The sequence below is a fragment of the Prinia subflava genome, chromosome 8 (assembly GCF_021018805.1).
Source record: "Prinia subflava isolate CZ2003 ecotype Zambia chromosome 8, Cam_Psub_1.2, whole genome shotgun sequence".
Classification (NCBI taxonomy): Eukaryota; Metazoa; Chordata; class Aves; order Passeriformes; family Cisticolidae; genus Prinia; species Prinia subflava.
The window spans coordinates 22185590-22472791 of NC_086254.1; the positions used below are offsets into that span (position 1 = coordinate 22185590).

The window sequence follows — 287202 nt, forward strand, 5'->3', positions numbered from 1 at the left end:
ACATCACTTGAGATGAACATCCAGATGTGCCAAGGCAGGAAAAAGCCATCCCATTGTGCCCAAGGAACAGCAATTAGGCCAGGGTTTAAGTTTTACCGGGTTTAATGGAATTAAAAACACAGTAATTTGAACTTTACAATCAGATTCATTATGGCAATTAAACACTTACCAAGCTTTCCTGGGAATTTAAAGAATTCTGTGGATAGGGTGCTGAACAATGCCTGATATACCAACATCAATTTGGTAAATTTCCTTGGAAATGTGCCTTAAGATGTACAAAAATTCCGATTGGCATGGAAAATATGGAAAATGCAGCTGGTGGCCAGCCTGGTGTCCATGCTGCTGCTGGTGTGGAGCGTGAGAGGCACGGCACTGCCTGGGTAAGACAGACTGCAGAGCACCAGGGTGAGTACAACATGCCCTGGCTTAGGAGCAGGATAGAGCCAAGAAAAGGGGGATAAGGACAAGTAGGCTGTACCCGATGCTACTCTTCCATCCCTCTATTTTCCAAGGCATTATAGCTTCATGTGCTGCGAAGCCCCTGGGCTGTTACTATGGCTTGCTGGCCAGCTGATTTAGGAAAGCTGCTAGGACAGATGCCAGAAAGCTGGAAAAAGTGAAGTCTGAGCTAAGTGAAAAGTGGCAAAAAACAGATAGGAGGGAAAAAGAAGAAAACATTCTTGAAACGGTACAGCATGAGAAAATAAAGCAAAGTACTAGGGAGGGAGAGAAAAGATATATATTTGGTAAAATGATGGAGGGAAATTATATTTTAAATAGGACTCTTGGGAAGGACAAATGTTTAAAAGGTGGGTTCAGTAGGAAAGTAACAGAAGAATCATAAATGAAGTAATTACATCAAGATGAAATTGCTTTTTCTGGAATAGTATTCACATGAGGAGTTAGACTGACATAGTTCTGCTAGGATAACTATGCTCTGAATCAGCATAGCTGCCTGCAGTGGCAGAACTTAAGGCAATATTATTGTACCAACTGGCAAAACCCTAATATTATAATGGCTAGAGTGCTATAATAACTTTGTTTTGCTGTGCTATTTCCCCAAGAGGCCAAAGGGGCAGGAAATCAGAGCATAACCTAATCACAAGCCATGGTTTGCTTGCCCTTGCCCTGCAGTCACCTGCATATTCCCCACCATCCCTGATGTTGCTGAGCTCTGGTCGGTCGCTGCACGTGGCTGTATCCGTAAGGCTGCTGCTATTCCAGAGCAGCGAGGGATCCCAGTGGTGGTTTCACAGGCGCTACCTTCTCCTTTGTGCATATCCACGTTGTTCTTCCTGTCTTAGTGTTGGCTCCAGCTCATCCATCAGTGTGTTCAGACTTCAGGAGCAGGCTCACATCCCATTAACAACAAAACTGGCCACATGACAGAACTGTACACAGTGTGAGGTGCTGACATTCTGTTAACAGTGAGGGCTCCTGCAGCTGCCTGGGATTAACCCAGTTATACCCATAACTGGAAGCTTTCAGCTCTACATCCTTACAATAACAAGTCCGGTACCTAAAAAGTAAAGTAATTTTTTGAAAAAAAAAATTCCTGGCGCAAATCCTAGCTGCTGGGGAAGAAAGAAACAAGTTATAGGGAATAAATTGATAAATAAGTCTTTGGCAAAAATTAATTCAGGTGTAATGACTCAGTCTTTTACACACTGTTGCTTACAAAATATTGATATAAGTAAAACGAATCATTATATCTGTTACAGAGCATTCTGCAAACTGAAAAACTCGTGGATGCTGATGAACCAATCCCAACAGTCACCACGGGTGTAACAGAAAAATGTTTTAAGTATGAAAAATGTCAGGATTTTACTAAACAAACCACCATGAAATAAATTGCAATGCAAAAGGAAGAAGTGGTTCACTCTGAGCCACTGAGGGATGTAGCACAGGGAACGAAGCAGCTGCCCAAAGGTTTGCCCCAACCCACTGTGCTGAGATCCCACTGCTGCCAGAGCCTTGATCTCTTTCGGAGCAGCTCTAAGCAGAAAGGACATGAGCAGTGGATTAGTGCTGGGGGAGAGCTGCCGGGTTTCACTGGCAGAGACAGTTGATCGTGTGTAAGGATTATCCCCTCACTTGGGCTGTGCTGTGCCTTCCCCACCCCTGAGTCCGAAGGTACTGGTTCTGCTCAGAACAGTTAATTTCCAGAAAGCAGTGAAACTAGGAAAGATGCTTCCAAGAAAAACGTGACCTAGGAGACACATGCAGCTGGGTTCCACAGTCCCAGTCCCCCTCCCAAAGGCTCAAGACATTTCTGTACTTGCAGCACAGGACTAGAAATCGGGGTGAATGCAAACTGGTTTGCTGGCTTTTCTTCTGCCAGAGATACAGAGCGGAGTTTCTCTGTTCCTCGGTTTCTTTTGTGTGGTAACAGGGGTAATTGCAAGTGCTAAGAAAGTGATTAAAAATATCCATAAGCCTTCTTATAGTGATTAAAAATATCCATAAGCCTTACCATAAGGTAAACTCAAGACAATTGCTGCTGCCTCTATTTATCTGTCTTTTGAGTTGCTCACAAGGTGATCCTTCACAAATGCTGGTGCTGACTGTGATAAACGCCAATCACTCGCTTTTTTGAAATTTATGAATATTTAATAAAGAATAAAAATTGGTTACAAAAAATTTAATACAATAATAAAAGTTCAAAAAGTTTTCAGAGACAGGACAAATAATGAGACAATAAAAGCAAAGGGGGTAGCCCGGGCCACCCAAGACCCCCCCCTTCCAGACAAAGGCTAGAGGGAGAAGGGCCCAGAACAAAGAGAAGTCTTCTTTTTTAAGCCTTCAGTTTATGACTATTCATATCTTACGTAAAACGAGTAATTTTCAGCTGTTTCTTGTCACAAAAGCTTTCTGTTAATTAAAAGAACACATGAGAGCATACGTCCTTGAGAAAGTTAGGTTCTGTGGATAAGAGGCCATAAATTCTTCTTCACTAGAAGGTTTAGGGGCCTCTGTGAATGTTATCTCTGTGCTGAGGAATTTTTCTTCTTGAGCAAAAAATATAACACACATACACAGCTTCTATTGTACTATGACATTGTTAATTACAAAACTACATTCACTACATTATTCTAATGTTAATATAGTATAACTTTTCTATCTATCAGATTACATATAGTAAATATCTGCGTAGAGCCACACATACAATATGCCTTTTTCACACTGACAAATCCAGCAGATAGATACAGCAGCCCCAGAAGTATGTGTGGGCATTTGTGAGGAGTGATGTGGGCACTTGCCTCCCAGATTCTCATCTGCATGGGAAAGAGATGGTTTGACAGGAACAGATCCTGTCTCAGCTTGGCCAGTCCCAGCTGTCTCTTACTAAACAGTCACAGAGACCAGGAATGCTCAGGCAAGAGGTAATTCCTCAGATTTGCTGGATGTAAATTTGGGAGAAACACGGTAACTCATAGCTTGTACTGCTGGAACTCCCTCAAGATCCAGACCACAGGCTCTGTTCTGCTGTGTGCTGCTACAGCAAAGGGATGGCGCTCAGAAGCTCTTTTATCACCCCACCCTCCCCCAGGGTCAGGCTATGGAATTCCAGGTTGTTGCTCTTGAAGTACAGCTGCCTGTCACCATTGATGCAACATTTTTATTTCAGGTAAGGGATTTGGGGTATCCCTCTCCCTATCAACCCAGCCCTCTCCTTGCTGCACTTCAGCATTTTACTGTGGGGTACAGCCCCCCATGAGCTTAATTTACTATTGCCCAGGACACTGTGCCTCTTCCCTGACCTTCCCAAGGCGGAGACCGGGCAGCCAGAGCAGCAAAGAGGCAGTTTGGCATACACTGAAATTTAATTCGTGCCAGAGGGAGGGCCTTCACAGCAACTCCAGCTTGTTTGTTAGCAGCTCTTTTCCAGCTCTAACATGGCACATGAAGGTCCAACTGGCTGAGCTGGATGGGGATGGGGGACAGCAGTGGCTTCTGCAGCCACAGATCCCTGAGCTCCAGCAAGGCTCTCCCATCTCTAGGCTCTGAGAAGCATCAGGGCAATGAGAAGGGAACCCGTGGGGGATGTTTGCATGCTCTGAATCTCGACAGCCACGGCGGATAAGACTGCCATCCCTCACTTTACCTGCTCTCTGCCCACGGGAACAGAGTTCACTCCACAAGGACGTCCAGGCTGCCTCCCTCAGCCTTGGAGGGTGTGCAGTGAGCTGCTGGGGCTGTGCCTCATGGGGAGGGTCCTCAGTGTCAGCCCCTGGTCAGGATAAGGTACCACGTGGGGAGAAGATGATTCGATTCTGGACATGGGGGAGAGCAGATCCCTGTGGCTCCTTTCCATGCTGGCTTAGTGAAGCACCCAGACAGTGCCGTGCAGATGTGGGGTGCATTTCGTAGTTGAATGTGTACTTTCATCACACTGCCCTACTGCAGAGACCGCGGCGATGCAGAGGTGACACCGGAGCGCGGCGGCGCCGGGCTGAGCCCGACGGCTCCGGCAGCGAACCCGGCGTGGACTACAAGTACCATGAGCCTCCGCGCCGAGGAGTCCCGGGTCCCGTGAACGCCCGGGGAGAGCCGCACTACAGGTCCCACAATGCCTCGCGCCGCCCGGCGTCTGCGCTCCGGTCGCGATTTCAAGCGAGGCAGAGAGGAAAATGGCGGTGCGGGGTTGAGTGCGGGGGAGACGGCGATGTAGCTGAGCTTTGGCTCATTTCTCAGGTGAGTGGGGTTTGGAGGGAGGGAGGGAGGGAGTAACGACTGGGAGAGAGGGGAGTTCGCATTCCCCTGCTTGTAGGGCTGGGGTGGGACTGTGATGGCGGAAAGAGCGCTACCCCTTGCCGGGGAAGGGAGAAGCTTGGGGATGGCCCTGAGGGGCGGCTCTTTTCTGTCTTTCGCCCCCCTCCTCAGTATGAACGTGGCTCCCTGAGGGGAGGAGGAAGGGGAGCGTAGATGGGTTGTGTGTGTGAGGAGTATTCCCAGGGCTGGAGATGAGGGGATTCCTCGGGCAGCGTGTGGCCTTGACGTCTTTCGAGCTGTTGTAACTTTACTGGTGCCTGAGTTTTGAAGGGGCGTTCTTGAGGCAGTGGCGGGGAATTGATACGTGGACTGAAGGCTTCCCTTATGATCCCGGTGTGATGCATATCTAAGTGTGGTGATTTTGGGTGGAGGTAATACAAAGAGACCTGAGGTCGCTGTGGACTTGGCTTTAGAATCGTCTGAGCCACGGTTTCTTACGCTGAGGAGAGGCGAGGTGTGGGTTAGAATGGCCCTCTGTGCCATCCATCTGCGTTTATCTGGTACCGAGGCGGTTCCGAAGACCTTGATATCCGCATTCTCCTGGTCATCCTGTAGCCTCGGTAAGTTTTACGGCTGTCTTCTCTTGTCTCCTTATCTCTGGTAATAAGAAAAGGGATGAAAAATGCTGCAACTGAAAGGCTCATTTCCATATCTCCTATCTATTTTTGCTTTGTAGCTGTAATGAAACTCTGTTGTTGAGGGGTGGGGATGAGATTCCCCCCAGCCCCCGAGGTCGCGTGCCACTCTAGGCGTTGGTGTTTCTGGGATATAAACGGGGTGATGATGAGTTAGAATGGAGCGTGAGGTTGAGCTAATTCCCACGATTCTCTCTCTGGTTCTAAAGTTGGTTCTGTTTGTGGTTTCTGCCCCTATTTCTAAGCATGGTCAAGTTTTCCTTTAAAAGCGAAGCTTCTCACTTTGTCAGCTCATTTTAAAACTCATTTGAATCCTCAGTAACTTCTTCCTCTTTTAGATAGAAGTGAACAGAAAGTAGTATGTTGGATTCTAACTGGAATAACAAGACAAAACAAAAGGAAATCTGAAAGTGTGAGGGATGGCAATATCTAGTATATGGTAACTGTAATACAGTTAAAATGGATTCTTACAATAAGCTTAAAATTCTTTCATCGCTATTGTAAAAGTAAATATTTTCTCATGGAATATTTTGATCTTAAAATGTTCTGTTTCATGTGAAACAAAGTTGTACGTTCTGAATATAAAATACAGCTTCATAAAAACAAATAGTAATGAACGAAAACCAGAGAATAAAAACTTTGGTTTAGAGGAAACAGACAAAATGGGATGGTTTGGGCTTTTTGTTTTATTTCAGTCTTGTTACTTTTGTTTTCTAAACAAGATCGTGCATTATAGCATGCAATAGTTATATTTACTGCTGTTTCTGTGTTAACTGCTGTTACAGTTGGCTGTTTAACTGACTGTTGTAAAGAATTTCCTTCAACACTGTTACAAGTACTGTTTTGTTGTTTTTTTTTTTCTTAACTAATACCAGTGGATTTGGTGGATTCACTGCTGACATGTGAAGATAGAGGCTGTGGGATACGGGAAGTGATAGACAAAATAAAACCAGCATTCAGCCTCACTTTGAGTACCTCTCCTGATTACAGTGTGTTGTTGCCAGTCTGATTTTATTTGGAATATGACTTGTGTGCATTTGGGGCTCGCCTGTGGCTTTGTGTTTGTTTTAACTGTTCATTTGAGGCCCTTGTTCATTCTGGCTTTGCATTTATGAACTTGGAAGTTTTGCATTGCCTAGTTATCAATTTTTTGGGTTTGTTTGGGGTTTTTTTGTTGCTGTTGTTGGTTTTTTTTGCATTGTATCAGTGATATATACCCTAGGGTGTAGCCGAGACAAAATGCAGATTAGAAAGAAGCAAATCTCTTTTACAATGGAACCTTATCTTTTGATCACGCTGGGGTTTTTTGATTAATAATGGACAAGAAATCACATTTACAAAACCTTCAAGATTAACCTCTATTGTGCAGTTTCATAAAAATGGGGGGATGTTTTTATTTTTTAAGAACTCTGAGAAAGAAAAGGTGTCTTGATTCTATTTGCCTGCAAAATTACACTGTTTGTAGCATGTGAAAAGGTATTGGACACTACAGTCTGACACTACAGGCTGCTTCAGCTCCTGCATTTAAATGAGTCTCTCTTGAAAAGGTGATCTTAAACGACTGTACAATACAGCAGCTTCTGCATTTCGTGTTCAAGGTTTTTGAGTCTTTAGAAATATCTTAAATGTTCTTCTGACTTTTTTTAATTACAAAAAAAAAATGGAGGAGAATGGGAGCGGAGGAATAGTATCCTTTATGTCAAGGACATAAGAAGGTGGTGAAGAATTATCTAACCTCAATGCTGGGGCAACCTGCCTATGTAGGTTTTTTTTATTTGTTCTTTCCCCCCCGACTAGATCTATAGATGTTTCTAGATGTAGCATATTAGGGAAAAAAGCAATTGTAAAAGAATTTAACTGCTACTGATTTAAATCTGCTGTGGAATGTATTCCCACTTACTCTGATTTTTGTATGCTGCATTTAGTTGAGTAAAGGCAAATCAAATTATTTTGTGCATCATATAAATGGGAGATATCTTTCAGATGTATCCTATTACTTTAATAAGACTTAATTGGTGACTTATTAAATTTACAGTTATCAAGAAACTGATTTTTGAAAAGTGAAACAAAATTACCTTGCCTTCAGCCTCATGAAGGATTTTTAGTCTTTTATGTGCAGTGTGTCTAATAACAGAATGCCCTGCCTCACTGAAACATCCCAAAGTGATTGAACAGGTAATGGAACAGGGATTGGGTTGGGTGACTTTTGTTGCCATATCTTTTAATTGAAGAGTTAAGTAAAAGACAGAACTAAACAATTTACTTGCAAAAAACCCAGTGAAATACATGTTCTCTCCAGTGTTTTGGGGAAACGATTGTTCAGAACAGTCAGTCAGGAGAAGAGTTCTCTGGTTTGTTCTGTGTTTGTCCAAAGAACTAAATAAACCTCAGTCCAAGGTAGCGTTCCGCTGGTTTTGTTTTGTGCACTCAATTTGTAATTCTGACATTTTGCCGATTGCCCTGGAGTGTATATTAACATCTTAACATTGCTGCGTTTTTTCATCTCCGGAGGCTAGTAAGTCCCAGGAAAAGGTAAAATGTGCTACTTACTTTTTGCTACTCTGTGTGTCTGAGGGGGTAGCAGCTAATATACTCTGTGTGGATAAACTTTTTCTAAAACCCTTTAGACAGATATTAGGAGTGCACACGTGTGCGTGTGCGCGCATAAACCATCAGTATATGGAAATGCTGCATTGGGCTTTTTGAATCTTATGGAAGAACTAGTAAAGGTTCCAAAATTCATTTCTTGTATTCATAATGACAACTCCAAAAGGTTTTCTGTTTTGACAGCTTACATCTTAAGGAGATGATTTCAAACAAAAACTTGGAATTTCTTTGCCAGTGGTTTGGATAGGATTTTCAGACATCTTCCCCTATAACAATTTTTCTTTCTCCATAAAGGCTAGGCTAGAGAGGTTAGGTGGAAATAGGGAATTATGACTTGATTTACAGTTCTTTTTGTGCTCAGTCCATCTTTGCTGCTGCAATGAACTAAAGCAGACATAGCAGCATTTTTTGTTATAGTACTCTCCTGGTTTTATATTCTATGGCAACCTTTTTAATGTTCAGAGTAGAGATTTCTGGCTCAATGGGGAGGATGTCAGTCAGCGTATTGCTTAACATTCTTAAGTAGTAATTGAAAGAATCCCCTCCTAATCAGTATTTCAAGTATTTATCTGGACATAGATTCAAAGATAGCTAATAGCAACAACAGCAAGAGTACTGCTCACTTGATTAAAATAGAACAAAGCCAACATCTCCTGTTAACCTACAATGTACATTTGACTCCCCCCCCTTAAAAGGAAAACAGTTTCCCTAATCAGTGCACAGAAAACTGAAAAAAAACTTCTCCGGTTGAAGTAACTTTCAAAGACTTTTTGTATTACAACTGTAGGTTTTCTGTTGAACCCCCTCATCTTTGGTGATGTATGTTCGAGGCTGATGAGTAAGGTTTCTAGAGGTAGGGTATAGAATTAGTGCTAGCAAACTTGCCAGACTTGTATTGGCTGTGTGAGAGACAATAAACAAGTAACAGGGATGATGAGTGGTATTCAGGAACAATGGAAAATGAGTGCAAATTTGAGAAAGTTGAAGGAGAGCCATCACTTGATAGGAACAGAATACCTTGCGTTGTCATCCATTGTAATTTCTGTTCAAATGTATGGCTACAAGGTAGCTTTATCAACTGCTCTGTGTTCTCTTATCCATCTATCTCTGTAGCTGACCCTCAAGTGACCTCTATCAAGATTAATACACAGTATGATAATATTTCAGATTGGCCAAGCAATGCTTTTGGTATATGAGCATTTTTTTTCCTTCCCCCTGATCTTAGCTCTGCTTTATAGCAGTGAAATTTTTGCTTTGAACTAAAGGGTCTGTCTAGGCAGAAGTGGAAGGTTGTTTGAGCAGGGAATATGTAAAGTTTCTTTCCACTTAAAAAGCACTGGAAATTTCCAGGCTTCACCAAAAAAAATGGAAAAAAGAAACCACCAACCAACAACAACAAAAAACAAACCCACAAAAAAACCCAACCCCCCCCCCCCGCCCCGCCCAAAAAAACCAACCCACAACCCAACAAAAAAACCACCCCACAAACCTCCCCCCCAGCTTTTACGGTCAGGTTTAATAAATGCGTTTCAAGAAGAGAAATATGAAAAGGAACCGCAGACATTCTGGATTTCAGCCTGAGAAATTTTCCACTGTTTCCTTTAATAACGTGCAGCCATGCTTTTATTGCTGGAATTTCAGTTAGGAATCCTTTTCGGACTGAAACTTCAAGCTATTTGGTGAACAAGTGCTTGCTGAAAATCAATTAGGTGCATAAACCACTCTTATGCTGGATATCAGCTACTGATTATATTATTTCAGTTTCTTGTTTCAAAGAGTGTTAACTGTTCCTATTTCTATGTGATCACTGCTAGGTGACATCTTACCTTGCTTCTGATGGTATTTGTAGACTAGCACGTCCAGTAAGGACTGTGTACTGCTAAGCTAGAAAACTTAATTATTCTTTCTTTAATATACAAAGGAAAGAATACATTAGGAAACGCATCTTTTGTAAAAGAGTTAAAGACTATTTAAGCGTTATTTTTAAAATTATTGTAGTTTCAGACACAATGGTGAAAATCAAACTGAAGAGATCTACAGGTTCAATCTCATTTGTCTGCCTTAAAGCTCTTTGATGTCTAAGTTACCCTTGTTTACTAAAGGCTACCTGATCTTTCTCCGAGGTGTAGAGGACTTTGTACTTGGAATGTGTCTAGTCTTTCTGTCACTACAGATATTTATTGTTGATTTGCTGTTTTGGGCTAGGGCCTACAGAATCCTTCATTAGACCCTAAGGGTGAGGGCTTTGTTTTCTTAAATGCCAGGATGGGAGCTAAGCTACTGTATGTTGTAAAAAGTAAGAAATATCACAACAAACTCTTATCTTTCTAGTATTAATTGACAATATAAAACCTGAACCCTTCAAAGGCATGTTAATGGAATTTTGTCTTTTGAAGACAACATAGTACATTTCCACAGCTCTCAAGGCAAGTCAAGGCCATTGTGCTTCCTTTTCTGTCACCTCTCTTTGTTGGGCTACTTTTTTTTTTTTTTTTTTTAATAATTATTTTAAAATTTCAGCATCTGACTTCCTGACTGTTTGTAATCCTTTCTCATGTAGTAAGTTATTGCTAATGAGAATGCTAATGAGTACAGTTCAAAGTAGAACATGTTGAACTTGACGTGAACCTATTATGTAAGGATTGTATTGTGAGTTGTGTATTAATTGGTTGCTTGCCAATTAAAAGTACTGAAATTACTGCTATTGCTTCATATACCTCTTGTATATCTTAAATAAGTTTGTTACTTTACAAATTTGATGCAAAGTTAAAGCTTGAGATGGGATTGCTAAGTCTTAGTGACACTTTTTCTTCCTAAGGGCAAAAATGTATTGTTGAAGACACAAGATAACTGAAATGTATTTATTGTCAAAGCCCAAAACCATCTTACTTTGTTTATTTGGGCTTTGGATAAAGCTAGGGTGGCAGATGAGATATTTCAGTATAGTGCTAGTTGCTACAGCCTTACAGCAGTTCCAGCGTTCTTTGAGCATGGTTTTACATTTCTCTTTAGTATGCTTATTGCAATTCTGCAATTAAGACAATTCAGCACTGAGCAAAAGCTTAATGCATGAAGATTTGGTCAACTTAAAGAAAAAAACTCAAATACTTCTTGTTCTGGTCATAGGTTCTAGTGTGGTTTGGTTACCTCTAATATTTTGTTCTTGTCCTCTATGAATGTAGATTTGGTAACTACAGGTAGTAATTCCAGTCAGAATAGTCAATGAAGAAGCAGCCACGGTGACTTAGGAGAACTTTGTTTTCAGGGTGACTGACTGGATCTATCCCTGCCACATGGTGTAGGAGACTTGTTCTTACTATAGTGACACTTTCGTCTTTATTCCTAGTGTTTTACTTAGGGAAGAAGAGGGTGTGCTATAGCCAAGAAATCTTTGTTCAGTTTTCCTCCGCTCAGTAAAATAAAAAAGAAATCTGAATTAATTCTTCTGTCTGAATTAATTCATTCTGTCAAAATGACAGACCAGTGCTAAGTAGTGTTCCAAAAGCTGAGTGTTGTCAGTGAAGAAAAAGGTTAGAAAATTGAAAATACTACATTACAGAGTCATGCTATGCCCTCCTCTCGAATGTAAGTATTTCTGGTATATGCAGTATCAAAGAGTATAATTGACTATGTTTCTCTGTATTTTTAATGAGACACAGAATTTCAGCATTTCTCTCCTCCCCCCCCTTTTTTTTAATGTTGGCCTTACAGTACGAGACAGATCTATAGAAAACCACAAGTGTAATGGAAAATCAACAGGAAGAAAGTGTTTTCTTCTTCACGCATTTCACTTACTCTCCTTGTTATCAGATGACAGGGTTAAAAATAAAAAAGGATACTTTCAGATAGAGTAGAGCTTAACAACAGAACTGACTGCCACAGAATCTCCAGCAGCTAGGAGACTCATTCCTTTTGAATAAGGAAATTCCTGAAGAGTAGATTGTAAAGTTTTGAGAGTATGCTAAAACACATTCATATGCTTTTTCTTTTTAGGCATTCCTACTGGCTTCTGCTGTAGCGAATACTGTGCTAGGTAAGTTTTCTGTCACAACTACTTTGTTTTCTCTGCATCAATTCTCATAAACTATTGATATCTAGGGAGTTAAAAACGGGAGAAAAGAATTTCAGTTCCCTTCGAAAAATAAAGGAGTTTTGTAGTGTTCTGTGTTAATATGGTATATACTTTGCTGTCTTCCACCTCACTTAAACTTGAGGAAATGCATGGTATGACCTGGTGTAGGTATGTATCATGGAGTCTAACACTATTAGGCTTTTGGGGAGTTCTTGGAACGTTAAAGGATGCTCCTTCTAAGATCTGGGATAGAGTGCTAGTGTCCTTGTGCCTATATATCTGCCTTTGGTTTTTAATTCTCTCGAACACTGGTACTAGAGTATTCTTCTTCCTGAAGTAACCGGTAATTTTTCTGAACAAAGTATTCATGCTGTTTTGAAAGACTGATGATGAAATAGGATTTCTTAGCTATATCTGTTCTGGGGTCAGTGCAGATATAAGGTGAATCACTGTTGGGTATTGTTTGTTTGAGGTTTGGTCATAGCTTCTGGGGTAAGCAATTTAGCCTTCAATACTCGATTAGATTGATTTGTCAGCTTCTATACCTGTTGTTGGAGAGTAGTGAAACCAGAAACTTGTCTGGATGTTCTATTCAGTGGCATTTTGGTCTCAAGAAAGGAAGCACCTCTTTCAGAATAATCTCTTAAGTAAGTTCAACCTCTGTGCTCTGCAGTTTAGCAGGTGCCCTGAAATGGAGTTCCGGTGAGCTGGCTTGGTTAGAATATTTTAGGGTTAAAATAAAATGAAGAAAATGAGACAGTCGAAGGCAAACTTTTGGAGAATGATCTCTTCAAAGGACAGAAGAATTTGTGGGTTTTTCCAGATAGCTGTGCTTATCAAAACATTAAGCTGTGTTTTGCAGACAGATGACACACTGAGGTAAATAGTGTGAGGTGGAGACAAGTGATAAGTAACTTCTGGTCCTGACTGGATGCAGGCACTTGTCTGAGCATATTGTCTGCCATAAATCTACTTTCAATAAAAAAAAGCTCACATCAGTTTTATTCTTCAAGAGGATTGATGATATCAACCTTAAGTTTTGTATGCTCTTTTCTTGTGTTCCCTCCATGGTGTGCTGTGATTATCCTGTTATTGTTTGTACACTTTTACTTATAGGCTTCATCTCTGTGAGAATCTTAACAAGTTTTTGTACTGATGAAAGCTCAGGAGTGGGTAAGGCTTTGTAGCTTTTTGAACTTTCAGTGGACTGTTAGGTACCCTAAAAAATACTTACTGGATTTTGAAAAGAGAAACTAGTCTATGCCCAGAGACAACTACTAGTAACTTTTCTCCTAATAATTTTGACAGCACTCAAGAATATAAACTTCTGACTGTGGCGTACCTAAACATAACTTCCCACACTGTGTGGGATGTACTGGAGCAGAGGGTCGTTCACTGGATGAGTGAGGCGTGGCATTTACTGATAACAAAACACATTGTATCAATCACGCTTCTCCAATTGCATGACATAAATGCATGACCATGTGCTCCTCAGTTAATTACTATGTTTTATTTATTTATCAGATGCCAATATGACAACTTTTCAGTGCAGAGATGTGGCTGAACACTAACTTTAAAGATCAAACAATGTCTCTTCAGCTCAGGGTTTTGTTGAATGTTAGATAAAATTCAGTGAGTCTACTTGTATGGGAAGTAAAGAAAAAATGCACATAAGGAAAAAGTAATAATAAAAAAATCTACAGCTCTGTCCTGGCATTTCCACCAGTGCACTATATAAGAATACATAAAATTTCCTTCCTGATGATGTGAAACTCTACAACTGATTAGCCATTTATCTGTAAACAAAGAAGGAACTGGATCCTGGATCAGCAACTGCATCTGAAGACTTTGCTGGGCAAAGGCCAAGTTAAGATACAGGTCCTCGAAAGACTTCAGATCTCCATTTCTGAGATGATTATCTGTTACTGTGTAGTAAATTGGAAGTGATTGCTGTGTTACTGCTTATGAGACTGTGTGGGACTGGCCCCCATCAGTTCACAGAAAAGACTACTCTAGCCTTATTTGCCTCTTGTATCATCTGTGCAGTGCACTGTCTCAGAAATCTGCTTAAATTAAGAATGTGCAACAAGGATTAAAGAAATGTTGAGAGGTGGAGCTGACAATAAATACTATTTGAAGTTTTTTGAATGACCTCACATCCTTAGTATTTTCAGTGTAAGTTTTTGTATGTCTTTAAAGCCTTTGGAAAAAACAGTATCATTTGCCATAAGGAAATTTCTACTCTGTTTGCCAGCAAGGTAGTCATCGAGCAGGGTGACACCTCGGTCACTAAACTGAGTGCGCCTTCTAACATGGGTTACTTGCTGGAGGGGCAGGAAAGTGGCGTTTTAGCACTATTGGCTGAGACCTCCAGCTGCCATTTCAAATGAGATCTTTAACTAGGAGGGAGGTAAGGGTGGCCTTTGCTAAGCCCTTTGTGGATGCTGTGTATGGGTGTGGCAGTATAACCTAGGAAAATGTCCCTGTTCACTAGCTGCTGTGCTGTCAGGTACTTTAACTGCTTTGTTGCTGGCAGGTTAATACAGAAGTTGCTCTTGGTCTTGGTAATAGAGTGATAAAGCATGTTCTGTCAGCGTGGAGGAGCTGTGCAGCAACGAAGCTTGGTTAGATAAAATACTTTATATTTGATAAACTACTTGGTAAACAAAACTTGGTTAGATAAAATACTTGAGGATCTTGGCCACTGGTTTAAAACAAAACTGAGCACGATCAAGTACTTTAAATAAGGCACTTACCAGCTGTACAGATATCTTCATTGAAGCAGCAAGATAAAGTTCAGTTTGTTTAGACATTTGACCAGTTTCTCTTCCAAAGCTTTAACTTCTTGGACCGAATAAAAGGTTACACTTTGTTCAACAGAATTCTCTGCTCATTTTTTAAGTGTCTGAACCAAAAAGTAGTTCTGAGGCATATGTCAGAGACAGGCATTAAAAGAATTAGAACAGGCTGCTGTGATGGAAAATGTGAGGCATCCTTAACCACAGATGTAGTTGTACCTGCATAGGTGCTGATATGCTGTAGTTTATTTTTCTATTTTAGGCAAAGATGCCCTGCCAAAACTAGCAAGGTTCCTTTCTTTTTACTGCACCAATTTGTCAAATTCATTCAGTAGGTCACTGTAATTTTAGCCTGATATGAAACATCTGTTGCAATGCTGGGTGTATCAACGCTTTTTTGTTAAAGATGAAGTATATTAAGTTAATGGTGAGTATGTGCATGTCTGAGTGTCCCCAGATGTCCTTGTGGAAACATCTGTTGATGTATGGTTTTAAATGTATTTCAGCAATAGATTCCTTCTATCCTAGTGCCAATGTGGAGCTCCAAATTGTGGAAAAAGCAAAATTATTACTATTTCTCTTTGGTAGGGTCTTATTTTCATGACCTGATAGTTTTAACAGGGAAGGGAAAACTACATCTGATTTGCCTCATGCATAATGCAAATGTGGCACTTTTGATAAATAGCTTATTTTAAAATATCTTTACAGGGCTTAAAATATCTTTACACGTTGCAGGTGAATATGGCTTACTTCTAATTGTTTTTGTAAGCTAGGTACAGTCTTCAGAAACTGGAAAAATGCATGCTGTAGATTTCTGTAAAGAGCTTATATGCTCTCCCAAGATGCGTTTTTCCTAAATGACTTCAGAATAGGACACTGGGGATTGGGTGGAGCCTGAGGACTAAGACATGCTGTTAATTTAAGGGCAGTCTCTTACTAGCTTCATGAACTGCATGATAAAACACACATAGTTAAAAAAAAAATTTAGGAAATTGCATACAGTTTAGTAAAGAGTCCTCAGAATTAGTCATTCTTTGCAGGCTTGCCGGTGCATCATTGTGAATCTTGTTTGCTTGGAACATTTATTATACAGACTCAGACTTCAATTATTAGATTACTTACGTAGCGATATAGAAAAAAATTCCAAAATTTACTCAACTTTTGTAATTGGTATATTTTTGGAGACAGTGCTAGCAATTGCCAGTATTGTCTTCCCATCCCCCAGCTTTTGAGTCTAGTTTGCTTGCAGCTGCAGTAGTAGGCATCTTTCTTTCAGGAAGTGACCTTGTCTTGTATTAATCAAATTCAAAAAACACAGAAAAGGGTCTTGGTAACATGCTGACTTGATATAAAATTTTGTAGTATCAATGTTCTTGTTAAATGAGACCATCTTACAAAAAGGGAATTAATTTATATCTTACTGTAAAAGAATTTCTCTAAAATGACATGGTACTCAGAGAAGGCAAAACAACAAAACTAAACTGCACTTTTTACTGAGAGGAATGTATTGAGAGCTTTTTATAAAAGTAATTAATTCTTAAATTGGTATTGGCAAAACTGTATCCTAATTTAGCTAAACTGTGAAAATACAGCATTATTTGATAGCATTTTCTGTGATGTCTTTCCATTTTTGAACTACAGTAGGAAAGCTTGGTAGTAGGGCATAAACTCAATCAGCTAAGATCTTACGATGTCTTCAACTTTCTGACTTTGTGTTTTAATCACTTCCTGTGTCTTTTGTTAGCAGTTCTCAAGGCATCAAACTTTACCTCATAGTAGCTGCATTAAGCTGCTGCAGTGCCTATTTGTGTAGATTAAGAAAGGAATCTACCTGTGTCCATTCAAGAAGTCACTATTTGTCCTTGCCCATCAGCTGGAAATTGGTTTTCTTTGGCTACTCTGAAGCGGAGAAGCTGACTGTTCCTGAAGAAAGTTTTAAGAGGTTTTGCATGATTATCTGATTGCCTAAAACTATTTTGTGAATTGGTTTGCAAAAGTATGATCTACATAAGTTTGATTCGCAATGTTTTCAGCTATTTTGTAAGAGTCTTTATCCTTTTTCTGGACCTGTATAGAGGTCTGAGACCAGAGTATCTTCTCCCATTACAAAAATGCACTGAAAGCCTTTACCATTCTGGGTAAGATAATTTACTGATTTTTGAAACTGCATGTTGATGGAAAATTAGTAATAGCTGCCAGCTGACTAATGCTTTTTTTCCCTCCTATGTTGTCACGTGCATTATCTTGAACGATCTACCTTGGCTTCAGGGTTTGGAAAAGTGAGTTGTATTTTCACTGGCATCCTCACCATAAACCTTTTCTGTATGTCATTGGCATATTTACTCATTTTACCTCTTAACAGTATACTCAGATTCTTGTCATCCTTTCTGCACTGTGTTGGAGGTCAGACTATGCCAACATACATGCCTGCAAATATTTCCTAATTTGACTGCCTCCTGCTTTGGAATGGTTACTTCAATGTGCTTTACTCTGCAAATGTATGCAATGACTTGCCATTCTACTTGGTACCAATCAGAGCTCCTAAAATCTCCAAGTAAGCCTACTCCTTTCTGCTGTGTTGAATCATACTCTTAGGTTATGATGCTAAAGAATTTGCCTGAACTACATGCTTTACATACTTCCCTTCATGCCATCTTGTATTATAGTGTCCATTGCTGCACTGAACTGAGAACTCTGTCCAATCTTCCCAAGAGCTTTAGTCTTCTTTCCTTGCAAGACCAATAAAGGGGTGATAAATGTTATTCTCTTTGCTTAAGTGTAGTTCAGCATTGACTTTTTTCATGTTCAAATGGATGCCAAAACACAATCATATAGTGTCATTCTGATTTGCTGTCATCAAGATTTACATCAATCTCCCTGAGAAAAACCTGGTGGCAGCCCAGGTTTTGAGGTACCCACCATGGACTGATTCACCTGAGTCTGTAGTTCCTGAGGTGAAAACTGCATTGTTAGCAATGATAGAGTGCAACAAGAAGCTTGTTCTATGTTTGTGCTCTAGTTCTGTAATAACATGAGTGATGATACATCTTTTCTTTTTCAGTGCTAAACCAAGACAATCCATTACATATCTCATCACTAGAGCTTTTTTTACTTTTTTGTAAAGTTTTTTGTTTTCCTTTGCCTTTGCTTGCTTTCCTTTGCAAGACTCTGAAGACCTGAGGATTTTTGTAGCCAGAAGCCATGAATTCAATGTCCATTCTTCATGGTGCAGATGATGGCCTGTTTTGTAGTCAACATCTAGAAGGAGGCTAATATTACCGGTACTGTGAAGACTGGGTAGCAGTACTTCTTGGGCTTCCCAGCCTTATGCCACAGTACCGTGGATTCCTTGTTTGACATGAAGAAAAATAAATTCCTGAAGCTCTAGACGTCGCATTCAGAATCTTTTCTGATAGTTTTGTGTCGGTGCCTCTCCCTCCCCTTTCTCAAGGTCGTTCCTGTTTGCTAGCACAAACAGGCAGCTCATAGCTGTAACACCTCCAGAGTTAAGTGATGCTTTGATAATGCCTAGTATCAGTTCTAGCCCTTCGCGCACTGCCGTGGTTTTCCGCTGAAACGCGGGGAAGGGGCCCTACTTCTGCAGGTCTCAACTTGTGACTCGCTGCCATATTGCTTCCGACGATTCCTCTTTCCTTTTATTTCCATGCGGAAAGCAGTGCTGAGTCCAGAGGAGGGTGCTGGGTGTTCTGCTGCTCGAGGTTGTTGTTCCGCTGCTTGCTCGAGGGGAGGGGAAAGGGAGGAGAGGCCCTTCTCCCTTAGTGTCCGCTCCCTGGCGGGGCCGGGCCGCAAGGAGTTAAGGGCCGCAAGGAGTTAAGGGCCGCAAGGAGTTAAGGGCCGCAAGGAGTTAAGGGCCGCAAGGAGTTAAGGGCCGCAAGGAGTTAAGGGCCGCAAGGAGTTAAGGGCCGCAAGGAGTTAAGGGCCGCAAGGAGTTAAGGGCCGCAAGGAGTTAAGGGCCGCGGCCGCCCGGGGTTCTGTCTGGAGTCGCCGCACGCTCATTGGTTGCAAAAAGGTGAAATTGAAACCACGGTAAACTTTTGACCCTGTAGCAGTTCTTGTGGAACGCCTTCCCCTTGCCAAGAGCAGAGGGCTTCTTTCCCCCCACCCCCTCCCCCTTTTCCTGTATTTTTTCCCTGTGAGCGTGCTGTGCTGCATGCAGCCTCCCCGAGGGAGGGGGAGGACGAGAACAAGCGAGTGGTTTGCTTGTGTGCTAACGTCAAAGCTGGAATTTGCCGTAACGGCTAGTACCAGCTTTCTTCTAAAAGTCCTATCACTAAACAAGTAGGAGTCCGTTTTTTCAGCTTCCAACATGATGGTTGAAGAAAAAAAAAAAAAGGCAACGAAAAGCAACCTGCAAATTGATGCTGACGATCAGGGCTAATTAGAAAGTGGGGAAGAGCGGATGAGTCACCCGGTGCACTGGTTTCAGCGAGTTCAGTTGCTTAATGAACGTGTTGTTTTCTAAAAGATTGAAATGGTGTCTCCCTAGTGAGGTCTGATGGAAAAATGTCTCAGTATTACTATTTAGTTAATACTAAGTTCATTCAGTCCGTGAATTAAATGCGTATTTACCTAACTAACTACTTTTCTATTCTGCCTCTTCCTTAAACAAGAAGACCCCCCAGCACCGCAGTCTGAGAGACAAGTAGTGTCAGCTGAACTTCACTGCCAAATTGTGAAGTGTCACGGGCCCAGAGTAGCCAATGTTAGGAATTTTTATTTCGGGTATGTGGCTCCAGCAAATTCTGGACTTAATTAGCGTGTGTGTCATTTTCATACTATGCAGATTTTATCACAAACCCGAAATATCTGTGGCCAAGAAAATTCACCTTCCCTGTGTAGCTTTGCCAAACCAGACAAATTATAGCAGAATTATATTTTTGATGAAATATAAATATAACATTTTGTTATTTCACGTTTCTTTCCCCTTAATTGTGTGTCTTTTCACTGACAAGAGAATCGCTGACTTGATTACTGCATCAGCCTCCGTTTCCCCCCTCAGTAGCTCGAAGGCACAGGTTCGGGCCTGTTCTTGCTGGAACATTGAAACATTAAATTTACTGAATGTTAAGTACCACTTAATCAAGGAGTCACTCAGCAGCTTACCTAGACATAACATCCAAAACTCTTCCTCAGTAAAGAAACCTGATGCCTAAGTACTTCAGTCTGTTGTTTTCACATCTCTCCTGTTTTGCAAATAGTTTTGTCGGATTTATATAGCATGTTCATTTTCTTAATTAGAGATTAGTCTGGGGAGAGACCCACAACTGCTGTGATTTGGACTCTAAAAATTCAGTTCTGTAAGCGGTTTAGTGGTTAAGAAGTGTTTACAGTACTGTTGTTAATACAGTAGGACCGGATCACGGCGGTTCACTGTGAGCTGTTCTTGTAGTGCTGCTGTTCTTGATGCAGCTTTTTCTGGGAATTGAGGGAGTCTCCAGAAGCACTGCCAGCAACATCGAGGGAACAATGAATATTAAATGATTAATCCTCTGCACTGTCATGTGTGCAATTCTCCTTGCAACTGCAAAAGAAACATGCACTTCCAGTTATCGTTTGTGGCTTATCTGTTTATTCCAGCTATTGTTCCTAAGCAGCAGCTATTATATAGTTTATTTTTCCACACTCCCTCTGATTCTTTGTTCTGTCCTCCCTGCGCCTGTGTACGTCCTGTCTGCTTCTCATTGTCTGTTTCATGGCAGTTCACCTGCCTTCACAGTGGAGCTGCAGTGAAGCTGCACATCATGTTGTCTATCACAGTGAAATGGAATAAAGGCTCTTCTAAAGGAGAGTGAATAACAACTGTCAGAACTTATGAATCACTTCTGAACTCTTATTTCTGAAGCATAATTTAATGTGTCTTAGACTTTGCTTGAATAACTGCATGGTTGCATTGTGATAGCATTGTGTGTACATGCCTTCTAGTGATAAAAATCCATGAACTCTAAAATGGTTGCTGCATATGCCAGCAGTAGGGTGGCAAAAAACTGGCAAAAAAAAGTAACACTGATACTAAAGCTACAGAAGCACAAATTTCGTTAGTCTTCTAACTCCTATAACTTCAAAGCATCCCACTGGCGGGGGGAGTGTTTTGGAAGACCCTTATTGAGAGGTAACTGCTGATAATGAAAAATCACTAGTGTAACCATTTCCTTTAATGAATGTGGCTGGAAAGAAGGGTATCACGGATACTGTGAAGACATTTTATAACCAAAAAGCATTAAAAAAGCAGCTGTCACAAACTGAAAATACGTGTTGATGTTCTATACTGCTTTATTCTGCATGTTTATTCAGAGTACATGGAGGTGTTGGATTCATCTCCCCATATTCCACAATGGAGTCTTGCCAGCTGCTTTGCAGCTGCCCTATTAGAATTTTCTTGCCCACCAAGGTTTCCACACAGTGAATGAGAAATTTAAAGAGAAGTTCATGCCACGGTGTTTTCATCTATTTTTTATCTATCTAGAGTAAGTAGTTTTCTATCTGCTTTCTTCTAAGCAAAAGGATGAAAAGGTGATTTAGAGGAAATTCCAGAGCACAGCCTCTCAATTTGGAAAACTGCTTTTCTAGTTCATCAGGACTACTATTGCATGTTTCAAACTTTTGCTGGTTTATTAAGGCTTGAGAGTTCCCCCTAGATCAGCACCTCACTGTCATGCTGGCATAAATGATGCTGAAAAACAGGAGATATGTACTAGTTGGACTACAGATTTTTTGTTTGGTTTTAAAGTATTACCTTTATATCTGTCCTTCTTGCTTTTATATACGTTTCAATTGGTGGTGAAACTTACTACCTGCAGTGCAGTGGTTTCATCCTGGGATGCAATAAGTGGCTTTTTCCTGGCTTCAGTATGTTTGTCTCAAAACTTTCTTGTCCACATCCTTGTTGCAGCTTTTCAGTAATGAGTGGACTCATGGTCTTCTGCAGCAATAATGGCTTGGGTTTCTGGATTTTAAATGCTTTGTTGAAGAGCACATTTATAGCAACAACTTACTGAAAGACATTTAAACAAAATTGATCTATTTATATTTGTATCTCCTGTGCTAGTATAATAATTTTTGTAAGTTCTCTTGCGATACCATCAGGATGCAACATGAATAGACACAAAAAAATGGATGCTGTAGACATGTGAATTCCTTTGAGGACACATGTACATGCACAAAGTCTTGTTTTTCAGGAATCAGTATCTGAGATTTTTTTTCTCCTTTAATGTACAAACCAGTATGTAGAAAGAAAAGTGTTCTTCTGATAGAAAAGTGGTGTGATCTTGGTGAAGCAGACTTCCTGCTGTGAGTTGTGTTTCACCTCCTGTACTTCTTTAAAAGTGTGATGAAGACAAGGATTGGGTGTTATAGCTGAAAGGACTTCATGCATTTATAACTATGTAGGTTGCATTATCTATGTAAATGTGAGCTAGGGTGGGTTGATGTGCCCTGATAATCAGGTTATTCTTAGCTTCTGTTACGGGCTCAGGTTTTTTTATCTCCCAGGCCACAGGGACAGTAAACAGTAGCTTTCCTTACTGATTTCTACTGAAGTAGCAGACCAGAATATTTACTGTGCTGTCTTTTTAGAAGAGTATGCTTTGTTTCCAGTACAGTTTTAAACTGATTCCTCTAAGCTTTCCTTTTAATGTTTCTTGAATGTGTGTATATATATATATATATATATATATATATATATATATATATATATATATATATATATATATATATATATGTATATTGCTTGTGATAATCAGTATAACCCATCAGGTAATTTATCAAAGCAATAAATGAACTATAAATAGTACAGAGGTGATATTCCTGAAAAGATACAAGAAAAACAAAAGAGTTGGCAGAAGTGGTCCACAAGTGTTGCGTTCTTTTGTTTGTGATATGTAGTTGTCCTTACATTAATCTGCTGAAGACTTAGACAAGAGAAGGGGTCAACTTTACAGTTTGTGGTATCAAAAATTTCTCGTGATATATCATGGCACAGTGCCTATTTTTCGTTCTCTCCAATCAGATGGCAGTTGGAAAGGTATGGTTTTCTTCAAGATAAGTAAATGAAAAGCACAGTCCAGTGGTGATTGCAGTACTAATGCTCTGATCCTTAAAACAGGCAGTTTTTGATCTGAAAGTACAAATAGGAAATGTCCAGATAAATCAAGGATCAGACAAAAATAAATAAATCCAGAGCAAAAATTATATGCTAGCAAAACCAGTATGTCTTCTGTCTTCTTGGTTCCACTATGCTATAGTAGTCTTTTGGTGATGATGTTGTAAAAATACAAGACAAGTATTTTTCATTTTGGATAGTACTACTTAAATATCTAGCACTAGACCAGACAACTGCACACATTTTTTAATAAACCTCAGAGCTGTGACATGATAGAGAATTGGAAAATTAGTGATGCTTATCTAATTTTTTTTCTAGTGCTAAGCTTTCTCTGTCCTAGAGGGGCAAAAGGCTCTGTGCATGGACAATTGTAAAAACTTTATTTTATCTGAGGGAAGAATTTCTAATGCCTTATGGGGGAAAAAATGATACGGCTTTTTATTCAGTGCTTATTTAGTCATAAATAAAGGGAACAAAACAGTTATCCTGGCTATGTGAATAGAAGAGGAAGGGGAGTTGCAAACTCAATGGTCACAGCCTGCTTTTTAGTTGTTCTCAGTGTTGTTCTTAAGAAACTTTAGATACTGACATTTCTGATTACAGGAATTTTGAATTAATACATTTGAATAATATATATTCAATATGTTGATATTCCATTATGCTTCTTTTTCAATTTTCCAGCTTCTTGTATAGAATATTCATTAGGTAATTTGTTATTTCAAAAACTGTCATTCCCCCTTTTTGCCACAGCCTTCTTTTAAAATAAAAAAAATAGTTCTGTCTCTTTGTTTTAGATTTCCTTTGTTTTTCACCTTGATTATTTATCACATATATAATGTTGTCCTCCAGGGTCCTGTGTCAACATTGCTTGCACAGGACATTGGTTTGAACTGAGGATTTAAACCAGAGGAATCTTATTTTGAAACAGCATAAAGTTGAAGATGAAAGAAAATTAGATCAGTATGAAGCTTGGTGTAAGAGGCGAAGAGAATGTTTGCAGAGAGAATAAATGCTTGAGATTTTCAGAAGCTGAATAACAGAGCATGACACACAGGAACAGACTGGAGTGTTGTGGTTTTAAGAGGGGGTTGCAGTGGGGGCTTTCTGTTAAGGAAAAGCAAAAACCATTTAAAACTGATGAAAAAAATTCTGCTTACGTGTTTGGCATACACGTGATATCAGACAAGTTCATAGAGTACTAAAATGCATTTTGTATTTAAGTAGAGAATAGTTACAGTTAGTAGAATTTATGAGAGCATTCTGTGGTATTTATTGCTTTACTACTGATTTCTGGAAAATGGGGCTGTGATACGACATGGAATGGTGATTTCTATTGCTTTGTGGCAAATCTGTAATTATAATGAACGCATTTGTGCCATTTGTTTAAATAAAGTTTTTTGAAGGAAATACCCTTTCTCTTTTTCTTTCTTGTTGTTTTATGGGTATGTAATATAAATGTCAATTTTGTCTCGTCAGGTATATGTGTCTCCATATTTCTGATCTTTCTAGAAGCAAAGCATTCTAAGGTTTATTTTCCTTTGTTGCTTGCTATTACAGCATGTCAGAGCAAGATGAATACTGTTTAACGGCTCTGTTTTAGGTAGTGTACAACTTATGCTGTCTTCACAGTGTTCTTCAGTTAGTGGTTTCATAATGTTTTAGGGTAGTTTTTGAGAAACTTTGAAGGCTGCTAGTCATTCATTGGCTCAGAAAGTTAGGAAAATGTTGATTGCTTGGCTGTAAAAGCAAAATCAGTCTTTGTTTTGTGGAAATATAATTCAGTGTGTTGTGTAAGTGCAGTCGTTTAAAAACCCAGTCTTTCTTAAAGGTGTTTTCATTTTTTATTTTGTCCTATGCACTTAGCAGACCTTAGACACCTTTTTAGTTATGTCTTAGAATCGCTGTTGAGAAATGGAATAGCTTCTGCCCTGCTTGTACTGTGTAACCGTTACTGATCAGACCTTAACCACTGCAGTTTGCGGGATGATACTTTAACATACTGGTCTCATTTTGCTTAAAACACTTTGTTGTAATGTGTCATATCTTTGTAGCTAATAGTGAGTGTCAATGAGTCATGCAGTGACAGCATGTCGTGCAGTGGCAGCAAGACTTACTTGGGTAACCCTTTCAATTGCGCAAAGATAGAAAAATCTATCCCCGCTCATCTCTAGTTCTGCAAACATCCTTGAATTTTAAAGAACATGTAGAACTAGGAAAAAGATGTAAAACAATAAAAATAACTGGTGTTTAGTGCAGAAGTGTTGGATTTGTGACTCTTTTGCATTCCAAGGCACTGTTACCATTCCTAGGTAGTGGCATTTAACTCTTCCGTGACTGATGGATGAAGTTTACCTCTCATCCAGACTAAACTTCACTTTGGTTTAAAGTGCAACAGATTTTGCTTTAGAATGAATGAAGGCATCTAGCAATCTTCCTAAAATTTGTGAGAATAGAAGGAAACTTAAATTTTTAAGGGAAAATCTAGGAATTTCTCTATGAAGGATGTCTCCTGTAATGCTTTAAAACATAGGACTAACTTGAATGACCCCTTTTCCGTTTCACTGGATATCTTCCCTGGTCAGTAGTGGGTATACTGGGGTCCTTGATCTAACCTTTTTTCTCATTCTTAGTACCCCTCCTTCTAACATTTTATATGATTGTAACACTAATACGGGAAATATTGATTAACCTGTCTCTTGGAAGATACTTGTTTTGAAATGTAGGTCCAAGGATTACAGCATTAAGAAGTATGTAATGTTAGATAGATACTTTGAAACAGAACATAAAAATACTACTCTTCAGAAGTATACCTCTTCTTGGTGGCATTAATAGGCAACTTATTATACATCACAGCTTTTCCATTAGATTTTCTGCCTTGGTTGTTCAGCTCTAATTTCACATCACCAGTGTTGGCTTAAGAGCAGATGTAACAAACACTGGAAATTAAATGTGCAAGAGGGCTTTGTCGTGCTTTCTTGTGCCATAAAAGGTCAGAGGAGTTGTAATCGCTTTTGCAGTTAGAGGAAGTTATTTTGAAGTTTACATTGTGCAAAGAAAGCAGTCTTTGTAGTAAGTCTAGCGGTGAAGTTACCACTACTTTCAGCAATTACTGTTTTATTTATTGCAACTCTGGTGTTCAATGTGATTGATAAAAAAATCATATAGATTAATTATCATAACTGCATATAGGAGTAGTGTGGGAAAAATTGTGTCTTTCTTAAAATTAAAAAATGTGAACATTGTAGGTTATTATTGGCAGTTTTAGAAAACATCAAGTAGACTGGAATAATCTTTTTAATTCGGAATTGCTTCAATTCAGACACCACATTAAACATGGGTCATGGAAGCAGAACATTCTTGAAAGATGTCTGTGAGCAAACAGATATTTTACCTGGTGTTTTTTGGCTCTGTGCACAGTACACACCTATGTTTCTAAGCAACTTGGGAAATAGTTCTAAATAAAATTTAGATCTTCAGATAGGAAAACGCACATTTACTGTCTCTTTCAACTTGAGATTAATTCAAATATTTGGGTAAAAGGTTTTCTTTGTAATGCTCTGGGGGTAAGGTAGTGAAAGAAATACTGCTTTCAGGCTTAGTATTTCTACTGGAACTGGTGAAAGAATTCTCACTGAATTAACAGAAACAGTTTTGGACCAATACTAAGTCTTTTGAAAATTCCAGTAGAACTGTATTAATTTCGAGTATATCAATGTACTTATTTCTTAAACACAGAGAGGGAGAGGCTTTGACATCACACGTGTATTTCATAATTTTTCAACATACTGAGTTTTTACTGTGTTCAGATAAAACTAACTAATACTTCTAATGAAAATTCACAAAATTCTATCACAGTACTTCATGGAAGAAAAAAACTGCTTGTTGAAATGGTAATCACAATGACATTTTTAAAGTACACTTCCCTGTTTGGCGTGGTAACAGTAGCATAGTCGTAATTTTTCACTTACACAATTGTAAATCATATGTGGTATCAAATGACAGAGCTGGGGAATGAACAGTTTTGAAGTAGGCTATGCTGTAGATAGAGCCGATCGTTGCATTTATATCATGTTATTAAAAAATAAGATTTCTTAATGGAAGTTCTGCCATTCTGATCCTACCCTGCTCTTTTATTGTACAGCTAGTATTCTGAGACTTTGCTCAGCTTCTTGGTCTAATTTTGCGAGATAAAACTAGAATTTTGTAAGAAGTGATTACAACAGCAGAAGATGTTCAAGTAAAATTGGACTGAAAAAATACAGAATTGAAAGTGGATATAAGAATAACAATTTTTTCTTTCGGGTTTCAAGTTGAATATGTTCATTCTGGTAGAAAGTGTATATTAGAGCATTATGTGTAACTTGACAAGAGATTTTTAGAAATGCTTCCATTAATTTCAGTATTGCGATGCTTTGGAAGTTAAAAATTGAAAACAGTAAACTTTTGACTTTGGGTAGATGTTGCCTTGTATAATGCATTGTATTCAGCCGTTAAAGAAAAAATTGCATGTTACTGGGCTCTGGTTTGTGGAAAACAGTGTGTGTTGGTTGGCAATGCCTGACAGCTGCTATTTGTCGAAGCTAAGGTGAACCTTACTCATTCTTACATTTTTAGGCAGCTTTCAAAGCTCTGCATGTATGCAAATATTCACATGAACTTTACTTAATCTTGCATTTTTAAGCAGCTTTCAGAGCTTAACATGTATACGCACGTCAGTATGTCTTGTAGCTTTGAACATTTTGTTCTAGAGATGTTAACTCTTACTAAGATGAGAATAAACCCATAATGATTTTCTTTTATCAGATTTAGTCACATTATAAGGATTTTATACAAGCTGGAATTAGAATGTAAAAAAGTAAGAGTAATGTTTAAAGATAAAAAAAAAACTTTTTACCTATTAAATGTTTTAGTGGACTTCAGACTGGACTTTCAGTACGTGGGATTATACTAAATGTATGGTACATTCTTGGAAGCATACATTTTCTAGAAATCATAACATTAGATATAGTAAAAATGCAGTTCCTTAGTAGAACAAATGCTAAAGCTTCTCTTTAGGTAAATGGAAATGCATATCAAAGAGAAGATACATTTTTTTTTCCAGAGATGACCAATTTTTCTGGGAGCCATTTTGGTTTCATGGTTAAACAGTTCATGTTCATTGGCTGAATAATAAACAAACTTGTCTTCCTTGCTTTAGATGTCATAAAGAATGATGTGATTGTTCTGGAATGTTAAAAACTCTGCATGTAATTATTCTTGTGTAATAATCCTCTTGAAGAGAAAAATGTCTGGAAAAAATTATTATTTTCATGTTATTCAGATTTTTTGTCAGTCTACATAGCTTACTGGTCTATTTTTAGACTTAGAGTTTCCTGTTACTTCAGTAACTCGGTGTTGTGCTGAACCAATCACAAATGTTGGCTGCCAAGTAACTCAAGACTGAAGGTGACTTAAAACTAGAATGGATGAATATGATTGTGATCATCATAATTTTAATCGCTGATCAGTGGTGAAAGATACATTTTTTTCTCTCCTTACTAATATGCTTAGTAGAAACATCACTCTAACATTTACTAGCATTCATACTAAACTTTTCAACATGGAAGACACTTCAGATGACGTAAGAAGTAATTTTCTTTTTATTTATATTAGGAAATGCTTTTCTTTCGTCTTTAACTAATATCCAAATTACCAAAGATGAAAGATGAATTAGAGTCTGAAGCCAGTCTGGAATTCAGAGTTTGCTGGACCAGTTTGTTAAAAATTCAAGGTTTGAGATGGGATTTCTTTGCTCCTGTTCGGAACCAGCAGGATCTTAAACTTTAGTTCATCTCAAACACTCCTAAGAGGCAGAATCAATTCAACTCATTTTCTGTGTTGTTTTGAATTGACAAAGGTGAAGGTCAGCGTAAAGAAATTTTCAGTGCTACGGCTTTATTCTCTCTTGAGTGCCCAGTTTATGCCTTTGTCCACTCTGTCCCTAGCTGGCTTCCTGCTTCTGATGTGCTACCTAAACATCTTTTTACAAAAATCACCTGTAGTTCAATGCAAGGTACATTCTTTTCTTTTTTTAGTCCTGTACTTCCTGTTGCAACGCATTTTCGTTCTTCCCATGTCAACAAGATTTCCACTTTTTAAATGTTAACCTTTTCCCTGTGGCATCCCCTTTACATTTCTCATAGAGCCATGTAGGTATTTTTTTGATGTTTTTGTTCTCTGCTCCAAAAGCTATGTAGGTGTTACAGAATTTTCAAGAATTCACTTAAGAGGCAGCATCATTTCTCTCTGTCTCTCTGTCTCTCTGTCTCTCTGTCTCTCTGTCTCTCTGTCTCTCTGTCTCTCTGTCTCTCTGTCTCTCTGTCTCTCTGTCTCTCTGTCTCTCTGTCTCTCTGTCTCTCTGTCTCTCTGTCTCTCTGTCTCTCTGTCTCTCTGTCTCTCTGTCTCTCTGTCTCTCTGTCTCTCTGTCTCTCTGTCTCTCTGTCTCTCTGTCTCTCTGTCTCTCTGTCTCTCTGTCTCTCTGTCTCTCTGTCTCTCTGTCTCTCTGTCTCTCTGTCTCTCTGTCTCTCTGTCTCTCTGTCTCTCTGTCTCTCTGTCTCTCTGTCTCTCTGTCTCTCTGTCTCTCTGTCTCTCTGTCTCTCTGTCTCTCTGTCTCTCTGTCTCTCTGTCTCTCTGTCTCTCTGTCTCTCTGTCTCTCTGTCTCTCTGTCTCTCTGTCTCTCTGTCTCTCTGTCTCTCTGTCTCTCTGTCTCTCTGTCTCTCTGTCTCTCTGTCTCTCTGTCTCTCTGTCTCTCTCTCTGTTGTTACTATGATAGTCATAAGAGGGCCACTGTAATCACTTTTCTGTCTTGAGGGCTGGGGATGTGTGGTGATGTCTTCACATATGTCTAGAGATGTGTAGATTAATATTCCACGCTGCTTCTAAGATGCATATTGTTTTGTTAAACACAACCTCATAGGACATTCATACCATCTTTCAAAATTTCTTTGATTTGTATGCACAAGTAGTAACTGATTATTTTGCTTCCTTTTCATTTTCTTTTCTTTTCCTGTGAAAACTGTTTGATGAGATACATGGTTTTAACAGTTTGAACTGGAACTACAAATGACGTGACGTAATGAAGAAATAAATACAACGTTGTAATGTGCTAGAAATTTTAGAATATATGTCTCATGCAGTGTATATGTCTGTTTAATGAGGGGAAGTCTTGACCCATGTTTTCCTGTTTCTGTGTTTGAATTTGTTTCATGACTGCTGTCTGATTAATCTAAAAATTGAATTCAACAGAGAGATCTAGCAAGAAACAGACTAATTTAGTTATGCCTCATGAGGCTCCCTAACTGCATTTTAGAAAATTATTCACATCTTTGTGTTACAAACAAAAAAGGGCTTGAGAGCCTTCCTCCCCTACACCCTCCTGTATAGCTGTATAAGGCTCCTATTGTTTCTATTCATATTGAGATGTCACAGATGTGTAGATTCTTCTGGGTTCTTTTATTGCATGAAACTCTAATGACTGTTCCTCCTTTGAATCCTTTTGCAGGCAAATTGGCATAGGCTATACAAAATGAAATTTAGGTCACAAATAATTTTTAAATTATTCTACTTGAGTGGATGGAAGATTTAGCTGCCAGTATTTGTATATACTGGAACTCTACAGCAAAGTATGGCAGAAGATGGTTGACTTAAAAATATCACCAAAGGAGTGTGCAGTTTTAGTGTGGAACGTAAGTGTGCAATTGAGTTTTAAAGCTATATTTATGCTGTCCTGAAGATTAAAGGCAGGTGTGTTCACCTGAGCTGTTAAAATAACTAGAAGTATTAGGAATAACTAATCTTAAATAAATACTTCTAATTTTGTGTATTTTAATTTCAATATGAACATAGACATTTTTGCTCTATTTTGAGATTAGCTACCCTCAATACCATATTTCCTGTCTGTCAGAAGAGTGAATTTAGATTTTAGGTCTTACCATAGATGTAGATTTCCTTGAAGTATGGGGAACACCACATGTGTTTCATCTCTTGATTCCGTACATTGAGGGGTCACGGTAGACAATTTGTATTTGCTCAAGGACCATATTAATTGCACAGATATGCAAACGGTTTAGTTGAGCAAGCAGTAGTAGTGGTCTTCCATTCATTAAAAATGATTTTGCACTAAGCAGACGTTTTTGTTTTTTTTCATGGCCTTGAGATAGGTTATTTATGCATAGAAAAAGCTAGCATTTACAGAAACAGGAAACCTTTCTTTATTTCACACTACATGTCTTGCACCATCCTTTTATGTTTGGCTACTTTATTTCCCAGCACTCAAAAGGTACAAAAATCTGTCAATGCAGCATAATTTCTAGTTGTTTTATAGGATGCTGAGATTAAATTAAACATTTAGCTAAATTATTTAAGGTGCTTTTCATTATTGTTGTGTTGAATTGTGTTCCTTCAAATAGATGTGCCCTTGAAAATATTGTGTATTTCAGCTGGCTGCAAATTCATGACTGCATGCTGCCCAATTTCTGGCACTTTTTTTTTCAGAGGATGATCAGTGCTTCTGTCCAGTGCTAGAGGTTTGACAGTGTGGGGTGCTATGTTTTTTGGAACTGCCTTTCAGTATTTTGGAAGAGGGACTGCAGTTATTGTGAGCATGTTTTTACAGACTATAATAGTGGCATTCTGTTGTTTCCTACTAGTTCCATAGTTAGGAGTCCCGCTCTGGTAACCCAGACATGCCATCCTGTTTCTTTCTTTTTGGTATTTGAGCTAGAGATTTTTCTGTTTCTATATATGTATGTATTTGGTAAATTTTAAGTTGTGGTGTGTTTTTTTTTTTTGGTTTTTTTTTAATTTTTTTTTTTTTTTTTTAAATAACGGTTTACCACCTCTTTTTGGATACCAGTCTTTAAGGACTTACATACTCTAAATATATTTCACAACCACTCAGCTGAAGCCATCAGTTATAATGAAAGCCCAAATAACCTTTTCCAGCAGAGTGGCTTGGAAATTAATCAAGATTGAAGACCCCCTTAGTATTTTCTGGGCCTGCTGTGTTTGACATACCAATTCTCACTGCCAGCATCATGTAAGTGAGTGGCATGGCTGCACCATGCCCAGTTGCCATTTCCTTACAAAAGCTATATCCCGTACAAACTCATCTAGCCAGATAAGCTACTAGCTGTTCACAGCTGTGTTCTGAGTATTGAAGTTGTTCTGAGGCTAGAATGTGGCTCACATGTCTTTGGAACTGTGATGAGACGCAGTGACTGGCTTCACCACGGTGCTTTGTTTGGAAGCCGGCAAGTCACAAATTCTTACAAGTGCCTGGCAATGTGTGGTGAAGGCATAAGGATAAAAAAATAGTCCTTTTCATAACAGTGTGTTCACTGGGGCCCTGCTTTTCTATGTCATACATTTTGTTTGCCGTTAGCATAGTCCATTATCTGTTGCTCTGACTGCCAAACTGGGATGCGTAGGAAACAAATTAACATGTAATGACATTCCAAATATAGATCACATGCATTATTTATCAGAGGAACAGGAGACGAACTCCAAGTATCTTCCACTTCTGACCATCTCTTAACTGAAAGCATCCTGTCATATTAATACAAGCAAAGTGAAAAAGGCTCAAGTTAATTGTCATGTCTGAAAAATAGCCCAGGAGTGCATGGTGTTTACTAAACATAAACACTGCAGGGGAACTGGTAAATGAAACCTGACAAGGTCTGAAAAATCAGTCTTTGTAAGATGGACTATATAATATAAATTGAATGTGCGCAAAATTAAGAATATTTAACATGCTGCAACAAGATGTGCTTCATTGGCATTATAGATGGCACTTTTTTTTTTTTTTTTCTTTTTAAACGGAAGGTCCTGATTCAGTGAAGTCTCCGAGCCATTTATTACCTAGTAAATCACCTTTTTGTCTATGGGAAGAATGTGGGAGGGAGAAAGAGTAGAGAATGATCAAATGCCCGCGTTGTGGAATAGTATTTTATTAGTTACTGTACTGATGGGGGAAGTGCTGGATTAGCACAGTGATTCTGTTTGCTTCATAATAATAATTGTACTTTCATCTTTAAAGGTAATGAAAGACTTCTTAGTATAAACTAGTTACAGTACACAAAACCCTCTTTATTTACTCAGTGTACATGAGTGTCTGTTTCAGTAGTTTGTTACATTTCACTTTCAGATTCACAAAGCTGTAGTAACAGTTCAGTGGCATTTTTTATCTGCTGCATTTGCCCCTCCCTCAGAGATTTAAAAATATGTTGGTCTTATGCACTGTAATTTAAAGTGTATTGTATTTGGGTTCTTCTTTAAAAAGGCACATTAATTGTCTCTGAAAGATTTAAGGAAGACTGATAATGCTTCCCTTTTTATATCTTCTTTTAAAAAGTAACCATTGTGTTTATCATATCTGGCACATTATATATAGGTATATTTTTAACCTGAACACAGTGTAGTGTGTTCTGTCTTTAGGTGCCTGTCATATTGTTGTTGTCTGTGCCACAGGTAACAATATGTCTTGTCACTTAGCCATTTCATCCAGACTGTAATGTTATTATCTTTCTTTATGGGTTTTGAAAATTGGATCAAAAAGCCTACTATATGTAGACTTCTGCTAGTCAGGCTTTGTTGGATGCTAAGTTTCTACGTGATGTGAATTGATTATCTTTGTAGCTCATCCCGAGAGTGGGTAAGTCAGTCAAAGGTCAGTATGTTGAGCTCATTGAGATCGAAACATGCTGAATGATGCTTTTGTTTGAGCACTCTTGGGTTTTGGTTGAGCAGGCTTTCGACAGGAAATTGTATGCTCACGTGTTGAAAGTTGTACTGATGTGGTGAGATCTGATGGGTAAACTGACTGCAGAACACGAAATATCAAGTGGTTACTGCATGGCTGTGTTTTATTAGAAACACCCTAATAACCTAATACCCTTGATAAGCACCCTATAACCTAAACTACTTCATGTGAATCAGAACAGACCACAGTGTTAAAATAAATTTTGGTTTTAATTCAAGTTGTTAAGCAGTTGGCTAATACCTCTGTATTTAGAAGAGGAGCATGTGGGTTTAGAGTAAGGAACAAGAGAGTTGAATGGTCTGTTGAACTGTTCAACATATAGCAGAGATGACAGTTACATGAAGTTACATATTATATATTATTTTTGTTTTTCAGGATGTGACTTAAAATGACTTCTGATTCTGAAGGTCCTCTGAAAAATGTGCAGTGCTTGAATGTTCGCTAAGGACTAGTAAGTGACTGATCTCATATTTGGACTATATATACCTGAACATATTTTTAAGCTGCAGTTTAGTATATGAGAAGGATGTACTTAAAAAAAAAAAAAAAAAAAAAAGGAGGGGAGGGAAAAAAGAAGAAACAAACACAACTCAAACCTGCACCACTGCCAGAAAGTGAAAATGCTGCTTATATTCTTGTGGATTCATGCCTATGTAAGTGGAAACATCAGTTGTTTCTGTGGCCAGTCTTTGAGCAAAAGAATCTCTGCATAATGTCAAGAATGCTTTGAATCAGAAGTTTCACTGGAAACCTTTGATACTTTTTTATGTGTATTTGAGGGAGATGCAAGGTTGAAATAACAATTTTCCAGTAAGTATATGAAGTTGCAGAATGGAATATCCACTACTTTTATTTATTATCAAAATTTAAATACTGCAGTCTGCATCTTGCAAAAATGTGTGACTTATGTCTTGATTTTTAGGGTGGAGGATTATACTTAATATTTTAACATTATATACAATTTTTAAAATTCCAAGGCATCCTCATGATTCATTGAAATGGACTTGTTTGATTTAATTCTGTGTAACTGGCTTATCCTCAGTAATTCTAAGTTCTGCTTAGTTAATTTTTCAAACAAGAAATCAGCTCAGACAGAAGAGCTTCCAAGGATGCAAGATACCCCAGGTACACATACTTAATATAGGAAAAACTTGGCAGTTTCATGGGACCAACCAAGTTTTAAAAACATTTTCATGCTAAAAGCAGGATTTAAGAAAATATTTTGGATATGTTTTAAATCAGTATTGTATAGTTGTGCATTTTGGAGCAGTCAACTGCTTCAGCAAAACAGATATAAAACTAAATCTGAAGCATGTAATTGTATTTTTGGGCTCCTGCTAGGACAAAACCTTCTCACTTGCCATATCCTGTTTGGTGAATAGGTCTTTCATCTACCATGTTTCTGAGAACATGGGTACAAGGGAATCACAATTAAGATGGCCAAGGAAATGAGTGCATTGAAAGACAAGCTAGCAGAAAGCAGTCTAAGGATATTAAGTTGGTTGCTTTCCAAATTCTGTGGGGGTGAATTGAGGAAGACCAGGGAAAATGTAGTTGTATCAAACTGAAAACTTTCTGCTTACTGTGCTTAGTAATTTCAACGTCATTTTGCCTTAAGTGCTCTGTAGGAAATGGCATAAGGAACTTTCCCCATTGCAAACATACTGTATTGTTGGCATGTGCATTGTTTTCCTGTTACTCCAGGGCAGAATTTTAGAAGACAATGGATTTTGTCCTGTCAGAATACTGAAACCCTGACAGGTTGGACGCTGCTACTCATAAATGCTCATTATTTCATTAAATTCTGTGGTTTTGTTTGGAACATATGTTTGTACATACGCTGTAGCAATGGATGGATTTGTAATTACTGGAACTTATTTTATCTGCCATGTAAAACCCAGCACCTTTTTAACAATTCATTTATGCTTTTCACTGAGAAGTGAGTAGACCTGACATATGAAAAGTGTATGGTACATTGCAAAAGATGTAGGCATGAGCACCTTAATAATAAGGACTAGTGTTTTTTCAGCACAGTTACTGCTGAGCAAGAAGATCTTTGTTATTTTTTGTTTTCTTGAATTGAGAAGGATGTTGGGAAATTTAAGATTATACCTGAAAAGATCTTGCAAATAGTCATGAAAGTCTGGTAATTTTGCTCCAAATATTGCTGCTTTCGTTTCCTCTCCACTGGTGGGGTTAGGAGCATCATGATATAGTGGATTATTATTGCTACAATCAAGGGAATTAAACAGTGCCTTGCTTTGAAGACTTTGTTTTGGATCATTTATACTGATCTAAAATTTAATAGAATTTCTTGTATTTGTCTAGTTTTATGTAGTAACTGAGCTATTCAGTCACATTGTCACATTTGCATTAATCATGTAAATAACAGAAAGAATTTCACTCTAATTATTTTCTTTTAAAATGCTTCATTTAGGTAGGTAATGGTGTGTAGTATAACCAGCAGAGAAGCCTTTCTAGCTAGCGTCAATGGTTCATAAGCCAGAAATAATATTGTTGCCTCTTAGCTCAGAAAGTAAGTTTCCAAAGATGCCTGTGTAAATTTTTTTTTGCTTTTAGTAGTAAATATGCATAAAAGTTTCAACTTCTGAAACCTATGTTTAAGAGCTGTCTTTTGAAATACTTAACTTCGGGAAAAGTCCCTTAAACCCCCAAAATAGCCTTCCTTTTGGAAAAACTTCTTAGCCTATTAGAAATTACAGGTTCATCTTCAGTGAACAAATGCAACACCTGGTACATCTAAAACTGACGATTTCCTTTGTTATTAACTCACTGAGTAGTAGCTTCTTTTGCAAATGCTTCCTGTAGCTGGAAAAATAGCTTGACCGTTAGCACTTTGTACCATAAATCCATCTGTATTGGGAAGCAGCTTCTGTAATTTCCTTAACTAAACAGTTACAGAGTTGTTCTAGGCATGACCTACCTGTGCAGCGTGTAGTTATATTCTTAGGGAATAGAAAATAGATGTGCAGCAGCTCTGTAGCTTCAGGCCTGAATAAGCTACCACTAGCTACTTGGGTGTAAGAATAGGGAAACAACTGTGGAAATGACTGATTTTTCCTTCCTTGCCCAAGCTCCTATATTTATCATGTTTCTGAGACAAAATATAGTAATTTTGGTTTTCTATTTAATTGCATTGTGAGTTACCTCTCAGTGCAAGTAGATGTTAAACCAAAAATGACGTTCCTGTTTTATATCATTTCATACAACAATGTAACCTTCAAAATTATGTTCTAGTGAAATGTCTGTCCTGGCTCAAATTTTCAACTGTTTAATGTGTTTCAAGTGCTTCCTTCTCTTAAACAGAATTTACTCTTAGCTTCATACCTATTTGCTTTGTCCACATCCTTCCTGAGCTGGCCTTAAGACTTACATTTTAAGCTCTTCCTTTCTCTTTCCACATTAGCTTTTTAACCTTCAGCTCTGTCTATACTCAGCCTATAAATGTAGTTCCAGGGAGGGAAGCAGCAGTCCTGGAACTGTGCGCATGTGTCACCTGCAGCATGACTGAAGATGCAACCTCAGCTGTGAGGTCTGTAGACATAAGACCTTGAGTCATATGTAATGCTGAGTATCAGCTGCAGATAATCAACTGCTTCTTGCATGATCATGAGCTGCTTTATAATTTCTTTTTTCCAGTGGCTGGTTTGTTCAGATGAGTAGTTTTTCATTCAGCTGAATGAAGCTAATTGAAGGAAATACGATCTTTTCAGTTGTCCAGTTCTGTACTGTCATCTAGTGGCCTAGCAGTACATTTTTCTTGAACTTTACATAAAGTAGGCCACTGTGTATGTATTTGGGAGTTTTTTGCCCTAGAGGAATATATAAATAGATTTAGGTCTTCAGACTTGATCTTTCATCTCTCTGTTGGCTTTGTCTTATTCATCCTGTTTCTTTATCAAATATTGATATGTAAGACCAAGTTCTTATCTGTACAGTTCATGCCCATAGTACAGAGTTAGGCATCTTTTGTAATTGTTTATTTCAAATGGAAGATTATGTTTGATTGTTGGGTTTAATTCTGTTGTCATTTTAAAAATATGTTATCCTTCCTTTTGTAATGTATATCAATTGGCATGAGAACTGGTTATGATACAGTTTTATGTTAAGCATTGTAACATTTTCTTAGCTGCAGAGAGAATTTGTACTTTAAAAAGATGCCATTTAATTTCTGGGCTTTTTACACAGGCTAGAGTAGTCCAGTTCTCTGTCCTGTCTAGCTTTCAAAATTCTGTACTGCTGTAAGAATGTTCTTTTAAATTCTCCACGTGTAGAATAAAAACCTCCATGCTCCTTTGTGCAAATATGTTCTTATGTGTCTTTGTCCTTTCAGTTTAGGCTTTAGAAAAAAAGTAAAGCAGATTCCACCACCCGCCCCAAGAAGCCAATACACAAAAATTTAGTCAGTCAAGGTTAGTGACCTCAAAAGTAACACACACTTTATTCCTTTTCCTTTTCCTCTTTTCTCTTTTCCCTTTTCCTTTTCCTCTTTTCTCTTTTCTCTTTTCTCTTTTTTTCTTTTTTTCTTTTTTTCTTTTTTCTTTTTTTCTTTTTTCTTTTTTCTTTTTTCTTTTTTCTTTTTTCTTTTTTCTTTTTTCTTTTTTCTTTTTTCTTTTTTCTTTTTTCTTTTTTCTTTTTTCTTTTTTCTTTTTTCTTTTTTCTTTTTTCTTTTTTCTTTTTTCTCTTTTTTCTTTTTTCTTTTTTCTTTTTTCTTTTTTCTTTTTTCTTTTTTCTTTTTTCTTTTTTCTTTTTTCTTTTTTCTTTTTTCTTTTTTCTTTTTTCTTTTTTCTTTTTTCTTTTTTCTCTTTTTTCTTTTTTCTTTTTTCTTTTTTCTTTTTTCTTTTTTCTTTTTTTCTTTTCTTTTTTTCTTCTCTTTTTTTCTTCTCTTTTTTTTTTCTTCTCTTTTTTTCTTCTTTTTTTCTTTTCTTCTTCTTCTCTTTTTTTCTTTTTTTCTTCTTCTCTTTCTTTTTCTTTTTTCTTTTCTTTTTCTTTTTTCCTTTTTCTTTTTTATTTTTCCCTTAGATATCTTGTTCTGGAAGCAGTTACTTGGTTGTGTGCCCTTTTTGAGGGGTTGGTTATCTTTGCTGCAAGGATACACTGCTGACTTGCATTTAACTAACTTCTTGTTCAACAGGGTGCTCATATTCTGTTCTGCAGAGCTGCTTGAGCCAGTTGACCACCAGCCTCTGATACCTTAACATAAATTTAATTTAGTTCTATCAATTCCTTGTCCTTGGGATATGTGATCACTGACTCCTAGGAATTTGGTCATCCCAGGCGAGTTTCTTTTAACAAGCGTTGTAATGGTTGTTTTTGCCTGTGGAGACAAAGAACTTTTTCTGTGAAAGATTTTTTAGTGCCTGGGTTATGTTATGCAAAAAGGTTCTCTCTAACTGACAAATCCAGCTCTATTAACTAAATAATTAGCACCATTTATTGCTGTATAGGGTAAAGAACTGCAGTCTGTATGAGAATACAGTAAATGAAATTTACACATAATTTGGAAATTTCTGTAAAAAGGATACAATAATGCTAAATTCATAACTGCCCAGATCTGGTTTGTCTCATTGTAGTACAAAAGACCAAACCCAAGTTTTTAGTTCGTTTTATAGTTCTAGTTATGTTCTAAAATACTCCAACGAGATACATTGCATAGATCCATTAAGTTTTTTTCCTCCCTCATTGTTGAGCCTAGTATAGCAGGACCTGACATGTCTTTCTTCTCTCATCTGTGTCTGTGCTCCTTTTTGGCCTTGGGAGTGAGGGGACATGAGTGTCATATATATAGAATTGGCCAGGTTTGTGTAATGTACAACAAAAGCACCTGATATTTTCTTGGCTTATGGCCTAATCTTTACTGCAGAAGCAACAGAAGTGAAAGACGATTGAGGTCTTTGCTTGCCTTGGCTTCAAAGTTTTAGAAAACTGTATTGATTTTAGAAGGTTTAGCAAGAGATGTGAAAATTATAGTAACCTGTAAATATGGTAATAGTAATCTGTTGGCTTTATGCAGAGATGGGTATGAAACTCCTGTAAGCCCCCTTTTATATTCCTAAGGGTGAAAATTATTTGTTTCTGCAACTGTGTTTTGGTATAACATAAATTTATTGTTTTCAGGTTATCGAAATATATGTTTAAATACTGAGAATCTTTTTTTAGACAAATTGGAGCTATACAGTGATCCCAGTTCAATGGTGCAAATTTTAAATATCTCTGAAAAAAATTAAATGCATTTTTAACCTTTACGTTTGCTTACAGTGATAGAAAGCTTTAATAACCTGTGTTTTGGTCAAATACAGGGTAGATTTTATAGAAAGGTAAGCAAACATTATTTTTTAGTAGCAAAAACATTTATGGATTTGCATTAAGAAAATTTGCTTGTAAATCTGATAAAAATAAATTATTTATCTGGATAAGTTCTCTGTATTTTGAATTAGTATTTTGAGCATTTTATTCACATTAATTATTTCATTGCTTTTAAGAGTTGCTGATGCATGGTCAAGATGAGTGGATTAGGAGAAAACTCCTTAGATAGTTTGACTAATGAGTCAAGGAAGCGCAAGCCATTGCCCTGTGATACACCGGGTGCAAGGTAGGTTTACCTAAAACTTCCCTGGTTTTTAATGACTTTTTAAAAATACTTCTCAAATTTGCATTGCAGTTTAGAATAAGTTCTAACTAAGGAATTTGTTTACTTGAAAAACTCTCTAGGTCAGCATCTGCTGTGAAGATAGGTAATTACTATTAGGTGTAGATACACCAAAGCTGATTAATTGTGCTTTATAATTATGGGAAGGGATACCTTCCATTAGATGAGGAAACCCTTTCAAAGTTGTGATGGCAAGGCAAAGGAAGAAAAACCTCCTGCTTCACAGGAATTTTAAAGGCATCATCTCATATCTGGTAATTGATTTGACAGGCCTTATTTCAGACGGTTACATTTAGCAAAGAATATTGTAAGAGGCTGAGCTTTTTGCTGGTTTGCTTGTACTTCCGTTTCTTTCAAGTTCATCTGAAGTTTTGGCAATCTATGCTGTCTTTCTGCCTCTCACCCAACTCTGTCAGATACTGTTGTTTGAGGGACTGAGTTTTCTGTTCCCCACAAGCCTCTTTGCTCTCTACCACATGAAGTGTTCTCTTTTATCCTTTCCTGTTCTTCTTCCCACAGAGTATTAATTTTTATTAAATCTGTTGTCAGGCTGTTGCGTGTACTAATATATATCCTTTTTATATATACATTCTCAGTGCCCCATGCCACTTGCCTTCATCATTCAGCAGATTGTGTATGAAACCCTTAAATGCTTGCACTGTATCCCAGTGTCTTTTTATAAGAGTGTCCTCCATTCCACTTTCTCTTTCCCTGTCTACAGTGTCTCTCTGTCCATTCAGGAATTCTTTTTCAGATTGTCACCCTTCATTAGCTTTCTTTATCTTTCAGGCTACTTCTTGGTTATGTATTTGTTTTCTCCATTGTCGATCCATGTGTACTTCCCTAACTCCTTCACTTGATTTCTTCTCAAAGAGTGATTATTCTCTCTTAATTACCTTGATGTGTCCATTCTTGCCCCTGGCCTGAGTCTTTCTTTTCCTATTCTTGCCATACTGTGTATGACATTTCTCCCTATTGATTTAGGCTATAGACAATCTCTTTACTCAGCACATTAACCTGGGTAGGAAAAGAAATTTCAAAGAGACACTTTATCCAGCAACATTAGGTTGTCTGGGATTCTGCTTTTCTTGTGTGTTGAGATAGCGCTTAGGTCCTGATGCTTACAAATTTATGAGATATCACCTTCTATAGTCATCTCTCTGCAATCAAACTGAAGGGAGTTAACAGAATTCAGTTTCATTTGTCTAGTAAATTTTAAGCAACTGTAAAGCAACTTCTAAGATTAAAATATACTTTTTGTATGAGTGCTACTATTTTATAACAGAAGCATCTGCTCTTTTAATTAAATCTGACAGTAGAGTAATAGACTAAACACAGGAGGATTTTTTTATTGATCGCTTTCTTCTGTCCTCTTGATATAAATTTGTACTTAAAATTCTTAAAAAAGACACAAACCAAACAGCAGTGTGACAAAACACACACATTTGTCCTTCAGATTCATGTTTGCTGTAAGAATAGCTACTGCCTAGGTTTAATGGCTGAGTGTTAAGTGAATTGCATTATTGTTCACAGAGTGAGCACAGGTTTTGTATAGGATGGTATGTAAGTATACAAAACAATGTTTTTGATTCCTAGTCTGGTCTGCGGTGGTGAGAAGCGTCGACGTGAGCAGGAAAGCAAGTATATTGAAGAACTGGCTGAGCTGATATCTGCTAATCTGAGTGACATTGACAATTTCAATGTCAAACCAGACAAATGTGCTATTTTAAAAGAAACTGTGAGACAGATTCGACAAATAAAAGAGCAAGGTATAGTTCCCTGCTAAATCAAAATTAATAGTTTAATTTTGTTGTGATTCTTTTTTTGAAATAATAGTTACTTGGGAAGTTGTGTAGTGGTTTTCACAATAGCGTGTAACTAAGCAGGTCTTCGGACTTTGACTTGATTCAAACCTGAAATGCACCTTAAGTAATTTTCTGTTTAAAAGTAAACGAGTATTTATCATCACTTTCTATTGGGAATCAGGATTCTAAAACTTTGTATGGACTTTCTTACCAGTTTTGTAGCACAGACAAGGTGAAAAAAAAGGAGATGGTACTCTACAATCTGCTTGTACACTATACCAAATAGTGTCACTACTATGGAGAATATATACTGTTGCCTTTCACTTCAAGGAAACATATCCTTTTTCTTATAGGCAAGCCTTCAATCAGAGATAGTGATTTTTATGGATTTTTAAAAATTGCTTTCTTAGATTGATTGTACTCAGAATATAGCCAGCTCAAGAAAGGAGAAAGAAACAGTGCATCATATCTTGGTAATTTCTCTCAGCTAGGGTAAACCTAGGTGATATTATACTTTTTTTAAACTGACAGGTGTATGCAAAACCTCTATTTGAAATACAGACTGAGAGGTATATATAATTTCTTTTTTTAAACACCACTCCATGCCCATCTCCACAGCCCAGTGACTAGCCTCCTAAGCTTACATGTGTCATTTGGGCAGTAAAGCATTAGAAAAACGGAATATGTGGTGGTGTATACCTGTCTGTTGTGGTAGATTGCCACATCTGCTTAAGACTTGCTAAAATGATCTTTAAAAATAATCTTCTGTTTTTAAGGTTTTTTGTAGTATATTCTAATGTTTCATTATAGAGTTGAGATGTTGTATTTCCCTTGTGGTCTGCTTAACCAGCCAGCAAGTACCACAAAATAAAGTTCACAATGATTTTTCTGCAATTCTACTGCGTGGCATGGGTTCCCATTCCATCTTCTCCTGCAATCGATAAAGTTAGGATATTTTGATTCTTAAAACATGGTTTTATTATACGCATGCCCACACATACACACACATATATATGCATACAGACACACAACTGTTAACATGAATCAAAGCCTTTTTGTAGAACAGCGGTGATGGTATCTGAAGACTGTGACCGATGATAATGAGATGATCAAAATAAAAACACAAGAGAGATATGTAATGACTGTGTTTAATTGCTGTTGAAAGACTCAGCAGGTATTCATTGGACAGTCTCAGAACAAACAAGAAAAACAACAAGAAATGTTCACAAAGCAAATTTATTTATTATAAATTAGCAAATTTATAATTGGCAGCTTCAACTGCCAATTCAATTTATGTGGACAAAGAGTTTGGCATTATGTGGCCATGAAATATTTTCTAGTCTTAGTGACCAACAGTATATGAAGCTTTCTCTCTCATTTGTGCTTCTTTTTGCCTTTATTTCACATGCTTCCTAGGATCTAGCTTGTAATATTAAAATGGGGCCTTCACGTGAAAAGTCACTTTACAGAAATTTATCTTTTGGCTTTCAGGAAAAGCAGTTTCCAGTGATGATGATGTTCAGAAAGCAGATGTATCATCCACGGGTCAAGGAGTTATTGACAAAGATTCATTGGGACCTCTTTTATTACAGGCAAGTACAAATTAGGCCCTGGTAAACCCCTATGGAACCAAATACTTAAGGCAGGTGAAAATATTATTATAAAGTATGCAATCTTGTAGTAATAAAATAGTATGCAAGAACCATGCAGAAGTATGTTTGAAAGGGTCAGGAATAAAATCTATTATGTTTTCTTAGTTTTGATGAAATTCTCTGTAGAAGGAAATAGAATAGCCTTCGACTTTTCCTAATATTCCTATGCTTTATTTACTCCAGCAGTCATTAGCAAATTATTACTGAAGCAGTGCTTATTTGTACAAGCAATACTTTATTTCTCGTAAGGGATAGACATGAAATGGAGGAGTTTTTGCAGGGAGGGGTTTGTTAGGTGTGTTTGCATTTGTTACTAAATTATGAACTATTTTAAATGAATGTTGCCATCAAGTAAAATAACCCAAGAATAATAGTAAATAAAGGTACATAGGAGATAGCCTTTCTTTATGCCTAGGAAACCAACCTGATATTTACAAGTTCATCAAAGCAGTTTGAAGCTTAATTTTTTTAACATTTCTCTTTCAATTAAAAATATACAGTATTTGGCTAGATCCTCCTATCTCATCACTTGACAGTAGAAATGTCTTCATATTCATGACTTACTACTTGTTTCTACTGAACTTCTTGTTTCAATTTACTAACTATTGAATTAATGTTACAAATTCACAATCTAGTGTTCATATGAATCAATAATGAAGCAAGAAGGCTGGTTATCAATATGAAAGCTGAAGGGAATATCACGTGGACATATTAATTATTAATATTTATATAATTCCCTACTAGACACACGTTTCATCAAAGAAGAATTTAAAATTTCATCTCTATCCTTGAAATTAAGTGAATGTATTGTAAATTGACATTTATCACCTGCACACTTTTTAAACTAAATTATGTTCAGAATTAGTTGGTATGTCTTATATGATATGTTGTCACGTTAATATTTAGGCATTGGACGGTTTCCTCTTCGTTGTAAATCGAGATGGGAACATAGTATTTGTATCGGAAAATGTCACACAGTATCTGCAGTATAAACAAGAAGATCTGGTTAATACTAGTGTCTATGGTATCTTGCATGAAGAGGACCAGAAGGACTTTCTTAAAAACTTACCTAAATCTTCAGGTAGTAAAAGTTGATTTACTCCACTTATTAAACTGTTTGAAAGCAATCAGAGAAGAAAAAAATACCTTCTAAAGGGTAACCTTTCAAAACAGATCACTTATATAAGGAATATTTTACTACAGAAATATCTTAATCTTGCTAAATACTACTGTGTTTTTACAATAGCATGCTATCAGAAATAAATGTGCTGGAAATTCACACTTTACTTTAGCCTTTGCAGTTGGTTTACCTATACCTTTAAAACAGCAACACTAAAGGAACTCCTCCTCTAATACCACAAGGCTGGCTGAATGAACTGCTTGTTTTTGAAATATGTGAATGATTTCTCAGCACTCCTTCAAGTGACTGAAAGTGTTATGCAAAAGGAAGAGTGTTTTTTACTTGGCTCTCAATACTCCTGTTTTATACCAAGCTACATTGATGATATATTGAGAAGGCATCCTAAAATAGTCTTTAATACCTGTAATTTAGGAACAGGGTATCTAAATTAAGAAGAATCAGTTATGAGTTGATGGTATCTGAAAATCTATTTGCACTCTTACTTTGTTCTTTTAAGTTAATGGAGTTGCTTGGACTAACGAAACACCTAGGCAGAAGAGCCATACATTCAATTGCCGGATGATGGTGAAAAGCTCTTGTGATCTCTTGGAAGATGTAGGTGGCTACCAGGATATACATCAAAGATATGAAACGATGCAGTGCTTTGCTTTATCGCAGCCAAGAGCTATGATGGAAGAGGGGGAAGGTAGGAATTTTTGTAGAATTGTCGTGCATAGAAATTTCTGTGAAAAGCTCTTTGGTGTTTTGCAAACCATTTTCAAGAACGCAGCAACTTTATCCTTACTATCTGTACTTCCACTGTAACAACAAAAGATACTTCAGCTATGTTATTAGATTCTTCAATACAGTAAAAAAGGAGACGATGAAAGAAGAAACATTCTTTTTTAAATACAGATTTGCAGTCCTGCATGATTTGTGTGGCGCGTCGTATCACAACTGCAGAAAGGATGTTTCCAGCAAATCCAGAGAGCTTTATTACAAGACACGATCTTTCAGGTAGGAAGTATACCTGGGAAGAAGGTATGAAGGAGTCTTTTTTGTCCATATGCTCTTGTTGTGACTAAATGGAGTTTGTATTGTGTATCTGTAGTGACTAACAGAATTCATACTGAGAATCCCAACTGCTTTTTACGATATACCAAATATATACCATTCATACTGAGAATCCCAACTGCTTTTTACGATTGTTGCCAGTGAGGTGTAATAAAACCTGTGGGAGGCATTTTCTTCTCAATGTTACTGTTTGATAGGTTGATAAAAAGCATTACTTGTGTTTTAGCTACCATTTCAAATAGTTGTCATTCTGCCTTCCTTTACACAGAAGAAGTATTTTAGGTCATAACTGAAGCAAATGGAAGTCCTTTAGAATGTTTGTGTTTGTATACATGAGCTAATGTTTAAAGTGGTTTATGCTGTTTAAATCAAAAGAGTTGCATAATCTAATTGAGACTTTTTCAGATGCCAGTTTGTGTTTATGATGTTCATTCAGTATAGTTGGTCAGTATTTTTTAAAATTTTACTCTGTGTGCATTTTTAAGGTGCCTGTAACCAAAGACTAAAGTTACTGTTTTCTAAAGCTCTGACTGTGACCTGTGGGTGATTAACTTCCTCTTACTCAGTTACAGAAATCCCTTTGAATAGTGATGCTTTAACAAGCAGCATCATATTCTCATAAGGCAGATAATTCATAAATGTAACTTCTGCATGCTCAGAATTTGATGATTAAAAGGGTTATATTACAGCCTTATGAAATGTACCATATTTGTACAAAAAGAATTGTCACAGTCATAAAGAGTTTAACTTGGGTATTTTCTTTCCTGTTAAGGCAAACTTATCAACATCGATACAAACTCATTACGATCTTCCATGAGACCTGGCTTTGAAGATATAATTCGTCGGTGTATTCAGAGATTCTTATGCCACAATGATGGGCAGTCATGGTCAAATAAACGCCACTATCATGAAGGTAAAAATCAGTTTACAATGTTTGGGTCGCATTGCTTCTCCTAGGGGCTGCATTTTTTTCTGAAAAACAAAAATACTAAATTCTGCCTGTGTTCCTTTTTTTTTCATGGTTTTTGTTAATTACTGTGATGCATTTACAAGCTGAAGGAGGATGACCTCTTGAGAATGAGGAGTTCTGCTGGAATTTGTTTCGGTTTTTCAATGTGTTTGCTTTGGAAATTATCATGGAAAATACCAGATACATGATCTGGGGTCCTCAAGGAAGCTGTTTTTCCACAGATGGATACAGAAATGACAGAGACAGTTATGTTTCTGTGATGATATGTCATATTTAATTATCATTAGCTTGTTATTTTTGGCTAATGTTAGTTTGACATTATTTTGATTCATTCTTTCATTTTGTTAAAGAACCACTCTGAAAGTGGTAACAGTTGTGTTATCCTCATGACACGGGCTCGAAATACTTTCAACATTCCAGTGCCACGTATTTTGTAATGCTGATTTGATAACCTTGATAGATACGTGAAGTACAGCCACAGTCTTCAGTAAGAAAGATGATGTTTTCTAATTATTCCAAAGTCTAATATTTTTGAAGGATTTTAAAAGTAATTCAAGCACAGGTGATATTAAATAAAGAGAAACTCATACTGTCAGAAAATGGATTTTCCATTCCATTGAAAATTCTTCAACATAACTGATCAAATGAATCCTAAATTAACAAGAGATTTAAAGCTCAAATTAAAACCTATAGTTTCCACAATTTTTTGGTTGAAGCAAACTTAAAAATGCTTCGCCAAGTAGGAGTCTATCATCTGGCTTTGGAAGTCTGTTAACAAATGTAGAACTTTGGCAGCTGTGTCTGGTGAGCACAAAATATTGCAGCATCAAAATAATCTTGATTGCTTTTATCTTCCCTCTATTGATAGAGGAGAAATTGTGGAATACTTCCTTTTTCACTCTATCTGTCTTGGGTGTATCTTGTTTGTTTATTTATTTATTTACTTACTTATTCTTAAAGTTTCTTATTTTTTTAATCTTCAGTAAATGAAGGCTATTGTGTAAAAAAAATCTTGTAATTCATATTAGTAATTCTTGAGATTTTAAATATTAACTATATTTGTATATTCCCTTTACAGCGTATACACAAGGTCATGCTGAAACCCCATTGTATCGGTTTTCTTTAGCGGATGGTACAATAGTGACAGCACAAACGAAGAGTAAACTGTTTCGAAATCCTGTAACTAATGATCGCCATGGATTTGTCTCTACCCACTTCCTTCACAGGTGAAATGCGTAGTATCTGTTTATAATTTAAGTGTCACAATTTTTAAAAATACATCTGACCTTGAAGATAGACCGAGAAAAATAGCATACTAAAATATTTTATCTGATTAAAACCTAGATGGGGAATAATTTGGGAAACAGCATATAAACAAATGCGTAAACATAACAGAATCCCATTTTAACTATGTGGCAGAAAGACAGTCACAGTCAAAAGAGAATTTTTTCTCAATACCTGCACAAAGCCTGTCCTACGTTTTTATTAGTTTTTTGTGGTAGCACTGATGAAACACTGAAAATAGAAATGCTCAGTCATATGCTTTTGCAGGCCAATTAAAAAGATAATAAAACCCTCTCAAGATGCATAATCTATAACTGAAATGTACCTTAAGTAGTATTTTTTCTGACCTGTTCTTGTTCTTTGCAAGCATAATTGAAATGTCACTTTGGAGACAATCTGTCTCGTTCTGGCATTAGAGTGCCTCCAAATCCTGAAAAATTAGTAACTGAGCTTGTTCAGGGTCACACATTGTTGATGTCCACAGCAAAGTGGTGTAAGGCGTTGACTCAGGAAGGGGGTAAAAGAAGGAGGATCTTTAAATTGATAAATCTGATTAATAATCTGACCATTGATTAAAACTTTTTGAGGCAGTGATATTGTATGTGCTTGTAACTCAAAGCCCCCAGAGGATCAAGCATTTCTGTAATGAATAAATTAATGTCATGGCTTAGTTCTGCTTTTGTAGAAGTTTTAGAATTCTCACTGATTTGTTTTGGAAAAAAATATTTGGCAATTATTTAAGAATGTATTTGTAGCACATGGTTCCAAATAAGGTTTTAATTTGTTTTCTTTGGGTTTCTGGGGATGATGTTGAATTTACAGAGAACAAAATGGATATCGGCCAAATCCTAATTCTGGTGGGCAAAACATCAGAACACCTGTGACTGGAAACACAAATTCTGGTAATGGTCTTATGAACATGTCACCTGGTCAAGCCATGTCAATGCAGAACAGGAACTATGGGATGGGAGATCCCAATGCAATGGGTCAGCTCACCAGCACTCGATATGGAGGCCCTGGGAATATGGGACCAGTGAACTCTGGACCCGGAATGCAGTCCACTGCTTACCAGTGTAACAGTTTTGGGTTAAATATAAGTAGCCCACCACACGGTAGTCCCGGCTTAACTTCCAACCAACAGAATCTAATGGTATCTCCTAGGAATCAAGGGAGTCCAAAAATGAGTTCACACCAGTATTCTCCAGTTACAGGTATTTTATTTTTGCTATAAGCTCTTACTTTTTTACAAGCTGTCTTTCCTCATTTTTATCTGAATTCCATCTTTCATCCATTTTAGCTATTCTGTATGACCCTATATGTGTTACTTGAATGTAGTATACCTGACTTTATGGTAAAAATTTATTTTAAAATTAATAACTCAATGTGGCAGTCATACATAACCCAAGGAAGACTAGATACAGGCAGTTCTTTAATAAGTTCAATCTCTGTCACATGATACAGGTGTGCACTCGCCAATGGGATCAGCCAGCAACACGTTCTCCAGCAGTTCACTTAGTGCTCTGCAAGCCATTAGTGAGGGTGTTGGAAATACCCTTTTATCGACACTTTCTTCACCGGGTCCAAAATTGGATAATTCCCCAAACATTAGCATAACTCAGCAAAGTAAAACAAGTACCCAGGACTCCACAAGCCCTTCTGGTTTGTATTGTGAACAAAACCAAGTGGAAAGTTCCATCTGCCAGTCAAACAGCAGGGATCTCTTTAGTGAAAAGGACAGTAAAGAGGGAAATCTGGAGGCCTCTGAAAGTCAGAGAGGACCATCTGAGGGCAAAGGGCATAAAAAACTACTTCAGCTACTCACGTGCTCCTCAGATGAAAGAGGACATTCTACGGCATCAAACTCACCTTTAGACTCAAATTGTAAAGAATCTTCTACCAGGGTTACAAGTCCTTCAGGAGTTTCCTCATCGACATCTGGAGGGGTATCTTCCTCCTCAAACATGCATGGGTCGCTCCTGCAAGAGAAGCACAGGATTTTACATAAACTGTTGCAGAATGGTCATTCTCCAGCAGAGGTGGCCAAGATCACAGCTGAAGCTACTGGTAAAGACACATACCATGATGCTAGTAACACAGCCTCCTGTGGAGAAGGCACTGTCAAACACGAACAACTGAGCCCAAAGAAGAAAGAAAACAATGCTTTACTAAGATACCTACTAGATAAAGATGATACTAAGGACCCTCTTTCCAAAGAGTTGAAGCCGAAAATAGAAGGTGTGGATAACAAGATGGGACAATGCACAAGTTCTTCAATTCCTACTTCAAGTCAAGAAAAAGAGATGAAAATAAAAATGGAGCCGGCAGAGGAGGTATAGCACAGTAGATGCAGTATAGAGTAAAATGATGGCAGTGAGCTAACCAGTATTTCATGATTACAGTGAACAACTAAATATAGAACACTCTACAGTATGCATGTGTAAACATTTCTAAAAAAGTTCAGTACAAATGAAACAATAAACTCAGGCTTAATTGTGAATGAGAAAGCACAAACAAAAAGAACTACAAGGTATGTGTATAACCAAATCTGATGTCCTGAAGTCCTAATGTTTTTAAGTTATGGTACGATTAAGGTAATTTTTACAAACTATTTCTTAAAATTAGATCTTAGCACATGTTTGGGTATATGGTTTAGTAAGAAATGGGGCCGTAACTGCCTCTGTAATTAGTTGGCAATACAAAAGCAAAAGGTAACACATGATTTCATTTTGAAAATTTAAAGACTACACAAAAATGTGTAATACTTGAAATAGCCATGATTCGCTTTAGTTCATTCATTGGTTTAGGTGCTCTTTTTCTCTCCTTAAATGAGGGAGTATGTTCTTCCAAATATATATATATTTTTTTTTCAGCATTCAAATAAATGCATACTGAAATGTTTAAATGTATATATAATTCATATAAATAAATGCAAATAAATTCTAGAGCTGGAATTCCAAGAAATGTCATGATACAGAAAACTAGCACCATGGAACAACTATTCTGAAACTAGCAGTGCACTTTTAAGAACAGATGTTCTTAAAATTATAATCTGTATATAATATTTTTGTATTTAAGTCCTAAAATTTGGAACTTCAGAGTAAACCAGTACTGGTCAGTATGGCAGAGCTTACTCAAGATATGTTGATTTCTTAGACCTTGAATTTCCCAAGTCAGTAAATTTGGGTAAAAAAACCCCCAAAAAACCAACACAATTTTTTATATTAGCTACTGGCTGACTATCAATGAAACATCTTATAACATTGCTTGAATACCATTTAACTCATTAACAGCTCTGTAATGGTACACAACATGTAGTTTCAGTACTTGCTCCTGAGATGTAATTAAGGTATTCAGAGAAGCTTCTCTTGTGAAGATATGGATCCACTATCTATGAATTATTTTTCTGTTGATAAAGACAAATTTTTAAAGGAAGTTAGGCCTCCAACTGAAATTATGAAAAGATGCATAATTTTCGTGTCTTGTAGTGTCACTAGTAGCTTTTTGTGTATGATAGATACATTATTTGTCACTGAATGGTACACATTCTGGATGTTGTTCACTATCATTAGTGTTTTTATCTTTGTAACTTGTGATGATTGCAATGTTAATATTCAGAAGTGCTTTTCATTTTAGTTATGTGTGCTTTCTGCTAATTCTCAAAATTACCCAAGCAAAATACTGTTAAAATAAGTATCTAAATGATGTCTGAAGTTCTTTGGAAGTTAAAAGATAGTTCAAGATAGTGTCAGTGAATTAAAACATTTGTCTCCCAGTAATATATTTTTAGATTAGTGAGTAGCTATGTAAAAATGGAAGTGTAGTCATATGACAGTAAATAACCCTGGTATTTTACTGCATCGTTTTCAGATGAATGGAGACTTGGATAATTTGGATGCAATTCTAGGTGATCTTACTAGTTCAGAGTTTTACAATAATGCTATGTCTGCAAATGGAAATAACCCTGGAACAAAGCAAGCATTATTTCAAGGAAATGCCCTGTTGGGTAAGGAATTTAATCTACCACCTCAGTTTTAAAGTTAGGGTTTTCTTCTTACCTGATGTAAATATAATGCATCTTCAAACCCTTAGAGAATACTTTCTTCATCTCCTGTGTCTTCAAGGACAAATATAATGCAAAATGGCTAATTATGATTTCATAGACTATTATATACACTATTAGCTGTTTTGACAGCACTCACCTGTTATATGCACAATGAATAACATTCAGTTCCTTGTTTTATGGTTTATTCTGGCTTCGTCTAACGTAGATTTCTCAGAGACAAGTCATCAGGAAAGAGGTTTTGTGAGTTGTAAATTAAAATTGAGAATTTTTATCCCTTACTGGTGACCAGGGATATAATATGGGATTGGTGACAAGCTTTTAATTTATTTCTTATTCTATGTGAAAACAGTTACTGTGGCCAGTAAATTCTAATCATTTCTCCTCCTTGACATCAAAAGGAATGCCCTTCCTTAGTAGGAGGGGAGGATAACCTAGCTAATAGACCAGCATCATGGTAGTTGTTACTTTCTTTCATGACACTGGTCCTCTCTTGATTATATAGGGCAGTGGATTGCTGAGATAACTGAAGGAGGTGAAACATGGATAATGAAAAATATAAAACCAGGTACAAGAACATGTAAGGCCACCTGTTGCAGCCGGGAAGCCTGGTAGGCTCCCGTGGCGGTCAGTCGCTTAAGGGCAGAAATGCCTAGTCATGGTGACTAGGCCAAAATAACCCTTCTCCCGCGCTTGGACCCTCGCTTATCTCCCTGTAAGACAATAGGTCACTTTGTACCCCGAACCATACCATTGGACACCTTTTCAAAACCTCTGTACCCTATAAAAACCCCACTTTCCCCCAGCTCAGCAGAAGCCGCTGTCCCTGGAACCCTTCACCGAAGAAGCTAATAAAGATTCATCTGTGGAACTCCATACGGCGCTTCTCCTCTCTCTCCCTGCGTCTGCCAAGGCACCTTAGCAAGCTTATGAGCTGAGAATCACTGCTAAAGAGCTGATCACTGCTAAGAGCTGAATATCACTATAACTAAGCTTGCTAAGTGTTGCCTGTGCCCGGGAGTCTTGCCGGAGTTGCTTGGACAGGGGGGTACGTAAGTGCTCCCCTAACCAGGACCAACCAAGGCAGCCGAGACACCGACTGAAGCTACCGGGGAAAAACAAAAGCCACCGATGCTGTTGGCTGTGAAGCACAGTGATTTGTGTGTTAGGGTTAGGGTTGGAGGACACTGTGCTGAGGAACACACCATGTTTGGATTCCAGCTGTGCCAAACAGAACTATTTGTTTCTACCTCCATATGGGAATTAGCCAAAGTCTGGGCAGTCCGCTTACAGATATCAAGAAGTCTGTAATACTAAGTTCATTACAGTACATAAATTAAAATGAACCTCTTTTTTTGTGTAGGGCCAAAGGGAACTGCCTTTGAGATTTTCTGCAAAAGGTCCTAACCATGTGTTCAAAATGAGAATTTTCGTTGAGAACATAAGCAACATAACTGTTCCTGGCATGCTTAAGACCAAAGTATATAAGCTCATAAAGAGATGAGACTAATTTAAGCCATTAGTAGAATGTTTTATTTAAAATGTACAGTTGCATGCATCTTTTAATTCTTTAACAGGTATGAAGAGTCCCCAGTCTGTCACCAGTCTGCAGACCACTCGCCCACCTTTTAACAGAGCCTTGTCTTTAGACAGCCCTATTGGCTCAGGTGCTTCAGTGAGGAATGTCAATGTGTTCTCCATGTTACAAAAGCAAAACTTGATGGGTGGAAGTTCAAGAATGCTTGAAAACCAAGAAAATTTTGGAACAAATCTGGGTTTGTTGGTTGTATACAAACAGCTCTCTCATTGTAAAGGAAATAGCTTTTGTGCAAAAAAATTTGCAATATTAAAATACAAATTTCAGTTAGAAGAAACTTTAACATTAAAGAATTTTTATTTTACCATTATTATTACTTCTGAATTATTATCTTAGCTAAAATTATAAGAACATAACTGTTAACTATCTGTGTCACTACCAGTACTTTAAGTTGTTAAATTATTTTTTACTATTTTGAGTTTTTAGTTTAACATGTGCTTTTGATATATAGAAGCAAGAACACTTGATAGTGGCAGCCAGTCATTATGAATTTCATGTATATTTAGATTCATATAGTTTTTGTATGGTTTAGAACTTGGCATGTTGAGCTCTAGATGCTTTTGTAGGACTTCAGTCAATTGCTCTGACTTTAGCAGATGCACTTGGTGAAATAACAAAATAATTCTAAAACCAAATACATCATGTACTCCAGATAATAAATTTTCATGTTTTCTGCTCTTCATTATAGCAAGCACTCCCAACAGAAATGTGGCAATAAATCAGCACCAGTCAGGAGACTGGGGTTTGCCAAACTCCAAAGTGAACAGATTGGAATCTGCAAGTTCTGTTTCAATGGTGAGACCAGAACCTGAATTTAGTACAACCCTTCCAAGGCCCACAGAGGGTGGCTCTGTGTCTGGGCTGCCTGTTCGCTCTAACAGCATACCTGGTACTAGGCAAATGCCGCAACAGCAAATGATTCACATGAGTAAGTTCTTAACTTCTTATTGTCCTACATAGCACTATCTCACTGGTTTCTTGGTAAGCATTCTTCATAAGAATCTTTGCACTTTTGATAAAATGCTGGATTTTCATTGAAAGGCTTTTTGAGGTAGAGACTCTTATTGTTCATGACATTTTATGACTTTTTGGTGATGTTCTTGTTTTCTTCTGATGCTGTGTGTCTCATACACAGAAAATTTGTTCTGGGTCCCGAGACTGAGTGGAGGGTAATAATTTCTGTGTATTTCTTTAGTACAGTACTTCTCTGCTAAATTCCAGGAACTAAATGGCATCTATGATTCCATATGTGAAGATCCTAGCATCATGGTTATTAATTCATGCAGTTTGATATAGATGCTTTTTTTTCCCCTGTTAACTTCTTTGTAATCGATGTCTTTTGAAGTCTTTCTCTCAATTTTTTTCAAAATTCTTTTCACATGGACTAGCCAAATTTCCTATAAATCCACATTGCAAATACTGTTTTTCTTCAAAGTATTTATGTGTACATGAGAGAAAATAAGCTGTATGTCTAAAGTATGAACAGTCTTAAAGCCTGTGAGTTTTTTCTGTTCTATATGTCTAACAAAGGTTTAGTCTAGAGCTGAAATTCTCCAGTGTACTATGGCAATACCAGTATGCCCCAAATCAGCTTAAATAGACCGCATTCCTTTCTTGTCATGGAAAGCTACCACGGCTGTCACAAGTTCTCTTAAACAGACTCACTATTTCAATGCAACAAATGGATATAAGATTAAATACGGAAGAAATTTTTGCAGTCCTGACTAAGTGAGAATTTTCTAGCTTCCTAAAAATCATTGATGCTAGGTGATTGATACAGACACTGAAATATAATGGGATGACATAAGCTCTCCTATGTAGTGCTGTATGTCCCTGGATAGGTAGAGGGAAGAAAGTACTTCCAAAGAGCAAAATGTTATGTACTTTGTGTTTCTTCTGATTTCCCCTCTGTATTGGAATTTAAAATGCCAGATTTTGATGTCACTGTTACAGTGTATATTTGCTGGTACCCAGATGTCATTGTCCAGAATTTTTGGTGGGTTTTTTTTTGTGTAAAGTGCTGTGTCTATCATGCTCCTATTTAGAGGCTAAAGGATAGAAATAGCAATTCTGCTCTAACAGAGTAGCAGGTTTAAGTCACTGTCTGCCATATTTAAATCTGTCTGTTGTATACGTGAAATTATCTTGACTGCGAGCTTATGTGTGTATACACTGTAAAACATGATAATGGTAAGCTCACAAAGCTGCTTGACAATTTGTATGATCATTCTAATGTGAACACTTAGGAAAGCAAGATGAAACCTTCGGTTTTTAAAAAATACACAAATGTTTTACCTTGCAGGACCAAATGAGATAACCATTGACATGGGAGGGAATCTGTATGGACAGCCTGGACCATCTAACCAGCCTGGATTGTGGCCTGACAATATGATGTCCATGGAGCAAGTGTCACGGTGTTCACAAAACAGGTAGAATTGGGGAAGGTTTTAAGATACTTCTAAATAAAACTATTCGCTGTCTGTTTTAAGAAAAAATTATTCGCTGTCTGTTTAAGAAGAATTTAAGACCTGGAAATAAAATTGTGTAGCATACAAAGTAGGGATAACAGATTGGAGCCTGAATTCCATTTCTGGAATGTTTCAGAAATCTTTCCATTTCTGCTGGTGATCTGACACTGGATATTTTTTAACTCAGCTCCACAAAAGGCAGGGTTAACAAAATCTGTCAATCTTTGAGTTGGGAGGCACAGAAAAAAGAGATGAGAGACTCTGTGGCACATGGCAGAAGCCAGGAGAAAACAGAATTTATGTGTGTTCAAGGATGAAAGGTGACTGGACATTTTAGGACATAAATTTGGGACTTAACTTGTTAAGTCTTAGTTCAGTCGTCTGGATGACTATAATACTTAATCATACCCAGGGTCAATATACTAAATAAAAATGGTAGTTTTCTTTGTAATGGTTGTAATTAATTTCTTCACTGAAAGAGGGGTCAAGCATTGGAATGGGCTGCCCAGGGAGGTGGTGGAGACACCATTCCTAATGTGTTCAAGAAACAACTGGATATTGCACTTAGTGCTTTCTGTAAGTGTGGCTGACAAAGTGGCATTCACTCAAAGGTTGGTTTCCATGATCTTGGAGGCCTTTTCCAACCTTATTGATTCTATTATTTTAGTGGTTTTTTTTTATTTATAGACAATTAGTTAGAAGCTCTTTGGATGATCTCTTATGTTCGGCACCACCAAATGTGGAAGGCCAGAATGATGAAAGGTCGCTTCTGGATCAGCTGCACACACTACTGAGTAATACAGATGTCACAGGTCTGGAAGAAATTGACAGGGCATTAGGAATTCCTGATCTTGTAAACCAAGTAAGTAAACAGATATTTTGGCCATTTATTTTCCAAAGACTAATATTGTTTTGTTACTTGAAAAGAAAGTGAAGAGGGTCTCCTCGTTTACTTCGTCTCCTCACATCCTCATCTTCATCTTCATACATTTCCCTTTGGAAACCTTTGGAATCATCGATTAATGATTTTCAATGGAGAAAATCATCATGGATTAAATTTCTTGTGCATGACAAGAAATATATAAAGTAGCATATTCTTACAGAAGTTTATTGTATAATGCCTTGGTATATATAGGTGGAGTTTGGGGTGTAATCCATTATAATTCTGTAAACTGAGAATTGTGTTTGGTTTCTTTAGTCAGCCTGCTGTCAGCTGAGGTTAGGTTGGGAATTATTTGACTGGGAGTGATGTGGATGCTTCCCTGTCCTTCAGTTCCAGGTTGAATTTGTATCGCTAGCAAATAGGAAAAAGAAATGATGTGAGTAATTTGGAATTTGCTAAGAGCCACATGACACTATCATTTGTACAAATAGCATCAAAAAACACAGAAGGGCTTGAATGGTGACACTGGTCTGCCTTGTGTATGCAGTGTGCAGCTAAATTGATTTTTAAAATAATTATTATTAATCACTTTTGCTATTTCATTAGTTTGGAGACAGAACAGTCGCTATCCGTGCTATGTTTTACCCAAGAAATTGCTGGCTGCTGTATTATGCTGTGTTAGTTTTATTGATTCTTTAGGAATTCTATATATACCGCTAGTGAAAGTTCTTCTGTATCTGTTGAAGGGACAAGCTTTGGAACCCAAGCAAGATTCATTTCAAGGTCAGGAATCTTCAGTTATGATTGAACAGAAGCCTTTGTTATATGGTCAACCCTATCAAGGGCAAGGGGCAGCAATGCCAGGAGGTTTTAATACCATCCAGGGACAACAGCCATCTTTTAATTCAGTGATGAATCAGATGAGCCAACTGAGCAATTTTCCTCTGCAAAGTATGCATCCCCGAGCAAACGTGATGAGACCTCGGACCAGCACACCAAAGCAGCTACGCATGCAGCTCCAGCAGAGGCTCCAGGGACAGCAGGTAATTTTTTGCTCCTACATTTACACTTTCTTCATGTTTCAGAATGGAATCACTTGCACACGGAATTGTGTTGATTCACTTATGGACCAATGGACATTACAACAGATGATTGAGAGGGTGGATCTTCTATTTTGACAGTGCTTCTCACTGAATTGCTGGATGGCTGTAGGAGTGGAAGAACATTTATTAGGACATGTGTTTCTCCTCCATCAGCCTCCCTAGCTACAGATTGGGATTAGTTCCTGCAAGACACAAAATGATCGCTTGTAAAAACAGTGTTTTTGTGGAATGTAACTTTGCATGATCTCTTTATCTGTGTTTAGTATTTTTTCAGAACCCCACAGATAGCATTAAATCACAGCTGTATTTTTTCTGTAAATCAGGTGTTACTTCTTCCTCACTATGTTTTCTGACTAATCCTTTGGGCTTATTGATATATGGGTTTGCTTTCGATTTAGTGATTTGATGTTATTTTAGGTATTTTCTTTGGATGACAGGTGAGACAATAGATACAGCTGCATAGATCTTAACACTAGGCTGAAAACACTGCTTAAAAACTGCTGCATGATTGCAGTGTTGAATTCTCCATGTGAAAATGTAGGCTTGGTATTAAACACAGTGTAGAAATAAAACTAGGAAAACTGAATTACTGCTGTGTGACATGGTGTGTGAACAGAATACATACAGGTGAAACCAAGGCAACAACAACAACACACAGCTGAAGTGCAAAGAGTAGGTTTATTCCATCATCTTGGATACCAAAAAACAGAGATGCATACACTACTAAGCCTATTTTAGCAGGGGCACAAAGCGCCCAGGCTTGAGCCCTGCATTCCATATGAAAAGGGCCTGGAGCATGCAGAGTCCTTCACCAGGCTGTAGTTTCACATCTCCAAACCCTCTTAATCTCCTTTCCCCCACCTTTACAAAGAGGCCCAAGTTTATGGGAAAGGCTTTTAAAAGTCTTTAACAACATCCTGCCATGTTGTGTGAGAAAATTCCATTTCTTCTCCGTAGACAGACAACATCCCAGAGCAAACACAAATATGTGAAATTTCTCAGCCAGAGTATTTTCTAACATTTCCCAGATGCATGGTTGGTCCTTGAGAGAAAACAATTCTAAAAACAACTTGTTTTTCTCTTTCCTTGCCAATCTTCCATTTTTCAACCCTTTCCTCTCCACAGGTGGAATGGCAATGTTAGGAAATACTGTGTTCTCTCTTGGTTTTCTGTGACATTAATTATTTTAAACAAATAGATAGCCTGTTGTTTATTCCAAAAGAGTCCTAATTTCAAGGGAAATAAAAACCAAAGCCAGTTAATGCTGCACTGTTCAAAGGGTTTTTCTTTTTGTGTGTTTGAGCTGTTTAAACAAATAGTTTGATTCTTCAGGTACATTAGACAAGGCAAAAATCAGCCATTGCACTTTATGGATTCAAGATGTCTGTAAAGAAAATGTTTTTGAAGGAGTTGCCATTACTTTGTTCAGGTACTGTTATTTTCAAGCTAATAGTGCTAAAATGTCTCTTTCCAAGTTTATGAATCAGACCCGTCAAACGCTTGAAATAAAAATGGAAAATCCAGTCAGTGGTACTAACTCAGTGATGAGACCAGTTATGCAGCCACAGATGGGCTCCCAGGTAAGTACTTATTACAGTACCCATCTGTTTAGAATTCCAACCTTCTTTCATGGCTTTACAGCATTCCTCTTTGGTGTTGTTCCTCTGCATAATTTTTTAAAAAGGGTTTTTTTTTTTACCTCCCTTATTCCTGGATTGCAGGGAGATTTTTTTATTAGGTCATGCTGTCAATTCATGCCAAGTTTTTCTGTGTAAAATATCATCACCCGTTTAGTACTAATGACAATTTAATGAAAGCTTTTGTCTTAATATTGAGATGATGATTATTTTTTGTATTGACTGTGGGCTTTTCTTGACTTGCTCGGTCTTAGAAATTAGTTTGATTAATTCTGACATGATTTTATTTGTAGAAACATCTTCTAATGTGATTTTTCTTCTCTTTGGGGGATATCAGCAAGGTTTTCTTAATGCTCAAATGGTGGCTCAGCGTAACAGGGAACTAATAAGTCACCATTTTAGACAACAGAGGATGGCAATGATGATGCAGCAGCAACAGCAATCTCAGGCCTTCAGTCCACCACCAAATGTGACAGCCTCAGGAAGCATGGATAGTGCTTTGACAGGCCCTCCAATGGCTCAAGTTCCTTCACAGCAATTCCCCTATCCACCTAATTATGGTACTAGTACTAATATGTTTGGCTTTTTTTCATTTGTCTGGTTTTCTTTTCCCTTTTTATATTAATCCAAACTACCTAAATACCAATCATTCTGAGAAATGGAATATACATTTATATATATAAATGCTACAAAAAAGGATGAGTTTTCCCCTTCCAATCACTGCAAGCAGATAAACTAGAAGTACTAGGTAATGATAACTGAAGTATATTGTATCTGTCTTCTTTATTTTAAGGGATAAGCCAACAACCTGATCCTGCATTTAGTAGAGTATCAAGCCCTCCCAATCCAATGATATCATCAAGAATTGCACCCTCCCAGAACCCTATGCTGCAGCATCCTCAGTCAACAACAATGTACCAGTCCTCAGAGATGAAGGGCTGGCCCACAGGAAGCATGCCCAGAAACAGGTGAACTTTGGGATTACAACCCGTTTCTCAAAAAATCTTTCATTTCGCTGGAAGTAGAAACTATGCTAAATACCATGTAGCAGGAAAAGGATTTACAAGAGGAAAAAGTAACTGTCTTTCTAGTGTCTGTATTGTCCTTCATCCTGCTCTGGTTTAGGAGATAAAATGATTAAGTGTATTTTATGCTAAGCTCCACTGGTTTATATTGGACCTCTACAATCTTTGTAACGAGAAGCAACATTCAGTCTTTAAATCTTGACTTCATATTTGAGGGAAAAATAACTTCGGGGAGGGGGTGAGGAAACACAAAATATCAAATAGTATTATAATGGATGATACAGCTGTAATAGTAGCCTCCAAAAAGGTTACATTAGACAGACACATACAACTGTGGATTTCTAAAAATTAAAATTCCTTTTGGGAGGGGAGTTTCCATGTTAAACAGATACTAGGTAAAAACAGGTAAATGTGAAAATAGTTTTATCTTCCACAGCTGGTGCAGGGAAGGCAATACATCTTCTTGGAAGGTAATTTTATTTGTCCTTTTGTGCTACAGTTCTTTTCCCCAGCAGCAGTTCAGCCATCAAGGTAACCCAGCAGCGTTCAGTATGATGCACATGAATGGCAGCAGTGGCCATATTGGACAGATGAGTATTAATACCATGCCTATGTCAGGACTGCCTATGGGTCCAGACCAGGTAAGCCGTACCTCAAGACTGATGAAAAGGTTTGCTGACTCTTTTTCCATTGAGTAGAGTCTGCTTATATCCATTCCTCTGGCATAATCCTGCCCTCAGTTACTCTGTTTGTATTTGTCCTTGTGGCCATATTAATTTAATGTCCTAAGAAATACTTTCTTTTTGATGATACATAAGAAAATTCACAATGAACCCAAGATGTATGCTGGGATTAGCTGTTGCCTTTAAAGTATCATGGGTAGGATCAAGCCTTAAACTGCACAAAGGATGATGAAATACTTCTGAGGCTTAGAGGAAGCCCAGGAAAAAAACCCATGGACACTATGAAATGCATCTTCAGCAGATCTTGAAAATTGTATGTAACAGCTCTTACGAGTCAGGCTAAGAATCCTCATAGTGCAGTATCCTGGCAGACGCTGATAATGATACTTTCCCTCACAGTACCTTAGAATAACTTGTGTATGCATAGCCAGAAACTATGGAAAATTTAGACCCCTTATGTAAGGTGAAAATGTGCTAATAACAGGCACTGAAAAGAAAGCTGAAATACAAAATACACTTTTACACTTTCACTACAGTCTTTCCACAAAGTACCTTAGATGAGCAACATAATACTGACAATAAGCTGTATCTAGTCAAGTAAAAAGTTCCTCGTCAAATTTTGTCCAGCATACCTGAGCAAGCAGTCAGAATAACGAGGACTTCTGGCGGGTAAGTAAAGTTTTGGAGGACTTTGATACAACAAATGCCTTTTATAAAGAGGAGAATATAAAGGCAAAATGTCAGATTTTCCAAATCTACATGGCATAAAGATACCCGAAGTGCTTGTTGAGGAAATTCTAGGACAGCATTTATTTTCTAGTTTTCAAAGTGGAGCACTAAAAGGCTGTTCTTCTGCTTCTACATATTGATTGTCAGTAGTTCTTTCTTCCAAATGCAGTACACGAACCATTTCTTTCAGCAAAGATGTCTTCTCTGATGAAAGTATCTTTTCTTTAACAGAAATACTGCTGACATCTAGAACCACATCTTCAAACAAGAATGGCTGAATGCACTAGTATTAGAAAGGAAAGTGACACATCTTCATGGCAAGTCATACTGGGCTTACAGAAACCAGTGATAAATTTCCTCATCCAGAGGAAAACAAACCAAAAAAACTCTTATCCAACAAAAAAACATTTTAGTAGAAGCAGCCTATGTATTACTGTATGATGTGGGGTACAAAAAAAAGGTCGTTAATATTTTTGGCACTCCTCCTCTAGAAGTGCAAATTTGGTAATGCCATTTTAATAGATTGATGGGTAGACTCCCGGTATACATTACCTGTTTACTGCAGCTATCCAAAGCTCTTTAGCCCAGGCAGACAAAAGTGCTTGGAAAAGTCACAGTGGTAAGAATTTTCTGATTTCTTTCATAACAATATCTGACAGAGAATGTAGTTCTTAGCCTTGACTCTTTTATATGAATTCCTGAATCTAAATGCTGCTTGTAGTCTCTTACCCCAAGAGTCAGGGATTTCCCTATCAAAGAAGCAGTGCAAAATTAATTGGCACATGCTAGTCCAAAATCCTGTCCGTTGAAGCCAAGGGATAGAAAGAGAGGATAAACAATTTAAATTATTTAAACACAATTGTGACTAATATTTACATATTGCTGTGCAGCTGAGTGCACTTTATAGAAGACTATATAATGGATTAATGCAATATCTTTGATAAGGACTTAATATGAAGGTAGAGTGTGCTCAAGTTCCTTCTCAAACACAGTCTCTTAAGAATTATTTGAAAAGACTGCATAATGTAGTGTTTTCTGTGTATGGAAATTAGAGCAATAATCTTTCATCTTTTTTTGAAAATAACTTCAGAAAACTCAAGACACTGCAGTCAGATTCAGAATTTTGCAGTCTTTTTGTGAATAAATTTTGTAAATATGATCTTTAAAATAATGTACTATATATATAACTTTTGTAGGTCACTAACTCATTTTTGCAGAGTTTGTGAAGCTAAATATTTAACGAAATTGATTTCTGAAAACTGAGTGTAGTTGAGGTCCAAATAGAATTTTTATTATTATTATTATTAAATTTAAGGACTTCAAAGCTGGGTGACTTGGGCCCACATATTTCTCTTCTTTGGTCTGCAACACTTCATTTATTTTTACATCTTTAACATAGAGCTTTTTATAAAAAAAAAGACCAGTTCAATATTTTCTCCACCTGTGAGCACTTTTGTTACATTTGTTTTTACTTAAGGCAATTTGACATGAAGGCTCTGCATTGTGAGATCTTACAGGTTGTCAGGACAGACATGTCTGTCTGTAATAGATTGCCTTTCCAATTGATGAATCCGGATTGTGTCTTTTTGGTCAAATTTAATGAACTCTAAATGTTCGTTGAAAATGTTTGTCTGTTGCAAAATATTTGTTGTTATGTAACATCCAGAAATCTTTAAGGATATTAAGCCACACTTTAACCAAACGTCTGCACCTCATTGGATTGTTCTAATAGTAACGAATGTATTTTCTAAGCAGATTGCTGTCATAGCAGTATTTAAGTCTGGTTACGTATTCTTTGCTGATAGCATGGGAGTTTTTTTCCCCCCTCCATTTTGGATGCTTGACATGAAGATCCCTTTGCACTTTTTGCAATTGCAAGGAATTAAACTGCTAAACCTTCATAAGGGAGGACCCAGAAATGTCTAAGATGTGTGGTGCTTCTGTTCTGTTGTTCACTGTGTAATGGAAAACTGATTTCTCCCATGAGAGTAAAAAAACCCAAAAAACCCTGATCTGTGTTCTTTTTTGCTTATTCGTGGTACTGTTAGCAAGAGGGGTTTTATTGTTCAGAATATTCAAGTGATCTTCCATTTTAATAGAAATTTTAATAGAAACATTCTCAAAAATTCATCCTTAGTGCCTAGCCAGCTGTGTTTCAAAAGGAATGTAGTGTCAATTGATCTACTTCATGCAACCCTGTCTCTTCCATTAGTACTGAGTATATAGATTATCACAGCATTTATTTGAAATTCTCAGTCTAATTCATGTGTGCTTATGATGCAAAAAACTTTAAAAGCCTAAGGAGCTTTTATCTTTTCATTTCTTGGAACATATCTGTTTGTTGAGTAAGTGCTACTTACTGAGGGTGAAAGGCAACAATCCCTTGCTTTTTGTATCATGTCAAGAGTAGAACAATGTTTATATTTTGTAGTTGTTCATTATACTGATGGAAACTACAAACACCAGTTGCTTTCATTAGGTGAGCTCTTACACTGCTATATACATCTTGAACTACAATTTTTTTTAAATTAGTAATTCTATTTATACATCTGTGTAGAACTGGTACCTACCTGACTGACATTATAAAGGCTCAACCTTTCCGCATCTGTTTAGAATGTTGTAGCTTTCAGTACCTACTTTTTTTTTCTGAATTAAAAGATTTTTAGTTTAAACTGGATAAAGGGCCAGGGGACATTTTTGAAATGCATTGACAGCCTCTTTTGTGGCAGCACTAAATAGTACCTCTAGTTTGAAATCTGTTGAGATTTAGTTCCAACCATCAATTTTGCTTTGGTCCTATAGCAGTAGGTTTTTCTGAGTGTTTTTTAAATAAAACCCATGTAACATTCAGCAGTAAGAGATGAATTAGCTAGTACAGCGACCTCTGATCACTGCTGCATTGTTTTGCTATGTCTCTGTTACTTTTTTGATCACAGAAACCATATATTTATTAAACGTGTATGTAGTGTACTTTTTTTCTTGGCCTAAAATACTGGTTACAAAGTGAGAAATTCAGACCATGCTTCTGTCACAAGACAAAACTTACTTGAATGTTGCACCAGTTAGCACAACTTTTATTATAGAATTTATGTGCAGACTACCAGATGACAGAATGATACAGCAAGTGTGAAACCATGTAATTCTGAGAGCAATATTTTAAAAAATTCTCAGGAGAAGGCATACGGTATTGAGAATTGCACCTACGTTTAGTTTACATTATAAGTATTGCTTGAAATATCTGTATCTTTATTTTGCAAAACAGAAAAATCATGGGTTCTGATTTATAAAAGGGTTAGTTGTAAGGTGTAACTGCCCTTCTGGTTTTTGTGTTTGGATGTTAATGTAAATAAAGGTTTCTATTTAAAATCGGAACTTGGTGACACTGTATGAACTCATACTTTAAGGCTGATTATTCCGTAAAGGTAAGAGAAAATTCCCTACTATCACTGATGAAAACTGTACAAAGAATGATTTTCATTTTATGGCTGTAAAAGCTGAGGGAGTAACAACTGAGACCTTTCACTTATGAGAAACACATTTAGCACTGATGGCCACTAGAACTTACGTTTTTTTCAACTTAATTAGCAAGCTGTAGAAGAGTTGAAAGGAGAAGAAATGGTATCTTTCCCCAAACCTGGCAACAACGCACCTTTCATTAAATACCAGCTGTTTCTTATGTCACGTACAAGTCTCACAGCTCTGTATTTTCTATAAAGGACCAAGATAACTTTTCAGCCTTCTGATGGACAAGTAACAGGTGCAGTAACACTGGCCCTGCAGGGTTTTAACAGTCACAGCCTCACCTTGCCAGAGACTTTGGGCTAAACACCGAAGGCCGTGCAAATTCTTTAAAAAATCTGACCTTGTATTCTTTCTGCATGCATACTGGGAATGGCAGATAGCTAAAACTCTTCTCTGGAAAGCAGCAAAAATGTGGGGTGTTTGGGGAACTTAGATTAATCTAAGTATTTTTTTTAACTTACTTGTATGGATCCAAGATCTCATTATCTAGTAGATTTTTCTGATAATCCATGACATTTTTAACAAGTTATCATGAAAATACATGGCTAGATTAAGACAGACACTCAAATTTGGCTTCCATAATTAAGAAAAACTTGCAAGAAAGGACTGGGTGGTGTATTTGACTTACCACATATGATACAAATACTCAAGCCCAATCTCACTTAGACTATACGATGACTCCACTTCTGCTTTTTGAGTGGTTTTTTTTTCTCATTCCTAAATTCCAGTGCATTTTTTGAGTATGGGCTTATGGTACCAGGGATATACATGCCTGGATATAATTCCACATGATCTTCCTAAATGCAAAACGAGGAAGGGTTTCAAAATAATTTCCGTGCTATATTTTTACACTGCATTTCTACAAGGGCAAGTAAAGTTTGCATTTTGAAAAAAATACCTCTTTTTTGAGAGTGAAGGCCACAGTTGGTTGAGTCTGTCCCGTGAGCACCCTCAGGCATTTGACTTTAAACACAGGTAGCAAAGTAACATGAAATAAATGATAAATACAAATCTCACTCCTAGTGCCTGTACTACAATGTATGTAATAATGTTCTTATGAAATTACTGAAATAATTCTGTACACTGTGCTTCCTTAGTAAAATTAGAGGTGGGTTTTTTTCCCTTTCAGCAGTAAATGTTATTCAGAACATTTACTTTTTTGCAGACTAACGTATAACTAGATTATTGACTACAAGTATTGAACTCTCAGAGCTGCCTTTTTAAAAAATAAATGTAAAAGTTACACTGCTAAGCAAACACTGCTTTCTCAAATGAACTCTTTTGGTTTTGAACATACAGTATAATATTACCACGTAAAAAAATCTTCATACAAATCTGATTTTGTTAAAATTTAAGATCTACATTTACTGAAATTTTTCAGTACCTTTAAAAATGAATAAATTCTGACTTAGATTTTGAGAAATGGTGTGTGGGCATTACACTCTTTTATTACCAAATTTCTTCACAACCTGAAGAATTTATTTTCAAACAGTACACTGATCAATATTTACACAACCCCTCCAAAAATCTGGCATCCTGTTAGTCAAGATTTTCTCTAATCTTCATAGAGGTGACAGTATGATGAACAAGTAGACATGGAACTAAAATGTATTCTCAGAAGAAATTCCATGGTGTTGAGAACACTTGGTGTTGCTGACTTCAGTTCCCTAATCTTTTCAAAGTTCTTTTCAACCATTACCTTTACCCTGGTGATAAGCAAAAGCATCCTTGTTTTTTGAATCTTGCTTTAAAGTAGTACTTGGCTTTGAAGTTTTTCTCATGACAACTAAAGATACAGGTGAACTGGAAATTGTTTTAAGGTCCCTTCAAGTGTCTGTGTAAACACTGCTGCTGCAGAGGCAGTCCTCTTTGGGATGTGGCTGGGTTTCCTCCTCTGTCAATTCCTGAATCAGGTGTGTCTTCTTGAACTAAAATACCTTGTGAAGCAGGTGAGGTACAATCCAAAGCAAAAAAGCAGATACAACAGTGGATTTCAGAGACCTGTATTTCTGACAGCATTTCCCATGATTTCATTGCTGCTTTTCAGCTCACTCTATGCAATGCAATGCACCAGTGCAAACATTCTATTTCAGCCTCACAGTTTATCCAGTCCTTCAGGTGAATGTTACAATTCATTTAGTCTGTACGTGGATTCAAGTCCTGGCCCGTTTCTGTCCTCATGGAGGTGCAGCAGCTGGGGGAGATTAGCCCTCCCAGCCTTCCCACAGTTGTCCTCTTTAAAATAAAACAAATGCAGTTTAGTGTATAACATTCTAGTAGAAAGTAGTAAGAAAGGTACTTTTAATGATTCCATGGAGTAAAAAACAATAGAAACACTGTGAACCACCAATAAAAGCATAGCAGGTATGTGACAGAAACAATCCAATGGTGTTTGAAACTTTAACCTGTACAAAGCTTGTTAATTGAACCTTCACTTTGGTTCTAAAGCCAGTCTTAGATCTCTTCAATTAGAAATAAAACCACTGCATTATATAAGCAACTTCTCTTGGGCAAGAAGACCAGACTCTGCCTAGGAAGGGACTGGTACTTGTGTTTTCCACTGCACAGTTTGAGAGCACTTTATGATTTTTAATGAATTGAAGTTTAAGGGGAGTTTCAGAGACAGTAACAGGCAATGGTAACTTTTTAATATACTTAAATTTGTACCTCACCTTTGAGCTCTGGCAATTTGAGAACTGCCAGATTGTGATCAAGTTTTAAAGGGCAGCTCGGTAAGAAGCAGTTTAGATGCAAATCTGTCTTGTAGTCTACTTTCTGTTTAAAAATTCCTCTTTCTGCTCACAGCAAAAGGCTGTAGTTGGATAAAGAGCAAGAAAATACATGATGCTGCTTTACTACTCATTAGAAGTAACAGTCCGTTTTGTTCTTTTGTGCATTGTGTGAAAAACCTCTAGGTAGCTGCTACTAGTCTAATTTTGGACAAAACCAATGTACTGGTCTTTAATTTTTACTGGCAATTGACCATAATTGGTTTCTTCAACTGAGCACCTACCTTTACTTGTTTGAAATTGCCTTAATTGCTTTTGGGAATCTTGACCTTAATGGTCTAAGATTCCCAAAAACCATGTACCAAGAGGTTCTGTGCAGCAGTAGTTGTCAGTAATGATGGCAGTAACATATTTCTTGCATAATTTAGAGGACTTTGCTCCTAAGCATTCCATGAGAATAGATGATGATGTTCAAAAAGATGGTGCATGCAAAAAGACAAGGGAAAAGCTAAGTAAAAGCTAATGTTTTTGATGAATTGCCCCCAACTCACAGTGACTTGGCAGATGATGGTCTCTTCACATCTGGCCATTTTCGACGCTGAAACTGCCTAATTTACAAGCAGCAAAAGGAGAAACAAAGTTAACCATCACCAAGAAAACAACCAGCACCACAATCTGAAAGATGAGGAAGACAAAGAATTCAGCCAGAATTATGACTACTAAGATCAGAACATAGTGTAACATTGAAACAAATCGCTCCAATGTTTCAAAGCAAGTGTGGTGGAAAGGTCTTTCAAATGCCCTTTCAGGCCAGGCCTTTCCATGTGGTTCTCAATCTCAAGGTCTATGATCAGATACCTGATATGGATTGGTATTGAGATCAAAATACTCCAAAAATTCATGCTCTTTCAACATGAAGGTAGTACTTAACAATAGTAACTTAACAAATGTAACTTTTTTTAATAAATGTACCTGTACTGCTCGTAGCTTCCATCTTTAAGTCCTAGGTGAAGAAAAGTTAGCAGTGTTACTAACAATTGCCTGTATGAGGAAAATCACAATTTAAAAAATAAACACGCAAGAATTTAACAAATTTCATGATGCTTTGAGTAACTTAGTATGCCCTCACATCTGATCCTGGACTGAGCAGAACTCTGGAAGTTCCTTCCAAATTGAACTGACCTGTGAGCTTCATAATAGGTATTAGGGTATTCTCTCCCTCTTTCATCAGTATTGTTCCTTCCTTGTCTTCTCCTGCATCTCAGCAATATTTATCACTACGCTAAGGGTCACTCATCATCTTAAAAACATGACATAACACAAACTGAACATGTACAAAAATCTGAGAATACAGCTATCACTCTCAGCAGGACACTACTAGCATAAGTAAATCCTAAAATTCTTTTGACTGCTTGAAGTGTCCTAATGGTAAGAGTTCTTTGGTTCTTTGGGGAGTTTGTGAGTGCAATAGGAGACACTTACCAAGATCCATGTTCCTTGTTCTTGGATTGCATTGTTTATACCCTCTGCAACTTCTCAGTTCCATGAGCTGGACATGGAGTTGATTAAGAACATCTCTGTCAAGCGTATTCACCGCATTAATTAGCTGCAATAAGAAGTGGGTTCTTCTTAGTAACTATTGCTCTGTCATTTGGTAACTTTTGGAATACAGATGGTTTATTTGTAACAGGAGCAAGCCATATTATACTAGTTTAAATTATAGAGGCCTCAACTACATCCTGCAGCAATAATTTGTGATTTCAATTTATTGATGGTAAGTAACAATGATGTATTTCTTGAGCTGTGGTCTCAAGGTCTGTGATCAGATACCTGATATGGATCGGTATTGAGATCAAAATACTCCAAAAATCCAGTAGCAAATTCACAGAACAGGAAATTGTGGGTCTCGTTGATTGTCCTCAAACACCAGTATGTGTTGTTGTTGGCACTGGTACAGGCACAGAAAGGGCCCACTGCAAATTGAAGAGTTACAAAGACATAAGCTACCATGCTTCTGTCTTTAGCACTGCTAATTACTTTCTACTGGGCACTTTATGTTAGTCATAGACATAGTCATTACATATTATGTTAGTCATAGACAGTTATTCTCACTCCTGAGCTCTAAAGCAGAGAATGCCTCCCAGTGTCAGCTTCTTGTTCTGTGCATACCTAACCCACATAACGTGACTAATTACAGTAACATCTTGTCTGGTCCCTTTCTCTGGTGTGAAACATTCCAGATGGTGAGATACCTTGCAGATCAGTATACAGTATTCAATATCTGTAGCTTATTTGCAGTTGGTTTTACCTCCTTGCCTTTTGTGCAGGAATAACAATGCTGAAACAGAGATTATTTGCTATGGAGAAGATTGTATGGCTTTGGTTACAGAGCTAATAAAACCAGTAACTACTAGCAACCCAACATCCCAGCCCAGTTCAGCCAAAATTTGCCCACCTATTCCTTAGTTTACAGTAGTCTTACGTGTCCACAGGGGAGCAGTTTGCCAGTGCTGGTTGTCGTGGGTGAAGCAGGTCAGACCAGGCATGCTGCACGTGTCATTATTTTTAATTCTCTTAAGCAATTTGCGCAGTTTCTTCTTCCGTCTCTGCTCTCGCAGCAGCCACAGCCTGTCTTTCTCCTGTAGGGCTTTCCTGCATGCATGAAATAATATGATCATGCAAACTCTGCTAGACTTCAACATTCCTAAAATATCCCAAAGTAGCTAATAAAATAAGCTGCTCAGAGAGAAAGAATCCACATTTTTTAATTAAATGGCGTTTCATACAAACGCTAATGACTCTGCAATTCAATAGCACTGGTAAAGAAAAGCAGCCAAAGGGACTTGTAAGCCTGAGGTTTGCAATGTCCTTTTTTCAGAAGCAGAGACCTTATCTTATAATTTACAAGCATTTTGATATGGGCTTAGTTCCTTCTCCAGGTGTCTCTGTGTTTATGCTTTTTAATAGAGGATAAATTGAACACTACTACTATTGCCTAGTGTGTAATTGGTGTGTACAGACCAAATATTAATATTACATTTTGCACATCCTCTCTCAAATGAACAGGCCTTCACTTACCTGAAAGGATGAAGACTGGATCCTTTGTGTCTCAGTTTGGTCTTGTGTTTTGAACGGTAACTGGAAAATAAAAACAGCAAGACAACTGCCCTTGTTCTTACCACATTATCAGACTGGATGTAAAGCAGATTTAATCCAGTGTCACTTCTCCCTTCAGTTTATTACTGTATGTGATAAATAAAGGCAACCTCGCTCAGCTAGATCGGGCACTCCCCAGCCTCACTGCACCTTTATTTCCTCAGATCCTTTGTCCACAGTGACACCAGGTGTGCTAACATTGCATTGCAATGTACATCCACATCCAGCTACAATTCACTATTATTTTAGTTTTAACTGGTTGTTTCCCAACATGAGGCACATAAAAGAAATAGATTTGTAATTAAATTTCATCTCTGAAATGGAATATTCCCTAATTTGTTCAGGTAATTACAAGTTTATACTACCCTCCTGTTATTTTACTTCTGAATGCAAAAATTTCAATACCAGCTGTAATTTGTTGAGCTGGGAGGGGGTGTGGGGGTGTCCTCCATTATTACTAGCTGGAAGTTCCAGGAAAACTTTAACAAGATGGACTGAAGTGTCCCAGCAAGAACAGTGTTTAATATATTCAGAGATATGCAGAGTGTAAGCAGGCATACATAATTCTTGCTGGGTTACTACTGCTTTGCCTCTCCAGAAACTCTTACAGAATTTTGCAGAAATTTCCTTTCTGTGGAATTACCGAAGTCAAAAAAAAGAACAACCTCAATAGCAATATTTTCTTAGTGATAAAGTTATGACATACACAAATCAGCAAACACAAACTTAGTTTAATAAATGTTGCTTTCTAAACAGTACATCTGAATTCAATTAGTTGCCAGATAAAAATCCCCTTCAAAACAAACATTTTAAATTCTTAATAATTTTGGCAGCTTTCATAAGTTTAATCAGTATAACAAATTAACAACGTAAGATTATTAAAGAACTTTCTTCTCTGGTCAATTTTTTAATCTAGCACAGATGCTGGGGATTTCATCAACTAATTCTAAATGCTAAATCAAAGCAATTGCAATGCAAACACTTGACCATATGTAACTCAGATGATTAATTTCTTTGACTTCAGTGGGATTAGTCATCTTAATAATGCTATGCACAAATATAAGTGGACCCTATATCAGTCTGAAAAGTAACCTTTTTTTTACATTTTCTATAAAACATTTACGAAAAATAACATCTCTACAGTACATATTAAGTAAACTCAGTTTATGTAAACTCAGTTAATCAGTTTAGAAAGCAATGGATTATAAACCAATATAAACTTTCTGTTTCCGATCTAGAATGATACATCTTAAGCAGTTTTTGACATGGAAATGGATGATTTCCATATTTTATTTGATCTGGTGCCGAAACTATGTTGCAGGATCCACATGGGCCACATCCACAATGCACAGTTACAAACATCCTATCTGTAGAGCATGTTGCACCTCTGAGGTTTTAAGCATTATGCTCAAAAGGTCATTCTGTGATACCCGTGAGACAGAGAAGTTTTATCCACACCCTCTCACAGAGTCTACTTTAACCACAGCTAAAGCACAGCTGCCTTGCAGTTTTGACTCCATTCAGATACATCTTGCTCTTTTTTGGTGATACTCATACCATTCTGCCACTGTGGCTGCAGTACTCTCAGTGACACCTGGCTCTCCACAGCCTCAAAGCTGGCTCTGCCATCATAAGCAGAAGAAGGTGCTCCTGGGTCTCCTTCTGAACAGCTTTTCTCAGGGGCAAATTCTGTTTGTATTACCTTTTGATTTTGGAAGATTTTCTGTTGTGCTTATTTGCAGAACAAGAGCTCGATTGCCCAATTAAACTCCTGGCCTGGTAGACGGGGGGCCTTGTACTGCAGCAGCCCAACTTCCCCTGAATGTGTACACAGGAGTACAGTAAGCAGGCAACCACGGAACAAATGAGATTCTGATCTCTCCCGTGAGGACATAAATCAGTTACAGCTGCACACTACAAATAATTATTCGGAAGTACACAAAAAATACCTTAGCTTGTTACAATCACACTCTTCAGGTCGCTTCTTCTTTAGATGACCTCTCACCTCCCTCAGATTTTTTATTTTATTTTGCAAAGTTTCAATCTAAAAAAAGAAAAAAGGCACAGAGGTTGAAAAAACCCAGCACTATTTAGCCCTATTCTAACCTTCTTGAACTCATTCTACTGTCACGAAAAGCTTTCTTTTTGCTACCTCCCACAGCTCTCGCCAATAACAAGCATTTTGAAATTACCTAGCTTTCCAGAAGGAAGCTGCAGTAGGAGGAAGCTGGCTCGGTTTGCCTGCTCTGATTCTTGAGTGTGAGAGCGGAGTGTGGTGCTGCAGGAATGGGGGAAAACACAGCTGCAGGTAGACAGACACTCCTGCATCCACTGTGATTTCGCCTCTTGTGCTCTACAGCACATTTGCAAGGGAAAAATGGCTGCTCAAAGGCATTAAATTTCAGCATGTTCTGGCACTGGGAAGGGGACGGGGCAGGATTGATCTGAAATCCCCTCCCCCGAGGTTCTGAAAAAGCAAAGCTGCAAGGTTCAGTCACTTTGCATAGCAGGCTTGGACAATGTCTGGACACATGGGATAGCAATCAGCAGTTAATTGTGCCAGTCATGGGGTTTAATTTTAACTACCTTTTTTTCACTAAATGAAACTCTTGCTTTGGCTCAGTCTGGCTTACACACAGCATGGCCCATTTCCACTCGAATAGTGCAGGCCTCTACCTTGACATAGCAGAAAAATCAAAATAATCTATTGAACAACAGTCTCTACAGAACTACCATTAGCCAACGGTGACCATAGGTGTAGTAGAAGCTCATGACTGTTGAAGCAGAGACATGACAGAGTGTTCAAGGAAAATGGACAAAGAATCCAACCCTGTGACCCTAAATCAGGAACACAACTGGACAGAAGTGGGTTCTCATTTCCTTTGACACTCCATATTGGCTACATTTTCTGAAGAAAAAAAAATTACAGGACCATGGTGATACCAAATTGCCCTTTCTTAATCTTAGCAGAGTGGGAAGTTTTTAAGTATCTGCCTTCTGTATCAATCTCTACAATAAAAGGGGGCCAAGAAGTTCTTACATAGAACTTTACTGTGAATTTATGTACTTTGGTAAGAGATACAGAACATCCATCCTTTATGCTTCTCTTTGGCATTTGTTCCATCCTTACCTGGTCCTTAGACCCTCTTTCATACACAATACACACAAAGAGTTTAAGCTTATATTATTGAATATTTGCGACAAAAATGTCAGATAAAGTTTTACTGGCAAATTTCATAGGGCAAATTACCTCCAGGTTCTCCATATACACGATCCTATGAAAGAATTCAATTCCAAAGTGCAAGGTTAAGAAAAGCAGTAGCAAGTGAAAGAAATTAATTCTAGAAGCACCAAAACTAATGAAGCTCACTTTTCCTTGGGCATATATATTTGATACTGACGGACTGGGTTTTGAGAGGTTACCCACTAAGGAACCGGGCTATGAAGATGTTAAAGACCCAGATTATTTTTTCCCAGGATGGGGACAGCTTTAAGCCTTATTTGTCTTGTAAGGCATATGACATTTCTCAGCTGTGCCTTCAGTTGCAGTTCTTTCCTCCACTCAGCATCTTGTCTTCACAAACTTGTAAGAATTTAATTATCTCTGAAACATCTATTCTGAAATCAGCCAGCAAGTTCAAAAGGTTCCATGGAGGGACAAAGACACCCAGAGGCAGACACACACGAACAGTCAGCATGGTCCTATCAGCCCACAAAAAACAATGCTAAAAACACACACTGAAAACATCACTGACCTCATGGTCAATATGAAGTTTATGGTCCTTCCAAGCCTGCAGTGACCTGTACAGATCTGTGTCACACTGAACAGTATCATTCTCCAGGATAGAGCACCTTGGCATGAAAAAGCCAACAGTGTTTATTACAGTGGATACACACACACACACACACACACAGAGCAATGCAAACAGCTGCTCTCAATAACACAGCTCCAGGACAAATGAGATCATGGATTGGAAATGACATGCAGAATTCAAAAAACAATGTTCATTCAAGAAAATACAAGTGTGCTCTGAGCCAGGAAAGAAGTCTGAGTTTGGGTTGCCATGGAAATTTTTAAGTAGAAAAACTAAATGAGAGAATTTCTATTAAGCAGAACCTGTTGATTGTTTCATTTCTATATGTAAATGGTGCTACACAGAATTCTTGCTTACCCGTTAGGCTTTCGGCATAATCATTACTAACTAGCAAGCATTGAAAGCATTACTCAGAAGCAATTTCCCAAAGCATAATTAAGTGATGCAGGGGTAGGAGCAAGGATAAAGTACTTCCTTGTAAAGTGTATTACTATACCATAAAGAAAAGAGAAGATATTCAAAACAACAAATGAGAAGCAAAGATTTGCTATTTCCTGCAAAAGCGATAAAATCTTTCAAGGGTATCTCCTTCACTCTGAAAGCAGAACACCCTCTGACAATATAAAACCTTTATGTTTCACTAACTTCTAGTGAAATCCAGTTTTTAAAATTATTTAATAAAGAGGAAAGCAAAAATCACCACTTGACAGATTTACCTGGAAGGTTTATTAGGGGCTGAATACCATGCGGTCATTACTGAATGCTGGTTTAAATTAAAGCTGAATATTTGCAGTACTCCTTTATTTTCTTTAAACCACCTCATATAAGTTGTCCCATGGCCTTCATTTCTGCTAGGGATGGCTCAAGAATAATAGACAACCTTTCTGACAGTTCCTTGTACAAATCTGAGATTCACCCACTAAGGCAGCAAAAGTCAATTCAATTTGTTCCAGAAGAAAAAACAAACAGTGATTTATGGGTCCTGAACATTCATGAGAGCTAGGGTAGGAGGGCACAATTCTCTGATGCCTACATTTCCCTATATTGGTGAGTTTCCAATTCACTTCTGTGAACAGAAGGCAAATGGAAAACACAGACATCAACAACAGCTATCTGGCTCCTGCATGTTTACATGAGCTAGTCATTAAACAATTTAATGCATGTAATCAATAATGATTGGTGGATTTTCTGATCATTCACAAGAGGAAATGGTGACTAAATGAATTAAAGTACAGCTGAAGAGACACCATCAGTCTCTTCAGATTCACCACTGAGGAAATTATTTTTAGCTGTTACGAGTGGTCAGACAATTGTCTTCCTTCTCTCTCAATATGTTCCATTTCCCAATGCTCCTGGTACATCCAACTTCATTCATAATATAGACTTTCCTCTCCTAGCACTGGCTACAGAAAATTCTGTACAAAGCAACCAGTGACAAAAAAACAGTTCATGCTCCGGTCTCGGCCTTTGGTCTCCAGCTTGGCCAGGTTACCCACTGCACAATGATTTCCAGGGGTAAGGCCTCTCCTGGTTTTCATGCAGGTTTAACGCCCCTGTTGCCAACAGTTCTGCTTGTCCTCACTGGAAACATTCTCACTGATGAGTGGTTACTGTCTCCACCCAACACGGAAGGCTCAAAAGCACTGCTGCAGCTCTTCAGGAGCTTCAGGCCCCTCTGCACTGACAAAACTAAAACAAAACTGAAGACTACTGTACATATGGGAAAAAGAATTTTAGTGAAGCTAGAGTGGGTATCCAAAAGGGACATGACATGCTTAGCACACTTCAACCCACCCGTTTATGTAAAGGAGTTACTTAAGGAGCAAAAGCTTTTCAAAATCTACCACGTCCACTTACCTGTTGGTCACTTTGATCAGATTAGGGGCTGTGTACTCTGCAATGCTACCAGTGCCACTATATTCCCCCATGTCTCTATCTTCCTCCTCGTGGAAAACAGCCCTCTGTACCTTGTGCTGCTTGGTGATGTTCCTTAGTAGGATGGGCTGGTATCCATCCTTCAAAGCCAGGTTATCGGCAGCTCCAACCAGCTCAAAAGATGCAGAACGGATAGAGCGATTCCGGACATAGCTTGGTTTGAATTCTGCATGGAAAAAGTGAAAGAGGGGCAGAAACAGCATATTAAAATTTTCTCCTCTTTGTGGTTTTTGGAAGGAAAAACCCCAGCTCATACTGTGCTGTTTGGAATTAACTGGATGACAGTGTTTGTTGCAGTTGTCCCGTGGCTGCTGCTTCCCTAACTTTGGCATGGGTGGGTGGGTGGATGGATACCTCGGGGCATGAGAGGGCAGGTACAAGGCAAACACAAAAGAATGGCAAAGGGGAAAGAAAACGCTCCAGTCCAGCACCAGTGAGAACAGATAGCTTGTTCAAATGGATGCTTGCTCTTCCCCCACGATCACCAGATGGCAGTCACACCTTAAGCACCAACTGTGACAGTCATGACAGTCAGGTCTTCAGTCATACTCAGGGACCAGTTCTCTGTGCTTTTCTGCTGTTCACCATACAATCCTTCCCTGCAAGAATTCCTGCAGCACTTTCTTGAAGTTATCCCAGTATTCTCAGTGCTCAGACTGAGTCTTTTCCTAGTTCTATATTCATTCTTCAAGGCTAGATCCCTGATTTTTTTGGAAGGGATTAATACCTGAATCATTACTTTTATCCACATGCAATTCTTTTCTTTGCAATTCTTTTCCTGATGTGCAGCCCAGACAGTCAGTTTCTCTGTGAAGCACCACCCTCCAGTGCTATGTACTTCCTCAAACTTTGCTTCTGCATTTGCAGCTCAAAAACAAAATGAAACACTTGTTATGAATTGCCACTGTGCAGTACAAGATTCTCATCGATCTTTTCCCTACTACTATTTTCCAAAGTTCTCTCTTTCAGCCCAAATCCCCAGAACTCCTCTTCTGTTTGCTCTGGAATGGCACAAAGAGAACCTAGTTACGGAACCTAAATCTATATTTAAACTTCCCCATTGTATGATGGGGTCCATCTCTGACCGTATTTCCTGCTCACCACCAACTGCTGAGAGTCACTCATTAGGCACAATGATCTCACTCCTTGAGAAAAAAGTACAACCTAGGTACCACAGACTCTCTTGTGCTCCCTGCCCTAGAAGAGCCTGAGGCTTTACTCCATATATGAGGCTTGGAGTTACCACAGACGTTACTAGAAACAACTGAGTCCCTTTGATCCTTTGGTCACTTCTCATTTAAAGAAACTGAAACACACAGCACACCTCATGAGATGGGACTTCCCTCTGCAATCTGATAAAGGGAAAATTCAACCAATGTGCCAAATGAGAAGAGCGATCCTTCTTGCAATCACAAGCTCTACAGAAAGGCCAGCTTCCTCAGTGAGATACTCTCCCCAGTGAAATAAGCAGGGGGAAAAGAAAATATGAAACCAGAGCTAGAACAACCAAAATTGACAAAGAAGTACCTTAACTATCATGCCTTGGCATTAATGCAGAATTACTTTTTTCAATAAGCCTTACATTCATTTCAAGTAGATTGCACAGTCTCAAAAGCCATTTTGCAGACTGTGGGAAGCAGAATAAACATCTCCTCTGACCTGAAACTGGGCCAAGCATGATATGTTTGTCAGTGCTACACACAGAAAGCAGAATACCAGCTGGATTGTCTGGCTTTGCACATTTTCCCTGTGTTATTCAAAGTTTACTGCTGATATTAAGCCAGGTGAGTCACTGCTGAAGGGATTAAAAAAAGTCACAAAAGACCAGCCCTACTTCAGGCACCCATTCAGGAAATGTTTGAATAAATGAGAAGGAAATTCCCATCTTTTCCAAGGCAAGAGGAAGTTCTGAAAAGCTACACCCTGCCAATGAGATTTGAAGTATAAACTCGCATTTCTCTAATCATTCCTTCATTTTATCTTGTTCAGCTCAGCCAGCTAACAATTAATCTTCCTCCCAAGTCTAAAAGGCCAAACCAGCTGGACCTCAGCAGATAGCCCCAGGGAACCATCAACTACATGTCCCTGAACACCTAGGAACCAGGTTACTCCTCTCTTTGCAGCCAAACTAACACAGCCTTAGCACTAACTAATTGGTGTGGAGTGAGGCAGCTCATAAAGCTTGTACTGCTTTATCCCAACATGCTACTCACAATGCTGACTCAGTGCTGTGATTAGTATCGAACTCTGAAGTGGTTAAAATATTTAATAAGATCAGTATTCTTTTGTACCCTGTGCTCCCACCTGCTAAGTGCACTGCAGGCATAAATACTGGTGTTTCATTACTTATTAGTCAATCCTCCCCCAGGTTTCACTCTCCAATCTATTTACTTCTGTACACAGCCTACAAACAATCAATCCAGAGCTGTTAAATATTTGGCCAAAAACATCTATGCTCCCTTCTTCAGGTTACTAAAGTCTGTCTTCGGTAAGCTCTCTGACTCTGATGCCTCTCTTCCTCAGCTACTACAGAAACCAGCTGTCTTACTGTATTGCTAACAAGATGCAACCTCAAAATTATGTCGCAAAATGGAGTCCAGAGGAATTTAAGCCAAGAAAGCCAACTGCTTCCAGAGCCCCCCTCATGCAGCTGGTGTTGCACCATTTGACCAGCATGTTTGTCTTCACTGGAACCTGAAAGGAACAATGTTTTCCACTAATGTCTATGTAATTTTGGTAGACAAAAGGGCTTTTTTTTTTTTTTGATAACTCAAAGTAAAACTGGGCACTTTAAAGAAATTTTAAAAATGTATCTCTAGTGTCTAGACATATGGCTAAAGTTTAGAGGTACTTTCTTGTATCCCATTCTCACAACTGCCATTAAAAATCATACTTCCAATGCATTATCTGTAAAGTAACAGACTTTTTTTTTTTTAGCAACAAAAAATGTTATTAAAAATGTCATTTTGATCCAGCATTGAGACCACCTCAAAAGCAAAATGAATGTCAGGGAAATTTGAATAAAAATGCACTATCCTCTTTGTACACACTTCTGTTTCTTTAGTCTTCAGTGTGACCTATCATCAGTTTCCTACGTGTAGTTTAAGAATTCCTTTAATCACTTACACTTGTTCATCACAGGAAGAAGAGATCAAATCCACAGCAAGAAAAACACAATAGGCCAGAACACAGCCAAAGATTTGGAGAGCTCATTATTTACTTCAAACTTTCTACCTACTGCAAAGCTCTGTTTGATCTTTCTTAAGAAAATAAGAACATACTGAAGAAATAGACAGGACAAAAATGCAAACATTCCAGACAGCTAGACCCAGACATACCAAATCTAATGTTTACGGATTTCTGGCACTTTAGTGCTTTGCAGTCAAGTTATGTATTTTTACATTGTCCGAATGGCACTTATATGACATGGTCCTATTGTGAAACAGACCTTTCTCAATTTAGAAAAGACCACTGCCTGCTACATGCACTGGTGCACCTGAAAATGCATTCTAGACCATGCCTACACTAGAAAGCAATTATTTTATCAAAACATCTGGTGCTCCAACCCCTGTACCAGCAATTTAATCTGGTTTTTTAGCCCATCTGTTCTCACTATATGTAACTGGTTTCAACCTTTCTGAAAGACCAATCCATATACTGTATTAGGGTTTACAACATGCTTGATGCACCCTAGATGCAGGGCATCCATTCTGCTTTCCTGAAAATGCCTGCAGATTGGAATCCAACAAAATTACCTTTTGCAAATTTATCTCTGTTGTGCACAACAGAAAGGAGTGACCAGGGCATTTCCTTCAAAACTCCGCTACTCCTTGGAACTACTGCATTAATGTGGACATGACCCCCAGTCCAGTTAGAAACTTCTGTTTTCTGTTTGGTAGTGGTTCAAACTAATGAATAGCGTTTACTGGCATTCAAGCAGAGCTACAATGTAATCTCATGCACTCATCAAATTCTGAGTGGCATACCCCAAAGGTGCCCTAACAATTATGCAACCCAGCAGAGACTACAATTTATCCCAAGTCTCATGGAACAGGTCATAAAAACCCAAATACACATCCAGGTCACTCTCTTAACTAACCACAGTCCAGTGAGACAGCTTTCCACATAAGCTATTTGGAAAAATCTTGATATGTTACCTTGACTTGTACTGCTTTGGGCTCACTTGCATTTGGTGTTTGATTTATTAGATAATTGCATGTAGAAAAATAGCCAACACCAAATGAAAAGGTCTCTGTCAATAGGTCCAAGCTAACCTCTTCCCTGTATAGAACACCCTGGATGTGGGAAGACAGAAAAACAAAGCATCTGTGGAGGAAAATACCTTACTTTAGACACAGGCAATGGCAATATGATTGTCAAGATCCTATTTTATGTTGCTGAAGTTTATGCCTTAAGGTTCAACGAGGCTAATAAGCTGAAGGGTACAGTGTAAACTCTGCCTCTTCTGAGCAGAACATGGAAAAAGCACCATTCTGATACCTCTGTGAGAGGGAGCAAGTTCCGCTTTTTTTACCTCAATTTCCTACATACATAAACTAAAGGTAAGCACACACTTAACCACCTCCTTTGGATGTTGTGAAAATTAGTTAATGTCTAGAAAATAACAATGAGAAGTACTTCAGTGTTAAGTATTACCAGATAGCATTATGTTGCCCTCACTTAAAATTTTTTTCCTGTCCTCATTAAGTGCCTTCCATGCACTGCAGTTGACTCCCCATGACTTAACTTCCTTCTGTGACTTAAAAAAAAGTAGTCAAATAATTAGAAATTCTAGTGTTCTTTACAGATTATCAGCTGTACGACATATTTAAACATCAAGTATAGCTGATGGAACCAGTAATTTTTTTTCAACTAAGAATTTGTTTAGTAACTACTAATCAGCTTGCAAGACAAATATAATGAGAGAAAATAAATTTAAACTCTGTGTTTCAAGTTTGTGCCATTATACAGAAAGACTAGTCTGCTAAATAATTAAGGCTCTGGATTTGTGGAGTGAGATGAAAGAAACATTACAAGTAACTAATAATTCTGTGTTACCATTTACATCTAATCTATAATTATACTATATACTTCAAATATAGATATTAGTCTGACTAAGGTTTAACAGAATCATTTTTTTTAAAATGGGCTTTCTGAAAAAGCACTAATCTGTGCCAAGGAAACCAGAAACAGTCATCCCCTTTGGCTATTATCTCTGATTAAAAGTCAGCCTTGTCTCTGCTGACTGAGCAGAAGAAAAGGATGTTACACAATCAAGCAGCTTCTGTAATGAAGTATACACATCCTTATTAAAAATAAATTACTGAAGTAAACTCTCCAAGCATTGCAGGAACTACTGAAAACTGAAGGATTTGCTGTAGAACACAGTTCATGTTCCATGGCCCATGTAACTGTGTGCAATTTGCCTTTTCAGCATGGGTGCTCCATTTCCCTGAACTAAACATTCTTCCTACAGACAGATATTCTCAAATCTGATTGTCCAATATGAGACATGCTGTTTCATAGTTGAGATACACAGGAAATATGCTAACACAATTCAATGCCTATGACAGTCAAGATAATTATGTGAGTTAACAAACAATAGCTTCCTAAGGCAGAGAGAGAAGATGCAGTGGGTTTGCTTACTTTTCTTGGAGAAGAGTTTCTTTCTCTGTCTGAGGTGGCTCAGCTTGTATTCATTCTCTTCACAATTGCAGTCTTCGCTATTCCTATTGTAATATTTGGGCAAAATATTGGAGGTGCCTTTCCCATTGCTTGCAGCTGCCAAGTTTGCCATTCCCTTGCACTTGTGCAGCTTGAGTTTTCCACTGGCATCTTCCACACACTGCCATTTCTGGAAGAAAAATTTGGTCATTAAAAATCTGTCCCGACTGTGGTCTGTCTAATGGCCAGCTCCATCAATTTAACAGATATTCCTTGTAGTAAAATGGGGCTCATCTATCACCTGCTATCAAACCAGATTTTTGTAATCCTCCATTTTTAGACAAAACAGCAACTCTTTGGAACACTGTTGCATTTGTTTCTGATTTTGCCTCTTGGAGGCAGAACAACTGAAATTTCTTTTAAAAAATCAATACTACAGCTAAAAACACAAAAGTGGCAAGTGACAACTTTCAGAAGCATAACTGTGGCATAAACCAAGGACATTCATGCTGTATCCTAATCCTGAGAGACTTACTATAACTCTCAGTGCAGTGGGACCAAAACCTTTCAGCTTTATGGAAGCTCTCCAGATAGAATCCTATACTGGTTTGGGTTGGAAGGGACTTTAAAGCCTATCTCGTTCCACCCCCCTGCCATGTGCAGGGACACCTTTCACCAGGCTTTCATCAGGTTGTTCAGGGCTCCATCTATCCTGTCCTTGAACACCTCCAGGGATTAAGTGTTTTCCAGGATTGCTCTACAGAAGTGCCTGTTTATCTTCAATGACCTTTCAAAGGGTCAGATCAGCTGTGGAAGTCCTTAGCTGGGCAAGTTTATCTCCATCTTGAGTAGTTCTCATAATAGCTTTTTCCATCCAACACCCTTGGCCTTGAGTTGTAATAGTGAGTTGCACTGGATGTCTCTGAAGTGAGAAACTCCTCCCTCTTGCACTCAAACTAGAGAAAATACTGTCCCTGATCTCCAATTCAAACCTATACTAAAGGTTTGTACTATATAAAGATACTCAAAATCTGAAGTAACTTGCTCACAGTTCCTTTGTGCTGTTGTCAGAGGTATACCAAGGGCAAGGGAGTTTAGCTGCCTTCAACTTGGCACAGAAGTTCTACCCACTTCCCAGATACATCACAAAATTATTTCACCTACTCCTTAATTTATCAGCACTTTATTAGCTACAGAGGCTCACAGACATAAAAACCCCTTACAGCAGCAGTTGCTACTGCTTTAAAAAAAGTTTCTCAGAAACCATCAGCTTCTTGTTGAATCTTGAGAAGAGTTCCTCTTCTTCCCTATTACAAAATCCTGTAAGCCTCCAGGACTCACTGGAATATTGAAAATTTTCCAAATAAAAGAAGTAAAAATAGCAGCGTCTTTCAGGGAAGATGATATTTTACAGCAGCCTGCAGCTCTGCGAGGGAGACTCAGCCACTCCAGTTTGCACAGCAAGGTGTACAAAGGCTGGGACAACAAAGCCTGTATCTTCCATTGACATTACTCCAACGTTTGCAGGACAGCGAAGTATGAAAACGTGATCACTGTGCTTTTATTATCTGACTTTAATAGGAGTCAAAAATGAAGTGACCAGTTACAGCACCAATTTACCTATCCCCATGGCAGAACCTCTTATTTAAAAAGATTGGGTTTATGGTGTGCCCATTGATTTCCTCAGACACCTGGATGCCAAGTCTCCTGATCTGTGTTCAGCCTCCTGTACAGCCCAAGCCTTGCTCTCATGCAGATAAAACCCAGCTTAACTTACAGCACAATGAATCAGGAAATCAAGGAGAGATACTGACAATAAGACCTTTGCATGACTATCTTCATCTGTAAAGCAGTATGTATTTACCTAGATGCAGTAAGGAATTAACATCTGAAGAATTAATTGCTCTCTTACTTTTATAAATGCCTAACACTGACTGATACACATAGAGACTGAGGTGTGAACTAGAAGTTATTTTACTAGAATAAGCAATGCTTTCTTTTACAACTAAAAGAGATGTAAAAATGCCTGTTACTGATTCCCATTTCATCTGAACATCATTTTTGAAAATATATAAACAAACTGCATTTTCTGCTCAGTAGAGCTCTATACTCTAGGTACATTTTAATATATGAAAATGAAGTCTCAACAGAGGGCAAGTTCAATGCCATGATGAGAATTACTGCAAGTACTCTGATGTGTGGCCAAAAAATATTTTTTCTCTATTTCTTTCATCTCTTGTCAAGAGACTGATGCTCATTTTTCCCCTCCAGGTGAACTCGAAAAAATCCTTTCGTTTTTGGTGCAGCTGTATGCTACCGTGAAAACATCTCAAAGGCTTCGCTGAAGGGCACACTGTGTGCATTAACAGGCCCCACTGCGAAATGACTGCAGTGCAGAGCTACATAAATTACATTAGAAGAAAACATTGAACCCGTGGGGGGGTGGGGGAAGGGGGAGGGGAGCAGAGAGCAGAGGAACAGAAGTCTCAAGCCTTTACTTTTTTCCCCAAAACCTATACGGGCACGTGTGTGAATATGTCTGGGATTCAACAGCTTATCCTTGGTCTGCTTGTAGGTCCAAATGGAAATTCTCCAGGTTGATATCATGGCTCTATCAATTGCAGTAATTTCCACAGGATGCTTTCAAACTGAGGGGAAAAGGGCAGGAATTGCAAGAAAAATGTGAAAACCTCTGCTTAATAGTTAGAAAGCTTTAAACACTGTTAATTCTGGCCTTTTAAATTGCTTTCTAGTGCACTGCATACCATCTGCTCTGTGGAGGAGGACCTGGGGGGTCCTGGTGGACAATAAGTTGTCCATGAGCCAGCAGTGTGTCTTGGGGGCCAAGAATGCCAGTGGTGTCCTGGAGTGTGCTGTCAGTTCCCTGAGCTGATCCTGCCCCTCTACTCAGCCCTCGGGAGCCACATCTGGAGTGCTGTGTCCAGTTCTGGGCTCCTCAGAGCAAGAGAAACATGAAGCTACCGGAGCAGCTCCAGCAGAGGCTGCAGAAATGAAGAGCCTGGAGCACCTCCCTGCCGAGGAAACGCTGAGGGGGAGCTGGGGCTGTTCAGCTGAGAGGGGACCTAACCCACTTCTGTCAGTGTACACAGGGAGGGCTCAGAGGATGGGGCAGGCTCTGCTCGGTGCTGCCAGCAGGACAAGAGGCCATGGGCAGAAACTGATGCACAGGAAGTTCCACTTGAATATGAGGAAGAACTTCTTTACAGTGCAGGTGACTGAACACTGGAACATTCTGGCCAGAGAGGGTGTAGAAAATAACCCTGGAGAGATTCCAGAAATATCTGGACACAGTCCTGTGCCATGTGCTCCAGAATGACCCTGTTGGATCTTCCTGGTTGGAAGAGATCACCCATGTGTTCCTTTCCAATCATTATGCAATTCTGTGATCATGCATATACCTGTGGAAAACCCTGGAGGCAACTAAAATATTTTTAAGAGACAATTACTTAAATAATTACATCTCTATATGAATAACTTCAGAGTGCCCCAGAGACACTTTGGCTCCCAGATAGACATGATAACCATTGAGCAGCGAAACATAATTATTTATAAATAGTGGATTAACTCAACTGTCAAGAAAACTGAAAGCCCTTAGTTCACCACCTGCCCCAAACTTTTCAGATATTTTCTTCATTAGGGCAAAAGATATGTTCCTAAATCAAGACCTCTAGCTTTTAACACCTCAAAAGCAGAAAGTTCTGAAAGAGAGGGGTGTTTAACACCAACCAAAACTCAGTGGAAAACCCAGACTGCTCCACAATCTTCATCCCAGCTCATATCAAAATTCAAAAGGATGAATCTGTCTTTCCTCCTGCAAAGCCTGGCTGAACAGCTACTCAAACCATCACATAAATGGCTTTTGCAATATATCCTGAAGTCTATCAAGCTCACATTGTACAAAACTTTCTAGACACCTCCTTTTAACATTAAAGCTGTTCCAGCTGGAGATTTCCCACCATCCTCAGGCCAAGTTAGTTGCTGTGCTCATGCTGTCACCAGCTATGCTTAGCTTGTTCTGATGCTTCTGTTTTATCCCCTACCCCACTTCCCATTGCACAACTCATGCTACCCAGCTGTTTTCTTGCAAAGCAGAAAAGTCTGGGGTTTATTAGTTTAACAATTAAGCTGGTGGCAGAAATCTTGTTCAAATGTACACTGCAAAGGAAGAAAAAAATCAAACCACACCTGAAAGAAGCAAAGTCCAAACATTTGGATTTTGAATGTTCTCCTGTGAAAACTGCCATATAAAATGATACTTTTAATGCTATTTAAAAACAATTTCTACTTGTATAAGATTTGCTTGTAAATAAAGCTTTGAAAATAAAATGTATTTGAAAAGGAAATAATGTGGAATCAGGCAACTATTTTTCTTCATGAGTTAGGAGTATTATTGTACTATGCCAGGTCCTGCTAAAGAAAAAATCTCTATCTTTTAATTTTGGGAGTTTTTACACGTACAGCATAGATTCCCTATAGCAATCAGCACTGCTGCAGGTATTGCACGTTTATCAAATGTGCACAAAATTGGCAACTTACTTAAAGGGAGATTTTGTGCAGCTTTGTTATGATACTGTGGAGTTGCTGGAAATACTCTACAGAGCAATGCTGATGTCATAATTGGCTTCCACAAAAGCACATTAATGCAGGCTACCAGATAAAAGTGGGTCAGCTTCCACTCACAAGCCAGCTTAGAATGAAAGGCCAAACTACACTGAAAAGAAAAAATTTGTGTGGAAGCCATTAGTACTAGGAGAAACATTTTTTTATTGTTTCATGTGGGAAGAGCTCATTTCTTTTAAATCCTTGAATATAAATGCTGACTTGCTCTTTCATCTGATTCTACAGTTACCCTTTGCTGGATGCAAACAACTAACACACACCAAATCCTAATAACCGAAAAAGAAAACATGGCAACACACAGATTTCCATTGCTCTCAGAAGAATTTACATACATTAGTGATGCCAAAAGAATCCACATAGTGGATTGTGAAACAAGGTTTTAGACACCATGAATAGTCTCATCTCCATGATCTCGGCACTCTCTTATCAAAATTAAGGAGGGTGACAGAGATTTGCAAAAATCATTTTGTTGCAATAGATCTGTATTCACAAGCTTGCATGCTCACAAAGCAAAATTTCAAATTCTCCATCTCATATTCAAAGCTTTATTTACCTCTCCCTTAAGGTCTGTCCTTGTCTCTTATGCTTCACTCCCCTTCTGAGTCTTTGTTCTCCATTTGTGCTTCTTGTCTCCTGCTCACACTTCAGATTTCCTGGGACTGCTCAGAATTCTCTGTGCATGGAATAGCAGGTCCCCAAACTTGTTTAAGTCAAAAGAAAGAGTCCCAATCACTTCAGCAAGCTTTCACTTAATTCTGACTCAGATGGGTATTTATCTTTGCATCAGGATATGAAAATTCACTTTTTGTATTGAGCACTCCAAGTACTGTTAAATGGAGTGTCCTGCAGGATCAGAAGACATCCACTAAATAACCATTGCATCTGCATAACATCAACTCCCTGAGGCACTGCTATGTCATTAGCTTGGGCTCATTCTACTTACTGTGCAGAGCTGTGAACAGCACCAGCAAACAGACAACACCCATTTGTCATTTGAGAAGTTAGTCTTCCTTCACTCTCAGGAGATTTTTGGGCGCACCCAAATTTAGACACAATTTATCCTCAAATAAGCACATTCATCTCTCAGTATTCCCATTGTTGAGACAGACTACTATGATATATTCTCTAGGGTAGAGGTTAGATGGATTGAGACTCCTTTGAGAGCCCTTCGCAGATTTTAATTGACTTGATTATTGGGCAATTTTTCCTGATGTCCAATGTAAATTTCTTTTTTTGCTCAATTTCATCCTCTCATTTCCTATTATGCCTGACCGAACTGCTCAAAACAATTCTTCTCCTCTCTGTCTCCTGACAATGAGGATACAGCACAAGTATCCCCGATTAGCACATCTATGCTGTGGAATTTATTGGTAACTTTGACTATGGAGCTGACATTTTATATTTCTGTCGAAGTGAAAATAGTGATGGGAAAAAAAAAAAAAAAAAGCCATATTTCCCCATACTACTTACTGGACAGTGTTGTAGTAGGAACAATAGTTTTTTCTCCAGTTCCTCAAATAACATTGCAAATTCATAAAACAATGGCTTGCTCCCATTCAGCTAAAATTTCAGCTTAAGACTTCTTATGACAATAAATTCCTGCATACAGTATTCCTTTAAGTTTGGTATTTTTACAAAGAACAGGACATTGTAATTGCTCTGTATACTAAATCTGACATAGAAGCCACAGGAGGAAAAGAACATCTGGAAAACTCTTAGACATATAAATCCTAAGGAACAATGGACTCATTTCACAGGTGCACTGAACTACATGATCAGTAGAGCTAGAAGCATAGACTCTGGCCTTTGACAGTAAAGAAATTAACTACTGCAGCCTAAGTAACACATTACTGACTATAGTTTGTCATTCATATCCTGTCTGCAAGAACAGTCACATTCCACAGACGAACCTATCCTGACAGCCCTCTGTGTGCTGGGATACGAGGCAGTGCCAGTGCGATACAGACACATTCGCATGCGGGCCCATTTACCTTCACCCCTTCGTCCACAGAATGTGTTACAGTCCTTGAAAGGGGTTCTCTGACCCATGAGAGAGCAATGAAACAGAGTCAATTTTGCCAAGAGTGGTGAATTCTCTGGAGATAGCCATGCTTTACCTTTGCACTGCTCTGGTAAATTTATAAAATCCTCTCCTGTGCATGCCAAGACCATGTATTGATACTACTCTAATTTTTTTCCCATTAATTTCTCCTATGTAACTTGTATCTAAAGTGAACATATTGTCATATCTGTCCATAACAGTTATGCAACAAGGGAAATGACACACAATCAATGAGCTTTATGCCCATATACACACAGGCTGCCTCCAGTCATAACTGTACAGGTGTTTCCCCAGTGTGTTTTTGTTAAGAGGAGTTATACATTGAGTTAACAGAAGTTTAGTTTCCCATTACTCTATGTAATGGGAATGTACTATATGTAATTCCAAGTAACAACAAAATGAATTAAAGAGAGAATTCGAAGCAAAGCAAGCTGTATGTATTTGCAAAAAGCCAATCTGTTAATTTACATTGTAGCTTCTCATCACCCAAACCACATTCTCTTTGGGAAATAAAACATTAGAACAGCCTAGGCGGTTTTCTTAATGGCAGTCAAGAATCAATAAAAAACACTTGAATCATCAATTTCCTGACTGGCAATCTCATAAATGCTGTAATAAAGCTTTGAGCAAAGGCCACAGAACGAGCCACTTGATTTATACACTGACATCAATGATGAGGTGAAGGACACTGACACAGTGAAGGTGTTGAGCTTAGCTTACAACTGCTTACCTGCAGTCAGGGGTAACAATGCCCTACCTGGCCAAGCTGTTCACAAGCTGTTTGATACTCAGCTCGCTGACAGAGGTCTTTCACACGCTGGTACTTGGGTAGGAAGTTTTCTTCTTGGGCATCTACCTTCTCATTCTCCCTTTTATGCAGCAGTTTACTGAAAAGAAAAAAAATATTCTTACATTAACTCCAACATACAATACAGTTAGCTGAAAAGACTCAGAGAAGTAGTTATTTTCCAAGTCCATAGCATCCCTGGTAGCCAAAACTTAGCAGTCCAGTAGAAACTAGCATTTAGCCTGTCCAATAACACACAAGTTATTCATGTCCTGCTCTCAGGGTGCATACAAAAACATATAAAATCAAGACACTGTGTTACATGCCTAAGTGACAGGCAGTGACAACTGTCAATACAGAGAGACCACGTTACAGAGCTGCACTTGGCAAACCCCTCATGCCCCCATTTATGTATTAAGGCAAAGGTGCAGAGGGAATGGCTAGGAGATGAAGATGCAGAGAGGAAGGGCTGTTCATAATCCCTTGATACAAGCAGGAGGGTGGGGGACAGCAGCTGGAAGCAAAACGGGATGCCTTCCCCTCTCTCATTCTAAGTGAACTCCCCTTCCCCCACCACAAGAGCACATTTATGCAGGTTGTAGGCAGAGGCCATCCATTCCCTCCAACCACACAATCACTGCCATTAGGCATACTGCAGCCGTGTCCCTGCTGGCACAGCTAAATGGCTTTAGATTTCGGCAGAGTGCTGCTTTGGCTTTAGCTATTCAATATCCTTCCATTCAGAAAGACTGAGCTTTGTGATTAACACTTTCCTTACCCTCTCTCCACTAGGAACGAGTCTCTCCACACTTTCATCTTTTTCTTTAAATGAAACCTAGGAGGAAACGAGGAGAGGAAGACACAGTTCCCACAAAACCAGTAACCATGTTATGCCCCAGTTTTCTCTCCCACCCCGAAGTCCAACAAGAAACATGCCACGTAACTGCACAAGAGGACATCCAGCTCTATGAAGCAGAGACATACATCTCTCCACTGAAAACCATAGGATGTATTTTTCTCAGAGGAACAAAATCTACAACAAATTTACACAGTACAATTTCTTCAACATTTAGCATGTTTAAGGCACAAGGGATTAACTGAATTTTCCTTGTTGACAAAGGATCACAAATTAAATAAGGATTTCCTGACTCAAATTGGCTCTTGCCCTGCATCTACACAAAAAGTATCCTATTCTAAAGCAGCTGTTCCATTCCCCCTTTCCCTCCAACCAGCTACTTGTAAAGGAAACAGTTCTCCTTCCCTTCTTCTTCTGATTTTCTCTTGCAAGCATTCTCTAGCAAGTCTAATTCTCTTCCTCAGTCTTCTTCCAATGAAAGCACTGATGGAAAGTCTTAAATAAAAACTGCAGTTTTTAGAGCTAGCCTGTCTCTATATTATAGTTCAATACACAATCAACACCTTCAATTATTTGACTATTTATTCTATATGAAATACTTTGCTACAAATTATTCCACAAAGACATTTAAATCTATAACTCATATAGCTAAAGACCTTCATGTGTAGCCCTCTCACTTCTACATTTAGTATATACAGATTGCCATATATGCCATACATCTAGAATATGAACATGCCAAAATGAAAATAAATAACTGAAGTGAGTTGTATATGCCAAATAGTCTTCAGACTTTCCAGTGAATGATGTACTCAGATAGATCGTGAATTTTTTCTATTTTCCTTTAAATTTTTTCCATGCTGCTGAATACTAGTTCAGTCTCTTGTATAAACATGTACATGTTTCCATGCAACATTTCCATTTCTTACCTATTTACTGGTCTCTCAGAATCCAGCAGCTTTAGAATGGATTTACCATCCATATCAGATGGAATATCCAATCCAGCAATATCTAGAATTGTGGGTGCGAGATCAATATTTAACACAATGTGAGGAATTCTAGAAAAAAAAAAAATTGGACAGAAGAGTTCAAAGTCTATACAATAACACTAAGCAACTCCAGCTTCCACTGAGTCCAAAGAACCTGAAAAGGCTTATTTTTTGACACATGCAAATAAAAGAGGACACGATCTGATTCTCTTCCATGAAGGGAATTAACATATAATATATTGATAAGTTGCATAACCTCAAGGGGACTAATACAAATATTTAAAACTTTAGTACGGAGCATTTTTGAGAAATCAAAGTAGTTCATAAGGCAAAGTTAGTAAATTTTTGCAAGACGGTTTAAAAACCATTGGAAAAACTGTGTGTCTTACAGAATCAAAATGTCTGCCAACTATGCTGATGACTTTCTTAAAAAGCAGATTTGGCAGGTAGCACATGCTTTATCTGTTTCAAAATCTGATATAGAAATGAGTACCTAAGATCCTATCAAATCAGGCATGTTCTGAAGAGAACATGAGAAATATATTTCTAGGTACTAGTAACAACTAAAAGTGACTACTAATTTACAGCGTGAGACAGAAAAAGGAAAGGGATGAAGAAAAAAGCAGCACAGGGGGAAGAGTTCTGAAGAAAAAAAGAGAAAATAACAGCTTGAACTAAAACGTTCTTTCGAAGAGCACAAGTTTGCACATTCTGCAAAAACTTACAAATAGCCATCCTCTGGTACTTTGCAGAGTATGGCACGTGCTCCTCAGCCACCACAGTTAACGGTACACCTGAACTCAAACTGACTTCAAATTTGGATAAAATACCAGCATCAACTCCCAAGCAGTCAGACAGCTTCTATCTATCACAGCATCTAGCTCTGATATATGAACTCATATCCATCCAGCCCAGAATTCAGTAGCTAAATGAATGGCCAAAATTTTCAATCATGTGACTTGGTTTTACTATAGGTCTGCTTTTGCGCAAGTGTTTTCCATTTATATTCACAGAATCATAGAGTATCCTGAGTTGGAAAGGACCTACAAGGATCTCTGAGTCCAACTCGCGACCCTGCACAAGCCTGGACAGCCACAAGAACCCAAACATGTACCTGAAAGCCTTGTCCAAAATGCTTCTTGAGCTCTGGCAGGTTCAGTGCCATGACTGCTTCCCCTGGCAGCCTGATCATCCTCTGTGAGATGAGCACTTTCCTAATATCCAACCCATAGCTGCTCTCCAGCCTCTCTCCTTGCAGCCTGTCTGTATCTCCACGGTTGTTCTCTTGCAGGTGCAGATTCCAAAACTTGTCCTTGTTAAACTTCAGACAGTTGATGCTTGCCCATCTCTCTGATTTGTCAATGTCTCTCGGCAGGGCCTCTCTGCCTTTGCAAGGGTTGACAGCTCCTCCCAATTTAGTATCATCAGCAAATTTACTTAGTATTCCTTCATGTCCTGCACCCCAGTTATTTATTACATAGAACCTTAAACACTTAACTTCAGCCATGTGTGTTGAAGTTGAGTGTGTAATTACTCACAATATTAGATATATGAATACTGTTTATCAGCTGTGTGCTATTGCTTTTCTTTACTTCTTTGAAAAACAAGGATTAGACACCAAGAAAGACCCTCATCTTCTTAAAAATGGGAGGTAAAAAAAAAAAGCATACTGCTACAGAGTGTTCTATAGCACTCAGCATATAGAATCACTGTGTTGTAATGTGCAGGCACAAAGGAAGGATAGGACTGGATGGGCTGCAATAAATGTTAGAGCAGATTTCTAGCTCAAAATACAGGACAGAAGAAAGCTGCTAAAGTCACACTATTTAATGAGATACTATTTAAAAATTACCACATCTTTGAGAGAGTAAGCAAATGGGCACTGATAAAAGCATAGGTGATGAATTAAATTGATGTACCTGATTTGATTTTAATTACTAACATATTTGCTAACAGAAATAAGAGGTTAGTAATGACTTGCTACGGTGATTGCTATTAAAATATCCCTGGTACCAAAAGGGAGTCATGACAATTATTCTGCAGGAAAAACATAAAGGCTCACAGAAAACATGGATGACTGAAGTTCTGCCACTTAAAGAAAATCAGGCTGAGAGGAAAGATCTATTTATTATCTGATGTATTCCCTCTCCAAGATGTTTCATCCTGTTCTTCCTATTTGCTCTACTGTGACAGGCTCTGTTCTGTTAAGATTCTGTCAGGCTGACTATTTCAATTCTAGTAGTAACATGTTTTCATCTTCAGAAGTCTTTGAAAAATAAAATTCAATGGGAAGGTTTCAGAGCTTTTATGGCTATCTGGGTGTAAAGATCCTTGAACTACAGTAGATACAATGTGCCTGGCCTCTAGCCTTACATGTTGCAGAAGCACTAGCTCAGACACTTGAGCCATGTTAGCATTGACTCTCCAGGAAGGCAAAAAACTGCAGTCAAAGGAAAAGAGAACAGGTTTTTAGAAGGCTATTCCAGCTCATTTGAAATTCTGGGCGGCTGCAGACAAAACTCTTTCAGTGCTGAGGTAATATGTTTAACTCCAAGTGAGGAATCCCTCCCTGCTCTTTAGAGAATATTGTTTTTTTCACAAGCAGAACTGCTGAAAATAAATCAAAAACACAGTGCAAAATCTACAGCATTTAACATTTTTCTGCCTTTAGATAATGTGAATCGGTGAATTTAACCAGCATATGGAATGAGATGCTTTTAATAACTATTTGCTGTCACGTTACACACTAGATCCATTCCTCTGGGGTAAAGAAAAAATCGTGTATGGAAGACTGCGTGTGTTAATTATGCTAAAACTTGCACACTGATATAAATATTAGGCAGCAATTTATGGCATTCTGTCCAAAATCATTACCTAAGTGCAAATATTTGCTATCTGAAATAACTGCTTAGAAAGTGTTATCAAAGCTACCATTTTAATTAACAGTTATACTCCGCATGCTTGTGTGCGTCCAGCAAACAGTCCTAACCACGCAGTCTCAAAGAATGAGCCAAAAAGAGTATTTTGTGGATGATGATATATGAACTGGTCTTTACAAACTGAAACCAGTGACTCCAAAGTTCAGCAATAATTATCTACATTATACAATATATTTTTTAAAATTTAAAGTGACAGTTATGTGTATAATTTGCACTCCTCAACAGAATGCAAGTGTTTCCTAGATTGGACAAAATTCAAAGTGGTTTTTCAACTGTATCCACAAAAGTGCAGTGGCTTGTGCTGCACATCCATGCAAGCAAAAAGGCAATGGCCTTGAGTTTGTTATACCATCCTGTGCTACCAGTTCTTCTTTCTGAGGAAACATATTTTTCTGCCAAAGATAAGCAGGATGGGCAGAACTTTGTGCCTCCTTTGTGCCAGGTCAATACAACTAGAGATGCGAACATGAAATTTTCAGGTCACAACACACACAAAAGCAAAGAACTTACAAGGACCCAGCCTCCACATTTGGTCCTCGGACGTAGAAAGGAACTCTGATATCAAACTCATATGGCATGGACTTCCCTTTCACCAGCCCGAACTGCCCAATATGATAACCATGGTCTGCTGTGTATATTAGATACGTATTTTCCAGTTCTCCCATTTCAGCCAACATATTGTAAATCTGAAAAAAATACCAAAACAAAATATGAAATTTATTCTACATGTGGAATGCTGGATATCACTTTCTGCCTATGTGTAACATACAAATAAAAAAAGCTAAGGATGGCACTGAGTTATTACAACGAAACACTCTAAATAATACATAATCACATCTTAATTTTACTGACTGAATATTGTGGCTATTACAATACAAAATTCTGTTTTAAGGTAAAACACATTAGCATGCTATTTCAAAAATGTTTGGGTTCAGTATCTTGCGTGAGAGATGCCAAGATAGTACTAAATACATACAGTAACAGACATAAAAGTTTCAAGGTGTCATTTTGAAATTTTCTCTCCATTTTTATCTTTTTCTTGCAGAAACCGGTTTTAATAAAATGACAGCCCTTTGAATCTCACACTCAGCAGTACTCAACAACATTGCCTTCATGGGGAGACAAATGACTCCCCGTTATACAGAATATTTGCAAAGTATCTTCCAGATAAAAACTGCTCAGTCATACTCTCTCACTCTCTCACTATGGAGAATTACAAGGAGATTTAAATGTGAATGCTTCTACAGGTTTACATAAGAAACCATGTGACATGTACCAACTTGAGCATCAAAGATCAATTTTTATGTGTCATTTTCACTTGAGAAAGGTGAGAAGGTGGTGGGATACCACCAAAGTGTTGACTCATTCAAGTGCAAAACATCAGCACAGGAGAAAAACTCATACTGTGTTGTTTTAGGAGTTTATTCAGGTTGTTTTGTTTGCTGGTTTGGCTTTTTTCAGTTTTTGCTTTGGTTTTGGGGTTTTTTTTTGGGGGGAGGGGTTGTTTGATTTTTTGGGGGGTTGTTCTTTTTTTGTTTTGCATTTTTGAGTGTGAGAGGTTTTTTGTTGTTTTTTTCTTTTTAATTTTGAAAGACTATTAACACATATAACTCAGTAGAAAAAGGTTGGGCCAACTTAGTAATCCGAACTAAAAACCAACCTAACTGATTTTGCCTGCAGTGAATCACCCAGAGTGAAACCCTTTTACTAAACAGAAAATCCAAATTGTACAGTAAAATCACCAATTTCCCCTAGTGCTGGTATCTGATCCATCTAAACACTTCATTAACATGAAGCAGAGATCATATTTGCCTGAATCAGTAATTGTAAGACCTTAGTAACAAGCTTATGCAATGCCATCTAAATAATCTCATTTTTGCCTTGGAGGGCTCCTCTAAGTTCCACCTCTTTTGAATAAGAATGCCAAGAGATAAGCAGAAAAACTGCAACACCTTTAAATCTGCAAAACCATTCTTTTTCAGTACAGCTTTTAGTGAATCCAGACATTTTGTTGAAGACACATAGTTTGCATTAAGGAATCTCATTGTTACATGATGTAGACAATTTTAAAAGTACCAATCTATGTATTTATTTACTTCCAGTGTTTAACGTCCCAGAATGGGTGGACCCCAGGGTCATTCCAGTTAGGACTCCTGTATCATGACTTTTTGCTGCTGTTGTTTTCTTCTCTCAGAAGCTCAGCGTTACAGGACCAAAATAAACACACATTTAGGTAGTTATTTCCAACAGGTTGTAGGATGACTTTTTCTTTATCAGAGGATATCAGAGTTTTAGGGGTTTTTTTGTACTTTCTCAGGCAATCCCTTTCTCTTCCCCTTAATCAGTAGTGGTTCTGTAGCAATAAGTCAGCTTATTCACACCACCCAACTCAGGGTACCCGTCTTTAGGAGATAAGGAACCTTACACATTGAATAAACAGACAAAATGATCTGAGGTGAGAGGATTACACACTATTAAAAAACTGATGCAGTCCTCCTCCTCCTTTCTTCCTGTCTTGGGTTGAAAAATGTAACCAAAAATGTGTATTCTATTTTCATCTGTTGCAGTCAGTTGGGAGATATTGTTCTTTATCTCTTGTAACTCCAGGGGGAGAAAGAGGGCGGATGCCTTCTGTTAATGGGACACCTGATAACACCAGATAAGGCAGGGCCTCCTTATCTCTTCCTCCACCCATCCTCCTCCAAGGGACATCCCCTGTGAATGGGCCATTGAAGGCTCTCACAGGACTGATAACATCACCTCATCCCATTGGGAGATGCTCCACCCAGCAGGAGGAGCCAAAGCCTTTCCACGGGATAAAACAGCAATCCCAAACACCAAGGGAGCCTGTTCCCACTGGATTCCCAGAGGATGACTGACTGGACCCTTTCCTGAGGATCATCTTTACTTCAATAGAGCCACAACTGGCACTCTGGGAGGACTTACTTCAGGCTGCTTCCAACACCTTGACCAACAGGGTGTCAGGTTTGCATTCTGACTCTGTCAGTGGTCCTTCGTACTATTGCATTTATCTTATTTTATTTTATCTTTCTTGTTGTTTGTTCTCTCTCTATTAAATTGTATTTCTGACTTGGAGTCTCACTGGTTTTGCTTTCAAACCAGCACACTTCCTTATCTTCATATGAAGGATAATGTGGAGTTTAACTCAAGAAACAAGCACCTGTTTAGCCAACAAAACAAAACAGAAGTGACTATTCATCTTACCATCTCCACAGAGTCATCCACAGACATGAGTGTTTGGAGGCGCTTTCTCTGTAGCATGTTAGTGAACTCCATGTGTATAGGTTTCATGGGACCAGTATACCTCATTATCCAGTGCTTGTCTGGGTTTGGAGCGTAATTATAACTGGGAGTACTAAGGGACAGAGAGAAAACCACATTTTAGCCAAGTAGAAAAAAGTCATAGTAATGAATATTAATTTCTATTTGATCAACGCTCTAGGAAGTACTATCTGAGGTGCACGTGAAAATACTAAGATCACTTTTGAAATGTCTTCTACTTTCATGTTATGAAACATGGGAAAATAAAAACCACTTGGGGGGGATAAAATCTATGAAAACATTAAACAGACCTTATGCTTCCAGTGACTTCAACTAAAAAGTATACATTTCAAGGACAAGAGACTTAGCCTCAGAAGTCTTAGCTCCACAAGTATGATCAGGATGAAGCATGTATTACAGGGCTCCTACTCACACAATTGCTTTGTTTCACTCTACCCACGTTAGCACCAAATACCACGTCTTGTGCAAGCTGTTTAAAAGTAACAATTGAACTTGCTGTAAAGGTTCTACTATGTTCTTTAACAGCTTTTTCGAGTTCAGCACGACAGGTTACTTGAATATTTTCACACTTATGCACCAGAGCAGCACAGGCATTCTGCCTACTGGAACCCAACTGCACGTGAGCGGCAGAACTAGTCACACAGCCAGGTTTTAAAGACCTGTGAAGAAAAGTGGGATGAGGAAATAGGGCTGTATTTTGAAGACTCATTCCAGCCACCAACTCCTTTGCTGGTAGTCCCTGCAAAATCCCGACAACCTGGTTCAATGCCCCCCTGGAATCTCACTGTTCCTCCAAGTTCTCATAGTCCTGGGACATCATTAAAGTGATGAAGAAAAATATTGTCCATAGTTTCACATGGCTGGAAGTCCCAGCAATCACTTTTCTACGCCTAATTATATTACTTTAGTTTAGCTGAAACAAAATAAAAGATTTATTTTACCACCATGATGCCAACTCTCTGTATCATCAACTCACTAAAAGCTATTATTAAAGCTTACATTTGCAAGAATTACTATTCTTACATACTATATTTATTCCTTATTACTTCAGGTTGAAGACTATGTTCTACAATTTCATTACATTATGGCTCAAATACATCACACGCAGAGTCTAAAACACCAAAAATTACTTTTCCTAGGTAATTTAGTTAGGCTTCCTTTTTTCATTCAAAGCAATAAACTCGGTATATGCAAATGCTCAAGCCAAGAGAATGACACAATAATACAGGAAAAAAATATCAAATACTCATTTATTTACCTCTTAGCAACACAGAATTTCCTGATAAATTCCTATTTGGGAAACTTCTACTTTTGGTTTTGCATAGGCAACACAGCAGCAAGGTAAGTTACTAAGCTAAAAAATAATGTAAGTTGAAACTTCTTATTGAAATACTGCATATCTAATGTATCTTTGAATATGACAGTCTTATTAGATTTAATATAAATATTAAACTAATAATCTGACAGTGAACTGTTTTGTGCTGAACGCCTCTGTCAGATGCTATCTGAAAAATGTGCATAGGTGGCAAGGCGAGGCTTCTTCAAACAGGGAGGAAAAGAGCTGGTGCCTATTTTCTCCGTATTGTTAATAGTCTCTTGAATTTCAGAATGTTATTGTGGTTGAAATAATGACATTGCTTCTTTGAAAATGCTGACATTTATGGAAACTGTTGCTATGTGATGCCCAGAATGAATCAAAAATGCTTTGCAAACTCCTTTTCCGCTTACTTTGTGATTTCCTGGCTGATTTGAAACCTCCCACTATTTAATCCAACCAAAGCCCACAGTTTTCTTTGATTACTACAAATGTAACCCTTTAATCCTTAACGGATTTGTCTCTCTTATGGCAAAAATACAGAACTTAATGTTCCTAGAAGCTAGCTGAGACAACTTCGAATGAACCTGAAGGGAAGCCCCAGACAGATTGCATTTGACCATTTGCTCCATGAACAATTTTCAAACAAGACAGGACTGCAGATGCACATGGAGAAGTGCTCTACAGAATGAGATGGAAAGAGTCTGCAGTACAGGGCAGAATGGTCTTACCAGCCAGAACACGGTACAGAATCAAGAGAACAGCAGCATAAATTAGCCTAAGTACATACCAGAACTCAGAAACAAAGCAGCACCCTGACTAAAGTCCATACCACTGGCTTTTAGCTATTACTAGCCATGCCACAAGATGCAGTATGTCAACTGACACCAAAGTACTGACACCAGTCAATGCCAAGCACTACCACCCCGCTTTCCCTTTTCCACAGAATTCACTTACAGACTTCACCAGTGCTGCCACAGGAAAAGGTGGAGGGACCGCTTTCTGCTCTAGGAGCTAGGCCAAGACTTTGTTCAGGGTATTGCTTACTTCTTTAGGGCAATTTGTAACTGTTCCGCCTGCATTCTGATCCTTCCTTACAATATCCACATGACAATGAAACAATAAGTACTGCCTGCAACCCTTTATCATTGACAGATTTATCTCTCACTGAGATTCCTTGGAATTGGGGAACAAGGGGAAAAATGGAAAGTAGAGAATTAATGTGCATGATTCCCCCACTATGTACACATTCTGCATTTTTACATTTACTCCTAAACCCAGGCCAATAAAAGCTGTGGCAGACTACTATTATTATTATCATTGTTATTGTCATTATGCAGTGCTGGAAAAATTGTTTAGAAGATAACTGTCAATTTCTTTGTGTGAGATGTACATGATAGCCTATTTTATGTTCATATCCAAAAGAAAAACATGGTTCCCTAATCTATCAGGATAATTTCTTTTTTTACAAACAAAACTTCTTTTCACAAAGTGATACTTCCTGTGTAATTGTTATCACCTAAAGTTAAAAAAAAATGTAACTACTTTATAATTAGAAAGATAAAACTAATTAATGGGAACAATAAAATTTAAAGTACTAGCAAAAGAAAAATAGATGTATATTGTTTGTATTTTCTATTGCTTCAATCCTTCTACTCTTTTTCATTCAGCTAGGAAGTAAATTGCTGCAGAATGCTGCATGATAATCATCTCCGAGATCCAAATGCCTTCCAAAGGAGCCAAATAAAACTAAGGTCAATACTGCATATAAGCCATGAGAAGTTGTGCACTGGGCATTTCTGTATTTTTCATTTCAAAGAAAATGAACGAGCGTAAGCTGGCAAACAAACAAGAAACACTTCACTGCTGTAGATCTGTGTCACAGGTTCTCTTGGACACAGCAGAAAATAATGAAATATATAATTCTAAGTTACACAGTAACCAGACAATAGAACAAAAGAAGCTTTTTCTCTCAGACTCTATTTTAAATAAAACAAAAAACTCAAATGACTTGCACTGGACTTTGGGCTAGGCCTGAGGAGCTTTGGCCAACAACTGACAATTTTTTTCCACCAGTTCCCAGCTCTTCCACTAACCCAAAGTAAAATAGAATTCCCCTTAAAAAGGGAGGGGGCAACACATAGGAAGAAAGTTACAGATGTTGAACATCAAGGAAGGCATGAAGCCAGTAATTAGAAAACTGTAGGAATGTTCTCAGTTGCATGAAGAAGTGATTTGGGAGAAGCATTCATTTTACCTCTGTGTGAGGAGATACCTGTAATGCAGCATTAAGAGCTGTACGTACAAAATGTCTCTGTGTAATAAACAAGAAACATCTCAACACGAAGCTTATGAACATGTTCCTTCAGGAACCAGGTGATACTGCTCCTGGGATCTGTTCAAGGCATTGCATCATGTACAGACATACCAGCTCATTCAGAAATAGCCTATGTTATTTTTGTTTGAAATTTGGTGCCGCAGGCCTGCAGTTCTGTTCTCTCCATACACGACACAGGAGTAGTACGTACTGCGTACTACAGTTTGTAAGTAAGGACAGGATGATAGAGTTTCTTCCCCTGAAGAGATTATAATCCAAGAATCAGATTTTGATCATCCTGCTCACAACAAAAAGTGCTTTACTTCCCAAATAGTCTGTAACAACGTCCAGTGAATTCAACATGAATCTTCTGATTTATCTCAATGAGCTACAATTCTGAGTTCTAGATGCAGCAGCTATTCTCAAGACAGTTGTACTAGTCTGAAGAGGTACCAAAAAAAAAAAAATCTGGAAACTCTTTTTATATATTCGAGGGTACTATAAAGACAACATTGTTCCCTCTGTGGTACACAGAACTTCCATATTCGAGAACCTGAAAATCAATCAAAGGTTTTGTTTTTTTCTTACATGTGTTCTGAGGCATTAGGAAAGAGTTGTGAGTATTGAGGGGCTGAATCTTCAGGACCATGAGGAGCAGCATGGCTTATAACCATCAGTACAGGCCTGTGAGGATACATCTTCTTTGATATTCTAAAGAAGGTAACACTGTCATTGGTAATCAGATCAGTCAGATAATCCTGCAAGTAGAAGCAAAAGTATAATGAGACACTTGAAAAGGAATTTCAAACCGGGGGGCAACAGGAAAGAGATCTGAGGTATCATAAGAAGTAGGAAAAAAGAAGCTACTTCACCTAGAATGGTACATGGAAGAAGTAAGTTACAGATGTTAACAACTCAAAAAACTAGAACCAAATAATTCTGTTTTCGCTGCCTAGAAATAAAAAAGCCAACAGCTTCTAGCTTTTTCTCAGAACTGAATAGCACTAAAGGAGATCAAACAACACCCTTTCTTCCTAATAATGTGGTGGGTAACTACATTATGAAAAACACATACAGAAACATTTAACTGAACTGATTTCTTAAGGGTTTTTTTTATATATCCACATTGTAGAGGTTCTAGCTGTACAAAGTTAAAATTAATCTTAAAAATGTTAACAGAAACTGAAAAAGAAAAATCAAAGTAGAATATATCCTGTAGGAAAATCTGAAAGAATTTTATTTTCAGAGGAGTTTAGCAGTTATTTTAGAGACAGAATAATCAGTGATTTTTTTTCCCCTAGTTTTCCACTGGTACATAATTAACATTAATGGTGTTAACAGATAGGATTGAAAAAAAAATTATCTGATTATATTGGTCATTCCTGGAAAATCACATTTCCAGCAACAAAAATGGCAGGAAAGAAAAAGTCTTCCATTTCAGCTTCTGTTTGTTCATTTCAACTCCAGTGTTAACATCAACCAGTGCCATATTCTGCACAGTGTTTTCTACTGTAGTTGTTTATTATGCAAGAATATGAAGATTATAACAAGTTTTTATTTTCATCATCCTTATTTTTTATTACCAAACTCCATAAGCAAAACTAAAACAAGTGAAAACAAACATTTTCAAGTCTTGCATACACAAAACAGAGCTGAAGGTATTGGAACATATAAACTCCCTGTTGGCTCCTTGGTACAACGGAGATGGAGAACAGTGCCTATGAAACCACCACACTGACACTGTTCCACACAAGATATATTTCCACCACAACATTTCAGTAGACAGCTGTAAAGATTAGCTCTGTCATTCTTTACAGACCAGAAGAAAAATAGAAGACAATTCTGTATGGTAGTCTGTCCCTTCCCCTTAGCAGCTGGTAATGGAAAAGGTAACCCTAGAAGACTGTGAAGTTTTATATCTCAGCACAAAGTACATCCAATTATAAAAGGCAAATAGGGCAAAGGAAAGTGGAAATCACAGACAGGAAATCCCAGACATCAGCCTTTTAATGGAGAAACTGGCTGGGAACACTATGCTAATGAAACACAAATAGGAAGGCAGGATTTGTGATCAATAAGAGAAAGAGAACAAAACGTGTGTTAAACAAATATACATTACAAATCACTCCAGAGTAAAACAACTTCCTTAGTTATACACTAAAACTAGAGCAGTTTATGGACAGATTTAGTTACCCTCATATACTTCAGAGTCACTTCTGCCTACTTTAGGACTTCACTAAAGCTGGTTCCTTTGGAAAGGAACATTTTAGCTGAAATAAACATATTCCTGATTGTGAACAGGTATTGAACTGTAACATGTTAGATGAAGAAGAAATAAAACTACATTTGACAATGACTATAAAGCGTTTTTGTAAGTTTGGTCAGGATATAGCATCCTTGAAAGGTTATTAAAAAACACACGCATCTCTATGCGCAGAAATACAAATGTAATAGTTACTCTCCACTCATTCAGAATTATCATAAATTGTACCAAGATTTTATGACTACTACATAATATCGCTGTGAAAGTTCCTTAAACTAAGCGGGTAGGTCTAGCTGGAGGGAAATGGATTCTTACTCATTAGTGTTTATGTAACTCCCTGCCACAATAATTATCATACAGAGCACAGAACTAGTTAACATGAAGCATTTAAGTCTACTTTCACAACTTCAGCTTGTGAAATTTAATACAGTCTAAGAGCATTTTACTTGTTTCCACCGTTAGTAACAATGTTTTCAGTAACATAACCCTCCCAGAATGGAAAGTAACAATGTCTTAACACTACTATTAGTGGTTGTAGATCATATTACACATAGCAGTTTTCAAGTACAAAAGGAGACTGAAACCATAAAGTGCAGCTTTCTTGTGGTCATGTCCAAATGTTAATAGAAATAAATCAAGAGGACCTACCCTGGAGTAGTCATATCCATGCTTCTCCTTCACTCCATTTCTACAGAGTGTGTAGTTGTAAAATCGAGAATTTTTAAGTAATCCAACCCATTCTTTCCAACCAGGGGGCACATAGGAGCCATTGTATTCGTTAAGGTACTTTCCAAAGAAAGCTAGGGGTAGAGAAAGCAGAAACGTAGTAAGAAGGCATAACAGAAACACCACAGTTAAACAGATTCTTTCTTTTCTGTTTTTTCTTAAAATAACTTTGTTCTCTCCATTACAACAGATCTAAGATAAGAGATAAGTTCTGAGTCTTAAACTTGCCTCTGTTTTTTTTTTTTCATTTATATCTCCATAATGCAGATATTTTGATTTACAACCTATGTACGGGAGAAACTGGACCATGATTACCATTATACTTTCAGTGCCTGATATATTGGGAGTCAAACCACACATTCCTCCTCCCAGACTCTTCTCTTCATATCATTCATGCTGCTGAGCTGCATCTATCCACCTATTAGTGCCCAGTGAAACTGCACTTACCACCAAGAGTGTGAAATTAAAACTCACATTTGAAGATATTAACACTCTACATTTAAATATGAATGCTGTGCATTAGGTATTTCAAAAATGTATTTACAGCACTGCTCTTCTGACCTATTTCAACAGACAATTTTCCAGTTATTAACTTGAGTTTTGAGCATGAGTGTTAATTACACATAAACATATGTGCATACTGAGCCACATTCAGCCCTAACATAAATTAAGGGAATTCTCTCAGAAGAAGCACTGAAGCAAAAGTGTCCTTCTGCCAGGCTGCAATTGACCCACCACCCCTAGTTCTTTTGAATTTCTTAAGATAAACATGTCTTTTCATTTCCTGCCTGCAGAGAAGGCTGACAATACTCTAGAATCAGTCATCGATTTAAGACCTCATCATTCAGCCAGCCGGACGAGCAGAAAAGAGAAGCTTTCCTCATTAATTAAGGTCAAAAGAAACTTTAAATATGTATTCCAATATAACACCTTGGTATTTGTTGCTTCAGGACCAAAGCATGCAACAATGCATTGTGCATTTTAAAACCCATCTCATAGAAAGATGCATACGTTAATAGAAAACAGATTCTTACAAATGCTTACACGGGAACGCTTGGCAGACAACTGCCATTCAGAAATGTTTGTCACAGGATCTCGTCATTTCTCTTCCATTTTAACCATGTCCTGCTCTCAGCTGACGTACCAGCATCTACTACTTTAAGTTAGTCATGATTCAGATGTACCTTACAGTGACTTTTCCAAAGACTGATTCATCAACTGGGTTAGTTTACTTACATAAACTGCCTTCCCTCGTATTCTTACCTTGTTTAATGTATCAGTTTTATGAAATAAGGCAAAACACGAGTTCCTTTTCATAACATTTTTCTTGGTTTTTCTGCACACTTCAGGTAATTGTAGGCCATATTCTAGGTTTGCTCAGCCTTCAGTTCAAACAAGCACAGTATTTTATTCCCACCTTCTGAAAAACAGAAGTCTTGGGATTTTTGTTGGCTGTTTGTTTGTAAATAAAAATTTCCTCAAGTAAAAATGCAAGGAAGCCAAACCAACACTTAAACTCTGGCGTTATGCACTGCTGCAGCCAAGAAGAAATTAGAATTAAAATTATATACATGAGCCTCTGTACTAGTAAGTCTAAGGAAGCTTTCAGATGGACCCAGTCTTGCTTTTACCTGTCCTGTAGCCTGTATTGTTGAGGTACACTGCAAAGGTGCGAGTTTCGTGCTGAGCCTGCCACGATGGAGAAGAACAGTTCTCATTGTTCGTGTAGGTGTTGTGGTTGTGGACGTACTTCCCCGTCAGGATCGAGGAGCGAGACGGGCAGCACATGGGCGTTGTCACAAAGGCATTGATGAAATGAGCACCTCCATGTTCCATGATACGTCTTGTTTTATTCATCACTTGCATAGAACCTGAAACAGGGAAAACATTTCAGAATTATCTTCTTGTTCCAGTCGCAAGAGTTCAGATGTTACGTAAGAGACCATTAGGAAGCACAAGTAGTAGGGGCATTGTTATCTCTGAGTGAACCCAAATCCAGAGAGATTACTCATTCTGCCTCAGTGAAGGTCTCCCATCATTTCAGTATGGTCTAAATACTGAAGTCCTAAGTAAAGATTTGACTCAAGCATGTTGACATAGATCATAATGCTTCTTTCATTTCCCTCTCTCTAAATCCAAGATTTACAACCATAACTATCTGCAGCATCTCTACATCCTTTCTGGAGCTGCTAGTACCGTTCCAGCAGCTGAGGATGAAAAGCACTTCATGCAGCAACCCTGACCAAAGCTTGCAAACTCCTTAATTGTTATTTAATCTTTAGATTCACAACAAACCCGATAAACTGCCTTTTGTGCCAGCCTTATGCAAAAGGCTGAGGGTTGTAACCACAGAATCATTTCGTTTGGAAGACTATTTAGTTCAAACTACTGCTCAAGTAGGGTCTGCTAGAGTTGTTCTCTAGTTAAATCACTCTAATCCCTAATGTGAGGTGTCAAGAGGTATTGATTTCTGTAACTGTCACTGAACCAAAGACACTGAAAAGCTTCCATATTAATTTCCATAACAGGTTCACTGAGTTCTAGCTGTCTGCTTCATCCATTCTGGTAACAGTCTTACTATCTACATTTTCTTAGGCTTGATTCTGCAGAATCAGATTTTTAGATTATTACTTGGGGCAGGTAACTGTTAAAAACTTTTGTTTTGTTCAAAGACTGAATCTTTACCACAGACATCCCCCTAGCTAAATCTGGATCCATATCAGCACTCTTCCTAAACCCAGAAACACCAAGGATCATAGAAACAAGAAATTTCGTTTCCCTCCTCTATCAGTGACTAATAGTTAAAACAGCATCAGAGCAAGTTAGAAAACATTTTCTTGATGTAAGAAGAATTTCAATTGTTAAAGAATTTGTCCTGGTACCTGTCAACAGCAGGACCTTGCAGAGATTAGACTTACTCATCACCAACCCTTTCTTGTTGTTATGAGCAGAGAAAGCCAATTGACAACATGGAGAGGAAGGCATGGGCTAATGCTAGAATAGGGTTGGAGTTAACTTGCCCAAGGCTGAGTTAGATTAACAGTTCAGCTTTAATCAATGCATCCTGCAACCATCTGGCACAAACCATGTTGTTTCTGTCAATAATGGATTTAGGTTTCTTCTAAGCTCTTTATACAGGGATTTCATGATGAAAATGCAAGAGTAAGTTGATTGATACAGAGCACATTGATATAACCAAGAATCAAAACCTAGAGGGAAAATGGTCTTATGCCACATACAAAATCTGACTCTCTGGCACCATGAAGGAAGGGTAACTGCTATGGTAGGTCATTTTACCTAAAAACTGCCATGACATTAGTTTGAAATCACTTTGCTGGAATGAGTATTAAAAAAAAAAATCTGTGCATTTCTCTGGTCAGAGCACATGTCACATCACTTTGTGACAAGAACCAAGGCAAGTTATTGCACTGCCCCCTTAGAACTTGCTAAACTTCACATATCAAAAAGGAGTTTCAGAAAAAAAGCAGGATTTTACTTTTTTGTTTCTATAATAGCTGTGGGTTAAGTGTTAGTGCTTAAAGATACTAATGACACAGTTAATTATAACAGCTAATTATACATTATGTGAGCCTGAAAACTGTGGATGTTTCCTCCATGTTGTCTTATGAGCTAGCCCAGGCATAAACAGGCAGTCTGAAAGAATGTTTTATCATCCCAATATTGACATACAAACCCTTTAAATGACAGAGGCATCTGTGCATAAATAACAGTACATGTTAAGACTCCCCTTGGGGACAGTAACCTTTTTAATGAAAGAAGCTGTACTGCTGTAATGACAAAGCCCTATATATCAACAGTCTTTAACATAAAAACATATGATTTAATCTGCTTCTCCAGCTTGAGAACTAACACAGAGTGACAGGACAGTGCAAGGTAAAAATCCAGCATACTCTTCTGTATAATCTTAAATAGGCCAGCTTTAAATATTTTAAAAAACATTTAACCAGCCAACCAAAACTTATTTTCTTCAGTTTGCCTCCAATTCACAAACGTTCATTCTCTGGCAGATTACTTATGTGTTAATCAGCAAGTGGATACTCACCACATTACCTTCTGAGCTAGAAAACCTTCTAAGGTTTCACTAGTGGACGTACGACAGGAAATCATCCTTTGAAAGTGTCAATATTTAATTCAGAAAATGTTCTGTTACCTGTCTAAAACCACTGATAATAAACAAAAATCTAGCACTTAAAATTAAAATTTCTAAGCCATTTTAAGAAATATTCATTGGACTACTGTGAAAATATGGAAGTTTAATCAATGTGATATGTAAAGTTACTCAGCGAACAAAGCTAAAGCAAACTGTTGAAACTTCACTTGAAATGTGTGCTTTCCATAACTTCGCTTTGCATATCTTCACAGTTCACCTCAGGGATAAAGCTGATATTTTGACTAATATTTATGGAGAAAATATACCAATTATTTATGAAATAATACTGACTTCCTATTAGTTGTGTTTTGTTGAAGGAGAGAATAATTCACGTTTTATGGAGCTCCAACTGTTGAAGAACTTGTATTAAGTACCAAGTGATTTGCTTACTCTGAAACACAACTTCAGAATTTTTTTCCATTAAACAGAACCCCAGAATTTTAATTAACTGTCCTCTAAAGACTTCTGCTTTTATTGTGTTTGAAACTCATTAGACACTCTTTTCACATCTTCATTTTCCTTTTCTTCACTCCAAGACACCCTCACATTTAACAAAGCTCTAAAGTCTCATCTCCACATATGATGACTAAGAAAAATTATCATCCATGCTACTTTTGTAGCTTTTCAGAGGAAGGTCTCAATACATACAAATCACCTTTCACTCAGACTTCTCTAGTGTGATTGAAATAGTTCCTAAATAATCAGATCTTTCTCCAACTATTATAGACTATTAAATGTGCTGGTTTGTTAAAGCCATAGTAGTATGGTAGGCAAACCTAACTCAAGTGGAGATGCTGAGTCCACCACACAGGGGACATCAGCATAATAGTAACTTGGATTTAAATGCTCTAATGTGGAAAAAAAGTCTTTGTTACTCATTAATTCTTCCTTTTCAGTATATTCTTCTTTTTTATATTATGCTTGTCAATACAACTATTTTTATTAGACAGTCTATCAAATATGTATGTGTCAGTAGTTCTCAGTGCTCTCATTTGTCATCTCCCATTTGTAATCATTACAATCTATACTTATTCTCCTTTGATGTCCTCCAGAGATTATGCATTCAATCTACCAGCCCTTCATCAGTGTTTGCCTTCTTTCAAGAAAAGGCTGAGGTTTGGTTTCCCAAGTAAAACTCCTGATTAACAGTAATGCAAATTTAAAAAAAAAAAAAAAAAGAAAAAAAAAGGAAAAGAAGAAATTGCAAAAAGAAGCTGTACTTCTTTTAGGAAAGGACAATACCATCTTTCTTTTTTTTTTGAACAACACGTTCAATCAATTTTCTAGTAAGCTCCACCTGCTACTGGCACATTGCTAAATCTATAAATGAATAAATAAAGGAAAGGCTGTTAAAGGCACTTGAGATTGTGTTGTATGCCCTTTCACCTCCAAAGCAGCTACAAAAGAACAATGAAAGCTAAACCATCCATCAGTTACAGAATATTCTTAGAAACAGATGAAATCTTACCCACAGCATTCTCTGCTTCCATAGCTTCCAACTTTTCCTTAGCTTTTATTTGTAACTCACATCTTGTTTTCATCTTTCTTAAATGCACAATCACCACAAATGGCAATTTTGATTAACTTGGACAGTTCACCAGACAACAGACAAGAATAAAAATTATTTCAGACAAATACTGCGTCTCCCAAAGCCATTAGTGGCAAATGACAAATTTCCAATCTCAGCTTCATCAAATGGATTTTCCTTAGTTAGATCCTAATTTGCATGGACACATGCCCATTTTCCTTGAAATTGGAAAGCATCAAGTTATCAGGGAAGTAAAATATACTGCCCAAAGGACTTACACAATTGCATCATAAACACAAAGGCTAGCATAAAATAGAAGACAATACATTTTTCAGGATCACCTTCCAAGCCTGCAAGAAAATGTACTTAGGTTCTTTGAGATATACGTTCTTGAAATTGCTTTATTTGTGATCTAAATAACCATTTTAAAAAAGGTGGTAACAACAACACCTGATCTTGGCAATTTGAATGGCATTTACTTTGATGAGATTACTTCCATAGCAGCTTTCTTACCACCTAGGAGAAGAATGTGACATCTATGATACTGCAGACATACAGTAACATTGATATGAAGGAAGCATCTGTAAAAAGACTGCCATGTTGCTGTGATTAACTCCTCAACAAGACGAGTAAGTGCATGAAAAGTACAAGTTGATTAATTTTATGTTCTATTTGTCCTTTTGTGAGGTCTGTTTTCCAAATTTTCCTATCCATGCTAGAAATCGGATGCAGAAAAATTTCATGGCAGAATTCCACCCACCAGACTACACATAACATGAGTTCTCATTTATCCAATGACTCGGGCTTCATACACACGAGAGTATAATTCCAATCCAAAATTAATAATGTTAACTAGTTTGTGTTAATCAATTCTCATAACTAAAGACAGCATTTGGTAAATACAAGTTTGTTCAGGTAACACAACAAAAGCCAAACTCTGTCAGTTAACTCATGATTCCAAATCATTAGGCAAAGCATGTGTTTAATCTTCACCTCCTCTCTTCAACAGTTAACATAGCATTGATAACAGAGTAGATCTTTTCATTCTGTGTCATTTTGGTCAGTAATCACCTACACATCTAAATGGACAATTACAAGAATACTATGACTGTGTTAAGTAACATTTAAGTAAATAAAATGAAAATTGTATATGTAATGAATGCCTGCAATTACACAAAAGAATTTGGATAATTACATGGTGCAATTATCAGTTATGAATTTTAACCTACTGCTTTGGCCTGCAGCTTACCAGGTTATACTTGCAAAGTATAGGTGTTTAGATGAAGACAGACAGGCATGAACTGTGTATTTCCACAGAAACAGGAACTTCAGCATTTTGGGACTAACTTCTGCTGTCCCTGAATTGCAGGCAGATGGAAAGGATGTTCTACATAAAGGCAGGTTTAAACTTGTTTTTCCTATCATTTTTTCACACTGAAAAAAGAGTTCTTATTTTGAACATAAGAATCTAGCTTCAAGAAAAAGCAGTCTCATACTCACTGGCTAAAATTCTCTTTATACTGGGCTCTTACCAAGCTCTACATCCTGATCATCAGTAAGAACAAGGATGATGTTTGGGCGGATGTTTCTACGGTCTCTTTGAAATCTTCCCTTCAGACGTTGATTTAACAGGAAAGCTGAACTTCCATCCAACAGTGATAAAACAGTCATCATGAATAATCCAAGGACAATGCTATGCTGCGCCATGTTGTGCTGATTTAATGTTCTTTCTGAACAAGGTAGCTTAATGGCTTCTATTTCTTTTTCTTTGCAGGTCTCCTATAAGGGAGAGGGAAACAAGTATTTTATCTATATTTTCACCCCTCTGCACCCATCAAGGAACAGCCAGGTTCCCCCCAAAAAAGTAAAAAGCAATGTACTTTAAATAATCTTAACTCCAAAGAAAAAAACCTAACCAAACTCCCAAACAAAAACAAAGAAAACACTTATTTTTCTAGTGCCAGCTAGAAGCAGAAACTTGAAAAATTAAATTCATAAGCTGTTATCAACGTAGGCAATGAAATTTCAATTAAAGCTCAGATCTGGCAGCAAGTTCAAGGGTTTAGAAGAGTTTCAAATTCTTTTGCTTTCATACATATAAACAGCAATCATGTTTTTCCTTCCAGTGATCTGTTTACATACGACATTTTTGTTTATATCAAAAATGCAGATGTTGAAGAGAAAAAACCCCATATCTATCATTATTTTTAAACAGGACTGTAGGAAAATTAACTGAGCTAACAACATATTGGCAAAGTAAAAGAGCACTCAGACAGAAGATTCGTTACACACTGGTTTATCTTGCAAATTCCATTAACGAGCAAAGCTGCCCTGATCTTGGAACTACGGTATGATACTGTTTGAAGTCTAATACAGCTTTGATGTTAGGCCGAGATCCCTTTAGCTTTTCTGTTGGCTTCCAAGATTATACACTTTTTAAAAATACCATTATTAATAATGAACACATTTGAAGGCCCATTACTATAAATGTTTGGGAATGGATGTACCAAAGTGGCTTGCACTGCCTATGACTGGATTGCAAATCAGAGCATAGACCCCAAAAATGACCTGATTGCAAAACAGAGCACATCTAACTGGTACTACTCCTGTTAATGAGGCAATAAAAAAATTGTTAGCAACTCCAACAAGGAGATCGCAAAAAATGAATTAGCATGCTGAAAAATCTTTGAAATTGCAATTTTGCTCAGTTATCTTCTGATATAAAGGGATCTTCTCTTGCTTTCAGAAGTCAAAATAACAACATGAAAATGTACTGAAAATATCAAGTACTAATTATTTCATTAGATCCAGCAATCAATGAGTCAGTTTTTTTATGAATTCTCTACTTGCCTTATCTTTTTCTGGACTGCTGCCAACGATCTCTCACAGGAGAGGAAAAAACAATTAAAAATGAAGCAAGGGAGATTCTCTGCATTTTGTAAAGCGCAGAAATGCCAGAGCAGAAAGAACACAGCTCAATGTGTTTTACCCTAAGAAACATGTTGGCGATTCTGTCCCTGCAGAATATAGTTTTTACTCCAGCCAATTATTTCATAGCCACATTATTACTTCCTCTCTGTCAGCAGTTGCTCTTCGAGAGATACTTTCTTAATCAAAGTTTTCATGCAATAGCAAAACCACTGGTCTGAAAAATTATAGTCAGTTTCTGTGATCATATAGAAATGAATTTTCACATAAGTCAACAGATACACTGCTATACTATGATGGAATGTTTATTAAGGTTACTTTTCAAATTTGCACACTAGTAGGGTTTTGAGGAAATGAAAAATCCTCCTTCCTTACTAGTCTGTCCAGTTGAGTTTCACAGGCAGGTGAAGTTACCTTTCTTCCTAGAAACTAAAAATTTATTTAAATATCCTTGCACTTGTTCCAATGGGCAGGGAAAGAGCTTTCAAATTGTAGATGAAACTTTAGTATCTGCTGATGCTGCTCAGAAATATGCCAGGATATTGCAAAAGAAACACTGAGAAATCCAATCAATTTTCACTCCTTGTACTAAGAATTCCATCTGCGGCAGTACAGCTGGGAAGAGTCATGTCAGAGCCAATGTGTTGCTACTGTCCAGAGTAGTCAAAAGCAGCTTGAGAAAGAAACCTGGATCTGCTTCCACAGGGGAGGATAGAAAGAAAGTTTGCTTTGCAGGCACATGTTCTTGGACACAAGCTTTTTGAGAGAGGAGGTAAAGATATGCCTTCTGCTCTTCAGAAATTACTACATATGTACTTTTGTTAAAAAAAAAAAAAAAAGAAACAATAGACAGTATAGATGTTTTCATTACACACAAACATTTTTCTGAAGGTCTGGAGGTTCATGTGGGTTTTCTTCAGTCTATACGAGCCAAAAGCTTCTCAAAATAAGAGCATTTGCTGACTTTTCTGAAAGCATTTGGAAGGCTGCCCATTCTTGCTATATCTGGTCATAACTACCTTCACTCCAGTGTTGTACATTCAACAGTCTTTCTTACATTTTGCTCATCTTTAAAACAAATGCATGGAAGTAACCTCATGACCTCATTGCCTCTCTCCCCTCAGCCGGTCTTCTCCTCCGTTTATTGCCCCTCACACACTCCATTTGTAACTAAAATTAGAAGTTGTCCCCAGCTCAGAGAGCGGCTTAGGTGTCTATGAAATACTTAAGACATTTGGGCATGCACATAAACTGCTCTCTAGCAGCTATTTTATCCACACTTGTATATTTGTGGTTAAAAGAATTAGTGATCTCTGAAAGGATACTGCAAGTGGAAGAGAGAATGTTGTATCAGGTACAGCATGCATCTTCCACCAAAGCTCTTATCTCTTTCTCACTACTCCACAATGAATATTTTTCAGCTACTGTGATGTGTTATGTTCCCATTGTTATCAGGGTAAGTAGTCCTGGAATCAACTCAAAGTATGCAATTACGTACAAAAGTCATACCAATAACCAGGTAAGAAAATTAAAGCCATTTTTGAAAATAACTATTTCTCAAAGTATGTGTTCACAAGACATACATGCCACAACTAACAGCATATATGCAGTACAGTCCAAAAGCTAGCTTTAAGTAGTTATCAGAATAGCAACACAAGAGTGTCTCATGGATTGCCAGTGGCCAAATCCAGATTGGGTTTTTTAACCCCTAGTCTTTGATGAACTTCCACGAAGGAATGAGACAAAGTCTCCATTAACAGTTCTTTTCCCATTTCTATCAACAAGGTTAACCAGCAACTCACAGATAAAGCCAGAACAGCTCCACAGCAGTGCCCCAATCTGCCGTCACTTTTAATATAGCACCCTCTCCAACAATGCATTTTGATCTGAGTGGTACAGATGGTCCACTGCCCTCTGCGGGCCATCCTCCAGTATTAAAGATGCTTAATCTGCAGTGGTTCTCATGAGAGTTAGGTATGCCTCTTATTTTCTTCCAGATTGCACATATGAACTTGACAAATCTAGTCAGTCATGTTTCATATTTAGGAAACAGCTATCAGAAATTTATGAAATCTTCTTCAGATGGGGCATCTAGCTGAGCTTTTTTAAGCCTATCAAACCTCTTCGAAGGCTGCTTTTGAGAAACTGGTCCTCTTACTTTCTCATACGTGGCAACACAAAATGTTACACTAACTCACATTATAAATGTTGAAGAGCTAAAGCCACACATGCATACTCCATTTATAAAAGAACCCCGCAAAGGGCTATTTCCAAGCAGCATTTACACCAAGAAAAGACTTTTTTATAACACTCCCCTCAGTAATTAATGTCAGTTCTATAGCAGCATAGGCAGAATGCACAGGGATGACTGTTGTCAGTTCTATCCCAGATGGCATTTTTAACACACTATTGATTAGTACTGCTTGGCACAGATGTAAAAGGCCCCATGTAAGCAAAATCAGTAACTGTCAGTAGCTTGCATAGACTGGTGCTCCCAACCTCACTAATGCAAGTCCCAGCTCAACTGTCCCATGTATAAGCTCTGTGGAACTTCACTGAAGCCAGGTAATCAGGTAATGCAATTACCACAACATAACCAAGACTAACATCTGACTCTTCCTATAACTATGTATCAAATATATAAGTTCACTTCAAGTCTACTGCTAGAAATTACTGCTTTTAGTAATGTTTGCATTAACCCGTTTTGGGTTTTATTTGTTTTGGTTTGTTTTTCTTTTAAAGAAGTATATTAACTTATTTAAAAATACTAAATACAGAATTTATATATTATGAACAGTATGACAAGTTCAATTTGCCCAGCAGCCACCACAGAACAGGGTAACTGCATGTGAGCCACACAGTGGAACTGCACAGTAAGGGAAAACTGGCTAGAGGGAAGCAACACATACCTGCTCTCAGTATGGCTGGAGCCAATAGCAGGTGGATTATTTAAGTGTGTCATTCGTCCAACATTTAAATTCATTGAAATACATGGTGCTGGAGTCATTCCCTAGCAACCAACCCAATTAAATCCACTCTGCCAGTTAAATGGATTCAGCTGTGCTGCTGTTCTTTTAACTGGAGTCATTCCTTTGCATCGAGCCTTGGTTATGTTAGGTCTTTTCTAACTGAAGCTGTCAACCATCACTTCAAACCATTATACTGTGTTTGTAAGACATAAACACATTTTCATATGTGGATTGGGAAGAATCTTGTTTGCAATCTAACAAGGTTCCCAGTGGAAGACTGGTATCACCATTACTGCTGTAATCTAACAACATGCTGTATTTGCTTATAGTTTTCTACTTTCTGACTTTCCCCTTCCCAGGCAGTCAAAAATCTATGAGAAAGTACAAAATTCAAATCCCCAATGCTAAATGACTCTTGAAGATTACAGTTGTACCGATTTAAGTCAGGAATGGAGCTTGCAGACTACTAGAGAACTGAATTACTATTCAGACACATTCTTCTAACTTGTTTGCCTTATGCTAGTGAACTTTATACAAAAACTAAATATTGCAGAAAAGCTTGGTAACATTACAAAATCTTGTTAATATTTTGTAACTTCATTTTAAATAAAGCAGAATTGTAAATTAGTTATAAATTTCCCAAGGAATTGATATTTTAAGAAATGTTAAAAGCAGCTCAATCTACTTTCTTTCTGTCCACTGCTTGCATATTACTGTTAGATTTTCCCAGTGACACACAGAGTGTTAATTAGTCCTCTGATAGGTTAAATTCCTATTTGGATCCCCCAAACACACAAAAATAGACACGTATTTCTGTTCCATATGCAACAACCAACAACAACTTGAAAAAAACAATTATTTTGCTATTTTACCTATAATCATGTAATTATACATAATAGATGCAGTCTTTATGATAATTATATTAGCTTGTATTAAGTACAGTAAAAACCACAGATTTTCACTTTTGAAAATACCGTACGGAAATGTACGCAAGCGCTTTAAGATAGAAAAAGTGGGCAAAACCACACACCATTTCACAAATACGTTTTACCAAGTAAACATGATTTTTTTGTAGCTGTATACAGGGAAATAAAAAAGCCTCCCTGTGTTTATAGAGCTGCAAACACACACAGGCATTCAGACACACACACTGCCCGGATCCGTCCGGTGATGTGCCGAACGTGAAGCTGAGAGCGCTGTGGCACCAATTGTCTTTCGGGAGCTGTTTTCCGCACAGCCCCGGCGCGGCGCGGCTCCCCCAGGCCGCACCCCCGGAGCCCCCGCGGCCGGGCCGGGCCCTCTCCCCCTCGCAAGGGAGCGGCACGACCCTCCCGGCCGGTCCGCAGCCTCCGGCGGAGGGAGGAGCGCCCGCCCGCCGGGCCGGCAGGGCCGCAGCAGGGCTGGGGGGCTCCGCGGAGCTTCCAGCAGGGCTGGCGGCACCACATCGCCTCCAGTCCCCGCCCGGCCCCCGGGCCCCCTCACTCAACTTCCAGCCCCACCCGGTCCCTATACAGCTACTTAAACCCACCGCCCAGCTTCCCCACGATGGCAGCCCGGCTCTGTGGCCAGCAACCCCACAAGGGGCACGGCCGCCCCGTCGTCCCCAGCTCCCAAGGCCGAGCGGGGGCTCCAGACCTCCCCTCTAGCGCTCCCCACTTACCGCGGAGCCGGCGCTCAGCCGTGCCAGGCCAGGGCCGGCGCACCCACCGCCCGCCCGCGGAGCACGGGGCCCGGCGGCGCGGGCGAGAGCATCCTCCGGCCGCGGTGCCGCGCAGAAGCCAAATCCCGTCTCCCGAAGAAGTGTTTAGAGGAAGCGCTCGGGCGAGCGCTGCCCCCGCCTCTTCTTCCTCCTCTCCCTTCTTCTCCTTTTCCCGTTTAAAAAGTTCATTTACCTCGAGGATCCTCCTCCCAGGATTGACGCAAGCGGCGCAAGGGCGGAAACCTGTTCCACCAGCCCCGGGCTCGTTCAAAGTCCAGCGGCAGCACCGCGGTGAAGACAATGGCGCAGTCCCGCACCCCGGCGCGTACGGGGGAGCCGGGGAGGTTCCAGAGCCAGCCCCACTCCAAAGGGGCCGACGCTGAGCTCCCGCCCGGTGCACAAAGCCTTTATAAGCAAAGGGGATAGTTCATGGGGGGCGGAGGAAGGGGGATTTATTTGCCCCTCATAGTTTGTGCTCTTCGTGTCCCCCACCACTAGCGTTTGCCGAGGGCTGCCAGCCCCGCGCAGCAGCTGCCCCCCACCCCCAGCGCTGTGGGCTGGAGGATGGAAGTGGCAGACCCGAAAGGGGTCTGCCCCGGACCTGTCCCAAGGCACCTGTGAGCGAGAGCCCAAAGACTTCTAAAGGTCATGCTAACACACATCCCGTTCCACTGGAGCAGTTGAAATTCAAGGGCCTAATATTCATTAGCAATTAAGAACAGCTTAACAAAGCTCTTCGAGATAGAGATTGTGTCCACAAAAGGTGCTGTCTACACTACTGGCAACCGGTTACATTTTACTTGTGGAACTTGTTTGGTAACTATCTAAATCGGTAAGTTCTTCAATGGCTTCTTTAAAGACGTCTTAAATAAGTATGTTTCAAAGGAAGAGGAAGAGGAAGAGGAAGGGGAAGGGGAAGGGGAAGGGGAAGGGGAAGGGGAAGAGGAAGAGGAAGAGGAAGGGGAAGAGGAAGAGGGTCTTCCTCTAGCATTCCCATGCTGATAGTGTCTGACATGCAGCACAGGTTACCTCAGAATTTCCTGATGCTTTTTATTACATCTAATATTATGTTCAATCTACGATTTATTAGGACTTTTGCTTTGAAACAAGCATTGCCCGCAGTGACCTCATCTGGACTTTGCTGGAGAAGGCTAACAGTCTTGAACAATTTTTCATTGCTGGCTCTATTCTTGGCTGTGCATAGACAGATCCTAAATTACCGTCTTGGGGAGACTGTACGATACTGTACAGTGAAATGGCACACACTTGCCTCCAAACACAAGGATGTCACTGCTAAGGTACCAGGTGTGCTCCTGTAAGGACAGGAATGAGCAATAGAGGTGAAACACTGTGTCAGTACTACAGCGTTCGCACTAGGGGCTGCAACAGCACAACTGTAAACCACTCCCTAACAGGGAGTTCCACTAATCCTAGACCCACATGATGTGCATAAAACACGACCTACATCTTGCTAACACTGTGATAAAATTATTTTACTGCTTTCTGAGATAACATTCGACCTTTTGCTAGCAACTTTCAAGTCACAATGAAACAATTTACAGACAATTTTACAACAGACCCGTGAGCCAAGATGTTCTGATTCTGCACACTTTAGACGTGAAGTAGTGTCCAAAGGCAGCTGAGTCACCCAGAGTCAGCCTTTCAGGCCAAGCACAGAACGAGGGACCCAGCATTCCTCTGTCCTAAGCACTCGCCAACAGTTTCCTACCTGCAAATGCAACCTCTAATGCCAGCTCTAAAGGGTCTGCAAGCAGTAACTACAAAGCCAAAGAAAATACTGAGTTTGCTATGCAGTGGTCTACATTTCATATTGAAGAAGAAAATTGACTATCTCCCTGTATTTCTAGGGGACTGCAAATGGGATTTTCCATTTTAAGAAACACATGACCCAATGTAAAGCTACAATTTCACTAATATAAACTACAAGGATCAAAAGATACTAAGACTAGGTTTAGTGACATTATTATAGGAATCTAAACTTGATTTAACGTCACTGGAAGATCTGTCAGAATAGATTGCTCAATTCAACAAAAGAGTATGTTCACCTCACAGGGAGTGCATGTAATTTCCATTAATGTTAATGGGAGTTATGCAAGTGCATTAAGAGGATAATACAACCCTCGGTCTGAGACAACCCCGCAAAGCAAAAGGTGCTTCCTCTTCAAGAGACTGGCATTTCCACCCCATGCATGTCAAAAGAACTTGTTTTGACCTGGTTACAAAACAGGATGGGTAACAACTATTATGCATCCAAACTTAAAGTGGTTTAGTGCTTTCAGGTAGTTTTCCTACTGCGAAAAACTCAAGGCATACAGATGTATTTAAAATACTGTTATTTGAAGTCTAAGGCAATAAAAGAATGTGAAATTACTGGTAAAACAAGAAGGTCTGAAAACTGACTTGTGCAATGATGAAGAAACTTTTCAGATATCTCCCTTTTAAATTAAGGAAGTAATTTTATTCACTATCTGGAAAAGGATTCCATTGGTAATATGGATCATCACAGCTGATCAGAGGTCAAAAGATAAAATGAAAAAGCAAGATCATTCCCTTTCACTGACACATCAGAGCTTTCACACCAAATAAACCTCAGATTTCTCTTGCAGCATGCCATTGAACAGCTTGAATTTACCTTACAGTACCTGAAATAACAAACTGGTAGAAATACAGGAATAATTTAGATGGATCAAGTGAATATGAACTGTCTGTATAGACAGTAAATAACAATAAACCCATGTACATAGATTCCTTCCCTTTAAACAGCTCCAAAAGGCAATAAAAGACAGGAGAGAAGAGAGAAGCAGGCCCAGAATGAAAGTCAACAAGAACTGCATGTAATAAACAAGTCCCAACACCAAGCTTTAGTTTATTCAAAGATAGAAAGGAAAAAAAACCCCAACAACCTGAAGTCTTCACCACTGCTCTATTTTTCCTACTGAATGAGGACCTTTACAAGTCTTTGGTTTTTCATCACAGAAAGAGGAAGCTGTAGCCTCACATCTATGGAGATGTTGCTCTGTGCTGTAACACACGATCCTTCAGGACTCCCTGCTATTATATCTGCCCTAGGAAGAGATTTCTATGTTTCTCTGAGCTTGCTCCCATCCGCACACCTTTAGAAATATAAACATACTTTGCTGTGCAGGAACAGCTTTGAGATACCTCTAGATATTACTCTTTGCCGGGATGCAAATTCGGAACTCCTAAAATATAGAATTTCAACTGAAATCCATAGCACTGTTTCCTGCAGAAGCTGGACTGGTCTGGAAGGTTTTCTTCTCTGACATGGACAACTTAACTCTCAGCTACAGCTAACAAAATTTTTCCTGTTATGTAATACTGACTCCTCTCCATTTCTGCATATTTTCATCTTTGGTGAGCAAGGTAAGGAAACTGTTTCCAGCTAGTCCTCTCTGTTGTCAATAACCAAACACTAGGCATTGTTGAGCATATATCATTAATTTTTTTCCATTATCTCATAAGAGCTCTAGCTTATAAATTGTCTTCTTTGTCTTATGTCCTTGGCAAGTTTCTCTTTTCACTCCTTTGGCAACATTCCTTTATCCCCTGTTTTAATAAGTGTAATTACCATCTTACAAAACCACATGAACACTTGTATCTTTGTACACACAGTCACACTAATCAACAATAATGGTTATTTTGTCTTCTTTGCCAGTCTTGACAACTTTAAACTGTATAAGAAGTAAATAATTTTAATTACCAAGTTTGCATACCTATTTCTTCATGCAGCATGTATTTTATACTCAGAATAAATACACCTTTCTACTTATATATAAAAATACTCTTGGGCCACAAGAGACAATGATGAAGAGGCAAGATTTTTTCCACTGCTTTTTAAAATGGCTGCAGAAGATGCCTTTTTTCAGTCCTTGGAAGATTGATGATTCCATTATTTGCAGTACTCAGCAATAAATCTCTGAGTTTAGGCTGAAGTGAGCACTTTTCCCTACTTTGCATCTTCCATTACACTGTTATTAATCATGTTTAATCATTCATTTACCTCTCACTGCTACTGCATTTTGGGAGTACAGGCATTTTGACTCAAATTATTGATTTTTGACTTTTACCCTTTAGAAGCTGGGTAAAGGGCTTTGCAGTTGCTTAATCAAAAGTGACATGATGAAGGCAGGGGAGCTGCAGACCTCAGGAAAACAGCAACTAAACAACTCATCAAGTCATGATAAAATGAAATTAGAGGTCAACTAAGAAAGCAAAATGTAATAAATGAAAATGATAGCAGATAACCTCATGAGACCACAGAGTACAAAGCATTCCTTTGCCTTGCAAAACAGATTGCTAAGAAAGAGGAGACAAAGATTAAGAAGGGAGTTAAAACTACAAATTCCCACAAAAAGAAAAATGCAAGGTCATGTTTAATGTGATTTGGCTCAAGTAGATTCTCAGCTGCTTATCAAGCTTTTTTTTCAGAGGAAGTATCACTTCAGCACCCCACTAGCAACTGTAACAAGAACAATACACAATGTAATATTTTGATAGCTGGCTTCTTCTCTGCTTACAAAAAAGAAAAATTTGTATTTTTAAGAAAGTCGTAGAACTCCATTTGTATCTTTAAAAAGAGTGCATATAAACCCTTAATTTTATCTACAATATCTAGCAAATTATGCAATAAACAATAGACATAATAAACATTCTCAACTCCGTATGAATAGCAGTAATGTTGGCTTCATATTTCAGAAGAAAGCCCCCTACTCCCCCCCTAACCCATAAAAAGGCATAAGAGATGGTTAAAATTGTCATGTTCTTGCACAACCCAGTTAGAAAAGAGCAACTAAAAGTGGGAGAATTTGTGGACTTACAAATAAAGAGCTCCAGCTCCTATTGCTCCTTCCTGGAATTCTCAGCATTGTTTTTTTCTGACCCTTGACATCGTGTTTTGTCCTGTTTGTCCTAAGTTGTGCCACCTCAATTCCACTAACCTCTGTGCAGAATATGAGAACCAGAGGAAATCAAATGAACTTATCAAGCAATATGTTTAATTAATGCACTTATTTTTTCTGCATATCACACATTAAAATGTGTAACATGCTGATGAAAGATATTCTCAAGACCAAACTACATGAACCAGTAGTTCATGTAGTCTCATCAGTTTTACTCTGAGGAGAGTAAAACTCTCATCAGAAGTTTGTCACGTACCCTGCACCTACAGCACTTAGTTATCAGTAACTGTTTATGGCTACTGTGCAGTAGCAGCTAAGGTCACACGGCAGTGACCTCTTTAGGATCTCCTGCTGGTGAGTAAAATCATCTATTCTGTCAAAGGCCACTGCAAATGTTCCACTATCACATATTTTGTAAGTTAAATGGGAATATGCAAGGTGTATCATCTGCAGTATGAATTTAATCTGGCACAAAGAATGCTGGTTAAGTGTTCTGATATGAAAGGTGGCACTGCTGCAGGAGAGGTGCCGTTCCCTGGCTATGGTAACTGAATGAGGATTATTAATAAACCGTTTATTAAAGTGAAGTTGACCTCCTAGAATATGATAAATGACACAAGAAGCTCAAGAATGGAAAATCAATAATGATACATCTTTAAATAGAGTACACATTAGTCTACATATGTGGAAACAGTATTGGGTGACTCCCCTGGCCAGATTTTCATTTGTCTGGCAAAAGATAATGTCAAGAAGAATGAGCCCTTTGGAAGAAATTTGAAATGGAGTATTTCAAGACTGTACCATATACACAAATTACTAGTAAATTTTCTAAGTCCTGTTATACCTACAAGTTCTCAGAATGTCTATTTCTCACAGTCTGCTACCTTTTCATGTAACTATAACAGAAGACAACAAAATGACAATGTTGCTACTCAAACATCAGTAAGAGTTGCAAGCTCTTGTATACAAAATGAAAGCAAAAATATAAAGTGAAAGGGAAAACATTAAAATTTAGGAAATGCAATTGTTCATACACTGCAATCAATGTATAGCCCATTCACTTTAATTGTCCAATTAAAAATATTTTCATAAATGCTTCAGCATAGAGAATGCAATAACAAAATACAAGGATTGTATTTCTGGGGGTGTTCAATGTCTCGGCAGATCAGAAGGCCTTTCCACCAAGAGGTCTTCTCTGTTTTGCTGGGTTCACTCTTAAGGACAGCATATGCAAAAACTAACTGGTCAAAAAGGAAAAGGAAGAGAAAATAAAGTTACAAAAAAAAAAGGGGCTGTTTTGTTGGGTTGTTTTTTCCTTCCCACAGAAAGCTGCTAGACATGCAAATGAAACCATGGATCATATAACCAACACTGGTTTTAGCTTTTGTGCTTAAGTAAGATTGTTAAATCAGAAAGACCAGTCCCAGAACATCCTCAGCCAAGCTGAGTCCCTGCTCCACATGAGAACAGTTCTTAGCACACATGCACACACTTTTTTTTTTTTCTTAAAGGCTTTTTTTCCTTTTCCTAGGAAACAACTGTATAGTTTTTTTCTCAAAATTCAACTACGTCAAGCTGGCAGAAAAAGCTCAAAGAGACACCAACACATTCCAAAGTTGTTACAAGATAAGGGACAGCAAGCAATGCAATTACAGGAGATAATCCCCGTTTCTTCTGTAATAAGAATGTGTGCTCTATTTCCTGTGGTCTGTTGTCAAGAGAACTGTAAGATGGTACCCTGTAATCGTTATAATTGAATTGTGGTTTCAAATAACATTAAAGGAAATCTATCTTGCTATAGTATGAAGATCTTAGCTGATATCTCTTTATTCCTTAGTATTATCATTATTTACAGCAATTCTGAGCAGTAAGGCCTCCTGTTTACTCAGATGGAAACATGGTGCTTCTTATCTGCAGTACTCAAGCCTTCTGACAGGCATCACGAAAGTTTAGCATCACCTTTCAACCTCACTTCAATCCAGTCCTTTCATGAGGTCTTTTACTTTGTCTAGATACTCAGACCAGCTCGTAGTTGCTGCAACCAACCCCAGTGCAGGAGTTTTGAGGAAATGACAGGGAAGTAAGAACTGCTCCCCAGTTATAAACAACCTGATGAAAAGGTTACTGCTCACCAAATACTGACTGAAAGAAGACAAATTTCTCGATAATTTTTTCCTTATTCTGTCCCCACTCCTGTTAAAAATATTATCAATAATACAAATGTTTCTCACTAATCATTATAGCACACTTGCAAGCTTTATATATTTCATTTTTAAAACAGAAGTGTCTGCATCTAAATAATCCTACCCATTCAGGTACTTGTAAAAAAACCAGCCCCACAAGGAGACAACTACTTTTCTGACACTGTGTGGCAAAGCAGTGCCAAAGTCAGATGCTGTGGAATATAACTACACTGTAAAAACAATGCAATTATCTTCTTGTTATATTTCATAAGCTGAGTAAATTAAAGCAAAATGTTCAGTGCTCACAACAATCAGCAGCAGTAAATTCCAGTAAAACCAGTTTAATTGGGACTACTATTTTGTATAAAATGTTAGTGTTTAAGGAATTAAGCATTTGGTTGCTTGGGTTTCATGCAGTTCATTTTATGTTGCATTGCAGGAAATCTGAACCAAAGGAGCAAGGTAGAACATAGCTGAGCTTGTGGGCACATATTTCCTTTTTTGACATCAAGCATTGTTTGAAAATGTGAGCCAAACCAATTTGCTTATATGACTTGAAATGAATATTCACCATTCTGGTTCAATTCTAATGATTGACATGATTACAGCTCCAGGCAATGAGTTGGTCACACAGTCTAACAGTCTGAAAAGAGCAGCAGTAAAATTAATGGAAGACAGGAATGGAATGGTGGAAATTTGTTACTTACTTAGACCAGACACCTTGAATTCCGCAATTTCTGGCTGGCATCATGTACTGAATCACAGAAACATCCCAAGAGAACAAAACCAATAATGATGCAGTGTGCGTTATAAGATACCCACTCTGACTACCAAACAGTTAATTCAAACCAATGCAGTTTTGAAGATGTAACAGCAAAGTATCTAAAGCTAAAATAATAAAGTGCTGGATATAATAAAGTCATTTCAGAATGATAGTGCCAAATCATTAAACTTGGAACAAGCAAACTCTTTTACTACATCAAGCACAGAGGTAAAGCCGGCCTTGCTCTCACTGTCTCTGAGGTTACACGATAGATTTTAACCACTGCTCAACAGCTAAACAGACAAGAGTCATGGCATGTCTGTTTGGCATCAGAAGCATGCTAACTGGTCAAAAATAATCATTCCGGCAAAAAGGTACCTGTCTAAGACAGGCAAACTGGGAGCCCCCCTCAGCTTGCCAGCAGAGTTGGGAGGCTTAGGGAAGATGTAGCTGTACACTTGTACTGCACTTTCAGGGGCTATACATACAGGCTTTTCTTGAGTCCAGTTGCATGCTGATACAGACTCTGGCATAAAAATTGGAAGTAGAAAAGGGAAAGCTCATTTTGGCAACAGGAGGCCTTCCTGAAAGCATAGTAACTGAACTCTGACACTACTCAGATTCTCTGAATCAACAGAGGCCATTCAATTCGACATCTGTTCAGCAAAGCTAATCACATTCAGTGTCTAAACTTTAGAGTAGACAGTGAGATGAATTAGAAATCTGAATTCTTAGCAAGTAGAATAGGAAACCATTGGCAAGTTTTTAAAAGCCAAAAATTCCCAGGGTTTCCTTAGATGAGGAAAATTTGAGATGTTTGCTTTGGAGTTTTAACTCTCTACTCAGCAGTCAGCAAACATACATTGTCCCATTAGTTGTCAAAACAACTACTGTTCCAACACCTCCAGTATTTGAAGCCTACTTTGCTTTGCAAATCAATTATTAAAACTGTTCTCTCATGAAAAACAGATCCTTTCCCCATTTTCCCCCCTCATTTATAGCACTAAAAGTAAACTATTTTACAACACAAACATTATTTCCAATAAAGCAAATTAGCTGAGATAAGTAAACCACTGAAACTCACTGACAAGAAGTTTTACGAAAAATTAGGTAGCTGATATACGGCAACATTACAATGAGCCTCTTACTCACACTGCTTTATTTCTCAGCATGACACAGGCAAGACTTTGTTTCTGAGGTATAAAGAGGCTCCTAATTAAATCTTCATTCTTAAATGTACCAGGGCTTTACCCCCTTTATATGAGCTCAGATCATTATACTTAATGCTGAAAAACGTTAATTTTCTGCCTAAATTCACCAAATTACAGATGGGATTTCTTTACAATTCTTTGTTGTTTCCAATTTCTTTAAAATGAAGTGCTACACATTCTTTAGGTAGAAATTAATTGCACTACTATTCCAGTCTTCAGAGTGGGCATCTGAACAGCATCATTTTTGAAAAATTTCCATTTTATCATATTGTTAGTATGTTGGAGTAATCTTAATCCACAGTCATAAAATTCCACATAATTGCTGGTGTCATAATGGCCTTAGGCTTTGAATACAATCACTAGTCTTTGCACACTGCCTTTCACTTTTAGTGCTTGAGTATTGACATTGTATCTCTTTTAGGTTCTTTTCAGCCCTTTAATGACTATGCCAATTAATAATGCATCGTTCTCTCTCCTCTAGCTCATTTTAATTGCTGTAATTTATGTCCCTAGACAATTTTTGCACTACAGATGGAATCTATGCTACCATAGCTGAGTTAGAAGATCTCACTCTCAAGGTCCTTGGCAGATAAACAATACAATTTCAAGTTTACAGACATCCTCTATAACTGACATCAATTACTGTTCAAGGAAACAAGTCATGACATTACAGGTAATAAACAGATCATTTTTATGTTCTGGAACAGTGTAGACTTCACCAGTAGGGCTTTGATAATTAATTATAGCTTCATAGTGCTTTATGAAGATACGCAGAGGTCTTGAAAGAGAAAAATCCACCTAAAATTAGCAAATCTAGAGGTTACACACATCTTCAAAGAGGCCTCTACTTTTACATAGATATTCTCAGAAATATATGAATGCCAGCTCTGGGGTGGTATTAGAAGGCAGCATAAACACTCAGGCCTAAAGCCTGAGCAGTGCATAAGATCAGCTTTTTATTACATGTTAGCAAAGCTCATGGGCACAAAGAAAATAAAGCAGAAAGAAAAACTGTTTATCACTAATCTATTCAGCTCTACAGACAGCCCAAAATGAAGGGTATAACCATGAACTGTGTCCCATATTAGATTATTACTCAGTTCATCCCCTTGCCAGTATTAGGGATGCTTCACAAATCATATTCCAGTGTTTTGTTCAGTACAGCTTACACTGATCCACAGCCCTGTAAAGTTCAGTCCCTCTGTTTTTACTGTCATCTCTTCTTACTTTCAGTACACTTCATCAAAACCATAAAGCTCCCTGTGCCAGTTGTTTCTGCTTCCTTCCAAGGCCAAGCATCTTTCTGGCCTAGAACATCACACCATAGCCTCCCTAACAATTTTTCTCAAGCACATTGGCCCCATTCATCTCTGCCCAATGGATGCAGAAACATTAAGAGAGCCTACAACCTGTGTGTACTTCTAACTACGCACAGTACAATCCATTTAATTTACCCAGTAGAACCTCACTCTGTACTAGAACACTTTCTCAAGCGCATCAAAACCCATTAAAGATTTATTACAAATGTCAGTTTTAGACCAAATCATACTTCCCCTTTCATGGGGATGAAAGGTCAGATGAATGGTTCAATATCACTAAAGTAAAAATCCATGAAAAAAGATGCCAGTGGCTAACTTGCTTGCTACCTCAGTAGACTAACACATACATTGGATTTAACTTACTCTTACCTGGAGTCCACCAGGACACTATTGCAGATTACTTTAAGACTAGTCACCTCTCCTTGGGTTCAGTGTTGTACTGAATGAGACTAAAGATCCTGGACATAAGTTGCTATTTCTGCTATTGATATAAGTACTATATTTCATAGGGGACAAAAACTAATGTTATAATGTTTATGCTTGTTACTTGTGCGTTAACAAGCATAATTCTTGCATGACAAATGTGCACCTGGTTAAACAACCAAATAAATTTACCTCTACAAGTGTCACATACTGTGCAATTTGTTCCTGTCATCTTTAACAGACCCTTTCTCTTTACTGATCCTTTCTCTTTTAATAGACAAGATGACTAAATGAAAGAAACTGGAAAGCAAAATTTGCTGTGGCTAGCAATGCGTATATCATAATTCGATTTCCAAGCACCCATTGAAGAATTTTTGAAACAGTACACATTTTTAACTAGTCTATAGTGAACACTATGTTTGCATGTTATCCTAGGAATTCATCCAAAACACTCCATAAATTTACAGGCACAAGTCAACAGAAAAAGGTGAAATCCTTTATCACCCTGATAATATATGTTCATCCAAAGCATGCCAACTTATGCAGGTGACATCTTGATTTCTAGAAATTATCAATTTACACCTGCAGATGAAATTTGCATCTAATGACTTCAGCATTACTGTTAAATTAATTTTGAATTATTTTTTATGCCATACATCTGACAAACTTCATACTGTTGTGAACTGTAGCAGATGAGCCACTTAAGAGGTACATACTTTACACTCATGTCTTATTTAATGCTGCAGTTTCTTCTTTTTAACTTCATGTACTGTATCGTATTCTCAAGCTGTGGGAAAGCTCAGGTTCATCTTCACATCTGCTCATAGTTCTGATGACTCTAGTTTTTGCTCTAAGGCATAAAATGTGCAGAGATGTACCTTCTCTCATGTCTTTCAGAATGTCCTAATCCAATCTCTGCTACCTTCTTTTAACCTCACACCCTTACCACCCCTTTCAGTCTCTAATAACAAATCCACGGCCAGTAGCTGCTTTTCTTTCCAAACCGTATCTGGGGATAGCCAACATGTCAGACCCACAAAATGAACCAACGCTTTTTTCTTTCTGACTACAAAACTCCCCTTCCCCCAAGCTGGCAAATTGAGATCTTTTCTTCACATAGTTACAGTCTCTGCAAACTGCTAATGTCTCTGCCTAACTAAATAAAACATTCAAAACGAAAGAGCTGCTTAAGCTGTAAGCGACCTGAAACAGCTGCTGAATTTTTAAATGCTCACATCCTCCCCTCAAAGCAATGAAATACTCTGTATAAACAAACACCAGCTCTTGAAACCTGCTGGGCTATCAGAAAACAGGGTTAAAGAAGCACAAGAGCTGGGAATTAGCAGAGATAATTAATTTTTCTTGCAGGATTGCAACACTGCCATTAATTGCCTCAACATGTACAGAGTGTAGGAACAGCCTCAATAAAAAGTGATGTTCAAATAACAACTGTACTCCTCTTTTAACCACGTCTTGCTTATTGATTTTGAAATACTATTGAATGAAATACTATTTCAGAAATGTTTTCACTTTTTCCTTTGTCTGTTGCTTTCATGCTTCCCTATCTTCACCTTAAAAAGTTAAACAGCTAACAATACCAAAACAAACAGACTTTGACAGAATAACCTCATAAAAAGAAAAGATCAGGGACTAAGCTGTGGGCCCCTTTAACTGCCTTTATACATAGAATTCCCTGTACTCTTGGATGACTGACAGAATAAGTTCTCATTTTCAAGATGCTCCAGTCAGTAAAGAGAGAGGGATTTAATCTCTCACAGCCTAAAATTCCTTTTGTTTTGACTTAATTTTCACGAAAATCAAAACAAGGCAGAGGATGATATTCTACGTCTTCTGCTGCTATAAGAAAAACAAAACAAAACAAATTTTCATCATTTATGTTTAGGCATAAAGCCATATTGTAACCACATAACAAACCACAACTTTAGTATTATTTCTACAGTTTCACTCTTTTTTTTCCAACTTTACAAAAAGGACAAGGGCTGCAGTGCCCAGTAGGATACAATGCGGTGGATCTTTTACATACATGTTCTTAAAACAGAGGAAAAAAAATCAGTTTAACCACCAGGTAGAAAAAATGCAAAGCCCCATTTGGATGGCAGTGATTTCACAGCAAGCGACATTGCTTGTACAGTGCTGTCTCAGGAATGTTTTTATTGTGTTCCATGTGTTTTACAAGTAACAAGGAAATGAGGACAGCTACAAGAGTATGCCAGTTCTCCCCAGTTGGTGCATGCAGTTGATCTTGAATAAAATTGCAGAAAGTACCCATGGCATACACCAAACAGACACCGCTTTTTTGGTGTGGTGCTCTAAGCTACCTGACTGAACAGACCAAGTTCCCAAGAGTTTGTTAATTGAAATTTCTCCCGTTCCTCTAGATATTGCATATTTGTAACATATTGCCATCAAGAAGCAATTCTTATGTCATAAAAAGTCCCCAAATAAAACAAGTGTCTGAACAAGTGTCCTGTAATAGCCCAAAATTCCACACTCCCCTGCCAAACCCATCTCTCTACATGGATAACAAAGGACTCAGGATTGCTGTAGAAATGTTTCTGTCTGCTTTTTGCAGAACATTCAGTAAGTTGTTCCTAGCTGTTCTTGTTGTTGCCATAGGCAAAGCAAAAAATAAGTGAGGATTTTATCTCCAAAGGAAATTTGTGGTAAAATCTTCAAGGAACAGACAGCGCAGAAAGGACTGGCTCTAGAACAGCTGTTTCTCAAGACCTCACCCTGTGAGCACTGGATGTTCTAATGGTTAGGAAATGCTCAGGTTGTTTTGGATTATGCATTACTTAATAGATCTGTGACACAGACAGTATGAACTGCTCCTATGAATGGGTGTCAATAATCATTCCTCATTCTTCAGCTGATTGTTGTGTAACTTCACTTCCTTCAAAAGAACATATACTTCGTGGATGAGCCCACCCAGGTGCCAGAGAATGCTATTTGCATCAGAAAAGTGGTATTCAGATCTGCCCTTAGACAAGATCTTCATTATTATTTTACAGTTATATTCAGATGTATTTGCATAACACAGCCATTAAATAATAGAATTGCATCAGTTGCAAACTTCCCTGCTAACACCTGTACTGCTTCTAGCTTAATTTAAAGCACGAAAAAGAGAGGAGCTTCTGGGAAGCTGCCAGCAGTAATGTACTCCTGCACTTCAAGCAAATAGTTTGTTTCCTCTGCAGGAGACAGATCAATACTCAAGAAACAAAAACAAAATCAAGAAAAGCTAAAAGCTTAGTCATGTAAATTAGGGTGGAGGAAAAGTGAAAGAAAGCTCCTCATTGGCATTCTACAACTTCTGCAGACCCCCATGGCCCATTAGCTAATTTCTGTTAAAACACAGAGCTCTGGAATGATAAATGCCAGTGGCACATTTCTAAAGGTTTGTGGTTACTGAAATAAACATGTCCCTGTTCCCAGGACACCAAGACACAGAAAACTAACCAGAGGTTAACTGGGTCATTAGCTATAGCATAATATAGGTCACTGCAGCTTTAATTTAGTTTGTATTCGGCTAAAGAATCAAATACAGCAACCAGTTCTCACAGCAGGAAAGCAAGTACCTTATCAGCATGCTGACGTATCTTAGATACCAGGGCACCTTGTCTGTCATGATTCATACCACTTTTAACTGTGTCACATTATTTTGATGTGTACATACAGTGTCTACACACACATGCATACAACTTAAAAGGTACTGAATCTAAGTATTTAAATACATGCACAAATACAGAATATTTAACATCGTATGCAGACTGGGGTTTTGACTTCTTTTTTTTTCCATACACTGGAAAACATTTAAGTAAGCTTTTCCCCCAAAACAGAATTGGCAAGAAAGTGGTCAATACACAAGTCTAAAAAAAATGTCATGTGGGTTAAGAAAAAACCCAAAACACTAGGTTTTAATGACTTTGATCAGCACCTAAATAACGTATATAAGTATTTTGTCTCAATACAGTCTCTTATGAACAACATACCTCAGCAGCTCTAAAATGAGAAGCCCAATAGTCCAAATGCTGCAAGAACTGGCAATACTAAACATTTAGAACCTGTTTGTACCCAACAGATTTGCATCATCTGCACTAAAGAAGAGGGTTCTGAAAGACTGAATGAATTATCAAGAATCCTATATAATGTATTTCAAACTAGTGGGGTTGATTTATTTTTTTAAGTAAAATGATCTTAAGGCCTTGAAACAGGATTAGGTAGAATAAAAAAAAATAAATAGATTTAAGCAAGAACTTCAAAACCTTTAATTCTCTGCAGTAACATTTTATTACAAGTGTCTAGCTTTCCTAAAATTCAGACATACAGCACCTACATTAGTAACTTATAAACCTAACACTTTTTTTCACTTCATGCAGAGCTACAGAAATGTGGCTCATGAGTTTTCTTGCCAGAACTTGGATCAATATCAGAATTGGAAACGTGTTTAACGAAATTCCATCCCGTAGTACTATTCAGTCTTGCTTCGTAATCACGTGAACATACAATTTCTGCAGCACAGGGTTTCCAGAGCAAATGTTCTAAAACGTAACAGCATTTAGACATCAGAAGAACCACCAAGCAAATCCTCTCCCAATACAATATGGTTTCCACACCATATGCTTTAGTGTCATTGTTTGGAATTTGTTTTCCCCCCATCCTCCAACAGAGGATGTGGAATGTTTAGTAAAATCTACAATTCATAGCCAGCTAAATGTTATTACACTCCTGAGACATCTTTTTACGATACAATAGTAAATCAACCCATAAAAGGCTTCCTGGGAAATTAGTTTATTGCCTCAGTTCTATGCCTACCAAGAGTTAAAGAAATCCTCACCGTATTCCAACTTAACACAATAACCTTAAAAAATACCAAACATATTCATAGGTCTTCAGATGCTGCTGCTTGTCAATACAAAGTTTATATGGGACTTAGAAGACAGTTTTAAATTAACAAGTCTTACTGGTTTTTTAAAACTAAGTCACAATCATTTCTTTCATTGGAAATGTTATCTTTCAACCTGCCATTTTTCTAACAGTTTCCTCTCTTTTTCAGCTGTCCTTTTTTCCTAAACAATCTTATTCTAACCATAGTCACATACATATCTTCAAGTTAGTTCCCTTCTCTTCAAGTCACCTTACTGATCCATACTCAACAAAGAGCTCAAAACTGCAAACTACCATCCAGAAGAAAGCTTTAAGAACCTTTGTGAAAAGCACAATCAAAACATTAATTGCCAAGAATTGTTAAAATAGTAGTACAGGTTCAATTTAGTGAAAACATACACTTACAGACAAAGAAATTCCATCAAGGTTACTAATTGTGACATGCAAACCCAGTACAACTTGTAGAATTGCTTCTCAGTATCACACCTCTTCACATCTGTATTATTGTTACATGCTGAAGTGCCTATTATCAGCTGCAAGGAGATGAAACACTGAGTTTGACAGGTCTCTGGAACTGCCTTGGTGTGAGAACAGGAATACCGGGTTAGGCCCTGCAATGGCCCAGTATTATCCTTACTTTTGAGATTCTGAAACAGGCATTTTTTAATTAGACCAATAAAACACACACCAAGTTATTTTCCAGTTTCTGCTGATACAAACTGAGTTGCTACATTGTTCAAAATATGTTTTCATCACCTTCAGTACATGCATAATAACATTGCTTATAAACCCACCCCCAAATAAAGTCTTGAAACAGATATACAACATCCTTGGCCTATTTAGTAAGGCAGAAATGGATAATGTTGTGCCCTCCAACTACGTAAACATGAACATAGCTTGGAAAGTGGCTACTGAGATATGCGCTCTCTCTCTTCTTTTCTGTCATTTAAAGAGACTAACTACTTCAAAACTGTCACACAAGTTTTTCTAAAGAAGGAAAGACAAATCAAGGTACTCAAGTAGAAGTCTCACAGATCAGAAAGATTTGCAGTGAACTGCATTATACTGGAAGAGATTTTTGGCTCAACCCTGCATTTTCTGCAACTTATGCACCATGAATAGGATTACTGTAATATCATTATTAAATCCTACTTCAGAAATAAAAGAAGTTCCTATGTGCAGTAAATAATTTCCCCTTGGAACTCCACTTAAGGCTCCTACCACAAAGAACAGTTTACATCTTCTGCAGAGGTTTCTACTTCAAGTACAACAACTTCCCTGTTTGTGGTTTCAGGAGAATATACACTAACAAAGGAAAGAAGATAACACAGAACAAGTTTAACATTTTTTTCTCTAATGACAGACAATATAATAGAAAAAATAAACTTGGACTATTTCCTTCAGAACACAGTGCAACACTGGAGATACATTTAACCAAGAAGAATCAGACACTCTTCCTAAGACTACTGTAAAACTGGAACAGAATCTGGGATCAAAGGTTCGAAGGAAGCTACTTCCTCAGCTGATGATCTTCCTTTGTGTCAGACCAGTACAGAGGGTGAATATAACAAACAAATTGAATACTGTTGTTCAGTATCAGGATCTATTCTAGGTTATAACCTTTCTGGAGGTAGCAGGAGTTCACTCAAAGGTAAATTAATTTACAGAGGACATTATTTTTGCCTTTTTCCCCCCTCCTGACTCATCTCCCCACAGATGATGATTCATTTCTTCTGATTGATTCCTCTACTGGAAACATTTCTTCAGCTTGTCAGAATAGTGAAGTGCAGGATTACACAATACAATTTTCTGGGAAACATACACTCAAACATTTCATTTTAATTGACCCGAACTTAATAAGTTTAGTTTGTATTGTGCAAAATAAATCAAAACGAGACAGTTCATTTTCTCACAGTATATAAAAAAGGGATAGGAAACAGCAGAAATAAAGAGTATAAAAACTGGTATGTTGTGGTTCAGTATTTTAAAACCCTGATCTGCGAATTGTGAGACTTTTCTCGCCAGAAAATAAAAATTAAGACTATGATCAAGAGTCAAATTAACTGAGTCACTGAGATAAATCCAGAGCAGATTTTTTAAAAACTGAGACCAGATGTTTGAAAGACATTTAATTGTCTTTACCTGTGATGCTTTCAAATTTTATTTCAGGTTTGGGATTTTTTTTTAAATTCAAAAGCACAACTGAAAAATTTGTTTAATTCCTTAGGATTAGTATATATGCTACACACCAGTGCGAACGAGATATTTAAATTTATGTTGCTATGCACACATTTCTATAAGGATAACCAGCACACTGGAAAATTCTGACCTTGGTTTAGATTTGTTTTAAATCAAAACCGCTTTGCAACAACGGTTTCCAATGGATATTAGGTGCTCAACACCAACCATCTTGCTCTAAGAGGCTGCCTAAAGTCTGTTTATTTAGTAATGCAGAATAGCATCTAACTACACACTAGCTGATGAGGAGGAAGCTGCTTAGCATACACTGACACGTAAATCAAGAGCTCAAATTAGTGTTAATTGCTTCTCTGCTTCTGATATAAAATTTCCTTACTACATAGTCCCCATTAAATTTCCTTACTACATAGTCCCCATTAAATTTCTTCTCACATGTAATTAAAGCAAGAGACTAACTTAGCTTTATCCACCACAGTAGTCCTGGAATATTTTTGACAGTTACAAGTTAAATCTTCTAGTAATTCTTAATATTTTTTAAAATTTAATGTAACTATTACTTTTAATTGCTTGTAACATCTCCATTCTTGCAAAGACTGGTAAAAAATTTTTGAGGCATCTGAAAATTATTTTTGTCATTTTGAAAATGACTATCAAGGCTGTCAGGTTCTTTTCAAACTGCAGCCATATTACAAGATAAAACAGGATGAACTCACAGTTTAGTTTTATTGTTTGATACCACAGTAACTTCAGTTGTACCTTTTATGAGATAAATGGCACTAGCTGAAAGTACTCAGACACACTTTAGAACATGGTGCAGAAGCTATAAAATTACTAAAAGTAATTTTAGTAAATTTAATTATAGCACTAAAAGTACAATAAAGTACTTCTAAATTGTACTAGGTAATAAGCTACTCTAAATGCATCACATTGTTGAAGCTTTTATGTTGTGTAGTAGCAACATCAGTACTCCAACACGACACTACAAATCCTTACTCTGCTAGAGACAAGAGTAAAAGTAACCAGGATTATCTGAAACTAGATTAAGCCTTTCCCCAAAGGCCTTTCCTACAGCCATGGTTAATGCATTCACCAATCAAACGTGTAAGTTAGTATTACATGTAGCCATCTGATGGAAAAGGATTTAGGGGAACTAAAACTGTTAAACACAAAGACAGAATCCGGACGAAATATATTAAATGTATAAGCAGATCCAAGAAAATCTACATAACAGGTCAATCCATTAGGACTTCTAGATAGCAAAAACCCATACAGTATTTTCCTTACTCAGTTTCCAGACTGAAAACAACATCAGCTTCGACACAACTCAGCATCTTTTAGGTGCACAATCTTCCTTTCCCAATTACTACTCAAAACCACAAGTTCTTATATACAGCAATTTAATCTACTAAAATGAAGAGTCATAGTCAATGACTCAGTTACCCGATTATCAGAACTGTCGGATCACAGCAGGATACATTTTAACTTTTCAGTTTCACTGCTGTCGGACACTTTATGAAATGCAAGGATAAGTTAAAGTCTATAAAAAGGATGGACTCTGACTACTCTAATAATACTTTTAATCTAAAAGATATCCTCATAGGTGTCAGTTGTACATTCACATAATGAGAAATTCAAATAAACACTAAACATTAGCAGGGATAAACTACAGAACATCTTCGTGCAAACACACTGAAATTATTCTTGGAGAGGAGAGAGAGAAGAGAATTGCTACATATATAACTAGCACCAAAACAAGCACTCCAGTTGCATCCTTTGGAGAACTCAACCACATTACACTCTAGCGCATAAATTCTCAAAGCATGGCCTGCCTTGCCTTATATCTTACATGCTCTGAGAATAAATGCTATTGCACTACAGATTAATTCTGGAATGCAGCTGCAACTTAAGCAATTTAAGGCTAAAGTTGCACTCTCTGATGGTACAAGAAGACATTCACTATTAATAGGAAAAAAACCCCAAAACCCAATTTATTGCCATGGTAAAAGTTTCCGGAAAAACATGGTATTCTTACATTAATTTCCTACTGAAATTAATTTAACATTAGTCACAGAAAAGCATAATCACTTACGCATTCATTCACACGTCTGAAGGTTGGAGAAAACAAAGGAGATGGCACAGATGCTGCACCTCTGAACGCTTTAACATCCATAATATTTTTAAAACAAAACAACAACAATCAAAAATAAAAAAATATCTAATTAGAGTCCTACTTACAGCTCAGCCAGATTTATGCCTGGTGCCTTGCAGGGCTGTTGAACAGCCCAGTACAGGGCTAGAAATCGTAAGTTTTTAGTAGCACGTTATTTGCCACTGCCTCACAGACTGACCTTGGGCAAGCCACTTCCCCCGCATCTCAGCTCCCTATCTGACAATCCGTCCCCCGCTCCCCACCGAGCGCCGACGACAGAAACCCGGTAATTACTCACTACAAGTGACTCTTCATCTGCATCGATGAAGCTGGAATAAAGGGAAAGGGGGAGCGGGAATAGGGAGCGGGGGTTTCCCTTCATCTACAGGTGATAAAATTTCCGTCGGCATGGATTCCGTCTCCCACCCGGGGGAGAATACCCCCAGCCCTTCCTCGTTTCCCCAGAGCCCCCGTTAGACCGGAGGAGGCGGCAGCTCCGGCCCCCGGCCCCGAGCGCCGGCGGCAGCCGCGCCCTCCGGGCCTCGCGCCCTCAGGGCCTCCCGCCTCGCCGCGGGCGCAGCCCGGGGGGCCCGGCCGGCTGCGCGCGGATGCGGCGCCACTCGCAGCCCGCCGGACGGACACTCACAGGTGCTGGAGCCGTGAGAGGCGATCAGCGTTCCGGAGCGGAGGTGGTCTCGGCGGCCCGGCGGGAGGCGAGCGAGCTGGGCTGTGGGCGCTGCGCTCCCGCCGCGGAGCCGGCACTGCGGCGCGCCCGCCCGCCCTTTCCCGCGCCGCTGGCCAATGCAGGCCGCAGCTGGAGCCAGGAGCCGGCTTGAACCATCTGTTGCGAAGCGCCTCCCTCAGCTCTTCGCCGGGGGCTCCCGCCCAAGTGCAGCCGAGGAGGGGGAAGCCTGCAGGGAGCCTGCAGCCCCTGCAAGGAGCTCTTCGCCCTGTGCATCTCTGCCACTTGGGGCCGTGCCCCGCCTCCTTCTCCCCCTGAGAATCGCCCCGTCCCAGGGCTGGCGCTTCTCCCTCAGCGCGCGGCTCCCCTCAGAGCGGGCTCGGCGTCCTGACAGCCGCCTCAAGATTGCCAGGTGGGGCAGCGAGAGGGACGGGGATGCCAGGGAGGAAGACCTGCATGGGACTTATCCTTCCCAGGTGTGCAGGCGATAAAGTCCCGACCTGATAAAATTTTTGCACGTCCCACCTAATAACTGGAATTCTCCACATGGAATATTGCACGGAGAAATGTGCCTCGTCCTGCTTCAGTGTCAGAAACAGGGCTAAAATCTGTGTTTAGACTCACGCACCTCATGTGAGCAAGCTCTCCCCAAAGAGTCAAGTCTCTCACTATTTAACGGGATTGACTTTCACGTCAAACGTGAAAGCCTTTCACGTTCCCAGTCGAGGGGTTTTCCCACAAACATGAGGACAATCTATGTGCTCAGTCCTTTATTTTGGTCTCCACCCCAGGCAACAGTAGTTGAGATACAGTGCAGGTATAGAATTTCACAAAAGCGGAGCTATAGTTCCTGTTTTACTTCTCTTTTTGTATTAATAATTTCCTTGTTACAGACCTCTCTGACCATGTTATGGTCAGAGTGCCTATGTTTCCTGTTAATTTTGCAGAGAAAATCCAGGGACTAAGACACTAGCTTTATTCTAACAAGTTCTAGAGTAATATATTTAGGAAGTCATGTCAAGAAAAAGATGCTAATTTATCTCAACTTTCAACAACTTAAGAAAATAATCTTGAGATTCATGCTGTGTGAATGAAAAAAAGGTGCATTTCTTTAATGGGTTAACACAAGTTCTAATTTTGTCCTTTTTTCCCCCCATCTTTTGACACTGTCAGATTCCTATTTCTCACTAGAACAGTGTCAAATTACAGATTTAAAACCAGAGTTTGCACCAGACACAGTTTGCAGGACTTGAGGATTTGATGTACAGTCAGTTTTATGATGGGGTGAATGTCAAAGGGTCAAAATAAGCTGGATAATCTTGCATTTGAATTAATAATAAATTAATCATACATGCTTTTATTATATAAAAAATATTATTCCTGGAAGCCAACCAGCTGTATTTTATATTAATGCTGTTATGACATGGCTTATAAGTGGTTCAGTATGTTACTCCAGATAGACACTTTCAAAGATGGGATCTATTTCTCACCCACTAAGAGAGTTTTAACTTTGCATTAAAGGGACTCAACACAGTTGAGCTTTCTTATTATTACAAAAAAGGTCTAAAAAGTACACAAAATTAAGTGATTGCAATCTTTCTTGTGAGACTCCAAATGGATGAAATTTTGTCCTCAATATGCATGTGTAATGCCTCTAAATCTGAAGGGACGATTTGTCATTACAAGATTTTTTTAAGGAATGATTTCTATATACTTACAATTACCAGAGTGATAAATTGGCTAGTGAATCTTCCATTAATCTTACAAAGCTATTCTCAAACCTAAGTTATTCCCATATATATTCTAATCAAGACTGATCATAATAATTTTGTGAGATATTATGTCTAGCATTAATGCAAAGCTTTTTCTTACTACTTTAAGAATAATAATATATAGAAATTCCTTCTAACAGCTTAAATAAATTGACCTAGGTACCAAATACATGCATGAAAAATTGCTCTTCACTTTTGAAGGGTGAAGAGCATGCTGTCATCATATATGAAAGGCAAAGGAAGGCTGGAAATAAAACTACATATATGCACACAACTGACCTCTGAAACAGTGAAAATACAAATAACTTGTTCAATTGTACAAGAAATCTTGGCAAAGTCTAAAAGCATAGGCAGGTAAGTGTATCTCAGTCCACTGGTATAATGAACAATGCTGGTAAATATAAAAACTTATGTCTTAAGTCTCAAACTAATATTTCCCTAATGAGTGGTTTAATTTACAAAATGACTCTGAACTTTCATCCCTTTCCTTGATCACACTGGTTTTATGTTTATTTAACCTATTTCTTAGCACAATGCATGAGAGAACTGAATATGAAGGAGAATTTCTCATAAATTGTATTAGATTCCTTTTATTTGCGGCTGTTGTGTTTCTCGCTTTGTGATTACAACAGGCAAATAGTATGGACAAAAACGAGTAGGCACATATAAACAAATCACCAATTCTATGTTTTGTTCTGTTTGATTGTAAAACTCAAAGGTCAGCCCTCAGTTTTTATCAGCAGCTGTTAAAGTAAGGCTGTAGTGGAAATTTCTAAGAAGTGTGGTTAAATAACCTAATAGTGAACCTGGAAAATATTGATTATGACTGGTTGCATATGCATTTTTATTTTGCCTTCTTTTATTATTTGAAGAATTAATCTAAAAATCAGCCCTTCCTTTTTGTGTAGTACATGGTATGCCTTTTTGATGTTGAGTAATATAGAGTAACACACGTGAAGCATAATTTAAAAGCTTTTGCAGATGATGTTTTCTATTTTCTGGGAAAGAGCAGCACAGACAGCTGTACTGACTATATGGTTTTAAGTCTACTTCACTCTAGAGTTCCTATGTCTGGTCTTCCAGTTACTCTGATATTTGCAACTGTATGAGTTATGTATATATCTGGATACAGTCTTTTGAGAATAACAAAAGGCTCAGTTTAACTAGTTGTCAGAAATCTCCTAGGGGCTTTTCCTCAATATCATCATGGTAGGTAAGACTCACCAAATCCAAAATAATCTCTATTTGTTTAATGTACATATTGTTTATTCCTTATAATAAATTTATGTACTTTCATTCTCAGATATCATTAAAGAAAACACCCCAGTTGTACCAAATACAACAAGGAACTTCTGTTGAAGAACTTGTGCATGTTCTTTTATGTTAGAAGAATAAAATTTTGTGTAGGATTTTCATTTGTTCTCCCACCTCCCCAAGGTTTTGTTTTTCCCCCATATGGAACAGGATCCTTTTATTGCTTAGAAATTTATGCTGCTGTATAAACAGTAAGCACATAGACTAGCCTCATAATCAGAGAAATCCACATGTTTTATTTGTTACCTATAAAATCATCAGACTCCTTTAGGTGTTTGCTGGAGGCAACGCTTATAGATACTTTAAAAGAGTTAGGCACATTTTCTTCTGCAATATGGGTGATGTGATTTGCAATGGATTTATTTAGACATTGCATGTTCCATTTCACTCATTCATTCTAATCTTAGTATGCACCTAATAATTTGAGAGACAGTGAAAAGCATAGAATTCAAAAAAATCCATATGAAAAGAATGGCATGGGACAAAAGAAGGGCAAAATATGAATAAGCAGACAAAAAAGAGAAAGTCTGCTGAAAGAAAACAGAATCCTTGAATTTGCTTGTTCCTTTTCTGCTATTAACTAGATTTATGCAAAGTCACTGCTCTACCTGCCTAGTTGCAGGAGATGAGGGAATTACATGGAACTGAGGGAATTCTCTTTGTTGTGATGGTAGAGCAAGACATGCTCATTCATATATTCTAATATTAAAGAGCTGGTTCTTGTATATGTTTCACCTGACTGTGCCCTCTGCTACTGCTCTCTTTTGGGCTTTGTATCTGGCTCTCTGTGTAGGGAATTTGTGTGCTGGGATTTGCATTCTTACTCTTGGATATAGTTTCTTAAAGCCTTTGTCCCACAGACTGTTTATGAGTAACTGCCTGGGAACTCCATTCTGTGATGTTACTGAATGTTTCCTTCGTGCATGTAGGAAACATTTGCAGGTGTTCCCTGTTTTTTAGGGCTTTTTTATGTGCCAAAAGTAACTAGCAAGCACAAACCACTGCAAATTCCCTTTCCTGGTTCTTTTGTGAAAGAAGGGAGAGAAAGATTATGTGAGAAGTGAACTGTTACAAATATATTTTAAAATACAGCTGAGTACATTTACACCGTGGATTTGCAAACCAGAAATTAATTAACTGCTTTGTATTCTGCTAGGATGAGCAAAGTTTTTTCTTCTCTTTTTGATTAAAAAAAAGGAAGGAAGAAAGAAGACCTCTGTTCTTGACCTTGTTCATTGCTAGCATCTGCACAATATATGGTATACAAACAAAGTCTTACATGGAGCTGTGTCTCAGTGGTTTGTTCATGGGCATTGTTATTAAACACATCCTTGTATTTAAGTTAAAATAAATCAACAACATCAAGATAAAAAATAACCAGCTAAGGTTGTGTGAACCCTGATGTTCTGAGTGCAACAAGAGCCAAATGCTGTTTGCATAAAACCAATGAAGCACAAAATATAGCAGCATGTGTCCCTCCCTGTGTGCATTATTATCTCTCACACATTATCTAAGGCACCCCATCTTGCACAGTGTGTGGCTGAATAACCCCCTGCTGCTGAGTGGATTCATGCCTGCTGTTCATTTTTGAAAAGTAATTTTGTACAATTATCCTGCTAAATATTGATAGCTTTCACCACTCCAGCCATGGCTAATTAAAAGACACACTGTGTAAAATTTTAATTAGGATTCATGTCAGGGTGAATAGTGATGAAAAGAAAGAAAAAAATGAAAAGAAAAAAAAAAAGAGGGAAAAAAAAAATGGAAAGAAAGAGAGAAAACCAAAACAGGTTGGCATTTGTGGGGGGATTTTATTTATGACTTGCTGGTTTGCTGTTGAACCTCTTTTTATTCTCAGGTTTATTTCCCATTGCAGGTTGTTCTCAGCTCCTGATCTGAGAGTATGGAAGGAAAGAGTTCCTCAGTGTGAGCCTGTATTTTATACATTCTCAGTAGAAGGTTACATGTTTTCTACTATGTTGGTTGCTATTCTCTCAACCACGCAATAAGGATTGCAGGAACCAGGCATTTCCTGGGGATTGATGGCCACTGAGCTGGAACCTTGGCCCCAAGGAAGAGAAGGCAGTCATTAACTTCAACTATTCTTTATTCATATTCTATACATTGGTTTTGGTTGTACATGTGAGAAACTATGCTCACTTTTAAAATTTCAAAGGTTTATTAAACCTTAAAAAATACAACAAAGGACTGAATAAGGAAAAAATTACAGTGCTGGGAGCGTGGAACTAAACCGCCATTTTGTGCTCACCCACAAAATGGCTGCTCCACCTTTTTACATACTTGGTGTTGCATGGCGTAACCCTCCCAAAGTCCTTCAGTCAACTTCTCTGCCGTCCATTGGTGGGAGATCACTTTCTTACATCGTGATTGGAGGTCAGGTGTTACCATGCTGCACCTCTCAGTAACAAGCTAGCCCTCTCCCAAATGCCCGGGCTACCAAGGCCAGCCAGTGACAACAATACAGGGGGACGGTAAAGAGGACTGTGGGGACAACACACCATAATGACATAACTATACATCTATAAAACTTCTCTTAAAATGTACATAATAGTCATCTCTTAATTGTGAGAGCCAACCATTGCACCATTCATCTATAACATATATATGTCAAAATAATCATTAAAGGGTAGTATGTGTGAGAGAGGGAATGAACCCTTATTTTAAGTTACATGGCCCACATTATTCCATCTGCTTGAAAATGGAAAAAAATATGTCAAATCTATAGGCAGATACTTCTCATGAAGCAATGTGTAAAATTCGAGGCATTTGATAGTTACGTGTCAGCTGCATGGAAGCTTTGTGTTTTTAGGATTCTTTGATAATGTTAATATTTAATGCATGCAAGTTTTAATTAAAAAATTAACAGAAAAGGAGTGAGCAAGTATCCACCAAAAGTAATTTAAATTAAAAAAGCCACCTACATTTTGTAGTGAAATATATTTCTATTTGGGGGCTCACTTTGTCTCCTTCACCACTCTCCATATTTGAGGAATCTGCATTTAGGTGTTAGACAACTACAAGTGTGTCCCTTATACAAGTAATTTCCTCCAGTGCACTGAAATAACATTACTTAGTGTTAACTTTCTAAGACACTTACTAAAGGCACTGCTTTTGTTGGGTTGTTTTTTTGCTTGTTTGTTTGTTTTTTTACCCATTGACTAACAGATTATACTATGGGCTTTCTTCAGTGAGAAAGGTTAAAACCCAGGAGGACTTGTGTTCATGGACAAAACTTTGGGATCTTAGAATGGTAATGAAAGCAACAGTTGGCCACAGCTGAGCCTTTTGGCATCATGTCTTTTTAATACATCATATCTATAGAAGGGGCAAAGTCAGACAACAGATTTTAGAGGACCTTTTGTTACACTTGTGCTACCAGTTTATATTTGCTCTATTCTCCTCAAGCTGTAGGGAAGAATGTAAATTGTAAGTATTGCTGGCTGGAGTATATGAATGATCCAGATTATGTAATGTGAATCAATGAAGAGACATCATCATTTTTTAGAGATAAAATTAACTGAGTATGAAGAAAAGACCATTTGCATTCGTAAAACACTGAAATTGTTATCTTACGTATATTGGATGAAGGTGGATCGGAAGGAAAGCTCCAATGTTAAATATTTGCCAATTGAGCCCGTATTATTTCTCAGTATGTAATTTAGTTACAGGTAATTTATTTTTATTGTTGATTTTAGGGGTTTATTCTCTGTAATTCTCAGCTTGCTGAATTCAGCAACTCCTAAAGCTGGTGGCTTCTTTGAGCTGAGAGTCCAACCCTGGCCCATCTGATCTGTGCTTTGCCTAACTGTTAGTGGAATGTGAACACAATATATCTTATTTTTTAGGTCAAAACTTAACCAGTAGGAAAAAAATTATCTCATGTTATGTGAAACCTATGCATGCACCAATTTATGTATTTATAAATAGGGATTGGGTTCACCAATTTATGTCTCTATAAATAGTTATTGTGGACTAAATTTTAGCTTATTTTCATATTCTGTTGTGGTTTAGATTTTTCTTTAGACAATATAAATATGATGACAGGTTCCTAAATAACTGATTTACAGCTCTTCTGGAACAAATAATAATTAGTAGTCATAAATGTTTGCAATATTTAAACAGATGTAGAAGCCTGACATGACAAATATGTATACTAATTTGGAAATCTGAAAAAGCAAAATGCTGCTGTAACTGTCTTCCAGCATGAAGAATCCTGCTTTTGAAGGGCTGTCTTCCCTGGCAAAACAACAACCTCTGCTAATGAGCGTGTTTGTTTCTGTGGTACATCTGGTGATTTGCTCTTACCACGTCGTTATGGAGCAGTACGTGCCTGAGCCATCAGACACCTGATCAGTATGCTGCAGTTCATTTCACCCCATCTACGTTGGAGGTAATTTCTTGTTATCCACCTTCTGTCCACCAGTCCCTTCCAGCGGAGTTGAACAAATAGTGGGTTCTAATAATGCAAAACAAGAAGCGATCAGTAGTCTCAGGAGCCTTTGGATTAGTCTGTGACAGAATATAATTTGGTTTGGCACTTAGATCTTTACAAAGTTAACGTCTTACCTGCTGAAGAACAGGATCCCCCTCAGGTATGGAAAAATTTGGATAGTTTGGCTGCCACAGAACATGTAGGGGTGCAACATAAATACACAGCATGCCATGGAACTGCCTCTAAGCCTTTGGGGCTCAGCTCTGTGATAAATTGTTTGGTTTCCACAGGTTCCAGATCCTGTGAAGATATTTCAGCTCAGGCATAGCATGAGGATGAGTTGTCTACATTCACACCATGCTGTTCCTGAGTTAAGAAGCTGCCAGCACTCAGAGCCAGGAGGATATTAACTACCCTTTAACAAACAGCACTGAGTGTATAGCATGCTGCAAACATGATACTTCACTATGCCTGTTGCCCTTAATTGTAACTCTTGAATTTCCTGCAGCTGTCAATGATGTTACATGTCTTCTCTCTGGGAACAATACTGCATAAATTATTATAGGGCAGTGGAATTTCTGCAAAATCCAGATAGATAGGAGCTGTCTTTATTGGAAGAATCAAAACACGTACGCTTTTCTACTCCCACTACAATTTGTATGAAACACAACAGGCATTGCAGCATGACCATAGGGAATAGTTGTAAAAAATAATTCTTTGGAATCCATTCTTTCTTGGTGCTGATTTACATATTCATTATTATATGTATAGCATGCATAATCTCACAGTAAACTCAGGGTGAACCCGTTGGTTGCCATAATTTCATTAGCATATGTGTCACAGCAATATTAAATCATATTAACTTCATTATTCTCTTAATCTTACAACAATATTGTACTATTAAAATAATTACTTCTTCATAACATTTTGTCACTACAAACTCTGCAGCAGTATCACTAAGCACTACAGACAGTCCTGCCCACAGACAACTAGCCTGGCATGCTCAGTACTTTTTAAACTTAGTACTTTTTTAAACTCCTATCTCCCTATTAACTGAAAGTTTGTTTGATAAATCTATTGAGCTTGAAGGTAAGGTTCTTTAAAAGAAAATGACGGCCTAGCTGAAGGAGCTGTAAAACGACTGTGAAATGGGTCCAACTTCCATCATCTGAACTGTCCTTCCCGAGAACACTTGCAGCTGTGATATCCCGCATGTCTAGCTGGCAATTAAACAGCTTAAATCGCGACGTGAATGCCAACATCTCTTTCTGCAGGGTGTTCTTAGGGCGGGGTAGCTGATATTTTTATAAAATAAATACTGGAAGTATGGAAGGATAATCGACGGGAAAGCACGTCACCCAACTGGGGAGCGCGTGCAGCTCCCCTCAGGCTGGCAGCTCCCGCGAGAGCGCCCGCGCGCCCCGCGGTGTTTGAAAGGCAGCGCGCAGCGCGCGCAACGCCGCGGGCGGGAGCGCAGGCGGCGCCTGAGGGGGCGCGTGAGGGGACGCGTGAGGGGGCGCGTGAGGGGGCGCGTGAGGGGGCGCCCCTCAGCGCCGAGCCGTGTCCTCTGCAAGGACCAGAACGCGACTTCAAGACGCTCTGGATGTGCGAGGCCGGAAAATACATGATATGGTGATGGCTATTCTGCACCAGAGGTGTTGCCAGGGGCAGAAGGGCCGAACTCTGTGACTCGGTCAAAAGAAAGGTAGGTTATAGTTGTAGATGACTATTCCCCTTTTGAGAGGAATAGAGGATCCAAATGGCAGACCCTCCCTCCTCTTGGGAAAGTCTGCTAATTGCCCAAGTCTAGGTTAAGGATATCCCTAGGAAACATCTTGATCTGGTATGGCCTTTGGACTATTGCCTGTTATTGCTTTTCCTTGTGGGTGGTGATGAAACCACGATGCACAGTCCAGAGTTAATCAAACGTGTCTTCATGGGCAACTGGGGAGGGAATCTGGAGCACAAGTCACATTTTTCTTCCAGCCACAGGTAGCAACATTGGAAGAAATAGATGGGCCCAGTCTGTCGCTGATGTTGGAGACAGGAATGCTGCAAGAACACATCGAGTTCATGCAGCAGCAGCCAAAGTTTATTGTTGGGACTCCCCTTATATAGGTGTTTCATATTTCCCATGCTTACACACGTGATTGGCTGAGGTCTTAGCACTGCCTAGCTCCCTAACCAGTGATATGTATACATTCCTGATTCAATGGGATTGGCCGGGGTCCCCTGTTTGAATTTGAATTCCCTCTATCATTATCATACCCAGGGACTTGTTTACTACTATTCTCTAATGAGCTAGGCTGGTCTGTGTCTGTGATGTGTCTGTGTTGGTGTCTGTGATGGCTGATTTTATTTGTGCAGCTATGGACCAGCTATAGCTGTCAAATGAGTCTGTTGATACATTAATCCGAGATGTGCTGACACGGCTGCAGCACACTGGAAGATTTACAGAGAAGAGCCAGGTGCTCCTCAGGTGATAGGACTCACCAGGGAAACTACTAGTATGTTACTAGTCTATGACAAAAAGGTTTGGTATTTGAAATTTCCAATATATCTTTAAAACATCATTTCTGTTTCTTTACTGTTTTGAGGACTTTGTGTGGCAAAGAGTAATCGCTTCTATGTTAGAGGAGGTACTTTACAAAAATAAATTATTTCTAGGCTTGTGGCCACAGCCAAAATTGTTTAGTGCATCATGGGTCCATTTCATATTGCAGGCTAAAGTTTTCACAACCGGAAATGATTAATAAAATGCTGGATTATTACAAATGCCTATTAAAGGTAGTGTGTTGGGATAAATGTGAATTTTCTAAAATTAATTACTTATTTTGTGAAAACCACTAAACTTCTGGTAGGAACTCTTTTTTTCGTATTTTCTCCTTTTGCAGACAGTGATGTTTGCAAGTAGTATGTTCCATTATGTTAGTGGATTAACAAGGAGCATGGGACATCCTTTTGACTGGCAAAAACCAGCTTAACGTGCTTCAGGCGCTGAATGGACAGTCAGCTGTTGAAACAATGTACTCAAACTTTTGTTTTCCTTCGCCAGTTCTTGGAACATCTTTAACAAAAGGAACAAAACTGCCACCACTGCAGTGCAATATCTTCTCCTCTTTCATTAATTGGCAGTGCATAGATGTTAGGGGAAATGTAAAATAAAGTTACTGATAATGTAGCTTTGTTGTCAGGTCTTGAGAATTACTAATTTTTAGAGACTACACGAAGGGCAACAATGTATAACAGATGTGACAGCATTATAATGTCATACTGACATTTCAGAATTGTAGAATATTGCATTTCTCCTGATGGCAATGAGTATCCTGCATTTATATTTCTTTTTCTCCCTGTGTAATACAAGTTTAACATCACTGTTAAACTGTAACTGTTTTATTAACATTATTTTATTATTCAAATATCAAGATATGCAAACCCTGAGCTTTAAGATACGGCTGTAAACTCCACTGCTCTGCTCTTGTGGTGACACTGATCATTGATGGAAATGAACTAAACCAGGTTTCCTTTTTCATTGTGTAAGGAATAATCTCCATTTCTGCCTTGAGACAGTGTTTTTGTTCCCTGCTCTGATGAATTCTGTGTAGAATGCTTCCATCAGAAGCATAAAAGAAAACAGATGTGTTTACATTGTCTCCATGGAGACACAAACACACAAGATATAGTCACACTAGCATCAGGGAGAAGATTCCTCCGACTTTGTCTTCCAGAGAAGAATTACAGACAGAATAGTTGAAGCAAATGAGACAAAACTGTCTACAGACCATTTTTCTCCCTTGCCTTTTCAGCAGAAAATTCTTTGATCCTTCAGTGCAGATTCCAGAATGCCACAATGGCTGCTTGTAGTTCCACTAAAATTTTGGTAAGAGTTCAAAGTACTGTAAGTTGTACGCCTGTTTTAAGTAATGATAAGCAGGTAGTTCTCTACAACTAGTTCATTCCTTGTCTCCAACATTGGAGTAACTTCAATTTATTCAGTGAGCAAGCGTTACTAAACCAGATGAAGTTCCTTATGCTCCTTGTTTGCATAGACATTAACTATAAAATATTTTCCTACCATATTTTCATCCCTTTGCACATGTCTATTTTTGTGGAAGCAAAAATACAAACCTTTACAAACCACTGTGTTTTTCCCAAGCAACTGCAGTTTAGACCATATGAGACATCTGAAAACTGTTTGAGGCTTATAGTGACTGGGAAGGGAGAAATCTTTTCCCTTTTCTGCTATTTCTCTGGAGACCATGATTTATTTACAAGTGACACAGGGCTGAATATATCCTTTTAAAGTGATGAGGCTTTTTACATTAGCTGGAACTCAGCTATTAAAGGAAGAAGAGATCTTACTGTGACAGACGAAAATAGGTCATTACATTACATATGTGATGTCAAATGAAACTTTGTGCAGTTTCATATTCCACTCACTCTGAGAGTGCTGATCTACTAATTTAGGTAAGGGAACCTGTAAGTCCTGGACCCTAATGCTCTTTTTCCTGATCATAATCTTCCACGTCTCTTCATCTTTTGTCATAGCCTTAATGGCAGCAAGTGTCATTATATCCATCCTGTGGTTAAATAATGAGGTGCTGAGATCCTAAGCAAACAGAGTAAAGGTGATCTATGACTGCTGATCTGATCCATGCTGTTGATTCATGAAGATGACAGAACACAGTAAGGAGATGTCTTATCCAGTTAATTTAGTGAGGGGGAAAGTGAATGTGTAAGGTGATTGTTCTCACACAGCTTAACCTTGCACATCTGATTTAAAATCCCAGGCTGGGAGACTAGTCTGTCTTTGATTCCTACATAGCCAAAAGAGAGAGACAGCCCTTCCACTATCTCTTACAGGAGCAGTAGAGAACAGAAGCCTAATTTTACTTCAGTTCCTGATTCTAAATGGTTGACATTTACTTCATTTTTATATTGGCTTTTTATTAAAAGTCAGTATTATATACTGCAAGATAAACTTATTTATCAGTACTGTTTCTGTCAGGAAAGACAGTTAAAATGGAAGAGCCTCTGTATATTTAAAACAAGATTTGTTGATATACTGTATGAATCTAAAGGAAAACTGCAATTATATGGTGATGGGTTGTGGGCGTTTTCCCTCAGTATTTTACCCAAACATGTTATTTGTTCATTCAGTAAACCTGGAGCACTTCAAAGCAACTATTTACATTAAGGATGAAACACATTTTGATTGGCAGAATTCATGGGTACAGTTGTCAAGCAGATAGATAAATTCAGCTGCCCTCTTTTATCATATGCAGTGCATTTACAGCACAACATGCTCTCAGGTGATTGTTCTCTTATCACTTATGGTATCTAAACTTTTTCCCTGGTTATCTAATTAATGTAGATCAGCAGTTCAAATGATGTGTTTTCTGGGTCTCAGGAGGAAATGTATGGCTCACTTTTCCTTTAGTAACTTACAGAGACTGAGTTGTGAATAATGTAAATGGGAGGCGGGTGATAATGTGTAATGCTGTGAGTGCAATTAGTGAGATAAATACAGAGCTAGATTAATTTTCTCTGAAAAGAGGCAATCTGATTGCTGTGTAGAAAGCACCTTTATTTGTAATACGGGCTGTTCATAATGTGGTTTGCAATGCACAAAGTGGCATTTTGATTTGAGCTTTAAAGAATTCTGGGATGAATAAAACATGAAATTAATTGCCAGGGAAGAACCTTTGCCAGACTAGATGAGATCTACTGTGCTGAGTAGAAGCTATAACTTATGACAGGGTCTGTTCCACTCCCAAAGGAAATTATGTCAATACCAGGAAAGGTTATAAAGCACTTCAAATAATCTGCAGTACCAGAAGTCCTTCTTCATATGTGGGTTGAGGGTAAACATGTATTCATGTGTCCTATCATCCTGCACCAGATATTAGAACAGAAATATGTAAAATATCAAATTCCATGCTTTGTATTAATAAATTTTAATGAGTGTTGCAGTCAATTTTGACCTAGGGAAAGCTAGTAATTTGGGAGAACAGGCAAATTTGGATGTTTTGCTATATGGAGGTGAAATACTCTGAAATATTTGGGATAAGTAAGACTCTTTGCCTTTATAGTGCTAGGGAGTAAGACAGTATTTTATTTTTGGCCAAGAAGTGTGTGTAGCTGACAAAGTTCTGGCCTCCGCATGGACCCCAATACAAGACTTTTTCACTTATCTATACATTTTTAGCAAACAAATTAATGTTCATTGGTTCTAAGTTGCATAACTCTCTTCATTAGTTAGTATTCTGTCCCCTATTGGTTTTTGATTTCTCATTCTTCATGCTAATCTGGTCCACATTCTTTAGTCTTTATCTCTTGCTCTGATGAGTAGTCTGCAGCTTTCCAGGCCTTAATCTCCTCTGTATCCTCTGATTATGCCAATGTCCTTGAAGGGCCATAAATTTAAAATCCCAGATGCCCAGTCTTCAGATCCCTTTGCTTTTGTTTATTGAGGCTTGTCAGGGTCAGTTTTAACAAACTTTAGGTTTGGATGATTTAATGATAAAAGTAACAATGTCTGTGAAGTAACCTAACTGACGCTGGCCAAAAGTGGGCACTGCACACAACTAATTAAAAATTAACTGGTAAACTTATGTCATTTCCAACAGAGGACCCTAAGTCACTATGTGAAATTGTATATGAAATGTTCCAAGTACTTTACAAGACCCTGCTGAAATCAGGGAACACTGCACATACCCATGAGAATCCCAGGGTATCATTTTAGAAATCTCAGTTTATGCACGTGTGTTTGAAAAGGCTGGAAGACTCTGAGTGGGAATCTCTGAATAGCTGTTGCTGAAGTGACTTGCCCTGTCAATAGATGGGTTTAAAGGGGAAATTTGATCATTCAGTTGTGTCTCACAGTAGAAGTCCAGAAGAACAAATTGAATGTACATATATTATTTTAGGAAACATATAGTAGGGAATATTATTTGAGTTGCATTATTTTTTACCAAGCTGTTAAATTCATCTGAGGTTTGTTATGGATTTGCCTTGAATTAATGCAGCAGCAGGTTTTTTTTAGCTTGTTAACAAGTGAATTTTGTTCACTTTAAATCATGTTGTCTTTTATACTTAGAGTCCACTGGAACACACCTTGAAAGTGAAATCCAGAAAACAAACCAGTCTGGAACAAAGTAGGAAAAAGTGCTATGGAGTAAATTAATAAACAAATAAAGAGTAGCAACACCTATCCTTCTTCTGCCAGGTTCTTACACAAAATACACACAAATTCCTACAAATCTAGAGCTGTAAAATTTAATATTCCAATATGCTTTTGGAAAGCACATTAAAGGGTTGTGTACATGTGTCTAGTGTAATATGATATGGAGGAGAAGAAAGATCTTCTCTGAGACATATTTTAAAGGTTTTAAACCTCCTTCTTTAGTGAATGGTGCCAAAGACCTCACTGAAAATCTCAGTCTTTCTGGGGGCTGTGACAGGAGGGAGTCTTACTGATATGGAATATAGTAATGTGATCTCAGTTATAGCTTAATTCTTTTGTTTGTCACCTGAGTGATAATAGATGCGGAAGAAGGAGATAAAAAGGAAGGAATGCATGAGTGAAATTTTTTTTTCCAAAATGTGCATTGGTTTAATGAATTTCTCTTTATCTCTATGTAAATTATGAATTAAAGGTAGAAAGCTTAGGGGACTCACAGGAGCATCCAGCAGAGGGAGAGATAAGCAGAATATTTAGCTAAACACTCTTGAAATTACTAAAACATTCATACCAAAACAATTTTTGCATCAATATTTGTTACACTTTTATTGGTATATTTTAGATGGATATTTTCTGCAGATCTGTGAATACCAGTGAGATGAAATATCTTTGAAGAAAATAGAGAAAGAAGGTGAAGATTTCTCTGAGAAATGAATATCCATACCCTGGATATTCAGGGTTTTGTCTGCAATGTAATTAACGAGAATTTGAGCTCTTTCACATGTAAATTAAGTCACTGAAAGCACTGTCAGTTTTAATCCTTCTTGTTTTTTACTGGACTTTGCAGGTTTGCAGGCTATCTTTTAATTGCAAATCCTTACATTTAAATATTTGGTCTTTTGTGGCTTTTCAGCGTTTCACTGCTATCACATTATATTATATGATGCAAATCATACCATGGTCAATTTAATTTGGGGTTAATGATTATGCCTTCTTAGACTTCTCTGAGGCAGCATTTAATAGAAGGAGAGTTCAAAAAACTATCTTACCTCAAAATTTCTAGACTTAAGAGTATTACCCTGGTCTATGGGTATTGAATCTCTGTATTTGACCTATTGCACTTGTAATAAATAAATGAAATATATTTGTTTATGAAAAACTTCAGTTGCCTATCAGAGCAGCCATGAAAAATTTTCACATATTAAGATCTCTCTAAATCACGAAATGTGATTATAAACCTATTTGAGCCATTTTAACTCCAGTATTGTGGATCAGATCTTCTGTGGTTACCACGTGTGTTGTCTGTGGAAGTATTCAGTTTACATCCAGAGGTCTAGAGAGTAGTTTGTGGCCACTGGAATTTTTCTTTGCTGTATGCAATTCTCACATTTAATCTCTGTACACGTGGCATTTCAAAATACGAGAAAAAGAATGTGTGCAAACTGTGTGTGGGACAGCTGTGAAAAAATTTGATTCACTGGTTAAGAAAGTATGGTTGGGAATTCTCTGGGCAATGTTATGGGTCTTTGGATGAAACCATACAAACCTTCTCCTGTTCAAAGGTCACACATGCCATCTTTGGACTCTCATGCTTTCCAAAGACTGAGTTGTTTACAGAGACAGATTATTACATCAAATCAGCACACGGTGCTGATGCAGCAGTATGGGCATCATTACTTGACATTTCAGTAGCTGCTCTCCAGTGAAAAGAGGTTTGTCATACTGGTAAAAAGATTCAAATACAATTTATTGATGTCCATGGTAGGGATTGTTCAAGTTTGACATTTTAATTAAAGAAAGAGAAATGAAAAACTGGGTTAAGCCATGTACTTAACACTGGTTCAAAAACTAGGTTAAGCAAGCATAAAATAATGCTAGAGGCAGGGGAGGAAGAAACCGCAATCTCTTCATTTTTAGTAACCTTGTGGTGGATTCATGAGATATTAATTGAATATAAATTGATCCAGTGACCCTCTGCTCTGTGGTTTCCTAGACAAATAAGGCCAGAAGGTACACTGAGAGACCGTCAGAACATTCCCTGGGTTCAAAGCAGGGATAACTGTCCTTTGCAGTATGTTTGCTTGGCCTGTACTTAACAACCACCACAATGTAACCAGTCCCCTTGTTTCACTTTGCTTGCTGTTAGAATGGGCCCATTCATTCCACCCACAGATTTAAAAGCTGTTACCATGTTTCCCTAAGACCGAAGAAAATTAAGTCTTTTGCAGAAGGTCTTTGTTCTGGTCATTCTTGTTCTCCTCTCCATTCTCTCCATATTCTTCTTGAGTTTCTTGATATTTTTTTGGATGGAGTTGATATTGCATTCCAGCAGAGGTCTTAGCAGAACCAAAGAGCCCTGAATAATTATTTTGCCCATCTTGCAGGTAGTGTTAGCCTTTAGGAAAACCAGAACTGTGATTGCACTTTTTTGCAAAAGCATGACATTTTTAAAATACGTTGGCTGATTTTTGGGTTCTTTTGTACCATTAATTTGATCTACGTGTCATGCATAGCTATCATCTCTTTAATTTCCATTGCTTTTCTTAATTTTTTCTCCAGTTTTCCAAGATTTTTTTGCTATCCTGTCTATGATCAGAATGTGAAAGTACTTGCTGATGATTGATCATACGCCATGCAGTGCTTTTGCTGGAAATACTTGTCTGTCTCTGGTGTTTAGCAAGGAATCAGATCTGGGTTCCACCTGCCCCTTTCTTGGGACTCCCATGTGGGAAATGTGTGTGTGTGTTCTGATAAATAGGATGGAGGATATGAATTTGTTTCTCATAGAAGATGAAGGTTTTGCAGACGTGCCATCTGTGTAATGTAGCACTGGACCAGCCAAGAATTGTGCATTTTTGTGAACTCTGTTGTAGAGTGACTGCACTTCTCTGTACTCAGACTGATCTGATCTCACAAGGCACACCTTATTAGTGCTCTTGCCAGCTCATCTTGTATCTGCTTGAGCTAGTGGACCTTATGGCCAGGTCGCAAATTTCGCTTTTAAATTTGTTTTGGTTGTTTTGTCAAAAGATTCATCCTTAAAAGCTAAATATTGAAACTTTTCTTGTCTTCAGGATTTGCAGGATGTATCAATACAAATCTTAATACTATTATTTGAAGAATGCCAGAGTGAATAAGAGGAAGTTTATGTTTCTGTAAACCGAGAATGTGATATTGCTACTGTTATATATAATAAACTGCTAGAGAGAATTTTTTTTTAGTTCTGACGTTTGAACAAGCCTATTAAGAACAAGTCACAAGCTATTTTGTTTTCAGCCATTCAAAGCTGCCCAGTTTAGACACATTCCTTGCTTGCTTTGTGGCAGTTTGAAACCACTTTGTCCTACATCTGTATGGTCATCTTGATTAAATTTTAATGTGCAAGCTGGATGCATAAGGCGTGGTGAACTAACAATCAGGGATAAGGTCACCATCTGCTCTTTTAGTAAAGCTTTGTGCTTAGAAGTGCTTTTTACATTCAGTAACAGGCCCTGAATGGCTCTTACAAAGGGTCAAATGAAAACAGGAAACCAACTAAAGGCACCTCTCTATTATACAGAAACTTGTTGCGGAACTTCTTAATGTTTGGGTCAGGCAATACAATTTTTGTTTAAGACAGAAGCTTCTCAACTGTCTGTAACTCGATTCCAAGTCTCAAATTTATTCTTTTTGTCAATCCATTAACTTTCCTGAAGCATTCTTGGGGATACTTTTGGCTTTTACTTTGCTTTCAGAATTTTCTCAGCTCATTACATGTCACTGATCTTCTGTACTGTACGTTTCCCAGCCCGACAGTGTTTTTGTGTACCAAAGAAGATGGGACTGATTGTTTCTCATGGTAACCCAGACCTTCGTAAGGTGGGAACAGGGACTCTTTAGGTGTTTTTAAAGTAGCCAGCCAGTTCCATCATTGCCATCGTCCTGTGCCTCTGCTTAAGAAGAGTAAAATTTTGCAACAATGAATCCAATAAAGTGGACTCATTATTATTTCTGTTCTGTAGGCAAGAGAGACTGTTGTTGTTTTCTTACCTGGCACCATGAAATGATAGCCTGGAAATGGACATATGACTTTTGCTGACTTTCATGAGCCTCGGGAATGTGAATGCATCATGTGGTACATTTTTCCAGTCCTTAAACACTCAAACATTCACCATTTCTTGCAATCCTCAGGAAACAAAGTCTAAGTAAATTAAACCAGAGAAGGTATATTTTTCAACTGAGCTATCTCAATACTACTACTACTACTACTACTACTACTACTACTACTACTACTACTACTACTACTACTACTACTAATTTACATAGCTAGTGCACCTCTTTTACATGCAAAATATGGATACACATGCATAGACTGGATTCTCACTTGGTGAAACTAAAGACTATAAAGAGACTTAGGTTTTTTTATAAAGAACTTTAAGGTCTACTAGTGGAAACACTGTTTAAGAGCTAGATGTTACTATCTTTTATTACTTTCTTCAAAGGAGTGCCAGGGTGCCAAGGGAACCAAATGTATGGAATGGTGTTCTTATTTAGAGACTAGTAAAGATTCAAATAAATAACTAAAGTTCTTTTTATGGTTTTACATAATTTTAGACATTTGAATAATATAATCCCTAATGAAATGATGAACCTCTATTTTGTCACCATTTGTAGACTCTACAGAGAGCCTTAAATAGTGGGAGATTTGTAAAATTTGAATTAGATTTTGATAATTTGTCTTGGGCTACATGTGTATTCATGAAATCTGAGAGAACACAGTTAATCAGAAGATGATGCTCAGCACTTGTACAGCCTCAGTTGCGTGTGCAGCTGCATTAACGTTTGATTGCAGTAATTGGTATTCAGAAATGCTTGTGCTGGTTTTAAGTATGGCTATACATATGTTTGGCCAAATTTTTTGATTATGATAGCACAGTTATGACTACTTTTTAAAAAAATTGGCAAATACACACAGAAAAGCATGATTTTAAGTTGTATGTACTTTCCCCATGACTGTGGGTGGATGTGAATAGGGAATGCAAATATACCTGATTAGTTGATTGCAGCTGAAGGTACAAGTTCTCTGCGTGCTGTTATTGAAAGAATTTGCATAACAGACATGTATACCCAGTGGCAAAATAGTTACTAAAATTGGAACTCTTCAGCTCATTGACACATACAGGTTAGGAATACAAGAGAGAACAGTTTTGGAATGTAGTGGTTCTCTAAACTACACTTCTTGAATGTACAATTTATCATTTAGAAGGGCTTTCCATCAGAAGGTTGTTTTGGCACTGAGGTAATGATGTTGTGCACTGTGAAAGGACGGAAATGAATTGTTCTGCAGTTGCTGGGGAAGTAGCGCTTTGCTTAGCTTGAAAGCAGGGACAATGCAGACTAGAATGGTGTAAAATTGTAATGAATCCTATGTAGTATCAATCCATCTTCATGACAACAGAGCCAAACTTTACAATACTTCAGCTGGCATATAATGAATGTGTTATATCACTATGTTAACAAGCTGCTTCAATGTTTTTGTGGATTCCAAAACACTATTGAGGGCATGAAAGCTGTTTAGATGTATCTAGCTAGAAATGAGAATGAGTGAATATGACTGAAATTCTGTGCAATAGTAAGTTCAGTTTAGATTTGTGTGAAGCTAGATTGCTTTTTTAAAAACCATTTCCATTCTGAAATGGGTGATAGTGATGTAGCTGAATACATTAGCCAAATCAAGATTTTTAATTTTAGCATCAATTGCACATTATTAACTATTTTAGGATTAACTAGCAATGGACCATGTGTTCTTCACTTCGGATTATGATAGTTGTTTTAAAATGAGCAGTCTACTCACTATTAATGTAACAGGGCCAATTTTATCCCTGATGTAACACCCAACAGAAGCCTGTTGCATTTACCTCAGACCCTGGTTTTAAAGTTTGCCGTTTTGTTTTGAAACACTGTTTTATATTGCACTATTCTTCCCATAGACGGCTGTCTAGCTTTGGAGTATTGTACAAGTTCACTAAAACCTTGACAGCTAAGATCTGATCCCATTCCAGAGATTCATGCTTGCCAGCCTAATAAGAACATGGTCAATTATAGTCTTTTTAGTCCCAGTGCATTTCTCTGAGGAGCAAGGAAAGGACTGGGTTCATTGCCTGGCATGTCAGGATTCTGTAAATCTACTGCTGCTATTTCAGTCCTGGTGCTCACATGGAGTAGGAAAAAAAAGTCTTGAAATTTCTCTGGAATTTGAATTGAGGTAGATAAGAAATTAGGCCATGGTAGCTCAGAAAGTAATATGGGTGAGAATAAACGTACACAGCTGGCATAGTTGTTTTTTACTGAACTTGACTATGAATTATATTTTTACTCCTATTTGGATAGTCTGAGAACCAAAAGTGTTCTTATTGTATCCTGACTGCAACCACTTTGAATCCAGCATGGTGATCTGTTGCTCAGAACTGAGAGAGAGAATAGCAATTCCTCTGTTCTTGGTAGGTCACAGAGGAGAAGAAAAGTTTCCATTGGAAGTCTCTGCTCTGGTAGACTTTCAGCCTAGTAAGTAATGAGTAACATTGCTGTTCCACTTCAGCAGGCTGTCAAATTAAATGTTTCTGTGATGATGCTTCTGGCATAGCTGGCCTAATGCATATGCAATTCATGTATTCAAGTAAAATAAAAATGAAATAAAGTGCACAGCGAAAGCGTGAGCTGGAAAACCTTATGCCATTTCTGTGACTAAGGTAGGTGACTTGGGGGTTAAGCGGTGTTTCCCTGGAGCAGGAGGAGAGGCCTCTGGTGGTGAAAGTTGTAGCATTAGTACTGCCAGGGTTCCTGAAATCATCAGAAATCAATAGCCTACATGCCTATCCCCTTGGCACTAAGAGGCAGAGTGAGATGAACTGCAATGGCTCCAGCTGTAGGACATATTAGAGTCTTTTTGCTAATGTAGACATCTGTAGAAATAAATGGCAAAACCTACATTGCAAAGCGAATGGCAAAAGCCTGACTTTGAGACCAAGAAATACTTGAGTGAAGTCAAAATCTCCACAGGCATCTGAGTTTTGGACCTGTTTTTCACAGGGGCCTTGATGTTTGTTGTGGCTTTTAGCAACTGCTGACAAGAGAGACGGGGCTCTTTTAAAAGCCATGTAGGAGCTGTGGCAGCTGACTGACTCTCTGAAAACTTACAAGGGCTACAAATATGGGAAAGCTTCTCCTCTATAATGCTGTTTGCCCTGTCTCTCTTAGAGGTTATACTGAGCACTCTTTGTTATTGAAACGGGGGCTAACCCTGATCCAATAGAAGATCCTAGATTTTTATTTCACAGAGGTAATAATTGCACAACCCCCTCTTCCAGTTAGACAGGTATAAAAATGTTGAGTGAGGCAGACTAATGCCTGCTTACTACTGCTCAGCAGTTGAATACTTTGTGTGCTGGAGGGCATGACGATGCAGGGAGGGAAATGACGAACAAGACTGGGAGAGCAAGGACATCTGGTGCTTGAAGACAAATCTGGTGTAATTGGAGTAATTGAAATGTGCCCTGTTCAGGAAAAAAGGCTATAATATTACATTATCCAGATACAGAGTTTAAGGACAGGCACTTGTCACTGAGAACAGAGGAGGAGATCTGACAGTCTGAATGAGAAAGGACATTATGCTGAAAACATAATAATTCACGGGGATAGCAGCTAAGAGACACCTTGAACTTGAGGCTAGAGACTGAAATGGTTAAACAAGTATAACAGAAAACAATTACAGATCTCCCAGGGCTGGATGAAAAGACAGATCAGGAAATATTTATGCATACAGAGAACTGTACTTGGACATTGATCATATGAAACTGCAATTACTTTGACATTGACTGGAATGAGAGTTACAGAGGGATTTAGGAAACTAGAGCTGTGTGTATTGACAGATTCTTTCTACCCTGCAGCTTGACAACCAACAAGATTAGAGGCCATTTGGAAAAAGCTGCAATGGCTAAGCAAGGCAGCACATCTGCTGATGCCAGCACTCAGGGCAGAATGACATTAGCTGAAAGTTAGGATGGAAGGAAATTGATGTTGAGTGTGAGCATGATTCTGATTTCCAGATGTGAGGAAATCCATGTTCTATTGTACTCTGGGGGCCATAACTTTCAGGTGAGTTGAAGTGGCTGTCATTTTACTGGATGACATACCACATTAGTTCTGGCTATGTGTCCTAACAAAGGTTTGAAACAGAATCACTGACCCTAGTGGGGTTTGGTTGTATTTGCCTTAAACTTTTGAGAAAATACAGCTGATGCAAATATGATTTCTAAGTAGGATCAAGGAATTAGACAACAAGTATCTGGCCAAAATTGCAAAGGCCTAGCTTTTGTAAAAGACAAATGAAAAAGGAGATCTATGCTTGTTAACGAATAGATTTCAAAATATTGGAAAATGACAGGCCCAGAGCACAATTTAATTCAGTTTGTTTTGATTAGACAAAAGGAAAGAATTGGTACTTTTAAAGACAAATATAGAGACCTTGAGAAAAAGTAGATCCTTCTAATGATCAAATATTAGACTGAGGTTAAATAATCAGGATTTATTGTTGCTGAGACATGTTACCACAGTTACAGTAATCACATGCATCAAAAATGTAACTTCTCCAGCTTATCATCATATACTTACCATATATACACACATTAGTTTGCATAGTAAAAGAGCAAGGAACAATAGCTTTTTGGACCTTTTCATTTTCCTGCTAGTCATGTTGTTTCTGATACACTTGAGTTGTGCTGTGACACCTGTCTTCGTTGGAACTAAGCTATTCTCTCACTTAAAGCAATTAACTCATGATTTGGTGTATTCGGCCAAATGGCCTTGTATTTGCTTTGATGTTTTTGTGGCTGTAGGAGGGTAAACCCAGCAAGCTGACACTGAAGGAATGAATCTTTGAAGCTGTATCAGATGTTTACAATATAAATCTAAACCAATATAATATAATAATATTCCTTCTATAGTGAAGGTATAGGAGGAAAGTTTACAAAGAATTTTAAAAGTGTTTAAAGAAACTTACTAAAAGAAAACTGTGAATAAATACTGGCTAGTGGGACAAAATCTTCATCCTTTATCTTGCTCAAATAGTGCCGTAATGTTTAACAGTAACACTTTTTCATATGTATATGACAGTACATTATAAAAAAAATACATATTAATGCAAAGTCTGACATTTCTCTCTTTGGACTGCTATGAGACAGGATGGTAGAAGCTTAATGAAGAAATAATGCTAACCTCTTCCATGTTATTTTCCTTCATGCCATGGCAGTGTCCTTCCATCCAAGTGACATACACTGAGGTACCTGGTGTTGACATACATTTTCTAGCCACTAAGAGACTAAAGCCTGCTTTTGATTTACATATTACATATGATTGATTTACATATTACATTTACATATTATTTATCTGAAAGAGAAGCTGCTCTCCTTAGGGATAGACTACAGTAGTTACCCAAATGTAAGTGCAATTTTTTTAAAGCCAATGGAATCAGTGGAAATGGTTGCATCCACAACTAGTTAAAACAGGACTGGCTTTTGAAGTTGCTGAAGAATTATTGCTTGAAAGGCAATCTCTGTCCTCCAACCCATGGGTGAGGTGAATTTGCTCCACAGTGCTCCAGGCTGTGTTAATGTGACTTTTCAGCTTCTTGGCTTGAAATAAAGTTAACCAGCTAGCACAGAGTATGTCCACATTTCTTTGCAAAATGCCTTCTTGCCACAGTGTGATGCAACAAATCTATTGAACTTAGAGTGTTCTGTCTGCAGAGCCTCAGTGTGAGCTTCGAGTACGCTTATAACGTCCAAGGGACTGGAATATATGGGCCTGGAGGATGGAGGATTGCAGGATGTGGAAGTAGTTAATGCCAGCCTGCAAAAACACAGATTGAGTTGCTCTTGCTGGGTAGAAGGAGTTGAGACTGACAAGGTGAGGATAAATACTTTTTCTATGGGGTGTAGATGACAGCAGTTACGTGGTTCAGATAGACCGCTGGAACCATCACACATGCCTACTGAGAGGCAGATGAGTAAGATGCAGAGAAAGACGTGTTCCAACAGTCCTTGCATAATTTGTCCTGCAAAGGTCTTTTAAAAGCCACAAGACATAATTTACAGGAAGACCTATGCCCTTTCTTACATTGACATAACACTGCGGACTAATTTGTGGTGTATATTTACAGTGATGTAATGAATATTTGATGTAAAAAATTTCTCTCATGGGAGCTTCTGTGAAATGTTTACTGGGAATGTCCATTATGACTTTTGAAGTGTTAACTCTTTAAATAGGCAAATTATACTACTCCACCTATTCTGCCAGATTTTCAGTAAAAATCTGCAGATTTCTTTTGGATTGAGATTAATGGGGCAGCATCACACAAACCTCACCTGGGTCTGCCATAGTAATCTAATAAATTAATAACTTTCATACTTCCATGTGGTGGTGTGGATGGTTGAATTTTCCCCCGTTTAGTGTGTTAAACCCTGGCTGGGCCCTCCGGAGGAAGATTGACATTTTGAGCATGAGAAGGCAGGTGTTTCGAAGGAATGTGTCAAGGAGAAGAAGGACAGACGAGAGAGAAGACTTGACAAGAGACTCAAGGAAGAGAGAGAGGGAGTTGAAAGAAGGATATTAAAGAAAGGGTTTTGGAGATAGGGAAGAGCTGAAGGAAATATGGGTGGGTTACCGGGTGGATTGGATTTAGGCATGAAATAATTGAAAAAGTTAGAATGTTGATGGGTCTAATACTGTATGTATATGTTCTATGTACCCCCTCCCCTAATTGATATGCGTAAGTTGATACATCTTCCCTACAAGCTCCTAAATTTAGTTCACTTCAGTTATATGTCAATCTCCTTTTCCCGCCACAGTGTTTTCCCTCCCCTATTCCCTAATTGGCCCAAGGATCGCAACCCCTCCCCTTGTCTCCCTGGTGATAAGTTACGATTGGAGGCCACAAAGAGGAACTCCCATTTCCCCTCCCCTCTACCGAAGGTTTATAAGATCCCGAATCCCTTTGTTCAGGGTCCAGTCCGATCTGGCCCCGACAGTGTTGTTTAAGATTAAAGTTGGTGTTCAACTGTCTGGCTGACTGGATCCTCCTTTCCTGCTCTCTGCGCTGTCGCTTGAGATATCTTGTTGCCGTTCAGCCTTCTCCCAGGGCAAAGGACCCGCAAGGGCTGACTCCTCATACATTGCTGAGGGGCAGCTCAGAACCACGCTTGCTCCGGTGCATGGGCTAGCTCGGGGCGAAGCCAAGGGGCTTCGAATTCGGCACCGCGACACTTCCAGGATAAATATGATTTTAAAATCTGATTTGCATTAGTATCTTTTAAGAATTACACCAAATTCACTATATTTTTTTCAGCAGTCTGGCCTGGATATTCCCTCTGTAGACTATTTCTAGAGCTTTGGCAAAATGAGGGGAATAAACTGTTTCAAAAGGGGTTTTTTTGTGTATATGCATTTTGCAGGCCAGAGAGTAAGGGTTTCCTACACAGCCACACAATTCCTGCTGCTTCTTTAGGAAAGCAAGTTTTTTTCTACAGAATGCTAGGGGTTGTAAGGGACCCGGTTCCAGTACCCCTTGCCATGAGCAGAGCCACCTTGCGCTGGCCCAGGTCGCTCCAAAACCCATCCAATCTGGCCTTGGACCCTTCTGGTGTCTGGGCACCCACGGCCTCCCCGGGCAGTTCAGGAGTGATGCCGTCAGTGTGGGCCGAGGCTGACGCAGAGAGGATTTACAGAATGTACACAGGATGTGCTCCAGGGGCAATGGTGGGATCTAGGAAGGTGCAGGGAGAGAAGACGGACACAGCACAAAAGGGCAGTGGCAGGTGCAGTGCTGAGAGGCTGCCTGTCCTGAGTCCCAGCACAGGCACAGGAACATGCAGCATTTCTCTGTGGAGGAGCCTGGGGGGAAGATGATCTCTTCTGCCTATTCAGGTTCTAATGTAGAAGCATCTGCACATATTTTCACAAATAACACTGAAATACAAGTAATATTAACATTTGGCTGCTGACTGACAGTTACAAATTTGTTGCTCTTCTTTAAATATGATTGCTGCTAAAATAATACCAAACGGAGAGCTCTGGGAGCTGTGCATCTCCAAGAATTTTTCTTTCCTTTAGACACCAAAGAAATAGTACAGATAGTCACAGAAACAAGAAAAATAGCTTAGCTTTATTCCCTCTGCTATCTGCAACGTGATTTTGTTCACTGAGCTCAAGCACTGAGCTTTCTGCATGCCTTTCCCTGTCTCCTAAATGCAGTTGTGTCTTTTTGGAGCTTTCTTATTTCTGCAAAAGGAATCACTGCCATCTCCTGGTCAAGTGACAGAGAATACTAAAATCCTTCCACGCACTCCTGAGCTGTACCATTGCCCCACTCTGTGGAAGCAGGGATTTTCAGTGGGGATCCCTATGGATTTGGTGCAGGCCATTCCATGACTATTATACCAGATATTTATCTGAGCATTCAGAGAAAGAGGAAACACTTAATTCATCATAGGTTGTCTTTCTGGTCCAATGGGTCATGACTAGTCAAATTTGTACATTTGTTCCATCATTGGTGTAATATGTAAATGGCAATAAATCCATTATTTGTGCTATAAAAGTTGGATAATTTAAGTACTCCTTCCTTAGACAATGCCTTAGACTTCTTTAACAATACCTGTAGAGATCAACAGCACTCCTTTTTGTTACAGATCCACATAAATTAGTTTGCATTTTCAGTTTCCTAAAGTGACCATATCAGCACAGACCATTCAAGAGCATAAAAATTTGTTGGAGTGAACAAATAGCTAAAGGTGCAGCTGGATGCCGTCAGTCCTATCAACCAGTCATATAGTGCCAATAAAAGCCTTATGCTTTCTTTGCTGTTTAGGAAATAGAAATGTCCCTGTGACTGCATGTGAATGGAAAAAACTATTTCCTTTCATTTATTAGGAGCAATTGTTTCCATAAGGACCTTTATGTCTCTCCTAAAAATCTAATTTTCAGTATAATTACATTTTCTATATCTTTCTTCATCAGAAAATTCTGACTTATATTTAAGTCAACTTAAATATTTATTTACTCAAATATCAGTTTGGAATGAGCATTTCCTAATTTTTATCTTCAAATAACTTGCCTTCATTGTGACCTCTGAGTTCATAGCCAGAAGTAGATTAAAAAACCCACTTAAGTACAGCCACTTTGGAGTGAATCTACCAGCTAGTGCTATATGAAGGTTGCATTTCAAAATGTCTGTATGCATTGTACCTTGTGTGTCTGGAAAAGACTAACAGGTAAGGGGGTAAAGCTGGGAAGTACCAGTACAGCATTTTGAGACTTTGGCTTGTGTATTACAAGAAAAAAAATGTTCTTAAAGAATGAGACCAGGGGCTTGGAGCAATTTAACACGTACATTCATTGTTGTTCACATCCTTTCTGCTCTAATTCCACAAGTCTCTCAATTAGGATGCAAGGAAGAAAAAATTTGGCCAGAAGCTGACACCACATCTCAGTAAGATTAGTAATAACCTTGATCTCATTTTTTGTTATTCCTAGTTTCCATTCAAATGTACAATGAAGGACAATAGTTTTTTATTACCCACCATGTAATCTGTGGTACTTTCGCGATAAAGGATTTTGTGTGTAATGGTTTTCATCTTTTTACTTCCTAAAGAGCAGAGCTTATTTTACAGCATTCTTTCTCGTACTCAGCAGGCCTTCCCTCATCCTATTAACTGTTTCTAGCACCTCTAATAATATGAATTTGATTTTTGCACATTAAAACTGTGATAAAGCCATACTAATTATTTTTAATGATCTCAAGATGAAAATATGTCACTGATGTAATTAATTACGTAAATAAAGCTAATGATTCTTTCCACATTGCCTTCAGAGTGCTTATAACTAAACTTAATTTTAAGCAGGATCAAGAAAGTAATCACTTGATTCAAACATTAGGGTTCTAATCAAACCCAGCTTTCCCTTTACCATTTAAATTTCTGATTGCTCCCCATGCCATACAAGTATATCAGAACTTAAAACTGCTCAACAGAATGCAGGGCGAAGGAACTAAAGGGTGTAACAAAAATAAGATCAACCTTCTTTCCTTATAATAAAAACCAACTTTTAATAATAAAAATGTCTCTCAGGTTTTCAGTGAGAATAACACATACATTTCAGTGTAAAACAGTGTACAGTGTAAATGCCCTTGGACACCCTTCTCTGCATCTCTCCTACTGCCAGGGCTGCGGGCAGGAGCCAGGATCCTGCCCAGGCCCTTCTGTGGAGCACAGCTGATAGGGACACAGGCAGGGCTCATCCGACGGGTTCTTTTTCACTTTGGGCTGTTCCTAAGGTTCTTATAGTACTAAGTACATTTGAAATTGAGGATTCAGTGAAGAAACATCCATTTTTTCTTCAGGTAGCAAATGGTAAGAGTAACTTCTCCAAAATTAACAAAAAGTGCATTGAAATAGAGATCTGCTCATCTGGTTGCAGTCCAGAATGGACACCAAAATCCACATCCCAAAGCTGGCAGAACATGGACTGTCCTAGTTCCCTACAACACGTTGCTGTAAATCAGAGGAAACAGTTAAAAAGTAAGAAATAAAAAAAAAAAGAGGTAAAAACAAGTTCCTTCCTCAAAATTATTTCCCTCTGTGAGAGAAGAAAACAAATATTTAAAAACAAAGAAACAAGATGCAGAACAAACTGCATGCCTCAAGTTGCCATAAAGAGTTTTGTGTTCAAGAGAAGATTAGAAAAATTAAAGAGGCCTTCATGTCCAGATGAAAACATCGATTTTTAATTTTTGACTTGCTTTGGATGTTAATAAAATGAAATTAAGCTCACTAAAAAACGAACAACACCACAAATAAAACCCCCAAACCTTTATTTTCTAAAATATACATACTGCAAAGCACTCATGGGTTTTCTGACTGGGAGCTGGTTTAAAGGAGGCTCTGGAGGAAAAGGAATGGGGAGTTTCTTGTACACCTGCCATATTAGGGAGGGTTGGTCATGTTAAGGCACTCATTCCAAAAGAATATTATTTCTGTCCTGAGACTTGCTGACATGCTTTGATTAGTTTCAGCCAGTAATTTGGAAAAAACTACAGTGCTTAGGGTAATACTGACAGAATAGAGAACGATTTCTCAAACAGGAAAATATAAAGAACATTATATACACGATTCCTTTTTTCTTTTAACTTAAAAGCATCCCTAATACATCTTAATAACTGTATTAAAGGCTACTTAAATATTGAAGATTTTAAATAATGAAGATTTTTTCAGTAAACTGGGAGTAGCTGTGTAACTGCCAGTATATTGGTCCCATTTTAAACAATATAATTTTTATTTTAATCTTGTACATATAATAACATGATCGCAAACACGTATTATTCCACTCCACATAAATAAGTATAGTTCTTCTGACCTGTTTTAAAAACTACATCTGTTCAAATAATCAGATTGTAAGACTGTCTTTTTTCTTTGTAGTATTTTCTTAAAAATCCTACACTCCTCTTCACTAGCACTGTATTCCAGAGTACATAATCACAGGGCATTAGTAAAAAGAGTTAATCAAAAACCTGAAATCTACAGTAAGTAAAATGAAGTAATGATAAGAAGTATTACGGAATGTATACTCTGCAGCATAGAGAGATTTTCTCACTGGGCTGAAGTGGAAAATTACTCCAGAAGAAATTCTTTATGTTCCTATTTGAATAAACCGTAGATTGTGCTATTCTTTGCTTAAAAGTGCAGGTCTTTTCATGAAAAAGAGGAATTTATGAAACTACTGCTAGAGGACATTGACCAAAAACCTGCTGGCAGTTAAATGTGTGCCAGGGGCAGTACAGGAAGAGAGAGCCATGTCCAGCAGGAATTTCTGAACCAAGCCATATCTTGAAGTCCACACTTTTCTGGGGGTTGCACAAACAAGTCAGTAGGAGAACTGCACTTTCTAGAAAAATAATGGTCTTTTTCCAGGCATCTGGCGAATGGCAGCAGCATCCATTCTTGCCTGTGGTGTTTGTTTCAAGAATTTCTTCAAGAAGTCAAAGAAATACTCCTGCATGGGCCCCAGGAGTTCAAAGGCAGATTCCTGATGCTTGGGCCAGCAGGGCCCTCTCCTCCAGAGCACAGCAGCACCATCAGGGTCAGTCCGTAGGGTCCTCAGAGCTGACTGCTCTTGTGGGGAGGCCAGGAGGTGCCTCTTACTTCTATAAATCCCCCTCGGTAGGCGGCTGGCACAACCTATAGAGTCTTTAGTGCAAAGGAAGAACAGGGAATTAAAGATCATAGGGATAATAACAAAGTTAGTGGAATCATTATAAGGGTCAGCAGCTTCTTTGTTATTCTGCAAGCTTTAGAGGCAATGATGTATCAAGAATATTCCTATTTTTTAATCTTAGTAATTGCAAGTTTAGAAGTGCCACTAGCCATTTGTTAACTAAAGTATTTACAATTATTGTTTACAATATTATTTGAGACTCTCCATCACATCCTCATAATTTTGGCTCACTTTGTTTCTCAAACAGACCCTTCTCTCTTTTTCTATTTCTTTTGGTTTTAAAGCCAGTTCATCATTTTTCCTGAACAAAAAAAAAAAATTCTCCCCCACATACAGGCTGTATTATCTGTATTAACTGAAGTCAAATTTGCTGTTCGGGAATTTTTCTTTCTAAACATTCCAGAGATGACTGTCTATCTCTAGCTTTGCCAATTCATAGAAATAGTCCAAAAAAGATCAGCTAGGTTTGATTCAGAAAATGTAGAAACCCTTGAATCTGATGATCTACAAATCATAAGCAGCATAGCTGATTAATCTACAGTATGTACTTAGTTTAGTACAGGGAGAAAAAAGAATATTTTTTTTTCTTTTTTTTTTCCAGTATTGCTATTAAGATCATCTTTGGTTATAACAGGAACCCCACACAATTGTTACAGAAACAAAATCAGCACTCAGAGAAAATGTATAATACATATAAGAACCTACCGAGGTGCATGCTGTGGCATTTGGTCCATCACTTTCAGATTCTTGGCAGAGATTTCAACCCTTGGTCCCTGTGGAAACAGAATTTATGGTACTGACAATATTGATAAAGCAAGTGATCCTTAGGAAAAATATTATAATGGGAGAATGGTTCCTATTTGAGAATCCATTAACTACTTCTAAAAGATTTGGAATCCACTGGGTGGATACAATTATCTATGTTTACTTCAAAGATGAATTAGTTCCCAAGCACTTCATAACCACTGCTGTCTAGCACTAGGTAATTTCTGCTGTTTTAACACTATGATACTTGGGGTTTTTTTCCATACAGAAATTGTCTTAAATATGCTGCACATTCTCTCTTTTCTAACCGTCAAGGCACGCACAGTAGACACTGAAGCACAGATTTGAATTGCTGTAGGGGCTGCACATGCAAAAGTTAACTTGTGCCTGTCACACACTAGTTATTCAGCCATTGGTAGGAGTTGGGATATGTAGGTTTGCAGAGCACAAAGCACGGTGCCACACCAAAACGAACTGGTGTTTGCACCGCGATATTACCGGATGGTGGTGGCATGCAGCAGACATGCAAACACACTGACCTGCTTTCGCATGATGTCTGTGGCTTGCATGATGCACTTGGGCAGGAGGCCATGGCTGCGGGCCAGGATGGCTGCTTGCTCCAGGGACACACTCAGCGTGCTCCTGAATGAGGGAACCAGAGTCAGGGAATCACAGATTACAGCTTAAAAGTATAAAGAGGCATGTGCAAGACACTCACCTGTAATGTATTGCTGCTGTCAGCTATTTACTTTTATTTACTTTTTTAGATTTTCTTACATACAAAACTATTAAATGACCTCAGTCTTGTTGCACTTGGATACTGCAATTGTTTGAGTCTCCAGCATCATTACTACAAGGCTGTGTGTCACTGCTCTTCTGCATTGATTCATTTTAAAGGGATTCACAAATTTATCTTTTGAGACACTGGCAGAACAGTAGTGTGTTTCAAAATCAATGTGTGCATATACCACGATTCTGAAGCTATTTTTGAGCAACTTCCTGCATTTTCAGTGTGTCTTTAGACTGAAGACAATGCTGATTACAAGTTCTATGCAACGAGATCACTCGGTCAGTTGCATTGGATGATGAACTGAAACACAAAATCTTTTGTGTCAATATTACTTATTAACAAAAGTATTAAAAGTTACAACCTACTCTGAAGTAAAGTCGTCAGCAGATTTAGGTCCTTATTACATTCCCTTAAAATTTACCTTAATTGCTTTGACTAGGATCACATCTCTAGAAAGGACAGAAGTTACCATCACAGCAGTAGCGCACAGGTTTAGCCCTCCCTCACCTCTGCATCCCGGTAGCGCACATGGTGATCTGACAGGCTCCCAGTCGGTAACAGAGCTCAGAGGAGATGGGCAGCAGGCCGGCTCCTGAGGAGGCACTGCTGGAGCATCCTGACTGCATCGGCTTTGCACTGATGAAAGACTTCAACAGCCTGCAAAGCTCATCCATTGCATTGATGGGACGAATAAGCTAAACAAAGCAATACAAAAACAATCAGTAGCATATTAACACCTTCAAGGATAAAGACATTTACAAGTCTTTATCCTATTATCTAAGCACAGTATCCTACACCACAGTAACTGCCACACCTTAGCAACTATTTACAATATATATGAACTTTGGAAGTGGCAAAATGAAATTACTTAGGCTTGGGACAATTTTTTATCACAAATCACACAGATTGTTTACAGTGTGTATTACAATTGCAAAGATGTTCCCTGCAGTAGCATTTTAATGCTTTACATGCACATATCCACGTCACCTGCCCACTTGGACAGACTCCCTACACCTGAGATAATGGGCAGCACTATTTTCCTGTTTTCTCTGCATCAAAGAGTACCAAGTGAACAAAGTGTCATTTACAAATTGAACATTTGTTCGTTTTCATTCATCTGTGGGAGAGGAAAATTACTCCTTTCTGTCTGGCATCAGACACCATGTTTGGCAAGGGCAGGCAGGGTCACACAGAGTCTCCTTAGTGCTGCAGTCAAGGGGGTTTGTGTCTACCTAGGTTCTGCACATTTTCTTCTCAGCAAAAGAATTGTAGCCAAGCTTCAGAGAAATTCAGATCCCCTCTTAAAGTTTGGGAATATTTTAAAATGCTGTTTGGGTTTATATAGATCTGCCACACAGGTATCTTACAACTGGAATTTTAGAGATGTTGAAATAATACTTTTATGAGAGAATTTATTGCAGAAATAATCGCAGAAACAATACCTGGTCAATCTTCACTGCAGTAGTATTAGAATCAGTGGGCAAGTTTGATCTCTCTAGGTAAAATGTCCTGCAAAAAGGCCAGCAGGTACTACATTAGTCAGGTTTGCCCCACCTCAAGCACATATATGTATACAATCTTGTATAAAACAGCTGAGCAAGCTATGCTAAAAATCTTACATTTGAAGAGCTGCTTCCTTATTGAACCATCGTGATTGCAGTAATTTACAGAGTCTGTACTACCATATTGCAAATCCTATGTTAAGAAAAACATAATTCTAGCTCTGCACAAAATTCTGAGGTCAAATGGGCATTCCTCTTGAATGGGCTAAACTATTGGAAGAAAATTACCGACTTTCCCACACAATGAGAATCTCCAAAAATCCTATTTGTGCAAAAACTGCATCAGGAACAAAACACCTTTTTCATTAAATTATAAGGCCCTTAGCAAGGAGTATTCTGAAATTTTCAATGTTTTTTAAGACAAAGCAGAAGTACAAAATACCTGAGTTTACGGTAGTATTGCTGCACTTTTTCAAGTGAAATACCATTAATTTGCTGTGGGAGTTCTTCTAGAGATGAACCAGCTGGTTGTGATTGCCCCTCTGTACTCTCCAGAGCTGAAGAAGAAAACACTTTACTAAAACCTATGTTATTAGTGGTTTTTTAAAATTCATTTATTTATCTCTGTATCATCTCATTGCTCAGCAGATGACTGTTGGTTTATGTAAAGGCTGATTCTATTACTCTATAACTTTAATGCTTTTCCCAGTATGGGAGTACAGGGGTAGTATCACAGACTTGAGCTTCACAGAAATCAGTTCCGTCTGATAGCAATTACTCCCCATTAATGGTCCCTTGAAAGGAATTTCCTGTGTTGTATTCTGGTGTGTATATATCAAGTTGATTTCTAGCCCCGATGATTCTGTCATGGTGTTCTCTTTTTAAAACACTTCTCTGTAGCCTGGGCACATCTCCTGATCCTAGATCAAACCATCCATGTAGTCCAGTATAATGTCTCTATGGCTGAGGCATAAAAAAGCCCCAAATCAGCACATCTTGTTCTTATGACTGTGTCTAATTCTAAAGTCTAGCACTGCTCAGGGGTTCCTAAAATAGAAATATCTGCTTTCTAAGTGAGTCTGTGGGTCTCAGCTGCTTTTTTAAGAGCTTCATGGTCATTCTTTATTTTAAATCTTTCAAAATCAGTAGTTAGCTTATTTTTCTCAAGAAAGCTTTTTATAGACACCTTTTGTAAAGAGCACTGTGTGCAGTTTCAAGGTTCCTCCATTCTGAAACCGAGCAGGTAGTTTGGAGAAGTAGTAGCTGTCAAGATAAAAGATAACCTTCAAGGCCTGACGACTTCCTTCGATGTGGTAGAAGACATGAGTATCTGGAGAAATAAAGATAAAACATTAGCTGCTTTACTACAGTAGAAGAATTGTGAAACCAGTGCTATTTGTTAGATTACTTAATGACATATCACATCTCCACCGTAAAGTGAATAAGGGAGAGCCTTTATGGAGAGAACACAGGCTCTGAAATCTTATACTTGAAAAGATCATAGTTACTGTGGCCTAGTAGGTTTGATCCAAATACACTAAATATGGTTAATAATTAGGATCCCATGTTGTTTCATGGCATTTCATAGCCAGCAGACATGAGGAGAGAGAGCTGGCAGGGTAAGGCACTGGACACTGAAAAGCTGGGAATTCCCCACAGGGAGCATGGTGCTAATTCTCTGTCATGCCTCCTCTCCCTGCACGGAATCGCACAGGTAAGGCACGCTGGCACAGGCCACAGCTGTGCAGCACAGAACACCCACTGCATTCCCTGGTGTCAGTCCTGCTTTAGGGGCTGTGTGCTTTAAGGGGAAGCTGAGGTAATACAGCCGTGCTTCAGAGAAGCTGCCCAGTGCTCTCCAGGCGTGACATGGTCTCTTAAATTTATAATCATAGAGGATATTAGTGCATAGAACATACCAAAAAAAAAGAGTGCCTCAAAGAAACAGAGAATACTCACTTGCTACAAGACCTTCATCCAGCTGCTTGAAGAAAAAGGTAACTTTGTCTATTTCCGCCAGAGTGACCTGGATGTCTTCCAGCATGGTGCGCTCCTCCTTCTGTAGAGCAAGGCCACAGGTACAAACAGGTTATTATCTACCAGAAGATGAGTGACAACAAGGTACAGGAAGGTTGTAATGGGCATGCTTTGGTTCAGGAAACCTAAAGCAGAGTGCAGAGCTTTCCATTAGCTCCATCCCAGCCAGGAAATCACTATCAGCTTTTTAACTGTGTGATACAACTTTAACCACCCTTTGTTTAGATGTCATTTGATGTGATTCACAAGCAGAGAGGTTTAAGAACTGGGTAAGTTTGAAGGGATCTCTTTCTCCAAACTTTATATCTACAAATGTGAAGAACAGCTGATCAGTTACTGCAAGATGAATACTGATACATTCTATTGCAATGCAAACAAACAGCAGTTACATGCATTGATAGTTTGGATTGTATTTTATAAAAATCTCCACACTCAATCTACAATGTCTACAAAGGAGAGAAAAGAACTTCCCTTCTCTATGTCAGAGCTACTTGTCTGGTTTATGCCTCTTTTCTTAGCATTTTTAGAGTTTCAGCAGCTGATCTCCTGTAGCTGTGGCTCACCTGTTCATTAGGTGCGGAGGAACTATGCAAGCTCCTCTCCTTAGACGTGGTGCCTCAAGCCCCAGCACCACAAACCTGAGAGACAGAATGCACTCTATCTGTTTGTCTGAACTCCTGCAATACTCAGAACTTCCCCACCCATTTGGGAGATGCATGTCCTCACCAGGAGACTCATGCCACCAGCAGCTGGGCACTAAATCCTTTCTAAATGCAGCAGCATTGCTCCAAATATGAAGGCTGACTGTTTTCTGTAGTGTTCTAGTGTGACAATGGGGCCAGCATTTGTGAAGAGGTGAATATGACTGGATAAGGGATAAGGCACTTGGTTGTCAGCTGTGGAAATCTCCAGGGTTTGCAGTAGTGAGAGTCTGAATACGCTGCCGGAATGCAGGGAAGAGTTTCAAAAGCTCTGGCTGTGCTCTGAGTGGCACAGAATCATACAGGCAAATGTAAGCATACCTGAAGATACCATAATTCTTCATCTTACCACTGCCGGGGAGAGAAGAGACTGGTAGTTCAGTAAAACTCCAGTGGCTGCTATCTGTTCCAGCCATTTTCTGCTGGCATCTCTGCTGCTCTCTTCATATTCCCCATTGTTGTTGTACCGATAGTTGAGAGCAGCCAGTAACTGCTCTGAAAAGGTGCAAATAGCAGCCACAAGAGACTGACAGAAGATGGAATCACGTCTCAGCTGTAGCTCAGTATCTGTCAGAGAAGGGGAGAGAAGCATAAAGAAGTCATGAACATACTCATCTTCTCACTGCCAGCAAAGTAGTTTGTGTGTGTGTGTGTGTGTGTGTGCACACATGACGTTCAGCTTCTGCTGCAGCTTTGCACTGACTTCACAGATAACCTCTCCTTGCGGTGTGACCTGGGTGGATAGACAAAGACAGCACAGCTGGCACATAAGCATGTTGCAAAATTTGCTAGTCCAATTGACTGTTCGTTGCTCCCTCTGCGACCTGCATGTTCCTTCTGACTCAAAAGAAACTAACTACTGGAAAGTAACTAACTCCTTAGTTACAGCCATATCTGGAGTGATTCCCTTCTTTTTATGTTTACAGGAGCAAGAGAATTATTGAAAGAAGGTCTTTGCCACTACTTCTCTCCTGGGCTATTAGAGATTAATCTTCCTTATCCATTTGTATTTTGTGGGCTTCCCATATGCCTAATGCATTAACTGGGCCCATCCATACAGTACAAATTGGCTTGTTTCTTGGGAGAATTTCCCCTGTGATACTTTTGCTTTCAGCAATGCCTGCCAGGCAGCCACATGCTGGTCAAATTAATCTTGTCATGCTTCAGGGGATTGCAGGCCAGAGAGGCACATGAATAAGTAAAGAGTTACTTCCCAGGCACCTCCAGCATCTCCAGCAGGCTCTGCAGTGCTGCAGCAGCCTCTCATTGGCAAGGCACTGTTCCCCATGAAAGAAGCTAAAGACATCAGCCAGAGGCTTTGAAGGGTCTGGATTATTTTTATAAGCACTGAACACAATACACTGACTAACACACTCCAGGCCCTGGGCCATATTCTCAGCTTAAGGGTAACACTTCTTTCCAGTGGATGTTCATGGAAATGCTGCAGGAAATGGGGCACACACAGAGAGACGCTTCAGGAAACATTTTATCTGCTATCAAAACCCAGCCTTTATGGTCAGTAGACTGGCACACATCTTGGTTTGGACAGACTCACAGACCAGCCCTGGCAGGAGCTGACAGATAAGTTACAGCAATACAAATCTCTATCCTTCATTCTATGAAGATCTGAGAATCAAGTGTGGCACAGTGAAACACCAGTTTCCAGTTATGTATTATATAATTTTCAAACAAAAGGACACCAAGCAAGTGCTACAATTAAAAAAGATTCTGCCCAGGCTCCTTGTAAAGACCTGTCCCTTGCTCTGCAAGCACAATGGTTGGGGTGTGGTAACAGGTTCTTGATGTCCCCACTATATTTGGGTCTTCCTTGTACATTTAACGTCTTTGTTCTTGGCTGTAATTTCAGTACGCCTGCTCTCTTTGGAATGATGACAGAGTCCATGGGCCTAGAAAAGTTGTGCAATAGATCTCTTTTCTGCTGCGTGTTCTCACCACAGCAGGAACGAGCAAAGGCAAGGAGGGTTCTCTTCTATCTGGGAAGGAGAGTTGTACAAAGGAAAAAATGAAGACAGAAAAACCCTGTCTTAGGGACTTCTTGGGTATGTTGTTTTGTAAAAAATGAAGACCCCCTTACCTGTGCATTTTAACAAGGCCAAAAGCAGCTGATTCTTCCCATCTAAAAGAGTGAAGGAAAGAAATGCTGTAGTCAACATAATAGCAAGGTAGATGTGATTGCAGCTGGTTAACTGTTTCCCCATTTCCCCCAAATCCCTGGCACCTGCATGGCCATGTCTATTTACTATGGTAGCCCCCACTTGCACAGCCATGTTCATGACTGAAACAAACTAAGTGTAAAGCAAAGAATTTTACTGGCTACCATGAATTACTGGGAACAAATTGCATTTGCAGATGAACCCTAAGGAGGTGATCTCTATGCAGTGCTTCACACTGATTTGTAAACACCAGTTTCATCTCCTGTTCCAGTTCAACTAGACTGCAATGGTTTAGGATGTTGTAATATCTGATTAGCATTCACTTCACAGTTTGGAATATACCAAGCATCTGTCTCTTCATTTTCTAAGAGGGTTTAAAAAGCACAGGGAGATAGATCAATCTGAATGGGATGATAAAGTAAGGGGGAAAAAGTTCTTTGAAATTGCTGCACAGGTGCAATTTTACCCTAAAGCAACAGGACTCTGCAAACAGAGTCTCTATCTGGTCCTCTCTTGAGCCCAGGACAGCCTTATTACAAAATGAGTTAAAATTATGAAATCAACTGCTAGATTTGATTAAGATCTCTTCTTCCTCAAGCTAGTAACAAATGTTTCCTTATTTACAGACCTTCCACATGTTTCTGTATGATGTCAACAAGGTTCTTGATGCGCAGTGGAAGGTTCCATGGATCTTCCTGAATGCTGGCTTGAATATTATTCCGGCACCTAACTGTGGTTTCTTCCTTCTGTTTAAATTCTAGAAAACATGCAGTGTGTTAGCCATTTAGGAAACGGCACGTAACTAAGACTGGCTTAGGAGTTATAATGTGAATACAGATGAAAGCAGAGACACGGTACCAATAGCAGTAATTAGGAATTCAAAAGGTCCCTAAATAGAAATAATAGAGAGGGCAAAAAACAATTCCCATAGTCCCATTATTAGCAGTCTCCGTGCACTGCTTTCAGGATTGTGGTCCTGGCTGACATGCACAGTGCAGGGAGCTCTGCCCCATTCACTACACAAAGAACTCCTGCTTCCTCTGCCTTTAGTGACCTGCAGGCAGCTGTACTGGGTAGAGCCAGAGAGTAAGATCAACTTTTTGGCTGCAACTGTCACATGCCATTATGATGAGAACTTCTGAAATATCCTGCTTTCTTTCACCTGATGAAAGCTAACTTTAATTATAGAGCAGAAAATTTATTCTCCATGACTTAGCTGTGTAGTTAAGTCAAACATCCCATTGTTGGTGATGAAGTGCATAACCAGACAGAGAAACAAAAAAAAATATGCCAAATAACTGGACAGGACCAGGAGAGCATTCCAGTGTCCATCCATCACAAAAAGGTGTCTATGGTAGCTGTTAAACAGATACTGTGGCCCAGGATTCCAGCAGAGTGTAAGCAGGCCTTGTCTGTTCCTCAGTGTGATCAGCTAATTTAAAGACTCTCTGAGGGTAATTCATCTACTTTTATTGAGTGAGATTCTGTTTAAGCAAAATAAAAGAAACATCTGTTATTTCTTAATTTCATTCCAACAGTGCATGGAAAAGCTAACATTCTACACAAATGTGAATGTGTTCATAGAGATGAGGACATATAACAGAACTTCACAGGAGTTATTTCTGGAGTCAAGGAAAAAAAAGCAGGAAAAGATGTCTTGTTCTAGAGTTTGCCACCATAATTAAAAACCAGAGCCTGTGGGAGGTTGGAGCTCTCACCTCCTACAGCACCTGGGTGCAGCAGGAGTAATAGGGAATAGTTTGGTTTTCAAGTGGGAAAGGAAATGCATTAAATATTTAGAAAATAAAATTCTGTGTATTTCAGGCAGAAAAAAACCCCACATCCTGAGCCCCAAAACTATTAATACCAAAGAGTCATCATGCTCCCTGAGGAAAAAGAAAATATGGTGTCATCTGTTTGCCCTCTATGGGAATCAGTTTTCAAAATGTTATGTGAGAATGAGTTTCCTCTGGCAATCATCCACCTGAAGAAAAGCAGAGTAAGTCATTAAGCAAACTGAGCTAGAACCTTTGGTGCCTTGGATCTCCAGTGGTCAGCCCCTCAGCAGCTTATCAGAGCACTCCTTTGCCTTGAATCTGACTATCCCTACTTTGTACCTTTTCAAATATGTTCACATCAAAGTGGGGATTTGGAAACTTGTGAAAGAGCTGCGAGAATTGAGCGGTATGTAACAAAAGAGGCTTCTGTGTGTTTCAGGAGAAATTCCCATGAAAATGACCTCTTAGAGATACAAAGTTTCAGTGGTCAGACGGTATTAATGCATGACTGGGCAGACTGCAGAGCTCAGGAACTGTGGCCACAGCACATACGCTTTTGTGTTAAGCTCTTAAGTCTTGGAAATCACATTATTAAATACAGTCAATCTGCCTCTTTACCTTGCAAACTGTGGTCCATGGGAAAGTGCTTGGTTTCTTCAAAGGCCTTATTTATTCCTGGTCCTTTGAGAAGTGCATTGATTGCATCAACCTGCAATTGGAACGTCATCGATCAGTGTCAGTTAGACTTGCAGAAGAACAGAACTCTTGTGGGAAACTGCCGAAGCCTTTACACTATTCGTATTTTGAAATGACTGACACACAGCAGTCAGACTTTGTAGCCATAAACTGGCCTCAGGAGCCTCTCCCATTCAAATAACAGCATTTTGCACAACCATGATCTATGTGCTGATGAGGTAAGAGAATAGCAAACAGCTCTCCAGGGTTACACATCATAAACACATCTGCACGCTAAACTTGTGAGAACCTCCTGAAATCTGCAAACGTAATCCATTTACATCAAACAAAAGTATTAGAAGTTTGTCCTTTTTTCATAAAGGCTTTTTTCCCTTAGAGTCATGCCTTAGGTAGGGCAAGTCAGCCTTGCTTAAATCACAAGGCAACTTCAATAATGCAGACAAAAGTGATTCTGTAATGTAACTGTCCTGTAATATACTTGCTTACAATGTACCCCAGAATCTCGATAGTATGCCTTCCTCAAAATATTATTTCATAACACAATTTAGTACTTCCAATTTCTTGATTGACATTGATAAAGAGAAAGTAATTCTGTGTAAGAATAACGCTTTACATACCTGGTTAAAAAGGTGTTCCAGACAGCCATGAAGTTTGTCTTGCTTGTCTAAAGGTATCCTCATATCATTGGGAAGCTCATCTCCTAATACAGGAGAAATGAAAAGCTTTTAACTTACAAACATGATCTGTGATGAAGCATGGACACATAGTGGTGTGAAGTAAATAATGACTGCTGCTTTATCTCCAATTCTCAGATCAAAATACTAATTATTTTCATATAATGCAAGTATCCAATAACTCAAGAAACTTATTCCTGCCTAATACCTCTCTCATGTTCCAAACTTACCGTGGTTTATTAGAAAAAAAACCCCTGTATCTTTATGTTCTTGTGATTAGTTTTGAAGAGAACACTGGTGCAAATTAAATATGCAAGTGCTTATAATCAGCAAAGCCTCCTCAGTGCTGCAGAAGGGCTGGGCACGAGAAGGATGGCTGTGACCTGAGCCACACTCACCTGATCCCATCTCATCACTGCCCAGGTAAGAGCTGTTGCTCCGCACGCTGGTGTAGGACAACACGGAGTCCCGGTTACTGTTACACTCACTGCAAAGGAGAGGACACAGGGGGTTGAACAAAAGCTGTCCCCATACCCAGGCACCCAAACTGCTATTCTGCCTTTATTAGCACTGTCTCCCCAAACCGAGTTCTGTGAAAATGAAATGACTGTAACTAATGACATGCAGAACAGCCATCAAACAAGGGCTCTGGAGCCGGACTGCCACAGATGCTGCCTTCTGTTTGCAGTTAGCACTGAACGCTCAGTACATCACCCTGCTTCAGGAAATAATGAAAACAGACACCTCTGCTAAATGTTTGCTACCAATTCTCAGGATATTACAGCATCCAAATCCAGCATACAGGGAGGCTGCAGTAGCACAGATACTGGAGGTGGGAGAGAAAATTTAGGGAATCTAAGCTACTGGAGAATCAGGCACTGCAGATCCTATAATGAAGCAAAGGAGTCACAACAGTCAGCTCCACACCAATCTTGGTCTCTGCACACCTGGAAAATTCTAGAGTGAATCTACTCTCTTCAAAGTTCACTTTAACTGTTCTTACTAAAAGTAATCAAAAAAACTATGGATCTCAGGCTGTCCCCTTCCAATGAAGTGACAGTGACAGTGGTTTCAATGGTACAACCCCAAAACAAAGCTTAAGAAGTTCTCCACTGTCTCTGCCTCTGACGTAATGACCTCTGATATCTCTGCCTCTTTTTAACTGAGATGAGAGAAAAATGTAAGAGCAACTGAAAGAACCTAACTGGGATTCTTGCTGTCTGGAAAACAACCTGTTTGTTAAATCCATACTGGAATCAGAACTTTGAAACACTGTATTAGTTAGGTAAAAGTGGCACAATCTTCAGACTGACCTGTAGGAGTCTCTGAAACTCATTGTGTCATGTCCAGAGTCTTCCTGGTCCTCCTCAGAAACTTTGAAACAGACCTTCTTGATTCCACCATGCTCTGCTTTGTCGGGATCACTCTCTTCTGTTCCCAGGGAAGGTGAGGATGCCTCTTCAGTAGATGGCGGCTCACAAGCACCAGCTTCTGTAGGTTCTGTTATGGTGGACAAAAGTCTGCAGAAGCACAACACAGAGCTCTCAGTCCCACAAATGAAGTGTCATGACTAAGGCTAAATGCAGCTATGTGAAATCAGAGCAAACTTTGTGAGCACTCTACACACACTACTGTGTAGTAGTGATCTGATCTGAACATGCTCTCAGTTTGAGGCCGTTCCCCCTTGTCCAGTCACTCCTGGCCCTTGTAAAGAGTCTCCCTCCATCTTTCTTGCAAGCTCCCATCAGGTACTGGATGGTCACAAGGAGGTCACAATTTATACACAAACCCCAGACACACTACTCCACCTCTCATTACTGCTACTAGGACACCTGTGATGATAAAAAGAGAAAGACAAAAAGAGGAAGGGAAACCATAGGTTCCACAGAGAAACTGGCCTGCAATTGCAAGTTTTGCTTGGTCTGCCTTATGACAGACAAAATCTCAAGGGCTCTTGACATATAGATTCTAATTTTTACATAGAAAGCAAAACAGTGACTCTCAAATTCAGGTAGACTTTTAGAAGTAAAGGGCAATAACACAAACACTGGTGGATCTGCCCAGGAGTAGATTTGACACAACCAGCAAGGACTCATCCTACAAGGGCAGGTATGAAGAGGCGAGTGGAGGCTGACAGCTGGGGCCGACTGTACAATGTGTTTTTAGAGGTTACTGCCTCAATGTTATGAGAATTTTTTTCTCCAGTGCATACAGGATTTTGTACTCACTTATTTATCTGAACGACATACTGCTTCATTTCCTTTACTGCAATGTCAAGTCTGTTAAAAAGGTGCAAGTAGGAGTCCTGCATCTCCCAATCTGCCTGTTTCAGCAGAAAACTGAGTCCCCTTTCTTCCCAAATTGTTCCTCCATTCTGCTGGCCAAAACCATCAGCATCTCCATCTTCTGAGGCTGGACATCTCCAGGATGGTGCAGCCATAGTGGTGATGCAATGCTGAGTATATGAGACGGGATTTAAGGTACCTACTAAACATTAAAGGATCTAGTTAGTATGGCTCTCCTGACTTTCCCCACTTCATCCCAGTGATGATTGTTTAGGATAAGTGGAGTTTTAACAGGAAAAACTAAAATTTCACAGAATTTTTTATATAATTACATTCTATGACAAAATCATTCTGTAAAAAACCCAAAAAAGTTGGGCTTTTTTTCTGGCATGCTTAGTAGATATTTTGAATTTACTGCAGTTCAGAAACTGGCTAAATTATGGAAGTAAAGACCTATGTCCACATGTATACTCATACAGACAATACAGAAGATCTCTAAAAGCATTTGTTGAAAAGTTAATGAATTTGGGTTCTCAGGAGTCAGTCTATGCTATTATTCCAGCTCTGTTGACATTTACGCTTGCACACACACACACACACACACATATAAAGGAATAGGATTCTGTCCTTACAGTAGATAAATTAATTCTTTTTCATTTAGAACTGCCGACAGGTTTGGTGCAGTACTTTGCTAATTAGGGTTTAAGCTCACATTAAAAATACTACTGTCCAAGCAGCCAGGGCTTCTTTATAGACCTCAGCTTGAATAGTCGATGCCATTGTTCGGAAGGTTGGTTAGTCTATACTTTCCCTCTTCCAAACATTCCTGCACTCTGACCTTCTCAAGGCAATGAATCAGAAGCATGTTAAGTGAGATCATGATAATGAAATATTGGAACTCAAACAACCAGATTGTATGAGATACGCTGCATAGCAGCAATTTATCAGAAAATAGATCTCCTGACAGAGTAGAGACTTTCAACTCCAGTACATGGAATTTATTTAATAATGAGAGTCGAAAGCAGCACCACAATGTGATTGACTTCTGTTTTCCCCCTGAATAAAGCGTTGCCATCAGTCCCTGATCATTTTTAGTCAGCAAATCACCTCTGCTAAGGCCAACCGCACCCCAGCCGTATAACTACCATGAGATCATGCCTGAACAGTTTAGCTAGCAAAACCATGAAGCCCCTCTATGCTTAAAGCAATTACTTTTTCACAACACGAGAAGGCTGCCATTTAACTATAAAATTTTAAGGAGGAAGAAAGGGTACTGGAAAGACTATGTTTCCTTGGAACTTATATTTGACCTTGCTGAGCAATGGAAAACCACAACTTTTTATACAGAAAAAATCAGTATGACTTGAAAGTTAATTATCACCTTGCTCTGGATCAAGACCAATAATAGAAGGTTTCCGTCCAATGCGAATACTGAACGATCTCCCTGCTGAGGTAGTGCTTTTGGGGTATGATACCTCCATGAGGTTAATATGGCAGTTGGTGGGGCAGAAGTCCATGCTGCTGAGGGAATGTGGTTCCATGACGGCTTGTTTGAAGGCTGGGCTCACCTTTGTTTTCAATTCATCTGCAAACTGGGAGAAATAAAGCAGGTGTGTGCTACTGCACTTCCAAAAAATGCAATACAGACAATTCGTTTCTCTTCCTGCCTCCTATTCCAGAAATCCAGGAATTCAGATTTCTGCTACAGCTGAAATCCACATATTAAAAAAACAGTCATAAAATAACAAAGGAAAGCAATTAGCTATACCTCCTACCACTCTCTTTTCTAGCAGCTCAGGTAACCATACCAAAAAAGCACACACACTTAGTTTGTTTACATCATGATACACTGTTGTTACATTCATGGTAAACAAGACGTGCATCAATCTGTTCTTATATTTATTCATTAATACAGTGGAAATGAATCTGCAATAATATGGTTTAACCCACAGCTCTGACAAGCAGAAAGGAATGATTCACAGACAAGGTATTTTTCACTCAAAACTTGCAATTTCAGTAACTTGCAGAGCTGTTCACATGCCTCAAGGACATCCACCTCAGAAACAATTTGGATTAATTAATAAAGAATACCAAGACCCACTTAATACAATGAAGTATGGTCTCAAGACTCCACCAATAACCAGTAGTGTTGTACCTCTTGGTAGCTCGTGAGCCTCCGGCTGATGCTTTCCAGCTTAGTGTCACAGATTTGCCGGAATTCATACTGGGGCATGGTGGCCACAGCACTGCTTAGGGATATAAGTCTTTCACAGTTCCTTACGAAATTACTGTCCTCTGCAGCAAAGGCCTCTAAAATCTAAAGAAAAAGACAGGATGTCAATGATACAAGTCTTGACAGGGAGGAAAAATACAGTTTTCTTCCACTCAGTGAGTGGCAAAGCCCCATGGCTGAATAAAGCTGCCTCCAGAACAAGGTGCCTTTATTACTGCCTGAGAATCAGGAATGTTTCTAATCCTCAGAGTCATATAGAATTCCTTAAAAATGTTTGGAATCACAGAACTGGATCAAAATATCCACTGTCCGAGTTACCTACTCTAGCACGCTTTCATGGGACATAACAATAACATTACTGGGATGTGACAAACGTTCACTATTAGCTCATTTTTGTCAGAGATGACCAGGCCACTCAGCACCCTCTGCTGCTTTCCAGTAGCAGCAGTTCTACCCAATTCCTGTAGCAACCCATCCAACCTCTCAGGTGGGAAAAAGCCGATTGATTTTCTTGCAAGGTAAAGCAAATTCCCGCCTGAAAAGATTAACCTTAAATATCAGCACAGCATATATTACCAGGCACATAAAAGCAAGAATTCCACCGCTGAGGGCTCCTCTCCATCTGCCTCAACAGCTGAAGTCCTGGAAGCACTTGCCGATACCAAACTTCACTCATACCAAACAAGCTATTGTAACTCAGTGCATTCTAATGAATAAATCTCTAAGCAGGGCTGAGAAGACCAATGTCAACCTCAACTGAAGAGCCAAGCCCACAGCAGCCAGTAATAACCTATATTATTGGTTTCCCATTCTGTTTAGGAACAAAGCTGACCATGTATGGTTTTCGGTACCTTCGCAGTGAGATTGAAGCAGCCTTTTGGTTCCACAATTTTCTCCAGGACAAAGGATTTGATTCCTGCACTGCTAACATATTCATACACCACCCCGTGCTCGAGGTGGGTGTTATCCACAGTCAGGCTGATGAGAGGGGTTTCTTCACCAATGACCAGTGGAGAAATAACAGGCTGTGGTGTCTGGGCTGGAACCAAAGGAAATCATTAGAGGTGTCTGGCAGCATATGTGAACACAGATCTGCCCAGGCAAGAGAAACCTGCTGAGAAGAAGTATTGAATGCAGAGGCACAACCTTTGGCTCAAGCAGTGTCTCAAACTATGTGCTGCTGCAGACTGAGTGAATATTCTTAGGAAGACAATTGCTACATGCTCCAATCCCCATTCTGATGTTCTTCCTTGTATATGTGCACGTATCCATGCTCAGGACACTACTTCTAGTTCTATTCAATGATCCTAGCAGAAGCTTCCCTTATGGGAAGCAATGTTAATCTCTGAGTCCTGTTGTCTGCAATAACACTCTGGAAGACTGAGATGTGAGGGCAGGGATGTGGTGAGGAGATAACATTTTTTACACAAAGCAATTCTATTGTCAGTAGAGACCAGATTCAAGTTCCAGTCAGACTGAGATTTGCCAGGGAGTTGCTCACACACTTCTACCAGGGCTCGGCTGCAGCTGTTCCACTGTGGAACTGTGCTGTGTGCCCGTGAGGTTACAGCATCACCAGACCGTACATGGGATCTGCACAGATGTACTTCTATTCCTGGAGAAGTTGCCAATGGCATTCAGAGTCCAGACTCAGTCCTTTGGATTAAATTTTGCTTTACTAGTCTCCCTTAACATCTTCTTTTCCAAATAAGCCCTTAGCATGAGAATAGAACTGTATTTTGAGCTATGCTTTCAAAAGTTGGAGGAAATACACCCACACCTTTTCATACAGTGGTTACATGCCTTGAAAACTTGCTCCAGATCAAAGTAATTTAACATCCTAATCTTTAATCAAAAATAACAGAAAACACAGATTATTCTAGGTAGAGTTACTTACAGACCTTCCCTCTCTATCAGCTCTTGCCCATAAATGCACGGTTTGAGGGGCTACCAAAGGATTCTAAAAATGCTGAGTCTCTTCATTCCCATAACTGGGTGTCTTGTAAAGAACAGAGAGTCACAGGTGCATGATTTCTATGTGTATATCAATTTTTCCTTCCCTTGAATAAAATGCAGCGAAGAAATACTTTCTCTGGCAGACCTCATTCAATTACAAAGCTTTCCTAAGACAAGAGATATTCTACAATAATAATTATACTTTCTATTTCTACTGTGGTTTTCCTTCTGAAAGCCCCTGAATTGTCCCTAGGTTTTCTTCCCCCACGAGAACCTTTACCTGATTCCTGTTGGCTGCTTTGAAGGGGTTCCAATTCTGCATGTCCTTCTAGTGCCGAGTTGTCTTTCCTGGAGCCTGGGTGACTGCCATTCAAACATGCAGGGGATGCTGCTTGCTGAACTCTGTCCTTTTCAGCATCTTCATGTGTTCTGTACACCCACTGGTACAACCCCTTTCAAGAGATACAGGCTTCAGCTAGGACCTCAAAATGCCCAGTCTCCAAATATTTGGACTACAAAGGTGAATCTAGCCATCAATTCTGTATCTTCCAGCTAGGCTGAAATATTAACATTCCCCCAGGTTTTCTCTGAACTTCAGAGAACATAAAATTTAGATCAATAGCTGGGTAAACTTCTGTGGTTAGTAATAGTTAATGATTTTCAGTACTGCAGGCATGAAATGGCTTTCATATTATTTGTAAGTGTTCTTCAGCTATGGGCAAATGGAATCAGGTCCCCTCAGTGATAGCAGGGCCCTGGCATAGAAGGAAATGAGTCAAAACAAACATGTACATGTTATTTTTCTAAATGTTTAGTGAGCATAAAAGCTCACAGGAAAAGGGGAGGGCAGAAGAAGGGTGGGAATTAATGTATTCATTTGACGTTGTGCATTCATACCAGTGCTTCCTGCTGCCTGGTCCTATAGGCTGTGAAGTGCTCCAGAACTTCCTTGTAATTTCCGTGTGTTGCATTATTCCCATTAACTTTCAAAATACACTGCCCTGGATGAAGGCCCACGGCTGCAGCCTCAGAACCTGAAAAATAACAGGAGAGAAGTTAGACAGAAATGCCGTCTGCCTATGGATGAGAATACTGGAAAGTTTGCAAAAGCCTTCTGGTTAGAAGAAGTAAGAGGAGCTGGGTCAGTCCTGTCATGCCTTTGCTACTGTTCAGAGAGCTTTGTTGTGTAAGGATAACATGATGTGTCTATCCATCATGTTTGCAGCGTTGCAGTGAAAAACAGCAGTCTCCTAGTTCTAAATGCAGTCATGCTATAAATTGACATTTCTGTGGAAAATTGTTTGGGATTCTTATATGGTTGTCCTTTAGCCTTAAGGTTACATTAGCTGCAGTCTTGCTTAAGTACACAGTTTTTTTGTTCCAGCCTCTTGCACTTGGAAGACAGAACATTTGCATGTTACACAATTTGCCACAGAAAAAGACTATGATGTCAAATGTAATTTGTCTTTTCCAGGCAAAATCCTGAAAAAGGACAATCTTCCTAGCTACAACTTTCAGCTTGCACTCCAGACTGTAAAAAAATGGTTCTAGGTGCTGCCATAAAAGGGTGTAATGTGTGTCCCCGGGAACAGCAGCTGTGGGTGCTGCCTAAGCTAACTGCACTCAGCTGCAGACACACGTTTAAGGAAGGAAAGAAGTGCTATACATCTAAAAGATCGTATTTTCTGCATCTACTTGACAGAAAGGTTAAAGCTGTGCTTTGCTTGTAACTCAGTTAGTATATCAGGTACATAAGTAGTAAATATCTCTGTCAAATTGTGTTTTCTCCTTTTAAAAAGATCAAGGAGAGCAGTTTGCCTCTGTCTTACACTGTTAATTTGTAGCAATATATACCTGTGTAAAGGAAGATCCAAATCTTATGTCATACTTTGTGATGTCCAGATCACATTATGACTTGTCTACCAACCTGCTGATCCTACAGCACCTTCAGAACCCAGTGACCCAAATTGTGGATAACTACAGGCAAAAATATTGAGGAAACAACAGACAGCATTACCCCTCAACTCTTTCTCAACCATCTCAGTTTGATGGTATTTTTTCCCTGTGGCTGTTGGGCTTTTCCTTAGTAGTCTCATAAGAAACAAGGGTGGGGTCACTAAGCAAGTCCATTTCTACTTTGCAAGAGCTAAAACGATAATGCCTTCTAAAGAGTCCGTGGTATTGTGCATTGCAGCATTCAAGTTTCTTTCACTGTGGAATTAAATTATGCCTTGTAGTGTGTTGATGGGATTAGAGACCCAACACTCAGTTCATAAGAATGATACCGTTTGTCTTAGAATCTGTTTAGGTGATAAACAGCTTGAGGCAGGAAATCTCACACTGTTCTATGGTTATGTGACTGATTCTTGTTTATCACAGGTTCTTGTCACTGTGTCACTAAATTTGTCAGAACTTGTATAGAACAAGCTGGACAATGACACCTGGATCTGTCCTTGCTGAAATGTATATATACATACACACACTTTATATAAATATCTGTCTATTCAGATGTATTCTCAACTTAACTGTGCCACAGAGTTTCTATTTACCTCTTCCTACTGCGTGAACATATGGTGGTGCTGCTCCCCGGATCTGAAAGCAAAGTGCTTCAGGACAATCTGGGATTTTAATAATCCTGCAGATAAATCAAGGAGAAGAGAAAACATGGTTTTAAATTAGGCTGCCAGAGTTCTGGGCAGCTCTTAGCAGCATCTTTTCTTGGCATTCACAACTGGGTTTGGATGAAAGAAAGCATCCGCAATGTTAACAAATAAATAACAAATAAACAGACCTGAAGACATATACTCCATCTTCAATCTCCAAGGCAGATGGGAGGTTCTTTTGTTAATTAAAATTTGGCACTTCTTAATTTATTGCATCTTAAAGTGAATAACACTTGACAGAAACTTTCTAAGACATTTATATTCACTTCCATTTCTATGCAAACTTCAGCGCAGTTATGTGGACCTATACCAGCAGAGGATGTTTTTCCACCAAAAAATTAAAAAAAATCAAACCAGACTGGACAAGACATTCTGGACTAGAATTCAGCAACAAATGTTCACTGAGATGTTCGGTTCTATGGCACATTACATCAATTCTAGGATTACAGAATCTAGAAATACACAAGACACTAGCAGGGTCTCATCCAAAAATAAGAGAAGCTTTAATGGGTGGGAATCGTTTTCCCATTTCACACATAATAGAATGTGAAAAGCTTCACACCTGAGAAAGAATGACAATCCTTGTGATTCGGTTTGTGCACAAGGAAACCAAAAGTTATCTGCAGTATAAAGAGAACACATGCCAACCTCTCCTAACAGCCCAAGGGTCATCACTAAAAACAAGCTGTGACTCTTGTACCTCTCATTTCTCTCATGTTTTTCTGTTGAGTGGCCTCTGCACAGCCAAATGTTTACACAGGTTTCACTACAACTGTAGACGTACTGCTTAGTAACTGACATTTCTCAATAATCTTCTCTCTCTGCCCATCTTGGCACTTACTCTTTTGACTTGGTGGCTACCAGAAGCCTAAGTGGCCTTCGTGAGCAGAAGGACTGGGATAAGATGGTTTCCACTTCGGCAAACGGGCGTAGGAATACTAAATCCTCATTGATGGAATAGATTTTTCTTCCTGCTTGCAGGCCAGCCATCTGCAAAGGGAACAAATACCACAGAGCACTTTGGTGCACTGCAACTTTCAGCAACTCTGAAAGCTCAGGCTTCAAGGTTCAACTGTTCCTTACTTATGGACATTTCCAGGATTACTTTTACATGGAATACTCTGTAAGTAGTGTTGGTTCATCAAGTCATTTGTCACTCCTCCTTGAAAGTTTTCTGCATTTACAGAAAACAAAGAGATTTCGCCAGTATCCTTGGGAATATGCCACTCTACAGATGAATGGTAAAATGTAACATAAGAACATTTGGACTAGGTTTTAGGTATCAAGGAACCATTAAAAAAATCTTTAAACCTTCCAGATTAGAATCACTTTCTATAACTTCAAGGTTCAGCATTTGGGTTTCCTTCTAGATGTAGCAAAACCTTTTCTATTCTGCCTAGACTCCACTAAAAAGTTTCTTGAAAACGGAGGTCCACACAGCACTACTCTCATATATACTGTGGCTCAGAGAGATGCAGATTTCATTCTTTGCTGAACCAGAATTATTAGATCAAGTTCAGAAGGTGGGCTGATGGTCAAAGATTACCTTGAAAGATCAAGAAAAAGATTCTTTAGAAAATGGTGCTGCCGTTGTCCTCAAACACAACAGATTTGCAGGCTATTCCCCAAGCTTCCAGCCAAAAAAAAGGGCACAGGATTATCTGGCAGGCAATGGTTCACAGCACAGGTTTAGATTAATACCATTTTTGGGCAACATAGCTTGATTTTGAACACTAGATAAAGCACAGGATTGGTTTCTTGAGTGACCATAAACCAAATCACAATCGGGAATAGTGAAATAATTTCGTTCTAACACTAAACTTCAGTTCGAAATTCCTTTCCATGTGACATTTTCAGCTTGCTAAAACCAGTCTCTCCACTTCAGCCATTTCCATTAAGCAAGTTATCTAGGAGTTATTTGTAGTCCAAGGGAGTAACCCACAAATTTTAATGTGGACATTCAAAAATTCTGTAAAAGTCCTGTTGTTCAGGACTTTTGAAGCTCTGTCCAGTGTGCTGCCACAATTTACTCTAAAAACCTTGACAAGTCATTTAGTCCTCTCTTATCTTCATCAGTTTATCTGTGCCGTATTTTGGTAAATGGAATATCACACTGTGTTACCCACATAAAGATTCTGTAGGGCTAAATGGATGATTAAGAAATATTCAGACTGTATGACACTTGGGCCATCTATGTGCTTTAAAGAAACAAAGCAAACATATTCTGCAGAACTCCTAAAAAACACCAGGAGAGAAACGACTGCATGCTTTTTAAGGGAAAAACACAGTTTTCACTCAAATAAACCTGTTTCCCATTGAACATCTTTGCTAACCCAAAAGAGTGTTACTCTCCCTCTGTCCTTAAACTAAAGTTGCTAAGGAACCTGAGGTAAGCTATCATCACACAGATACTGCTCTCATCCTATCACTTACCAATAATATTCAAGTCCTCCACTAGTGCCAAAACACTTATCAATTTACAGAAACAGCTTATTACCAGGAATTGTAGAAGACAGTCATCTTCTATTAGCTGTCTTTAAAGGAAGCAGATTTTAAAAGGATGCTTTGTAACTTATTCTAAGTATTAAAACATTCTTAGATACCAAAACATGAATGTGAGGTCCTACCTCAGCAGAAGATTCTCGTCGAACTGACTTCACCACAATTGCTTTGTTCTTTTCCTCTATGTCAAATCCATAATCATCCTCTTCTGGTAAAATCTTAAACAGAGCACAATATTTACACATATTTATGCATCATAAATACAGAGTTCACAGAAAAGGTGAAGACTAGAGATGAGAAATTCGACTTTTCATCGCAAGCAACAAGTGATCTGGACTTCTGTCTTAAGATGGAAAGCGACTACCAGATGACTCGGTCTGACTGCCTACATAACATGAGCTGTAAAATTTAATCTTAGTTATTTCTGCATTGAATCCTTAGTATATATTAAAGCAGATTTTCCAGAGTTACTCAGCCATGATCTGCAGTCTTTAAGATGTGAAGAATCTATTCCCACCCTTTAGAGTTTGTTCCAATGGTTAATCAACTCTTCTTTTGGAAACTGCATTTTGTTTTAGCTCCTAGCCCTTAATCCTTCAATAGACCTTTCACTTCTAAATTACCGAATTCATCATTATTCAGTATTTTCGATTGGTGAATGTACTACAGACTGTGGTCACTTGTTCATTTTTAGAATACATCCCATCTACCTGATAATGAACGATGTGAGTGCTTCTGAGCTACCAGTTTCAGACAAATTGCAGATCTCAGGCCTACCTGTTATAGACCTAACTACACACAACATAATTCTACAGCATAATGGCAGTCTGATGGCAAAAATTCTATCTGACCAATGAGAGAACAATTCCTGACATCCCTAAGTCCTTCCTCTAGAGAGAGGCACATAGGCTTTGTGTAAGGGAAAAAGCACCAACTCCACACTCTGTGCTCAGCCTGTACCTTATGTGGTAGACAGAAGCTTTCTCAGTTCTTGCTCCTGAATTTCTGCTTCCTCTTGTTTGCACTGAGGTCATACACACCTGCCTTATACCTATTTTTTAAAATCATATCAATCATGGCAAATACACATTTCACTCATCCTCTTATAGGGGTTTATTAACAATGAGTAAAAAGCTTAACAACTTACTTCCCATTACAGAAAAATAAACCACGCCTAGCCACTGGTAAATGGACAAGTGGAAAATCTAACTGATAAACATCCTGCATTTCAGTGAACATGTATTTAAGAACAATGTGATAAAACAGAACTAATTTAAGAAGAAAAATAAAGCTAGTAGAGGAAAAATAAAGCTAGTCATAATCTAGCATGACATGGGGGAAAAGCAATTACTCAGAATTGTTTCCTTGCTTCTGATGATTTTGCACTATTTTAAAATACTGTCCTTTTTCCTTTAAAGTCAATTCCATCAGATTATAAATGCTGTCCTTTTATGGGAAATCACCTTGGGGAAAAAAAAAATCAAGAACTAGAATAATTCTATCCTGCAGGAGCCATACAGTCAGGTTAAAATAACGCATGGCAAAATATCTGGGGAAGAGTCCTTGTCAGGTGATGTTCACATTAGAGGATGCACAGGAAAGTAAAAAGACTGAAAGGTAAGTTTCCCGTTTTGGGCTATTTTTAGCTGTTTTCAGAAACAATGCTAGTAGTGCTTGTTCAATAAAGGACCTTAGAAAAACCACGTAAATTGCTGGTTAGATTTTTAATGTTAAAAGTGGAATGAGTTTCAGCCCCACACAATATGTACTTTTGTCACTTCATATTTGGGATTCAATGGAAAATTTATAGGCTGCCTCTCCCCTACCATTCACACTTTACGTTTGAAGGGACTGTTCAGATTATTTTGTTGAATTTTGAAAGTATTTGTGAAATACACATTGAAAAACCTGGAGGCTTTGATTTGCTCAGCTTCAGCTGCCAGCAGCTACACAACCTTACCTGTCTCTTGGGGTGCAGCCATCATTACTGTGCATGAAGATCTTTTATTTGCTATTTTTAATAGCCTACCTTGCTCTGATCATTGGTATTACAAATATTAATTGTTTGAAAGCAAAGAACTGTAACACTTTTAAGAAACCCCACGTGCATCAACATTAGGAACTTCCTGTGCTGGAGACTCCCCTTATAAAAAGGCAAACTATGGATAATATTCCATTTGCAATACCTGGAAAAGGCAATGATTCATTCTTTATTACGAACTAGGAACACCCTGCCATTCCACAGCTGAACCCTATTCATCCCTAGGGACTCCAAAGCCATTAACTAAATTGCCACCTACAAGAACTATTTCTATGCCTCTGAAGCCCAATCAGTTTTTGGAATGTAAGGCAGCAGCTGTTCAGCCTTGAGAGACAGTCACATTAACAAGTAAGACCATTTTAAAAACAAGCATGCTTAATCCAAAACAGAGGGCAAATGTACTCAGAACACATGCAAAGAAAATTGGGCAGGAGCAAGGGGAATGGGATCTGCAGAGATGAAAAGGTGTGCCAAGAATGGTCTATTACACCTGTCACACACAGCAGCAGGAACTCTCATCCTAAATTCCTGGGGACATGGACACCAGAAGAGGCAGCACAGCAGATCAACCACCATTCCCTGAACCTGGGTCCAGGATGCACAATCTTCTCTCACATTAGCAAAATGGGTTAAATATGTACAGCATGACTCCAAGTTTCATCTGGTTTGTGAGCTTTGAAATTGAGCACTGAACTCAAACTGTTCCTTCTGAACCATCAAAGACTTAAAGCCTAAAAGGTGTTTTTCACTTCAGAGTTCAGTGTTACTATCCAGACCCACTCAAAGCCCTTATGAGGCTGCATACTCTGGATGATGAATGCCTCCTGTCACTGACTTCCCAGCCTGTCCCCTTCAGATCAGAAATCCCTAGAGGATGAGCTCCTTAGTGCTGTCTTCCCAGAGGTGTTTTAAATCCATGACTTTAATTTTATAGCTACAACAGACTATGGTACACCAGCACAATGAAGAATAAAGAGAAAGCTCTTCTTTGCTCTCTCTGCTGAAATTTTGCGGAGTTGGGCAACTACTGCTACACTGAGGATAGGAAATGTGGGATACCCCGGAGGAATGCAGGAGTTATCACAGGTCTGGGAAGTTGATGACATTTAGAGTTCCAGTCCTGATCTCCAAGTCAGCACAAGAGTTTAGAGAACACTACAGAAAATGTACACAGGTATCATCTTCAGAAATCATTGAGAATGCTTCTCTTTTGAGTCTTCTGGGAATCCATCATCATGTGTGCAATAAAACCTTTCACTCAACTCTGATTGTGGCCAATCTCTACAGGAAACTCTCCTTTGTCTGATACTCAGATCCAAGCAAACAACTCTGATTTATGATGTAGTCAGTTCGGGCTAGCAAGCAGAGGTGCTGATGACAAGTTCAGAGCACACTGCAGTAACCAAATCACAATGCCTGGAGTCAGGCCAAAATCCAAATTTTCTTCAACTACACAAAGAATGTTGCATATTTTTTCAGTTTGTCAAGATTTATGTCCTTCAATGAGAAATAATTGTGCAAATAAATAAGTACTAGATCTTGCTTGAATCATGTTTTTCCGGACTGAAAGCACTTTGTTCCTTGGCATTTTTAACAAGTATTTTCTAAGGTTTCCGTTGTTTTCTGTTTTCAAAGGCAAACTCTCCTGTGATAGAGCAAACTCAGATGAAGGGGGTGGGGAAACCTATCACTAAACAACTAGCATTTCACGGCAGTAGGAAAGCGTATTTCAAAAACCAGTGCTGAGGAAATTCCACTAAACTTCCTGTGGTGGGATCAGAGCATGGGAAGGGTTAATGCCCTACCATGAGTGTAGCAGCAAGCAGTGATGTTCCACAGACAGCAAAGCCTCAGGATTACAGCTGCTCATAATTGCTAAACACAGCATAAAGCACAAGTCAGGCACCATTGTTTTATGGATAAGTGTAATGAATTTACTGCACTGCTTTTGCAGGGTCTTCGCAAGTCCCTTCACTCAAGGGACTGTTAATTTATGCATGCAAATGAAAGCAGCTCATGACTTAAGCATGACTACTACACATTTGACACAAATCTGTGCCCTCTTAAGTAGGAGATTTTTTCCTCAGCCATGTGCTCTTCATTTGTTTTCTGTTTGAGACAGGACTGCATTTTGACAGAGGGTGACTGATGCACTTCAGTACTACAACAGCAGCATTCATATAGCTTAGAGAATGATGCCCTGAAATATCTGTGTTCTTATCAGTCTTTTAACTTGCATCTGAATTTACCTCACATATAAGCATGTTTGAATTCAAACTGTGCTTCAACTTGATGGCAGATTGCTTCCAAGAGAGTAGATTTTTCTTTTTTTTTCCATTACTTTTTCCTCCAGCATGTCAACACTTTGGTACCTGCTAAAACATCTCCAGCTCCCAGCTACCTTACACTCTTGCAAGGTCTTCTTGGGAATAAAAAGTGCTTGAGCTGTGCACTGGAAACAGGTGGGAATTTCCATGCACTTGCACCTGTGTGAACTGTCCACCCAAAACTCCCACTACAGCAGGATGGTCATGAGCTCCAGAAAGAGGCCTTCAATGTAAGGATTTCCTGTGCTCCTAGGATAAATTACGCAGTCTGCCTAACTAAAAAGTCAGAGCTATGGAAGTTGGAGATACACAGCAAAGCAGATCAAGAATTAGTAGCATTTATGCAGTGAAGAAAACCCTAGCTACATGTGCAATTGCCCATTTTAATTCTACTCTCTCATTATTCTCCTCTACTATAAAACAGTACCATTTTAGCAGGAACATCAAGGTTTACATGAACATATTTCTTACCAGAAGACTCTTTCCCAGGATGTTTTCCACAAGCTTGAAGTCATTACGTAATTGTTTGCTCTTGGAACTGGTGCCCTCCATCTCCTCATCAGCATAAAAGCGGAAATATAAGGATTCATCCTTAAATTCACTTTTCTCCAGGACTGGAAATTATATGTATATGAAATACATATGTGCATTTACATGGAGAAAAAAAGAGAGAAACAGAGAAGAAAGTTAATCAAAATCCTAAATATTTCCCCAGTCTTTACAGAACACAGACCAGATGCATCTCTATCAGTCAGTTCCTCAGCTCTGTATTTTTAAGCTAATTCTGCATTTTAGGAAAATCATTTTCTTCACAGTGCATAGTAGCTCATGACATGAGGTGACCTCCCTGGCATGCAGAATTTATACAAAATGCAAAAGATGCTCTTGGAAGGAAGATGCTATTTAAAACCTCACACTCCTTTCCCACATCCAAATGAATGTGGTCAAACTATAAAAGGAGCAAAGAGGGGTAAAGGGGCTGTTTAAAAGCATGTAAGGTGTCCACACAGACTAAGGCTCAATCAAAAAAAAAAAAAAAAAAGAGAGAGAGAAGGAAATGAGATCTACAAAATTCTAGAAAGCATGAAAAAGTTCTTTACCAGTTTTTCAAATACGAGACCTGGGGCCTTCAAATAAAAGCAGTAAATGATGAGCAAGTCCTACATTCAACATGTACTTATGCAAAGGTCTTCCTTGCAAAGGATGCAATAAATGCCAGAAGTTTACATGGGCTCAAAACAGACCAAATTCTTTCAAAAAACTCCAACTATTCTTACATTATCATTAACTACTATGCAAATTCTCCATTAGTTATTTACAATAATCTGCTCTCAGAAACACTATTCAAAATACAGTGAGTAAATGTTATCTATGACTAAAACTGAATGTCTCATTTGACAAACTATGTTTACTCTTAGGACTTGTATGTTCTATTTCATACTAATACAGATGTGATTTGTTTAATTCTCTTGTTTGAGGATGGATGATGTCTAATTTGGCAATTTGGCACTTCAGATTTGGATGCCTCAGCACTGAGGATTGTGTTTGTTATCCAAGAGGCAAGAACTAGGCAATTTTACTAAACATCTGATATTTCAGGACAGTACTTGGCTTATGCATTGCTCAGATGGCTCAGGAAGAGATGCAGTGAGAAAACATGCTCCTTCTAGCTTGTCTAATCCCTCCAGTGCTTCCCATAACCATCAGCAAGTGGCTTCCCTAGGGAAGGCCGTGTATTAGCTCGAGGACTGTGTTCTAGAATGGCCTGCAAAAACGCCTGCAAATCCTGTACACAGCATGTATGGCACAGCCTAGGAAAGCTGATCTGGGTGAAGTAAGAGCTCATTTCACTGGCTGTAGGAAGCAAAACTGAGGCATTACCATGATGCATGAAGCCGTTATTGCAGAGTCCCACACCCAGTGCGACAGCTTCTTCCCGAGTCTGACAGTCTCCCTAGAAACAGGAGAATAATGTTACACCTCAGACCATTTTCTAAGCTAAATTATTCCCCCTTCCCCAGTGCATAGCTTGTGGCTCTCAAATTAGCAGGATGATCTGTGCAGGGAACAACAGGAAGCTATTAAAACAGGTATCCCATTGCCCACTGTTTGTTCCTCCAGACAGCATCTCTCCCTCCTACAGGAACCAGGGGAACCAAGACCAGCACTGGGAAAGATACCATATTATACCAAGGTAAAGACTTTTTATTTGAAATCAGAGTGTTGGACTTCTGGACCTTCAGTCACAGACAATAAAACTTCTTCTTTGAAGCTGAGAGATCCCCTCCATATTCAGCTCAAGGGAGAAAAAGCTAAGGATGTGAACTCCAAAGGTCAGACAGGTTAAAACTACAGTGACAGTTTGCTTACACAGCAGATTACAAAAGCTTCCGTTTCTCACTACCTGAAGCCATGAGTGTAGTCATTCAAAACAGGTACCAAAGGCGACTCATAAACTTACAGAAATCCCTGAAATGGCAGCCTTAAGCTTTACATCTACAACTCAGTTAAATATAAGAAATGCCTGGTTTTCTCTATGTATCTACTAATTTGCAGCCACAAGTGAAGACTTTACGAACATGGTTTTACTTCTTAGGCAGACAAGTAAGCTTTAAATAGTGCTGGTAAAAATCAGAAAGCACTGCTGGTCTTACAAAGATTGTTAACACTGGTGCGTTGACGCGAGATGAGCAAAGGGACAGGGGAGGGTGGTGTCTGCTGTCTCAGTGAGAGCAGCTGCGCAGCTTATTCCAGCAGGGGGGGCACCTGCTGCTCTGGCAACAGAGGCAATTTCAGTGTATTACTTTCAGTCCTACTTAATGAGAAGCTGCATCCTACACAAGCATTACACCTTTTCTCCTCTCCATCTGAGGAACGAGATACCTGAAAGCTCTCACAGAAGCTGCAGGGTAGTGTACTGACGTAGTTTTAAGCAACCAAGCACCCTCCGATATTGTCAGCAAAACATCAGTCCTACTTCAAATCCTGCTAAGGGGAGCAGCAGTTATTTGCCAAGCAAATGCTGGCAAAGCCCACCACTATGGTGTATCAGCACTATTTAAATACAGGATAAAATAGGATCAGCTCTGGCCAATCCACAGCACTACTAGCTTTTATTAGAGAGACTGAGAGCAGAAAAGGCACAACATTTGCAGATTAGGAACTAAATATTGTTGTCTTGGTAGAAAAGGGATCAAAGCAGTTCTGAAAGAATTGCATGACTATGTAATCACACAAGGAAACCCAAGAAAATAGCTTTAAGAAACCGGAAGTTTAACTTTTACCATAAACTAATTTCAAGTGTTACACAAGTCTTCTCTCATTTTTAACGTCCTGTCATAAGACAAAGCTCAACACTCACATTGTGTTATTTTATGGGATAAATGGGTAGTTTATTTTACAGAGACTGGGATTTAAAAATCCAATTTAGTATTTCAACTGTAAATAAACTGGAGAAATGCCTCCTAATGTTACCATCTTAAACCTTTAGCAGTCTATGTTTGTTCTAAGCAACAAGATCTTTGCATAGGAATGGTCTAAACCAGACTTGGCTACTCCTGATGATGGTAACGTTACTTTGGCCTCAAAGCATTTGCCCAGCAAAATAGCATTCTCTAATTAGAAAATGCAGCTTTAATTCTTTCAGCTCACTAAGTACATTTAAATGTTATATAGGTATTTGTCCAAATACAATAAAGGCAGCAACAAAAATCTTCAGAAAATAGAGCAGTTTATAATCACCAATCTTGACAAGATGTGTCTCAACCTTTTCATACAGAAACTAGATGTGAAACTAGGTACACTAGTTTTGATGTGATAACTTAGGTTTATTCCATACAATCTCTCCATCTGAGTCATCAGAATTACAGAGACAGTTTAGAGTCAGTACCACAGTGAAGAAGCATGTCCAGAGCATATTACTATTACTCTTATTACTACTGCCACCATTACAGTTATTATTATTGCTGTCTAGTTTTCGTAAGGATGTACAGCCTAAAGCCCTAATCATGGTGGCTGGTTGCTTTGGGATGTGTAAACCCAGCAATTGGGATGGTCTTGGACCAAGACTGTTTAAAGCTCCCTTGGAGGAGGAAAGAAAGCAGATGCACACAGGTAAGAACAGCAACCAAACCACTTTTGAATTTTCCACTGATACATTGAAAAAGGAAAGTTTTAGGATTATGAAATGCCTCTCAGCAAAGAGAGCAACTTCTTACCTGTGCAATAAGCCAGTCCACTAGTTTACTTGCAGGGATTACTGATTTGTATGTCTTTAGGTGGTAGTCACGGTCTCTAATTAAGGAAGAGAATTCAGGGAAAATCAGGACAAAAAGGTATACATTTCTTTTACACTCTAAACTTATATATACTATTCTGACTTACTACTAATAAGCAGCCTTCTTTTTTCTCTAGAAAGTTTTAAACTTTTCCAGCAACTTGAATTAAGAAGATACTTCAGATCAACACGAAGCAGTGTTACTTAAAATTTCTCTAGATGTTGTTTCGAGCCACCTTCAGGGAGCTCACATTCCAGCCAGAGGCAACCAGCAGATTCTTTTCACAGATGTCCTAAGCTGCTGCTGTAACCCAGGTTAGAATACTGCCACCAGCAGTTCCACTAAAAATCACACTCTTCTGGCTGGAAATCATCCAAAATCCATTCATGTCCAACTTAAATCTTTTGGCTCAGTACCAGTCACATCTGTAAACTTCAATAATTCTTCTCTAGTGTTTACCTACTAATGTATTCACAGACAGGGACTCTACACATTCCCTCTGTGCCTCCTTTTTGTGAGGCTCACGGAATTAGGCAGCTTTTAGTCTATTTTGTCAAGAGAGATTTTCCACACTTGTTCAGATTTTACTTCCTTTAGTAAATATCACATAGTAGCCGGACACAAATAGAATATGCAGTATGCTTTTATGGAATTAGACAATTTCAGCCATTGTCAATAAGAAGGGTTGTGTTTAGCTCTGGTAACACAACTGGCACCAGCTCACATCCAGCCCTTGCAGAGAGCAGCACTGTTCCTGCAAGAAGGAAAAGGAGCCCTATTGTAACTTGATGCTTTCTGCAGTTTTCTTCCATTTCTCTTGTCAAAGCCATGGAGACAATTGATGGTTTTAGACTTTTGTGAAATATTTCTAAAGAATTTTGATACAAATATAAGAGGACTGTGTGGTTCAGGACATTGGGCTCTAACACCTTTTACCTCCAAGGTCACTGGATTTAATCCAGTTCAGAAGAGCATAAAAGCCATTTTAAGGCTGTTTACTGGCCCCTGTGAAATAAGTTTCATGGTCCTGATCCAGTTCCTAGTTCCACATCACAAAAGGCACTACCACAATTAATTTGCATTAATTGGCTCCCTCTCATTGAGAGTCTCAGTAGAGAGGCCAAATGACGAATGGGCTATGAAGAATTAATTCCTCTCTCACCCTTGGGGGTGGTCCTTGTATTTGAAGCTTGAGCTCCACTGGCATGACTGTGGAAGGAAGCACAGACAGTGGGGCTGTTTTACAGTCCGGATGGATCCGTGAGGCAGGCCAGGACAAGACTTTATTCTTCAGTTCTGTCCAATCGGCCTCTTTTATGAGCACCACACTATCTGATATTGCCTTTTTCCTAAAAATCTAATACCCAAACACAATCTAAAACCCATCCTACCCAACCCTGTTCCTTTTACTAATCATCTACAGATACAAATATGTTGTGACTGACTGTTGTAAATAAACGCAGCAGAAATGTTTGTGTGTTTGCAGAATGCAGGGTGTGAGAAATTAGAAAGAGAAGTGCAACTTTCAGAGCTTGGGGAAAAAAACTCAACAAAACATGACAGCATTTCCAAAAAAATGTGTGCTCAGAAAAAAAGCTTTCCTCATATTGCTTACACACAGTTTTCAACCTCTCTTCCAGTAATGCACTAAACCCAGCACAAATCTGTAGAAGTTTTCTGGGCAGTTTTTCCCTCTCAACTTTCCTAGAAATGCTGACAGTTCTGAATAAGCTGCCATCAAACTTGGTCCAAGGCCCAGTCTTTCCCTGCTTGCAGGTCAGTGTTGGTCAGGATCATTGTTAGTTCACTCTCTTTTCTCCCCATTTTCATCTACCCTGAACAAGAGCAGAAAATGAAGCTTAGAACATTATCCAGAACCATGAACTTTTTTTTGACTATTCAGGTGCAGCTCAGCAATGCACTGACATATTGTCCATCACATGCATAAGTGGAACAACTTGTCTCACCTCACAACTTCCCAGAAGTACATGACAGACACATTCAGAATTTTCAAAATGTTTTATTTGTTATACTTCAATGCCCAAAGCAGCATGATTTGTTTCCAGTGGTATATATCATCTTGCCCTCAAAGTACTAGAGTGTCAGATTTTATTTGAGGAAAAATATAAAGGCAAAGACTACTGCAAACTCTAAGGTTTCCAGGGAATAAAACTAAGTAGAATTGTATCTCTCAAGGTTGTCAACCAAACAATTTTGAATCTGATTCCTCCAGATCCCTGTGGCACGTGTACCAGCTACTCCAATCAGCTGTGCCCATTTTCTAGAAGGAAGGTTGCACCAGAAAAGGCTGCATGAGTGAAGGGATCAGCAGTCCTGAGATGCCAGATAAAGCAGTGACCCAAAGGCACAGCCCAAAGCAATGGGCTTTGCACAACCAACTTGGCAAAAGCCAGCTTCCTCAGGCTAAGGCGAGGCTTGTCAGAGGCAAAAAGTCATCATAAGAAGACATAAAACAATGACAGCCCGAGAGATTAAGTTTTCTAGCACGGCCACAAAAGGAAGAATGAATAAGAAAGAGAATGGTGGGAAGAAGAGGCTAAACATATTGAGAATTACATCCATCCAGAAGGATCCTAAAACTTCTGAGAGTCTGATACCTTTCACTGATTATACACAGTTTGTGTTCACGATGTCACTAGCACAGATCAATCCTGATATGGGAAGATTCTCCAGCTGGGAAGCTATTACAAAAATAGCACACTGACAGAACACCACAACACCACAAGATGGGCCTGTGGGAGTTATTTTGTCCTTGTTGATTCCCCAAAGCATTAACGTAGATCCACTTCAGTTTGTGGGTACCCTGAGGGACACTTTTTGAACTTCACATCCCATGATTTCTACTCTGCCTATGAATTGCCATCTTCAAGGGTGAAATGCCTACATGCAAATACACATATGCAACCACAGAACCATTTTGTCTGCCACTGGCAGCATCATGCTTTCCTGCTCTCCACACCTTCTGGGCTAAGTGAAATCTGTGCCACTGTAGAAGAGTTATTCTGGGAGAAAAACCCAGAGTTCCAATGATGCAAATTTATGACTTATGAACTCTAACTCATTGCAGCTCCTTTTAACATGACAGTGGCATTTCAGTGAAAATTCAGTTGTACAACTCATGGACAAGAGATCAGTTTTGTTGAATTTGGGAATCCAGCTGTCTCCACTAGAAGTTTTTTCTTCCTCATCAGTTTTTTATTTGTAAAACTTTAAGTTCTCCTAAGTGAAAATGCCTAATCTTCTATCATAAATACCTAAACAGTACAACTACAGAGTTTACGATTGTTTCCATTATAGGCCAGAAATGGACATCATCTGATGTCACAGTGAAGTAACAACATCTGAAAATCATCTCCTGGGCTCTGGGAAGAGAGTTACCTAGCACTAGCAGACTACCTCAATTCTTCAGCAGTTATTTATACAGAGGCAATTTCTTAAGATTCCACACAAAAATTTCAGAGTTTCTTCAAATTACAGCTTCAGCTTTTATTCTGCTTCAGACTGGCTTTGTTTGTTTAGGGTGCTCTGAATGACAGAATCTTAGCACCACACTGGAATCTGTTTACATCGCTTCAGCATCTGTTGACATTTTCTATAACCCAAATACAGCAACTGCAATCCCCACACGTGATCTGCCCTGAACCAGAGCCACTGTAACCATCCCCAGTTCCAACATTCTCCAGGAGCAGCACTGCAACTGCAAGTCTAAGCTGAGGAGAGGCAACGGCAGTAAAAGAGCCAAGAAAATTCAGAAAATTATTGTTTATAGTAAGAAACAAGAAAGATTTCAACAGTAATGTCATCCTTTTAACAAAGTCAGATAATAAATACAAGGGGATCATGAAGGGGAACTTACTTTACCACTGGAGTATACAGGCAGTGCAGTCGGCAGTACAGTCTCACCCCCTGAAGAATGGAAGATGCAGAGTGTTAGCAGCTTTTTTCTTTTCAAAGAAACACTGACTAGCTCATGCTAACAAAACCTGGACACTGATGTCTCTACTCAGCTGGAACTTTCTATTGATTAATATTGATATTCAAAATAGTTCCTTTAGCCTCTCTGTCAAATATTCTTTCTTCTTTCCTGGCTTCCAACAGCCAGAAATCTGTTTTTACCTCTGATCACCTCTATTCCAACACTTTCTCCATTAATACTTTCTCACAATTAACCCATTAACCAATGTCCATAAGAAAAAAAAATCAAATTTATTAAAAGGCAGATGGACAAATATGGATCAACAGAACTCATCTGACAGACAATTATTAGGAACAGTTAAATATTGATCTCTTCTATCCCCCTGAACCACCATGCCCAGATTTGCAGCAAACATGTTACCACCTACTGTTTTGAGACGTTTTGTTACTCTGTTGGGATTGCAATCAGCAGTCTCGGGTGCAGTCACAACTATATTGTTGTTCATTGCTAAACTCTGCTTCCTGTCCCTAACGTGGATGTCTCGTGTGGCACTGGGAGGGACAGCTCAATAGAACATGGATCAACAGCAATGGCAATCTCCCACACAACAGGTCAGTGACATTCAGAGGGAGAGTAAACTTCTGCTGCAAATCACAAAGCTCTGGCTAAGGATGATATACAAACCTTGGACACGATGTCTTCCAATTCACTTCTTGGCTTGTACGTTCCATCATCATAGCGAAATCTGTACATGACCTGTTCATTCTTAAACTGGTGCTTATCTGAAACTAAAACATCAGCATGATCATTAAAATTGTCTTTTGTCCTCACCATGTTCCTTATAGGCCCGTTGGTAAAAACTGAATCTTTTAAATTTTACATCAGGTTCAGTTTATGAAAGGCTTTGGAAACAGTCCTAGTGAAGGGAACTGGGAACATCTGACCTTTCTCGATGAGTTTTGAACAAAGTGTTCCAAATTCCCACAATAGTTATCACAGCATTTATAGCCATTTTTGCAGTTGCCCAAAACTCTGCAACTCCAAAAGCAGAAGCATGCTGGTGGCAGGAACTACAGCTGTCAGAGGTATTCTTCTATCATGGTTCTTACAGTTACCAATGAGCTCCTTCTAAAAATTAGACTGGTTTTTTTTCAACCAGAAAAGCCATTCCACAGCAGAGCAGTTAAAATCTTATTGAGTAATGCTATCTGCTGATGGGCTTTAAAGGTGAGGACACAAATGATGTTTCAATGTGATCAGGAGCCATTTCAAAAGAAGCATTAGCAAAAATCAGAAGATACTTAAAAAACACACCCAGATTCAGATTTATCCAATGCATCAGACTGGAAGATGGCTGAAGTCTACATCCAATTACATGTACGTTTATCCAGTCTCTATTCTAAGGCAAACTATTTCCACAGAAGGTGGAGGTGGGAAACCCTCATCCTGAAGATGGTAATTTAGTAACTAGTAGAAGTTATTTGTTTCACTGAGGAGTAAATAAGTGGGAATTTTAAGTATAAAAGTGCCAAGAATGAGCAAATTACAACTAAGTAATAGAGTATCTTGCAGATTTTGTATGTAGCAGAGAAATGCCATTGTTCCCACCCTAATTTAATGGAAGCCCGTTCCAACAATCCAGAGTAGGAGGAGGAAATCTGGAGAAGAGGTAAGGTAGGGTAGCTGAGTCACTGTATTCTTCCCTGCCTTTGCCCAAATCCATGATCAGGTCTCAGTGCCGGAGCACTCCTGAACACTTTGGATGCACCATTTGATGAACTGAGAGAAGATACGGATTTACACTACTTTAGATGCATCTTAACCTAAGTCTGATTAACCTAAGGAGACTGGCTCCTCAGAATGACTGACGACCTGGGTTAGGCAAACTCCAAAGTACAGGAAACAGTCTGAGATTGTCTGCCCCTTGCAGAGTGGGTGGGATAATTGTTCAGAGGGCAGACACCAGAAATCCTTAAGACCTTCCCTCGCTACAGAGGACATCCTGGTCTATAATTTCATATTCCTACTTTTGATTATATTTTCCCTTAATTTCACAGGATAAAAAAAAATTGCAGGATTCAATGTATCCCCTTTTGTCTACAGCTGACTCTCTAAGACGTGCAAGTTATTGACGTCTTCAAGTGTCTTCAGGCTCTGGATTTATGAATTTCTAAATCAAATTGATTCTGTATTACTAAAGCCAACTGAGAATTGAGTTAGCAGAAAGTATCTTCTGTGTCTGACACACAGATCAGGTTCTGTGCCCTGTTACAGGTACCAGATCTTCCCCATCAGCAGTCCCAGATAAAATAGCCAGAGCTAAAGAAGATAAGGAGGAAATTTCAGGATAAAACACACAGTGCTCAGCATTTAGCAATATTCTACGGCGCTGCTTCTCAGGCAGGCTGAGAGAGCAATGGTGTTACGCCAAGTGAAAATGAAGCATAAAATATAATTGCCTAATGCAGAATGGCGTTCAGGGCCTCCTTATGGTGCTTACAGGTTCTTGCTACGTTAGGAGGCACGACAGGATACTTTCATGATTTTCATTACAAATACCTTCCAATGTTTAACAGTAACTTTCATTGAGACATGAACATCAGAAACTCTGAGGTCACACAAAACCAAATCAGATGCATCTTACTGAGAATAAGGAGAGCAGCAGATCTAACAGCATAACTTTTGAAGTGCAAGTTTGTGTTAAGAGAAAAAAAACACCGATGAAAGTGTCAAAGTATGAACTTACGGCAAGGTAAACAGTCACATGAAGTAACAAGCCTCAGGAGAACTTTCTGCCATGTGTGCACGTTCAGAATGTAGGCCAGTGAGGGTGTGAGAGCCAAAGAGCATTCCTCTTTTAAAGAGGGATCCCTCCACACTGAAGCCAATGCTTCAGTTCTCCAAAACCAAGTTCACAAAAGTGTTTAGTGCTTTTGAACTCATGCTCAAAACTTCAAAGTCTGAATGTGCCTGAAAGCACATCTTGGTATGTGGGGATGGAAGTGCATGAAGGACTATGGGACTGCTTATAACAGATTCCTCTATGTGCTAATTAAAAGAAACTAACATACATAATTTCTTTACAGTGTTACTGTCACCTGAAACACAAGTTTGTGGTGCTAGGTAGCCAAGAGATTAAAGCAAGACTAGCCTAATCAAATTGCTCCCTGATTTCAAAGAGGCTGTATGAAAATGTAGACCAGTGGTGACTTAAGACCCATCTACAGTATTCCTTTGATGGGCATTTTGCAGCTAAACTCACCTGAATGCTGAAATTGGGATATTTGCTGTTTAATTAGAGTAGGACTGTGTTGCTCTGTCTGCATAACGCAATATGGAAACAGTAGGAAACAGCAGGAAACAAGAGGAGAAATCTGAATTTAAACAATGTAATCTGGAAAAAGACTTTTAGTGGAAATGCAGGCAGCAAAGAAAATTTTCAAACAAGCATACTTCAGTCATGCAGCACTTTTGTATGCGCTGTCCTACACTTCTAGAACATCCCTCATCACAACACTTCAAGGTCATCAGCTGGCTGAGATGAATAAATACAGTCCCCCACTATTTTAAAGAAAGACATTCTTGCCAAATGAGCTGGAAACAAAACAAACCCTCCATCGTCTCCTTCTTTTGCAACTAGTAGTCATTTGCATGAGCCATCACCTGTGCCCTGGTCTCAAAGAGTATTGCTCCACTCCTCTGGATTGCTGATGTCTCATGTGCAAAGCTGTATTTATGAACTGCAACAAATTTTCATACATGGTACAAAGGAATATACACCTGATATAGTCCAAAACTAAGACACTGCAGACAAATCAAGCAATTGCAGACACAAACACTTTCTAGATACCAAACAAGTTCTCTTTTCATGGCATAAATTTGCCCACTCATTAATCCCAAAAATCACTAAACATTTTGAGGATTTGATAGGTATGGCAGCAGAAAGTATTTGAACATCATGTGAACAGCTTCAGTAAGTTTTCCACCCTCACTTCCAGGGGATTACTGAAATCTGATATCTTTTCATGGCATAGCATACTCACCATGATGAATGATTCCATTTTCCAATAGTGCCTGTCCCAGGTTGACCCCTTCCTCTGGTTTGCTTATCTCTCCAATCTCAGTGAGCCAGGACACAAACTCGCTGCAAAGGGGAGCAGAACACACACAGTCAGCTCTGAGGAGCAGCACGGGCTGCCTCTGCGAGCCATCGCCAACCACAGGAGACTCTCCTTGACACAAGTGTGAGAACTGTTGTAAGCAATGGTACCTCTACACAGTGGCTTCATTCCTACAGTCCTGCAGGAAATGCTCTGCAGAAGATTTAGGCTCTTCCCATCCTTGCCCTTAGCTCACAGACAGTGTGCACACAAAAAGGAAAGATGACCCGGCCGCATCTATAAGGATGATGCAAATCCTTATCTTATGGAGCAATCCAGACATCCATGGGGGAAAATATTAGAAAGCAAGACTAATTGAGGACCTTAAATCAAGTTCAACAGTAGGGTAGCCTCCCTTCCCAGCTACTTCTTCCCAAGTTACCTATCCAAGTAGTTTTCATGATTTGACTTAATTACACATGCTTATCTTCCTTCTCTGGGTCTGATTTCTGTCCCCAGCCCCACTGGGCAATTGGACTGGCTTTAATGGAACCACAGTAGGACTTAGAACAGAAGACTCAACCTACTGAATTCAAGCACAGAGCAGTACAGATAGCATGAGTCCCACTGACAGGTTAATTCAAGGTCATTTTCTGGAGGTGCTGCCTGGCAGATTACATACATCACGCTTGTAATTTATACACAGAAGATGCAAGTCTCATCTGCTGCTCATGCAGCAAGAAACAAAACCTCTCTGTTGAGGGGCAGAGGTGCACATATGGGCAGAATAAAAGCCAAAACATGGATAGTTGTGTAGGATGCTATTCATTAGAAACAGGAAGTACAAAAAGTGGCCATAGCAAGCCTAATGAATCCAGCTTTGTCAGAGCCCCAGGGGACTGAGCTGTTTGCCAGGTTAATTAGCAATTATGCTAGAAATGTGTTACAGTCACAGAGAAGAACAAAAGGAATATATGAAAGTAGAGCAACTTATGGGAAATGTGAGTTCAATAAAACACTTAGGTGCTTGCCAATGTGCAGAAGGTTGCTGCTTAACAAATGCATCTATCCACCTGTAGGCTTTAACTGAAGTATTTTTAGTCTCTTTGTATTTATCAGCACTGACTGATCTGAGCTGAGCTGTAGGAATTATTTGCATTTTGCCTTTAGAACAACAAAACAACTTCAGGACTGAAAACTTTGGTTTGCTGAGGGGCTACTCTGTAGCTTTCATAGTGCAGAAAAAGCAGCAGAATCTATTCAGCTATGCCAGGAGAATCCCATGGAAACCAGTGGAGTTTTGTGAAGCCCCTAAACCCAGAGTAGTGATGAGTCAGGCTATCTCCTAAGGAACATTCTTTTCCCAGTGATTCTGAAGTGTTTCTGCAAGTATTTAAAAGCTGAAACAAAATTTAAACTGCAGAGGGAGGTGAATTAAGAACAATCCTCCACCCTCACTACTCAGGACACAAGGCAGGCCCGCTGTGCAGGGCCCATCACAGACCTGCTGCCAGGGACTGCACCCACGGGAAGCACCCCAGGGAGAGGCCCCCTTGCTCTGGAGCTCCCCGTAAAGAGCAATGGGTCTGTGACACTTTACAGCACTTAAATGGTTGCCCAAAACTTCAGCTGAAACTACTCTGTTACCTTTCCTGCTTCTTTTGTTTGTAACTTTCTCTGGAGTTTATGTGGATTGTAAATGTAAAGTTGATGTGGTGTGCCGAAACAGGAAAATAACTAAAGGCTACCATCACAGCTCTGAACCTTCCCCGTCATGGCATGGTTTTCTTAAGAGTTGCTTTAAGATTTCTATGACATTTGATTCAGAAGCAAAGTCAGTAATCATTAAATCTGAAGGCTTTACTAGCCCTGAAAAGATCCAAAAATATTCCAAGAGGTTCTTAAGGAATATGCTAGACTGTTTCTAAAAAGTCATCAACACAAAGAGTGGATGGCAAAGCTTGATTTGTTTCCTTATCTTGTCTGAAGCAGTTCTCCAGGATAATTGAGAGTATCTTCACTTCCCAGTGTTGCCATGCTCAGTTTTCATCTGACACCCAAGTCAGGACACCAACTCCCAGCTACACCTTGGAAATTAAGAAACTTGGAACAACTGGGTTTCTGCACAAGAAATACACAGGAAAATCCAACCCGTCCAGGACTGTACAAAGTGATCAGATATGGCTGAAACCTCCTGAGGTCACCAGATGTTCTCTCCTACACACTCAAGGTTTTGCAGTACCGAAAAGAAGCATGGCCAGCATATCATTTACACACAGTGACAACAACAACACACATCATTCCAACTTTATCACCAGTTACTTGCCTAAATGCCTCGAAGAGTGATCAGGAAAATAGATTTCCACTCAAGCCCATCAGTTGCTGAAGTCAGGTTCAATAAACAGCCTTATAAATAAATGCATGTGGTATCACTGAAACTATTAGGATTAGATCATGCTGTTTTCCCCCAAAAATATTTTATCTCTTGAATTATGAGAAGCTATCTGATATTCACAGACTAAGAGGAAAAAAATATTTTTGTGGTCTTGGTGTTGCTCTCAGCTGCATATAACAAAAAACAACACTAAATACATCTCAGCACAGTTATCAGTGATTCCTTCAGGCAGGCGTATCTGCAAAAATAAACAGGCCACAGCCAGTATGCCCTGTTCAGGAAAGCCCTGGGAACAAAACAAAATCTGCCAGTCATGACTGGAATGTACTGACTGAGTTGCACTCAGCTGAGTTTCCCAGGACTATACCAATAAGTGAATGCAGAAAAGATATGAGCAGAGTTGTTTGCTATGAGAACAGCTAGAACATCAGGAGAAATAATCCTTTTGTCAAAGATCAGGATACCGGTAGGTATCTCGGTCTGGGCTCAGTTGCCATTAGCAAAGGTAGGTCAAGTCCTCATTACCACAGTGTCAGGTGGCTGTCAAGCAAACTGAGGGCACTGAGCAGGACAGACAGTAAGAAAACAGACATTTTAAAAGGAAAAGTTGTAGCGGGAAATCCTGGATAAGACTTGAAACTAAGCGTAATATCAGAGAACCCACAACAGGCTCATACATTACAGCACTGGAAGAACGTAAGTTTCTAAACTGGTGCTTCTTTTTGCATGGAAAATAGGAACTGCCACTATCAGATCTAAAAGGTTTCAGTTTTAATACAACAAGATCAGCTGGGGTGGGGGTGGAGGATATGTGAGAAAAGAAAAAAGCAACTGCTTCTCCAATATCAAGAAACTTTTTCTAGCTGAAGTATCACCAACCTATGCTACCAGCCTGCCTTCTGTCAGGCAGAAAGACACTTCCATCCCTGTGCACTGGGAATGCTGCTGCAAACTGCTGTTACGCAGACCAGAGAGGGAAGGAAATGAATGCATATCTGCCTCAGAACTCTTTTCTTCCCACAGCTGATCATTTCAGCCATTAACAGCTGAGGCGGAAAAGCCTTCTTAGGTCAGCTCCTGAGTGCTGTGCCACACAGGACGTGTCCCTACAGCAGCTCCACTGCTGCCACTGCCAGTCACCAACCCAGGACGCGCACAGAGTCTCTTCCACTGCCTCACATGTCATCCTTCAGAATTAGTTTGTCACTATTTTGTAATATCTAGCTAAATCAAAGAGGATTTTTCCAGCCAATAAAGTCCTATACTTCTAATAAACATATCAGGTTGCCCGATGCACAAAATTTCATTTGTGCCTGTTACAGTGACAAACAGGAAACTTCTAAATACAGTCCTGAGGCTTGGACAGTTCTGCTGGATTTAAGTATCACCTGGAAAGCATTTGCTTGTATACAAAAGAGAGTACAGGTTAGGCCACCAACAGCCCTGAGCTCGTGGGAGTTTAAGGTAGTTTTCTTGCTCCTTTTGCTGATCGAAGCAGCTGTTATGACTTACTGTAAAACAGAGTGAGCTGTCATGCCATTCAGCCTGTGCAAGGTGTGAAAGAAAAATCAATGACTATTTTTAATAAATCACCCCTGTAATGGGGCTTATGGTCTTTTTAATTAAACTGCATCAAAGCACATCTGATCTGTGTCACAATGCCATCCCCAGAAAGTCTAGAGTCCATTAATTGGAGTGAAAGATCTTTTCAATTCAGATGTCACTTACTTGCCAAGAAAGCACTTGGGAACAGTACTTAATTTTCTTCTCCTATCTTTGATAAGGTTCACTTTCTTGCTCATCATCATTTGGTACAGCTTCTCTCCTTTCTCAGCAATCATGACATATGCATCCCTCTCCATTCCCAGTTTCAAACCTGGAATATAAAGCAGAAATTCCTTCAGATCTTTAACACAACATAAAATGTTTGCTTGGAGTCAAAAGCTGAGACCAAGCAGCAAAAATTGTAAAACACAAAAATTGATTGACTTATTTTCCACTTAAAGGGGAAATCAGGTAATTTTTTTATCTGAGTACAAAACTAACTGTCATTAATAAGTTTAGCACCACCAAGATGCAGCTTTTCCTCTCCATTTTAAAAAGCAGCTTTAAACTTATGGTTATATCATATCACACAAACTAGAATGGTTTACAGAACATGAAGAAAGTCCAAAGCAAGAAGAACATGGGTCAGGGCAATCCCAAGCACAAATACAGGCTGGGAGAATGGATCGGGAGCAGCCCCGGAGAGAAACGCTTCTGGGTGCAGGTGGATGAAAAGCTGGACGTGCCCCAGCCACACGCACTGCACACAGAACCCCCTCGGGCTGGCTGATGCCCCAGCATGGGCAGCAGAGGAGGGGGGATCCTGCCCCTCTGCTCTGCTCCTGTGGGACCCCATCTGTGCTGTGTTCAGTGTGAGGCCCCAACATGAAAAGGACACGGAGCTGCTGGAGAAGTCCAGAGGAGGCCCCAGAGCTGCTCCCAGGGCTGGAGCCCCTCTGCTCTGGAGACAGGCTGGGAGAGCTGGGAGTGTTCCCCTGGAGAAGGTTCCGGAGAGACCTCAGAGCCCCTGCCAGGGCCTAAAGGGGCTCCAGGAGAGCTGGAGAGGGACTGGGGACAAGGGGTGGAGGGACAGAACACAGGGAACAGACACAGGGAATGTGTCTGTGTGTGCCAGAGGGCAGGGACATGGGATGGGATATTGGGCAGGATTTGTTCCCTGGGAGGATGGGGAGGCTCTCGCACAGGGTGCCCAGAGCAGCTGCAGCTGCCCCTGCCCTGAAAGTGTCCAAGGCCAGGTTGGATGGGGCTTGGAGCAGCCTCGGACAGCAGAAGGTGTCCTCGCCCATGGCCTTAAATGGCCTTTAAGGTTGCTTCCAGTCCAAATTGTTCTATGATTCTGTGATTCTCAACTTTCTGAAACTAATTTCCTGTGGAAATTTCACTTGTGAACCTGTCCAAGTTCCCAAGCACATAATTCATGCTAACTTGAAAATTGCTACAGGCAGGGGGATGATCTCTGAAAACAGCAGGTGTCTCTGTTATAACTATCCTCATAACTGACATTTTCCGCTCCTCTTCTCTTTAGATTTGCAAATTGCTTTAGGAGGACAGCATTCACAAAAGCTGTTCTGGTACTGTAGACACTTTTTGTCTTCTAGCCTGAACACATCATTTTCTGGATATGTTACTCTACAACTTGCAAATGTGGGCAACTCGAGTCCAAAAGAGACACAGATTTTAGACACCTCCAAGACTAGCTTGAGAACAGCCAGCCTGAAGTGGTCCTGTACTTCCATGCCTAATTTTAGCAGAGATTGACATTAGGCAGAATTTGAGTGATCGGTGTAAGAGAAAAGGAGAACTGCAATTTTTTGGGAAGAAAAGTTTATCCTAACTGGATATAAATTCCTATTGCTTTATGGTAAGACACTGCAATGAATTAAGAACCTACTGAGATGTCAGAGCTGTTTCCTAGTTTTAGGAAAACATTGAGAACAGATTTTAATTCTGCCCGTGGAGGAAAATGCACAACCTTTTCTGTTTCTCTCAAATATGTGTATGTGCATACACATTTGTCCTACAAGTCCATTGAGTGTGGTACAAAATACACCATCCACTTACTCTCTCTCTGCTCCCTTTCCTTGATTATAGCATCCAGCCATTTCTGTTTATCTTCGGCAGTCTTGGCCATACAGACAAACCACTTGTTCTTGGCTGTGTTGTGAATCTTCCAGCCGTTTGTCACTGTGTAGCCGTTGCTGTGGTAATCTGCTGCAAAAGACCAAACCGCAGAGCACACAGTGAGCAGGACGCCTGCTCTTTTAATCAAACCACTGTGGGACGCTTTCAGTACAATCATCTTCTTGGAAGACCTTGGTTCCTGAGGTGTTCCTCACTCACTGCCCAGCTGTACTTACCACTCCAGAGGTACAAGTATCAACAGGCTGTTCAAAATGACTGAATGCTTCCGTCCTAAGAGCAACACTTGATGATTTCACCTCAGAAGAACAACTAAAGTCTTTTAAATACAAGGCTGTCAGTGAAAGAGTCTGATGTTTGTTCAGGTTCTGTGTTCTGAATTTTCTGGGGACATGCTATCTTCCTGCACTGTAAGGATTTCTGTCCCCACAACACAGAAACTCTTTATGTGTCGACTGTTTAAAGGACATAATACCAACTCCTGACTTTCTACAATAGGGGCAGCAGTGGTGTGGCCTTTGTGGATGGAATCAGAAACCCATCTGGTCTTCCTGCCTGTGTCAGGATACAAGAAACATAACAGAACTGCCATTCCTGTATTTTGCTCATGGTCACATTCCATGCTACTAATTTGGATACTAAGACTAGTATTTAGTAGCATTCTAAATGAGAAGAAGATCCAGAATTTCTGTTATTTTAGCTGTAATGGCTTATGATGTAAAAAAAGGATGGGAGGAAGACAGAAGTAACTTATTAAATTAACTCGGATCAGGACAAAAAATAGACAGTCTTCTGGGAACACATACTCTAATTAAGGTCATTTCAGAAGGAAGGACTAGTGCCTGAAAGCATTTCCAGTCTTTCAATCATGTAAGTTGGTCCAATAATGAAGGTGCTACAAGTTCTATAGATTGCTTCAGATTTCATTAAAGGAGACAGAAAAGTACTTTTGCACCACCTTCCAACACAAGATCTGAACTTGCTGTGTTCTTAAAAGACAATATTTAGTCACTTACCTGTTCCATCTTCCACATTCTCTACTTCCATGACTTCTGTATTTATTCGGCCCCTGAAGATATAAAGGGACCCGTTGATGGACTTTGTCCTTTTAGATGGTTTTTTCCCAGTAACTCTGTGATTAGGATGAAGACTGTTAGCAACATATAAGCAAACAGTCTAATATATACATGAATAAATCAATCTGAGATATGCCTATTAAAGGAGGATTCCAATATAGTGACTGGTGGTATTTGGACATCTCTGATGTTAAATAATTGGAATACTCATTCCGATTTCCAAGATAGGTGTGTACCGGTGTTAGTACAGCAGTAACAAGCTTGTTTTGCCAGAGCATGTGAAGATGCGGCTGGCTTCAAGATTTCCATTCCTGGTGACTGACTGAAATACATGTCCATGAACAGCACGTGGCCTTGGGACGACAACTGCAGCATCACCTGACAACACGACACTGAACTCCTCTGTTTGCCTACAGCTGTGACCAGCTTGTGGTACGCACCAAGCTTCAAACATGAAATGAACTACCTGCAGAGGCCGGTGTCACACAGCCTGCTGTGTGTGTTACACATTGCTGTAGGGAAAACTCTGCTGGGGCAATTTTGCATCCAAGTTTACATCCTTATCCATAAGCTTTATAGGGTCTCTGCTGAATTCAGGAAAGCACTTTTCATTACTGGTTATGTTCTGATTTTTTATGCCTAAAATAGGTTTAAAATTATCCAAGTGACATCTGTTGTGCTTTACTATCCAAGAATAGCCCTACTAAGCCAAAACACAACTGGCCAAATGGTCATTAAGAGGTGGCAGGAGTCAAAACTCAAGTCAGTGAAGGTTCTGTTGTGGCAGTTTGACAGTACCTCCTAAGATTCAAAAAATACTGCAGTAAAAATCAGCTAGAGAAAAAATTTGCTGCACTGTTTTAACTCCTCTTTGGACTGCACACTTCTCAGAGAGGCACTCCGATACTGCCTGGAATATTTATCCTACCACATAGTGACTTCTCTCTCCTATTGCCTAAGTGATAGAAATAGTCAAGAACAGAGGGAAGTTCCACCTGTGACTCAGCCCTACAAAGCAATAGAGAATACGGTGAGTGATCAGTAATTGATCACAGCTTCCACTTACAAATCTTCTGAATGGTAAAACTGAAAATACAGAGGGACTCACCTGGATTTCCTCTTGCAATAGACCAGGAGATTATCAAACAGAAAGAACATTCTCTCCTGGATGTTTCCTGCTGAGATTTTTAACAAAGTCCCTTGCAGTAAGAGCTGTGTGCAAATATCTGTCAGATTTGATCCCTGAAACATAAAAAAGAGAGATTAACTGTCCTTTATGAGTGCACAATGAAGGTCTTTCACTAACATGCTCTTATTTTATCTTCCATTAAACTGTGAAATAACTGATGCACTCATAAGGATTTCACCCAGCTCTATTTGCCTTTCAAGTGAGATCTGCCCGTCAGAAATATCAGTTTCATTCTAGCTCTAACACCTTCCTTTCTTTCATAATCCGCTTGTTCTGCTACAATTTAGCGGCAGCCTGCACACACAGAATAAACTCTGAATTCTAAATTCGTCAGACTGATGCTGCCCATGCCTTCAAGAGTGTTTACACATCACAAAAGAAACAGAAATAAATCCCTGTACACAGCATGAGTCATTAAACTGTACAGTCAACTGCCTCCAGGGAGCTTGCTGGTCCTGCATCCTACCTCCCATCCCTCAATGTGGGACTGCAACTGTTCAAGGGCTTCCAGTTTCTCCATCTGTCTCTTGGTCTCATTGATATTTGTACAGACTGTCTTCATTGCCTGCAGTGCGTTCTGGACAGCTGGGTGATCAGGATGCTTAGAGGGAGTCCTCTTAGCTAATTCCTTAAAAAAAAAAGAGAAAACATGGAAACTGAGAAGTGGTTCATGGAAAGGTATGAGCATTAGCAAGCAATCCTGTAGGAAAATGTCAGAATCATTGCAAAATTAAAGAGAATTTGGGGACACTTTACTGCAGATGCTGTTCTAACTCACAATTTTTTTTTTTTTTGGTAATTTATGTCAATGTCTCTGCAGAGTATACACTTGACGAGCAATGGTAGATCAGATAAAACAGATTAACTTCAATATGCCACTGAACCTACAATATAATTTAAAATGCAATAGAAATGTGCTTCTGGTTTTATAAATATCAGCAGTTATTTGTGATTATATATGTGTAGAAGACAAAAGCATGATTTATAAATTGGCAGTGCTCCTTATAGCTCTTAAAGGAATAGACGATTTTTAACATTACACTACAGAGTTGGATTTCAACCACACAATATCATGAATCTAAGAGCAACGCAACTTTTCTTGGAGGAGGGGAGGGGAGGAGAAAAAGCCAATCCCCCAAAGATAAATATATTTAATTATGGCCAAATAGAAGGTTCTGTTTCTTGAACATCTACGAGAGGAATGGAGAGATGAGGGAGACAATAAGGTAAGCTTCCTTCATCCTGTTCTGTACGCACACCAGTGGCTTCCCATCTTTCCCCTTCCAAGTGCAGGCAGTGGTTCATGGAGGCCCGTGTGTGCCTGGCCACTGGGCTTTCCTTTCCAGGGGATTCTGACTCTGGTGACTGCTCTCTGCATACAAGTATTTCTGCCCCTCCCAGGGCCAGTGACTCTTCCCCACATGAAGCAATACATAATTACTACCCTAATCGCCCATGGAGTTGTGTATCCTCAGATGTTTTAAAGGATCAGAGGTGGAATGTGCATTTTTGGCTGGAGCGTGAGCAAATCCTTAACAGACCTGACCTCGGGCAAGGCCCAAGCCCTGTGAGCTCTGGGCTCAGGAGCTGCAGGGTGCGGCTGTCATGTGCTGCACATTCCTCCTGAGCCAGAGGAAGAAGACAGAAGTGACTGTGCCTAATCCCCACACGATGGTGTGATTAACCCATGATCTCCACTGCCCCAGGGTTTGCTTCTTGCTGAGAGAAATGCTCTTTATTAAGGGGAAAAGACTATTTTTGTTCAGAGACTGGTTTACACAACAGCTGCTTCTACTCTTAAGCAGTAGGGTTGAGACTAGTTAATAGAGTTCCACAATTAGCAGGGGTGAGACAGAGCTGCCTTCACCCAAACCCCCACGCTGGAAGCATCTGCTGGGCAAGTTCTCCAGCCACCCACCCGTGCTGGCTCCAGTGGCTGACACCGTTTATGCCCTCTGGGTGTCCCTTTACCTCTGCCACCTTCCTCCTTCCCAAAAACCAGTGCCCATCACAGCCAAGAGTTTCGTTTTGCTTGAGCCCAGTCCAAGCCCCTTTCTCACTTACAAGGAATTAATTTACTGACTGAGAAAATTCTACAATAATTTTCTTGCATGCTGTCTGAAGCAGAGAAGAACTGCATTGGGGCAAAAATATTAATATCATGACTTCTCTATTTGTACAGAGATAATGAAATCCCATAGCCAGGTTTGAGTCCCATCCTTCAAACCACATGAAAGGCTTGCAAATTAGACAGAGAAAAAGACACAAAAATTATAAAACTCAAACCCCTCCCCTAAACCCAACCAAAAAAACTCCAGCAAACCCCACCCACAAAATAACACTCCACCCCACCTTTCCCTGGAGAAAATTCCCAAACCAAAAAACTCAAACAAAAACCTGTTTACTGACAGGCACTTCAAAAATGCAATGCTTGTGTCATAAAAACTGGGAAACTATAAATAAAACTGGAATGTATTGATCACCATCATCTGAATCATCGTTCTGTCTCCATCATTTGTTAGTTAAAAAAACCCAAACAGCTTCATCAGAGGATGAGAAAACATTAAGGTCACTTGATGCAGGATGCCATATTTTCACTGGAAATTATTGCAATGCTTAAAGCAGATCAGCACTTGGAGATATTCTAGTGTATTATTCCTAATTAAGTAACCCGAATCAACTCCAGATGCTAGATGCCAGATGCTATTGTTCTGGAGAACACACACACACATATATGTTATTAATAAAAAGTAGTTACAGTATTTAAAATATGTGCCTTACCCTACTACTTCAGTTTACTTTCAAACACAAACAAGTCTGAATTACCTTGTGCATACTAGCTTTATCAAACCCACCGACTCGGCTACACCAAATACTTACATTAGACAAGGTCATATCAAAGTTACCAGATAAACTGGATATTCATAAACTCTTGCTAAAAACAAAGTAAAAGAGGAAAGTAGGCAAGGTTTGGTCTAAGACTTTTCTCATCAGCTGGAATACAATAGTATCTGTTTGCTCTGGGAATTAGAAAAAGTAAGATCTAATCCCCATTAATACAAAAGAGCTATATCAGGAGCCATAACTGAAGTTCAGTAGCAAAGGGAGAGCAAACACTTAATTTGAGGGTTGTGCTATTTTTTAATCTATCTCCATTTTTCCTTGCTTTGAGAGCTCCATTTTCCTGGTCAGCACAAACAGAATCTGCCTGTGTTTTCCCCTTAACTGTTCTCATGTCTGAGACATTTGTGTCCACTCTGGTAATTCCATGCTAGCAACTATCAAATAAGTCTTGAATGGGACACAACTTATTTGCTATGAATTCACTACCTGTGATAATCAGAATCAGCCAGACTGTATAATGGTCACTGATATTTTCTGACTGAACAACTTCTAGTTGTTATTATCTCACTGACTGAGGCAGATTTGTTGCCTAATGAAAAGCTAATTCCTCTTCGTTTTTTCTTAAAACTTTTATTTCCTGTCCATGAAGTTTCAGCTAATGAATAGTGTGTGATCTGACCCCTCGCTGCAAGACTGTTTGTTCAACAGGTACATCTGGGTCTGGGTCAGTTGCCCCAGAGCTAAGAGTAGACACAGGGAAGGCAAGTGGAGGGCAAATTCAGCAGTGGATCTTTGCCCCACTGTGGCTTGAAAGCAAGAAGCACTGTTTCAGTCTTCATCTGGGTGGTATTGGCTTTGGCTTTCAAAGAAAGGATGTTTGGTCCTCAGGAGGTTTGACATACATTCATCACAGAATTCTTACTTTCTTCCAGAACTCATAAAGGGACCTTTCTTTCAAAATATGAGGGAAAGTCTTTGTATTTTTTTAATTACTTTTCTTTTAGTAAACACACTGTGACACTAGCTGAGGAAGAGACTGATATCAAGAAGACTGATGGCTGTTAGCTGTGGACAGCCGTGGAGTCTGTAGCCCGATGGGGATAGCTGCACTCCTCCCAGAGAAAGAGGTGTCTCTAGGGGCAGCCTGCTGGGGCCTGTGGCTGCAAGGGATTCAGCTCTCAGCAGTGGATTCAGCTCTCAGCAGTGGATTCAGCTCTCGGCAGTGCCCTCAGCTCTCGGCAATGCCCTCAGCTCTCGGCAATGCCCTCAGCTCTCGGCAATGCCCTCAGCTCTCGGCAGTGCCTTCAGCTCTCGGCAGTGCCCTCAGCTCTCGGCAGTGCCCTCAGCTCCCGGCAGTGCCCTCAGCTCCCGGCAGTGCCCTCAGCTCCTGGCAGTGCCCTCAGCTCTCAGCATTGGATTCAGCTCTCGGCAGTGCCCTCAGCTCTCGGCGGTGCCCTCAGCTCTCGGCAGTGCCTTCAGCTCTCAGCATTGGATTCAGCTCTCGGCAGTGCCCTCAGCTCTCGGCAGTGCCCTCAGCTCTCAGCATTGGATTCAGCTCTCGGCAGTGCCCTCAGCTCTCGGCAGTGCCCTCAGCTCTCGGCAGTGCCCTCAGCTCTCGGCAGTGCCTTCAGCTCTCGGCAGTGCCCTCAGCTCTCGGCAGTGCCCTCAGCTCTCGGCAGTGCCCTCAGCTCTCGGCAGTGGATTCAGCTCTCGGCAGTGCCCTCAGCTCTCGGCAGTGCCCTCAGCTCTCGGCAGTGCCCTCAGCTCCCGGCAGTGCCCTCAGCTCTCGGCAGTGCCCTCAGCTCTCGGCAGTGCCCTCAGCTCTGCCCTGCGAGGTTCTCCCAGGCTGACTCAGGAACAGAGAGCCAGAGGTGCCCTGTGGCAGATTCCACAGGGCAGCCCTTATTGTCCAGCCCTGCAAAGGGCAGCCAGGTACAGCAGCTCCCTGCCCAGCAGGGGAACCCCTGGGGGTGTTTATGGGGGAGGCAGGGGTGGTACCAAAGGGAAAGACCAATGGGTTTGGAGAGGTATATTAAAGCGTTATGGGAGCCTTGTTCTGACCTGAGAGAGAACTGCCTCATCCATATCCTCTCTCCCAGGGAGGGGTTGAGATGAGCTTATCACATTCCATTCAAGGGACATCCCTCCATGGCAGAGGTCTGGGAGGTTTATCTCCCTCCACAGTTAGCCACACAGTATCTGTGAGGCCACTGGCAAGCTCTCCCAGAAACTGCTTTCTCCTTTTCCCTCTTCTTGTCCCCACCAGGCAGGTGACACAGCCCTGACCAGAAAGGATGAGAGGTAAGTTAGCTCTTTTTATGTCTTTTATGCTTTATCTTCTATGGTAAGAATACTGGCAAGGGGGCCAGTTAGTGCCACATAGCACAGTTAGTCATTTCTGGATTCACACCCGCCCATTGGGAACTCACTGAGACAACCAAGAGCACTGAAGAGCACTGAAGAGCACTGAAGTCAAAAGGCTTTGGTTGGTCAGTAAGTCACCCAGTTTGCTCTACCCAGACCATTACAGGATTTAGCAGCTGCCAGCATCAGGCAGCTTTTTGCCTGTACCCATAAAAAGAAATTTTCTTCAGAGAAGATCCAACTCTCAGAAGAGTAAATCAGGAAAGCAATAGTGGCAACAAAAGTCAAGGCTAAAAAATGCAGAATCATTCCAAGAATAAAACAACCATCTGGAGAAATACTTTTCTGGTTTACCTTGAGCAGAAGAGGGTATTTGCAAATTCTCTGAATTGGAGTCAGCAGATAACCCTCTAGTGGAATGTCTGTTGTCTTTCTGCCTCCCAAAAGCATGCAACCCTATAATCAAAAAAAAAGAAAACCCCAAATGTTACCTCACACACAAAGCCTTCTGATGATTTTTGACACAACTTTATATTTCTAAACATGTGTTATGGTGAGAAAGTACTTTACCACACCTAAGGTACAGGAAATGGCACTTCATTCACCACTGACATAGAGCCATCAAGTCTGAAAAGTTCTGCAGGCATCAGCAGAAGAAAATTTGTAGTGGATAACAATAGCTGTACAGAAAGGTATCTTCTCAGAGAAATATTATACAGCTGATGACTTAAAAACCATCCTAGCAATACAATGGCAAACAGCAAACCTAGATGGACCATCACCTAAAATAATCCAATTTACCCCCACAACAGATATGACCTGTTGTTTTGGTTCACTCTGTAAAGTTGTATACTGTCAGTCCAGAAAACTCTTGAAGGCTAAAATAAAGCCTATTAGTAATTACGTAATTAGCTTTAGTCCAGTTATTATGTCTGCATTGACCTGGAATTGAAACAAATGAGTCATGTCCATAACATTCACCAATTCTCTGGCAAAACATTATGCCTGAGCACAGCTGGACAAACAGCCTGGGCACACTGGCTGGCTAACCAGCACACATGGAAGTTCTCAATAGACTATGGAAAATAATTTCTCAGGATTCATATAGAAAGTTTAAGAGTTTAACAACAGGGTATGGCACTGGGAAGAAAAAAAAAACCCTTATAGTCCTTGATCTGTCGTTAATTTGTAACAATAATCTGTAATCTTTTTGACAAATCAATAGTGCCCTACTGTAAGCTTTTTACACATTTCCCTGATGATTCTACTATTGGCTGATGCCAGAGAGAGGTAGTAGATTCAAGTGGACTTCAAATCTATTTCAGACGAAGTAGTCCACATTCCTATGCTCAACCATGAATACGGACTTTGCTCTGAAAGTCACTCCAGTTGCAAACCTGTCCTGTCCACACAGAAGTTGAACTTCAAAGGCAGTTCAGCCAAGAAGTGCCTGCTTTGGGGCATTGCCAGGAACATTTTCCCCTGTGAAATACACTCAGACACTGAAATTTAGTGAGTCTTGTGGCTGTAGCTCTACAATACTTCTCTTCAAGGAATGTTCACAGACATCATACATAAAATCTCATTAGTCCTAACTGGTATTTTTACAGACAATTGTCTGTAAAATAACCTGTCCCCAGGCTATTCTAGATCTGTGGCATTGGCTACCCAGCTCACAATGCTCCCTGTCCAATTTCCAAGTCTCAGGTGATTCAGTCCTTCCCATCTCTTCTTTCAGCCCTCTCTCTAGCTCTGGCCTTTAACACTGACTGACTTTTCAAGCACATTCCCACATTCTATGTTTCAGCAGCTGTGAGGGGGCAATTGGGCCCAACCTATCCTCACAAGTAATGCTTTGTACTTTAGGCTGCTTTCTCTGCATAGTAGCATTGTAGCACTGGTTTGTGCTGATAGTGCTCAGTTCTGTGCCTCAACTCATCAGCCACTTCAGTACCCCTCCACCATGAGTGCTCCATACCTGCAATGGATAATACCTGCAAAATGTCCAGAATTCCTGGGATACCAAAGAATTATTATGAGCACAGGGCAAATTCAGATCATTCAGTCAAGTGTGCTAGAGAAGGTGCTTACCAGAAGGAATGTTCTGACCGTCGGGATCTTGTTCAATTCCATCAGCAGTCTGAGTGCTTTCTCGTGGTTGCTACAGTACTCCTGGTACACAAAGAATTTATCTTTCTGCAAGGAGAAACAAAGTAACCTATTGATTCAGACACCACTAGAGAGATTATTTTGCCAGAGTCTGTTACCAAATTCTTTACAAAGAAAGGTGGACTCCAAGTGGCATTAGCATTGGAGTTTTCATGAAGTGTATGATACTTGTCTAATGTGAATAATGTATACAGGTATTCACTTATTCCTGACTTACTCTGTAAGTTAACAGAGACTTCTCTGAACACTGAGATTTCAGCACTTTTCCTCTTACTGCTTCACTGAGATCACAGGCATTCTTTCCTGAAAGGATGGATTTTGCTATCTTGGGAATACTTGCATGTGTGTCAGGATATTTCGTGAAAGTAGCCAGGTACAACACAAAGCCAGGAGAAAGGGGGCTGACCACTCCTGCAGAAGGAAGAAAGCCAGGTGGCTGGGAAGAACCAAGGCCTGAAAGAAGCCCTGAGATCTGGAGGGGAACTGTAACACAAAGCTGGAAATCCCCTACCTTTCAAGGAGTGAGAGCCAGGCCCCAGAAGTTGGCTGGTTTACTTTGTGCTCTCAAACAAGAGACAAACAGCAGACAAAACTTAACAGCTTTATATAATAGTTTCTGTTACTGGGAGAATTTCACCAAATAATCAACATATTGCAGAAGGAACGGAACAGGAACAGGAACAGGAACAGGAACAGGAACAGGAACAGGAACAGGAACAGGAACAGGAACAGGAACAGGAACAGGAACAGGAACAGGAAAAGGAGCTTCACAAGTCGATTGAGCTACTAACTCTGGGACACGTCACACCCACCAGCACATGCTGGAATGAAATCCCCTCTTAAGAAATGAAGGTCAACTGGCAGGTCAGGGTCAGCAAGTTCTGCTCTACTGATCTGCAGATTCAAAGACAGTGGAACTCCTTCTATCTAAAATGATCAGAGATGCTGAACCCATTGCAAACACTAGATATCTGGAAACACTGGAGTGATTCACAAAAGAAGCAAGAACAACTATTTCCATGCCCGAGCAGATAAGGCAAGGGGCAAGCTGATCCTCTCAAAGCTGGTAGGAAGGGCTGAACTTTCAGCAGCTATGTTCAGAGCTTCTGGTATTGCATTCACCAGAAAAAAAGGAGGGTCATGAGACTGTATTGCGTTTTCGGCAAAATGAGTGATTCAGAAGCCAAAAAACCCATCATTTTTGAGTGCTTCTCACGATAGTACTTTATTTCCTGGTTCAAGTTGGTTTCTATGCCATAATGCAGCACCACATCGAGGCACCCAGACAAGCTAGTCTGCATATCAAAAGTAATTTCAAAGCATTAGTGCGGTCCTCTGCAGGGTAATAGGTGAGGTTTTTCAGAGCTACCATCTCAGGGCACCAAGCCATGTAGCCAATGCCCTCCAGAGTTTGTGTTGCATTCACAGAAGAATTCTGGTCTGAAAACATTCTATCTGAACCTTTTAATCTCCCCAGATTCTGGAAGTTAATTTTTTTTTAGTTTTGGTTGGAGTCCTAGTACTCTTAGAGGATCCTGTGTCAGCTGAAGGTATTTGCAGCATTGAGCTACTTTCAAGACAGCTCACAGTGATACCTGCAAAAAACTACTGCCAACTGAAGGAGTTTACTAGCAGGAAACCATAGGAATACAGTTGCAGTCCCTGGGTATTCCCTTTGCTATTGTCACAAGGAAGAGAAATTGCATTTATGTTAGTTTAGGAGTCAGATGTTCAATGGTAGATACACATGTTCAGAGTCCATAAAATGCTTTTGGGTTTGGTTTATTCACTAACCTAATTAATTTTTCCCTCTGTGTACTTCAAAAGAAGGAACCGAGAAGAAATAGGTGTATGTCCAAACACAAGAACAATGGTACAAAGCAAATAAAACAACAGCCACAAAAGGTATGGTGCAAAGAGCTGGAATGCAGATGTTCAGGACTTTTACCCTTCATTGGCAGCTGTTCATGTTGGTACTGGGGTGAAATACTGGGAAGCTGCAAAGAAACAAAAGCTTCTGACGACGAGATGCATGAAAAGGCAAGCTTGGGTCCACAGCACAATAGCAAAAAGGCAATAGGATTGTTGTCAACCATAAAAACCGGAGAGTTAGAGAGTGAAACAGATATAGAAGGTTTTTTCCCTCATTTTCTCCTTAACTCTCTGGATGCACACATGCTTGAAACTAAAACCAGCAGCCATTAACACAAGATCATCTGTTACATCAGTGCTCACAAAGTGTCACTGCTCAGGTGTCTGACTGCAGCTTTAAGTGCCTGGAGTTTGGGAAGCTATATTTAGATCATGGCAAAATCCTTTTGCTAAAGCTCAAGACAGTACAATAATTATACACACACCAGAGTGCTTTCATCAAGTCTTTCCCAGCTGTACCCCACGCTGGTGACCCACAAATATGAGAACTATACTTAAAATTACTCCTTGTCTGAAGTGTTTCATTTCCTCTCTGGGTGATACTCAGTCCTGGGCTCTCCCATAGCGTGGTGAGGAAATTATCAGTTACATAATTGCAGATGTTAGCCCAGGAATTCTGAGCCTGCAATTGCTCCAGGTTGAAGTGCAATTATGGTCAGAGACGTGACCAGATAAAAATGGCACTTTCTTACTCAGCAAATCTGCTGGATACACAGCTAGACCTTCTGTTTTGGTGACAGAAGTAAGTCTGTACTATTCTCAGTTTGGTTAAAATAAGTCTTCAACCAGCTTATTCTCCAAACATGTTATTTTGGATCCACTAATTCGTACTGCCCACAAATTAGTGCAAATTTAAAAAACAGTTTTGACTAGAAAAAAGCAAATAAGATATTTGGAAAACTGCAACATTTTCTTTGGACATACTTTTAACAAGGCATGGCATTTTCTTGTTTCAAAGCAGGCTGAAACCAACTTTGCCAACATCAAAAACCTAAACAGAAAACATAATTCTCAACAAAACAATATCCCCGATGAGTTAGCTAGTAAAACTGACCACTCATGTAACATTGCTCCAAAAAATGAAACACACGTTTCCGTAGAACAAGTTTCTAGCTACTACATCCCCAAACCTCTAGCAAAATGGCAATATGAGAAACAAAGGATCTGACAACCCTCTGCCCTTCTGCTCCACACACAGTCACAGCCTCTCCTGCCCTGGACAGTGAGCCTGTGTTCACGAGGTGTGGCCATCACTCCACGGTCAGCGCACACGCCCTCTCTGACATTAGAGACACGTCCCACATGCTGTTTTTGTTTAAGGCTGGACACTGGATTTGGAATGAATATTCAAGGATGTTCTTCACCATTTGTTACAGTCACACTGAACTGCAGCTCCAGAATAAACTCTAGCACCTACCACCAGACAATGAACTTCTGATCACCGACCACATCGAGTACAGTAGGGCAGACAATGTCTTCTGAAGGAAAACAATTTTTCACACCTGAATACCAGAACAAGCACATTTCTTCACCTCTTAAAATACTTCAAAAAGACAATGTGCAATAATTTCTTTTTTGGAATTCTTGCAAAATCTGCTTGCTTGCTTTAGGTGTTACTCAAGACTTCAATCCTTCTAAATTAGAGGTCCTTGGGACAATATTGCATCCATAACAACTACCATCCCTTCATGTATTTAAAAAAGGTGTCAGTGTGGCACTTGAGCACATGGTTTAATGGTGAACATGGCAGAGGTGCTGGGTTGACGTGGGACTCGATGGTCCTAAAGGTCTTTTCCAACCTTGATAATTCCGTGATTCCATAAAAGCAGTGTTCTGTTTCTGAAGGCTGTGGACCGTTGCCGAGTAAGGCTCTTCTAGGCCAAGACAGACCAGGAAGAGTCAGGCCCAGGTAGACTAGAGGACATTAAGGATACACAGATCCCATGAAGAGGACCCAAGCACTGCAGTCTGATGTAATTCCACATGGTGAATCTGGGGACTGCTACAAGGATATATGATACACAGAAACTTAGAGAAAACCTGCTTCACTAAAAAAATGCAGTGGCTGGATAAAACAGTGCTTCAAGAACTTTCAAGCTATTCACCAATTTTTTAAGTATTTTTCACAGTGAGTTTCTAAAGAAAAGCACCTGTGTTAACATCTGGCTGCTGACAAGTACTGGATTCATAATCAGGACTAGGAATGACCTTGCCAAGTGATCACAACAGCAGATACACCAATACACTGAGGATTCAGCGGCCTTATGTCACTTCCTCACTGCAAGCTCCCCACAGAACTCACTGTGATTTGATGATAATGAAAAAGCACCACTGAGGGTGTTCCAGCACTTCTTCTGAGCATATTGCAACAACACAACCCTGTCCAAGATGAAAGACAAAAGAAGTGTTCCCCACGGTTTCCCTGGGTGAAACAGTGCGAGGCTGTGCTGTGAGGAAAGCTCCCCAGCCCTGCCAGGGCCTGCAGCACCGGCAGTGAGCGGCTGCTGCAACCCGTGTGCTGCAACAGCTGCTGCAAGAGCTGCAGAGCAGGAGCACGGGTACCACACACCCCTGCCTGCAACGCCAGGCAAGCACCTGCAGGAGTACTGTTTCTGAGGTGCTTGAAATTGTGCTGCTTTTTTGATGGGTGAGAAAAAAGGAACAAAATTCAACAGGAAAGGGAAGAGCTTCTAAAAATACATTGTTGTTTAGCTCAGTTTGATGTGGTGACCATTGTCCTAACGTCATTCTCAAGTTTTTTCCCACCCTACCTACAACTTCCATACAGGACAGACATTGTCACAGTATTGCTACAAGCCTTAGAGAATGGGGCTTGCCAAGGGGCTAGAGGGCTTACGACAGGAAACTGTATTTTCAGATAGCATTAAGTCATTGTACTTACAAATTTTAAGAAAACATTTCCCAGTTCATGCTGAGACTGGGGTTCTGGTTGCATACAAAATTCCAGAGCAGCCAGGAACTCCTTGTGAACACCAAGAATGTCTTCAATGTTAGAAAATAAGATCTAAAATATAAGGAGAAAAACACTGCTAGTTTTTAATATATCTCAGAGTTTTTTGCTAAGTAGTAACACCAAAATACTGTGGAGCTCTAGACTTACCGTGATAGGATCCAAAGCTCAGACAGGGACTTGTAAAGAATGAATTACACTGTATTTGCCCCTTTCCCAGCCCCTATGAAAATCTTTATTGCTACTGAAGCACCTGCTGTAAATTAAGGTTATCTTTGCAGACCCCTGAGCATGGTAAATGCAAGCAACCTCTTTTAAGTCTTCAGACTAAGCAAATTGGCTAACTGAATACTGTCAAACAAAACAGAAATGGGCTGTGGATTCCTTGCCTTTCCTCTCAAACACATTGAAATGGCCCCTCTGTACTCTACTCAGTGTTTCACAAACCCTGCCAAAAGCTAGTATCTTGACAACACTACACTGTTGTCAAATTTTACTAAAATTAGCCAGTGAGATGAAAAACTACTGGTAGATGACAGCTATAAGAATGGGCAAACAGATTGACAGATAAACTGTCAACATGAGCTCCTTTCCTTAGGGAACCAATTAATAATAAGCACCAATATGACAAGAGGATATTTGATATTCATATCCCTGAATCTAGTTCCATTGCATACCACTTTCCCTACCAAGAAAACAAGGAAGACAGAAGAAATACCTTAACATTCTCCTCTGTTATGTACTTCTCAGCTTTGTCCACTGCATTCTGTCGGATCCGGTGCAGAAATGCCTGCAGAGATGAAAGAAGATTTATGTTCAGAAAGACTGATAATAGTTTGATTTCATTCTTATTTCCTCTAGGTTCCCATCAACACAGTGTGGCTGATTACCTTTAAGACTGAGAGAATGTAAACATTTACGAACTCCCCGCCACAGATGCCCAGGCTGCATGCAGGCACCACCAAAGACATTTCCTACAACACTGTTGGGCTTTGCCTGCAAGAAATGTCATCCCTTCATTGAAGGTTTTAGCTTTAATTATCTATTACTACATGGGGTCCATTTGCTCCTCCGAAGGCTTCCTGTGTGTGCAGGATGCAGCTGTTGTGCTGTACCCCAAGGCAGCGTGGAAGGGATTGTCACACTGCTGGAGCTGAGGCACCTCAGAGCCATGAGCTGGCCAGGACCAAGTTCAACAGTCTCAATATGCAGGGGAGGGAAATGGAATTCACCAGATAGTGCCTGCCATACCCTGTCCTGTTCACTTCATTTCAGCTGGTTAAAAACAGACGAAGCAATGCTGGAACTTTTCACTTAGGTCAGGTCTCCCCTTCTCTCAGCTCTGCACAACTCTGGGTTTAACAGCCACATCAATAAAAAGCTCCAGGCCAGATACAAATGGACAGTGATCTGAATATGGGCCTGAAAAGCCTAACTCTGGCTACTGGAATTTGGGAGGACCTACTTGCATTTGCACTGAACACACCCACAAACCTATTTGATTCAGTGGGAAGGGTTTACAAAAGAACACTGCATAGGATTTCCATCTCAAGACTCCACTGGCTTGGCAACTATTGGCTAAAAGGCACTTCTGAACTGAGAGCAGAGAATTTTCCTATCCACAGGCATCAGCAGAGATGGAAATACCTGCAGGAGAGACTGAAGAGCAGTCCGTGAGGACAGAATCTGCTGCAATAAACTATATAACCTCTGCAAAGAAGGGAAGAGAGCTCTCCTCTATGGTCTTGCCAGTGGTTTCTAACTTGCTTCCCACACAAAGGAGTGACTGCACTGCACACACTGCACCTGGGGAGTGCAGTGAACAAGGATGAAAGAACTTCTGTTATCCACCTCAGAGTGAGGGGAAGTCCATCATGTCTATTTAGGGCACAAAGCAGCTATGTCACAGCTTGATAATATAAAGGCTTTAAAAGATGAACTACTCCTGAGCAAGGTCCATGTCAGCTGGTGCATACTGGTGCATACTTTTGCTTTTTCCCTTTTGCCTGCTGGGATCAGCAGCAGCTTACAACCTGTTAAGAAGCAATGTCACTGAACCAAACTTACAGCTTAGGGAATGCCTTCATCTCAGGTGTTTTCTTGGCATACAGTAAACATGTTCCTCTGACTGACTTTCAGCTCTAAAAGGAGCACATCTCTGTTCCAGCTTAGGCATAGCTCCCTGTCACTCATCAGCTATTCACACTCTACAGGGCAGGCACCAATAAAAAAGACATTAATTAATGAGGCACAGAGACACTACATTTTTAGCCCTGGATTTTCAACCTGCTTTTGAACAAATTTCAGGGACCATAACCACATTGCTCCTCTAGTATTGCAAAATGGGAAGATCTTGGCTAGATTCAGCTAGATATGGAGAACTCAGAGGAGTTCGTAGGAACTAAGAAATCCGAATAGATTCTTACATCAAAGGAACATGTGCCAGTGGCGGAAGAATTATTTTGTAAGGTCCAGCCAGTCCACCCTGCCAATAATCTGGCCAGGAGCTGTGGTGCTCAGCAGCTTGGCAGCAGTCAGAGAGCTGTGGCAGATGAAGTGTTCAGCATGATGACTGATGACAGGAGGAATCACTGCTGCACTCCTGCTTCAGTGTTGGGCGTGAAAGCTGAGCATAAGCAACCAGGCATCTGAGTTATACAGGGTGGAACATCATTCTAGAGTCACTCAGTCACTAACGCTAAATCAGGCAGAGATTTTCCTTGTTTTAATCACAAACATGTTTGGAGACAACAAACTCAACTGAAATGATCAATTAATCTACACAATTAGCAGCTTCACTGGTGACTAACAGTTACCTGCACATTAGTCCCAGTATGAAGGGCCTAATAATAGAGACCTGTATACAGAAGTGCAAATCACATTAGTTTGTTAGAGGCCGCTCAATAAAAAAGTGGAAACTATGTTAATCTAAAAAACAGCTTTTCTGTGATGCTTGTCTGAAAAGACCACTTGATGTGAGCACAAGAAAGGGAGAAAAAAAAAAGAGGAAAATCAAACAAAAAATAAAAAAGGCACAGAAGCAGAGAGAGGAAGAAGGATGAAACACCTAGAAGGGAAACAGACGGTCAGCTTTGTAGATAGTCTTTCAAATCTCTTACAGCCTGATTTGCCTTGATGTGTATGGACAGCAGTCTCTCCAGTAATAATAAAACAAGACAGTTACAAGAGCTTTTGGTCTTACAAATTTAATAGTCTACTTTCCAAAATGCAAGTGTCTTCAAATTATCAAAACTTAGTGGATGCAGAACAAGTTTGTTCCTCATTTTTCAATGCCTACTGAGGTGCATGAAGAATCTTTTGCAACACAGTCATTCAAATAAAAAGTATGAGAAGCACAAGCTAATAAACAGCAGCTCACGAATATAATGCTGCATGCCCTGTTCACATGGCAACACCACTTTCTTCCAAACCACTTCCTGCTTGGAAAAAGCAATTCTTTTCCCAGAGATGTTATTCTGACATTCAGGTCAGCATTTCCCAAACTTCTCCAGTGATTTTTTGTGCTACTTGTTTTATTAGGGTCTAAGCTCATCTGTACTAGCACTAGCCCTCCAATCACCTGGTGACACAGAATCCAAGATCTATGACACAAGTAGTGTGCAACTCTCTGGGGGGAAGGGAGTGCTCTGATCTTTCATTAGACCTATTGATTTAGCTGGATAATCGGACCAGGACATGACAAAAGTGATGCCAAAAGAGAGAAGGTGGTGGTGGATGAATATGAAAAAACTTGCCTTGCCTATATCTTATAAATATTCCAAAACACTTTGTTATAAACGAGGAAGCAGTTGAAAGGGTAAAAGCATGTCTGGCCACCTATAAAGTTACTGAGACAAATTCTCTCTGGCTGCTCCAACCTCTTCACACTCTACACAACTCATATATAAATTCAATGTTCCTCATATATAAATTCAATGGGTCTGGTCCTTGTCATTTTTCACAAGAAGCCTTCAGGGACCCCACAAGTATAACCCTTTTCATCTGCAACAACTTCAATCTGTAGGAACTAACCTCCAAGAATATATGGAAGCATGGGGGTCAGCTTTCTTAGGAGATCTTAGAGGTATGATCTGGGCACTCTGAAAATCATTCCTAGGACAATTAGTATGTTCCATCTTCTATGTAGCAGAAGTAACACAAGGCAAACACTAGGGATGAGGCAGTGACAGTTTGCTCATGTCCCTTCTCAAAATTCATGCTTAAGGCAGATTCTTGCTATTTCTGAATGTTTGAGGAAGTGACTTCTTACTAAACAGTAAGGCAGGCAAAGTGTGCCTGCCCCTGAGGGAAACGAAAAGAAGAACAGAAACAGACAGCAGTGAGGTAACTGGTGCTCCTGTTGCTGGAGAAGCAACAACTTAAAGCACAATCCTGTAAAACCTGTTTCCTGAACAGCTGACTGGAATGTCACGTTGCACTTAAGAGACAAGTGAGACAATTTTGTATAACTAATCAGTGATCAGGACTGATTCCAAACAAGGGTCCAGGGATCTAAATGAGCTTAGAATTTTCAGGGTTAATATTAATAAATTGCTTTACAATTGTGCCATCAATTGTTTAAAGCTTCTTGCAAGTGCAGATATCTTGTTTCCAAGAAAATGTGTTCACAGTGACAAATTAAGAGGAGACATGAACAATGAATTCCAACATTTGACCCTCACTAGCATCTTCACCTAGTAGCTATAGCACAGGGGTCATACACATGAACAAGAACTTGCAAGCATAATTTTCTCTTTTTTTTCACCACCTGAATTAGTGTTGTCACTAAATTTGGCTGTTAGAAGTCTTTGCCTCCATACCAAAACCCTACTGTCTTTAGCAAAGCAGCTTGAAGGTCCTGTGGAAACATAGCTTTACTGAAATACGCTGACAAATTAAAATGAGTGCTTGCTGAAGTCCATGTTTTCAGAGCAGATGCATCCTTGCTCATGTTACTCAATTGTTAGCTTTGAATCTTGTCACTCTGATCATATTCTTTTGTTTTCTATCAGATATGCAGTTCATAAGCTAAAGCTCCACATGAATGACAGGAAACTAATATCCTGCATCCCCATCCCACGTCAGCTGCAGTTCCCACCTGCACTGAGGTCTGAAAGACAATGCAATAAATAATCTCAAAGTAACATAACAATGACTGCACAAGGCTATTTAAATCTTTCAGCATTTCCCTTCAAGCATGCTGTAACTACCTGACTGCAGGACTGCCCTGACTGCTAACCAGGACCTACTGATGTCCATCGCAGACACCGCTGGATTTTACAGACAGATGAAGTAATTCTTGAGTACATACAGATGACTGGTTTTCCAACATCTCTTGCTGTCCTGGGCAAATGCCAGTTCACAGTGTAGAATACTGGGCCTGATTCAGGTTTTTCAGTTGTGAAATTAAGTTAGGATATTGTAAATCAGAAGCAACTCCTTTGACATTACTAGCGTTATACATGTAAAATGGAGCAATACTGAAACAACTTTACTGCTTTGCAAGAGCCTATTACTGTACCTCTTACTAGCAATCCGGTATTCCCTCATTGCTCAATTACTGCTGCTATATTAATATTTCTATAAAAACACCTTCTAAATTATCCGTGTCTAGAGAAGGAAGATTAAGCATCAGATGAGTGCATTATACTAAAATTCTCCTAAACAACAGAGCCACAGCTGTGAGAGAGAGCAACTCTGCAAAAGCATTGTAGCTGTAGCTGAGATCTACAGGCAAATTAATTCATCAGCAAACACCTGAACAGGGACTTGCCTGATAGACAGAAGTGTTTTAGTAAGAGGAAATAGCACCAAAAATATCTCTTATTGCCCTAATTTCAGGTTTCCTGTGTATCAAACTGGCTTTAAAGCCTCAAAGCTTATTGGTACTTTTTTTTTATCTATCCCCTGAAGAGGAACTAAATTATTAGCTAACCAAGATGACTGATAAAAAGAAAAAAAAAAAGAAAAGAAAAAAAAAAAAGAAAAAAAAAAAGGAAAAAAAAAAAAAGGAAAAAAAGAAGGAAAAAAAAGAAAAAAGTCACACACATCATGGAATATCAAACAGCTCAGGCAGTCTGAGCTGTAGAAGCTGCAGAATCATTTCATGCACACAAACTCACAGGAGTTACAGGAGGCACCATCTCTTCCCACAGAAGACTGCATGACGATTTGCCTAAAAAGCAGATTCCATTTCAGGTGAAGTTAGAAAGACCCTCACAAAAGAAATGCAGCTTCAGTCGCAAAATTCAGACATGTCACATGTCACAAGGGAGAGATGCTTTGACCTGAAGCATATTTTTGATGGGTATTTTTTGTAATCGTAGAGATACATAAACAATAAATACATGTACCCATACTACAACACCACCACTCATACTGGCAATTTATTAAACATTAACTAAGCACTGATCACGGCAATTTGAAACTTCTTCCCCACTTCTTAATCTGACATATGGTGGATGCTGATAAATACTAAATGAAATATAGAGGAGCATTCAGAAATGCTATCTAAAATTATGTAAGTGCATGAATGAACAAAACGTTTCAATAAATGAACTTGATTGTTTCTTTAAATACTAGATAAGAGAAATAGCTACTGCTAAGATGAAGTACATGCCTGAGATAATTCCAAAAATCTGATTTGTCCATAGCCAATCCTGAATTTTAAAGTTTGTGCAGTTACAACCACACTTGGCTGAATTATCTTACATCTATCTTGTCATTGTTACACTGTCTATAACATCAAATCAATTACAAAATACTGGCATTGCACAGCACTGGGACTTTCACGTGTGCTTTAAAGACTCAAGACATTCCAACTGCTTTCCTCTTACTTTGAATTTCTTGACAGAGATCCAGCACAAAATGGCTTCTGCCAACAAATCTTTGGGACTTAAATGAGGATTCATCTCGTCTACTCACACCCCTGAAAGCTGAAGCCTTCCCTGAGTTAGTGACCCAGGTTCCCACTCCAACAGAGAACGGGCAGGCAACTCAGAGGATGAGTCACTGTGCTTTAGGAGGCTGTTTAAGAAGAGAGGCTGAATTACCATCTAGAAAGGTTTTCTCTTTCCATCAAGAGTTAGCCTAGGTGACAAATTTAGCTCAGACCACACTCTTCTGCTGTACCCCTCTCACGGCATCGGCAAATACAAACTCCAGGGCAGTGAGTGTTACTGAATCGTCTCTAGAGGTGAACCAGGACTGTCTCGGTCACTCGTGGATGCGTAGCGACATGGCGGCACTGCAAGTTGACACATGCAGAATTCACATGCACGGACATTCTCAGGACGGTGGTATTCCGGGACTAATCACAAGTGAGCTGATCTAGCAGCCCTTCCCAGAAAAAGTCTTTTACAAAGAAAGCGCTAAAAAGATCCCGGACCATTATCTGCATTTCCAACGTACTGCTGTTTACACCGAAATTCTGCAACAAAAAAACCCAGTCAAACCAAATTCATGCTGATGGAGGGAGGTGGAACTGAAGGGAAGTCATGGAGAAATACGTTGCAGTGTTCCTCCCTCCGAAGAGAGGTCCCTTTCTTAAGGAGGAGCTGTTTTCATTTGAATTACAAAAAACCCTTTGTGAAGTGAAAGACAGGCTGGTGCTGCAGAAGGGCCATTGTCTCTCCTCTATCACTGCCCTGACCTCTGCTAGCCCCTCCTCCCACTAGTCACTAATATTTGCATTCTAAGACAGGTCAGAAGATCCCAATTCACTTCAGGGCCCCAAAAGCTACATTTCTCACCTCTGAAATGCTTCAGGACTCATTGTTATTAATTTCTGCATATCTCCCGTACCTTGCCTTCTCTCGACTCCTCTTCATTCATGTTCTCCCTCCTGTGCAATGTTATCTCTATATCGCTTTGAATAATCTCATTATTGTAGACTTAAAAAAAACCCCAAACCCCTCCTCTTCTTTGCTTAAGCATGTTCTTTTGTGAATATCTATCCCTGGAAGATTCCACCCCATTCTATTATCAATAGAAAATGTATTCGTTTGGATTTTCAAAAGAACTTAAGAAAGCTACGTGCATAATTCTCTCAAGCCTTTGGAATATTCTCCCTTTTACTGGCCTCTTCACGTAATTTTCCCTGTTCTACAATCATGAGATTATTTTAATCATCTTACTACCATGAGTACTAAGTACTAAGAGTACCATGGCACTCTTCAAATTGCTTTCTGGACAAGGTTTGGTTGAACAGTGTGGTTTACTTCATTCCACTTGTATGTAGAGAAACAGATCCAGACAAGTCTGTGTCTGCTTGGTCTTTATGGTACTTTAACAAAAGTTTGTTTCAGAAGTAAACACCCAGTAAACAATACAAGAATTTTTCAGGATTCAACTCACATTCCTTACATTCACTGTGTTCATAGTGGAGAGATACCTGCAGATTTCAACCAGTTCTACATTAGAGGTGGCTCCAACTACTAAGATCCTATCAGCACCAGGGGATGTTTACTCAGGTTTCGGGCTCTAGACAGCTACTCTTTTTTCAGGAGGAAGGTAGAAGCATCAGAAAGACTACAAACATCAAGTGGTATCCAAAAACAGTAAAATCAAGACAATAATGTAAGTGCAGCAAAAATTACAATTTCTTCAAGTAATATTTCAGGATAACAATCTAAGCTGAAGAAATTTGCTATCAGAGAGACTATTCTCTTCCTCTTCTACTCTTTCCAGTGATGGTGTCTTAATACACTAAACAGTAAACAGACAACACAGAGGAAAACTTTAAAATTAAATCTAATCCCCTAAAGTCCATGGAACATTCTTCATTAGTTGCAACACACCTAGGACTTCACCTAACTGAAGCAAACCAGTTCCGCCGACTGCCATCAGTTCACTGCCACTTGCTCTAAATTACGTGTGAATCTACACTGGGCCCAGAGAGCATTATCTCGGGTGACCCACAAACCTCATCTACATTGCAAACATGTAACAAAACCCCAGGATCTTATTTCCCTAGGAAAACTGTCTATGCCCTGGTGATGCCTACTTAAAGATTGTCTGTCATAGGCCAGTTTAGCATCAGACTTTGGATGTAAATATTGGGATTGCTGGCAGAGGTTTCCTCTCAAGGGCGGGTCTGTGTGGCGGGGCTGGGCAGCGGCAGCCCGGCTGCCGAACACGGCCGGGAGAGGCTCCCTCGGAGGGAAGGGGGCCCGGGGCTTCCCCTGCGGCACCCGAGCAGATGGCCAAGGGTCCCTGTTTGCTGGGGCAGGGGTTAATAAGGTGCCAACGCAGCGGCCGCTCTGACCAGCAGAGCTTCACTCACGGAAGGAGAAGGCAGCAGGAGACGGCATCCCGCAGAGGTGGCGAGCTCTCCCCACAGCAACCAAGGCCCGTCTCCTCTCCGGTGCCGAGAGAGCTGCGAGCTGCGCCCAGCCCCTTCCCCCGGCCCAAATCTCCTCTGCTCCCCCGAGAGAAACCCCTCAGCCAAGCGAGCAGCCAGCGGCACCCTGCCCCTGGACCCTGGCCGCTGCTGTTGTCTCCCAGAAGGTACCGGTCGTCATTGGCTCTCAGCAACAGATGGCAGAAAATTCCCTGAGAGAAAGTAAAGAAAAGGAGCAATCCTAACCTCCAACACACTGCATTTACACTTCCTACCGCAGGAAAGAAAAGAACACAGCTTTTGATTCGGCAATTTCTCTGCGTGTGCTTCGCCCTCACCCGGTGACTGGGGCTTGCACACACAGAGGGGTTGCACACACAGCTGCACTTACAAAATCTGCCTTGATGTATTTGCAATTATTTACACACAAAAACAGAGGAAAAAAGAAAGGAAGAGCATCTTTCACATATTGGTTTAAAAAAATAATCAGACAAATGCACCTCACGAGTACATTTTCGTTACTACCGCAGAGCAGGAACAGACGGTTCGGCTGAAGGTGCAGCAGCTGATCTGAGGGGGTTTTCCTAAGCAGTCTGCACCGTTCGGAAGTGTGAACCACCTGAGCGCTCACGGGAATGGCTCCGTTTTCCCACCAGATTGCCTATTCTGCACTACACTGGGAAGCACAGACTGTTTGGGAAAAAACAGGCAAGAGAAAATCCTGGATTATGAAATATAATGCCAAAATTTTAACAAAATCAGAAATCTACCTGAAGGCAATGTTAATGAAGACCCATTCATGGGCCTTGGTTGTTTGGTTTTTTTCTCTTTCAGAAACAGCACTACAGACCTAGAGGCCATTGCAGAGTGGCCCAGAGACAACCTCTGACCATAGAGCACCACAGAAACACCCTCAGAAGGTTTACTCATGTCAGGGTTCCTGCCCAGCTTTACACACCTATTCACACACCTGTTTGGGGTGCTTAGACATACCTAAACTCTTCACTGCACCCAATACTCAATGGTAACTAGTCACTTTTCCTCTTGGACAAGTGGAAAATTATGCCATTCTGTCAGATCTAAGAGCTAGACAAGTCTAAAAATACCACCAAGCCACTCTATCTTGTGATAGACTGAAGAAAACCAAACCCTCTCTCTCATTGTGGCATTCCTTCTCTGCACACATGTTCTTGCAGAACACAATCATATCACACACATTCTTAGAATCCAGCTTCCTGTGAAAGAGGGTGAAGAATGAGACCATTATATTTTAAACATAAAGGGGAAGTTGAGCTGGTGAAGCTTGCTGTAGCCCCTGAACTGAAGGGCTCCAGCAGGCAGACAGCCCTCCCCAGCCTTCCCATGGCCTCGGACTGGCCCAAGGTCTGCGAGGCCGTGCTGGTGCCACTGGTGTTCGGGCTTGTGGCACGAGGGTGGTGTTGGCAGCTGTGTTTCAATCTACGCAAAATCTAGAGCAAAGCTAAAAACATAGCTTTGGTATATACGCTTGTTCTTTCTTTACAGAGGTGTAAATAGATGGGAAACCTTAAAAGGAATTACTAAAATTTTAATTTTAGAAGGGGCTTTGTCATCAAAACAGGTTTCTTAAAGTATTATGATATTTTTAAATGAAAATCAGATAAAATTTGATATTCCTTCATCTGAAGCCAACTGCATTACATTGCTAGGAAACATGAAGCACATCTCTCCAATCTTCAATTTGTTTCTGCAACCTGTCCTTTTCTCAGTACTGCCACAGCTTTCTCCCCTGCATTACAAAAACAATTACTAAAACAGCTTGGGGACTTATCACCAGGACACCTCTGGAAACTGAGCAACTATTTTCAATGTAGGTATCTCATACCTGCAGAGCTGCAGTTAGGATTAGGTATGACTTTGTTCACCATTCCATGCAGCCACAGGGATCGTCCCTGCTGAAGAAAGGGCATCAGCCACACTGCCTGCATGCCAATGCACTGGCTGGTGAGTATTGCAAACCATTCATTCAAGCTGCCATCTTCTCTTCTGCAAGACTTTCCCTTCAGCTGCCTTTTCATTAGAGGCTGACTAGTAGCACCTACTATCTCGCAAAGAAATTCACACACACAGAAAGAGCTCCTTTCAGAGCCAATGATCCTGCCACTCATCCTCTCTGCCAGTGCAGCAGCTTCCAGTCCATCGCCAGTCACCTCAGACACGGCTTGCACTACTTCCCCCAAGGATCCATCTCTGTCAGTCCAAAGAACAAAACTCAAAATATGCTGCCAAAGCTCAGGTGCAAGCTGGGCCAAAACAAACAGCTGGTTTAAACCTCATCTACCACATTTACACACTGGATTGAATTTCGCCTTTGCAGGAGTCCCAACTGCATCTGTGAACTCAGCTGATTGCCAGTTACTGAGTGCTCACACAGAGCAGGGCTTTTATTTGTAATAAAATATTTAGAGTGGAAAAACACCACAGAATTTAATAAAAGAAACACTCTCAGACTGCCAGTGCCTTGTGGTGCATCTTTGCAGATGCTTGGAATTCCCTACATAAATAAAGCTGGAATTTAAAGTTCTGCCAATTAAATAAATGTCTGTTTCAACTCAGTTTTGTATTAAAACAGCAACCAATTTTACTTGTACAAAATAAAGTGTAAAGTCCTGGATTATAAATAGGCTCCATTTGTGGATCTCTTTTCAACGTTACTCTGCCTAAATAGCTGACTGTTCAGAGGAAAAAAAAACACATCCAATTTGCATACCTAAGCACAACTGCATTAGCCAACTTAAAAGGCAAAACACACACACAAAGCTGAATTTAGATATCAGACATCTTAAATAAGCCTTGGTCATTCTCTTAAAAAATGCAATAGATCTAAAAGCTTTTTAAGAATACGTATTTAGAAGCTTGTAGAGGCAACATTTTTTCTGGTGAACTGTTTCAGCCTTTGCACAGTAAAGGAAATTCTGGATGCTCCATCAACTGTCACATCAATACAGGATCCTTTATCAAAACCCTTTTTATTTTAGCCATGTACCAAATTAAGGTACTGTGTTTAAATGCACTACAGATGGTGGACAAAGCAAAAACAGGAGGCAAATTGGAACTGCAACCCTTCCTTCTCTGCTAGCAGCTAAGCAGAGTGTCTTGCTCTTTGTACTCTGGGAATCACTCCTCTGAACTGGGAAGTGCCCACCCTCCTTTTTTCAAATCTACTATCACAAAGCTGTCCTGTGGTTTTCTTGTGAGGAAAGCTTAGAATACTCTCTGCTAGTCTTCTAGCAGGAACTACAAGAAAAGCAAAATGAGAAGTGATAAAAAAACTCTCCAGGGCCCTTAACTGAACTTTGAAAAACCAACGCAAAGCTCTGACACCAACACCCCTGACAACACAAAAACAGCCATGCCAAAGCACAGGGCCTTGCTCTTGCTGTCAGCCACTTGGGACTGAAAGCAGGTAATACAAAACACCCACGAGAAACACTGAGAAACCACAGCAGGAAGTAATAAGCACAGGAAGTATTTATATTTATTTCACTTATTCTTTAATTCATCTCCAAAAAAACTAAGATCTTCTTCAGGGTAATCAATGTTCTGCTGAAAGCACCTCACTGCTGGGAGAACATCACCACTATAGCTAGGTGGCTGTGCATGATTTGATTCTGATGCTTACTATCTTTTCAATGGAAAACATGGTTTGTCATGTTATTAGTGCCTCCAGATTTGGGTGGAACCTATAAGCATTACAATCTCTTTATATATATTCTGGCAAGGTGGCTGGAGTTTTTGTTTCGACCTTTATTTCTCCCCTAGCAGGACAGTCCACAAGGCACTGCAAGATCCTTCAATGGGAAAGGGCTGCTGTCTGCTCAAAGCCCTTTTCAGTGACTCCTGGCTCTCTCCAGTTAGCAATCCAAACGTTTGTTGCCTTCACTTACTGTTCTAAAAAGCAACATAAGGCAAGATGTGATTACCCACAAGTCTCTATGCTACTCCTTGCTTTATTACTTCTAGCAAATGGAGTAGAAAACAGTAAAAGCAAAGCATTTGATTACTGCTTGCTAAGTACAGAACCTGTGCAGAGCCTCTTTATTTTTTGAATACCACACCAAAGCTATGCATGACCATTTGGTTTGAAACAGACCACATCTATTACTCCCTGCTCACTGTGTCGACTCGGTTGCTCTTCTATCATTGGCACCATACAATAAAGCACCGACCTGTTTCAAATGCACATGCTTCTTGAATGGGCATAATTCCACAGAATTAGGAAGTTCTGACCTCAGCCTTAAAAGTGACAGGTCCCTTGGTACTGATGGGATTTCTGGCTCGTTATCATAGTGCTAATTTACATGGCTTTTAACCCATCACTCCCAATGCCTTGTCAATTACTGATTGGAAAGGCAGTTTGGTACCTCATCTTTACCTTACCCCTTGCCCTGGGGCTACCAGCAATGCTTCTGATTACAGAACTGTCACAGACCAGACTCCCTCTTTAGGGCAGAACTCTCACAAGAGTGAACCACACATGAAGTGATGCCAGAAATCTTCTGAGATGTCACCCATGGCCCTGGATCCAAGGTCTGCCTGTGCATTACAGTGCTGCTGGCACTCCATACAGGAGGCAGGAAGCTAATAGCAATGACTGTTCAGAATCTAGATGATTAATTACGGTGCTTACTACTTACAAAACCATCCCATTATTCTAGCATTCCCTTCAAAATCCACTGTTCTTCATTAAATATAACATTACTACTATAAAAAGTAATATTAGGCCTTATTACCCAAATGAAGTAATTTCTAGGAAATGTCTTTCTTCCATCACAGATGATGTTGACATTTTTTATTTTCTAAGTATTTAATTTTTCATGTCTGAATGCTGAAGCAACAAAATAGCCACAGGGTTATTTCAGGAAAATCTGCTTTGAGTGCTACTTGGATTTGTTATCTTTCCTACAAAAGCTTAATAAATCTGCATTAATTTATAGGAGAGAGACGGCATGGTTCAAGCGAACTTTGCAAAACACTAGAATATTTCAAACACCTCTGTAAAACAAATAGAACATTGATCATATTAAAACTAAGCCTTTTCAGGTAATTATGAAAGGAAGTTTATCAGAAACCGGGTAACAAAGTAAAAAGAAATCCTAGTACAGCTATGAACAAAGACATGCTATAGATCCTGAAGCCCACTGTTCTCACGAGAATAGTTTCATGATACCTATATACACATTTTACAATTATTCAAAAGAGTCCAATAAAAGGAGGCACACTACAAGTGACAACTTCCTTCCCAGAATTCAAACTTCTTTCCTTCAGCTTTTCCCAGAAACAGCAGAAGAAACAATAGAGAATATGTGGGAAGGAGACAGGCAGACCTGTGAAGGAGTGAGGTGTGTGAACAGACGGCAAATTTTTCCTTACAAGTTTTCACATGGTGCCCTGGCATAAGATAGCACTGGAGTGCTAATGAGCCTGCACCTCAGGGGAGTGGCGGCAGAGGTTCCTTGCTTAAAATTTGTGTGAAAATTCACAAAATGTCAATCGACACACACAGGTAAACCAAGGTTATCACCAAATCACACCCAAAATGCAAGGAGTAGATTTATTTCCTTACATTGTTGACAAGGCTGGGTGGCAGAGACGCACAGGCACACGGGCTGTGCTAGGCTCAGCTCGTATCGGGGCAGAGACGCACAGGCACACGGGCTCTGTTAGGCTCAGCTCATCCCGGGGCAGAGACGCACAGGCACACGGGCTGTGCTAGGCTCAGCTCATCCCGGGGCAGAGACGCACAGGCACACGGGCTGTGCTAGGCTCAGCTCATCCCGGGGCAGAGACGCACAGGCACACGGGCTCTGTTAGGCTCAGCTCATCCCGGGGCAGAGACGCACAGGCACACGGGCTGTGCTAGGCTCAGCTCATCCCGGGGCAGAGACGCACAGGCACACGGGCTGTGCTAGGCTCAGCTCATCCCGGGGCAGAGACGCACAGGCACACGGGCTGTGCTAGGCTCAGCTCATATCAGGGCAGAGACGCACAGGCACACGGGCTGTGCTAGGCTCAGCTCGTATCGGGGCAGAGACGCACAGGCACACGGGCTGTGCTAGGCTCAGCTCGTATCGGGGCAGAGACGCACAGGCACACGGGCTGTGCTAGGCTCAGCTCATCCCGGGGCAGAGACGCACAGGCACACGGGCTCTGTTAGGCTCAGCTCATCCCGGGGCAGAGACGCACAGGCACACGGGCTGTGCTAGGCTCAGCTCATCCCGGGGCAGAGACGCACAGGCACACGGGCTGTGCTAGGCTCAGCTCATATCAGGGCAGAGACGCACAGGCACACGGGCTGTGCTAGGCTCAGCTCGTATCGGGGCAGAGATGCAAGGAGGCACAATGAGAACACAAGAACTATAAGCCTTTGTCAGGCTGACATTTGCATAACATTGCCAAGAGTTCCTTTGAGCCAAGCTTCTGCTCAAGGCCCAGTTTCATGGCTATTTGCCTATGCTGACTGCAATGGTGCTGGCTGTCAAGAAGCTCCAGTTCTAAAAGGCCCCATGAACATTCTATTTGTGGGTTGGAATCTGGAAGGGCATTTTCAACAGGATATGTGATTTTACTGCTCAGGTATCGAGTGTGACACTGATGTTACATCTTTTGTCAAGCAACACAAGGATGGATTCCATCCCTTGCTCTCAGATAGCAACCCTTACAACTGACACTCTAAGGTTCTTCTGTTATTCAGTAAGGATCACATACTCAGATTGTGAAAAAAGGATGTACCATTTCTAAAATCTGAGGATTCATTAAGTTCATGAAACTCTCACTCATACATCTCCAGCATTCTCAGGACTTGGGGCATTTAACTAACAAAATCAGAACAATCAGACATGACTGATCAACTCTGGACATTTATCTAGAACCTGAATGAACCAAAGGCAAGGTCTCACCAGTGTGCCTGAGGGTGCAGCAATCCTCCCTTCTGCAAGCTAGAGCAACGATATGATCAGACTAACTCCATGACACCCAAGAGCCTCCCAAGTTGTCCTATTCACTAAAGATGCTCTCTTCAGTATCACCCACTAAGATGAAATACGAGGAGCCGAAAGCCTCCCTCACAAAGAGAAATAGGCTCAATTACCAAAATGTCACACAGCAACATAAGCTGTCACTGACCCAGAAGCATCAATTTTACATTGCACTAAGTACAATGAGGCAGCCACCGAGGCTGAGGTAAGTCTCCAATCACAAACAATATTCCTAGCAGTATTTCTGCACACAGCAGACCTTCCTTGACAGCTTGCATTTCTATAATTCTGAAGTCTTACCAACAAAAATGCTCTTATAACTTCAGTACCCACAAAAGAAGCCACAGGAAATCTGACTATCAAATGCAAGTAAATTACCAGTGCTGGGAGCACTTAAAAGAAGAAGTGTGCATGCTATTTAAGTTTTGTTATAAATAAGATGAGCAACTGATCAGCACAGCTGTCTCTAGAAAAATCAAGTGCTAAGAACCACTCTGATAATCAAACCAAGATATGCAAAACAGTCCAGGGATTTTTAATGGTAACGTAGGTCGTATTAGTCAAATGCTCACAAATCTCTTAATAATTGCAGCAAAGTGAATACAAAAGAATATTGAAATAAAGATAAAACATTACAGGCAAACAATACAAGAACGCAGAACAGGAATGATTAAGGTCTTTGTGTTCCTAAGGAAACCATCTACCTCTCACTCCCTCCTTTCCATTAATATCTCCCAGGAAAATGTCAGCTTCAAATTCTTCCCAAAGCATTCAGCAATTGAATCTTGGAAACCAGCCTGGAAAGTTGAATCTGGTTCTGATGTGAGAGGTGTCCTTCCCTGGAGGTTTTAGATTTGCCTGTACACAAGAAATTTCAGTGCACTGTCAGGATATTGCATCAACAGAGGAGGACTGGTGACATTTTCTGCTCCTTCCACAGTGGGCGAGAAGCGCAGCCCCTTCAACCCAAGAGCAACTGTGCAGCAGCGAGAGGCTTCAGGCTTTCCCCTCAGCACAGCAGGGCACTGTCCTGGACCCTGACCAGGGCCTGCTTCCCACACTCTGCTGCCCCAGTGACTGCACAGAGCATTAGTTCTGTGCATCCATTATCTGTAGCAGTAACTGACTCTGCAAAACACAAATACTATGATTTAAAAAAACATTACGGACCGAACAGACACCGAACCACATTCCAAAAGCCTTAAGAGCTGTAATTCCTGGACAGCCTTGACCCGTAATCCATTTCCACAACGAGCAAAAGGAATGCTGGTTAATCCTTCATTTCCACTCCTCGCATAATTGGAGCTAGCCAATTAGTCCTGCTTTGGGATGAGAGGACTTTCTGAAATATCTCAAGTTATCATATAAGATGATTGATCTGAATTCCAACCAGCTCTGCACGTAAGATACCCAGACACCTGCCCAGCAATGCACTGGAATAGGTCTGAGAAACCTTTCTGAGTCTGTCAGCTCAGAAAGACAGATTTCCACAGGTGTAGGATTCTTGGTTTTATCCATTCATCTTGAAAATAAATAAGATCTGACTTAGGAACAAAACTCTACTTATTCTTTTGGGGAAAACCAATTAAATATATATATAAGCAGCAGACCTTATGGTAAATGCATCCAAGGCTATATATTGTAACTGCACTTGAAAAGAACTTTGAGTTGATTTATAGTTATAAGATGGGATTAAGAGCTCTGCTTTGTATTGATGTGACTAATGACCAAGGTTCTCATAATAAGCAAATGCAGCTGCCCTTGACAATGGAGAAGTCTCTGGGGAGGAGATGAGGATTGCATAATGAAGTTAACAAGGAATGGAGGACACAATGTTTTGTAGAGGATCTGCATGAAAGCACAGTCTCTCATCTCTCAGTAAATGCTATAGAATGCTTTCATAATTAAAAACATTTTCAGGCCACACATTTCACAAGAAGATACATTCCTTAACAAGTATGAAACTAGTACAAACTTTTCCATTACATAGTTTTTTACTCTGAAAGGGCCTTCACTTGACAACAGTAAGATTGCGCAATGTATGAAAGTATTCTTTATGCACTTCAGAAATGAAGACTATTTTCAAGATGTAAACCTTGTTTCCATGATAACAAAAATATTGAAAGTCAGTATTAATGATGACCTGTAAATGTTATTCTTTAATACTCAAAGCTGTACTAATAGAGAAACAAATATTAACAGAGAAAGAAGGGTTTATGCCAGCAGTCTCCAAACAGAAAACTTTCAGTCGCTCCAATCAGCTTCAGAATCAATCTAATTTTCCAAATCCCAAGTATGCATTTTCTCAGTGACATCAGTGATACCTGCTGGACACCAAATTACTCAAGCTCAGGTAACACTACTTGGATAGATCTTGGGTGGTTTTCCTTTCTCCTATGGAACACCTCGCAGGGCTCTGCTCTCACGGAGCTGCGTTACCTGATCCGCTGCCTCCTGAACAGCTGCACCAGGGACACTTTTGCTGGGGGATGAGAAAACCAGCGTGAGACATCAGCTGTCTTCAGCTTGTCCTACCTTGGGAGTAGAAATGTTTCAGTCTATTTAACAAAACAGTCCCCTCAGTATTCATGGCTGTTAGATAAGATCTTTCAATCCCTGATTGAACGCAGGTGCCATATTCCATTCATAGAAAGGACTAAGGATGAAATAATATTTAATTCAATAACTGACAAAGCTTCTTCAGGAAGACTACTAAGACAAAATCATCTTTTTTCCCACTAAAACAGTTGCTGTCGAGACTGTGGTACTTCATGTATTATTATATATATTTATAAAGACAATACATTAAAAAATACTGAAATAACACCATATAAAGAGACACAACCCATCTAGGATGTCTTTGGACCAGGATATAATATACATATCACCTTTGGATTTCCTATAGCTGCCCTGACAATCAGTGCCAAAACATCTTGGTGATCTCAAGCTGTAATCAGGGCTACTTTAGACTTTAGATAGATAAATCCTGTGAGCAGCAGTATTTCACTTCCAAACTCTGGGGTCTTGCTAAGTATTTTTATTATTTATCATTATCTTTGCAGACAGAGGTTTAAACCTTGCAAATGCTGGACTGAACAACTACAAAGGGTCTTTAAGATGCAAGGACTAGAGAAGGATTTAAAAACACCTCTGTATTATTCCTGAGCTCTCTTTGATTGGTGTCCATAACATGAAAGTCATGAGAAGGAAACGAAATCTCCGTGCAGCGCTGCTCTGCAGTGGTCTCATCTGGGAGAATGTACCACCAGGCAGAACCATCTCCTGGAGATTTGCCCTCCTTTTCTTCTTGTGAACTTGTATAAAATTGTCTCCACTCGACTGCTTCTGAATAATGTACAACAAGAGATGAGCAACAGTGATTGCCAAGGGAGCCCCAGCCAAGGGCAGCTCAGTGAGCCCATTGCTGTGCCCCAGCTTCCACAAGCATTCTGAGGGAATCAGAACAACACACGCTCAGTCAAGAAAGATTCAGACTGTTAAAAAATGCATGTGCCACAAGCACAAAGACAGTTGTGACCTGACAGTTCACTTAGGACTGAAATGAAAGTCCCAAATCACCTTCTGCTTACAAGTTTCCCAACTAAAACCCAGGCAACTCCACAACCTATACCAGACATTACTAAGTAAATAAATAGTTTTTCCTGACTTTTATAACCCACTCTACTACCCTTGGTTACTTCATCCTTAGAGAAAACTGTGTTTGATGACAAACTGAATGATTTGCCTTTTTTTCTTTTTTTTTAATAGGATTGAAGTGTTGATAGAAAAGAGGAATTTACACTTTAGAAAATTAAATCCATCAAAAGGGGAACATAAGATTCATTACATTTACATTTGAGCTGTCAAGACTGCCCAGTCAATCCACAGCAGTCCTGCACTCTGCAGGTAGAGGGAAGGGTGTATATATCTATCTGACAACAGCCTGAACTTGTACCAAAATTAAAAGAACTGCTAATCAGAGGAATCACTGAAGGGCGTCTCCTTTCTAGACAGAACCAGTTGAAGGTGTTTCAATTTGACTAGTTTACTCCCACATCCCACCACCTCACATCAGTGAGGCTGGTCACGTGTAGATATGCAAAGGATGAAACCTTCAGGAGAAAATGCAGGAGTCACAGCAGCCATAACATGCACCATTGTTGGAGTCTAGAACATCCCTCTGGCCACCCTGGAGGGTTTGGAGACCAGACAGGGGGTCTGGGATCTGTACAAGGGGGTCAGAGCCTCACACAGAGCCCAGGAGGACACTGCCTCTGATCCCTGCCATGGGAGTGAATGCCCACAGTGTATGAAGAATCACAAGCTGAGAGAATTCAAAATAAGTAGTATTTAGTTTATCATAGAATGTAAATGTAGAATCTAGGATTCTCAGTATATGGGGTTGAAGAGGCAAGATGGAGGAATTGGGGAGTGGCCCCTGTGCTTCTTGTTCTTGCTCTCGTCCCCCATTTTCTGCTGAGTTGGATCTCAAGGATTGGTTTAGAGTAGAAATGACATGTTAGCATAGGTAGTAGGTATTGGTACAATATTGTAAATAAAAAGTACGTTGTGGACGGTGGTTGGGTCAGGGGTACTGTACATAAGGTGCGGGGCTCTCTGATCCGCCCAGTCTGCCGCGTGTCCTGCTCTGCTGGGGATGCCTTGCAGAGCTGAGAAAGAACTAAGATAAGGTTCCCTGCCAGGGAGGCCTGGCAGAGCTGAAAAAGGACTGAGATAATGAAGAATAAACAGCCTTGGAAATGTGCACTGGGGACTCAGCTTGTCATCTCTACCTCTGGTGTGAAACACCCAGGGCAAAGAGAAGACTGAAAACTTTATTACCTCTGGGAACAGCAACCCAGAGGAAACTCCCAGGGAACAGCAACCCTGGGGAACCCTTAGCACCTTGGGGAACACCAACCCCAAGGAGAATCTCAGGGAATCAACAACCCTGAGACACCACATGCTGCATTACCGCGCTCTACTCAACTGCACCTGAGCTAACACGAAGCCCATCCTGCAGCTCCTTCCGCCTCAGATACGCTGAGTTAGGAGGCAGCTGTGTCGCTTACTCAGTGTTCCACAAGCAGACAGCATTTCCTCTGCAGCACTGCCCCTCGTTCTCAGCCACACCAACTTGCAGTGCTGGATCTCTCCCTGGGTAATAACGTTGTGCTTCAGCCTCTGAGAGAAATGATTCCTCCCTGAAAAGCTTGGACCAGCATCACCTGTCTGCACTGAATCCAAGAGATAGGTCAACTAGTTTACAGCAGAGGACAATCTCTTTCCATTACATCCCTTCACACAACTCAACTCTGAGAGCTTGTCCCAACCCCTATCAGATGTTGGCTGATATTACTCCGTTTTCCTTGCCCTCTTTTCTTACTTTCCCATGCGCACATTTATTTTTAAAATGCTGGTCCTGCTACCAAGAGCATTGTTGCTGCTGCATCTGTTTGTAATCTGTATTACATTATTCAAGAGTCCTGCTAACACACAGTGTAAGTTGTTACTGTGATACTACATTGAGTCCTTATTACAGAGGAAAGAAGAAATATTACCTAAACCAAGAAAATAATTTCTGTCTCCTTATTTTTAATTATGGTGAAACCTGAATAAGAGTGGGAAGGGGCATCTGTTTACACTGAGGCAAGAGTTCATCTGGAGCTAGGGACAGATGGGAGTTTTTCTAATGTGTATCTCCTTTACAGTGCATCATTATGGCTGTGGCTGCAGGACTGCAACACATGATATCTTTGACAGATGTCAATTCCAGCTGCTAATATACCATCAATCTTGCTAAGAACTGAAGGGTTTATTTCCTCTACCTGACTTCCATTCCCACTTGAACCTGAAGTCTTGTCTTTTTCCCATTGTTCATCCTGTCTTCCCATGAATCTGCTGCCCATTTCCACCCATCTTTGCCCAAGCAAAGAATCACGGGTTACGTGCTGGCCAGCTGGTCACAGTGACAGGACTAGAAATGCCACTGGAAGGTGAGTGTTTTCAGAAACAAGCAAATACATGCCTGTCACAGGGCAATGGTCCTTCCAGGGATTCGGGTTAGGCACCAAAAACCACTCCTGCAGCAGCCTGACAATGCTGACTACAAGCAGCAGGCATATATTGATAGCATGTATTTAGGACAGAGCCTGCTCTGTAATTGCTGATCCAGTTCTTCTGCAAACTTGGAAAGTTCCATAAACCTTTTAGGGGGTTCCTCCAATCCAAGAAAAAGTACTTAATGTTCCATGTCACTCCCAGACCTCCAATCATGTCATAGTTTGTGATCAAAGCAGTTGTTCATTATTGCTATCAGCAAAAGGTGACATTTTCAATGGGTTTCCCAGTCATGTCTGGCCATACCCTGCAGTGTGAGGGAGTGTATTATGTGGATAGCAAGGTGTGCTAGGCACAGAACCCAAAATCCACACAAGGCTGGTCTCCCCATATGCCTGTACCCTGACACTGGGTAGTGCAGCGCGGTATGTGGTGCCAGCATACCTGACTGTAAGAAGTCATAAATGCAACAACTACATTTGCATTGCAGAGACAATGTGCAGACAACTGGCATGAGGCAGCCAAATGTCTCCTTTATAACAATGCCTAATCCACATAGCACTGTGGCAACAAAAGGAACTACAAGCTTTGCATCAGCATTCTGTAGCTCTGCTCTGCCAAATGCTAACAGAAAAACCTGCTTGTTGTCCCTTCCACAGCAGCACCAACACGGGCCAGCATCTCAAATCAAACCCTGTACATGTGAAACAAATAAAATAACATTCAAAATCATCAAACAGATACAACCTTGGAAAGAAGTTAAAAGGAAGTAGCAGAATGTTATGACAGTATCGGTCAGAGAGGATATCAAAATAACAACCCCGTTCAAGGGCTTCCATCAGCTTGATTTCATATGCTGAGGCAAACTGGTATTGGAGTTGAAATGCTACAAAGGACTCAGAATGACCTACTTTCACTCTCTACGGGCTAAGACACACTGTAGTCCCTACTAATAATATACACGCTTCAGTTTAAATCATGTGCTACAATCTGAACATTGCTTCAGTCCTCAGAGTACTAAAAACCCCAAAAAAATAGTTTACACAACCATCTTGAATACATGAGCATTTCAGATGCTTGCCACAGATTCATGAGATGAGGCCTGATCCTCAAGAATGTGCTTGTTTTCTGTTGACTCCTTACTGAAGTTAAATCTCCTTTATTTTAGTGGGTTTGGCAGTTTATGGCACAAGAACCCTCCATTCTGTACTCACAGAATGTTATGAAATTTATGATGTTTGTTAAATTCAACAAAGCATCCTTTGTGTTCCACTAAGGTTTTCAAAAACATGAAGAAAATCTATTTCCATTCTATTTCTCAAAAGATATATGGCAAGGGAATAAATGTGACAGCTTTATCCTAACTTTCAAATCACTGTTTGCTCCTGGTTCCCACAAACCTCACCCCCCACCCCCCATCTTTCAGACAAAAAATTCTAAAATGCTTTCAAAGCTCTAGATAATGTTTGGATTATACTTTACCAGGTATAGTTTACCTTCTGACCAGAAGCAAGAAGTAATGGACTCACAGGAGTAAGTGGGGATTACCTCCCACCACCACAGGCTGCTAGAAATGTGTGTGAACTGCCATTAGGAGAGTAGGCAAGCTTTTACTCTGTCTTACCTGTCCCCCCAAAAATAAAAGCACCAAAAAATCTTCAGAACCATCTGGCCAGCCCACAAGGCAACTGACTCCTTTTGGGTGTCTCCATACTGTGAAATAATTCAGGAAAAACTGATCAGGCATGTGTAATTTTCCAAAGCAAAAGAGGAACCAGTTGAGGTTATCTAGGCAAAAGATCAAGAAAAATTCAAGCAGCAGACAATGTATGTCCAAGCCAAACAACAACCAAGGTTCACAGAGCCTCTCTGAGAGCTTGGCCTGGGGAATAAACCCCTTGCTTAGTAGAAAGAGGCCTGTCGACTCAGCACCATGAAATTGAATAGAATCTCTTTTTGTGGCAGCAACCAGGGGAGAAGCACAAAGGGTCTCTGCCACCGCAGCGCTTGTGAATGACAGAGGCCTCCAGCAACTCCAGCACTCCTCCCACCCACAGCAGAATCCCAGGAAACTGAGTGCTTATTCATGACTTGGGCTCTGTCCATTTTCTGAGTTTCCCTCTACATCCTCCAATGCCGACTATTTAACAATATCTTCTTTTAGCTTGTCTTTTGTTCACCACTTCCGCATTTAATTGCAAGTTCATGGGTATAAAGTGGCCTGAACAGCTGAACTCAGTCATCCTGATTTGAAGGCTCCCTTTCCTCATAAAAGGGGAAACAGTTCTTTCTCTGTCTTTCTGTCTGTCTTCATTTCCCTTTCCTTGGCCACTTCTCCCCTTCCCCCTCCAACCCGGCAATTTTTCTCTTTCCTGTTCCCTTTCCCATCTTCTGTTTGTTTCTGTGTCTCCCTCTAAATCAAACTGATACTTCTCAGAGATATTGGTGTGTGCAGGGAAGGGAAGGCAAAGCTCTCAAACGCTGGCACCTGTCCTTGAAAAGGCTCCCGGGCTCCTGCAGCCGTTCCCAGAGTGCAGAACAGAGCAGCCCCCGCCTGCACGCACGGGCACACGGCTGTGTGATAACACAGCTCCCTGATAACAAAATCTCTGCAAAGCTAGCACATCCTCTGTCTCAGACAGCAAGTTTCAAAGGAAAATCTGTACACTGAAGCTGTAACTTCTGCATCAGTTAACTGGGAGGAAGCAGCAGCACAGATAAACAATACACTTGAGTTCCCCATTACAACATGAATTCTGATGTCACCTGTTCTCACTCACTGGACAAAAGTAGTTTATTAACACTGTAGTGTGCAAAAAAAGAAAAAAAAAAAAGAAAATAAATAAAGATGGCAACAGGTGTCAGCTTGAAAAGACCTATAGTCCATGCTGGCCTGTTTTTTGACAATTACCATGCTGAAAAGGGGGAAATCTGGTGCTAAAAACAAAGAGCCATAATAAAACCACTACTGCCCTGTGAAACCTGAGACACAAACCTAGAGAGTTAGTAATTTAATTGGGCCATATGATAAGCAAAGTTTCACCTCTTTCTGCACTCTTGCCTCTTTCTGTGCTCCCCAGATACCTACAATACCACAATTTTATGCAAAAATGAAAACTAGTGGGAAATTGAAGTATAGAAACTATCTGTGACTTACCTAATAACAGGAACAACAATTATTAAAGCTATTTTTGTTGCATTTTATTCCAATTAGTTAAAAAGCAGTGCAGAAGAGAGGAGACCTTCTCAGCAAGGATTAGTGCAATAGTGAGTGTTCTGCTGTGAGAAAACATAGTGGTTTATATTTTGAATATGGCCGTTTGAGGCAATATTGACATGGAATTAAAAACCTCTCCCTGATTTCAGGAATCTGTATGATTTAAAACAAGCCTCAAAGTTCGCTCAACAGTACAATCCACAAGATAAAAAAGACAAGTCCGCATCCTAAATAACCCTCTTGGCACTCTGCTGACCTGAAGACGACTTGAGGTAGCAGAGTCATCGTTTTGCAGAGCTGCACGGGCAGCAGGGCAGCAGCAGGGTAACACCAGCAGGCAGCATGATCAGTGTGCTTGTCCCTGTGCTCCCTGTGCACGCACACACTCACCCCTCCGGACCGCCAGCGCTGCTGTCCTGCGTGTGAGTCCTCTCGTTTCCACCAGTGCCACAGACGGCAGGGGCGACAGCAAACTCCTCCAAGGAACAAACTTCACAACTGCTCACAGTTAACATTATTTAGTTGTGAAAAGAGTGACTTTTTAACAGCTTGTCACTGCTGGGATGGTGACTCTTGGTAAGACAGGTGAGGCAGTTCTAACTTCTCCCAGTCCTATATACCAAAGCATGTATCTGTTTTGTAGCTGTCAACAGTGGCGAGAGGTTGCCTCAAAGAGGTTTTGGGTCACTGTCCTACATGTTCTGTGCAGTGTGGCACTAACACTCAAAAGCAGGCTTTGACAAGTTCTGTTGGCCCTGAATTGGTGGAAGGTGATGATAAAATATTTCTGGTTTGCAGATCTTTTTGACGCCACAAGCACGGTGATTTGAAAGTTCAGGACAGAAGCCATTTGCATTATATTTTTCCACCCACAGTCACTAGTTACTCAGTCTTGTCAAAGCTACTAATGGACTTAAATGCACAGACAAACCAGAGCTGTGTCGCTTGGACAGGCATAGTTTGGGCATTCCACAGAAGATGACAATGCCACCCATGCTCCTCCTTCCTGATCTGCCAGCGTGATTTCTACCTAGAAGAACAAGAAGCTGAGTGTGTTAAAATTATTGATTATGGACCAACAAATGAATTACATGGCAAAGGATAGGCCAGGCAGAGGCCTATCAACCATGAGAGTTTAACTGCCTTTTAAATCAGAAGGCTGTCTGTGGGAGTGGGGGTTGGGACAGAGGTATTTTAATTCTTTGCCTTTTGAATTCTGAAACTTTCAGTGCTCATACACTGATTCCACAAGCTGGTCTCAAAAATTTGCCTGAAGCACAGACTTCACCATTCTCCATCACACACTTCTGCTGTACAACTGTGGAGCTCTTTATTCAATAGAGATACAACTTCATAAAACTGAAGCTGTCAGAGACCTCCTTATGGCATTTAGTGACAATTTACATGATTAAGAAAAAATGCTAAGGCACCCTAAATACCAAAGAATTTTTGTTTGCTGGTTTTAAGAACCAAGGAATGTAGGCACATAAAGAGGTAGCAGAATGAGAGAAAACAAAAAGAAGCAATGCAAATTGCATGAGACCCCAAGAGAAACCAAGAAGAACTGTGTGCAAGCTGCAGCTGGGTAGCTTGGACACAGTCAGGCAGCACAAGCACCATCAAATGCACTGGCACTGAGAAACCCAAACCCCTAGTATGGCTAGAACTACTGCCAAATGTCTCCTGATACAAAGCTAGTAATTACTACTAATTGGATCAATTGCCATTTACTACAGATCATAAAATAGTACTTTTTTCTTATTAAGCTCAAATAGCACTAAGCCTTTCAGAAACAACTCTGACAAAATAGCACATAAGTCTAAGCAGATTTTAGACACTACCTGTGCTGCCGTGACAAACAAAAGGATCCAGTTCCACTGACTCGTGTAATTTAATGGAGCACAACTTTGATACAGCAAAAATAACACAGGAATCCTGAGAGGAGATCTCCCAAAAACAGACTATCAGGCATATGCTCAGGCAGATCATATCTTGCAAACAGATTTCAGAAGCAGACTAAAAAACAGCACCATCTGGATCAAATTTGCAATTCTATCCATAAATAAGAAGGGACAGCTTATGGCACCACTGCAAGCATATTTATAAAGTGTGGGAATACCCGGCTGTGAGGCAAGAGTGCTAGGGGGAAATACTGTCTACAGGAACAAAAAATGCAGCTGAACCACTAAAGAAGTGGAGTGAGGAAACCACTTCTCAGCAAAAGAAAACTACCGAGGACAAAGATGAGTGGAAATGAGGCAGCTGGATGCTGAGAACTTAGAAAAAGGTGAAGCCGGCAAGGTTCTGGAGCTCAGTTGTAACTTAGGAACAAGGGCAAAATTCTTCTGACTGCAGAGCAAACTTCCTTTCTACTGCAGTGCTCCTGTGTACAGAGACTGCAGAGCCAGGCATGGAGGGAAAGCCGACAGTGTCTGGTTTCCCCAGGAGAACCCAGAAAGAGAATTTCAATGTACAACTGAAAACGCTCCAGTGATTTATATCTTTGAGAATCCAAGCAGACAAAGCACACTTATTCTTTTGGCCCGAGTGACTAGCCAGAAATGTGGGGGAGTTACACGCTGTCCCAATTAGAAGGAGAAAATTCTTAAACAACTTAGGTCATTTTGCTTCAAATGACAGAGGATATTAGTGTTCTGACAGTCACATCACAAATTCATATTGTCATGTTCTGCATTGCCACAGAATCTCCAAGTCCCTGTATTTTCAGGACATATTTGGAACCAGAAATAAAACAAACTACCTGGTAAAAACGATTACTTAGGCAGTAATTTTACATTATTAACCTCTCCCAAATGTGGAACACCCACCCAGTATCACAGGATGTCCCCCATGGTATCTTTCCTACCACTGGCAACAGCCTCATAAAACTGGATTTCCCATTTTTACTTTAGTGAAATGCATACTTCCAAGATTACTTTTGTTTCACTTTACTTTTTTATTTTTTCTTTTTAAAGAAACAGTCCACACTTTTTATGTGTCTTTAAAGATTTGTTCTGTTTTTAAATATGCTTGGCTTTTGGAGAAGTCAGGGTAAATTGTCTGGATTGACTTACAAAAATAAGTCACATTTAGTTTGCTAAGAACTGGAATGATTTAGGACTTCAACACCTTTTTTCTTGGTTACCCCTCTGCTGCTGGAAGCTACTGCCCTTGCTCTCAGCCTTACGTGAGCTATTCCTCTGCCTCGGCACATGCCTGACATATTCTTCTGTGTCAGCCTGCTCAGCTTGAGGGACCAATGAAACACCTCAAACTAAACTTCCTAACTTTTCACTCAGATACATTAAAGAACCCTCACAAATTTCAGTGAGGCCAAAAGGATAAGCATTATGAATAGATAAAATCAGGTGACAGGGAATAATCAGTCAGGGAAGCTCCCTAAAAGCCCTGGTGACGCCGCGGTCCGCACGGCGCTGCTGGAGGAGCCCCGCCGGGACTGCCTGTGCCGGCTGGCCCCGCACACGCCCTCGGGGCCAACCCCAGACAGGGCAATAGGGACCGGCTCCTTGCTCTTGGATACAAACTGGGCAGGATATGAAATAGCAGGTCAGACAAATCGCTTTTTAGTTGCTTTTGAAGGGAACAGTAGACCTTGTTCCTCAAATCTACTCATTGGATTTTTTAGCCTTTTTCTTCTCTTTTCAAAAATCCTCTCTTAATTCAATTCCAGAGGCTTGCCTATACCTTAGTGTGCCTACTCCTGGCTCTGCTATGAGCACAACTGTTCTCCAACACAGCAAGTTGTCATCCAGAAATTAAGAGAAAAGCTTTCTTGTTGCTCCCTCATATCTGGCCCTTGGAACAATCATTGTATTCTGCTTGAATTATTTGTCTCTGAAGAACTGGTGGCCTCAAATTCCTCCACTCATTTATAGATTACTTTTCCTCTTAGAGACTGAAGCTTTTACTGTGTTCCCACCACTGAAGTGAATCTATACCCCCCCCACCAGCATTTTACTTTTATGGTATGAAAAAATAGCAAGTTAGCAAGTTTTTTTGGTTCATTTTGATTTTTTGCTGAAGAAACAGCCACTGCAGTTGTAGAATTCAAAACCTAGAAAGGAGATATGAGCTGCTAAGGAGGAGCAGCTTCATCTAATATTTAGCGTCAGACTCTCTATGCAAGAATACCCTACATAACTCACTTCAGATTCTGCCAAGACTTTATGCATGCTTTAGCAGTTCAACAGCTTATGTGTTATCATGTGTTATCACTGCTATGTAAACTTATTGAGACTCCACTCAAATCGGTAAGAGACAAGAATTCACTACAAAAAAACAAGAACCCCATAATTCTGCTATAGCCTAGAAGTACCTCCCATTAATGAACAGGCAAAGTATTTATACATGTACATAGATTGTGTGTGTGTGTGTGTGTCTGTGTGTGTGTGTGTGTGGTGGGGGAGGTAAAATCTGGCATAAGTTTTAGAAACTAAAAACTGAAACACATAGAAAGCGGGAAAGTGCTCCAAACTAGTGGCAATTTACTGCCAAACAAGATTTTTAGGTAGGACTGTGCAAGGACTCCAGGCAGGCCTCATTGCTTCTCTTCCTGGGCATAAGCAGGGTGCAGACCCTCCTGCCCAGAGCAGGCAGCCCCAGGCCCTGTGCAGGTGGGGACCCACACACAACTCCTCTTTTGTGCAGGTACAAACCTAACAGAATCTCATTCCTCTGCTGTTGCGTATTCCTCCATTAATGCACAGAAATCAAATTTCAGAGACGTTGTAGAAGTATTAGCACTTCTCCATTTGTAATACTGCCTGCAAAGTTAAGTTTTTACATATATACACAGACTATAAAATCAACTGAATCTGAGATACGCAAGACCTTATTTTTCTAATCTGTTCTCTTGCCATCTTCTTTATGTCTTTGGAGATATAATTCCCTCATAAGCCAAATGACTGATAAACTTTACATGAAGGGAAAAGAAAACATACTTTATTTCTCAGCAACTCATAACCTTCTGTTTATCACCTTCAAAGTTAAAATAAGTACTAGAGTTGAAAACAGTTGAAAACAGTTATTTTATTCTAAAATCGCTATAAAGGCAGCTCCAATTAAAGCTGGCAAATGAAAAGTAAGGGCAGATGAATCCTCAAAAAAGCGGTTTTGTGCAAATAACACCAAAAATAACAAAAAACCTTGCTGCACAGATCTGAAGAGTAAATTAACAATTTTTCAACATTCTCCCTTAATCAGGAGACCTTTGTACAATTACTTTCATCAAGTTCTGGACCCATGAAACTTTCCCAGTTGATTTTATAGCAGAAACACCGGTATCTCCCTTCTCATACAAACATCCCCCTGCCCATACCCATATTGTCTTCAAGAAGAGAGAACGTGGAGAAATGGCATTTCATGGTTCCTCTCCAGCTCTCTCCTGGAATATGTTTTTCCTGACAACAATGAGAACTTCTTCAATGGGTATGAAACATTGCTATGTGCATCATGCACACCTCACACACATCTCAGTGCTGATTAAAGAAAGATGTGGAGAGAGAACTTCCTATAGCATTTCACCATGTCTGAACTTCACACTTGAAACTGATCTGAAATTGATATACATCTTTTCCTTCTCCCTCACTTCTGCAAACACAATAACTGCACCAACAAGGACAAGGGGTGATAGAAGGATTGTCTCACCAGGGACTGAGTGCCCGTTTCAGAAGTTCTCTTAAGGAGATCTATATCTAATGAAGTACCAAACCTTTTTCTCCTAGGTACTCCAAAGCAGACCACCCTTTTGGAGAGGCATCCCAGAATTCTGACGGCATCACAGAGCCTCATATGAAGTATGTGCAGGAAATCATGCTGAGTGTCTTGGATTGTGTGTCCTACCTAAAAGCTTCTAAAGGCAGGAGGAAAACAGACAAGTGTGACAACTGAATATCACAGTACCTAGACACACAACAGGCAGGGAGATTTCTATCTAGCTCCCACCACTGCCTGATGTTTAGACTGCTGGGAAACAGAGACCTTTTTTTTAAGAAAAGAAAAGATTTGTATAATGAGTGAAGACAGAAATTATTAACTTATCCAAATTCTACTTAAATGTACATTACAGCGGACAGGTAATATTCCTCTAAATGAGAAGCTCTGCAATGCAAAAAAAGTGAGATTTCTGTCACTGGTGCCACAGTTGGTGTATCATTAAACAAAAAAGGACACTCAAGCCTAAATTACTCCCCATACACCAAAAAAACCCACCAAAAAACCAACCAACCAAAACAAAACAAACAAACAAAAAATAACAACAGAACACCAAAAAAAACCACACAGGAAATTTGCTTTCACTTCATTTCAAAGTCTCAACCCTTCTGACCAATTCCACCAGCTCAGCTGAAACTTGCTTACACAGCAAATACAACAAAATAACACAAGCCTAGAAAACAGAAGCAGACTAAGACAGTATGTTTCTCTTCCTCCTTTGAAACTGCAACTCAAACATCATCTGTATTTAACATTTCTTGATTCTAAAAATCAAGGTAAGTGCCTAATCCTCAGCCACTCCAGCTATCATCTCCCAGTCAACTACAAACTGTTAATTAATGTATATTTGGGCTAAGGACTGTGACTCTCATTTGCAAATTGATTTAAACGAGACTACTGAAGCAATTTTTGTCCTCTATTCTGTTCCTTCCTCTCCTGAAGGTTAGACCTCTGTTTTTGACAAGACTGCATTTGTTGCTTAAACATTGCCCTCTACAATTCAACATTTAAGCGCTTAAACAAACCACTGTAGCCCTTAATCTGCATTTATACAGAAAGCTGTAGCAGCTGAGAAGACAAACCCAGACACCCATTCACAGTATGGGACTTCAAGCAATGGGGCGAGGCAAACAGGCACAGCAATAACTGGCATGGTCACCTCACTTTAACACACTTGCAAACGTAAATCAAAGCTCTAAGCAGAGAGTAAGAGTGAAATTGGTGGGAATATCTTCTGGTTTGGGCTACTGCACTCTGAGATAATTAAGTGAAATATGGATTCCAGGATATTGGCATATCACATACACTAGCATTTCCAATGTTTGCAATGGCCAATACCGAAATTATTTTCTCAAATGCACAATATTAATGCTGTGTTGTGTCTGCATCAACCAGTCCTGGTGGACCTTCACCTGCCCATCTCCTTTGAGCCGTGCAACAGTGGCAATGCCCTGCTCTAGTAGGAAGCTGAAAACACCGTGTTCTCTCTTTTCTTTCCCCTTGTACAAAGGTTCTTGCACCCACCCCACAAACTGCTGGAGTGAAGCAGAACAGAAATAGATTGTGGGGACAGAAGAGTTTGCGATGTGGGACATAAGACACAACAGGATGCTGCAGTGGTGCAGGGATGCAGAACTGAGGAAAGCATCCAACCCCACCCTGTGCTACAGTACCCACCAGACCAGGTGTCTCAGCATGTCGTGATTTCCCTAGACAGATCACATCAGCTGGCGTGTGAGAAAAGGCCAGTGGTGCTCCTGTGAGGCCATGACTCCACCTCTCCACACACCACTCCTGCACAAATCTCACCAATCTCTTACGCAAATGGTTCAATAATCTCATGATTTCATGCTAGTTTTTCATTTTGGTAGTGGGTTCGTTTGAATAAAATAGTCATGGCCTCTCAGAGTCAGAACTGGTGAACAAAAATATTTTATATGAAAATAAGGAGAATTTGTAAGGGTAACACCCAACAAATATGGACTGAAGAGATATCTTTAAAATGAATGAAAAGGAAGGAGGTGAAGCCTTAGAAGATCAGAATTGTGCAGAGGGGTACAAAATCTACCAAAAATAAATGCTCCTGTCCTAGAGGACAGATTTCCACTGTGAATTTCAGGATTAAAATACTTCTTTAATTTGCCTTCAAACTTCAAGTCTGAACCTTGGAGCTAGAAAATTTACAGAGGAAGAAACTTCCTTTCTGTGGCATCTCTGAAGTTCCAGCTCCTCACCAAAAAAAAAAAAAAAAAAAAAACCACCCACAAGTGCAGAGAAGCCACAAAAGAGAAATGTTGTAGATGCTAACTTTTGTAACAACTTTTCCAAAATTTCACCTTGGATTCAGCTTGGCATTAGTCAGTATTACTTTGCTTGACCAGACTGTTTTTTTCTAGTGAATGCAGGGGCATTCAAACCCCTGTACAGCAGTACATTCAAACCACTGACATTTTCACTTCATTTCTGGTTTTTACGCCCTTTGTGCTCAATGTGTGCTTGATTGCAGAACTCAGGCTTGTACTTACTGCTTTAAAAAGTACTTCTGCATAGTGTTGAGAAGGATTTGTTTCAGCAGCTAGCACACAGACTAGGCAAGCGTGAAACCAGATGTCCAAGTGTTTGCACTTGGACTTGCTGAGATTTTAGCATGAGCACAACTGTTAAGACAACTGCCACTGAGTAATTCTGAGACCTGACATAGCTTCTTTGTTCACATTTTTACTACTCCCTGAGAGTATTGGGAAAGTGGTGACTGGCAGTTCCTGAAGGGCCAAGACTTACATTCTACACCTAACGTTCACACAGGAACACTTTGGCAGGAAGACTCTCCCAAGGGTCTCCCGCATCCAGCAGAAGTACTCCCAGAAGAGAAAACTGTTAATGCCTCCCATCCCCATGGATTCTTTGTCTCTGCACAGACACTGCCTCTGGTTATGCCTAACAGTTCCCCTGGAACTGAGCTAAGACCAATTCATTGAGTGCTATCTGCCAAGGATGTCAGCTGGTTGTCAGAAGACTGAAATGAAGAATTAACATTTTTGTTGCACTTTTCCACAAAAAAAGTCACATTGTTTATGTGACAACTTTTGCTTAGTTTTTTCTCCTAAAGGTAAGAAATGGTAAGGTAAGGAGACAAGGCTTTGTTGGTTACTTCATCCGCACCCTTTGGACAACTTACTTTGCCTTTCTGCACTTCCACCTTTAGTTTCTCCATCTACTAAATACTGGTGCTCTACTTTGAGATGATCCAGCCAAAAAGGTGCTGCATGAACCAGCACCTTTATTTTTAATGCACTTCACAACAAAACTTTCTTCTTCTCTAAGTGAAATAGTCTGAAAAGTTTCTTTCCACTGGATTGAACTGGTTTTTGATACCATGCTGCCCCAGCAGCTCACTCAGAGCCACATTAAGAGAACTGATGTTATGCAGCCTTGCCTCCACACACCACCTGGACATGGTAACTGCTGCCACTGCAATTTCATTCTTGCTTGCTGTTTGCAAATTTCAGTTCCTCTGGTTGTGTGCTGTAAAAATTTTGATTCATGCTTTACTTTCCAAATATTGTGGCTTTTCTTGTGCAACTGCTTAAGAAAGATGGCCTGCATTGTGCAAACGGATCTCTCATGACAGTGCACGCACAGTATAACAGACAAAGCTCATTAAGAGCCTGGCTGTTCTTTCTAGCTTTATTTCACGTCAAGATGCACATTAGCTGTTTTTCAACAGGGAAGAAAACAGAGGTCACAGTGGAAATACGTGGAAATACCAGATATACCTTGCTGTTCACAGTGTTCACATTCTACAAGCAAAAGGTGCTGATACTGCAAGGTGACGGGCACCTGCTAGAACAGGCTGAGCTTTCCCAGCTCCTCCTGGCTTTTGCACCCCTCAGGATGAAGTCTGTAGAGGTAGCAGAATCCCCAAAACCTGCTCTTCCAGATATCATTCGAAACAGAGTATCACCCTACATATTCCTTCTTTTTCTATTTTCCTCTGCAGCTCAGTGTAACTGCAGAAAACTTCCAGCAACCTTCACCAACAGATTGATCCATAAAACAAGTTTCATCAGCTTGATCTGTTCACCATGCCAAAAATCAAGATGAATCCAAGCACACTTAGAGAAAGAAAGGCTTGCTTAACTGACAAAAAGAGGAAAACACACATTTCTTCAGGGAGTGTTTTGCTCACTGAGTAACTGCCACATTAGGCAAACATACAAAAAACCCAACCCAAACTAACAATGCAAATCAAAACAAAGTAATAAAAATTGTGCATAAGTATTAATTTATAACAACAGGAACTGTCCACAGCTGATTTTTTCAGAGAACCACCATAGCTAGCGAACAGTAAAAGACTGTGTAAGGATGTCATATGTCTTAGTGACCTGTTCTAACCACAGAAGTGTTTACTTCAGTACAGAAGTACTGATCCATGCTTCTTTTTGACTCCTTCCGTTCACCTAAAACCAATACTCTTTCCAATTGTTTTTAGTTCCAAATTCTGGACTATACTGTCAATTCTGTGGTTCGGTTTTGTTTCTAGATGTTTTTTGCTCTTGTTCCCCTAACTTCCAAGTGCAGTTATTCTGGGAAATGTTTCTTCTAAGTGTTGGAAGGATGAATCCACAGAAGTGAAAAAAGCCATCTACAGTAAGATTATCTGTCCTTGCACAAGGGCTTTGCAATCATTGGAAAGGAAGGCACTAGCAAGCAAGAACATGGAGGCAAAGTCACAGCCAAAGGACTGAATACAGCACAACCCTGGGAGTTCAGTGCTGGCAAAGTTGGAGGCCTACTCAGTAAAAAGCCCAGCAAAACACATACTGCAACACTCAGTGCACCGTATTTCATGTCCCCTTACCATTTAATGCCTAAGTTAAAAAATCCAACTTTTCTCTGGTATAAATAACTTAATTGGTAAATCTCACTTTTCAACTATACCTCCCAAAAATACTGTCTTTGTCCATACAGCCTGAAAACCGTTGCTTATTTACTGATGAGTTTTCAGAACACATTCTGCTCATGTGAACAGACGGCTTGTGCCAGCACAGAAGATGGGACATGTATTTGTAACAGTGGTTGTTTCCCACGTACATTTTTAAGAGCCAACAAAGGAGACAAACTCTGCAAAAAGCGTCTCCCCAATATGCATCTCTCCTTTTCCTGTGGAGGGAACATGCCTCTGACAAACCAGTGCTCAAAGCAAATGCACTTCTGCAGCTCTCTTTGGAAAATTTCCCCCATTGTTCTGTCCTTATTGTCTTGTCAACACCCTCTCCTCACAAACAGCTGCTTCCCATCTGAACTGATTTCCGAGCACAGTTTCAATAACACAACAAACAGAACCACCAGCACCCAGAGCGATATGAGTTAAAAAATTACATGCAAGTGTCCAGTGATCATCATTTGAAGCCTTTGATTTTCTTCAATAAAAAGGGAAGTAAATAGAAGAGAAATGATCAAGCACCCTTCATATGAAGGACCAAAATACTTTCAGTCTACAATATCTCAGCTGACAACTGTCGCTGTTGACACTGCATTAGGTAATTAACATCCAGTTCCTTTTCACACTGTCCTGAAGTAGTTGACAGCCATTCAAACTGTATGTCTCCTCCTCCACAGACTAAACAAAAGAACCCAAGTAATGATGGCAAGAGTCAGTAATGACAAAATCTAAGGAAGGCTGACAAAACATATTTCTAGCATTTCTGGCCTGGCACCTAGAACTTTCATATAATAACAAAGCATCAGAAGTAACACCATCCACATCAACACCCTCAAGGAAAAGCTACCACTGGGTCTGAGTGTGAGCTCCAGCCTACCAGAATCCTGCTTTATCACTTGGTGCCAGAGCCTGGCATGGGACCTAGGGCCATGCCTCCATCGGTGAGCCCACAGGGCCAGGACATGCGGCTGAGCCTTGCAGTTCTGGGAGAAGACCGGGAGAACGTTTCCTGGCATGCACTGTCCCGAACAATTGTCAGGATGGTGCCACTCCCAGCAGGCAGTCTGAATGCAGCCACCCTGCTTTGAGACTCAGAGCTCAATGGTACAAGACAGGACCAGATCACGCCAGCTGGCCACAGGGCCAAAGAGCGGCACTGTTTTGTTTATTACATTTGTAGCCTAAGTATCTTGCTTAACAATACAGGGCTTTAACCACTGATGAGGTCTCACAACACAGGTAAACTTTTGCGTCCATGCCTTCTCCTCTGTGACCTACATATTAAATAGCACACAGCCTACTCATACCTACAGAGAGCTTGTCCATTTTTCCCACAACATGGATGCTATTTAAGAATCAGGTTTGAGAGTCCAAAAAACTTTTATAGCCTTCTGTTACTGCCCCTTCATACAACATGGAAGGGGCTTCTTTAGCCACCTAGTGATGAGGTTAACAGCCAAGGCTCCCTGTGAGGTGATGCATTCAAAGCAGTTGCCAGATTAGACTGAAAGTCCCACGAGACCAGAGACTTTGCTGTGTAGCTGAAACTCACCCATCTATCTGAGATAAGAATTTGCATTTTAGTGAGTTCTTATCAGGAGTCTGCCGCCAAAGCAAGGCTTTCCATCAGTGACACACACACTCTGAATATCAGGAAACTCCTCTCATAGTCATCTTCCTCAGCATCCAAAATAATCCCTGAATGCAACCTTTCATGTTTTCCCCTCTTTCCTGGCAAGCATTTCCTTCATGTATCCCACCACGGGCTGTTCCAAATTAACCATGCTAGGATGCCAGAAGCACGAGCAGGCAAAACTTTCAAGACAAAAGTGTTATCACTAATGTGATTTACTGTAGATAAAAGGTGTAAGAGGATATGGATGATGTTAGGCTTTTTTTAAATCTAAGACCATTCTGTCATGCACAAAGGTAGTAAAGATCTGGCAGACATCCAGTAAAATGAGACTCGTGTTTAAAGCTGCTTCTTAGTAAATTGCTCAGATCTCAAAGATGAGTATCAACTCCTTGGTGGCAAGCTCAGCAGCCAGGGTCACTGGTGCAAAGGACTGTAGCAGCCTCTCTGTACAAGAGGTGTTGTCAGGGAAGGGGCAAGCAGTGTGCCTCTCAGGGATCAGCATCTGCCCATTCTGACAGCCTGGGCCAAGACATGTCAGCAGAAAGGATGTGGGTTTGGCGTCACAGGCAGCAGCTCTGGTTCACAACTAAACCAGCAGCCTCATTTGTGCAAGCCAAACTCCTGGCCCAATCATATCAAGTTTCACACCCAAAACATACAGTCTAACAGTTCCTAACATATGCTTGAGGCAGGAGCCCTGGAAATGTTGGTCCTATCACTTAGCTAGTGGTATCTTAACAATTCCACAGGGAATATATAAACAGTACTCTGCCTATCAGATGGTTTGCTCCTTTTTTTTTTTTTTAATTGAAAGTGCATTACTGAGCCAAATAAATTAAGACTACTCTACAAAGATTTTTAAGGGCTAAATAACTGCACTTGTTTTAAAAAAAAGTGTCCTCATTTTAGATAAGCAAAGTGGTTTGGGAACCAACAAATTAACCTGTTGGCATCAGAAGTGACCACAGCAGGTCGTCACAGAAGTACAAAATGAAAGGTTAAGAATGGTCACAAAAATTTACTCCATGAGTCATGAGACATCAGATTAACTGCAACAAGGTATTATTTGTATGGCTGATATGCTTCCATAAAAATAATTTCAGCAATGGTAATAGCAGAGAGAATGACCCAGTATCCTCACATGAACCTAAATGCTCCTGTAACTCAGTTCCACAGTCCCATTATCTCATATGAACCTTTAAATAATCAGGAATTAGAAATCTATGGCCCTTTCTGCAAATCAAAGATACATGACATAAAATTGTCACTGTTTCCAGAACTGTAGGAAGGGACATTGCCAGCTGGTTTGTAACAAGTTCTTGTGCTGACAGCACTGGGTGAAAGGGCAGACAGGCCTAAGATGAGCCTCACAATGCCAGAACAGTCAATTCTGCCTTCCTGTCTCTAGGCTTGAAGTGGCCTATCTGAGCAACATCCAGCTTTGGGCACTCAGTGTCTCATGGCCTGACATATGGCATTCAGCTGTGTAAGCAAGGAGGAAGACTCATTAGGAAGAGTGAATGAACTGTTTTCTCAACACAGAGCTGTTTTCTCTTACTCTGCTTTTGAGATCTGCAGTTCAACAGCAGCCAATGTCTCTTCAGATGAATGGCACCTACAACAGGGTGACGGTGGTATGCTTCAACCAGACAGCCACCCTGAGCTTCTGTCCCAGTATAGACCCACTGTGTTCCCTACGTCTGCTACAGCCTGACTCAATCACACCTGCAGAGGTGGTGTGAAAGCTTTAATCATGCCTGACTGGGTAATTAAGGAGGACTCTTCATCTGAAGCAATATTTAAATCCAACACTTTGGTCAGATCTCACGCATGCTGTTGGTGCAATCCCCAGTCCAAGCCTACAGTTTGTGATACAGAAGGGAAAAGCAGTCAAAGGAAGTGTTCAGTCTGGATGAGATGGCTTTACATGAATTGCATTGCTCCACAAGAAGTCTCTGTAGGTGATTGAGAAATGATATGGTTGCTTATTTCAAGTTTCTCCTTGTCTCTAGCTGTACTCATTCCTGGTAACCAGGACAGGCTGCCATTTGCAGAGGAATTTCAAGCTTCATCAAAACCAAAAGATATATCACCATTACATCCTAAACCACATCACAACTGTGCAAGGCCTTTACCATTGCAGGCTGGAAATCCATTTGGGGAGACAAAACCAGAAAAGGGATTCAATGGCTGGAAAGAAGACAGAAATTAACACAGTCCCTTTATATTTTCTTGTAAGTGCTTGAAGCAAGCAATAGGCAGGCAACAAAAATAAGTAATTTCTTGAAAGCTTAATTAGTCGCAGACTCATCTGGGTGCCTGAAGGCAGACACTGTGCTTGGGAGATCCTGCTTTTTCAGGCCTCAGAAAGCCTCTGTGTGGGATGCCTCTGGGAGTGCCGGGATGTGCACACAGTGCGCCAGCCTGCAAACACTTCTGCAAAGCCTCCTCCCCTGAGGAGGGTTAAGTGCTGCACTTGCAGGGCATCCCCCAGAAGTCTGACTACCTGACTGCTCCCGTAAATGCTTTATGCCAGCACCTAGTCACAGTCACTGGTATGAGCAATGAGTTGTCCCCAAATGCAGGTACAAAATCAGACAAACCTTCCTCTCCTGTAACAATAATACTCTGTGTACTGTACAAAATCTGTTAAGTAATCCACTGCCTCACCTCACTCCAAAGTCTTGGGAGTGCCTTGCTCCTGGTGTTTTGGGGACTACAGTTCAGGACACAGATAGATTAGAGAATCCAGATAACAGCACACGTATTACCAGAAGTAAAATTAAATAGTTTTTGAGAAAGCAAATTAAACAATTTGACAATTTAGCATAATCTGAAGCAAAATGTAAAAACATTCGTGAAGTACTTAATGGATTGATGCAAAGGAAAAAAGAGAGTAAAAAGATTAGACACTATTTTAGGTATTAAGAAGACATTTCTATATATTAACAACATCTAAACACCAGGATAAACCATCAGAAATTACGATCTTTCCATATCAGAACATCTTTGTCAAGATTCTCTCCAAGGCTACTTTTCACGATTCTGTGACAAAACGTAAAATTAAAGAATTACATTTCCTACCCCTGCAAACCAGTACTCCTGCCTATGGCCGAAATACTGTGTGACCTGGGGAGTGGGAAATTATCAAAGCTTTTAAATTTTTTTGCTTCCTATATTTAGGGACAAACAAGTTCCCATAATGGATATCAGTCTACTTCCTGCAAATATCAGGCGGAAATGTTGTAAAAGCAAAAATGCATCCGCACAGTCCAGCTGTGTACTGAGCAACTCTAATCTGTTCTCTGCAATGTTTGGTTCACTTTTTGATGCCCATGCCCTTTCCTGCCAGAGCCCAGGGACTCTGTCCCTCCCCTCCCTCAGCTCCCACAGTGCTATCGCAGGAGAGTTTTGTTGCAGAGGCACCAGCGTGGCTCTGGGAAAGCCCAGGGCAGCCAAGCACTCCCTTCTCCCTCAGAGATCATGGCACATGTTCAAACAACAACTGGCATGCCTGAAATGAGAGGGAGGGACAAACGGCAAAAGGGCTGATTGATCACAGCACAGCAACCAAGAGGAGGGAGAGGTGCTGAGCCAGAACAAGGTCAGACACCTCACTCCAAACGATGGAACAAGACCAAAGTAGGTCTGAGATAAGGGGTAACAAGGATCTGACGAACACCAAGCTGGAATGAGTTAAGAGAAGCAAAAAGAAATTAGTTTTAGTTCTCACCTGTATGGCAGTAAACTGGTGAAACTACAAGCAATTTATTGATATTTTCTCACCATGGAAATTCTGTGAGAGTGCAGAAAGTACAAACACCTTCTTTCACATAAAAACCTGCTGTACTCCTACGTAACTGACCTGTAAAGGCTCACTGCAAAAGGCATGAGCTCAGCACGCTATCTTCAAAGTGACACACTAAGCTCATACAGCTCAGAATAGGAGAGGACCTGGGTATTCTGGATCCTCCAGCCCTGGTCTTAGACCTGTGGTTGTAAACTGGGCTATCTAGACCACGGGCTCAGACAAATAAATATTTTCAGAGCTTTCTCTTCTCTTTGTTTTGCTTTTCAGTTTCTCACTTTTGCTTCATCTTTCTACATCCAGACTGTTTTTTTCACTTTCTTTCTTTGTATCTGGGGCAAAAGAACCTCTTTATTTGCATTTCAGCCTTTAGTTGCTGATTTTGCACTACACTTGGTCTAAATAGAAAACACTACTAGCAGAATTTCCAACCCCAAATTCAAGAGCCTTAACAAAAGGTCCTAAAAACTCAGGAGCATTCTTGTTTTGCTAATGTTCTATCTTCAATTCGTGCTTTATGTCCAGAAGGGCTAAAACCATGTCATTTAAAATGAAAGCCGTCATGTCATTTAAAATGAAAGCCATAATCGTCCGCAATTTACATACTTCAGGAACTAGGCTTTCAAAACAAAACAAAACAAAACAAAACAAAACAAAAAAAAAAAAAAAACCAACAAGCTCTGTGACTTCAAAACTAAACAGAAGAACATCTTGATCATTTGCAGTTCTAACAACCAGCTGTAGGTGACCAACTGACCCAAAATAACAGATCAGCAAAGCTAATTCAGATCACTTCCAAACAATTTCCTTTCCCATCTTCTTCCTCTTCCCCAAGTGCTTTTTTAGCTGTATCATAATAAAGGAGCAACATTACCCAAACTATATGGTTCACCTTCCAGAATCAGCGTTTATCTGTACCTACTGAGGGTGAACAGGCAGAGAACAGGGCAGGACAGGAAACCACAGCTCACAGCTGAGACAAATGGTCTGTTTGCTACCTTATTAGAGCACCAGAGCCTCATCTTGGATGCAAACAAGATTGTGAAACAGAAAGGGAAGGGGGCGGGGGAAGGAAGACTAAACAAAGCCTGTGATGCTTATCATGTCTCAAGATGGGTGGAGTGCAAAATCCAGAGACAGATCAATTACACCTACAAAGCAAGCAAGAAAGGAGAGAAAAACATAAATATTTTGAATCAGTAGGATGTGGACTAATTTATCTGATGGCACATGTCCTAACGTAATATTTATACAGTTGATGGGATTGAAGAGGATTTGCAGTTTTCATACAAAAATAAAGGAATGCACGATACTAAAACCTAAAAATAGTACTGGTACAATTACTTATCCAATTTGATACCTATCTGGTAAGAACAATTCACCTTTCTTACTGTTTTCATGCCTGCACAGAACAAACAGCAATTGCTCAAGTTAAAAGTATATCCTGTCATTCTGACATTAAAATTTACAAGTTGGTGGTTTGTCTCTGGAAAAATGAAAGAGACATACTTATATACAATGTAGAGAACAATTTAGCTTTTTATATTCACAATTATCTAAGCTGTGGGAGCTGCATGTGCAGGTTTGAGCTGAATGTTCAGTGAAATAAATGAATGTGGGGAAAAAAAGGTGATGCAATAAAATATCTACCACTGCAGTCCAGTGTATTGGATAATACTGCTCCAACACCTCCACACGTAATTCATGATTACATCTACAAAATGGTAAAAAACCCTTTAAAACCTTGCCAGCTAACTACTGTGTACTCACTATTTCATCTATTTTTAGAAGGATGCCCAGTATGTCTGAAATTGCTCAGGGCTCCTGTGTCTCCTTACTTGAGAGCTGGTCTTTAATTACTGAAATACTAGTGTCAGATTTGACTGGGTTTCTGTGGAATGACCGTGCAACAGTCAAACGCACCACGACCTTTCCCCAGCACACTGTGCATGACTCCTCCACACAACTGACACGAGCAAGGACAGTTACCCAGAGCCTGGCTAAGCCTGAGGGCTGCACCTCCAGCAGTGCTGGCAGCCCCACATTCCTGCACAGGACTGCATGCCACCAGACAGATGCTGGCATTCATCCAGCTGGTCACTCTAACTTATATTATCACCTGGTGTGATTCCATCACACAAAAAAAAAAGCATTTATAAAATTACATAGGAGAACAAAACCATTTCTGTATATGTTAGAGTTAAAAGAGGCCAAAGAATTAATTGAATCTTAAAGTCTAGAGACTGAGAATCCTTATGGTTTATGATCTCACCAGAGACTTACAACAGATTTATCTGCTTTTATGTCTTTGAAGTTAATCTTACTCCTGAAACTTTTACTGAAGTTCCATTCGGTTCTGACAGTTCTCCATTTTGCTTCCTCTGTGATCAGTAGCTCTTTAATGATGTTAGCAGCAGTACATTTCCATCTACTCCATGCAGTTCTCCCTGCTGCTTAAAAACTTTGGCTGTGTAATGAGCCTTTACTAGTACAGTCAGTAACACAGCTGCATAACTGCTTATTGTCTATTAATACTCCTGAGTTACACAGCTTTTCTTCAATGATGATTCCATAATTAGCAATAATACCATCCCTGCCTCACAAAACGGCAAATAGGACACAATACTCTGTGTGTGTATTCATAATTAAATTAGTAACTTCAGGTCATCAGCTGTGAGCTAGTAGAAAAGAGTTTTGCCCTCTCCTTCCTTATTTTGAGGAAATATCTAGGATACTTGGGACTATTGAAATAATGGTATATATAGTATCATATCTATATCGTATTACAATTTAATATAAAATCTAGACTCTGTTTTAAAAAACAGCTATATCCCTTGAAATTGATCATCTCACCTTGTAAGATGTGGAACAAACCACAGGGTAAAGCTATTGAGTTTAATTCTCTCCATAGTTATGATACATTATACTATAATAAATAATGCACATTAATATATATTTTATATATATATATATATATATATACACTCACATATAATACAAGTATCAACAGGAGCACCAGAAACTAAACAGGAGCTAAACTGACTAGGAAGGCCTTCTCATGTCCAAAATTAAATGGAATAACAATTACTACAAATCACATACAAAGTGAAAAATGAGACACCTAAAGTACATTTACAGATACAGCTCCATTTGTCAACATTACTTTAGGTATGAAACATAACAGATTCTTGACACTATTTTATTTAAATGAATAAACACCTGTAGCATTTTCATTAAATGAGTACACAGCTCACAATAAAATATTCTTAACAGTAACTAACACGATTTTTATTGTTCGAAAATAGAACTCTGTGTTCTATAACTGTGGGCCTGACATTGGTCTGAATTTAGGCTTCAGGCTCTGCTAGTGTCTGTGTGAAAGGCAGGCGAGCAACTTTCTCATGTTAGCCTGAGAAATCTAAAGGAGGAATTCAAACAAACCTTGGGAAGTGAGAAACCATCCGCAGGTGGTGTTTTTCCAACGTGTTTACTGGAAAGAAATGTTTACTAAAGGGTGTAGACGCTGAATAACCAATCATGTTCTTTGTACCGAACTACTCTATAAAAGTAGAATTTAGAAGAATAAAGTTTGCTCTCATCTTTACCATCATGGAGAGTCATGTTGTTATTTCTGTGCCGTCCGAAAACCATAGCAACATCTAACTTTAATTATTTAATTATAACTTTAATTATACTTTATATTAAACTTTATATACTCACTTTATTAATTTACACAACCAAAATATGGACCACAATCTTTTAGGCAAAGCAAATAAGGACTGACTCCTTATGCTAATAATGAACCTATTTTCCCCTGCAGCTAAGTAGAAGAATAAAAAAAGAAAAGAAAAAGGAAACCTTTTCTTAAACATGATCACATATTCATCTCCTAAAACAGATTAAAATACAGTAAGTAAATTGAAGTTACTTTGATTTATTTGCAACCACATAGTATTAAATACTTACAAGATTCTAAATACTTTAGAGATTCTTGTACATTACCAGGGAACACAGGCAGCTGCTGCTAGCAAGCAACTTCAGTGCTGTGAATAAACCCATAGAATTTAGCTGTTTGCTTTTTAAAACACTGTTTATTGAGAACACTTAATGAGGACTAGGGCTTCAATAGCAAATATTTAACCAGGAGCACAGCTTCCCTCAGATAAACACAACTGTCCCAGCCTACTTGGAGGAAACTCATTATGATGATAAAAGAAACGAGATTTAGCTTTCCTTTATTTAACCCAAGCTATTGAAGTTTCTTAAGCAAAGGAACCCATACCCCACATCTGTCCCATCTCCTTTTTGACAGGAACAAGTTTCCAGAAGATCTGGGTACGGCAGTCCTCCTGCACAGAACTGCACTCTTTCAGTGCAGCCAAAATTCCATCTGGATCATATGGAGTACAAACCATTTCAGTACAACTCACACTATGGAAAAAACAACTAACCTTGCCCAAACATACTGGAGTGTTAACCTGGTGCATTGTCCCAGGAAGTACAACAGTGCACATTTATTTTGCACTGGTAAGTGCTGCCCACACAGATGATGAGTGGGAGAAACAGAGACCCATGGGGCAGGAGGGGTGGCTCCTGTGCAGCAATGCCAGCACGCTCAGGAGAGCCAGCACAACGATGTGGCCTGCACTTGTGAGGCCAAGCAGAGCTGAGAATACTGAGTCCCAGGGCTACTGAGGTACCTCCATCAGTGTCATAAAGCAAAACTTTTGGCCTATCACTGCATCTAATCCCAGTGATTATACAGATGATATTATCCTTGCATGTTGTGTTGGCTGTCCAGTGAGGGAGCTAGGGCAGAATTCTTTCCGTGGGCTGTCTTGTTAGAAGGATTAAGTTACGACCATCCACATAATATATACAGAAAATATTTCACACTTCAAATTTTATTTTTAAAAATTTCATCCCATGGCTGCTCCTTTTACCCTCACACGCTGCAGTAGATCCTCATTCTCCTTTCCTTGGGGCTAACACCATTCAGCTATCCGAAAGCAGCTGTACAGATTCGGTCCCTAAGATGTAGGTCAATGACTGAAGAAACTGACATTATTTAGGACAGCACATGAATATTTGACATGTGCAGGAAGTTAAGCTTGTGTATGAATGCTGCTCTAAACTAAGGCCCAGAGATAAGAAAGATCCTATCCTTCAGTGCTTTATTCAAACAATATCCAAAACACAAATTCCGTAGGGAGGTAAAGCTGCAATTCCAGAACCAGCACCACAAGATAACACCACAGCCATTCTACACCTGGTGAAAGAGCCTCAGGAGGGCTCTGACTGCCAGCGGTGCCAGCCAAGACCTCAGTGAGTGCGCTCTGTCAGGAGCTTCTCCTGCCATTACCTAGGGTGTATTACTCACTACTGCTCTAATGAAAACTGCCAAGTTAATGAATACAAATAAATAAAATACCTGTTTTGGTGTTTTAATACATGAAAATCCCATTTAGCTGACACTGTGAATACATTTAGCTGTAGGAACCAGAACTAAAAATATATGTAGCTTGAATCTACATCCTAGCTTGCAGCTAACAAAATCTCAAATTCAGTACTTAGGACAGAGGAGTTTTCTGAGGGATTTTGGTTTTGTTTTGTCTGTAGGGTGGGGCTCCTCTACATCTTACAGCTTTTAGAAGAAAACCTCCTCGCACTGAGAAAGAACCACAGTTCTAAATGAAGCTAACTGGCACTTCAGTTGGAAAACTCAAATTAAAGGCTCTGAGTTCAACTACTGGAGAGAGAAGAGGAGGGTTCAAGTAGAGACTAGTTCATAAAGCAACCGCATCCTTGTCATTTATCTTTTATGCTAGACAGTTTGCCACTTTGGTAAATCTGAAAGACACTGAAGACAAACTGATTTTGAAAACAAACAAACAAAAATCTTGCCAGAAGGACAGGTCAAAAGGGGACCAGGGTCTAAGCCCTTTAGAAACCAGAGTTTAGTCGTTATCTACGAAAACACCAGAAAGAATTTCTGCCCTGACCAACCTTTTAGAAATCTCTGCAGAGACTTCCTTTGCTTTGATTTTTGATCTCTGTGTGATCACTAGTTTATTCCTCTTTTTTTTTTTTTTTTAATCCTATATTGGTTATCTAGTAACTTTTACTGCAGGAGTAGAAGTTTGCAGGAGTGTGGTGGTACACAGATGAATTCCACATTTAGAACCTACATAGGAAAATGGAAATATCCAGATGGATTTTTTTCTTGTGAACTAGCCCGTGAATAATTTCAGAGGCAGGTATAATTGTTTCCATATGCACAGACACACCCGGCACAATCACAAATTTATGTTTACCATTAAACAAAGATAAATGTACAGTATTTATTTATAAATAACCGACAGTAAGGGTAGATTTTCCAAGTGGGTGTGAACAACAACAGCCAAGGGACGAGGCGTTCTGAGAGCAGACGCGCTGCCGGAGCGCGGGGCCGGGCGCGCTGCGGGGGCCGGCGCTGCCCGCGCTCCGCGCCGGGGACCAGAGAGCCGCGGCTCTGCGGCCCCGCGCCGCCCCCGCCGGGCCTCTCCAGCACAAACTCTCTCTCGGCGCTCCGGACTCGGGCACGGGCACTTCCACAACTTGTGCCCTGCCGCCCTCGCAGCCCCCGGCCCGCCGGGAGGAGCCGCCCCGGGCCGTCCGCCCGACTCCGCCGAGCCCCCGACGGCGCTCCCCAGCCCCGCGGTGCCACTCACCGACTGCAGGAAGCGGAGGGTCCCCACGTAGTCGCGCTCCGTGCTGAGGATCTCGTTGAGGACGCAGAGGCGGAGGCGCAGCTGGCGGTCGGTGTCCCTGGGGCAGCCGGCGGGCTCGGCCGCGCCGGGGGCGCCGGGCGGCGGCGGCTCCATGGTGGCGGCGCGGGCCGGGCGCTCCGCTCCCCGCTCCCTCAGGAGCCCCCCATGGCCCCTCGGCCCCTCCTCACCCGTGGCCGGAGGCGCTACAGAGGCCGGGCGCTGGGCGATGCCCGGCTGCGGGACATACCGGAGTAGCGGCGCGGCACCGCTGAATAGAGCGCGAAGGGAAGTCCCGGTGGCGGGGAGGGGGAGCGAGGGGAAGGAGGGACGGGGCGGGCGCAGGCGGTGGAGCCCGGCCCCGAGGGCCGGCGGAGGGCAGCGGGGCGGGGCGAGAGCGCGGGGAGTGTGGCTTTGGCATCTCCGCATCCCGCATCCCGCATCCCCGGTAGCCGCGTGTCCTCCTCACACGGAGCCCCTCGCACGGAGCCCCTCGCACACAGCCCCTCGCACGCACCGCCTCGCATCCGCACTCCCTCACCCCCTCCCACACTCAGACCCCGCTGCAGACCCCTCACACCTCGCCCTCTCGCTCCCCTGCCCTTCACAGTGTTGTGTTGCGGCACGGCCCGCACAGCGCGGTGACAGCGCGGTGACAGCGCGGTGACAGCGCGGTGACAGCGCGGTGACAGCGCGGTGACAGCGCTGCCGGACTGTGCTCAGCCCACGCTCCAGGAGCGCAGCACAGCGCGATGGGCACACCGCGGCTTCCCGCACGAGCGGGCACTGCCGAAGTGCCGAAGTGCCGAAGTGCCGAAGTGCCGAAGTGCCGAAGTGCCGAAGTGCCGAAGTGCCCCCAGCCCCGCCCGCCGCTGAGGGCGGTCACACACACGGCTCCCTTGTCACACAGGAATGCACTCAGCGCAATGGACACAAACGTGCCGAAATAAGGTGGCACGGACATGCCAACAAAGAATAAATGAGAAAAACATGTTTCATTGCTCTCAGTCCAAAATGCAGAGGTTTTAAGTTGGTTGCAATTGCTTGTGCAAAGCATAAGGGCAGGGATGAACAGGGAAAACTGAACACAAAACCAGGCTGAGGCCTGCGATTCAGCATTACTCCCCCATTCCCGGAAAGCTAACTTGGTTCATACCGATGGAGATTCTCCCAAATATCTTCATTTCCCCATAAGACCACTGCCAGGCTTTTGTCAAACTACAAATTCTTTCTTTTTCCTTTTTTCTTTATTTCTTTTTTTTTTCTTTTTTCTTTATTTCTTTTTTTCTTTTTTCTTTTTTCTTTTTTCTTTTTTCTTTTTTCTTTTTTCTTTTTTCTTTTTTCTTTTTTCTTTTTTCTTTTTTCTTTTTTCATTAAGAAAAAAGGTTTCAAGAGGAAGCTTTAAAATGTTAATAATGTGAACTCCTAAGAGGCATAATAATAGAGACACTTACTGGATGTACTACCTTAAAAAAGTAAACTTAGCAAAGCTAAATGTAACAAATAATGTAATAATTGTCATCTTCCCCAGGCTAAACCAAAATACCTCTTGAACTTTTCTTATATCAACATGGGCTCTTTTTTTTCTTCTGATTTGACTGATCATTGTTCTGATTTTAAAGTTTTCTATTCAGGAGTAAATTCAGTAGTCTAACATACCCAATTGTCATCTCAAGGCTTCATGGATATCGCATTTCATGGGATGAAAAAACAGCTCTTGGGTCAAGACACAGTTGGAGCAGGCTGCAGGTCTGCAGTGCAAAGAAAATATCTCAAATGCTTTCAGCCCTAGGTGGGGAAATTGTCTTTATTAAGTGTCAATATTTTATTTCCCCGTGTCTCCTAATAAGGAGACACGAGTAAATAAAATACTGACACTTGGGTCAGGGTGTGCAGTTATCGTGATACCCTGCAGCAGCACCTTCTGCATCCTCATGGGTGGCAAAGTCAGCCTGAAACACGATCGGTCAAAAGAGAACCAGTGGGAAAGGTCTCATCTCCCCGAGTGTCGGGGCCCGAGGAGAAGCCCCGAGGGGAGGCGATCAGAGCCCAGAGGGCTCCGGGCGCTCTGCAGAGCGGGTCTGGGGCATGCACGGGGAAGCAGAACCTCCAGGAAGTGAGATTAGACTCTAAATTCACTGCTTTTCTTTCAAGTTATTTACATTTAACCTTTCGTTTTCTTCTGAAAGTCACCACAGCGTTTTCATTTATTTACTCATTTTGTGTCCAGTTGATCTTTTAAAATCATCAAATGGTTTTCTTGCTGTTTGGGGCAAGAAGCAGGAGGCAAGACTTTCTTTTAAAATATTCTAATTAAACAATATACCCTGTTAGGAGAAATCACCATCACCAAAGCTACGCTCCCACCCTGTGGCTGAGTGAGAAAGTGTGGCTGGACCATTGTTTTACTAGCCAACAATGGGCCTCTTTCCCATTGAATCTTCCTTTGACACACATTTAGGTGTTTGGCTTTTCCAGGATCCTTTAGCAGTTTGTTCCACATTTAATGAGTACTATATGAAAAAAATTTTTTTTGCTTTAGATCTGATACTTTTCTTGGTTGCATCTTAACTTCATTACTGCAAAAAAATAGAGCTCAGTTACTGTCTATGCTTTACTCACCATTTAAAGATCTTACAGACCTTTAGTTTATTTCCTCTCAGTGCTTTCCACACCAAGTTAAAATGCTCTAATGTGTTAGACTCCCCTCACACTGAAGCCATTTTGCACGGCTAACCATCCTTCTTGCACTTCCCTGTACTTAGAGGAGCTCTGATACATGCTCTGAGAGACAGCAGTAAAAGGTTTGTGTGAGATATTAAAGAAGTCTGTGTGCCAGGGACCTGTTCAGGATACAGCAGTGGTCTGTGTGCTGCTTCCACAGAGGGTCCAAAATGCTGCTGCTGAGCAGAGAATAAACCCTGACTCCAGCACCTGTTTATTGAATGGCAGCAGCTAATTTAAATTCCAATATTGCATCTGTGGATATACAGAGCAATTCTAGAAACTTCAGTCAAAATGATGTAGTTAATAGAGATTTCCATGTGCGTGATTAAAATCAGGTTCTGGCCTCTGTGCAGCAGACATGAATCACTTTTCACCTGCCCCTATATAATTCATTGCAGATAACTGATTTTCCTAAAGCCATTGAGGATTTATTCTAGCTAGAACTAATTCCTTTGAGTTCTACAAATGATTAATCTTCAAGCAAGATATATGGAGGTAGTTTGCAGTGAGCTTTGCAGAAATAATTTCTTTTCTTCCCACTCTTCAGGAACCTAGACTGCCAGTGGAGCATTTGCATTTCTCTTTTTAACATCAGCCTAAAAATAGGTTTAAGATAAAGATGCTCAGGTAACTTGACAGCAAAGTAGCTTGGAACAAACAGAGGCTTAGAGTGAATATGGTGAACAAAGAAAAAGAATCGCTAGGAAGGGTTGGATGGAATTCTCTGTGATTAGATGATAATATAATACACAAATTTAGTTAAGCTCTGAAAGCAGTTAATTAGACACATGGTGTGTGGCAGAAGGACATAAGTATTATGTCCATTTGAAAGCAGGAAACTGAGATGCACACATCTGAAGTGGCTGTGAATATGTGTAAAACAGACCCAGCTCCAAGGGGCTCCCTCGATGTCACACGAGTTTCCAGTCAGCAACCCAGGTTTTACCTGTGGGGCCCTTAGGCCAGCTGTGAGTGCCACGAGGCAGCAGCGCCCAAGGCTTGTGCTTCTCCCTGGCATCCCTGCTTATTTGATAACTCTCATATCCTAGAGAAAACTGAAGGTTAACACCACTCCATGACAAAAAAGATTCAGGATTTCAGAAGAAAAAGGGAGATACTATAAACTGTATTGTGGGACCTGCACACAAGCCTTTGTGAAATGTTACATCCATGTCTCACTTGGCAAAGGGGCAACAGAATGAGAACAGAGAGCTGCAGCCTTCCCGTGAGGGCAGGGGAGATGGACAAAACTTTAAAAAAATATTCCTGGTATTGAACTCACTAATTAATCAGAAATGCACCTTTTTTCCTTTCCATAGGTTTCAGATTTGTGTCAAGTCCTAAACACCTATAATTGGGCAAGAAGTGTGTCATACATTCTGTAGTCAGGTCAAAACATTCAGTTTTGGAAGACGCTCTGGGAGAAGGCTGTATTTGCTATTACTCCTCTGATACCTCTTTTCTCTCCACTGTCTCATTCACTTCTTTTATCATATTTTCCATCTTTTGCTCTTTCTCTATTATAACCACCTACTTAAAACTAATCACGTACTAAAAAGTGCATAATTAGATTTTCATTATGTTCTTTCCTGACATAATTTTTGATTATGTAATTAAGGGTTCTCACTGAGCTCTTGAACTGGGATAAGATTTTTGGTTTAATTAATCAAATGGTCCTTCTCAATTCAGGGTGTTTTAAAGCAGTTTTGTTTTTAAGTCAGGTGCAGAAAGTGTTTCTATTCTTCCTGACATAATGCGATATGATCTGATCTTTACCCTCTAAAGCCAACAATGGAGAAGCAGGCTCAGGAATATTTATCTAAAGAAAAGAAGATGCATCAAGCTTCAATACGCTTGAAGTAGGACAATTTATTTTTTAATTTTGCAAATTCTTTTTTTCTTTTGCAAATTGGAAGTTGGTCAGATTTTGATTAAATAGTCCATTAAACTGGGGTTGTTCCAAGTGATTTTTTTCCCATATGAGACCATTTACAAGTTTGCAACTCCTTACATTTTTTTCTGACAAATTAACACTCTTACAAAATGTATTCTTTTGGGGAAGTACTAAAAAAGGCTGCTGGAAGCTTTACAGATTGTATGCAAATCAGCATTTGCCCTGAGCTAACACAATCAAGCAAAGGTTCACTCTCTGTATTTTGTTCTCTGTCAGTGCATGAAATAAAAATAACATGAACAATAGTGCTTGTTTTTGTTTTTGTTGTAAATTGCTTCTTCCTGACTGCATTTGCATTATCTCCTCTGCCAGTACATCGAAGAGGAAAAGCCACCTACCTCTGTGTCAGCACAACCAATGTGCAGAAATTGTAATGAGGGGGTGGGGGCTGGAATTGCTGGTTCAAAACTCGTGGTGTTCTCACAATCAGAGCTGGAAAGAATCTTCCGCATGGAACAGAGAGTTGAAGGTCAGAGAAAAAAATGTTTTATGGCACATAAATACCTGTGGAATACGTGGCATCCATCCACCTGCTCTTCTCTTCTCCAGTTCTATTCTCTGTTTTTCCCGACGCACCTCGGTGAAGCTGAAGCCGTAGAGTGGGACTGTGGGGAAGGGACTGGCACCAGCTCAGCAGCCTGTCTGTCACCTGCTGCCTTCGGCTGCGGCGGCTGCTGCAGGGCTTTGGGGAATTGAACTCAGCCTGAGACCAGGGCAGGCCTGAGGGCCCACGCGTGTGCTGCGTGAGGGAAGGAGCAGACACCACGGAACGTGTCGCTGCATCTCCTGCGTCTGACCCTCGGTGTCCCACGTGCAGCTGTGCAGAGATGCCATTCCTGGGCTCTATTGTCTGCACCTGCAATTTTGGTCAGATTTTTTCTAATACTGGAGTATATGAGTAAACTAACATGCATTTGTGAGATGATGTGTGAATTCTTCTCCACTAAATACTAAGAGTGATGGAGGTAAAATATGATTTTTGATAAAATAAAGATCTTTTCTAAGGATGGGCTGAGCCAGTTTGATATCACATCAGCACAAAATAGAGAGCTTGATTGTAACATGTAATTTTGCCATTTATAGGCTCCCTGTGCATCTTGTATCCACTATAAAACTCTCTCCATGGTAATGTAGAATTCATGTTGAATTCATGTAACTGGGAAACATTTAGTCCTCTGTGCAGCTCGGACTATCTTTTTACTGTTGAACTTGAATTAACTGAAGTGTGAGCTACCCTTTTCTCCTTTTTGACATTGCTGCATGTTTTCACCACTTCCTTTGTGATGCTGTGGTGAGCAGGATCAGGAACTGATCAGCTGATCCAGCTCAAATTAACTGGAAGGCAAACAAACAAAAGGTCCTTTTTTAGTCAGATTTGCTCCCTGTCAGGCTCAGTGTGCAACCCCCAAGAGCTACTGCTGGCATGAGAGGAGGTGTTCAGTCTTGTGGTAAGGGCAGGCCTGGGAGAAGGATGGGATTGCCCCTTTTGGCAGTAACTCACCTGCAGATCAGTTTAAAGCCATTTGTGAAAATACAGCCTTGCACAACTGCCTGCATCAACACATGATGCAGTCTTTGCAATTATAATCACATATATAAGATCAGTGCATGGGCTGTGAACTCAGTGCAGAAGGAGAAAGACGTTCTAGGAAATCATCACCGGCTCTAACAGAATACTAATCAACCACAGCAGTCCCACTAGGGAAGGGGAATCAGATTTTTTGTACTATTGATACTTTCAAAACAGGTTTTCTCTTTTCCTCTGGTTGATCTTGTGCAGAAACATTAGAAGTCCTGAAGGAAATTATTAAAAATGGGCAGAAGAAGGGGAAAGATGTTCTATGCTAGTGCTGGACTGGGAACTAAGCCACTGTACAGACCAGTGCTGGTTTTCTAAGAATTCTCCTGTCCATTCTGCATCTATTTTTAGAGTGTGGTTTCCTTCCTAAAACAAACTATGTAGCAATATGCAGTGGGAAAGCGCTGCGAGGTTAGTCCTGTCAGTCAGCACAGAGCACCTGGCCTCTGGGCAGAAATCCAGAGAGGCTTCCTGCCAAGGAAGTAGCTTGTACAAACTGTGAACTCTGTCCACCTGTTAGGCATTTTTTGCCTAACATGTTTGCTCATGATTTATGTCTCGAACTACAGACGCATTCTCCACAATGAGCTATTTACAGCAGTTTAATAGTAATTCTTGCAATTGGCACTGAATCCACGGCAAACACATGCAGATACATGTATTTTCTCCCCTTGGTCTGCCTTCGCTCCCACTGGAAAGGTTTTCTTTCTTTGTTTGCCTGCAGCCAGTGACACGCGCAGCAGCTGCGCTCTGCAGCGTGGTGCTGTGCTCTGCAGGACTGGGCTGCGCTGCTTTTGAATTAGCCAAATAACTCACATTCTTCCCTCAGAAAAATAGCTACTGTAATCTTAAAATATTTTGAGGAAAAGAGTATTTGAAAATATGAATGATATCAACCCCATCATTCTTGCACTGCGTTTAGTCACACAATGATGTCAGTGTTGGAAGAGCGCTGTGTGCAGTGGGCTCAGTTAGCCATTAGAGCTGTTTGTCTCTGGTGGTTGAGTTCTGTGGCCTGGGAGACACCGAGGCTTTGTGCCATGTGCTGGCAAGCCCAGGTGCATTTGGTGCTCCGGAGAAAGAAGCCCTTGGCTATAACCAAACTTCACCTGGCAGAGCGTGCTCTGAGTTCCTCATCTGCCACTGGCACTCAGAGAGCTCACTGTAACTGAGGCCTGCTACTGCCTCTTGGCTCTTTGAAATCCAAACCCACAAATCAGATACTACTCCATCATTTCAAAAAGAGGGGGTTTGCCTGATAGATTTTTTTTTTAATCTCTGTTAAACTGTTCAATCTATTTTCTAAAAAGTAGCCCATATCCATTTGCTTCTCTCCTGAGAACTAATCCTGTCCCACAATAAAAATCCTAAAATCATAACTGATAATTTGGCTGACAATACGTGAAGAGCTCTGCTGCTTAATTAGTTCTGCGTGCTGCTGACAGTAATTACAGCCTCCTTTTGTGTCAATAACTAACTCAGCAATTCTCAAAAAGGATTCAGAGCCTTCTTTGTCTTTCAGTTATGTCACTTCTGCATCACTGTAATTTCAGTGGTAACAGTAGAATTACCCTCAATGTGCAGCAGTGTAAGTGAAAGGAGAATCGTGTCCAGACTTGAACATTGGGGGTTGGGTTTGCAGTTTCATTTCTGATTGGGAGCATATTTAGAAAATATGTGTCTGACA

At 39.8% G+C, this 287202-nt stretch overlaps 3 protein-coding genes and 1 long non-coding RNA gene across 12 annotated transcripts; 2 read left to right on the top strand and 2 right to left on the bottom strand.

Annotated features, from left to right (window-relative positions):
- The first annotated feature begins 4576 nt into the window (after positions 1 to 4576).
- NCOA3 (nuclear receptor coactivator 3) lies at positions 4577 to 65934 on the top strand. 7 transcript variants are annotated; one of them, XM_063404121.1, is made up of 26 exons: positions 4579 to 4695; positions 5187 to 5333; positions 12009 to 12048; positions 34178 to 34253; positions 38157 to 38235; positions 40306 to 40415; positions 42069 to 42241; positions 43769 to 43869; positions 44836 to 45010; positions 45567 to 45755; positions 45965 to 46066; positions 46896 to 47036; positions 48172 to 48319; positions 49200 to 49588; positions 49839 to 50707; positions 52245 to 52380; positions 54015 to 54212; positions 54723 to 54962; positions 56337 to 56463; positions 57190 to 57364; positions 58132 to 58428; positions 59964 to 60068; positions 60463 to 60685; positions 60919 to 61093; positions 61650 to 61791; positions 62794 to 65934. In XM_063404121.1, exons 6-26 carry the CDS (start codon positions 40318 to 40320, stop codon positions 62803 to 62805), a joined length of 4215 nt encoding a protein of 1404 aa, XP_063260191.1. In that variant the 5' UTR covers positions 4579 to 4695; positions 5187 to 5333; positions 12009 to 12048; positions 34178 to 34253; positions 38157 to 38235; positions 40306 to 40317; the 3' UTR covers positions 62806 to 65934. The 7 variants fall into 7 exon arrangements, with proteins under 7 accessions (XP_063260193.1, XP_063260192.1, XP_063260189.1 ...); XM_063404119.1 differs by lacking the exon at positions 5187 to 5333 and having other exon boundaries at positions 4578 to 4695; XM_063404120.1 differs by lacking the exon at positions 38157 to 38235.
- Positions 65935 to 67512: 1578 nt separating this feature from the next.
- Positions 67513 to 139749, bottom strand: SULF2 (sulfatase 2). 2 transcript variants are annotated; one of them, XM_063404126.1, is made up of 21 exons: positions 139615 to 139749; positions 112810 to 113056; positions 107210 to 107449; positions 105501 to 105652; positions 103178 to 103347; positions 98880 to 99030; positions 96165 to 96340; positions 92656 to 92784; positions 91652 to 91708; positions 90844 to 90973; positions 83366 to 83573; positions 77642 to 77885; positions 75725 to 75821; positions 73919 to 74013; positions 71892 to 71951; positions 71296 to 71465; positions 70644 to 70786; positions 70296 to 70419; positions 69786 to 69816; positions 69365 to 69421; positions 67513 to 68319 (listed from the first exon to the last, which is right to left on the bottom strand). In XM_063404126.1, exons 2-21 carry the CDS (start codon positions 112982 to 112984, stop codon positions 68289 to 68291), a joined length of 2640 nt encoding a protein of 879 aa, XP_063260196.1. In that variant the 5' UTR covers positions 112985 to 113056; positions 139615 to 139749; the 3' UTR covers positions 67513 to 68288. The 2 variants fall into 2 exon arrangements, with proteins under 2 accessions (XP_063260196.1, XP_063260195.1); XM_063404125.1 differs by lacking the exon at positions 139615 to 139749 and adding an exon at positions 118835 to 119087.
- Positions 139750 to 141667: 1918 nt separating this feature from the next.
- Positions 141668 to 147138, top strand: LOC134554446 (uncharacterized). Its single transcript, XR_010081241.1, has 3 exons — positions 141668 to 141776; positions 144613 to 144662; positions 146960 to 147138. It is a non-coding gene; the product is annotated as an uncharacterized LOC134554446 (long non-coding RNA).
- Positions 147139 to 168478: 21340 nt separating this feature from the next.
- PREX1 (phosphatidylinositol-3,4,5-trisphosphate dependent Rac exchange factor 1) lies at positions 168479 to 281434 on the bottom strand. 2 transcript variants are annotated; one of them, XM_063404130.1, is made up of 40 exons: positions 279220 to 281434; positions 231473 to 231544; positions 230686 to 230808; positions 225774 to 225878; positions 224037 to 224138; positions 218941 to 219102; positions 218394 to 218527; positions 217226 to 217341; positions 216132 to 216281; positions 214233 to 214380; positions 210053 to 210153; positions 206694 to 206797; positions 205950 to 205999; positions 202013 to 202088; positions 199677 to 199749; positions 198267 to 198409; positions 193553 to 193645; positions 191767 to 191915; positions 190812 to 190897; positions 189160 to 189296; positions 188543 to 188714; positions 187158 to 187345; positions 186229 to 186390; positions 185455 to 185665; positions 184017 to 184272; positions 183102 to 183308; positions 182187 to 182275; positions 181732 to 181814; positions 181037 to 181127; positions 179269 to 179397; positions 178562 to 178603; positions 176816 to 177033; positions 175688 to 175787; positions 174915 to 175058; positions 174171 to 174285; positions 173669 to 173735; positions 172734 to 172921; positions 171976 to 172078; positions 171377 to 171444; positions 168479 to 170643 (listed from the first exon to the last, which is right to left on the bottom strand). In XM_063404130.1, exons 1-40 carry the CDS (start codon positions 279682 to 279684, stop codon positions 170601 to 170603), a joined length of 5265 nt encoding a protein of 1754 aa, XP_063260200.1. In that variant the 5' UTR covers positions 279685 to 281434; the 3' UTR covers positions 168479 to 170600. The 2 variants fall into 2 exon arrangements, with proteins under 2 accessions (XP_063260200.1, XP_063260197.1); XM_063404127.1 differs by having other exon boundaries at positions 184017 to 184275.
- Positions 281435 to 287202: the final 5768 nt, after the last annotated feature.

Excerpts from the sequence above, each read along its gene's own strand:
- NCOA3 (XM_063404123.1), top strand. The coding sequence starts at position 40,318 with ATGGTCAAGATGAGTGGATTAGGAGAAAACTCCTTAGATAGTTTGACT. Across the intron at positions 52,381-54,014 it reads TCAAGGAAATGCCCTGTTGG|GTATGAAGAGTCCCCAGTCT; the intron begins GTAAGGAATTTA and ends ATTCTTTAACAG. Across the intron at positions 61,094-61,649 it reads GGAAGCATGCCCAGAAACAG|TTCTTTTCCCCAGCAGCAGT; the intron begins GTGAACTTTGGG and ends TTTGTGCTACAG.
- SULF2 (XM_063404126.1), bottom strand. The coding sequence starts at position 112,984 with ATGGCGCAGCATAGCATTGTCCTTGGATTATTCATGATGACTGTTTTA. Across the intron at positions 74,014-75,724 it reads AACTTCATATTGACCATGAG|ATTGAAACTTTGCAAAATAA; the intron begins GTCAGTGATGTT and ends TTCTTTTTTTAG. Across the intron at positions 71,952-73,918 it reads TGTGATTGTAACAAGCTAAG|TTACCGTTCAAAACACAAGA; the intron begins GTATTTTTTGTG and ends TTTATTTTCCAG.
- PREX1 (XM_063404127.1), bottom strand. The coding sequence starts at position 279,684 with ATGCGGAGATGCCAAAGCCACACTCCCCGCGCTCTCGCCCCGCCCCGC. Across the intron at positions 224,139-225,773 it reads CGGTCAGAACATTCCTTCTG|GGTTGCATGCTTTTGGGAGG; the intron begins GTAAGCACCTTC and ends TTTTGATTATAG. Across the intron at positions 199,750-202,012 it reads TGGACTGGCTTATTGCACAG|GGAGACTGTCAGACTCGGGA; the intron begins GTAAGAAGTTGC and ends TCCTGTTTCTAG.